Source organism: Aotus nancymaae, unplaced genomic scaffold, assembly GCF_030222135.1.
Source record: "Aotus nancymaae isolate 86718 unplaced genomic scaffold, 86718_ANA_hifiasm-v0.15.2.pri h1tg000008l, whole genome shotgun sequence".
Lineage (NCBI taxonomy): Eukaryota > Metazoa > Chordata > Mammalia > Primates > Aotidae > Aotus > Aotus nancymaae.
Window position 1 is genome coordinate 9,341,297 of NW_026988419.1, and position 270,142 is coordinate 9,611,438.

General features: G+C 39.3%; 2 protein-coding genes, 1 long non-coding RNA gene and 1 pseudogene across 4 annotated transcripts; 3 read left to right on the forward strand and 1 right to left on the reverse strand.

Moving 5' to 3' along the window:
- Nucleotides 1–32,468: 32,468 nt before the first annotated feature.
- LOC135273606 (uncharacterized) lies at nucleotides 32,469–34,615 on the forward strand. The gene is made up of 3 exons (XR_010341350.1): nucleotides 32,469–32,542; nucleotides 32,894–33,008; nucleotides 34,005–34,615. It is a non-coding gene; the product is annotated as an uncharacterized LOC135273606 (long non-coding RNA).
- A 25,346-nt stretch (nucleotides 34,616–59,961) lies between these two features.
- On the reverse strand, nucleotides 59,962–96,232 carry LOC135273575 (uncharacterized). Its single transcript, XM_064372757.1, has 5 exons — nucleotides 96,199–96,232; nucleotides 95,791–96,079; nucleotides 73,755–73,915; nucleotides 63,460–63,570; nucleotides 59,962–60,221 (listed from the first exon to the last, which is right to left on the reverse strand). The coding sequence occupies exons 1-5, from the start codon at nucleotides 96,230–96,232 to the stop codon at nucleotides 60,145–60,147; spliced, it is 672 nt and encodes a 223-aa protein (XP_064228827.1). The 3' UTR covers nucleotides 59,962–60,144.
- On the forward strand, nucleotides 95,885–204,820 carry CUL3 (cullin 3). Of its 2 annotated transcripts, XM_064372940.1 has the most exons (17): nucleotides 96,188–96,296; nucleotides 126,245–126,442; nucleotides 147,400–147,513; nucleotides 166,784–166,944; nucleotides 167,971–168,085; nucleotides 170,444–170,672; nucleotides 175,103–175,248; nucleotides 175,967–176,143; nucleotides 177,639–177,809; nucleotides 178,388–178,495; nucleotides 180,680–180,804; nucleotides 183,325–183,421; nucleotides 185,124–185,258; nucleotides 191,695–191,877; nucleotides 195,602–195,788; nucleotides 199,283–199,428; nucleotides 203,177–204,820. In XM_064372940.1, the coding sequence occupies exons 1-17, from the start codon at nucleotides 96,231–96,233 to the stop codon at nucleotides 203,306–203,308; spliced, it is 2,490 nt and encodes an 829-aa protein (XP_064229010.1). In that variant the 5' UTR covers nucleotides 96,188–96,230; the 3' UTR covers nucleotides 203,309–204,820. The 2 variants fall into 2 exon arrangements, with proteins under 2 accessions (XP_064229011.1, XP_064229010.1); XM_064372941.1 differs by lacking the exon at nucleotides 191,695–191,877 and having other exon boundaries at nucleotides 95,885–96,296.
- On the forward strand, nucleotides 180,815–183,420 carry LOC105712720 (ankyrin repeat domain-containing protein 49-like; annotated as a pseudogene).
- Nucleotides 204,821–270,142: the final 65,322 nt, after the last annotated feature.

Below are 270,142 nucleotides of genomic sequence, written 5' to 3' on the forward strand. Positions count from 1 at the left end.
TACTGGCAAATAAGTATATTTGGTCATTTTAAAAGGTTTGCATTCAGAGCTTTACAAAGAAGATTACAGGCCTTTAAGGCAAAGGGCATTACCATAACTACTCATTGATACGTACTTGGGCTGAGTTTTGCTTGGAATCCTATGACTCTCTATGCAAGATACTTTATTAACTGTGTATTCAAATATTCAATATACTTATTCTCAACAAACACTCCAGTTAGATTACCCTGTATGCCAACTCTTATCTTTATCAAATATGACAAGAATATTCAGAAATTCAAAGGTCACTTGCCTGCTCAACATTATATCTCAACATCTACACAACCCTCTGCAATGTCTCCTTTAGTAATCCTGATTTGAAATTCAATATAAAGAATGAAGGACACACAGGACAAAACATAATCTATTGTTATGATAAAGTGTTCTTATTACTAAAAATAAACACAACACCCATTCACTCTTTCTGATTAGTGATATGTGAGAGGCAATGCCTGGAACCAGGCAGCAATCATGTCACCTTGAGGAACTTTGTCTGAAAATGAAAGCAAAAACCACACTGAGGATGTCAAAGAGAAAATTGTTAAAGAACCTGGGACCTTGAATATGTCATTGAGCTGCTGAATTAACTAACCTGTAAAACCATCCTACCTCCTAGCATCATTCTGATGTTCTCTGGGAAATCTTCATCAGTTTCCTTCTGTTAACAACAAATCACCACAAACTTAATGGCATAAAGCCATATATATGTATCATCTTACATTTATAGAGGCCAGATGTCCTGAAATCAAGGTGTCATCAGGGCTGTGTTGCTTCTAGGGGCTCTAGGAGAGAATCTGTTTCCTTGCCCTTGCCAGCTTCTAAAGGTTGCCTGCAGTCCTTGGTTCATGGCCCCTACCTCTATCTTTAGGCCAGCAACATAACATCTTCAAATTTCCATCTTTCTTTCTTTCTCTCTCTCTTTCTCTGTCTTTCTCTCTCTCTCTCTCTCTCACACACACACACACACACACACACACACACACACACACACACACGCTTCCATCATTACATCTTCTCTGACTCTGACTCCTTTATCTCTCTCTTTCACTCATAAGGATCTTTGTGATGACATCAGGTCCACCCAGATCACCCAGGATAGTCTTCCCATCTCAAAAGCCTTAACTTGATCACATCTGCAAAATTCTCTTGCCGTCAAAGGTGACATAGACACAGGTTTCAGGAATTAGGGCATGGACATCTTTGGGTGAGGAAGGGGGATCAATATTCAGCCTTCCACAAACATTGAGGCAGGGTGGATTTCTTCAAACTGTATCATGACAGAGAGCAAATGTTGATGTCTCTTCCATGTGACTGAAAATTATTTCTAGTCTTCATTATGGCAGAGATACAGTCTTTGGCAATTGGGCTGCAAAGAAATGCATTTGCCAAATTCATGGCCACTTATCATAAACTCGAGGTCAAATTATTTACAATCCATACTGGCAAAAATGTTTATCATACTTTCTGTCATTTATAGCTATCCTCCAGGATCCACTGACTTTCTTTAGGGTCTATATTGATGAACTGAATGGAGATATAATGCGGACCACCAAATCCACAGCCATTGTATCCTTAAGGGAACAATCTCTCCATGCCCCCTATGATGTAATGTTATTTTTATGTATGATCTTGTCCAAGGATTGAGAGAAGTTTTGGAGGCTCCTACTTGAATAGGATAGATATCACTCAGATCAAGGAGTCAAATTAAGGGCACAGTTGAAGGAAAGAAAACAGGAATTTGTGGGTGACACTAGATTTCTGCCTGAAAGGAAGAAAATAAGATACAGAATCTTTGTGATAAAAGACTGTTTACAGTAAATACAGAAGTCTCACACGTAAAAAGAAATAATCTCAATAGAGCTATTTTTAATACTAGAAAAAACAGTTCATGTCTAAAAAAATAGAACATCAATAATTTCAGAAGAAAAAACTAAGCAAGTTTAAAGTTTATCATAACGAAGAAAACTGCAGCTACTTTACTTGAGGTAAGTTTAAAGCTTATCAGAGCAGAAAAAGCCATAGCTACTTTACCTAAATAAAACTGTGGAGAAAAAAAGAGGAAAACACGCAAGTATAAGAATACAGGAAAATGGAAAATTACCTGACTTTTTCTGTCCTTTTATTTGTCATACTTTTGTATTCACATGGCTCAACTCACATGTTTAAAAAGACTCACACGTGTGAGGGTGAATTTAGATGTAGGAGAACATTAGAGAAATGACCAAAAATCACTAGGAGTAAACCGGAAGGTCATTGCCCCTAGTCATGGTCAGATACTTTGTAAGATTTCACAATTCCTCCTTCTCATACCCATCACAGTATATTGTGTTGCTCATTTCCATGACTTCCTCCCAAAGCCATCAAGGATGAGGGGATCTCTGGTCATTCTTCTACTCCTAAAACATTATTCAGGGTATTTGCTCAATACATGTTAATTCAGGGTATTTGCTCAATACTTGTTAAATAAATGAGTGAACACATGTTAAACAAATGAGTGAATTTTCGGTTAATTATAGTGGTGGGGATGCAGAGAAGTTACTCGATTTGGAATAAGAAACCATTGTAAGAACTCTAAAGGAGGCCGAGTGAATGTAGACGTTGAAACTGGACAGACCAAGCTCTTCCCGTAACGTCAGATTTGAGGAAAGTGCCTTGATTTCTCTGAGGCTCGGTTTCCTCCTCTGTTAAATAAATATTGAAGAAAAAAGGGCTGTTTGAGATATAAAATTGGTATACAAAGAACAAAGGGCACTGGCCAGATCAGAGGTGATTTCCCATACATGTTAGTTTCCATTATTCTTTAGACAGTCTGGGTGTTTTTTAAGTTCAAGACTACTGTTAGAAATGAATGAAAGATTTACGGAACACACACACAAAGAAAAAAGCCAAATCACTTCTCTATGTAATATTTATAGAATAGCCATTTTTTTTTTAGATGGAGTCTCGCTCTGTCAGGCTGGAATGCAGTGATGCAATCTTGGCTCACTGCAACCTCTGCCTCCCAGGTTCAAGTGATCCTTCCTCAGCCTCCCGAGTAGCTGGGACTACAGACACGTGCCATCATGCCCAGCTAAGTTTTATATTTTTAGTGGAGACGGGGTTTTACCATGTTGGCTAGGCTAGTCTCAAACTCTTGACCTCAAGTGATCCGCTGGCCTCAGCCTCCCAAAGTGTGGGGATTACAGGCATGAGCCACTGCACTTGGCCTATATAATATGTATATATACAGGGTTTTAGGAGATGGGAGTGATAATTGTTCTTAAGGTCTTCTAAGGCCAGTGTGCCTGATCCCCTTGTAAATACTGCTAAAAATATCCTAAAAGGAAACTGGGCTTGGTCTCTATATGCTTGGATTTTCTGGCTTTGAGAAAATCTTAAAAGAGAAACAATCTCAAAAACGTGTTGTTCTCATTTTAAATATTTAAGCAATTTTTCCGGACAATGTTATTTTTTTTTCATCAAAATATCAGCTTTAGTCATAAAAACTCATAACTGGCAGATTCAATTTAAAAGACAAAATTTTACCCACAGGTACCTGCCTCTGGGAAAATGGCTACAGAGAGAAGCTATTCTATCAAAACTGGGTATTGGACTTGACCCCAGTGATAGATTCAGAGTCTTTAATTCAGTAGCCATCACCACGGGGTGGGGGACAACTTCCCTTCCCTCAGTCATCCACATCAAAAGGCCCTACCATTATGACGGGCCCAGAGAAACCCGTGCCAATAGCAGGAAAATTCCCCACACCTTTTAACCCCGTAATTACAGGTCTAGGAATTTATCCTGGGGTGGCAATCAGAGCTATGCAAAAAGCAAAAAAAAAAAAAAAAAAAAAGTACAAAGATACTTATTGTGGTGTTATTTTACAAGAGGAAAAAATATAGCCTTCCTGACCCAAATTTGGTGATTGTTTAGTAAATTTGGGGGAATGATCTTATCGTTTTTGGAGAATATTTTATGAATATGTGGAAATACATGGAAATGTTCACGTGACATATTAAACTTAAATGGTACAAAGTAAAGCATAAAATACTATTTTGTTATTTTAAAAAACACAACTAATGTCTGTGAGTATATATGCACAAAGGATGAACGATCAAAGCCCCAAAGTGCCCACCTCTGAAAGGTAGAATTATGAGTAAATTATATTCTTCTTCCCCCTTTTCTTAATCTCCCAAATTTTCCATAGTGAACTTTTATAATCAGGGAAATGTTACCGATTTCACAGAAAAACAACTCAGAGCATCTGACGTGCTGACAGGGTGAGCCAGTGACATCATCTTCATGTGCGAGTAGCTACAGAGGTCACACACTCCGGGGACTCTCAGTTTTCACTGAGTTGCTTCTCTCCAGACACTGGCATCATCCTTCCCTCAGTTAAAAAAAAAAAAAAGATATACATATATACACACACACACACACTTTATAATAAATATGTACTTTTTTTACTGAGAGGACGATGCCAGTGTGTATATATACATACACATACATATGTATATAGATGTATATCGACATAGATGTATATGTATATAGATGTATATATACATACACATATATATGGTCCTTCTCTCAGTAAATAAATATGTTTTTTATATATACATATATATATATACACACACACACACATATAATGTTATTGGCCAGGCACCATGGCTCACACCTGTAATCCTAACACTTTGGATCACTTGAGGCCAGGAGTTGGAGACCAGCCTAGGCAACATGGCAAAACCCCATCTCTACCAAATACAAAAAATTAGCCAGGCAGGTGGTGCATGCCTGTAGTCCCAGCTACTCGGGAGGCTGAGGTGGGAGGATGGCTTGAACCTGGGATGCAGAAACTCCAGTGAGCCGGGATCATACCACTGCACTCTAGCCTGGGCCAGCCTGGGTGACAGAATGAGACTCCATCTCAAAAACAAAAACAGAAAGAAACAAACAAACTATATATATAGTGTTATCATATACATAGAATATAAATTAAAATATTGGCAGTTAACAAACATCTGAATAACAGAGCTAGAGGAAATTACTTCAGATGTCTGCCTCACTCTGGACAGGTGAAGAAAGAACTCAGTTCCGTGTTCATCAAGTCAGTAAACAGAGCTTCCCACAAGTGTTCCTTTGGTGATGCTTTATATAACAACTTTTTAAAAATGCACAGTGTCACATGGAAACATCGAGATTCGACTATCGTCTAGTTAAGAGATTTCTCTACAGTATGACAGCATCACTCAGCTGGAATCTGGATTTGCAATAGTTCTGAGTTACCTGAGAAACAATTTTTTTAAATTTATCTCTATCCCTAAAATATATATGATGCTGATAATATAGAATTTGTTCTTACTATGTTTATTTTATTTATTTTTTTGAGAAGGGTCTCATTTTGTCACTGAGGCTAGAATGCAGTGGCGTGATCACAGCTCACTGCAGCCTTAACCTCCAGGGCTCAGCTGAGTCCCTGCCCTAGCTTCTTAAGGAGCTAGGACCACAGGTAATATTTGTATTTTTTGTAGAGAGCAAATTTCACCATGTTGCCCAGGCTGGTCTCAAACTCCTGGGCTCAAGCGATCCACCCACCTCGGCCCCCACAAAGTGCTGGGTTTGCAGGTGTGAGCCACTGCACTGGTCTATGTTAATTTCTAATGGCTTTCATGTATTGTTTTTATTGCCATCTCCTCTCCTCAGGTCAACTCATATTTATTAAATAGAAGACAGCGGAATGAACAGAATTCCAGGTCACGGCAATTCCTCTGCCTGGCTGGGCCTCAAATTTCTCATCTGTAAAAGAAGGATGTGGACTGCTACAACTGAGGGACTTCCCGTCACTGACATTCTATAAGTCTGTAACTGTTGCTACAGGCTTGTTATCTATTTTAGGCAGAAAAGACAGATATAAGAGTAAATATGAAGCTATATGTCTAGAATCTAAAAGAGATCAGATGGGCTCACATGAAACTTGGCTACAAACCCACAGCAATCCCCTTAATAGATCAATGAGAACTCTGTGCTTCCTCTTGTTTCTATGTTGGTTTAATGGGTTTACCACTGGGAACTTCTCAGGGATGTCAGTGGAAGTGAGGGATGATGTTCTATAGATGGTTGGTTCTTGTTATTCACGGTAGTTATGTTCTATAAAGCGTCTATGAACACTGATTAGTGAATACTGAACTGTCACCGTAGGGGAAACACAGGGTTAGGATCCTGTGAGCATCTGGTATCCATTTCATCAACTGATCCATAGAGAAGCTTGTTCTATGTGTGCTTCTGTTTAAAAACAGTTTATGTATTTCTCTGATGACCAGTGATGATGAGCATTTTTTCATATGTTTGTTGGCCTCATGTATGTCTTCTTTTGTAAAGTATCTGTTCATATCCTTCGCCCATTTTTGAATGGGCTTGTTTGTTTTTTTCTTGTAAGTCTTTTTTAGTTCATTGTAAATTCTGGATATCAGCCCTTTGTCAGACGGGTAGGCTGCAAAAATTTTTTCCCATTCTGTTGGTTGCCGATTCACTCTATTGACTGTTTCTTTTGCCGTGCAAAAGCTGTGGAGTTTGATTAGGTCCCATTTGTCTATTTTGGCTTTTGTTGCCGATGCTTTTGGGGTTTTGGTCATAAAGTCCTTAGGATTATAAATCGTTCTACTATAAGGACACATGCACACGAATGTTCATTGCAGCACAGTTTACAATAGCAAAGACCTGGAACCAGCCCAAATGCCCATCGATGATAGACTGGACAGGAAAAATGTGGCACATATACACCATGGAATATTATGCAGCCATTAAAAAGGAGGAGTTCACATCCTTCGTAGGGACATGGATGAACCTGGAAAACATCATTCTCAGCAAACTGACACAAGAACACAAAATCAAACACCACATGTTCTCACTCATAGGCGGGTGTTGAACAAGGAGAACACATGGACACAGGGAGGGGAGCACTATACACGGGGGTCTGTTGGGGGGGAGGGGGGATAATGGGGGGGTGGGGAGTTGGGGAGGGATAGCATGGGGAGAAATGCCAGATATAGGTGAAGGGGAGGGAGGCAGCAAATCATACTGCCACGTGTGCACCTGTGCAACAACCTTGCATGTTATTCACATGTACCCCAAAACCTAAAATGCAATTAAAAAAAAAAAAAAAAAAGTTTATGTAATATATATTGGGATTCATTAACATTAAACTCACTGACAACAACAGTATAATGCATGTCTGAAAGAAGCTAATCAAACACTTGTATTTTCTCCAGCATGTATGTCACAGCCCTCTTTCACTTAGAAACACTAGACAGCCCTGGCCGGGCATGGTGGCTCACACCTGTAATTCCACTTTGGGAGGCCAAGGCAGGCAGATCACGAGGTCAGGAGTTCGAGACCAGTCTGGTCAACATAGTGAAACAACATCTCTACTAAAAATACAAAAAATTAGCTGGGTGTGGTGGTATGCACCTGCAATCCCAGCTACTCAGGAGGCTGAGGCAGGAGAAATCATGTGAACCCAGGAGGTGGAGGTTGCAGTGAGCAGAGATCGTGCCATCGCACTCCAGCCCTGGCAAGAGTGCGAGACTCCACCTCAAAAAAAGGAAAAAAAAGAAAAAGACACTAGACAGTCCTTCATGCCTATGTTTAGGGCAATTTTAAAGGACAAAATCACCAAAAAAAAAAGGCAGAAAAATGCAAAAAAAAAAAATGTGGCACCAAGATTGTGAGAACAACACTTGTTTGCAACATGAGAGCTGAAACAAGATTGCCAACAGAGTAGATTTTGTTTTCATGACAAAAAAAAAAGCATACAAGGCAATTCATATATTAATTAGCTTGATTTAGCCGTTCTACAATGAATACATATATCAAAACATCATATTGTGCACCATAAATATATACATTTTTTATCTGTCAATTAAAAAATTTTTTTTGTTTGTTTGTTTTTGATACGGAGTCCTGTTCTGTCTCCCAGGCTGTAGGGCAATGGCACGATCTGACCTCAGGTGATCCACCCACCGCGGCCTCCCAAAGTGCTGGGATTACAGGTGTGAGCCACCGTGCCTGGCCAAATTTAAAAAGTTTTAGAAAGAAAACCTATGCTGGCTGGGAGCAATGGTTCACACCTGTAATCCCAGTGCTTTGGGAGGTCAAGGCAGGCAGATCACCTGAGGTCAGAAGTTCGAGACTAGCCTGGCCAACATGGCAAAAACTCGTTCTTACTAAAAGTACAAAAATTAGCCAGGCGTGGTGGCGCACCCCTTATAATCCCAGTTATTTGGGAGGCTGAGGCAGGAGAATCAATTGCTTCAACCCAGGAAGCGGAGGTTGCAGTGAGCTGAATCACGCCAATGCACTCCAGCCTAGGCAACAGAGCAAAATGCCATCTCAAAACAGAAGAAAAAAAGAAAACCTATGCATTGAAAACTAAATGTCATTGATGGAAACCTAAATAAGCAGACTCAAATTTTTCATCCCTCTGCATGCGTTCACAAATGACTATGAAAGTGCATCAAGTATTGATTTGGGAGTTTCAAATAAATTTTAGTGAGTAGGTGAATTCACAACTACAGAATCCACGAATAATGAGGATCAACTGCATTTGTCATCTCATCATCAATTGCAACATAAATGAGAAAGATAATGGGAGGCTGGGGACTAGAGTATTTATGAACTTTAAAATTTTTGAAAAGTAGATGCAGAGTGATAATCCAATATATGTCCCTTCAGTATCTCCAGGAGTTGACATTTGTCTTTTCTTCCTTCCTTCCTTCCTTCCTTCCTTCCTTCTTTCCTTCCTTCTTTCCTTCCTTCCTTTCTTTCTTTTTTTCTTTCTCTCTCTCTCTCTTTTTTTCTTTTTGAGATGAGCCTCCTAGGTTCAAGCGATTCTCCTGCCGCAGCCTCTGGAGTAGCTGGGATTACAGCTGCCCACCACCATAACCAGCTAATTTTTGTATTTTGAGTAGAGACGGGGTTTCACCACATTGGCCAGGCTGATCTCGAACTCCTGACCTCAGGTGATCCGCCCGCCTCGGCCTCAAAGTTCTGGGATTACAGGCATGAGCCACCACGCCCAGCTACAAACCTATAGCAATCCCCTTAGTAGATCAATGAGAACTCTGTGCTTCCTCTTGTTTCTATGTTGGTTTAATGGGTTTGCAATCAGAATTCCAGGTCATGGCAATCCTGGAATTATTAGATTATATACTCCTTTATTAATTATTAGATTATTAATATAATAATAGATTATTGATTATAATATATAATTATATTATAATCCTTCATTAATTTTCTATTAATAATCCTGAAATTATTGTTAATTCTGATAGAATCCCTGTAGTGCCTAACTCCGAAGTTCACTATATTCATTTTATATGATGCTGTGAAATAATTAGACAAAATCACAGCCACAAGGCATATTTTTTTTTCTCTCTCTCTCTTCTTCCTTTGGTCTCTTTCACATCTGTCCTTCAATTTTTTTTCCCCAAATAATTAATAACATAGTAATAGTGCTGTTCTGTTTCATAACATCAGGTTTTGATCTGACAGGTTAACGGAACAGAGCTGAATATGTATTTGAAATAGTACATGGAAATCCAAAGCACAGAGTCCCCGCCACTGTCTCAGCTAGCTCTTTGCCTTCCACCAAGCACCTGGTAATGAGCCTTGTGCAATATGCTGCCATAAAACACACCCTTTTCATCAATAACTATGACAAAAGGGAGCCTACTACAGAACGCTTTTAAGTCCTTCCAGAGAGATTTTGTACTTCTGGGTCAAAGCTTTGCAAAATTATTCTGCATAGTACAACCACTTGGAAGAACCTTGGCACTTTTTACTAAATATAAACCTATCTGTGACCGAGCAATTCTATGCCTAGTACATTTCCAAGAGAAGTAAGTGCACATGACAATAAAAAGCCTTGTGTAAGAATGTTCAAAGAGCATTATTAGTAATAGACAAAACTAGAAACAAATAGAGCAAATAAATAAATTGTGATATATCCATACAATGGGATACCACACAGCAATTAAAATGATGTTGACAGATGAATTTCCAAAACATTATGTTAAAAGAAAGAAGCCAGATACAAAAGAGCATATAGTATGTTTCTATTTATAAGAAGGTCAGGTAGAGGCGAGACTAACCTATGAAGATAGAAGTCAGAATAGTGGTTACCTCTGGTGGGTGATATTGTCTGAGAAAAGCCATCAGAGAACTTTCTAGGGTGGTTAAAATATATACTATGTAAGTCTGACTGTATTGCTATAAAGGAATACTTAAGACTAGGGAATGTGTAAAGAAAAGAGGTTTATTTTGGCTCATGGTTCTACAGGCTGTACAAGCATGGCACCAACATCTCCTTGGCTTCTGGTGAGAGCCTCAGGAAGCTTCCACTCATAGCAGAAAGCAAAGGGAGAGCCAGGGCATGGCATGGAGAGAGAAGAAGCAAAAGAGCAAGGAGGAAGTGCCAGGTTCCTTTAAACAACCCGCTCCCATGTAAACTCAGGATGAGAACTAACTCATTACTGTGAGGAGGGTACTGAGCCACTTATGAGACACCTGTCCCTATCACCCAAAAACTTTATTTAGCTGTTGTATTAGGTTTCTATTGCTGCCATAACAAATCACCACAAACTTAGTAGCTTAAAACAATGCAAATTTATTAACTTACTGTTCTGTAAGGCCAAAAATCCAACAAAGTTCTCCCTTGGCTAAAATCAAGGTTTTGGCAGGGTTGCATTCCTTTCTAAAGACTGTGGAGCTTTAGGAGGCTGAGGTGGGCAGATTGTTTGAATCCAATAGTTCAAGACCAGCCTGAGCAACATGGCAAAAACTCTGTCTCTACAAAAAAATACAAAAATTAGCTGGGCGTGGTGGGATGTACCTGTAGTCCCAGCTACTCAGGAGACTGAGGTGGGAGTATTGCTTGAAACTGGGAGGCAAAGGTTGCAGTGAGCTGAGATTGTGCCACTGCACTCCAACCTGGGCAACAAAGCAAGATTCTGTCTCAAAAAAAATAAAAATAAAGACTGGCCAAGTGCAGTGGCTCACGCCTGCAATCCTAGAACTTTGAGAGACCAAGGCAGGTGATCACCTGAAGTTGGGAGTTCAAGATCAGCCTGGCCAACATGGTGAAACCCTGTCTCTACTAAAAATACAAAAAATTAGCTGGGTATGGTGGCACACATCTGCAATCCCAGCTACTTGGGAGGCTGAAGCACAAGGATGGTTTGAACCTGGGAAGTTGCAGTGAGCCAAGATAGTGCCACTGCACTCCAGCCTGGGGGGACACAGTGAGATTCTATCTCAAAAAATAAAATAAAATAAAATACATAAAGACTGGAGAATTCACTGTCTTGCTTTTTCCTGCTTCTAGAAGTTATCCACATTCCTTAACTCATGGCCTCCTTCCTCTATCTTCAAAGCCAGTAATGGATAGAGTTCTCACATTACATAATTCTGACCTTCCTTTTGCCTCTCTCTCCTGCTTTTAAGAACTTTGTGATAACACTGAGTCCACACAAATAATCCAGAATAATCTCCCTAACTCAAGGAGATTTAAGCACATCTTCAAATTTCCTTTCTCATGTAAAGTAATATATTTATAGGTTTCAGAAACTCAGATGTGGAAATTTTGGGTAGTATATTATTCTGCCTAGTGCAATGCTTAAGATATATGCACTTTACTGTGTGTGAATTATACCTCAACAAAAAATAAAGTTTTTCAAAGAGAAAAGAAAAATACCAGGCAAAATCTTGATAAGAACCCTAAGAATGTCAAGCTTTATGAAGCCATTCATCAAAACAGAAGCCAAACAGAATCCAAACAACTAAAAGTTAATTCAGAGCTCACTCAGTAGCCTAACATTAAAAAAACAGTCCCTTTAGGAGTAAATCAATTTCCCCAACTTATGTTTTGATTGAGTTGAAGGACATATACAAAATCTATATAATGTATAATTCAGTATGTAAAAATGTTATGATGCCTAAGAACCAATTAATCTGTGATTGTCTCATGTCCCTTCTCATACCTCATCCCAGAGACTGTTAACAGTTACTTGATGATATGGATCATTTAATTTGTACCTCACTTTGACTTTTAACTGGATAAATGAGCCAAGACATAAATCATTATCTCAATCTTAAAGGTTTTTATTTTGAGATTTCAACTGAAAATTGCAATTGAATTGAAAAGTTTGTTAGATTTAAATGTTTTAAAATGCAAAAATATTAGATGTGGTAAAATAAATGAAAATAGATGCAAAAATGGTGTCAACCTTATTTTTTAAAGGTAGTTTAGCTATTGCTTTGTTCACAATAAAATATATTCACAACAGATACTATGTATGATAGATGAGTAGTATTTGCCTAATAAGAAAATAAATACTTGGCCGGGCGCGGTGGCTCACGCCTGTAATCCCAGCACTTTGGGAGGCCGAGGCGGGCGAATCACGAGGTCAAGAGATCGAGACCATCCTGGTCAACATGGTGAAACCCCATCTCCACTAAAAATACAAAAAATTAGCTGGGCATGGTGGCGCGTGCCTGTAATCCCAGCTACTCAGGAGGCTGAGGCAGGAGAATTGCCTGAACCCAGGAGGCGGAGGTTGCAGTGAGCCGAGATTGCGCCATTGCGCTCCAGCCTGGGTAACAAGAGCGAAACTCCTTCTCAAAAAAAAAAAAATAATAATAAAATAAAAGAAAATAAATACTCTACCATGTAGTCTCAGTTACATTTGCACTATTTTGCCAATATGTATTATCACATTCCCTTGAGGAGAAATAACTCTTTGGATTAAGCCCAGAAAATAATACAAAATGAAAAGCTCTAGCCCTATTCCAGAGTAATCCTGCTTACCTGCGTGTGCACCTGCTGTCCTGCTAGAGATCTGAGCCATTTTGTTTGAGGCATACCCCTGGGGCTGGATATTGTGCCAAATAACTTTCACTAGAGGCAGTATTGCTTTTTCAATGACTATAAACAATCCTCAACTAGAACAAAGGAGTTTTTCAGGTAAGGAGAGTATCCATGTATACTGTTTGCCAGGCAACTTCTTGCCACATCTGAGCATGAGAAATGCATTTTGGTCTTAGAAATTTGGGTAGGAAGGGACTTTTACCAGCACAAAATTTAGCCCAGGAAATAAAAATCCAAACATCAATATTGGTAGACAATTCTCAGATAGGAAAAGCCAATGTCTCAATTCGTTTGAGCTATTATAACAAAATGCCATAAACTGGGTACAAACAACAGAATTTATTTCTCTCCATTCTGGAGGCTGGAAAGTCCAAGATCAAGGCACATTGAATGTCTGGTGAGGGCCCACTTCTGGCTCATAGATGGCACTTTCTTGCTGTGGTCTCACATGGCAGAAGAGGCCAAGGTCTCTCTGGGGTCTCTTTGAGGGCACAATCAGGGCACAATTCTATTCATGAGGGCTTCATTCTCATCACGTAGTCACCTCCTAAAGGCCCCACTCTATAGTTTGAATGTTCCCTCCCAAACTCATGTTGAAATTTAACTACCATTTTAACAGTATTATGAGTAAGACCTTTAAGAGGTAATTAGGTCATGAAGGGTCTATTTTCATGAATGGATTAATGCCATTATTAGGGTTTGGCTTTGTTATCATGGGTTTGGCCCCTTTTGTCTCTCTCTCGCTATCTTGGCCCTTGTACCTTCTACCATGGGATGATGCAGCAAGAAGACCTTGTTGGAGACCAAGCCCTGGATCTTGGACTTCCCAGCCTTGAAAACTGTAAGAAATTAATTTCTGTTCATTATAAAATTATCCAGTTGCAGGTATTCTCTTGTAGCAGCAGAAATGGACTACCTCCTAATATCCCACCTCCTAATACCATCACTTTGGGGGTTAGGATTTCAATGTATGAATTTGGCGGGGGCCAGACATGGTGGCTCATGCCTGTAATCCCAGCACTTTAGGAGGCCAAGGCGGGTGGATTACCTGAGGTCAGGAGTCCGAGACCAGCCTGGCCAACATGAGAAAACTTACTCTCTACTAAAAATATAAAAATTAGCTGGGCATGGTGGTGGGCAGTCCCAGCTACTCAGTAGGCTGAGGCAGGAGAACTGCTTGAACCCAGGAGGTGGAGGTTACAGTGAGTCTAGATTGCGACATTGCACTCCAGCACTCCAGCCTGGACAACAAGAGCAAGAATCCATCTAAAAATAATAATAATAATAATAATAATTTGGAGGGGGATGCAAACTTTCTGATTACAGCAATCACTTTCCCAAAGTCATCCTGACACTAAGTAATATAGACAGGGTTTGAATTCAGGCAGTCTGACTCCCACAGAACTAGCCACTATTTGATGCTGCCTCCCAAACCACAAAAATCGTGGCCACGCATGTATCCATCTTAAAAGAATTCTTCCGGCCGGGCACCGTGGCTCAAGCCTGTAATCCCAGCACTTTGGGAGGCCGAGGCGGGTGGATCACGAGGTCAAGAGATCGAGACCATCCTGGTCAACATGGTGAAACCCCATCTCTACTAATACAAAAAATTAGCTGGGCATGGTGGCGCGTGCCTGTAATCCCAGCTACTCAGGAGGCTGAGGCAGGAGAATTGCCTGAACCCAGGAGGCGGAGGTTGCGGTGAGCCGAGATTGCGCCATTGTACTCCAGCCTGGGTAACGAGCGAAACTCTGTCTCAAAAAATAATAATAATAATTCTTTCTCAATTCTCCATACATCGGTCTAGACAAGGAGGAGAGAACACAGGGCTCTCTGGGCTTGATGATACCCTAAAATGCTACAGAAGATCTAACTGCAGACTGATTCTAGGTTGGAGGATCCCCAAGAATCGCATGTGTCCCCAGAATTTCCAGGCTGGTGAGGAAGGTCTAGAGACATCTCAAGTTCACTAGAATGATTCAGAAAATAAAAACAAAATTCTGGGAAATAGAAACAAAAGTAGCACACGAAGTTTCCCCAAGATGAACTCACTAGGAAAACAGCCTAGATTTTGAACACACTGAAAGAACCCACGTTTGGGGGACTAGACAGATTTTAAGAAGGGTTCAGTGAGAGAGGTTGGAGGTGTGTTATCCTCCACAGCTTCTCTCGCTTTCCAAACTGAGGGGCCTTATATCAAGAACGCTCAAAACTCTGACATAATAGAAACATAGCTTTTGAAAGCCCAAATGTATGTTACAGTCTTATTTTATTTATTTATTATTTGTTTGTTTGTTTATTTTTGAGACAGAGTCTCACTCTGTCACCCAGGCTGGAGTGCAATGGCATGATCTCAGCTCACTGCAAACTCCACCTTCCAGGTTCAAGCAATTCTCCTGCCTCAGCCTCCCGAGTAGCTGGGATTACAGGCACCAACCATCATGCCCGGCTAACTTTTGTATTTTTGTGGAAATGAGGATTTGTAGAGACCATGTTGGCCAGGCTGGTCTTGAACTCTTGACCTCAGGTGATCCATTTGCCTCGTCCGCCCAAGTACTGGGATTACAGGCGTGAGCCACCACACCCGGCCTACAGCCTTATTTTAACATGAATTTGCCTGTACTAGAGCCAGACATTCAGGGACATGTTACCTAACCTTTTCAGAAAGGCCATTTTCATTTATTCAGAAAATCTTTTTTCTTTCTTTATTTCTTTTTGAGGCAGGGTCTTGCTCTGCCATTTAAGTTGGAGCTCAGTGGGGTTATCACAGCCAACTACAGCCTCAAACTCCTAGGCTCAAGAGATCCAGCCACCTCAGCTTCCCATGCAGCTGGGACCACAAGTGTGCACCATCATACCTAGCTAATTTTTTAATTTTTTTTATAGCAATGGGGTCTCGCTTTGTTGCTCAAGCTGGTCTTGAACTCCTGGGCTCAAGTGATCCTCCCACCTCAGCCTTCCAAAATTCTAGGATTACACACATGAGCCACTGTGCCTGGCCCCAGGAAATGTTAATTTAGCACCCACTGTGGGTGAAGTACTGCAGCCACACAGGGATTATTGCAGTGAACTGAACAGACTGGTCCCTGACTGGATGAATTTTAGAGTATAGCTGGGGACACAGACAAAGAGATTTCCTAACCAACCAAGAGATTTTAAAAAGAAAAAAAAAAAAACGTAATACTGAGCACAGTGGCCCACACCTGTAATCCCAGCACTTTGGAAGGCCAAGGTGGGTGAATTGCTTGAGGCCAGAGTTCGAGACTAGCCTGGGCAACATGGAGAAACCCCCATCTCTACTAAAAATGCAAAAAAAAAAAAAAAAAAATTAGCCCCAGGTGCTGTAGCACATGCCTGTAATCCCAGCTACTCTGGAGGCTGAGACGGGAGAATCACTTGAGGCATGAGAATCGCTTGAACCAGGACAGTGGAGTTTGCAGTAAGTCGAGATAGCGCCACTGCACTCCATCCTGGGTGGCAGAGTGAGACTCTGTCTATAAACACACACACACACCCCCAAACATAAATACTATTGTAATAAGTCTTGAAGAAAAAAATCCATTAAGTGCTAAGTGGAGAAAAATTAGGTCCAGTTTTAGGAAATGAGACTGAAGGGTGAGATGGAGGTGGCTTTCAAAGAACCAAGAGCAGAGTCTGCAGGGAAAGGGAAGAATAATTTATATCAGAGGTGCAGGTAGTCATCTCATTCCCAAACCCACAGAAGCCATTTTCCTACTACCAGGCCTCCTTGGTCTTTCACGAAGGAGAATAAATAGCATGCAGAGTCACCCTTGAGTAAGATTCTAGCTCTCCTTTTCAAGATCTCAGACCACAACCTTCATCTACACATCTTGACCTCATAAGAAAGTTCAGTACAGGGTGAAGAACTGAACCTACCCAATACCAAGGATCTAGCCCCAACTCTGTCCCTTCTCAGGGCGTGCCCTGGTTAACAGTGCCTCTGTTCACTTAACAAGGCTGGGCCTCTAAACTGCAAGCGTTGGATTATAAAGCCCCTTTCATCACTTATGCAGCTAGTGATTAACTGACAGTTGCAAGCTTCTACAATCCCTTAATCTTTTTTATTGCATCACATAAGCCATACTATATTATATAGTTTCTCTTTCATATTATTGGCTTTTAAGAGCTTACCCCTGTGGTTTTTGAAAATGGGTAAAAGACAGAACCACTCCAAATGGTTCCTCACTTCCCAAACATCACAAGTAAACAAGTGATCTTTCCATATACATCTTATCTTGCAAATGCCCTTGCAATTTGCTCTTGGTGTGAGTTAACCTCTCATTTTCCCACATTATAGTTCCATGTGGCATTTTTTTCCAGTTCTATTCATGCATTCTCAAGATGTCTCCTTCAAAATTTCATTTTTACATCATTTTCATTACTTTGCAGGCTGACTGTACCACCTGTCACTGGCAAAATCCAGGGAAGTTTATTCCAAGTCTGGCCCTATAGTACACTGTACTAGAGGCACAGTACAGTGGGTGTGTACTATGTGTGTACTACGGGCACACAGTACATAGTGTGTACTATGAGCACAGCAGTTTCTCCTCAGCAGTTAGAGGCAATTTCCACTAGATTGTTCTGATTCCCTATGAATGACCCACCTGTTCCAATAGGACACACTTTTGTCTTGAAGAAAAAAAGGTGAATTTTATCTTTCCGTTTCTAGTAAGTCAGAAAGAGACAAAACTCTGCTACCGTGTTAGAAGTCAGGAGAGTGATTATCTGTGAACAGGAGGGAGGAGCAGTGACTAGGAGGGGCAAGGGGTGGGCTGCTGGGCTCTATAATGTTCTACTGGCTTGACCAGAGCAGTGCTCATGAACTTGTCCACTTTGATAAGTGGACGATCTTTGCACTTGTGATTTTTACACTTTGTTTTTTTTTTTTTTTTTGAGACGGAGTTTCGCTCTTGTTACCCAGGCTGGAGTGCAATGGCGCGATCTCGGCTCACCGCAACCTCCGCCTCCTGGGTTCAGGCAATTCTCCTGCCTCAGCCTCCTGAGTAGCTGGGATTACAGGCACGCGCCACCGTGCCCAGCTAATTTTTTCTGTTAGTAGAGACGGGGTTTCACCATGTTGACCAGGATGGTCTCGATCTCTTGACCTCGTGATCCACCCGCCTCGGCCTCCCAATACACTTTGTTTTTGTTGGTTTTTTTTCTTTTTTGAAACAGAGTCTCACTCCATCACCTAGGCTGGAGTGCAGTAGCACCATCTCAGCTCACTGCAACCTCCGCCTCCTGGGTTCAAGAGATTCTCGTGCCTCAGCCTCCCAAGCAGCTGGGATTACAGACACGCACCACCTTACCTGGCTAATTTTTGTACTTTTTAGTAGAGATGAGGTTTCACCATTTGGCCAGGATGGGCTCGAACTCCTGGGTTCAAGTGATCCACCCACCTTAGCTTCCCAAAGGGCTGGGATTACAGGCATGAGCCACCACACTCAGCCTTTTACACCTTCTTTTCTACATGTTGTCTTTTCGTTTAAAAGTTATCCGTTAAATAGTCAAAACTGTTCTCTACACTATATTTAGTAAAACAACCAACATAGGGAATTTAGTGGTTAAGAGTGTGGCCTCTGGAGTGAGACTTCCTGGAGTCTCAGTTTCTCCTTTTTATTGCTACATAGTTTTTCTCACCTGTAAAATGGTAATGATAGTAGTACCTACCTCAGAAAGTTGTTCTAAGGATTAAAAGAGTTTGTGCCTAGTAAGTGCTTAAACAATGCTAAGCTCATTGAGGGCAGCATTTAAATATTCTTTCTGATATAAAGAGGAATTGAACTTTAATTGTACTCCTAAAGTCTGGAATCATTACTAGACTTCAATCCTGCCTCTGCTACTCACTCGCTATGTTACCTGTGAGGAGTGTCTTGACCTCTTTCTTCCTCAGTTTAGTTATCTGTAAAACAGGAGGTCTACCTGAATTTCAGTTCAGGTAGAGGTTATAACACGCATAGGACTTAATAGGCCACAGACTGAAAAATGGGGGCTTTTGTTCCCCTCAAAGTATAGTGGGAAGCCTTTCACAGGATTTTTTTTAATCATTTGTTTTATATTTTAAAAGATTGTTTTTTGCTACTGTATAGAAAGGGATGGGAAAAAGTAAATCTGAAGGCAGGTGGACCAAGTAGTAAGGAGTCCAAGTAAGAGGTGAATGTGGATTTGAACACACAGTTGACAATACCTGCTGATAGCTAGATGGGCATCTATAAGGACTCTTAGGTTTCTGGCTTCAACAACTGGATGAATGATGATGACATTTACCTGGTTTGGGGATCATGGTGCCTTTAGGGATCAAGGGCCAGATAGGCTGGGTCTGTGTCCAGAATCAACTCCAGAACCCACACGCTTCCTCCCCCACTGATGACTCCAAGTTTGTTCTTTCCTTAGTCTTCATACAAGCTTTTCCCTCTGCTGGGAACTCTCCTCCTCCACTTTCAAGTAGCTAATTGATATGGTTTAGCTCTGTCCCAACTCAAATCTCATTTGAACTGTAGTTCCCATAGTCTCCACATGTCATGGGAGGGACCCGGTGGGAGGTAATCGAATCATGGAGGCCATTACCTCCATGCTGGTCTCATGATTGTGAGTTCTCATGAGATCTAATTATTTTATAAGGGTCTTACCCCCTCCCTCTGCCCCATTCACTCTGCACTTCTCCTTGCTGCCACCATGTGAAGGATAAGTTTTGTTCCCCTTCCGCCATGATTGTAAGTTCCCTGAGGCCTCCCTAGCCTGCTGAACTGTGAGTCAATTAAACCTCTTTCCTTTGTATATTACCCAGTCTCGGGGGATGTTCTTATTAGCAGTGTGAGAATGGACTCATACACTAATTTATTCCTATCTTTAGATCTCGGCTTAACTGCTACTTTGTCAGGCAAGCTGGCCCCAAGCAACCTATATGAAGTGAGCACCTCCCACTATTTTTCTTATTTATTTTGTAACTCTTTTCCTAATTCATAATCATTTGATCTGCTCACTTGTTTTCTCTGCCTTCACCAGTAGTACCTAAGCCTCATGAGGGCAAATACTGTGTCCATCCTGTTCTCCACTCCTTTCTTGTTTCCTGGGACCTAACTGCTCTCAACAAATACTAGATGGGTGAAGGAGGCATGATTTCCAAACAAGATGATTGTTATTATCTAACAGGAGGGAGGATTAACCTAGTATTTGGCCCACTCTTTTTAATATACTTTGACTTACTAATAGGAAAATTTCTATTATGCTGTGAATTTGTTCATTCTTATTTTTTGCCGATTTTATAATCTTTTCAAACATGCATTCATTCAAACTACTAAACAAAACAAAGTTCCATGTTCTCTTGAGACTTATATTCTTTTTTACTTTCTTTTTTTTTTTTCTTTTTTTTTTTTTTCAGAAATAGGGTCTTACTCTGTTGTCTATGCTGGAGTGCAGAGGTGTGATCATAGCTCACAGCAGCATCCAACTCCTGGGCTCAAGCAATACTCCCACTTCAGCCTCCCAAGTAGCTGGGACTACAGGTAAACAACACCACATCTGGCTAATTTTGGGGGGGATGGTAGAGCTGGGGTGTCACCATGTTGCCCAGGCTGGTCTCAAACTCCTGGCCTCAAGTGATCCTCCTGCTTCTGCCTCCCAAGACATTGAAATGACAGATGTGAGCCACTGAACTCAGCCCTGAAACTTCTGTTCTAATGAAGAGTCAGGCAGTGATATCAGACAAAATAAAGGAGTAAAGTATAGAGCCCATTAAAAAATGGTAAGTGGACTGGGCATGGTGGCGCATGCCTGTAATCCCAGCATTTTGGGAGGGCAAGGTAGGACAATCACTTAAGGCCAAGAGTTTGAGACCAGCCTAGGCAACGTGGTGAGACCATGTCTCTACTAAAAATTTAAAAATTAAATAAACATTTTTAAGTGATAAGTGCTGTGGAAAAAGAAGAAACAGAGTAGGTATAGTTCACTGCTACGTTGGTAGCCCCCAAGGATCCTTACCCAATGGTGTTCATGCCTTTCTGTAGTTTGTCCCTTCCATGTCACCTCAAGCCTTGGTGATACAACTTGCTTTATCCAGTGGAAATTATCAAGCATCATGCAAATTGAGTTTGATAAGTTCTTGGACATTGGGGCTTGACTGCTTGGAAAGCTTCTCCTTGGAAGCTATCTACCATGCTGCATACTTCCTCCTTGGAAGCTAACCACGTGCTGGTGTAGACTTGAATCATGAGATACCACATGGAAAGGGACCCTGGAGAAAGACAGCACATCTTGGATACTGCAGGCCCAGCTGAGATCCCAGATGAATGCAGTTACGATCAGACCACGAAGCTGGGCCAGGCCTTTTCCCTGTTCATTTTGGAATATTACTTAGTCTTTAAAAGGAATGAAGCATTGTTATATGCTACAACACAGATGAACCGTGAACACACTATGCTAAGTAAAATAAGCTACTCACAAAAGAACACATTCTGTATGATTCCAGCTATATGAGGTATCTATTGTAGTCAAAATCATAGACATAGAAAGGAGAATGTTGGTTACCAGGGGCTGGGAGGAGAAGGCAAAGGGGAGTTATTGCTTAACAAGGAGAGAGTTTTAATACTGTAAAATGAAAATGTTCTGGAGATCTGTTTAACAACAATGTAAATATACTTTACTTATGACTACTGAAATATACACTTAAAAATGATTAAGACAGTACATTTTACATTTTATTTTATGGGGTTTTTTTGTTTGTTTGTTTGTTTGTTTTTGAGACGGAGTCTCATTCTGTGGCCTCGGCTCACTGCATGGAAAAAGAAGAAACAGAGTAGTGATCTCAGCTCACTGCAGCCTCCACCTCCTGGGTTCAAGCAATTCTCCTGCCTCAGCCTCCTGAGTAGCTGGTACTACAGGCACATGCCACCACACCCAGCTAATTTTTGTATTTTTAGTAGAGATGGGGTTTCACCATGTTGGCAGGATGGCCTCTATCTCTTGACCTCATGATCTGCCCGCCTCCCAAAGTGCTGAGACTACAGGCGTGAGCTACCACTCCTGTCCTACGATATGTGTTTTTTACTACATTATTTATTTATTTATTTATTTTGAGATGGAGTCTCACTCTGAGTGCAGTGGCACGATCACAGCTCACTGCAACCTCCACCTCCTAGGTTCAAATGTTTCTCCTGCCTCAGCCTCCCTAGTAGCTGTGATTACAGGCGCCTGGCACCACGCTAAACTAATTTTTTTGTATCTTTAGTAGAAATGAGGTTTTTAGTCAGGCTGGTCTCGAACTCCTGACCTCAGGTGATCCATCTGCCTCGGCCCCGCAAAGTGCTGGGATTACAGGTGTAAGCTACTGCTCCCAGTCTACTACATTAAAAAAAAAAAGAAGAATTGTGTGGAAGTTACCTATTGTTACATAATAAACCATCCCAAAGCCATGTGGCTTAAAATAGCAATAATGTATTATTTCTCACAATGCTGAGATGGCTGGATGGTTCTCCTGAGGTTTTGCCTGGGCCCGTTCATGCTCTATACTCGGCTGAAAAGCTAGCTGGGCTAGAAGATCCTAGATGACCTCACACACATATCTGGTGGTTAACATGGCTGCTTGCTAGGCCATCACCTTACTTCTCTATGGCCTCTCCCTCTCCAAAATAGAACTGCTTTCCTACAGAATCGTCTCAGAACAGTGTTCCAAGAACGTAAGGATTCAAGGTCAAGGCCTTTAGAGGCTTAGGCACCAGAACTCACACAATGCCACTTCTCCCACATTTTATTGGTATAAAGTCTCAAGGCCCAACCAGAATCAAGGGAAGATGACATGGGCTCCAGCTCTTGATAAGAGAAACTACAACATCTTGAGGCAAGGTTTTATAATTTACCAAAGCCCTCTGCTTCGTTGCAATAAAAAATTATTTTCAAACACTATTAGTTTGCTGAAGAGAAATTAACTCTACACTACCTGGAACAATTCTCAACAATTCCAAGTTTGAGTAAAAGTAGCCCCAAAATTTTTGGACAATCAGTGAAAAATTATGAAATCCTGCTAGGTTTCGGGATGAAACTTACTGTGAACATCACAGGAACTTGCAATGATTTCTAGGAAAGTCAGTATAAACCTGAGAAAACTGCCTCATTTTAATAATGGAGATACTCATCCCTTGATTACCAAAAAATCCTTTGAAGAGTTTTCTGATAAAATTCACCATTACCATTAAAGCTATTTATAATTATATGTCTTTGCAAAATGATTTTTTCTAGGAATGTCATTGGCAGTTTGTGATGAATCATTCTTATTCTAATAAGTAACTCTTTATTACTTACAAAAAATACACAGAGACTCTAGATAATGATACCATGTTTATTTTTATGAGTAAGACTGAATCCTTTCCTTTAGAAAATGAATACTAACAGCTGCCTGCTGTGAAGTTCCTTTCAAAAGCATAATGCTATTTGGTTGGGCTTTGCCAGGTTATATTTATTTTGCCTTTGAAAAGGAAGAGCTCTCCATATGTTCATAAAGCTCATACACCTGGCTGTTTTTAAGCCATCCTCTTGAAATAATCCTGCAGAATGTCCCTGATTCCAAATCAGCACAAATATTGTATCATCTCTGATTATTGATTTCTTAAATATATAGTAGAAAGAGGAACATATTAAAAACAATTACCAATAATTTATTTGAATTCAAACCTCTTGAAAAACTGACTACCCCATTTTGTTAAACGAATTGAACTTTATCAATCATTGGATTAACTCGAAATGTATGAAGAAAGGAAGAGATTTGGGAAAAGATCTCTCATCTCGTACTTTAATAGGGAAGGGTGTCTGATCTGAATCAGTACTTCTCAAATTTTAGTACATTTAAGAATAACCTGGGAACCCTTTTAAAAATACAGATTCTGGGCCCTACCCCCAGAGATTCTAATTCAGTAGGTCTTGGATGGAGCCTGAAAATTTTATTTCTAATCATCTGTAAGGTGATGCTGAAGCTGCTCGTCCCTGGACCATATCTTGAATATGACTCTCTTAATCTGCATTAGATACGAAAAGAGTTTGCATAAGAGAGTACATCTTTCATCTTTTACCTTTGTTAAACGATAATATACAGGCACTACACAACATATACTTCAATCACAATAACCTGCGAGTCCCCTTTTATTTGCTCTATGACGTAGCTTAACTCGTTATTGCTGAAAATAGATTCTGTTGAAAGTTGGACTTTTTGTTTGTTCCAAGTACATCTTTCACACAGCTTTAGCAATGATCTTTGGTATTTGGTAAAGAATAATGCAACCTATCATATCATCATTGTGGTAGACCATTTAAAAGCCAGAAATTCCTCCCATCTCACATTGCATCCTTTGCAGTGTGACTTTGCTGATTCTCCCATCCAGACTTCAAGTTTATTTGTCAAACTTCCTGAATCTGAGCTGGGTTTGTAACTTGCTTTAATCAATAGAATGATCTGGAAGTGATGCGATGCAAGTCTCAGCCCCTCAGTCTCAAGAGACTTTACAGCTTCCACATTTGCCTTTTGGAAAATGGTCCTAGACTAGCCAAGTGAGAGAGCTGGTCTAGCCTAGTGGAGGATGCCAGACCATGAAGGAGAACCAAGACACCTCAGCCAGCACCAACTGCCCAGATGTGTGAGGGAGGCCATCCTAGAGTTCAAGCCCCAGGGACCTCCAGCTGAAGGCCATTGCATGAATACACCTAAGCAAACCCAGTGAAGAACCTGCCAAGTCAATCCTTAGAAACATGAGAAATAATAAGTCATGGTTTTTAAGCTGCTACATTTTGGGTGCTTTGTTCAGTAGCAATAATTAAGTTATACAGTCATGCTACATGTTTCAATTAATATTGATAAGGAAGGACCCCCTGAGTTCTACAACAGAACAGAACTAATAATGTGACAGTACCTCATAGTTAGCAGCGCCTGCAATAATACAGCAGAGCTCACATCATTGAGCAATGGTGCAACATTGGCCCATTTTTATTCTTCTCTACTAAGAGAAAGTGGACTAATTGCTAATTTTTAAAAAATTGTATACATATATATAATTTACATCACCATTAGATAGATAGATAGATAGATAGATAGATAGATAGATAGATGATAGATTATTCTCCATCTGAAGGAGTCATCAATGACACAATCAAGAAAATGAACAGTCTGCATTATCAGGTTCTCCTTACACTTGGAAAATATGAGCAAAGCTTGCATAGAAGTACAATACATGATTGGCCAGGTGTGGTGGCTCACACTTGTAATCCCAGCACTTTGGGAGGCCAAGGCAGGGGGATCACCTGAGGTTGGGAGTTCAACATCAGCCTGACCAACATGGAGAAACCCCGTCTCTACTAAAAATACAAAATTAGCGGCTGGGGAAGGAGGGGTTGTGGCATGTGCCTGTAATCCCAGCTACTCGGGAGGCCGAGGCAGGAGAATTGCTTGAACTCGGGAAGCGAAGGTTGCACTGAGCCGAGATCACACCATTGCATTCCAGCCTGAGCAACAAGAGCGAAACTCTTTCTCAAAAAAAAAAAAAAAGTACAATACATGATTATGTAAAAGAAGATGATTCAACAGAGAAGAGGATACTAGGAATTGCCCCACCACACCGGCAGTGTATTAGTTGTGGTAAAAACAAAGCAAAGCTTTCCAGAATAAAACCACTGATAACTCGGCATTTATCCTTTCAAGAGAAATGGGTAGGAATTACACTGAAGGAATATCTTCCTCCACAGTCCCTTAATCAGATGATCTGAATAAAAATAGCTTATACCATTCCCTTGCATTTCTAAAACAGTTTTAACTTTCATTTTCAGAAGATTTAATTTGATTCTGGAAGATAAGACAGGGTATATTGTATTATCCTCACTGTGGGGGGGAAAAAAAAAGCAAAATTAGAAGTCCAGACAAAAATTTGCCCAAAATCTAACTGATAAACTAATAGATATTCTCATTTAGTGCTAGAATTGCCTCAATTTCAATAGACCATAGTGAGGAGGTTGAGGGACTCTAATTCAGAAGCAAAACAAGTATTAAGGGTGTTCATTTAGACTTGTTTCTTTTTTAGAATTCAGTCTCTTGCCACATATCCCCAGTTTCATATTCAATAGGTCTGAGTTGAATCCTTGAATTTTTTTTTTTTTTTTCTGAGCTGAAGTCTCACTGTTGCCCAGGCTGGTGTGCAGTGGAGTGATCCCGGCTTACTGCAACCTCCATCTCCTGGATTCAAGTGATTCTCTTGCCTCAGTTTCCCTTGCAGCTGGGATCACAGGCATGTGCCACCACGCCTGGCTATTTTTTGTATTTTTAGCAAAGATGGGGTTTCACCATGTTGGCCAGGCTGGTCTCAAACTCCTGACCTCAGGTAACCCACCCATCTCGGCCTCCCAAAGTGCTGGAATCACAGGCATGAGCCACCACTCCCGGCCTGAATCTGCATTTTTAATAAGCATCCCAGGTGATTTTTATGCAAGAGGTCTTTGGATCAGTTTTTGGAAAATGATACAGGGGTTTAAAAACACAACATTTGGAGTGACCCGAGTCCAGCCCCATTTCCGCCCCTTGCTGGCTCCTTGACTTCAGACAAGTTTATCTTCAAAAGCCTAAGAATCTTCACCTATAAAATGAGGACCATAATTACTTCGCTCGGGCTGCCATAACAAAGTGCCACAAACTAAATTTATTATCTCACAATTCTAGAACTACAAGTCTGAGATCAAGAGGTTGCCAGGATTGGTTCTTGCTAGGGGCTGTGAGGGAGAATCTGTTCCATGCCTCTCTCTGAGCTTTTAGTGGTTTGTTAACAGTGGTTTGCTAAATCCACAAACACTCCATGGTTTGTAGATTTCTGCCTTCATCTTCACATGATGTTCTCCCTATTATTATTATTATTTTTTTATCCACTGCTCAGAAAGACAGAAACAAGGACTCTTTTTTTTTTTTTGAAGAAAAAAAAAGGAAGAAAGAAAGAGAGAAAGAAAAAAAAAGAATGAAGAGGAAGAAAAAGGAAGAGAAAGAGGGAGAGAGAATGGGAATATTGCTTTATTGCCCAGGTTAGAATGCAGTCTAAAAATGGGAATTAAAAATCTCTTTTATGCCAATAATTGTGCTTAACAATGGAGACAGGAAGGAATAAAGGAAGAAAATAACAAACAAGCAGCCAACCAATATTTCATTTAAACCTATGAAATGTTATGCAATTACTGAGGAGTGATTTACTTCCAATTATGTAGTCACTTTTGGAATAGATGTGATATGGTACTGATAAAAATGTATGTTTTGTGTATTTGAAGTGGAGAGTTCTATAAATGTTTATTAAGTTTACTTGTTCCGGGTCTGAGTTCAAGTCCTGGATATCCTTGTTAATTTTCTATCTTGTTGATCAGTCTAATGTTGACAATGTGATGTTACAGTCTCCCACTATTATTGTGTGGGAGGCTAAGTCTCTTTATAAGTCATTAAGAACTTGTCTTATGTATCTGGGTGCTCCTGTATTGGGTATATGTATATATAGGATCATTAGCTCTTCTTGTTGCATTGATCCTTTTACCATTATGTAATGTCCTTCTTTGCCTCTTTTGATCTTTGTTGCTTTAAAGTCTATTTTATCAGAGGTGAGAATTGCAACTCCTGCTTTTTATTAATTTATTGATGTTTGCTCTCCGTTTGGTTGGTAAATCTTCCTCTGTCCCTTTGTTTTGAGTCTTTGTGTATCGTTGCATGTGAGATGGGTCTGGATACAGCGTACCGATGGGTTTTGGCTTTTTATCCAGTTAATAATATATATGAGTTTAATACTGCCATTTGATGCTAGCTGGATATATTTTTGGAAAGGCTGATACCGGTTGCTCCTTTATATGTATAGTGCTTCTTTCAGAAGCTTCTGCAAAGCAGGCCTGGTGATGGTGAAATCTCTAAGTACTTGCTTGTTTGCAAAAGATTTTATTTTTCCTTTGCTTTTGAAGCTCAGTTTGGCTGGATATGAAATTCTGGGTTGAAAGTTCTTTTCTTTAAGGATGTTGAAAATTGGCCCCCACTCTTTTCTGGCTTGTAGGGTTTCTGCTGAGAGATCTGCTGTAAGTCTGATAGGCTTCCCTTTGTGGGTAACCTGACCTTTCTCTCTAGCTGCCCTTAGTATTTTCTCTCTCATTTCAACCCTAATGAATCTGATGATTATGTGCCTTAGGGTTGGTCTTCTTGAAGAATATCTTTGTGGTGTTCTCTGTATTACCTGGAGTTGAATATTGTCCTGTCTTACTAGTTTGGGAAAGTATTCCTGAATAATCTCCTGAAGAGTATTTTCCAACTTGGATTCATTCTCTTCGTCACATTCAGGTACACCTATCAAACATAGATTAGGTCTTTTCACATAGTCCCATATTTCTTGGAGACTTTGCTCATTCTTTTTTATCCTTTTTCCCTATTAGACTACCTGTGTTCAAATTCCCCCTTTTATAAGGACAAGAGTCATATTGGATTAGAGCCCTACCCTACTTTAGTACGACCTCATCCTAACTGATTGCTATTATATCTTAACAATAATATCTTAACTAGTTATATTCCATTTTCTCCCGAAACACTGGGAGTGTGAGTCTCCTTTCTACCTTTTCTATAGGTTACGACATATAGTTATACAAGAGCATTGGCCCTTTCAAAATGTTTCTTGTATACTAGAAAGATAAATGATCTTCTGTGTTTTCTTTATTTTGCAAAATATGAAACAAATAACAATTATGAAAATCTTACTAATGCACTCAGGGTCTGAAAGCTTCTGGGAAACAAGGCAATCACCGTGGTGCTTTCTTCTGCTTTATAAAATAACTTATATTTTAAAACCCTGCTTTTAGAAGAATCACTTGAACCCAGGAGGTGAAGGTTGCAGTGAGCCAAGATTGTGCCATTGCACTCCAGCCTGGGCAACAGAATTAGACTCGGTCTCAAAACAAACAAACAAACAAATAAACAAACAAAAAACTTGCTTTTAATTCTATTACTTAGGCTCCAGGGTACTTAGTCTTTTCTAATCTTTTGCCTTTTGTATAAGGGTTTTTCGATTGCTTCAAGGTTTTATTTGCTTATGTATAATTCAACTAATAAAATTGTTGAATCTCTTAGAAATTAAAGTAGCTTGCTGGGCACGGTGGCTCACGCCTATAATCCCAGCACTTTGGGAGGCTGAGGTGGGTGGATCACCTGAGGTCAGGAGTTTAAGATCAGCCTGGTCAACATGGTGAGACCCTGTCTCTACTAAAAATACAAAAATTAGCTGGGCGTGGTGGCACGTGCTTGTAATTTCAGCTACTTGGGGGGCTGAGGCAGGAGAATTGCTTGAACTGGGACCCGGGAGGTGGAGGTTACAGTGAGCCAAGATTGTGTCACTATAGTCTAGCCTGGGTGACAGAGTGAGACTCTGTCTAAAAAAAAAAAAAAAAGAAAAGACAGAAAGAAAAGAAAATACAAAACTTAGCCAGGCATGGTAGCTCATGCCTGTAATTCCAGCTACTGGGGAGACTGAGGCACAAGAATTGCTTGAACCTGGGAGGCGGAGGCTGCAGTGAGCCAAGACCATGCCATTACACTCCAGCCTAGGCAACAGAGTGAGACTCCAATTAAAAAAAAGAGAGAGAGAGAAATTAAATTAAGGTAGTTTAAAGGGTTTATTGTTTAACTTAATGATTAAATTCCCCACGTTGTCCCAAAATGTAGCACTCCTTACAAAGAAAAGGGACACCATTAAAAAGTAAGTAGAATTGTGTAAGAGCAATTTTCAGAGTAACTATCTAATCTCATTATCCCCCAGCAAATTAGCCACTTCACAGATTATTTGCTGAAAATGCAAACTCTTATCAAAGAGAGGAAGTGAAAGTTAAGGTACTTGCATTACCATTAACCCTCTAGTGACTCTTCAAGTCTGAAAGCTCTCAAAATATGTCATTTCTTGGCTGGCTGATCAACCAAATACGACAAAGACAGGTGTTATGGTTAATTGTATGTGTCAACTTGACTGGCTATGGGGTTCCCAGATTAAACATTATTTTTGAGTGTATCTGGGAGGGTATTTCCAGATGCGATTAGCATCTGAATCAGTGGACTCAGTGAAGTAGACAGCCCTCCCCAGTGTATATGGGCATCATCTGATCTATTGAGAGGCTAAATAAAACAAAAAGTGGTGGAAGGAGAAATCTGCCCCTCTCTGTTGATCTCGGACACCTCATTTCAGCTTCTTTGCCCTCAGAATAGGATTTATATCATTAGTTCTCCTGTTTTCAGTCCTTCTGACTGAGATATACCACTGGCTTTCCCGGGTCTCCAATTTACAGATGGCAGATTGTGAGACTTCTCAACCTCCATAATTGCATGAACCAATTTCTCATAATAAATTTCCATATGGGCCAGGCACAGTGGCTCACACCTGTAATCCCAACATTTTGGGAGGCCAAGGTGGGTGAGTCATTTGAGGTCAGGAGTTCATGATCAGCCTGGCCAACATGGTAAAACCCCATCTCTACTAAAAATACAAAAATTAGCCAGGCTTGGTGGTAGGTGTCTTTAATCCTAGCTACTTAGGAGGCTGAGGCAGGAGAACACTTGAACCCAGGAGGTAGAGGTTGCAATGAGCCCAGATCGCGCCACTGCACTCCAGCCTAGGTGACAGAGCAAGACTCCGTCTCAAAAACAAAATCCACATGTATATTACTAGTACTGTTTCTCTGAAGAACTTTGACTAATGCAGATAAGGAACTATGTAATGCATGCAAGTTTTCCATGAAGTTGTAGAAATTTCTAGTTAGAGCCATCAGCATATGATCAGAGTCTGACCTTTTGCAAAACTCAAAAGAAATATTCTCCAAACTCCTTCAAAATTACATTAGGCTCAATATATGGTAAGATTTAAAAAAAAAACTGGGTATGCTTTACACTTTAATAATTTCTATATATTCCTTTAGTTAAATCACCTGTGAAAGGTAACATAATATTACCTTGCCCTTACAAAATCCATTATAATGGTTATAATTCATTTGAGGGATTGAATTTGATCCTGTGAAGTAAGGTACAGCGCATTTTATTGTCCCCACTTTTAAAGGCATTCTAAAGCTCATTAGATTTTGCAATCTTGTTTTACTATTATTTTGGACTGGCCAACACCCAGCCACCTTCTAGAAGTCAGAGCCTTGTCTTCTTGCAAGGAACTACCCCTTTTCCAACTCTTAGGTCACATGATTAGATGAGTCGACCTCATACTCACAAACTTCCGGACTCTAAAGGGGAACATGTGATTCAAATTAGCCAATAAATGCATTCCATTCCCCTGGCCACAGTGACTGATTCAGGCTGGGTCACATGACCCATGATGTTTCAAAAATAATTGACTCTGGTTCTTTTATTATAACTGTTGGGAAAGATGAGCTTTTCCAGAAGGTGGTAACCTTGCATGATGCCTTCTTTGTCACCACAGGGAAGAACTTGCCCAAAAATGAAGCCAACATGAAGAGAAACAGAATCGTGAACTTAGAGGGGCATATTATTGGTGATGTTGGGCTCCTAGAAAAAGCCATGCCTGCAAGACTACTGCTTGACTTTCCTGATAAGTGGGTAATATACATTTCTGTTTTTTCCAGAAAGCAGTTATATATGTGAGATGTGGAAAGAAGCATTCACTGCACAAGGCTTCTTGCAGTGCAAGATGGAGCTCAGATGGGAAAAGGAAAGCTGTGGATACATAGAGGCAGGGAAATTCAAGGAGTCCAAGAATTCTAAAATTGAAACCAGGACTGCGTGCAGTGGCTCATACCTGTAATCCCAGCACTCTGAGAGGCCAAGGTGGTAGGATTACTTGAGCCCAGGAGTTCAAGACCAGCCTGGGCAACATAGAAAGACACAACTCTATAAAAACACTTTTAAATAATTTTTTTATTTAGCCAAAGTGGTGGCATGCTTCTGTATTCCCAATTACTCAGGAGGCTGAGGTAGGAGGATCACTTGAGCCCAGGAGATGGAGGCAGCAGAGAGCCATAATCATGAAGCCACTGCACTCCAACCTGGGTGACAGAGAAACACCCTGCCTCAAAAACAAAGAAATACCTTAAATTGAAGCAAACCTCCTAATGATTATGAAGATGAGAACATAATATGTCATATATAACAGTGTGGTGCCTTGATTTATAACTTTTAAATATTTGCACATATGGCATAAGGGACTCCATTTGGACTCCTGCCCCAGACCTCACAGTATTCAGAGCAGGCCTACAGAGGAAGCAACAATTAAGGGTCCAAAGAAAGGAAAAGAAGACTCTGTTCTGGAAAACAGCTCTGTCTGTTATGATTTGGGTGTGTCCCCATTCAAATCTCAACTTGAATTGTATCTCCCAAAATCCCACATGTTGTGGGAGGGCCCTGTGGGAGGTAATCGAATCTTGGGGGCCTGTCTTTCCCATGCTAGTCTCATGATAATGAATAAGTCTCACGAGATCTGATGAGTTTCTCAGGGGTTTCCGCTTTTGCTTCTTCCTCATTTTCTCTTGCCACCACCACGTAAGAAGTGCCTTTCACCTCCCACTATGATTCTGAGGCCTCCCCAGCCATGTGGAACTGTAAGTCCAATTAAACCTCTTTTTCTTCCCAGTCTCAGGTATGTCTTTATCAGCAGCATGAAAATGGTCTAATAAAGTAAATTGGTGCCAGGAGTGGAGTGTTGTTGAAAAGATAAGCAAAAAATGTGAAAATGACTTTGGAACTGGGTAACAAGCAGAGGTTGGAACAGTTTGGAGGGCTCAGAAGACAGGAAAATGTGGGAAAGTTTGGAACTTCCCAGAGATTCGTTGAATGACTTTGACAAAAATGCTGATAGTGATACAAACAATAAGGTCCAGGCTGAAGTGGTCTCAGATGGAGATGAGGAACTTGTTGGAACTGAAACAAAATTGACTTTTGTTATGTTTTAGCAAAGAGACTGGCAGCATTTTTCCCCTGTGCTAGAGATATGTGGAACTTTGAACTTCAGAGAGATGTTTTAAGTATCTGGCAGAAGAAATTTCTAAGCAGAAAAGCATTCAAAAGGTGAGTTGGGTACTATTAAAAGCATTCCATTTTAAAAGGGAAACAGAGCATAAAAGTTTGGAAAATTCACAGCCTGATGATGCAGTTAAAAGAAAAACCCATTTTTTGAGAAGTTCAAGCCAGCTGCAGAAATTTGCATAAGTAGCAAGGAGTCTAATGTTAATCCCCAAAACCATGGGAAAAATGTCTCCAGGGCATGTCAGAGATGTTCGTGGCAGCCCCTCCTGTCACAGGTCCAGAGGCCCAGGAGGAAAAAGTGGTTTCATGGGCCAGGCCCAGGGTCACCATGCTATGTTCAGCCTAGGGACTTGGTACCCTGTGTCCCAGCTGCTCCAGCCATGGCTGAAAGGGGCCAATGTACAGCTCAGGCTGTGGCTTCAGAGGGTGGAAGCCCCAAGCCTTGGCAGCTTCCATGTGGTGTTAAGCCTACAGGTGCACAGAAGTCAAGAATTGAAGTTTGGGAACTTCCACCTAGATTTCAGAAGATATATGGGAATTCCTGGATGCTCAGGCAAAAGTTTGCTGCAGGGGCAGGGCCATCAAGCAGAACCTCTGCTAGGGCAGTGCAGAAAGGATATGTGGGGTCAGAGCCCCCATACAGAGTCCCTGCTGGGGCACTGCCTAGTGGAGCTGTGAGAAGAGGGCCATCATCCTCCAGACCCCAGAATGATAGATCCACCAACAGCTTGCACTGTGTACCTGGAAAAGCCACAGGCACTCAATGCCAGCCCATGAAAAAAATTTTTTTTTTTTGGAGAGGCAGGGACTTGATTTCTTGCCCAGGCTGGTCTTCAACCCCTAGCTTCAAATAATCTCCTCACCTCAGTCTCTCAAAATGCTGAGATTACAGTTATAAGCCACCACATCCACCCATCATTTATTTTTATTGCAGAATAATATTTCATTATATGGCATTTATATAGCTGTAAGTTTTTGTAGCTACAATTTGTGCTGGGTAGATTTTGTGCCTGTTGTAAGAAAGGATATTTTTGGTAGGTAGGAGGGAGGATCCAGGAAGGAGGCTGTACCCTGCAAAGCCACAGGGACGGAGCTGCCCAAGACCATGGGAACCCACATTCTGCATCCGTGTGACCTGGATGTGAGACCTGGAGTCAAAGAAGATCATTTTGGAGCTTTAAAATTGGACTGCCCCACTGGATTTTGTACTTGTATGGACCCTGTAACCACTTTGTTTTAATCAATTTCTCCCATTTGAAATGGCTATATTTACCCAATGCCTGTACCTCCATTGTATCTAAGAAGTAACTAGCCTGCTTTTGATTTTACAGGCTCATAGGTGGAAGGAAATTGCCTTGTCTCAGATGAGACTTTGGACTGTGGACTTTTGAGTTAATGCTGAAATGAGTTAAGGCTCTGGGGGACTGTTGGGAAGACATGATTGGTTTTGAAATGTAAGGACATGAAATTTGGAGGGGCCAGGGGCAGAATGATATGGTTTGGCTGTGTCCCCACCCAAATCTCAACTTGAATTGTATCTCCCAGAATTATCACCTGTTGTGGGAGGAACCCAGGGGGAGGTAATTGAATCATGGGGCCTGGTCTTTCCCGTGCTATTATAGTAAATAAGTCTCATGAGATCCAAAGCATTTATCAGGGGTTTCTGCTTTTGTTTCTTCCTCGGCCTCCCAAAGTGCTGGGATTACAGGTGTGAGCCACTGTGCCCAGCTGGGTCTCTTCTTATAAGGGCCCTAATCCCATCATGGAGGTCCCAACCTCCTGACCTCATCTAAACCTATTATCTTCCAAAGGCCCGACCTTCAAATACCATTACATTGGGAGTTAGGGCTTCAACATATAAACTGGGGGAGGGGGTATACAATTCAGTCCATAGCAACAACTAAGGGCATAGAGCTTCTTTATGAGGAGAGGAAAATGTTTTAAAACTAATGGTGATAGTTGCACAACTCTATGAATATACAAAACCCATCGAATTTCACACTTTACATGGAGGAGGAGTTGTATGGTTATATGAATTGTATCTCTATTAAGATATTAAGGCCTTCAAGCTGAGAATGGTTTTTCACATTGTTCGTTTTTGTTGAGGTGAAATTCACATAACTTGAAACTCTCATAATGCATTTTAAAGCGAATAATGCCATGTTTAAATGGAACAATTCCATTTAGTACATTAACGATGTTGGGTAACCTTCACATCTGTCTAGTTGCAAAACATTCACACACACACACACACACACACACACACACTGGCCTTTGTTGTAATAAGAGATCCAAATTAGAAAAATGCTCAAATGCAATAAACTCTCATGCAGCCCCATGAATTGGCTGCTGCTTATGTCTGCATCCTGAGGAAATAAAAATAAGGAAAGCACTAAGCTCCTTGAGGGTGGCGAAATGTCTGCCTTGCCCACTACTGTAACTAGGGCACCAGGCATATGTCCCCCTGGATAAAGCTCTGTGGAATTAATTAATAAATGTGACTAACATAAAATTCATGCTTCAGAGAGCTTATTATACTCTTTACTTCTGGCAAAAGAAATTAGCCCTTCCTTTAGCCCAAGAGTCCACAAATGATGACCCTGTAGCCAAGTTCATCCTCCAGCATGTTTTTTAAGACTTTTGAGCTAAGAATGTTCTTTAAGGTATTTGTTTGTTTTCCTTGAGGTGAAATTCACATAACAGAAATTGAACCATTTTAAATTGAAATTCACATAACAGAAATTCACATCACAGAAACTGAACCGTTTTAAATTTAACAATGCCATGTTTAAGTGAAATCATTCCATTTAGTACATTTACAATGTTGTGCAACCTCACCTATCCAGTTCCAAAACATTTCATCACCCCAAAAATGACCCTCATGCCCATTAAACAGTCACTCCCTTCCTCCTCTCCTAGCTCCTGGCAACTGCCAATCTGCTGTCTCCATGGACTTACTATTCTGAGTATTTCATGTAAATTGAATTATACAATATGTGACCTGTTGTGTATGGTATTTTTCACTTAGCATAATGTTTTTGAAGTTCATCCAAGTTTTAAAGGGTTATAAAAAATAACAACAACAAAGAAGCTAAAAAAATTAAAAAATAAAAATAAAAAAAGACAAAAACAAACAAACAAAAAATATGTGACAAGAGACCTTTTGTGGCCAGCAAAGCCTAAAATATTTGCTATTTGGCCTTTCAATGAAAAAAAAAAATTGCCACATTAGCCTGAATTCCAGCCTGGCCCCAGGTTATCCAAACAGTTTAGTTGATGCCAACACGTGTATGTGCACACCCTCATGTGTCTCCAAACTGGGTTCATCTGCCCTCACTCACTGGACAGCCAAACACCAAAACACGGGTCTGTGCAGTGAGGAAGGTTTGTTATGACTATACTGACAAGGAGATAAGAGGAAATGCTCAAATCTGTCTCCCAGAGCTGAAGGCTGGATTGAGTTTTATAAGCATGGGGTAATGAGGTTTGATCTGATTGGATCTTGCAATGAGGTGATGCCAAGAGGCATGATCTGACTGGATCTGGCCATGGGGCGATGCCGGAGCCTGATCTGATTGGATCTTGGATCCTGACAGGTAGTGTCCACTTTTTTTTTTTTTTATTTCAAGACAGGGTCTCACTCTGTAGCCTGGGCTGGAGGGCAGTGGCACAATGACATCTCACTGCAGCCTTGACCTCCTGGGTTCAGGTGATCCTCCTGTCTTAGCCCCATGAGTAGCTGGGGCTGCAGGTATGTGCTACCATACCTGGCTTATTTTCATATTTTTTGTAGAGATCGGGTTTCACCATGTTGCCCAGGCTGATCTCAAACTCCTGGGGTCAAGCCATCTGCCTGCTTCGGCCTCCCAAAGTGCTGGGATTACAGACACGAGCCACTGCACCCAGCCCTCACCTCTCTCAAGGCATAACATTTAAAGATTGGCTGCATCATTGATTTTTCCAAAAACTTTTCTGACCTCAACATATGTTCCCACCACTGAAATAATGTTTAAGAGATTTTTTTACCTTCTTTAAACCTATATTACAGAGCCTGGAATTATTTTACTACCAAGTTATAAACCTCTGAAAACATGAGAGCTGATGAAACTACTAACAGATTTCTAGAGCTGCTCTGACCATGTCAATGACCATTTTCCTCTCTCTTGCCCAAGAACACATCCTTTCCACCTGAGTTAAAAGCTACCTTTCGGCCAGGTGCAGTGGCTCACCCCTGTAATCCCAGCACTCTGGGAGGCTGAGGCGGGTGGATCACAAGGTCAGGAGATCAAGACCATCCTGGCTAACATGGTAAAACCCCATCTCAACTAAAAATACAAAAAATTAGCCAGGAGTGGTGGTGCAGGCCTGTAGTCCCAGCTACTCAGGAGGCTGAGGCAGGAGAATCACTTGAACCCGGGAGGCAGAGGTTGCAGTGAGCCGAGATTCCGCCACTGCACTCCAGCCTGGATGGCAGCCTGGGCAACAGAGCAAGACTCCAACTCAAAAAAAAAAAAAAAAAAGCCACCATTCAAGCATCATATTCCACTGCAGAAAGAGCCAGATACAGCCATGGGAGTTGGAATAAGGAAAGAAAGAAATTCATATGACTTCTTTTTTTTCTCTCTCTTTTTTTGAGACGGAGTTTCACTCTTGTTGCCTAGGCTGGAGTGCAGTGGCATGATCTTGGCTCACTGCAACCTCCGCCTCCCAGGTTCAAGCAATTCTCCTACCTCAGCCTCCCGAGCAGCTGGGAGTATAGGCATGCACCACCACACTGGGCTAATTTTTTGTATTTTTAGTAGACACGGGGTTTCACCATGTAGGCCAGGCTGATCTCGAACTCCTGACCTCAGGTGATCCACCCACCTTGGCCTCGAAAAGTGCTGGGATTACAGGTGTGAGCCACTGTGCCCAACCTGAAATTCAAATGACTTCCTTCAAAACACTTTTCTCTAACTAAATCTGGTTTGAAGGAAGGGAGGCAAGTAGGCATTGATCTCTATGAGAAGTGGAGAGGGGAAAGACACTGAAGAGGTGAGAAGTAGACATCAAGTTAGAGCTCTTCAAGTTCAAGGCTGTTAGTTTGCTCTTGTGAGTGTCTTAATTTTTTTTAATTAAAAAAATTGTTTTAAATCACAGACATGAACTCGCTCTGTCATACAGGCTGGAGTGCAGTGGCACCATCGCAGTTCACTGCATCCTTCATCTCCTAGGCTCGAGTGATCCTCCTGACTCAGCTTCTGGAGTAGCTGGGACTACAAGTGTGAGCCACCATGCCCAGCTAACTTTTGTTTTGTTTTGCTTTGTTTTTTTAAAAGACAGGGTCTTACTATGTTGCCCAGGCTAGTCTCAAACTCCTGGCCTTAAGTAATCCTCACACCTTGGCCTCCCTAAGTGCTGGGATTACAGGTGTGAAACACTACACCTACCCATGAATGTCCTTTAAAACCAGATCTACAAGAAAATAATTTGCCCAGTGAAATTTTGGCAGAATGCAAACCTTGGGGGAAAATGCAGCTTGATGACCACTGGGTTCAATGCCAGCAGCAGGAAACTCACACTACATCAGACTTCGTGTCTGACTGTAGTCTGCCCCGTGAGACCAAGGACTTTGCAACATAAACTATCCTGGATTGATGCAAATGCTGCAATCCATTATGGTAGAGTATTACTTTAATCATAAGGATGTACCTAGCTGTTAATGATTTCAGAACCTATGGTTCTTCCAAAGGTGGACCTTATAAAATAAAGTAAAAGATAAAAAGTTTGGAGGAAGCACATTTACGACATTATGCATTTTTACCTTAAGCCATTGCTTGGTTGGCCAGTCAATTTCACACATGCTACTGAGATTAGTTAGTCTTGGAAAAAATATAATGTGCAGTATGATACATAATGGGTTGTGTGTGTGTGTGTGTGTGTGTGTGTGTGTGTGTGTTTGCTTCTTAGCCTCGATTTATCACGAAATGTGTCCCAGTGCTTTCATAAGTATTAAATGAATAAACTAAATCTATAACTACTATCCTTTCTTTTTTTTTTTAAAAGCAACTACATCAAACATAACCCATTATAGTGTCTATAATTTCAAATGCTTACCAAAATCTACATGAGTTTATCACGAAAAAGATAATATATACAAATTTCAGGTTAATAATCATTTCATCCAATATTCTTTAGGATTAACAGACAATTCCAGGTCATTGTTGAGTGGTACTTTCCTTCATTTACCTGGCCTATTAAGGAATGTAAAGGAGAAAAAGTGTTTGTCAACATGCTGTTAATCAAATCCTCTTCCCTAAAAGTACACACAGGTCTGAATCCTTGATGTAAAAAATAATTCTCTATGCATCTTGTTAAATTCAAGTCAGTAGTCTAACATCCCTTTGCTTAGCCAAAGAAGACTCTTCTTCTTCCTGGTTATGTATATCTATATTCTGAGTTTTAAGTGTCACATTTTTCAAGTCAATTTCACATCCTGTCTTTAAGTTATCAGACTTGTGCTTCACAGATGCTATAACTCTTGTTTACTGATTGTATGCCTTACTCCTAGAATTTGTGATCTTGTAAGACTTGCCAGCTAAGATCCAATCAGCTTTCAGCTCACTTTCTGTCAGGAACCAAAAACCATTCTGAAATATGCTATCTTGGCCAGGTGAGATGGCTCATGCCTGTATTCCCAGCACTGTGGGAGGCTGAGGCAGGTGGATCACTTGAGGTCAGGAGTTCAAGACCAGCCTGACCAACATGGTGAAACCCCATCTCTACTAAAAATACAAAATTAGCTGGATGTGGTGGTACACGCCTGTAATCCCAGCTACTTGGGAGGCCGAGGCAGGAGAATAGCCTGAACCCAGGAGGTGGAGGTTGCAGTGAGCTGAGATAGCACTATTGCACTCCAGCCTGGGCAACAAGAGTGAAATTCTGCCTCAAAAAAAAAAAGAAAAGAAAAAGAATATGCTATCTTAAAAGAAGAGTGATTCTTTTCTTCTCTTGAATGCAGTTTTCTAAACATGCTGATGGTAAACAGTAGAAAACTAAGTGACAGTGACTACAAAGTTCCATTACTTAATTATTACCAAGTATTAGCATAGATAAAAAGATTCAATAAGTAAAACATTTGTTTTCCAGCTTGTTTACAAGATGTAAATCACACTTCTCTGAAAATTAGTTTCCAGTACTGAAAAATTGTTAATATTGAAGTGAATGCATTAGATTTTCAGTGATCAAAGTGAACTAATACAAATATCTTCAGTGCATGCCATTTTCATAATGAAGTAAATTTTGAATAAAAATATTCCGCTTAAATTAAGATACCAGTTTTAACCCTGTTCAGGCATTCAGAAATATGTTTTCTTAATTACTGCTATAATTACAGTTTCAAAAATATTTCTCCTGTATTTTGTCCAAGTTCCCAGAACTTACCTTTTTGTTTTTGAGATGGAGTTTCACTCTTGTTGCCCAGGCTGGAGTGCAATGGCGCAATCTCAGCTCACTGCAACCTCCGCCTCCTGGATTCAAGCGATTCTCCTGCCTCAGCCTACCAAGTGGCTAGGACTACAGGCATGTGCAACCATGCCCGGCTAATTTTTTGTATTTTTAGTAGAGATGGGGTTTCACCGTATTAGCCAGGACAGTCTCAATCTCCTGACCTCGTGATCTGCTGGCCTCGGTCTCCCACAGTGCTGGGATTACAGGTGTTAGCATCACGCCCGGCCAGGCCTTGCCTCTCTTACCCTTAACTACATACATTTCTTTAATTGACTTCAGGACTTTCATAAACAGACGGTATAAGAAGGGTTCAAGCAAAATTTTGCAGAACTAGCATTTCAATACATTCTATCCAGTCTTGACGATTTAATCAAACTATGGTAAAGTTAAAGCAATCACTTTTGTAGCAGTGATAGGAGTAAAGAAATACAAATACCCCCAACTGCTGATTAATTATTGCTTAAGGTCGACAAATTAAGGATTTGCTCTCGTATTTAGTTAGCATGACAGGAAAGCCTGAGAAGGAAGGTAAGCTGGGTTGCCAAATTACCTGAATTATACTAATTAGTTCCACGTGACAAAGTCCCTTCCCCTCTGGAAAACTTTAAATTAATCTCTCAAATTTAAGAGTTTCTTTCAGCTCCAAAATCCTACTGAAGGGGAACCTCATTTGCCCAAATCCAGTCCATTTTGCAGGTATATTCTCTTTATTTTGACCTCTAGAGGGCGATCCTTCCTAATTTTAACAGAATCTGACTCTACCGGAATGAGCTGCGACTAACCAAATCCCAAACTAGAAAGTAACCTCTTAGGAAAACCACCAGAAGGGAAAACTATCACTACTGCTTCCAAGTTCCCTGTGACATACCAAGCACCTGGTCTTCATTTTTCACACTATGCCTTTTTCTTTTTCATTCCTTCATCCATAAAACCAAAGTGTCAAGAAAAATTAGGTAATCCCTTAAAGCCCCTTCCAAGTGTGTAAATCGTATCATCGTCTTCCTTGTTTGACTTTGTTTCTTGGTACCAAAATAGCAAATGCTGTTTGCTGAATATCACAATAGTAACTCAATAGGTACCCAGTATCTAGCTTACTCATCCTGAGTTTTGTTTTGCTGGATTTTGCTATTAAGAACAGAGGTAATATAGAAGTGTTTTACTGGCCGGGCTCGGTGGCTCACGTCCATAATCCCAGCACTTTGGGAGGTCGAGGTGGGTGGATCACGAGGACAAGAGATCGAGACCATCCTGGTCAACAAGGTGAAACCCCGTCTCTACTAAAAATACAAAAATTAGCTGGGCATGGTGGCGCGCTCCTGTAATCCCAGCTACTCAGGAGGCTGAGGCAGGAGAATTGCCTGAACCCAGGAGGCGGAGGTTGCGTGAGCCGAAATCGCGCTACTGCACTCCAGCCTGGGTAACAAGAGCGAAACTCCGTCTCAAAGAAAAAAAAAGTGTTTTACTACATGTAACAACAAAAAAAAGAGATTACTAGTGATGTCACAGGGCAGGTGAACCCCCAAACTGGGGCTTAGCCTGGGAAGGATTTTTGGTTTTGCTCAGGAAAGAATTCAAGAGTGAGCTGGTGATAGAGAAAAATGGCTTTATTGAGGCAACAGTGTTAATAATTCAGTGACTGCTTATGTTGAGAGTAGCAGCTCAGAAGCTTGGATTTGGTTAGTCACAGCTCATTCCTGTAGAATCAGATCCTGTTAAAATTAGGGTATTTCTAATTTTAATTTATTTATATTTTAATTATATTTCTGCAGATATATTTTTGCCCACTTTTAATTATATGCCAATTAAGGGGCAGATTATTCAGAAATCTCTAGAAAAGGAGTGGTAACTTCTGGGTCATTGCCACGGAAAGGGGTGGTAACTTCCACATGTCATGGCAATGGTAAACTGTCATGGCACTGGTGAGCATGTGTTATGGCAAGATGCTTTTGGTGATTATTCTGTGTTTAAGCTGGTCTTTAATCTGGTCTGGAGTCAAGTGCCACCTCTTTATGTGTGAGACATGTGCCACATAATAAATTATAAAGATAACTATCTACATAATTATGGACTCATACAATACATAATAAATAACTTACAAATAAAAATTTCCTTTGTAAAGTTTTTTTTGTTTGTTTGTTTTTGAGACAGGGTCTCACTCTGTCACCCAGGTCTTACACTGTCATCACAACTCATTGCAGCCTTCACTTCCTGGGCTCAAGTGATCCTCCCACATCAGCCTCCCAAGTAGCTGGGACCACAGACGCATGCCACCACACTCAGCTAATATTTGTATTTTGGGTAGAGACAGGGTTTTGTCATATTGCACAGGCTGGTCCCAAACTCCTTGAGCTCAAGAGATCCACCCGCCTTGACCTCCAAAAGTGCTGGGATTACAGGTGTGAACCATCACACCCAGCCTCCTTTATAAAATAAATTCACTAATGACCAGTGATGATGAGCATTTTTTCATATGCTTGTTGGCCTCATGTATGTCTTCTTTTGTAAAGTATCTGTTCATATTCTTCGCCCATTTTTGAATGGGCTTGTTTGTTTTTTTCTTGTAAATCTTTTTTAGCTCATTGTAAATTCTGGATATCAGCCCTTTGTCAGACGGGTAGGCTGCAAAAATTTTTTCCCATTCTGTTGGTTGCCGATTCACTCTATTGACTGTTTCTTTCACAGTGCAGAAGCTGTGGAGTTTGATTAGGTCTCATTTGTCTATTTTGGCTTTTGTTGCCAATGCTTTTGGTGTTTTGGTCATGAAGTCCTTGCCTACGCCTATGTCCTGAATGGTTTTGCCTAGGTTTTCTTCTAGGGTTTTTATGGTGTTAGGTCGTATGTTTAAGTCTTTAATCCATCTGGAGTTAATTTTAGAGTAAGGTGTCAGGAAGGGGTCGAGTTTCTGCTTTCTGCATATGGCTAGCCAGTTTTCCCAACACCACTTATTGAACAGGGAATCCTTTCCCCATTGCTTGTTTTTATCAGGTTTGTCAAAGATCAGATGGTTGTAGATATGTTGTGTCGCTTCCGATGCCTCTGTTCTGTTCCATTGGTCTATATCTCTGTTTTGGTACCAGTACCATGCTGTTTTGATTACTGTAGCCTTGTAGTATAGTTTGAAATCAGGTAGTGTGATACCTCCAGCTTTGTTCTTTATGCTTAGAATTGACTTGGCTATGCAGGCTCTTTTTTGGTTCCATATGAAGTTTAAGGTGGTTTTTTCCAGTTCTGTGAAGAAGGTCATTGGTAGCTTGATGGGGATAGTGTTGGTCATTAGAGAAATGCAAATCAATACTACATTGAGATACCATCTCACGCCAGTTAGAATGGCAATCATTAAAAAATCTGGAGACAATAGATGCTGGAGAGGATGTGGAGAAATAGGAACACTTTTACACTGTTGGTGGGAGTGTAAATTAGTTCAACCATTGTGGAAGACAGTGTGGCGATTCCTCAAGGACCTAGAAATAGAAATTCCATTTGACCCAGCAATCCCATTACTGGGTATATATCCAAAGGATTATAAATCATTCTACTATAAGGACACATGCACATGAATGTTCATTGCAGCACAGTTTACAATAGCAAAGACCTGGAACCAACCCAAATGCCCATCGATGATAGCATCGAAAAGGACAGGAAAAATGTGGCACATATACACCAGGAATATTATGCAGCCATCAAAAACGGTGAGTTCGCGTCCTTTGTAGGGACATGGATGAACCTGGAAACCATCATTCTCAGCAAACTGACACAAGAACACAAAATCAAACACCACAGGTTCTCACTCATAGACGGGTGTTGAACAATGGGAACACATGGACACAGGGAGGGGAGCACTATACACTGGGGTCTGTTGGGGGGGAGTGCGGGGGACAGCGGGGAGTGGGGAGTTGGGGAGAGAGAGCATGGGGAGAAATGCTACATATAGGTGAAGGGGAGGAAGGCAGCAAATCACACTGCCACGTATGCACCTATGCAACAATCTTGCATGTTTTTCACATGTACCCCAAAACCTAAAATGCAATAAAAAATAAAAATAAATAAAAAATAAATAAAATGTCAAAAAAGATAAAAATAATAAAAAAGTAAAATAAAATAAAATAAAATAAATTCACTTCATTATGAATTAAAGTTTCCAAAGTGCCAAACCATTTTCCAAGTGTCACCTTATTTCAGATTGGCAGAAACAGAATTTAATCTCACAGTTTCAAAATGTTTATCTGAAATTTGCTTGCTAATCCACCCCATCTTATAATTCCACCACGAAGCTCCCTGTAAAACAACAAGAACTAACATCTACTGGGCCCTTTCTTTGTGCCAGGCACTTTGTTAGACACTTGACATGAATTGTATCACTTAATCCTTACAACTCAAGGATGTGTAGCCACTTTACAAATGAGGAATCTGAGGACTGGGGACATTAAGTGACTTGCTCAACATCACTCAGCTAGTAGGTTTAACTAGAAATCAAGCCACTTTCATCTAGCACAAAAGTGACTCCTTTCTTATCCATGGCTATCTTGCCACTCTGCAAAGACTGTCCCCAAAGTGTTTCAAAATCTGTAAACTTTTAAGTCCAGTAAATTCTTACTTAATCTCATCAATAGGTTCTTGGAAACGACAACTTTAAGCGAAATGATGAACTGCAGGTCCTCAAATAACATCATTTTATTATAACATTAATGAGAACAAAATGGTTTTATTATACATCATTTTGCTTAAAGTTACAGTGTCCAAGAACCTATTGACGACGCCAAGTGAGGACTTACTTTAGTCCACTCTCCTCTACTATAGTTCTTCACTCTTATCGACTGAGCTTTCAAAGGCATCACTGGTACTCCTTCCTTCACTTGTACTCCTTTCTTTCAAAGACAGTAATTCAAAGGAATCTCAGGAAAAACAAGAAATCAATTTTCTCAATATTCCCCCTGACAAAACTGACTCATAGCTTAGAAAAATTCTAGATCCTGATTTCAGACTGTACAGTAAGTCACAGATTCTAGGGTTACATTGCATACATTCAAGTTTGACTCCTCCCTTACTAGCTGAATTACTTTAAACAAATTATTTACAATCTCTGGGACTCAGTTTCATCATTTGGAAATCGGTTAATTATATATATATTTCATAGATGAAGCTTAAAAAGCTATGTGAGAAGTGCTTATAATAACATCTGGTAAGTGCTCAGTGAATACCAACCTTTCCTATTTTTGTTTGAAATCAAAAGAGAGAAAGAGGTTTAATAATGGGAACTATGAGAAAGGATCACCAACTTGGAAAAAAAAACGTAAGATGTGTATTTCAATTAAGACTTTTTAAAGACCCCATGTAGTCTGGTCACAGTGGCTCATGCCTGTAATTCCAGCACTTTGGGAGGCCAAGGTGGACAGGTCACTTGAGGCCAGGAGTTTGAGACCAGCCTGGTCAACATGTGAAAACCCATCTCTACAAAACAAAAAACAAACAAACAAACAAAAACAGAAATTAGCTGGGCATGGTGGTACATGCCTATAATCCCAACTACTGAGGAGGCTGAGGCACAAGAATTGTTTGAACCTGGGAGGCAGAGGTTGCAATAAGCTGAGATCATGCCACTGCATTCCAGCCTGGGTGACAGAGCAAGACTCTGTTAAAAAAAAAAAAAAAAAAATCACTTGATCTCTTGTAAATATTCCAGTTTGGGTTTTGATTTCTTTTGGGTTTGTTTGGGTGATATTACTTTCCTGACTACATAATGAGATAGTTCATGTGAAAGCGAGAAAGCCTACCTTAATAGTTTGTGCATGGATTTTATTTAAAAAGCCAGGACCCACACTTCTGCCCCTTTGCAGTAAAATCAAAATGCCTTAGTGCAGTGGTTCATGTCTGTAATCCCAGCACTTTGGGGGTTGAGGTGGAAGGATCACTTGAGCCCAGGGATTTGAGACCAGCCTGAGCAACATAGGAGAACGGTGTGTCCACAGAAGAAAAAACATTTTAATTAGCTGGGGGTGGTGGCACATGTCTGTGGTCTCAGCTACTTGGGAGGCTGAGGTGGGAGGAAAGCTTGAGCCCAGGGTGCAGAGGCTGCAGTGAGTCATGATAGCACCACTGCACTCCAGCCTGGGTGACAGAGTATGACTATATATAAAAAAAAAATTGCAAAATCCTCAATCTTGCTTCTTTTCTATTAGATGTTTCATGAAATTGAGCATTTTATCTAAATATCCCAAACTTTTCAGCTATTTTAAGTTATCCTTTGTCCTTAACAGCTTAGACTATACTTCAGGGTAAAACTCCTCTTTTGGAAATAATGGCCCGCATCTTCAGTTGAGCGGTAACTCAACTGAGTAAACATTATACTTGACAGATAACTTATCCACAGCACAGTCTATTGCATGAAAGCCTCAGCCTCTGTTTACGCGTCTTTAAAGCATCGTTAGTAAAGCAAGATGTCAAAGGAGATTACCACATACTGGGAGTAGCAGATGGAGAAGAAACATTTGGTGGGTGTGCTCAGAAGGATCAAGGACACTAGGTTTGGTCTTCAAGTTTTTCCTATTTGTATGATTTTTGCTCTGCATATCAGCACATTCATCTTTTGGGGGGCTCCCATGTGCAGCTCTAAGCATCTCCTTTATAGTGAAAATAGTTTTCTTGTAGATTGCGTCCTATATATATAATTGGTTTGATTAATTCAGCTAAGAGTTCGTGAAGAGATAGCAATTTGCTGTCATCAATCACACATACACACACCTTTAACCCTTTAATTTACGTACACATGCATGGCAACCTTTAATTGACGCCCTTAGTTTCATTTCTAAAGTTACACGCAGATGAATTTTTTTCTTTCAAACTATTGCAGGCTTTTTGGCCTTGTCTCTGTTGACAGGTTGGGCCTGATCATTGTCGTTGGGGGTCGTCTATGCATTGTAGGATGTTCTGAAACATCCCTAGCCTCTACCACTAGATGCCAGTAGCAAATGCTAACCTCAGTTGTGACAACCAAAAATGTCTCCAAACATTGCTAATGTCCCCTGGCGGTGGTAAAATTGCCCGCGTTAAGTACCACTCATCAACTGCTATTGTCCTATAACTTTTAAGTAACATTTAATGTTTCTCATTTTGAATATCAGTAATACATATTTAGCCTTCATTTGCCCCCCTCCCCATGATTTTGTACCTTGCTTGTCTCTGCCAATGGATAGAAGACCATTATATATGAATTGTAAAGTCTTAATTTGAGATTGTTGAGTTATGAAAACGATAACCAAATAGCTGTATGATAATGCAAGGCATTAAAAGTGAAACTGAGCTGTTGCATTGTATATGCACCTGTTCCATAGTTCACTTTAGTGTGCTGAATTATATTACCTGACTCTAGCAAAGTCTTTCCACTTACACTCCCTCCAGAATACCTGCATCAGGTAAGGCCCACAGAGGCCTCAAGACAAAAGCAAGCCATTGCCTAATTATGGATGATGCCATCGCTATGCACAGCAGGTGCAATTCAGGTCCCAGGAAGCCATAGGAATTGAACAATACTGCCTCTGTGTAACCTGATTGCCAAAGAAGTAAAAACAACCTGTATTCAAAGTGCAGACATCTGTGGCATTGGGGCCAGCCCTAGATTAGGTTGTGAAGTATGCCCAGGTCACCTTCGGTCACAGGCTTTATCTTTTCAGCATCCTCATTGCTCCCAAGTCCAGTCTGTCTTCTGCACTAGAGCAGCTTCTGAGGATCCACCCACCTGAGCCTGCCACTCCAGTGGCTCCTGGGGCTTAAACCATCCTCCCACGTATACTGACCTTCCTGGATCCCATTTCTGGCTGGTCTCACAAACTAATCTGCAGTTGTCTAGATCAGCATTTCTAAACTGCAGGTCTGTGGGTCAAGACCACTCCCCTGAAACATACATTTCTTTAGCCAGCAAGGTGTTTCTAAACTCTTTGGTTAAACTGCTAACATTAATAAACCCAGAAATCTCATCTATTAATAAAAATTCCAGATTTCCAGCTTCTCTGAAAGAATCTGCAAGCGATACTGCTGGTATTGAAATAGCTGGCCCTAGCCTGTTTAGACAGATCTCATTCTGACTGTGGACCCTTCATCCCAGAGCTTACACCCTCATTTATTTGGGTGACCTGTCATCTGAGAATGTGATCCTCTCATTTAGATCCCAGAGATTAGATTTGTATGATAATGTTGTAATTATTTCTGGAAAACAAAATCAGCAAGGATAACAGAGGGTGTAATAAAATTTAACACAATAACTTTTAATGCTTTACTTTTTATGGATGTAATCTTTCAATAATAGACATTCCTCAAGCGCCTTTTTATCAACAGCTATTTTCTAAGTACTATAATCAAATACCAGTCACAGTTGAAAGCATTTTCCATGAACTATTTCATCCAATTCTCACAACACCCATAAGAAGCAGGTACCATTATTACCGTCTTATTGAGAAAACTGAGGCACAGAGAGGTTAAGAAACTTGTTCCCATGTCCCACAACCAAAAATTCCAATTGGAAAAACATCAAAAGGCCTGACTCCACACTCCAAGCCAAGCTTACCTGGGCTGTTTACTGCCTCTGAAATTAAGTCAATTCTCATAAAAAACTCTAAGAAGTAATAATTATTACTATTCTGTCTTGCAGATGAAGGAATTAGAGCTCAGAGAATTAAGACACTCTCCTGAAAGTACTTCTCAAAGCACTGCAGATGAGACGTTTCCTACAGTTGAACCAGCTTCCCACAGAGTCAGCCCAAAGCTGCAGGGCTGGGGTTTCAGTACCATCAGTCACCCATGGCTGCAGCATCTCTTCCCCAAATACCCTAAACCAAAGGAGACATGTGGAGGGGTCTGCTCTGCTCTCACCCCCAAGCCTTGTTCAGGATCAGCACAGGCAGGCATTTTCTCTCTCTCTCTTTTTTTTTTTTTGAGATGGAATCTTCCTCTGTTGCCCAGGTTGGAGTGCAGTGGTACGATCTTGGCTCACTGCAACCTCTGCCTCCAAGGTTCAAGTGATTCTCCTGCCTCAGTCTCCCAAGTAGCTGGCATCACAGGTATGCACCACCACATCCAGCTAATTTTTGTATTTTTAGTAGAGATGGGGTTTCGCCATGTTGGCCAGGCTGGTCTCAAACTCCTAACCTCGGGTGATCCGCCCACCTCGGCCTCCCAAAGCGCTGGAATTACTGGCATGAGCCACCAGGCCCAGTCTAGGATGGCATTTTCTATTCACCAAACCAGGAAGTCACACTGCCTGAAGGCAAGACCTATTGTCCAGGGCCCATGCCAAGCCAAATGAACTTGTCATGCCCTGGGAGGCTGCTCTTGTTCTACTGAGGTACAGAGGAAGCCGAAGTGGGAGCCAGGAGTAGAGGAGGAAAGTGAGACAGCTGGAGGATAATTGAAGCAAAACTTACAAAGTAATCCAACACATGTAACCATAAAGGAAAAACCCTAGAGGTTCCAAGAAGTGATCAACCTCTCTTCTCTAATTCCAACAAATCTATATAGCCCAGTCTTGCTTCTCACTGACGATAGCATATACAGGACTGAGTGCATCTTACGCAATACAAGAAATTGTTCCCTTTTAATACACACAATGGAGCAGTAAGAGAGCCCTGGATTTCCCAGTCCACAAATGCTCAGCCAAAAGCCTAAAGACAGCCTTTATTCTTTCTGTTCTTTCACTCCCATGTTTTCTTTCTTTTCTTCTTTTTTTGAGACAGAATCTTGCTCTCTCGCCAAGTTGGAGTGCAGTGGCACGATCTTGGCTCCCTGAATCTTCCGCCTCCCAGGTTCAAGTGATTCTCCTGCCTCAGCCTCCCAAGTAGCTGGGACTATAAGCACGTGCTACCATGCCCAGCTAATTATTTTTTATATTTTTAGTAGAGATGGGGTTTCACCATATTGGCCAGGATGGTCTTCATCTCTTGACTTCATGATCCTCCCGCCTCAGTCTCCCAAAGTGCTGGGATGAGAGGTGTGAGCCACCACCCTTGGCCCTTTCACTCCTATGTTTTATCCATCTAATAGATCCTATCAGCTCTTCTCCAAAACTTATCCCAAATCCATCCTCTTCTCTCCATCGCAACAAGAGTGAAACTCCATCTCAAAAAAACAGAGAGAGAGAGAGAGAGAGAGAGAGAGAGAGAGAGAGAGAATACCATGCTTAAGTCACTTTGGACAAGTCACTTTGGATGGCTAGGAAACAGCTTGTATAAAGATGATTACTTATCCTCTAATTAAAATCCTCAAATTCATGTACATCATAAGGATTTATGTCATATCTCTTAAAAATTGCTGTCTTCACAAATGACCTCAATTAAGTTTGCCCTAAAGCAGTGGCTTACAACAACATTTCTCATTTTTCACAGGTCATCACCCAGAGTTAACCAGTTAGGAAGGGTTAGTACAGCATGTTCAGCAACTGCTCAGTCCATAGTAGTAGCTCCAAATATCGGTTGAGTGGATGCATGACTATAAAAATGTTAAGAGTAGATATATAAGAATACAAGAAGACAAGACAGCCTGCATGGGACATGGGAAATGTGGAAAGAAAATTAACAAATAAAACAACTTGTAATGCTAGAGAATAAAGATTGAGGTGTGGGGGCTGGCCGCAGTGGCTCACGTTGGAATCCCAGCACTTTGGGAGGTCAAGGTGGGTAGATCATTTGAGGTCAGGAGTTTGAGACCAGCCTGGCCAACCTGGTGAAATCCCATCTCTACCAAAAATACAAAAATCAGCTGGGTGGTAGTGGCACATACCAAGATGGTGAAACCCCGTCTCTACTAAATATACAAAAAAATTAGCCCGGCACGGTGGCAGGCACCTGTAATCCCAACTACTCAGGAGGCTGAGGCAGGAGAATCGCTTGAAGCCGGGCAGCAGAGGTTGCAGTGAGCCAGTGGGCCGAATTCACATGACTGCACTCCAGCCTGGGCAATAGAGTGAGACTCCATTGAAAGAGAGAAAGAGAAGAAGAGAGACAGAGAGAGAGAGAGAGAGAGAGACAGAGAAAGAAAGAGAAGAAAGAGAGAGAGGGGAGGGAGGGAGAAAGAAAAGAAAGAAAGAGAGAGAAAGAGGACAGAAAGAAAGAGAAAGAAAGAAGAAAACACTAATGTTTATGCTTATTCTAGGAGGGTAAAAAAAGATACCTACTGGGCCAGGCGCGGTGGCTCACACCTGTAATCCCAGCACTTTGGGAGACCAAGGCAGGTGGATCTTGAGGTCAAGAGGTCAAGACCAGCGTGGCCAATATGGTAAAACCCGGTCTCTCCTAAAAATACAAAAAAAGTAGCCGGGCACGGTTGCAGCTGCCTTTAATCCCAGCTACTTCGGAGGCTGAGGCAGGAGAATCACTTGAACCTGGGCAGCAGAGGTTACAGTGAGCTGACTTCGCACCACTGCACTCCAGTCTGGGAGAGAGAGAGAAAAAGAAGAAGAAAGGGAGAGAGAGAAAATACTAACAAACTATGTTTCTTCTAGGAGGATTAAAAAAAAGGTATCTACTTAACTCTGTAGTTTTCCCTACTTAACCTAAATAAGCTCAGCCTCAATGTCTATGTACTTCCTTCTGTGGTTTAGTCTGGGGAGGCAAGGTCAACGCCTACAGAGGCTGGGCACGTAATGGAAACACATTAGTCAAATAAGAGATAGATACACAATGCACAGAAAAAGCATGTCTCAGCTAAAGTCATTCAAATCCAAATACCATAAAAAGAAAAACACACATTGTGCCTGCTCAACCAAACACTGTTCGTTGCCAATTTAGACTCCTGGTTTGGCCATCAGGGCCTAGACTGGCACAATCACTGTTCCCCTCTTGCAGGTGCACACTGGCTGAGGCGGAGGCCAGGTTTGTTTGTTTTCTTTAGAATCAGAATGAGGAGGCAGCCAAAATGAGGAAGTGCTGAAGTTTATTGCTATGAAAGACTAAGGGCTCCTCCCAAAGACACCCACTTGTTGAAGTGTTTACATGGTCAAGAGTTTGGCAGGGTTGAGATATCACCAATGGAAAGAAATAGGCTACAACCCTAAAAAACAGCAGCAAGATGTTGGGCACATTCAGGTCTGAAAGGCTGCTACAAAACATTCATGAATACCCTGTTCCCTCCTACTCACAGTAATCCAGTGCTGATAATTTGTAACATTTATATTGTCTTGAGTAAATTGTGAGGAAAGTAGAAAAAAAAATTGCAATCAGCAGGGAGTAGTTCCTAACTGGTGCCAGTTGCTTTCTGTTGAGCTTCTATTGAGCACTGTAGTGCTAAATCCCAATATAATCTTAAAATCTGGAAGAAATGCCTGTAAATCACCAGCCCATGAGTCCATCCTCCCATCTCCAAGCAAAATAATTCTAAATCCATTAATGCAGGCTGAAAATCTGGAAGCTTCTGTTGCGTGAAATTCAGAAGCTCATTTGATTCAGGATCCAAATTGTTCATTAAAAAAATGTAGCACTTGTGTGTATTTACTGCTAGATGTTATTTAAATGGTTGACATCTGGTCTATTATAAAATCCTATGTAATTTGAGTCCTGATTATGTTATTGGGTCTTCCTCTGTACCTTCTAGATAGGATGTTCTTTAAAATGCCTTCCTGGGTCGACGTGGCTCACGCCTGTAATTCCAGCACTTCGGGAGGCTGAGGCGGGCGGATCATGAGGTCAGGAGATCAAGACCATCCTGGCTAACATGGGGAAACCCTGTCTCTACTAAAAACTAGAAAAAAATTAGCTGGGCATGGTAGCATGTACCTACAGTCCCAGCTACTCAGAAGGCTGAGGCAGGAGAATCGCTTGAACCCAGGAGGCAGAGTTTGAAGTGAACTGAGATCGCGCCACTGCACTCCAGCCTGGTGACAGAGCAAGACTCCATCTCAAAAAAAAAAAAAAAAAAGACTTCCTTTTGAATTTCAAGAAACCAGGGATTATTTGAACTTTTTTCTTTTACTATAGGGCAAATATGGATTAGACTGGGCACTTTTCCAGGTACTCATTCATTCATTTATTTTTTCAATGACTGTTTATTGAACAGTTACAATGTACCAGCCACCATGATATATACTAGAAATAAAAGAATGCGTAAAACATGAAACCCACCTTCAGCAAAATCCTGCAGGTGGCATTACGGATTGCTAATCTAGAAAGCATCACTCCCTTAGGCCTTCCAGAGCTCTGGTTGGAGGGTAAATCCATGTCTCTTGTCAGTCATTGGGCAGGTGAAAATTCTTACCTAATCAGAAGTGTGCTGCAGGTTCTCCCCCATCCTCTGAGTTAAGGTCCCCTAAATCAGAACCCTCAGCTTCGGGAAGCTCTAATTGTCTGCTTCTGGGTGATGTCATTCACAGATTACACATCTGGAACTGCTGTATCCATTCACCACTGGTCTGAGGATGGAGCTGGGACTATGTGCAAGGTACTTTATACATCTTTTAGGTCCAGTTTAGTTCTTCTAGCTATGAGGGCTTCATAACTGTTAATTAATGGTAATGCAGATAGTGACTTGACAATCAGCAGTCAGTCAGAACTCAGAGTTCTTGAGATTCCATTAAAAAGTCCATCTAAACAAATCTTTTTTTTTTTTTGATATAGGGTCTTGCTTTGTCACTCAGGCTGGAGTGCAGTGGCGCAATCAGGACTCACCGCAGCCTCAGCCTCTTTGATATCAACTTTTTTTTAGATGGAATCTCGACCTGTCACCCAGACTGGAGTGCAGTGGCACGATCTCAGCTCACTGCAACCTCTTCCTCCCAGGTTCAAGCAATTCTCCTGCCTCAGCCTTCCAAGTAGCTGGGACTATAGGCACCCATCACTATGCCCAGCTAATTCTTGTATTTTTAGTAGAGATGGGGTTTCAATGTTGGCCCGGATAGTCTCAATCTCTTGACCTCATGATCCGCCGGTCTCTGCCTCCCAAAGTGCAGGGATTACAGGCGTGAGCCACTGTGCTGTGCTCTTTCTATCTCTAAATACCGCCCCCCCCCCTTTTTTTTCTAGCTCTAACTATAACCTGACTCTCCCCTGAGGACACTGTCTCCCTTACAGCCTCTCATCCAATGATCCTTTTTCTCCCATAGCCCTTGTATCACTTAGACGCGTAATCGGTATCTCAAAGCTAACATGTCCAAATGGAATCCTGATCTTCCCTCACAAAATGCCTCCACCGCAGACTTCTCTATGTTATAGATGTCAACTCCATCCTTTCCAGTTGCTCAGGTCAAAAGCCTTGGAGTCAGGCCCAGCATGGTGGCTCACGCCTGTAATTCTAGCACTTTGGGAGGCCAAGGCGGGTAGATCACTTGAGGTCAGGAGTTCAAGACCAGCCTGGCCAACATGGTGAAACCTCATCTCTACTAAAAATACAAATATTATCCAGGCATGGTGGCGGATGCCTATAATCCCAGCTACTCAGGAAGCTGAGGCAGGAGAATCACTTGAACCCAGGAGGCCGAGGTTGCGGTGAGCTGTGATTACGCCACTGCGCTCCAGCCTGGGTGACAGAGTGAAACTCTGTCTCAAAACAAAACAAAAACACTTTGAGTGATCCTTGGTTCCCTTTTCTGTCACGCTTCAAACTGAATCTACAAGGAAATTCTATTGGCTCTACTTTTTGGATATATCCAGATTCCAAGTTCTACTCACTCCCCCGGCTCCTCACCTCACACTAATCCATATGATTCCCTGCCTGGATTACCTTGATGGCATCTTTAATCTCCCTGCTTCCACCTGAGTCTAGTCTACCTTCCTGGAGTGTATTCTCATCCCGGGCAGCCTGAGTAATCCTTTGAATTCATAAATCAGATTATGTCATCACTCTGCTGGAAACCTTCCAAAGACTCCCTGTTTAAACAAGAGTAGTACAAACCAAAGTCCTTACAATGGCCTATCAGGCCCTACGTGATCTGGCCCCCGACCCCTCGGATCTCTTCTCTTACTCTCACTGGCCAGCGTGTTCTAGCCACCCTGTACTCCCTGATCATCCCTAGAGGAATTGCCAGGCACTATCTGCCTTAGGGCATTTTAGCTGATCATTTCCTCAGCTTGAAACAGACTTCTTCCAGGTACCTCCCACCCCAGCTCTCCCGATCCTCACACTCTGCTTTTTGTTTTCTCTTAGCTCTCATCCCTTTTAACATCAGTGTAACTTTCTTATGCATTACACATTTGTTCCCGTCATCGATGAGAATTTAATGTCAGAGGCTTGGATCTCTCCTTCCCTTGTTCACTAAGGTGTCCCAAAGTCTGTCTAGAGCCTAGTGACTAACTCCTAATCACCTCCCACAAACCTGTCTTACCACAGAGTCTCCCATCTCACTGGATGGCAACTCCGTGCCTCTAGTGGCCCAGGTCAAAAACAGTGGAGGTTTTCTTGGCCCTTTTCTCTGTTACACCCACATCCAATCAGTCAGGAAATGTTGTTGGCTCCACCTTTAAAATAATTGCTCAGTAATTTTATGTTGAAGGACTGATTGATCCTTGCAAAGTTGGCTAATAACATGGCCCAATCTCAATGTCGCTAATCCTTTTACATATCCCACACATTGGCCCCTCATTGATTACGTGCATATGCATGGATAGTCTTCTCAACGTTAATATTGAATCTACATTTGCCGGGCTTGACTTCTATTTTGTATATATAGACTTCATTAACTTCCTAAGTGCTGGGACTTTGTGCAAGGACTTTATACATCTTTTAGGTCCAGTTTAGTTCTTCTAGCTATGAGGGCTTCATAACTGTTAATTAATGGTAATGCAGATAGTGACTTGACAATTGGCAGTCAGTCAGAACTCAAAGTTCTTGAGATCCCATTAAAAAGTCCATCTAAATGAACAAATCTGTTTTTTATATATATATAGGGTCTTGCTTTGTCACTCAGGCTGGAGTGCAGTGGCACAATCAGGACTCACTGCAGCCTCAGCCTCCCAGGGCAAGTGTTCCTCCTACCTCTGCCTCCAGAGTAGCTAAGACTAGATTACAGGTGCATGCTACCACACCCAGCTAATTTTTGTATTTTTTTTTTACAGAGACAGATTTTCACCATGTTGTCCAGGCTGGTCCGAAACTCCTGGGATCAAACTATCTGCCCGGCCTTGGACTCCCAAAGTGCTGGGATTACAGGGTTGAGCCACACAGCCTGGCTAAAATCAACAAATCTTTGGCCAGACACAGTGGCTCAAACCTGTAATCCCAGCACTTTAGGAGGCCGAGGCGGGTGGATCACCTGAGGTCAGGAGTTCGAGACCTGCCTGGCCAACATGGTGAAACCCCATCTCTACTAAAAATACAAAAAATTAGCCAGGCATGGTGGTCCATGCCTGTAATCCCAGCTAATGGAGAGGCTGAGGCAGGAGAATCGCTTAAACCCGGGATGTGGATGGAGGTGGCAGTGAGCCGAGACAGTGCCACTGCACTCCAGTCTGGGCAATGGAGCAAGACTCCGTCTCAAAAGCAAACAAACAAAAATCAACAACAAAAAAAGCAAATCTTTACTGCATGACTACACCAGGAATTCTCCTAGATGCTGGAGATTAACAAAACGTGTTTTAAATCATATCATCTGAGTACATATATTTTAAACAAATAATCTCAATACAGTGTGATAAATAGTGTATGAGTGATGATACAAGGTGGGAGTAATTAACTCAGGGTAAGTCAGAGTTCATCAGGAACACAATGTAGAGAAAGATATTCCAAGCAAGAAAAATTGAACAAGACTGTTTTGTTTGTTTTTAGGCTTCTGTGCTTAATTATTAGTGTTCCTGCTTTTGGCCATAAGAATAAGAGGAGGGAAGGGTGCAGGGGGTTCAATTCATGAATCAGAATGCATACATTGGGTTAGTATTTGGATTAAACCATTTCTAAGGTCTCCTGCAAAATTTTTATATATGATGATTCAAATATCAAAAAAGGACTGTATTAATTTAGTCAAGTTTTGACTCAGAATGCTTTTGGCAAGGTTTGCATGAATAATACTATTTCATGTGCCTGATGCCAAAACTGAAATATTAATAGACTGTGTTAAGATTTAAATCTAGTCATAAACATGTCTCTAAGATGCATGATAATTAGGAGAAAAAATAATCTGAAGCCATTTCTTTCTGTGAACCATTAGAACTGCAAACAGCTACAATCTGTCTGCATTTTCCTTGAAAGTAAAAATCACAAAACTACAAAGAATGGAAGTGCCTATTCCTACTCAACAGCCTGGGTATAACTCTGTTTTAACTCTGTTTTAGGAAATTTTGACCACTTGTTATGCAACATTTTCTTCTGGAATCTGTAACTTACTCTAGACACTGCTTTTCCAATGAGCATGGGTAAATTTATTCACATCTTTACAAAACTAAAAATAAGCAGCAAATTTCACCTTTCCCAGAAAATCGTGTGCTTTCTTTTGACATTTTTAAGCTGTCTTTTAAAAAAAAGGACTGGATTAGAATGCTGACTCTAGCACAAACTAGGCAATTATCTCTGAGAGCCTGTTGCCCTAGCTGCAAAATGGAAATAGGATTTGTTTTATCTCACAAAGTGTTAGTGAGGCCCAACGAGACAAGCGACCTTAAAGGACATCGTAAATACTAAAACAGCGTAAGTTAACAAAAACTTGTACACTAATTTCATAGCAGCATTATTCACAATCGTCAAAAAATTGAGCGCTGTGGCTCATGCCTGTAATCCCAACATTTTAACTGTCCATTTCAGGAAGGTTGCTTGAGGCCAGGAGTTCGGGACCGACCCTGTCTCTACAAAAAAACAAACAATTATCTAGTTGTGGTGGTGTGGTCTGTAGTCCTAGCTACTTGGGAGGCAGAGGTGGGAGGATGGCTTGAATGATCATGCCACTGCACTCCAGCCTGGGTGACAGAGCAACACCTTATCTCTATTAAAAAAATAATAAAACGTAGAAATAACTCAAATGTCCATCAATTGATGAATGGATAAAGAAAATATGTCATAGCCATGCCATGGAATATTAATCAGTCATGAAAAGGCATAAAGTACTGATATCTGTTACAACATGGATGAACCTTGAACACATTTTGCTAAGTGAAAGAAGCCAGACACAAAAAGCCACATTTATACTATTCCACTTATATGAAATGTCCAGCATGTGATCCCAGCACTTTGGGAGGCTGAGGCAGGCAGATCACTTGAGGTCAGGAGTTTGAGTTCAACCTGGCCAACATGGCAAAACCCTGTCTCTACTAAAAATATAAAAAATTAGCCGGGTGTGGTGGCATGCACCTGTAATCCCAGCTACTTGGGAGGCTGAGGCAGGAGAATCACTTGAACCTGGGAGGCGGAGGTTGCAGTGAGCCAAGATCATGCCACTGCCACTGCACTCCAGCCTGGGTGACAGAACAGGACTCCATCTCCAAAAAAAAAAAAAAAAACAAAAACCTTCTTTCTAAAGCACTTAATGCTGCCCCACCAGACTTGTGGACAATAACTGAGGAAGTAATTGGTACTTAAAAGAAAGCAGAGAGGCTGGGCGCGGTGGCACACGCCTATAATCCCAGCACTTTGGGAGGTCGAGGCGGGTGGATCACGAGGTCAAGAGATCGAGACCATACTGGCCAACATGGTGAAACCCCGTTTCTACTAAAAATACAAAAATTAGCTGGGCATGGTGGTGCACACCTGTAGTCCCAGCTACTCGGGAGGCTAAGGCAGGAGAATTGCTTGAACCCAGGAGGCGGAGGTTGCGGTGAGCCAAGATCGCGCCATTGCACTCCAGGCTGGGTAATAAGAGTGAAACTCCGTCTCAAAAAAAAAAAAAGAAAGCAGGGGTCGGAGGCATGGATGGAGTTTATAAACATGACCACATATGATAAGAACTCCTTCCTCTGTCAGATGAACTCCATGAAGAAGTATAATTTGTTTTATGAATACAATGCCTTCAGGGACTAGATGTGGGGTCACATCACTTTTTACTCAAAGTTGCACTTACTATTTATTTTGAGCCAATTTTACCGGGGTAAAAACGTGTGTGTGTGTGTGTGTGTGAAAGTGTGTGTGTGTCTGTGTGTGTTGATGTGTGTGTGTCTGTGTTGTGGGTATGTGTGTGTGTGTGGGGTGTATGAGTGTGTCTGTGTGCTTGCATATAAGGGAAAAATGTGGACACAGAACACGATTAGGCCTCCGCTCTTGCCTCCATACCACTAAAGGTCACCGATTCTTACCATTTCACATGTTTTAGAAGAATTTTTCCTTAATTTCTAGACATTCTGAATAACTGGTTTAAAAAAAATCTGTCAGCAGAAGATAAAGGATCAAACTATGTTATATTAAAACTTTCACTAAATTACATAATGTGATCATCCCTAATGTACCACAATATTTATTTCCTAGTTACAAACTATTTTCAAACAATAGGGAACATAATTTTATTTAGTTTGGTCATTTTGTAAGTATTATACAAAGAAGAAATATAGATCAGATCAAAAAAGTCTTCTGGTAACATGAGAACGTGAGTTTCACAGAGAATTAATTTATCGTGCTGAGTGTTATACTTTTTCACCCACAGGAATAGCATGGAGCAGTAGATGAATTTAAAAAGAAATTTTAAATGATTTCTTGAAGAGTTTAAGTAAAAGTGAAAACTGGTTAAAAAGCAGCATATAAAAAATGCTCCCATTTCTGTTGTCTTCAGTGTGTAAGCATAGAAAGAAGGGGATGTGGATGACTGTCAATAGCAGCCGTCTCCAAAAGGGTGGATGGTGGGTGGTCTGGACTTCTTTATGTGCATCGTATTTTCTGACTTCCCTGTAATAAAGATGTAATAAAAGAGGGAGTCTTTTTATAAGAAAAAAGTTGATTGCAAATAAAAACACTGTCATTGTTTTAATTCACTTTATAAAAAGATGCAACCCTCCCCACTGGCCACAAGTAAGTTCCAGCTTCTCTAATTTTCAGAAGGCTGATAAAAATTCAGAGTAAAGGGCCAGGTGCAGTGGCTTACGCCTGTAATCCCAGTACTTTGGGAGGCCAAGGTGGGCGGATCACAAAGTCAGGAGTTTGAGTCCAGCCTGGCCAACATGGTGAAATCCTATCTCTACTAAAAATACAAAAAATTTGTGGGGCATGATGACGGGCGCCTGTAACCCCAGCTACTTGGGAGGCCAAGGCAGGAGAATCATTTGAACCTGGGAGGCAGAGGTTGCAGTGAGCTGAGATCGTTCCACTGCACTCCAGCCTGGGTGACAAGAGGGAGACTCCATCTCAAAATATATATAATTACTTCTAAAAAGTAGGGCTGGTACTGCAACAGTTTTATCCAGGAAAAAAAAAAAGAGTAGAGCTGGAAGATAGGGTTCTTCAAGATCAAATTTTGTGTTTTAGTTTACTCCTTTCAGTTTTGTTCAAGTTATATATCTATGCATTTTTAATACTAAGATTTTTAGAAAATGCCAAATACTCTGTAAAAATTTAGTCTAATTTTCCATAACTCTTACATATGATGAATTTTAAAATTAAATTTTATTTATAATGATGTCTTAGAAGGAATAGTTACTTAAACAGTAATTTCTATGTAAATGTATTACATATAACATATGTATTTTTATATACAGACATATGTAATATATAAAGAGTTGGTTACCAATTTTTTTTGAGATGGCGTTTTGCTCTTGTTGCCTAGGCTGGAGTACAATGGCGCGATCTCGGCTCACAAAAACCTCTGCCTCCTTGGATCAAGTAATTCTCCTGCCTCAGCCTCCCAAGTAGCTGGGATTCCAGGTATGCACCACCATGTCCTGGATAATTTTGTATTTTTAGTAGAGACAGAGTTTCTCATGTTGGTCAGGTTGGTCTCGAACTCCCGACCTCAGGTAATCTACCCACCTTGGCCTCCCAAAGTGCTGGGATTATAGACATGAGTCACCAAGGCTGGCCACCAATTCTTATGTACGTATCAATTAACCAGAACACTCCTTTTCCAAACATTTTGAATAAATATACATATTCAAAATGAGGAGGTTAATGTGGTTTTATTTGAAGGGCATATTTAATTATACAGTATTTTATTGATTTTTTTTTTGTATCGTTATTTGTTAGTGGTGTTATCTCATCTCTGCCTGCATTATGTTTTATGTCTACTCTCTGCAATTGCATTGCAAATCTTTAAGGGAAGGCACTTGCCTCACAAGCACTACAGCACCTAGCATACATCAGGCACTCAGGATTTGCTGAATGTGTGAACTGATTAATAACAAAACTGTTACCATGTATTTGAGAGTGTGTGTGTATATATATATATATATATATATATATATTCTTGATGCAGATCCACTGAGAGTAAGGAAAATTGGGGGACTCTAAAAATTCACAACTCTCAATTTTACACCATGTGATGTTTAATTTTATGTGGCAACTTGACTAGGCCACAAGGTGCCCAGATATTTGGTCAAACATTATTCTGAGTGTGTCAGTGGAGGAGTTTCTGGGTGACATTAACATTTAAGTAGGTAGACCGAATAAAGCAGATTGTCCTCTCTAATGTGAGTAGGCCTCATTCAATCAGTAGAAGGCCTAAATATTAAATAGAACAAAAAGGCTGATCCTCCCTTAGGTAAGAGAGAATTCCTCCTGCCTGTATTAGAACTGTCACGTTTTATTTTATTTTATTTTAAGACAGAGTCTCACTCTGTTGCCAGGCTGGAGTGCAATGGCTTGTTCTCAGCTCACTGCAACCTTTGACTCCCTGGTTCAAGCGATTCTTCTGCCTCCGCCTCCCAAGTAGCTGGGATTATAGGCACATGCTACCACGACCAGCTAACTTTTGTATTTTTAGTAGAAACAGGGTTTCACCATGTTGTCCAGGATGGTATTGGTCTCCTGACCTCATGATCCACCCACTTCAGCCTCCCAAAGTGCTGGGATTACAGGCATGAGCCACTGCTCCTGGCCACATTTTATTTTGTATATGTTTATTTTATTTTATTTACTTATTGAGAGGGAGTCTCGCTCTGTCACCCAGGCTGGAGTGTACTGGCCTGATTTCAGCTCATTGCAACCTCCACCACTACACCCATCCACAAATACTGGCAGGGCATGGTAGCATTTGCCTGTAGTCCCAGCTACTCTGGAGGCTGAGGCAGAAGGATTGCCTGAGCCCAGGAGCTCAAGGTTGCAGTGAGCTATGATGGGGCCACTGCACTCCAGCCTGGGCAACACAATGAGACCCCATCACTCCAGCCAGGGCAACACAATGAGACATCGTCTCAAAAAAAAAAAAAAAAAGAATTTATTTCATCCCTTATGAGAAAAACCAAAGCCATCTGAAACTATCTGGGAAACAGGTGATTTTTGAGGAGGAGATCATGAGGTGAACTTAAACTTTCAGAAAAAAGAACAATTTGATGATAAAGTCTAAAGGGAGCATATGCAGACAGTGTATACTTATGCAAATAAATGGAGAATGAAAATTTTTAAAAATCACAATACGTTTCTATTGTATATTGGGCTCATTTGACATGTGCAACATCTCCATGCAGTGATAGCAATGGTCTTATTTTACAGATGAGAAATGTGAGGCTTAGAGGATTCAGTAATTTTAGAATCCAAGACTCCATACCACGGGAACATAGCACCTTTCATCCACGTCTCTTACACGTTCTGCTTTTCTTGGCTATTCTTCTCATTGTGTTCACTACCTTCTATACAGTTCCAACACAACAGTCATTGTGTTTTTCTCAATAAAAGTGAATTATTACGTAAGCTATAGGGTAGACTTTTTCTCTCTGTTTCTGTGAGAGATATCCATTGCTTGCAGAGTGATTCTTCTGGCCCCCAGTGGCCCACAGTGAAGGTTCTATGGAACCAGAGAGGAAATAGAGAGCTGTGCCTCTGCCTCTTAGGGACACTGCTTCTCAGACCTTAGGCTAAACCCATGCTTGAAGAGTGAAGCCAAAGCTTGCAAACAAAACCAAAGACATGTAAGCAATTGTTGGTATGGAGGGTATGTTTTTAAATTTGCATCTGAAGGCCTTTAGGTGATACATACTTGACTGCCTCTGACATTTGAAATACTTCTGTGGCCCCTGAAGGCATCTGAACTTGCAGCTCCAGAAGCAGGTCTTTACCGCTAGGGTTCTGGGTTTGTTCCCAAGCTGCACTGAATGGAAAGAGTAGGCAGATGAGGGTAGAATCAAACACTGTACCCCTTATCTTGCTGTTCAGTTCTCTTAAACCTCACTGTGGCTGGGATTCTGTGTGTCACTTCCTGGGAGAAGGGAACAGCCTCGTGAGGACGCATCTCCAGCTTTCGGAGGGAACTCTGCCTGCATCTCTCGTTTCCCATCTCTTCTCTCCTTTTAACCCTTTCCCCTTTACTATCCCACTCCCTAATTTTTTCCCAGGACTTTCATCCCTCCTTAAAGAAATTATCAAGTAAATTCAATTCCATAATCCCAGGCATGGAATACCAATACCAATAACATGGATTTATAGTTAACAATAGTTAACATGGTTTATACTACATGCCAGGCACTATGTGCTTAATGTTTTAGTATTTTATATGATGCTCAAGGGAATTATTATTATTATTTTTCTTTTTTCTGAGATGGAATCTAGCTCTGTGGCCCAGGCTGGAGTTCAGTGGCGTGATCCTGGCTCACTGCAACCTCTGCCTCCCAAGTTCAAGCAATTCTCCTGCCTCAGCCTCTCAAGCAAGTAGCTGGGACTAAAGGTACATGCCACCATGCCTGGCTAATTTTTTGTATTTTTAGTAGAGATGGGGTTTCACCGTGTTAGCCAGGATGGTCCTGGTCTCCTAATTTCGTGATCTACCCGCCTTGGCCTCCCAAAGTGCTGGGATTACATGCATGAGCTACCGTGACCAGCCAGGAATTATTAATTCTATTTTATGTTTGAAGAAGCTGAAGCTCTGGATGAAGAATGACATTCTGGTGCCATAAGACTTTAAGATTCTGATCTAGACCTCCTGTCCTGGGCTTTCCGCCACAATATCAGCTCTTCTTCTTTCTCCCCCAGCCATCCAGAGCCATCTTCTGCTCTGAAGAAGAGAGAGCTGGATTCTGACTCAGGCTGTGAAGGTCTGACTCAGGGAGGGAAGGATTAGGAAGCAGGGAGGCAGAGGACAGAGGAGGTGAGAGTCTTTCTCACAGGCTGCAACCCCTCTACCTACCCGCCCCAACACCTCCTCTGCAAAACTGAACACATCCTGCAACACAAAGACTCATCTCCCTCTGAAACTTCATCTGGAGGTCTAGAATACAAACAGAAAGTCATATACTTCCCATTAACATAACTTTGACTTTATTTCTTACAAATGAATATCCTCATCTTATTAGGTCTATAAAGCATTGCCCTGATGTTTCCCCAAATAACATCACGAAGCATCCCATAACACAAGGCCCCAATCATCTTTCCCAAGAAGGGAGATGGGGAAAGAAAGAGAGAATGGAGAAAAGAATCTCCATGTTCCCTTTCATATATAAATGTATGATATACTTTGATTCAACTTTGATGTTTAATATTATCTTCAGAACTCCACATGAAAGAGGGAAAATAGCTCCCCAAAAATGAATCCTGATATAGAGTTCTAGAAATCCAGGAATACCCAGAGATATCAAATGTACGAGGGTGGGCTGGGCACAGTGGCTCATGCCTGTAATCCCAGCACTTTGGGAGGCTGAGGTGGGTGGATCACTTGAGGTCAGTAGTTTGAAACCAGCCTGGCCAACATGGTGAAACTCCATCTCTAATGAAAATACAAAAACTAGCCAGGTGTGGTGGCGTGCGCCTGTAGTCCCAGTTACTTGGGAGGCTTGAGGCAGGATAATCACTTTAACCCGGGAGGTGGAGGTTGCAGTGAACTGAGATTGCGCCACTGTACTATTGCCTGGGTGACAAAGTGAGACTTTGTCTCAAAACAAACAAACAAAAACAAAGACAAATGTAGGAAGAGGCTGGCTTCTGTTCATGAAGATAGGGCCTGTGTAAGCTTGCTAAGTGACCCAGCCTCCTGCTCCCTGGAGGTCATCCATGTGATGGTAACCACAGTGGCTTATCAAAGTTAATAAAATAATAAGATAAATAAAATAAGAAAAATAAGCAAGGCATACATGCATTCATACATTTATAATGTATTCAGGGCCAAAAATCTATTCAAAGCTAATTGCTAAGCAAATTAACAGACTAACTGCATTGTCTGGAAATTGTTGTTTAGTTATGGGTAACATAATGCAGTGTGTTAAATACAAACTATTGTTGACCCTAGAGGAACTTTTATTTAAGAAGAGGGAGAAATTATGCCTTAAAGCATTCATTTTTTTAAGTGGTCCGCCATCTGTTTGGGTGAAAGCCTATATAAAGGCCGGTAATTACCATTATCACTAATTATCTGTCACTAGAAATCTTTTTCAGTTTACCATTAGCATTAAATTTAAAGCAAGACGCAGGCTTATTAAATCCTAGAGTAGCTCTGTATTCTCTGCAGAGACATTCAGTTTACAAAACACTTTGATATTCTAATGTGGACTTAAAGACCCAACATACAGTATCCAAGTCAGCTGTATCTCTGGACACAGGCTTATTAAATCCAAGAGTAGATCTGCATTCTGTATAGAGACATGCAGTTTACAAAACACTCTGATATTCTAATGTGAACTTTAAGGCCTAATATACAGTATCCAGGTCTACTGTACCTCTGTACATGAAACTGCCTGTCCAGTCTTCGGAACCAGAGGGCTCTATAATCTGGAATCTGTTAGGTTCTAGGTAAACGGCCAATTACCAGACAGACTCTGGTAACTGTTAGAGGATTAACAGGTATGTCTAGAGGAGATTCTGCCCCTGGCATGGAGGTCAAAATCCTTTACAACTCTAAGATTCAGTGATTCTGGGTCATGAAAGAAAAAGATTATATGTGTTAAACAGATGGTGAGTAAAACACTCACGCACTTACCTTGTACCATTCACACAAATGCTTAGAACAGTAGTCGGCCTGTGGTATAAATCCTGCTGCCGCTGTTGTTGTTATCATTGTTATTTGTAGTTGTTGTGGAATGGCTTTTGGCTTCTTGGTTTGGTTTTTTAATTAGGTCATTTGTAGTGATCTACTAGCTTTGTTTTAAAAGTGTTAAGATACCAGATAGTCTTTTTTTTTCTAACTTACTAAGTAGACTCTTATTCTAGTTGTCTTATTTCTATGTTGTTTTATTTTTTGGCTTGATTTCTCTTTCAATGCATTGTAAAATCAAATTTACCTACTACTTGACTCTGGATCCTAGGGTTTACCCAGGAACCAAAGAATATTTTCTAAAAAAAAAATGGCAGCTTCCCTCCATGGTGTAACCTAAGACATTAGAAACACCCTTCAAAATCTAAATGCCTCAGTCTAGCATTTAAATGCCCTTGACAATCTGATGCCAGAATGTATTTCCAGCCTCATTACCTTACTGTCGCCTATGTAAATCTTGGGCTACAATAACATCCAGACGATGTAATGACCCTTGAACATCAGAGTCTAATTCATCTAGGAAATTCACTGAATATGCATAAAATATCTTCGTTTTGTGCTTGTGTTGGTGCCATTTCCTCTCGCAGTAGTTAATTCTTCCATATTTTACCCACCCATTAACGCTGTGGCAGATTATGTCTTAAGAAATGTATTTGCCCAAACTCCCTTCCCTGGAAACTGCCACCCTTCACCTCAGTCCACTAGAGCTGCTAAAGGAATGGGCAGAGGTGACCATGTGTTGATCATGTGTTCCCACTGCTACTTTCAGATGAATTAATCATGTTAGGTGCATGGCTGACCCAAACTTAACCAATCAGATTTTTCTCCTGGGAATCTGGAGATTAACAGAGCCATTTAACATAGAAAGCTTTGTGAAAGCTCATGTAGGGTCTGTTCATGAGTCAACACTATGCCAAACCAAAGTCATGGACAAGACAAAACTACGGATGATCAGAGACCAAAAGTAAGCAAAGAAAGTTTGCCAAACAAAGAGAGCATACTTGAAAAACGATGCATAGAAGAAGGATCATGCAGTCACATAAAGAAGCAGCAGCTATGATCCGCAGCAGCAGCTCTCCAATGTCCAGCTCCATTCCCAGCTGTGTCTCATTTACGTGAACATGCTATAGCCTAAAAATAAACCTCTCTTTCAATTGCAGTTAATTTGAGTGGATTTCCATCCCTTACAACCATTGAGTTTTGCCTTAAAAAAAAAATATCCCTGCTCCGATGACGACTTTTTCATTACATTTTTCTGAATCATCCCAGCTGAGATGATTCTTGCCTTGCTCTGCTATCTTGTCATGACTTGCCGGCTTCCCTATTCTCATTGCCTTCTATTCAACACCTCCCCACCTAGAGGCTTAACCTCCTATCCTAAGCCCTGGGATAGATGTTTCACTATCCGAGGAAATTGGAGAAGGCCTAGCTCAATCGCCTAGCAATACTCTGATCAAAGTTAAACCAGATAGATTAGTTCACTCCTATGACCAAACTCCCATCTCTACCCTTGCTTTGATAATTTGGTATGTGAGCTCCTCCTAAATTGATCCTACCTTCACTTGACCAGTTGTTTTCTGAAACCCCAGTTCTAAGGCGAGGGACTCTGCTGGGCCTCCCTAACCTTGTGAAACTGCTGGCGTTAAAGCAGTGGTTCTCAACCTGGAGCGATTTTGCCCCCAGGCGTATTTCCACAAAGTCTTTTATCACAACCTGAAGGGGAGGGTGCTACCAGTATCTAGTGGGTAGAGACCAGGGATGCTGGTAAACATCCTACAATGCATAGGGCAGCCTCCAACAACAGGGAATTATCCAGCCCCAAAAGTCAATAATCCAGAAGTTGAGAAGCCCCACTTTCAAGTACTGGGCAAATGACCTTGAGCAAGTTATTTAACAATTTTATGTTTCAGAATCTCCCTCCATAAAAATACAGATATATTTCCTATAAGGGTATCATAGGACTGAACACAGTGCCTTTGGAACTTTAAGTATTCTGTCATAATTATTTTTGCACAGTGAAAATAAATGTGTTAAATGCTTATGCTATTAATAATCCTTTCTGTATTCTAGCTATACCTTGAAGTTGGAAAAACTCTTGGCAAAGATGAATTCCATGTTTACTAATCCAACCTTTCAGAATTCTAAAGGCTTCGATCATATACTCCTCTTGATTTTTTCGCTTTTTTTTTTTTTTTTTTTTTTTGAGACGGAGTCTCGCTTTGTCTCCTAGGCTGGAGTGCAGTGACGAAATCTCAGCTCACTGCAACCTCTGCCTCCCGAGTTCAAGCGATTCTCCTGCGTCAGCCTACTGAGCAGCTGGGACTACAGGTGCGCACCACTACACCCAGTTAATTTTTGTATTTTTAGTAGAGACGGGGTTTCACCTTATTGGCCAGGCTGGTCTGGAACTCCTGACCTTGTGATCCACCTGTCTCAGCCTCCCAAAATGCTGGGATTTCAAGAGTGAGCCACCATGCCTGGCCCTCCTCTTGATTTTTTTAAAGTAACATTTTTTAAATAAATTATTTTTATTGGGGTAAAATATACATAATATTAAATGTACTATTTTAATGATTTTTAAGTATATCATTCGGTGGTATTAAGTATATTTATATTGTCGAGTAAACATCACTCTCATCCAGCTCCAAAACTCTCTTCATCTTACAAAACTGAAACCCTATAGCCATTAAAGAGTAATCCCCCATTTCCCCACCTCCTAACCCCTGGCAACCACTATTCTATTTTCTGTCACTGTGATCTTGACTACTCTAAGTGCCTCATATAAATGGAATTATACAGCATTAGTCTTTTTTTGATTGGCTTATTTCCCTTTTAAAATTTTTTTAAATTTTTATTTTTATTTTTTTGAGATAGAATTTCACTCTTGCCGCCCAAACTGGAGTGCAATGGCACGATCTCAGCTCACTGCAACCTCCACCTCCTGGGTTTAAGCGATTCTCCTGCCTCAGCTTCCCAAGTAGCTGGGATTACAGGCACCTGCCACCACACTCTGCTAATTTTTGTATTTTTTGCAGAGATGGGGTTTCACCATGTTGGCCAGGCTGGTCTCGAACTCCTGACCTCAAGTGATCTGCCCACCTTGGCCTCCCAAAGTGCTAGGAATACAGGCGTGAGCCATCACGCCCAGCCTGGCTTACTTCCTTTAGTATAATGTTCTCAAGGTTCATCTGTGTTGCAGCATGTGTCAGGAGTTCATTCCTTTTTCCAGCTAAATAATACTCCACAAATAAGCAAATGTGTACTACATTATGCTTATTCATTTATCCACAGTGGATATTTAGGGTGCATCTACATTTTAGCTATTGTGAATAATGCTTCTGTGACCACAAGTGTACAGATATCTCTTCAAGAGCCTGCTCTTAATTCCTTGGGGTATACGCCCAGAAGTGGAATTGCTGGATCATACATTTTTTACGAAACTGCCATACTATTTTTTTTTTTTTTTTGAGACAGACTCTCACTCTGTCACCAGGCTAGAGTGCAGTGGTGCCATCTTGCCTCACTGCAACCTCTGTCTACCGAGTTCCAGCAATTCTCCTGCCTCAGCCTCCCGAGTAGCTGGGACTACAGGCATGCACCACCGTGCCCAGCTATTTTTTTTATTTTTTAGTAGAGATGGGGTGGCCATGTTGGCCAGGCTGGTCTCAATATCCTGACCTTGTGATCTGCCTGCCTCGGCCTCCCAAAGTGCTGGGATTACAGGTGTTGAGCCGCCGCACCCAGCCCATACTATTTTTTAATGGTGGCTATACCATTTTACAATCCCACCAACAGTGCACAAGGGTTCTGATTTTTCTACATCCTTTCCAACAATTGTTATTTTCTGTTTCATTTGTTATTTTTTATGGTAGCTGTCCTAATGTGTGAGGTAGTCTCTCACTGTGGTTTTTATTTGCATTTTCCTGAAGATTAATGTTAAGCATGTTTTCATATGCTTATTGGCCATTTGTATGTCTTTTTTGGAGAACTGTCTATTCAAGTGTTTTGCCCATTTTTGAATTGGTTCTTTGGTTTTTGTTGTTGAGTTTTAGAAGTTCCTCATATATGCTAGATGTTAATCCTTTATCAGATACATATGATTTGCAAGCATTTCCTCCATTCCATGGGTTACCTTTTACTCTGTTTAATGTCTTTTGATGCACAAAATGTTTAAATTTTCATAAAGTTCAGTTTGTCTATTTTTTCTTTTGTTGCCTGTGCTTTTGGTGTTATATCCAAGAAATCATCATCAATTTGAATGTTGTGAAGATTTTGTCCAATGTTTCTTTCTTTCGTTTTTATTGAGACAGAGTTTTGCTCTTATTGCCCAGGCTGGAGTGCAATGGCATGATTTTGGCTCACAGAAACCTCCACCTCCCGGGTTCAAGTGATTCTCCCGCCTTGACCTCCTGAGTGGCTAAGATTACAAGCACGCACCACCATGCCCAGCTAATTTTTTGTACTTTTAGTAGAAACAGGGTTTCTCCATGTTGGTCAGGCTGGTCTCAAACTCCCAACCTCAGGTGATCAGCCCACATCAGCCTCCCAAAGTGCTGGGATTACAGGTGTGAGCCACTGTGTCCAGCCATGTCAAATGTTTTCTTGCAAGAGTTTTATAGTTCATTCATATTAATCCTTTCAATTTATTTTTAGAGCTTTATTTTTCCAGATAAAGTCTTCAGCCTAAACATGTCCTAGGTAAAATACACACAGATAAATTACCCATTGACAAAACCCAAAGATAATTCATGTGTGCACGCACACACACGTTTTAGGGTATCACTTGCCACTAGAAATAGAAAAAGCTTTTAACAGCAGTACAGAAATAATGCTTCTATGAACATGGGTGTACAAAGCTCTCTCTCTATATATATTCTCTCTATAAAATATATATGTGTATATGTACACACACACACACACACACACACACACACACACACACACAGAGTAGATAGAACAGGCTAAACTGCTAAGCAAACCAAAAAATAGATAGCAGTTCAAACAAAAAAAAGTTGATTTCTTGCTTAACATCCAAAATGAATATATCCAACTGACAGCAGGCTTTCTTCAACGTGACGCTTCAGAGACCCATGCTCCTTCCTTCTTGTGCTTTTTTTTTTTTTTTTTTTGACACAGGGTCTCACTATGTTGCCCAGGATGGACTGGAACTCCTGGGCTCAAGCAATCCTCCCACCTCAGCCTCCCTAGCAGCTAGGAAATTTTTATGCCATCTTTAACACATGGCTCCCAAGGCTGCCATGTCCATTTGTGCCAAGCTGGTGAGAGGGGACAGAGGAGCCACACTTGCTTGCTTCTTTTTTTTTTTTTTTTTTTGGGAAACGGAGTCTTGCACTGTTGCCCAGGCTGGAGTGCAATGGCATGATCTTGGCTCACTGCAACCTCCTCTTCTCAGGTTCAAGTGATTCTCCTGCCTCAGCCTCCTGAGTAGCTGAGATTACAGGCGCCCACCACCATGCCCAGCAATTTCTTTGTATTTTTGGTAGAGGTGGGGTTTCACTACGTTGCCTAGGCTGGTCTTGAACTCCTGACCTCGTGATCTGCCCTCTTTGACTTCCCAAAGTGCTGGGATTACAAGCGTGAGCCACCGCGTCTGGCCCATTACCTGCTTCTTAACCACCTTATTTTGGAAGTAGCACATATAGCTTCTATTCTTAAGTCTGGCAATAATTAGTCACCTGGTCATTCCTAGATGCAAGGCAGCTGGGAAATGCAGCCCCTGCTAGCGCAGCTGCCTTCCAGTGACTGTTCTATGTCTGCACTGTCCAACAGGGTAGCCATCATGAGGCTATCGGGCACTTGGAATTTGGCTCGTCCAAGTTGAGATGGACTGTTGTAAAACACACACCAGAATTTAATGACTTAGCATAAAAATAAGAATGTAAACGTCTCGCTGATAATTTTTATAATGATTACATATTGAAACAGCAATATTACATATATATAGGGTTAAATAAAATATATTTAAAAGATTGATTTCACCTGTTTTTAAAAATATTCTTAATGTAGCTACTAGAAAATTTTAAATTACACATGTGTCTTGCATTCTATTTCTATTGGATACTATTATAGAAATTAGCTTTCTCTGTTACACAGATTATCTATCTTATAGAATCAGGATATACATACATATGGGCCACACGCAGAACTACAAGGAGGAATTGGAAAGGTCTCTGAAATCAAAATGAGTCCACTCTCTTTTTCTTTCTTCCTCCCTCTGTCACTGAAGCTGCATAGTCACTGGTCTTTATCTGACTACCTACTGGTTTGTCCTTTTTTCCTTTCTCTGCCTGTACGTGTGTCTCTCTCTCTTCCTTTATCTCTTTCATCTCTGTTCCAATCCACTGCGTCCAGGAGGACGGGGTCATGTGGCTTGCTGCCCATTCACCAATGGGAACAGGTTCTCAGGAAAAGGGCACAGCTAGGTCAGACAAACTGACTGACATGTTTGCTTAGCATATAAAATGTGTAAACACTATGTGGGCTTGGCAGCTGTCAACATTCCCCAGTTTTTGCACTTAACAGACTATATTTGCTTTGAGGCCTTTTGTAAGTACTCTATGTTTAATAGGTGACACATCTAATCTGAGAGTATATTATTTAATTCATGTCATCACTAAAGAAAACATGTAACTAATCTTTCTTTCTGGGGCTTGTACCAGTGCCCAGAAATAGTCGGCATCACTGACAAGCCTCAAATTTCCAACAGTGTACCTTGAACTCAATGCATATTCATATCATAACAGATTTCACCCATTAGACCAGGCTCACCATATGCATCAATTATATGAGGGTATAAACTTAATAAATGGGTGACATACTCCCAAATATAACTTTCCTGTAGGTCTGGAACTTTGAAATTTTAGCGTCATTTTCCGTAGTTTAAGAAATGTATCCAAGTAGCCCCTGTTAAAACATATATATGTGACCTAGAGACATTATTAGATTGCCAGATGCTTTTATATCTTCAGCAAGTATTTTTGTGCTAGACATTATCCTAAATCCATTCTCATCATTAACAATTTATCAGAAATAGATTTTTTGAATATTAGCTTTCCCCATATAAAAAATGGGACCCATAAAAAATGGAATGACAAGTAGTAACTTTTGTTGAAAGATAGGATTTGGTTCACTTCAGAATATGCCATGAAAAATGAGCTTTAGTGGGATGCTGCAGAGAACTCCAAATAGCTCAGGTGTGGACTAGGACCCTGGACATTTGGGAGGGAAGGGAGGTAGGAGATGGTACAGAAAGGGAAGGCAGTGGTGGCCCCAAAAACGCTTTTTGCCTACTTTACCATTCTGATGAAACTTGAGCTTTGACAGTGATGCTCTTCTTTGCTGCTCCGTTTCATGGCCCTGCTTTGGGACTATGATCTTCAAAGTCAGCAGGAGTCTTCTAAGTTCCTGAGGGTCTTTTGGGCTGGTCTCAATAAAGGGATGACCTTCCATAAATAAGCTAATGAACAGCAAAGAGATATAATTCAATCAATTATCATTGCATTATTTTATAACCACATATATGCACTAAAAGACTATTTAAAACATTAAGACACTTCTTTTTTTTTTTTTTTTTGAGACGGAGTCTCGCTCTTGTTACCCAGGCTGGAGTGCAATGGCGTGATCTCGGCTCACCGCAACCTCCGCCTCCTGGGTTCAGGCAATTCTCCTGCCTCAGCCTCCTGAGTAGCTGGGATTACAGGCACGCGCCACCGTGCCCAGCTAATTTTTTTGTATTAATAGAGACGGGGTTTCACAATGTTGACCAGGATGGTCTCGATCTCTTGACCTCGTGATCCACCCGCCTCGGCCTCCCAAAGTGCTGGGATTACAGGCTTGAGCCACCGCGCCCGGCCTAAGACACTTCTTAACATCCATAAATCTGTAATTCAATTTGAACTTATTTTTAAAACTTGGGTTTAGCATTTAGCTGAATTTCATTAATTTTTCCTCCCTAATAGCCTGAGTATTCTGTTTAAGTTAACAACATTTGGTTCATATTATCTATAGGTATATATATATTTCTTTCATATATATTAATATATTTTATTAAGCTCATATTGAGCAGGAAAGAAAATGGCTAGGAAATTTCAAGAAATATAAATCGTGTCATAGTGTATATGGATTAAATTTATAGGAAACTTTATTCTACCTTTTACTCAGAAAAATTTTATAGGTCAGTAAGACATCAAAAGTTTTTTAAAAGTTGACTAATGGATTAAAAGAAAGCTTATAGGTTTTTACAATTCTTTGTGGTTCATAATAAAAATTAAAAACCATTTAATAGAGTTCAAATTTAAGACGTTTAAGGTGGAAAAAAACAGTAACTAGAAAAAAACATTTTATTAAAATTTTATTGCAAAAAAATTATGACATGCAAAAAATTAATGAATGCAGAAAATTATGACTAATTTTATTTTGGCTTAAACACTGATACAATATTTATAGAAAACTTACAATTTTCTTAGTGTTTATTATTATTATTTTTTGAGACAGAGTCTCGCTCTGTCACCCAGGCTGGAGTGCAGTGGCTCAGTCTCGGCTTACTGCAAGCTCCACCTCTCAGGTTCAAGCGATTCTCCTGCCTCAGCCTCAGGTGGAGCTGGGACTACAGGCACATGCCACCACACCCGGCAAATTTTTTTTTTTTTTTTTTTTTTTTTTTGGATTTTTAGTAGAGACAGGGTTTCACAGTATTAGCCAGGATGCCCTTGATCTCCTGACCTCGGCCTCCCAAAGTGCTGGGATTACAGGCATGAGCCACCGCACCCAGCCAATTTTCTTAGCCTTTAACAATATTCACTTATATATTGTGTTAAGATATCCTCAGACAAAAAAAGAATACCTATGTGAGCAACTGCAAAAATGAAAGGGTTTGGGGAAATTTCCTTAGCCAATTTCCTTAATGTAACGACTTGGATAATATGTAAAAGTGGCTAGGATCCTCAAATAAGAGGTCAAGAGTTAAGACAGAGTGCACCAAGAGGACTATTTGCTTACAAAACTAAAAGGGAGAATAAAAAAGGAATGTTACTAAGGTAGGAAACAGGCAAATCTATAGACCTCTGAGGAGTTGGTTTCTGTAAATACGGGCCTCTTTCCCAGTAAACTGTCATTTCCTACCTGTGCTGTTTAGCTTAATAGTAGAATTTTACCATAATCGAAAGTTAAGTAAGGCTTACTAAAATTCTTGAGTGTTTTGTTTTGGTGAATTCCATCGTTACTATGATGCCAATTTGTGGGATTCTGACATAAATGATACATAATGTTTGAAAATTCAGTTTAAAATACACTTCTCTTTTATATTCTCATTCCCATAACAGGAACAGAAAATTGAGTCTAATGCTGCTGCGTTACTGACACTTCAAAAAAGATCTAATTAGTTTCTCTGACAAAGCAGTAAATCTTTAAATTAAAGAGCTCAGGAGTGCTGAGCCCCATAAATTCTCTAAGGAAATTTAAATAGGAATAAGTTTTAAACACATCCTTCCTGGTGCTTCCCATGAGACAGCCAGTGCTGCCCCCTGACAAAAGTCAAATATCAATATACCTGGAATATAGACGATTCAATCACAGGCATGTAATAGTAATAAAATAAAATTCCATGATGTTAAGGAATTAGAAGTCAATCTCCAGAATGCTGGAGAATGAGACAGAAAAAATGTCAATAAATACAAAAGGTCTTCTATAACAATAAACAACAGTATTTTTTTTAAAACAATACTATACTGTTCAGCAGTACTGTTGTTTTTAAAACAACAGTATTATGAAAGACTATGGCTTGTTTTAAGTGTTTTACACAGACTGGATTTTTAATTGTTTCATCAACTCTGTGTGGTTGATGCTATTATTCCCATTGTACAGACGAGAGAACAGGGGCATAAACAGATTGAGTAACTTCATAAGACTATACTGCTGGAGGGTATCTATAACAAAAGCTGTGGTTGTGCCAGCTACATTCCCTTGGCCTTATTAATATAACGCACACCCGAATCTCACATCTACCTGCCAGGACCTGTGGAAGTCTATTTTGTGTTGTGCAAGGCAGACCCCAAAATCCAGAACTAGAATCAGTACCTACCTTCTTCCAGGATCCCTCAACCAAGGACTCATGTGATTTAGTGTATAATATCCAGCTCCCTCACCCAAGTAGGAAAATCTGAGATACATGTTCTGTATTGGCTACCAAGAGTTCCCAAATAAGATTAAACTCTAGCTATCCACAGTCATAACTCACTTGAAAATTCACCATTTATTGTCTGTCTTCCCTGTCCTTTCCTATTTCCTTGGTTTCCATCAGTGATTCCTAAGATCACCTTCCAAATAAACTATTTTCACTCATATCCATGTCTCAGGGTCTGTCTCTGGGAACCCAAACTAAAAAAGACCACTATTCAGGATTAGAACCCAAACAGCCTGGCTATGGAATCTGTAAGATTAATCACAATATACTGCCCATTCTCAAAAAGTTGATACATATTTTGTAAAAATTGTCTAAAGTCATGATAGAAGGAAAAAATCATTCCCCATTTTACATTCCAACTTCCTGTCAAGAATTGTGAAGGGCCTGAGATTTTATATTTTGCCAGCTAACAAATTAGCCTGTCACAGAGTATGATAATGATCATTAGAAGACACGAGACTCCTGGCACAGAGACAAGAGGCTTTATTCCCTACAGCAAGAGAAGTAGACAGAGTATCAGCCTTTTCACCAGTACCCCAAGGCCCACTTCCCACAGGGCAACAGGGACAAGCCCAGATAGAGAGCTCCACATAAAATTGATTGTGTTATAGTAGAGAAACCCAAAAGTTAGGGAACCCTCATCTTTTATATGGAATGGTAAGCATGCCTGCTGTTTGCTCCATAAAGAGACATTTTCTCTGTCTTTCAAGGTTGTTACGTAAAAACCCTTGGAAAAATAGTCTGTAATAAAGGAAATCAGTGCCTCACTTGCAAGATATGCAAAAGATCAATGGAAAATTATCTTCCAGCACTTCCATATTCTGAAATCAAGAAAGTTGTTTATAGTTTTATCACACACTAAAAACATATAATTATGCTAATAAAAAATGGCAAAAACAAAAGGTAATTTTTAAAAAAATGTTGATGACATTGTTCTTTTCTGTCTTTGCTTTTTTGTTTTCAAAGCATAAATACATTTTGACTTGATACCCATAATAATCCTGTCAGGTTAGTATTTTATAGCTGATGGAAAACTGACTCAGAAGATAAGGTGTTTTCACTGAAACTCATCTAGTGAGTGATGGGGCTGAAACTTAAACCCAAAACTTCTAAGTTCAAAGCTGCCAAACACTTGCCTAATGGTTCTAGAATCGATGGACAACTGCCTAGAACTTAAAACCTAAAAGGAGACTTAGTGGTTCTCTTCATTTCTTCAATGCTGCCACATATGCACAACAGGATTTCAAAAATAACACTGAAGACAAATCTGGGGGAAGAGGGATAGATTTAAGTGGAGGAAAGGACATAAGTGTTCTTTTTATTTTTTAATGTTCAACTCTCCTTTCTTCTGTTCATGTTTTCTTACGGTGGGTTGCACCATGTAAATCAGAAAAGCCACAGGTTTAGAATTGAGCTGTGAAACAATTTCCAGAATTACAGCATTTTCACTCAAATGGTTGGAATATATATGTATTATTTCAGAACTTCTTGCCTTTTTCCCATCAGGGAAATCTGCACAATTTGAGTTCATTCAAAAGAGCAAGCTAATGTTACACTTTTGGACATACTATTTAGAGCATTAGGGTGTCCCTGTTTACGACATATATGATATCTGAAAAAAAAGTATACAGATGAAATTCTACTATATCAAATTATAGTTGAAGTGCATTATGGAAATTTATTACTTAAAGGGATCCTATAGTGAATCCATTTTGTAAAAAACAGCTGTACAGGCCGGTTGCAGTGGCTCATGCCTGTAATCTCAGCACTTTGGGAGGCTGAGGCTGGTGGGTCATGAGGTCAGGAGTTCAAGAGCAGCCTGGCCAACATGGTGAAACCCCATCTCTACTAAAAATACAAAAATTAGCAGATCGTGGTGGTGTGCGCCTGTAATCCCAGCTACTTGGGAGGCAGAGGCCGGAGAATCATTTGAACCCGGGAGGTGGAGGTTACAGTGAGCCGAGATTGCGCCATCGCACCCCAGCCTGGGCGACAGTGGGAGACTACATCTCAAAACAAAAACAAAAACAAAAACAACAAAACAGCTGTACTTAGAGACACATGGTGACTAGTGGGAAAAGCCTTGACTGAAGAGTAGAAATTCTGGGATTCTAGTGCTGACGAACATCTGTGTCATTTGTAACGAGGGGTGGGGACATTGAATTAGATAATCTCTAAAGGTTTCCAGTTCAGTTTTCCCTTTCCTGGAGTGCAGTGGCTAACAGCATTGGCTGTAGACCCAGGGAGACACAGACATGGTTTCACTCAGAGTCGTGCTGCTCACTGGATGTGTACCCTCTGCATGTTATGTAACCTTCACGCTTGTTCCCTAACCTGTAAAACAAGGATAATTCCCCTTACTTCAAATGACACTTGTATTAAATAAGATAACATTTATTAAGCACTTTGTGAAGTTCTTGGCACATACTGGGCACTTGATAAACTGCAACCAAAGTCAGTATTAATTCTATGTTTTCTAATCAAGTTCACTTAATATGAGATTTTCTATAATACAAGCACTTTCTGGACTTTTTAAAATAATGTCTGACTACAAGTAATTTAATCCACACATTTATGTTTTTCCCAACATTTTATTGAAAAATTTTAAACCTAATGAAAAGCTGAAACAACTGTGCAGTGGTATTATCACATATTTTTCTACCCATCCCTTTATCCATCCAAAATCCTTATTATTTTGATGCACTACAAATCCAGTTGAAAACATCAGTATACATCACCCCCAAACATGCCAGCCTACATATTGTTAAACAGAGTATAGAATAAACAGAGTTGGTGGTGGGTTTTTTTCTTTTTGAGCTAAAATTTCACATATAATAAAATAATATATTTATCTTTATATTTTAAGGTGATTTAGATATTCAGAATTGAATGACTGATTATATTTGCTGTAACACAATGCATCAGAATGGCTTTAAAATCCTGGTGCTAAAGGAAAACCTTACCTTATAGGCTAGACGAAACATACCAAGTTTCTCTTTAGTTGGTTGATCTATTTGGGCACATGCGACCTGACCACAGTATACCCAAATCCAAGAAACAATAAACTGCAATAAAAGAAGTTCTACCGTGGTTACTAAAAAAAAAAAAAATCTATTAACGTAGTTGGAACATTTAGATAAATATACATTTTCTGGTAAACTGAGAAAATTTTTTTGCTTCAAAACTTCTTGAAACTTTAGCTCCATTCTCTTAACATAGAATAGTTACCAGAACTAAATATTTTCTCGAAGATGGTCATCATGAGTAAAGATCATAGTAACAGACAGAAATAGAGAAGCTGCAGATGGCATGGAAATTGACTGTGTGGTGCCCCATACCCACCCCAAACCAAGCACGAGAGTGTTTCCTTTACTGGCTAGTTTATTTGTTGGTTTGGTTTGTTTTGCATATTTTTTTTTGGTTTTACGTGTTTCCTTTGGTGGCATTTATTGCATCAGAGCAGAGACGACAAAGCCTGAGTCTTGGGTCCTGGTTCCTTAAGGTTTTTCTATACACTAGATTCACTCTAAATCTAGTTTAGAGTGAATTTTCTATACACTAAATTCACTCTAAACACACTGGGAGCTTTTTCAAAGTGAGGGGACAATTCAGCAGGGCAGTTAGGAACCTGGGTCAGGAATGCAGCCACACACACTTCTCCCTAGAACTCTGCCACCTAGTAGCTTTATGACCTCAGGCAAACCTCTTCACCTTGCTAAGGTAAAAGTATTATTACATATTCGGTCTATTACTGAAAACTGCAACATGGTAGTTTATCAAGGTCTTAAGCATAGATTTGCCATTTTTCAGTCATGCAGCAACATCCACTGAATGCCTCCTAAGTGCAGAACACTCAGGATGGCAACAAAAATATTTACTTTAAATTTCCAACTTTTAGGAGCTTCATCCCATTATCCTGTGTAACTGGAATAAAGTGTCTGAAATAGACTATTCAACAGAAAGATGACATAGTTGTGAAATATCTGACTCTAGAATTGGACAAACCTGAAATTAGATAAAAGGGTCTGAATTCCTCTCTCATGACTTACTTATGTGGTGACCTTAAGCAAGTTACTTAACCTCTCTCTGATATGACAAGTTACTTAATCTCTCGGAGATATGACTTTCTTACCTGTAAAATGAGGAAAACAACAAAACACAAGAGACATTTACTAAGTGCTTATTATTTGCAAGGTGCTGAGTGAAGCATACTTAACATTCCCTAGCTCATTTAATTCTCATGACCATCTCATGAGGTAGGTACTGTTATTATCCCCTTATTTATGTTTTTAAAAAGGAGCACCCTGGGGCATTTGGCTAGTTAGTGCAGAGCCCAGGGTTGACCCCAGTGCTCTTTGTCACAATGCTATTATAATGATACTCAGTCACACAGGACTGTGTGAGGATGAAACAAACAACGCAGTCATGACACAGGCACCCTGGTGGTGTTCAATCAGTGGTGTACGACCCCATGAAAATGCCAGAAATGATACCTTACTTCAGGAAGTTAGGCAGGTACGGTGGCTCATGCCTGTAAGCCCAGCATTTGGGGAGGCCAAGGCGGACAGATCACCTGAAGTAAGGAGTTCAAGACCAGCCTGGCCAGCATGGTGAAACCTTATCTCTACTAAAAATACAAAAATTAGCCAGGTGTGGTGGTGCACACCTGTGATCCCAGCTACTCGGGAGGCTGAGGCAGGAGAATTGGTTCAACCTAGGGGGCGGAGGTTGCAGTGAACCGAGATTGCACCACTGCACTCCAGCCTGGGCGACAGAGCAAGACTCTGTCTCAAGAAAAAGAAAAAAAAGGAAGTTAGTAAATGTTCCCCAAAAAAGAAGCAATAAATTACGAACAGATCTGACCTGAAATACTAACTTCTATTCCCAAAGGGAAGTTTCCTTGTTATTCCAGCTCTTCACATCTTAGGGAGACACATGCACTTTTGCTACTCTTGAGTAGCTGGGACTGCAAGTGCACGCCACCACATCTGGCTAACTTGAAAAACATTTTGTTTTGTTTTGTTTTGTTTTTTATAGGCTGGACACAGTGGCTCACACCTGTAATCCAAGGGAATTTGGGAAGTTGAGGCCAGAGGATCACCTGAGGCCTGGAGTTCGAGACCAGCCTGGCCAACATGGTGAAATCCTGTCTCTAATAAAAATACCCCGACTCTACTGAGGAGGCTGTGGAGACAGAATGGTTTAAACCTGGGAGGTGGAGGTTGCAGTGAGCCGAGATCACACCACTGCACTCCAGCCTGGGCAACAGAGAGAGACTGCATCTAAAAAAAAATAATAAAAATAATAATGCAGGCCAGGCACAGTGGTTCACGCCTGTTATCCTAACACTTTGGGAGGTTGAGTGGGCAGGTGGATTGCCTGAGCTCAGGAGTTTGAGACCAGCCTGGGAAACATGGTGAAACCCAACTTTACTAAAAATACAAAAAATTAGCCGGGCGTGGTGGTGCACACCTGCAGCCCCAGCCGTTCAGGAGACTGAGGCATGAGAACTGCTTGGATTCAGAAGGCGGAGGTTGCAGTGAGCCAAGATCGCACCTGCACCGCTGCACTCCAGCCTGAGAAGTGAGACTGTCTCCACACACACACACAAAAAAAAGCAGAAACTAGTAAACATGTATTTGTCATTTCCCAAATTTAGAGGTGAAAAAACAAAGATAAGATTAGAAATTAACAATAAAATAACTTCTAATATTCTCTGAGTTCAAAGTATGTGCAGGGTGCTGTGCTAAATACTTCATCTACATTATTTCATTTAATCCTCAAACTAGTCTTATGAGGTTGGTACTATTATTGGCCTAATTTTACTAATGAGAATAAATGGGGCTCACTTAATATACTGCAGAATTCAGATTAGAACCCAGATAGTCTGACTCCAGAACTGGCATTTTTAACCACTGTGATCTGTTGTTTTACAGTTTAAAATATGAGTTAACACGGCAATGCAGAGCCACTGCTAATCTACATGGTGGCTTTGCGCAAATCAGAAAAAAACAAAAGGCCCTGCCCACCACCAGAACAAATTCAGTTTCCACAGCTTCACAGCTGAGAGTGGAGTTGGCGTCTTTGATCAAGCAAACAGGTGCTCCTTCCTCTATGTGATAAAGGCCCTTGCAGGCCTTGGATACCTGTCTCCATTTGCCTCCTCAGCTAGACATCTCCCTAAAGTGTAGAGACTCTGTAACTCTATGAGGGACTTTACCATAATTTATATTAATACATGTTTTTTACTTTTATCACTCTAAGGGCTTGTTTGCAAGCTCTCTACACAAATATTCCTTGTTAGCCTCTCCAGATCTAGTCTCCACCTTTCTTCATCCTGGATAGTTGTACCCTGGTGACTTTTTTTATTTTTTTGAGATGGAGTTTCACTCTTGTTGCCCAGGCTGGAGTACAATGGTACAGTCTCGGCTCACTGCAACCTCCACTTCCCGGGTTCAAGCGATTCTCCTGCCTCAGCCTCCCGAGTAGCTGGGATTACAGGCATGCACCACCATGCCCGGCTAATTTTTTGTATTTTTAGTAGAAATGGTGTTTCATCATGTTAGACAGGCTGGTCTTGAACTCCTGACCTCAGGTGATCCACCTTCCTTGGCCTCCCAAAGTGCTGGGATTACAGATGTGAGTCACCACGCCCGGCCACCCTGGTGACTTTTATGGACTCCATCAATGGATCCCTTGAGTGCCGGCTTCCAGTTAGGTTCATACAATGGAAGGCACCAGCCAGAAGTCCCACAGAAGGAGGATACTGAGGTAGGTATTTTGTCTGTTGGCAGCCTTCTCACTGTGTCAGAAAGCATCAGTAGTTTTGGTTCCCTGTTAAGGCCTCAGTTTGTCAGGCAGCTCTCTCCCATAGTAACAGCAAGAACCTCTGGTGGCCACTTTGCCCTTCAAGCCTGGAAACAGTACAAGGCCCCCTGCTCTTGCTAGTCCTAAGATGCTTCATGATGCCTTGATTGCACTCTGACTCTACCCATACTCTGTGGAAGTCCTGTAGTTAAACTCTTGTCAATTTCTCTGTTGGAGTGAGCCATCTGTTTCCTGCCAGGACGCTGAGTGACACATAGGGGAAACAAACTTCGATGATTTTAAGCAAAAATGGAATCTGGGGAAGGCATGTTTGGAGTCACAGAAACTAGGGGAGGTAGGAGGACCAGGGTTGGAGAACAAGCAGGAACCAGAGGACAGCTGGAAAGTCGAGGAGCAGGAATTGCAAGTAAAGTCATTCTGTGGGAAGAGCCCAGGCCACCCTGTGTCCTTCGGCCACCTACTCAAGAGTCAGAGCTTCCAAGAGAGGGTCCAATTGCCTGTGTCTCCCTTACACCTCCACTCCCAGGCCGAACTGGGCAGAGGACAGGGAAGATCAGGCCCTGCAGACTAACCCTGGTAGGAAGTGAAGCCACTATCTACCCAGACCACACCCAGTGGGTGATTCCTTTAAAACAAGAGACCAGTGTGCTAATAGGAAATACCTCTTCCCCTCCCAAAGAAAGGACAAACATCACTATACGAATTAACAGAAGAATAGGAAATTGCCTTTACAACATGCATCTAAAGTAGATGTTTTTCTTAAAAAAACTCAGAGGTTCATGTAGAGATAGGCACTTCTCAATGAAAATTTCAGTAAGAGAGAATTTCCATACCATTTTAAATCAATTTCTCATACATGAAAATTCTGTAAAAGGTTTTTAACTGGGTTCGATGTAAATTTGTTGGTTTTATCCTAACAAGGCATCCACCTGTCACACTATTTCAGAACTGTCCATTAAAGGGATTTTTTTGCCCAATATCCAACCATGCAAAAATTAGAGGACTCAGAGACCAACAACTTAAAAGTCAACTTACTCTAGGAATTCGTGATATCAATTTTGGGCTAGAAATTTTTTTTTTTTTTTGAGACAGAGTTTCACTCTTGGGAGTCCAGACTGGAGTACAATGGCGCAATCTTGGCTCACTGCAACCTCTACCTCCCGGGTTCAAGCGATTCTCCTGCTTCAGCCTCCCAAGTAGCTGGGATTACAGGTACCTGCCACCATGCCTGGCTAATTTTTTTTGCATTTTGAGTAGAGATGGGGTTTCACCACACTGGCCAGGCTGGTCTTGAACTCCTGACCTCAGGTGATCTGCCCGCCTTGGCCTCCCAAAGTGCTGAGACTACAGGTGTGAGCCACCATGCCCAGCCTGACCCCAACAATTTTCATATCTTTTAGACTCTTAAAGTTTCTTCCCTTTATAAGGGCTCCTTCTCTCAGATTTTGATATATATCAGTTTTAGATATAAGAGTTAAGAATATAGTTTTATTAGGAACTGAAGACAAATAGCTTATTAAAGAAGTTTAAAGATAATGCCATTGCCAGGTGAGGTGGCTCACGCTTGTAATCCCAGGACTTTGGGAGGCTGAGGCAGGCAGATCACAAGGTCAGGAGTTTGAGACCAGCCTGGAAAGTATGGTGAAACCCCATCTGTATTAAAAATACAAAAAATTAGCTGGGCATGGTGGTGCACACCTGTAGTCTCAGCTACTCAGGAGGCTGAGGCTGGAGAATTGCTTGAACCCAGCAGACGGAGGTTGCAGTGAGCTGAGATCATGCCACTTCACTCCAGCCTGGGTGACAGAGGGAGACTCTGTCTCAAAAAAAAAAAAAAAAAGAGATAATTCCATTTTAGCCATTTTATTACACTTGTCCACTGTAGTATTTATAATTCATACAATTACTAAATCTAGCATAAAATTTAGACTATTACTTTTATAGCTCTTTGGCACAATGCTTTATCTCAACTCCAAAATTAACTTATTTCACAAAGACAGAGTTGATGAGTTATAAATCTGAATGTATACTTTACTTGTCATGAATGAAAGCAATACATACTCATAACTGTCCTCTGGAGGTTTCTTGATACATTTACTGTTACAATGGTGTCAATAAGAAGAAATTCTTTATCTTTGAAATAAGATTACATAGATGCCATGCCTATATTTTTAAATTGAGAATCTATATTATGTTAAATTAGGTTAGTTGGTTGTATAGATATTTTTATTTCCAGAATATTACTTTATTAGCTATATGTGGAATAATCAGAACACTATCCGAGCCAACCAGAATATTTCCAGAGCTACCAGGGAGATGATTTTCTTTTCATGACAGGGTGATGAAAAACTGAGATGGATTTTTATGATACAATCAGATATTTAAAATTTTTTAGTTTAAGATGTAACTTGTCTCATATAATTATATGTCTCATATGCTTCTTGTCTCAATATATAAGGAAAATTGTAAGGACACAGTAGAGAAGGTGCATGGAGAAGGCTTACAGTTTTCACATATTTAAGCATCTGTGGTTATGTTCTCAATGAGGTACTCATCAATAACATGCCATCTTGTAATGCACATACACATGCTACTACCCTAAATATGTACAACTCCACATCTAATGGCCTATAATACTTATTAGTTGCCTGGTAGAGACAAGAAAGTAGAAAATCTAGCCCTTCCATTCCAGGAGCTGATAATATCTATACATCTTTGCCTTTCAATTTGAAAAACATCTTCTAACTGAAGATCCAAGATGGCCGCTTAGGAGGAAGTCGGGATTGCAGCTCCGAGAGAAGGCGCAGAGGGTGAGTGGATGCCGCATTTCCAGATGGATTTTTACTGCCCACAGACCAGGAGATTCACAGGAGGAGAAGCCCCACGGGTCGCCAGCGCCGCTGGTTTGAGCGGCATGGCCGCTCAGCCTACGCCCTGGGGCGGGGGGCAGTGGCTTCTTATGCAGAGCGAGAGAGACAGAGTTCCCTCTGAGCCAGCAAGGGGAGCTGAAGCAGGGAGTCAAGCCAGGAGACCCCCGGGCAAGGATGTGCCACGAATCTCAGAGCCGCTGCTTCGGCTGACGCAGCGGCACACAGGGCAGCGGATTTTAACTGCCCACAGACCAGGAGATTCACAGGCGGAGAAGCTCCACGGGTTCCCAGCGCCGCTGGTTGGACCAGAGCAGCCGCTCAGCCTGCACCGGGGGCAGGGAGCAGCGGCTCCTTGAGCAAAGTGAACGAGACTGTGTCCCCTCTGGGCCAGCAAGGGGAGCTGAGGCAAGGAGGCAAGCCAAGAGATTCCCGGGCAAAGAGGACCCCACTGGAAACACGGCTGAACCCGGGACGGTCCAGCTCTGTGGGGGAGGGGTGTCCTCCATCGGGAAACACCCTGCAGTTCCCGGGGCAATTTGCTGTAACCAAGACAACCCGCCACTACAGAGACTCCGTCACTACAGGGGCGGGCCAGCATAGTGGAAGCAGCTCTAACTACACCCATATAAACAGGACTGCAGGGAAGCTCACACGAAAGCTGGGCAGAGCCCACAGCAGCTCAGCGAAGCCTCTGCAGGCTGAGTGTGACTAGACTGCCACCTTGTGGGCAGGGAAAACGGTAGCAACACAGCTGAAAAGCATAAAGCCCTAACCCCCGGGCCAGAACACCTGGGGGGAAGAAAAGGGGGTTTATGAGTTCAGCTGCTGCAGACTTAAAATTACCAAAATCAGAAAGACAGCAACTACAAAGTCAATAGGCAGATAAATCCACAAAGATGGGAAGAAACCAGCGCAAAAAGGATGAAAACACCCAAAACCAGAACACCTCTCCTCCTACAAGGCAGCATAACTCCTCACCAGCACAGGAACAAGACTGGACGGAGAATGAGTGTGATGAAATGACAGAATCAGCTTTCAGAAAATGGATAATAAGAAACTTCTGTGAGCTACAAGAACATGTTCTAACCCAATGCAAAGAAACTAAGAACCTTGAAAAAAGACTTGATGAAATGCTAACGAGAATGGACAACTTAGAGAGGAATATGAGTGAATTGATGGAGCTGAAAAACACAACACGAGAACTTCGCGAAGCATGCACAAGTTTCAACAGCCGAATTGACCAAGCAGAAGAAAGGATATCAGAAGTCGAAGATCAACTCAATGAAATAAAACGAGAAGGGAAGATTAGAGAAAACAAGGTAAAAAGGAATGAACAGAGTCAACAAGAAATATGGGACTACGTGAAAAGACCTCTACGTTTGATAGGTGTACCTGAATGTGACGAAGAGAATGCATCCAAGCTGGAAAATACTCTTCAGGATATTATCCAGGAAAACTTCCCCAACCTAGCAAGGCAGGCCAATATTCAAGTCCAGGAAATACAGAGAACACCACAAAGATATTCCTCTAGAAGAGCAACCCCAAGGCACATAATCATCAGATTCACCAGGGTTGAAATGAAGGAGAAAATACTAAGGGCAGCCAGAGAGAAAGGTTGGGTTACCCACAAAGGGAAGCCCATCAGACTCACAGCAGATCTCTCAGCAGAAACCCTACAGGCCAGAAGAGAGTGGGGGGCCGATATTCAACATCCTTAAAAAAAAGAACTTTCAACCCAGAATTTCATATCCAGCCAAACTAAGCTTCAAAAGTGAAGGAAAAAGAAAATCCTTTGTGAACAAGCAAGTACTCACAGATTTCATCACCATCAGACCAGCTTTACAAGAGCTCCTGAAGGAGACACCACACATAGAAAAAAACAACCAGCACCAGCCACTCCAAAAACACACGAAATGGTAAAGAGCAGCAACACAATGAAGAATCTGCATCAACCAATGGGCAAAACAGCCAGCTAGCATCAAAATGACAGAATTAAACTCACACATAACAATATTAACCCTAAATGTAAATGGACTAAATGCCCCAATCAAAAGACACAGACTGGCAAATTGGATAAAAAGCCAAAACCCATCAGTGTGCTGTATCCAGGAAACCCACCTCACATGCAAGGATACACAAAGGCTCAAAATAAAGAGATGGAGGAAGATTTACCAAGCAAATGGAGAGCAAAAAAAAGCAGGAGTTGCAATTCTCATCTCTGATAAAATAGACTTTAAAGCAACAAAGATCAAAAGAGACAAAGAAGGACACTACATAATGGTAAAAGGATCAATGCAACAAGAAGAGCTAACGATCCTAAATATATATGCACCTAATACAGGAGCACCCAGATACATAAGGCAAGTTCTTAAAGACTTGAAAAGAGACTTAGACTCCCACACATTAATAGTGGGAGACTTCAACACACCATTGTCAATATTAGACAGATCAACGAGACAGAAAATTAATAAGGATATCCAGGACTTGAACTCAGACCTGGAACAAGCAAACCTAATAGACATTTACAGAACTCTTCAGCCCAAATCCACAGAATATACATTCTTCTCAGCACCACATCACACCTACTCTAAAATTGACCACATAATTGGAAGTAAATCACTCCTCAGCAAATGCAAAAGAACAGAAACCATAACAAACAGTCTCTCAGACCACAGTGCAATCAAGTTAGAACTCAGAATTCAGAAGCCAACCCAGAACCGCACAGCCTCATGGAAATCGAACAACTTTCTCCTGAATGTTGACTGGATAAACACTGAAATTAAGGCAGAAATAAAGATGTTCTTCGAAACCAACGAGAACGAAGACACCACATACCAGAATCTCTGGGACACATTTAAAGCAGTCTCTAGAGGAAAATATATAGCAATAAGTGCCCACATGAGAAGAAAGGAGAGAACTAAAATTGACACCCTATCATCAAAATTGAAAGAGCTAGAGGAGCAAGATCAAAAAAACTCAAAACCTAGCAGAAGACAAGAAATAACTAAGATCAAAGCAGAATTGAAGGAGATAGAGACACGAAAAACCCTACAAAAAATCAATAAATCCAGGAGCTGGTTTTTTGAAAAGATCAACAAAATAGACAGACCACTAGCCAGACTAATAAAAAAGAAAAGAGAGAATAACCAAATAGATGCAATAAAAAATGATAAAGGGGATATCACCACAGATGCCACAGAAATTCAAACCATCATCAGAGATTATTACAAACAACTCTATGCACATAAATTAGAAAACCTGGAAGAAATGGATAAATTCCTGGACAGTAGCCTCCTCCCATGCCTGAACCAGGAAGAAGTCGAAACCCTGAATAGACCAATAACAAGGTCTGAAGTCGAGGCAGCAATTAAGAGCCTACCACCCAAAAAAAGCCCAGGCCCAGATGGTTTCACAGCCGAATTCTACCAGACATACAAAGAGGAACTGGTACCATTCCTACTGAAACTATTCCAAATAATCCAAAAAGAGGGAATCCTTCCCAACTCATTTTATGAGACCAACATCATCCTAATACCAAAACCCGGCAGAGACTCAACAAGAAAAGAAAACTACAGGCCAATATCCATGATGAACATAGATGCAAAAATCTTCAATAAAATACTGGCAAGCCAATTACAACAGCACATCAAAAAGCTTATCCACCATGATCAAGTAGGATTCATCCCGGGGATGCAAGGCTGGTTCAATATATGCAAGTCTATAAATGTAATTCACCACATAAACAGAACCAAAGACAAAAACCACATGATTATCTCAATCGATGGCAGAGAAGGCCTTCGACAAAATTCAACAGCCCTTTATGCTAAAAACTCTCAATAAACTAGGTATCGACGGAATGTATCTCAAAATAATAAAAGCTATTTATGACAAACCGACAGCCAATATCATACTGAATGGGCAAAAACTGGAAGCATTCCCTTTGAAATCTGGCACTAGACAAGGATGCCCTCTCTCACCACTCCTATTCAATATAGTACTGGAAGTTCTAGCCAGAGCAATCAGGCAAGAAAAAGAAATAAAGGGTATTCGACTAGGAAAGGAGGAAGTCAAATTGTCTCTATTTGCAGACAACATGATTGTATATCTAGAAGACCCTATCACCTCAGCCCAAAATCTCCTGAAACTGATAAGCAACTTCAGCAAAGTCTCAGGATACAAAATCAATGTGCAAAAATCACAAGCATTCCTATACACCAATAACAGACTTAAAGAGAGCCAAATCAAGAACGAACTGCCATTCACAATTGCTACAAAGAGAATAAAATACCTAGGAATACAACTAACAAAGAACGTAAAGGACCTCTTCAAGGAAAACTACAAATCACTGCTCAACAAAATAACAGAGGACACAAACAGATGGAGAAACATTCCACGTTCATGGTTAGGAAGAATTAATATCATGGAAAATGGCCATACTGCCCAAAGTAATTTACAGATTCAACGCTATCCCCATCAAGCTACCAATGACCTTCCTCACAGAACTGGAAAAAACCACCTTAAACTTCATATGGAACCAAAAGAGAGCCCACATAGCCAAGTCAATTCTAAGCAAAAAGAACAAAGCAGGAGGCATCACACTACCGGACATCAAACTCTACTACAAGGCTACAGTAATCAAAACAGAGATATAGACCAATGGAACAGAACAGAGGTGTCGGAGGCGACACAACATATCTAAAACCACCCGATCTTTGACAAACCTGAAAAAAACAAGCAATGGGGAAAGGATTCCCTGTTTAATAAGTGGTGTTGGGAAAACTGGCTAGCCATATGCAGAAAGCAGAAACTCGACCCCTTCCTGACACCTTACACTAAAATTGACTCCAGATGGATTAAAGACTTAAACATAAGACGTAACACCATAAAAACACTAGAAGGAAACCTAGGCAAAACCATTCAGGACATAGGCGTAGGCAAGGACTTCATGACCAAAACACCAAAAGCATTGGCAACAAAAGCCAAAATAGACAAATGGGACCTAATCAAACTCCACAGCTTCTGCACGGCAAAAGAAACAGTCAATAGAGTGAATCGGCAACCAACAGAATGGGAAAAAATTTTTGCAGCCTACCCGTCTGACAAAGGGCTGATATCCAGAATTTACAATGAGCTAAAAAAGATTTACAAGAAAAAAACAAACAAGCCCATTCAAAAATGGGCAAAGGATATGAACAGATACTTTACAAAAGAAGACATACACGAGGCCAACAAACATATGAAAAAATGCTCATCATCACTGGTCATTAGAGAAATGCAAATCAAAACTACATTGAGATACCATCTCACGCCAGTTAGAATGGCGATCATTAAAAAATCTGGAGAAAACAGATGCTGGAGAGGATGTGGAGAAATAGGAACACTTTTACACTGTTGGTGGGAGTGTAAATTAGTTCAACCACTGTGGAAAACAGTGTGGCGATTCCTCAAGGACCTAGAAATAGAAATTCCATTTGACCCAGCAATCCCATTACTGGGCATATATCCAAAGGATTATAAATCGTTCTACTATAAGGACACATGCACACGAATGTTCATTGCAGCACAGTTTACAATAGCAAAGACCTGGAACCAACCCAAATGCCCATCGATGATAGACTGGACAGGAAAAATGTGGCACATATACACCATGGAATATTATGCAGCCATTAAAAACGAGGAGTTCACATCCTTCGTAGGGACATGGATGAACCTGGAAACCATCATTCTCAGCAAACTGACACAAGAATACAAAATCAAACACCACATGTTCTCACTCACAGGCGGGTGTTGAACAAGGAGAACACATGGACATAGGGAGGGGAGCACTATACACGGGGGTCTGTTGGGGGGAGGGGGGATAGCGGGGGGGTGGGGAGTTGGGGAGGGATAGCATGGGGAGAAATGCCAGATATAGGTGAAGGGGAGGGAGGCAGCAAATCATACTGCCACGTATGCACCTATGCAACAAACTTGCATGTTTTTCACATGTACCCCAAAACCTAAAATGCAATTAAAAAAAAAAAAAAGAAAAAAAGAAAAACATCTTCTTTCTCTAACATAGTCTTGGTCTACTCAAAACCATTGAACAGGTCTTTCAGATTGAAATGGTGGGCTTTGAGATGTTTTAAAAACCAATATCCATAAAATAAAATCAGCAGATCTGAAATACTGATTAAAGGGACTTGGTATCCTGAATACCTAGAAACTGATGGTCAAGAAGAGGCTATTACTTCCTTTTACCAGCTCCTCACACCTTATATTCCTCTTTTACAGACTGGGATGTGGGAAAGGGGCTGGCCCACTCAACTGCCTGATCTCTCTGAATGCACGTGCTCCATACGAATAAATGGAAAGAATAAATGAAAATGAGGCCACTGTTTTCCTGTGTCAGGACACTGTCAGCATGAGTAGGAATACCAATCGCCAGGCGTGCAAGATCTAGTGAGTTCCTATTCTGGTGCTGCTTTCTCTGCTAGATTAGGTGGCAGTTTGCAGAAAAGCAACATCCTGAAAGTTTACTTGCTATCTGCAAGTCAGAGAATATGACTGGGCACAGAAAAATAGTCTACTGCTGCTTCAGAAAGTATTTTGTATATATTTTGAGGATGCTGCTTCCTTACGAAGGAAAATATCTGATTTCTGGACTGAAGTATATACAAAGTTGGGGCCAAATCCAATGTGGGTCTGTGGTTTGCAAACTGTGAGATGTGAAAAAGGATGTGATGGCAGGTCCCATCTGTCTCATTCACCCTAGTTTCTGACATATAGTAGCCATTCAACAATAATTCTTGAATAAATGAATAACTGAACAAATAAATGAGCAGACTTCTCAATGAAAAATTCATTTTGAATCTTTTTCTGATTGTTGGTGGTTAAAAGCCAAGGGAAGACACAGTTCGTAATGATTCTTTCAGCTGCAGCTAAATTTTGGTTAAGCAGCACCAACAAATGAAAATCTGGGTTCACAAAACAAATACGTTAGAGTTACCATATTTACTATATGCTTTACAATTAAGTAGAAATATGCCTTAATGTAGTGAGTTCCTAAATGCAGGCCTATGACGTCTCCTTAAGTTCACAGTGAAATGAGAAAAATCAGTGTGACGCATTGTTCATCCTGAGGCTGGTAAATTCAAGAAACTGTCATTTATTCAAAAATGGATCTTCCCCATTTCTGAGGTTACTTTTTAATAAATGATGGGGATAGTCTATGCTAGTTGTTCCTTTTTAATGCCCTTGCCAATATAAAGTCAAACCTATATTGACTCCCTAGCTTATCAGAAAATATTTTATTGGACTGAGGGATCCAAATGTCAGTGACTGGCTTAGTTTCAAAATATGATTCATTTTATAAAAGCATACAAGTGTTTTTTTTAAAGAAACCTACCTATTGAATAAAGGAAGTAGTATAACCTTGGCTTTAATGTCCATGTTAATAACAGCCAACAGGTGGCAAGTGGCTGCTCCATGCCCAACTCTCAGGGCTTTTAAAAATGTATTCACTTATTTAAATTTCATAGTAGCCCAAGGAGGAAGTATTGTTATTGTCTCCATTTTACAGATGAGGAACTCTAGGCATTGTCAACTCCATGCCCCAAAAGACACATAACACAGCTAGTAAAGGGGCAGAACTGGGATTCAAACAATGGCTCCAAGAACACATATATATTTTTTAATATATATTTTTAAATTTCTTTCTTTCTTTTTTTTTTTTTTTGCCAAGAAGGCAGAGGTTGCAGGGAGCTGAGATCACACCACTGTTAAATTTCTTTTTATGGTTCCTCAGTGATCCCTGTTCTGAACATACATTCTTACAGTACAAAGAAACTGGGCCATACCAGAGTACAACCGACAGGAAAACATTGTTTGTTATTATATTCTAATATTATGGAAATAAAGGTTCAATTAGCATACAGATTATAAACTCCTACCCAATACTGACATTATCTTATATTGAAGTCAGAGCCCCTCCCAATCTTAGTTTATCAACTCAATTCTTGATAACCTATTTTTAGCTTCAGTATTTACAGATATTATCTTAAGCAACATTCTTGTTTCTTAAGCTCCTGCTTTAATTAGCCAATACCAAAAAACTCCCACAAAAAAAAAAAAAAAAAAGAAAACATGGTATTTGCAATGGGGCGTTTCAACCGAGTAGGGGATTTAACCGCAACAACGCATAAGCTTACTCATCAGGGTTAATTTAGGGCAAATTCAACCTTACAGTCAACAAATAAGTGTATTTCACTTTATATTAAGTTTGCTATTTAAAAGTATTACAATTTCAGCTTCTAAATGTACATATCCACCCCCAAAAGAGCAGCTTCATTAAAATAGGAAGATGGCAAACTTTAGTAGGTACTCACATACTCCCTTGCAGAGTCAGAAACCCAAACATAACAGCACTTGGGCAAGTAGGTAAATGAGGAAGTACAATTCATAATAAATGGACAGCAAAACCATGAGTCAGATTAGACATTTTGACTATAAAATGACCAAACCCCCAAAACCAAAAGCCAAAACTTTTCAAATATACAGCAACTGTATCAGACAGTAAATTTGGCTTTAAAAACCTCCACTACTCTTGGTAATAGTAGAAATGACTCATCTGGTTGGTTAAAGTTAGGTTTCTATCATTCCATTTAACATCATTTACCAAATGCTGCATTTCATTAATGGAGCCGTCATTTTTTTCTGATAGTAATGAAAAACAAGTTTTAACATTAATAAGCCCTGGGTCCACCAGAAAATCTCAGTGAATCAAGAGGTCCCGAAGTTTTTGCAGTTTAAGGGAACTTTACAGATTAAATTTCCACCCTCCAGTCCTGAGAGCTGTTGTGTGCACACCCAGTCCGAATACCTTGTTGAGCATACAGGACAGTAATTTCCGACAATGCAGGTAACTCCTGCACAAACGCTTCATTCAAGTTGCTGGCTTCTGTTCAAGTACCCATCCCTAGTCCACATGCCCTAGAAAAACATAGGAACCAGTTCGGGACGTAGTTATCCATCTAGCACCCCACGCTCTTTCTCCAGACTAACCTCTTGTCCCAGCCCAGTGGGGCCCAGCCCACTACAATCCTGCTCCGGCTCTCCGAACTTCCCCCGGCCACTCCCCCCACGTGACCAGGACCCCCCCAACCCCACTTGGAGTTCCACCAATCAGCAACCACCTCCGCCCAGAACCCGGGACCTGGCGCTCCTCTTTCAAAAAGGCAGCTTAAACCTCCTGTCCTTAGCCACGCCCCCTTTTCGCTTCCCCGCCCCGCCGGCCCCTCCCACTGCCCCCAACTCCCCCGTTCCCCTCCTCCCCTCCGGCGGCGTCCTCCCGCTCCCGGGCTTCGCCCCGCCCCACAAGGAGTAGCGCGTTTGCCCTCTTCTCGCGAGATCTGAACGTCCCCGCCGCGGCCGCCCGCTTCCCCCTCCCGTCCCCCCACGTCCCTCCCTCCGCACCTCTCACTCTCCGGCTCTCCTTCCTCCCTCCTCCCCTCTCCACCCTCTGGGCCGGATCTCGTCTCGCTCAGGCGGAGGAGGAGAAGGAGGAGGAGGAGGACGACGTTCGGCCTGCGCAGTGAGATGTTTGTCCGTCGCCGCCGCCGCCGCCATCGCGGAGGAGCGCGATAAAGGGAGCGGAGCCGGGCCTGAGGGGGACCCTGCGGAGCCGCCGCGCCAGCGCAGGCCCTCGGCCGCGTCCGAGCCGCCGGAGCCCTAGCCGCCGCCGTCGTCCCCGCCGCCGCTGCGGCTGCTCAGGGGCCGGCCAGCTCCCTAGCCCTGCCCGGGGGCCGCGCCGCCGCCGCCCCCAGCTTCGCCCCTCGCTTGCCCGCCCGCCTTAAATGTGACACCGGCGCCGCGGAGCGCGACCTGAAGCCGCCGCCGGGGAGGGGACGAGCACCATGTCGAATCTGAGCAAAGGCACGGGCAGCCGGAAGGACACCAAGATGCGGATCCGGGCCTTTCCGGTGAGTCTCTTCCCGGCGTCCGGGACCCCGGGGCCGGGGGCTGGGCCGAGAGCCGCACGCGAGGCCCGGGCTGAACTCCCCCCAACAGGCCGCAGGCCCGGCCTCCCCTCCCCCACGCCCGCCGGCCGCGGGGCGCGAGCCTTCCCAGCAACCGGGCGGCGCGGGGCCCCGGCGCGGCCGCCCTCCCAGGCCGTTCCTCGCGCCGGGAGCCCGGGCCTGGCGCCGCGCCCCAGTTTGGGAGCTGCTTCTTCAGCCGCCCGGTGGGCGTCGGCTGCGGCCGGGGCCCCTCGGCCGCCCCACGCCTCCCCACGTTGCCGGGGTGTAGGCCCAGTCTCCGGCGCTGCTGACCGCGGCGGAGTCCTCCCTGTGTGGGGCATGTGTGGAACTTTTCACGTGGGGTTTCGCTGCACTTTCCAAAATAACCCAGCCTAGCTTTTATGGTGATGAAAGGGCTGCCCTCTCTGTCCCCCTCCTCAGGAAGGGCTATGCCATCAGCCTGCCCCCGACGCAGTGACAGTGGTTGCACGGAATGCTCAGTGATCATAAACTAGTAACATGGGGTGTATTTATAGCGTCTTTCATCCCGCAAGCCTCCTAAGCACTTTACAAACTCTTGTGCAGGATTGCCTCGCCACTCGGAGGAAGGCCGGGGGGAAGCCACAGAGAGCAAACCGGACAATTGGTTCTCCATTTCTCAGCCTTGGGAGCCCAAAGAATGAGCGTAGTCGCCTTGTGGAGTTGCTTTCTTTCGTCGGTTTCAGTGACAGCAAACGCGTTCCGCTCAGAAACTTACTTTTTTGGCATTACATTAAGTCGTGCCCTTTCAGTGTTTAGGACATAGGATATAACTTTGGGTGTCATATCTGATTCAGATACCTCGTGGCAAGCAATTAAAGTGTACTGTTAACAAACTGGACATACTTGCCCATGTTGCTAAAATAAAAGGCATACATCAAGACAGACAAACTAGCAATCGGACAGATTTTAAAAAGTAAAATTAGAGAAAGATCTTGGTCTTCCCTTCTTAGATTCACAAATACATCATATGATGTGCAGGCATAAGAGAGGGATTTATTGTCACTTTTTAAAGCATGCTTTTCCTGAAGTGCAGTTGTAGTGGGGAAAAGACTTATTATCTAAATATGATTGCCCCAGTTGAGTCAAGTAATTTAGTCCCAGAGAACCTGAGGACCTCTATGAATTCCTAAAATTGAAAAGGATACACCTGATGTAGAATTCTGAAATTGCAAGAACATTAATACTGAAGTCAGTGTGAGGAAACTTCTGCTTTGTGTAAATAGGTACGATGTATTTAGGAGAATTAAGTGTTTTTGATGATAAAGGCTTTTTGAATGTTTCAAACTTTTTTCTAAGTAAACGTGAGAAATTACATCAGGAACTCAGCAGTGTTGACAGAATGCTAACGAAGTTTACTAGTATGTTTTCCTTTATAATTGGGCAAAGAGCTGGCTTTATGAATTTGTGAGTAGTATTAATAATTTTCCTGCTAAATTCTGACCATTTTAAAGTAGAGTTTAGAAGTTAGAATTTTATGAAGTTGATAGTTTTGTACAACAGATTTTCTAGGAGTGTTTGCAGTCGTACACTCCTCATTCTTGAATTCTAAAATTCTAAAGATTTTTTTCTAAAATGTGGAGTAACTCACATTTGACATCAACTCACTCAGGTTAATGGCCTTCTGATTGACCAGTTGTACTTTTCATCTGTGTGTAATCAAACTCTTTGATCTCTTCAGGTTTCCCTGGTCTTACCTGTTTTGCCATCATTTCATTTGTTCAACAGATACTGAATATTATGTGCCAGGCACTGTTCTGAGGGTTTGTCAGTATAGCTAAAAAGACCAAGATCCCTGCCTTCTGGAGCTAGTATTGTTGAGGAGAAGAGGTGGGAGAGAATTTAATTATTCCTTTAGATGACCAGTATAATAAAATTGTGTGATAGGTTACCACATAGTACTGGAACTGAATTTTTTTGTTAGCTTCGTTTATGCTTATGAGCTAATTTGGGCCCATTCTGTCTATAACTTCTCCTTCAGGTTATATGTAAGTGACTAGTTTTGATATTCAGTAGTTAATAGCTGCTGTCTTCTAAAATTTTTCATTACTGTTTACTAAGTATTAATAACATGCATAAGTGGTTCCCATTGGAAATAACAGTTCTAGTTTGGCCGGGCGCGGTGGCTCACGTCTGTAATCCCAGCATTTGGGGAGGCCAAAGCAGGCAGATCATGAAGTCAGGAGATCGAGACCATCCTGGCCAACACGGTGAAATCCCGTCTTTACTAAAATACAAAAAATTAGCCAGGCACGGTAGTGGGTGCCTGTAGTCCTAGCTACTGGGGAGGCTGAGGCAGAAGAATTGCTTGAACCCAGGAGCCAGAGGTCGCACCATTGCACTCTAGGCAACAAGAGAAACTCTTGTCTCAAAAAAAAACTGTTACAGTTTATGAGACTTTGTACAGATAGCTATATATCTCAATGGTATGGTATTTCATAGATTTATCTTGTTAACCTTGTACTTGTAGACCTTCAAAATTCCTGTCTTTCAGATTGGCAGTTTTGTACATAACTGCAGACTGCATGAGTTGATAGTCAAAAGTAGTTAATGCATAGTATTACATAAAGACAAATATGGCCAGATGAGGTGGCTCACACCTGTGATCCCAGCAGTTTAGTGTTTTGGGGCTGAGGCAGGTGGATCATCTGAGGTCAGGTGTCTGAGACCAGCCTGTCCAACATGGTGAAACCTCGTCTCTACTAAAAATACAAAAAAAGTGGGACCTGGTGGTGGGTGCCTGTAGTCCCAGCTACTCTGGAGGCTGAGGCTGGAGAATAGCTTGAATTTGGGAGGCGGAGGTTGCAGTGAGCTGAGATCGCACCTTTGCACTCTAGCCTGGGCAACACTGAGATCAAGCCATAGCACTCCAGCTTGGGCAACAAAAGTGAAACTGTCTCAAAAAAAAAAAAAAGAAATACTGTTTATGGTTACACATATGTACATATTTTAAAATTATTGTATTTTACATCTGTTGTTTGGATATATAGTTACTGTAATTTAAGAGAAATTATAGTTTCACCAAAAGTCCAGGCATAGTGGCTCACACCTGTAATCCCAGCACTTGGGGAGGGTGAGGCGGGCAGATCACCTGAGGTTAGGAGTTGGAGACCAGCCTGCCCAAAATGCAAACCCCTGCCTCTGCTAAAAATACAAAGATTTGCCGGGGGTGGTGACATGCACCTGTAATCCCAGCTACTTGGGAGGCTAACGCACGGGAATCACTTGAACCCGGGAGGCAGAGGTTGCAGTGAGCTGAGGTGGTGCCACCAGCCTGGGTGACAGAGCAAGACTTGTCTCAGGAAAAAAAAATTGTATATGTTTAAGGTGGACAACATGAGGTTTTGATAATTGTATACATTGAAATGATTACTACCATGAAGTTAACATATAATCACCTCATAAATAACTTTTTTTATGTCTGTGTGATGAGAACAATTAAGGTCTACTGTCTTAGCAAATTTCAAATATACAATATAGAATTAATAACTATTCTTACCGTGCTGCACATTTGATCTCCACAATTTATTCATCTTACAGCTTGTACTCTTTGACCAAAATCTACCCCGCAACTCCCCCAACCCCTATTTCTCTCATTCCCCAGCCTGGACTACAGAGCAAGACTCTCCTGAGTCTCAGGTGCATTTCAGACTGCTTTACAAAATTGACTTGTACAAAAGTGTACAATTATGTTTTGAGATTGTTTTCATCGCAAAATAGAGTGGTAATTGAACTTATAGGATATTTTATGATGCATGATACTACTCCAGATAAATTTTCAACAGTAAAATCAGATTCTTTGTAGTGTTTTGAGTGCATTTCTTTCTTTTTTGAGACAGAGTCTTGCTCTGCTACCCAGGCTGGAGTGCAGTGGCGTAATCTCAGCTCACTGCAGCCTCCACCTCCAGGTTTCAAGCGATTCTTGTGCCTCAGCCTCCTGAGTAGCTGGGACTACAGGTTTGCGCCACCACATCTGATTAATTTTTGTATTTTACGTAGTGATGGCATTTTACTATGTTGGCCAGGCTGGTCTTGAACTCCTGACCACAGGTGATCTGCCCACCTCAGTCTCCAAAAGTGCTGGCTGGAATTACAGACATGAACCACCACACCCAGCCTTAGTGCATATTTTAAGTATACCCTCATCATTGTAGGAGTTCTAGTACACCACAGTTTAATGCACAATTTGCATTTTTAAGTGGACCTTTTCATAGAAATTCTTTTTAAGGTAGAAGACAATAAGGAAGTTTCTGTATTTGTAAGCTGTCGACAAAGGAAAAGTTTATTCCAGTTTATAAGCTTTCCTGCATTGCACAAAATATATAATTTCACATCTTTTTTGATAATGTTTAAACTTTTTTTTTGTATGCAAAGGAACAGCAAGGGCCACAAAACTTAAAGAAGGGAGGCAGTAGTTGTGAAACTCGTGGAAATAATGTGGGTTTGGACCAAATATTTCTGTCCCATGGAGTCTCTTCCTTACTCCTGGGCTTTGTTCCACTATGTAGGATTAGTTGCTGTCAGGTAAACCTTTTGTCTTTAACTTTGAAAAGTCATTTCTTATCATTTTTACTGTCTGGGTTTTGTCCACATGGGTTTGACGAGCTTGGTTGGAATTGGAGGGGTAAAGTTTGAATGAAAATGTTGTCCTCTCCTCTATCAAACAGTAATGAAGCCTTTCTTGGCTTAGCCTTCAGAGTTTGGGAAACCTGTTAGGAAGGCGACTGTCTCCAGAATGTAATCAGGCTCTTAAGACCTCTACCTGGGGGTCCTGGAAATTGTTTCAGTTAGTTTATAAAAGCATGCTAATGCATCATGAGAAAGAGTGTTATGATAAAATGCCCACTCCCTAATGCTAGATGGACTCCATCTGTGTAGCATGGGCAGCAAATGTTTGGAGGTGATTGTTAGCTGGAACATACAGAGCAACTTACATTAGTGAAAGAATTTTATGATCATTAGTAATATACTTAAGAACAGGAAGAGTCTAAGGACAGATGGGGACAGTTAATCGTGTTTTCTTTTCTTTGAGCTACAGAAATGTTTCTTAGATTTGATGGCTGGGCTCAGTGGCTCACGTCTGTAATCCCAACACTTTGGGAAGCCCAGGCAGGCAGATTACCTGAGGTCAGGAGTTTGAGACCAACCTGACCAACATGGAGAAACCTCGTCTCTACTAAAAATACAAATTAGCTAGCCGCGATGGCACATGGCCTGTAATCCCAGCTTCTCGGGAGGCTGAGGCAGGAGAATCGCTTGAATACTTGAGGCAGAGGTTGCCGTGAGCTGAGATTGCGCCATTGCACTCCAGCCTGGGCAGTAAGAGTGAAACTCTGTCTCAAAAAAAAAAAAGGAAAATGTTTGCCAGGTTTGAGGGAACAGCTTTCATCTTCATAGTAGGCTTCTCTTAGGGAAGGTAGTTGTTGCATAGAACTACTTGGACTGGTACCTGGAGGAAAGCTGGGTGGTAGTATTGCAGATCACAGAGCAGAGAATTAATTATAAATTTATTTTTCATGTTATGAAACAAGGTGAAGCAGATTCATTAAAGTGTTACACTTAGACTGATACTGTTACTGATAGTGTTTATAGTTTTGAGACAACCAGTTGTGTTATAGCTGTTAGTACCTTTCTGACTTTAGAAGTTGAAAAAAGTAAGAGTATACAGTTGTTATTAATGAAGTATTTATTTTGCCTTCTGTTTCTACATAGCAATTCAGAGGAACTTGGAAAATTATTAGTACCAATATTGAATTTGAAACTATATAAGTAATATGAAATACAGTGTAAAAAATTGGCTTTTTAAATAATACATAAATCACAGACTTGATTCAAACAAAGTAGAGAATGCTTCATTTGTTTGTACATCATTCATTCATTAAATGTAGTTTAGTAATGACAGCATTTGTCCAGTTCAGGAAGATTACATGATTAAGGCTAGAAAAAGTGATATGCCTTCTCTTTATATTATACGTTGGGAGACTTTAGAGGTAATTTTTTATTTTCATTCCAGAGTACATGGATGGTCTTAAGTAGTTTTGTTAGGTTTATGTAAAAGTTACTAGACAATTTGTAGTTTTAAACAATGCAACTTTTTTTTTAAAGTAGTTATTGTTAGCCCATTGTAAGGTCAGCAGACTGTAAAGGTGTTACCAGTAAGAACAAATGTTACTAGTAACATGAATTATATGAATTTAATTAATTAAACACGATTTAGTGAAAAACATAAATTACAATTAGTATTAGTCTATCAGTGTATTGTGAAAACTATTCAACCATAGTCTGTTAAAGCAATGAATTTATTTTAATAACTTTTCTAATTATAACAATGATGTATATTCCTGGTAGAAAACGTGATAAATATCTAAATGTATAAATAAAGAAGTAAAGAAATCACCTGTATGTAGTCCTACCACTTGGAAACAAACATTAACATTTTCATTTGTTTCCTTTTAATCTTTCAAACTCTTGAGTGAACACACAGTAAAATTAAAATAATTATTGTATATGCTGCTGTTAAAAAATTTCTTACTGTAATTTTTGAAAACATGGTTTTTAATGACTATAATACTTTACCTCAGTTTGCTTAACCATTTCCCTATTGCCAGATATTTTGGTTGATTCCAGGGAGTCCATATTTTTTCTATTAAAAAAATTGCAACTGTGACTACTTAGACACATAAATATTTGAGCCCATCTATGATTATGGAATTAATGGGCCGCACATAACTGAAATATGTTACCTAATTGACCTCCATAAAGGTAGTAATAATAGGTAACACTTTCTGAATGTTTATCATGTACTCTGCATGTCTAAACTTACTCAGTTCCAGCAACTATAGAATACTGCTATTATCTGTTCTACAGATTAGGCTTTGAGAGGTTAAGTAATTTGCTTATGGTATTCTTGCAAGTGGCAGAACTAGGATTCTGACCCAAGCAGTCTGGCTCTGAAGTGAGAACTCTTATTTCCCAAGGTTTTATCAGTTTAACTTCTTTGTAGCAGTGTCTTACCCAACGTAATTGTATCTTTAATTTCATAGGTGAAAAAATAGTACTTTAATGCTTTAATTTGCATTTCTTTGACTACTTAGGAGAATAAAACTATGGATAGTCTGTAGTGAATTTTCATTTACTTCTGCACTAAAGTATTCAACATATGAATATAGGGATATGACTAAAAAGTAGAGAGACTGCAAGCCTAAGAGTGTGGGCTTGAACATCAGCTCCACGTCTTTCTAGCTGCATCACCTTTAACAGGTTACTAACTTCTTGTAGCCTCAGTTTTCCCTTGTGTAAAATGAAACTACTAATAAGATCCACCTTACAGTGTTGTTGTGTGATTTTAAAAAAACAAGGCTTTAAAATAGAACTTAGCACATAGTTAACTATTGTCATACCAATATTTAGCCTTGATTAGGTCAATATTAAGATTAAATGTTGTTTTTGCAAGCAGTTACATTGAATGTTATACACTTATTTTAGTGATCCTGTCATTTTATTGTACAACTTCTAGAACTTAAGTTTTGAAAAGCCTGCAGAGCCAGTTTGTGAACCATGCTAAGAAAGCATTCTCAAAGGTTATAGGTTTAGTACCACTGGGACACTTAAAAGAATCCTGTTGTGTCTTGAGGGGTCGTTTCAAAAACAGAAGTTCCTGTAATGATTCACACATAATCCTTGGAGTAATTGTGTAACCTCTCGTAACTTTATTGAAGGAGTAAATGCTCACTTGGTTTGCACGTTCTGTAATATGTACGCTAAATGTTCATTTAAAAACATACCTAGTTTTTATTTTTTCCTTCCTTTCCTCCCTGTCTCCTTCTTCTCCCCTCTCCCTTTTTAGTTTCACTCCTGAACTAGGTTTTGGTCTCTGTCCAAAGCTTATGCCAGATACCCCTTTGAACCACGCAGCATTTAGCGTAGTGTGGATGGTTAGTGAATGACTGATTAAATGAGAAACTATTCCTCTAAGCCAAACCATAGTAATTGAAAAATTCAGTAAGCAAATGGTGCCCTGAAATGTTTGAAGTGTTTGTAGCTCTAAGTGAAGTCTTAAGATGTAGTAGTGGGTCATTAAAGATCTTGTGGCACTTTCTGTAGCAGGGTAGTCAGCCCAGTCTCCTGGAAGAGTAATGACTTGAAATTAGTAAAGGTAGTATGATGCATTGTCAGTGACCCTGAATTGAGAGTCAGAAGACAGTCTGTGGTCCAGTCTTTCTGTTTACTAGCTGTGCTCTACATTTCACTCCCTCCACCATGACTCCTTCGCATCTCATCCCTTCCCGTCACACTTAAATTGTACACTCTGATCCCCTGTTTCTCTTGCAGATTAATTTCCCTGTATCTTCAGCCTGTCTTCCCTTTTTTTTTTTTTTTTTTTTTTTTTTTTTTTTGAGATGGAGACTTTCTCTGTTGCCAGGCTGGAGTGCAATGGCATGATCTCCGCTCACTGCAACCTCCGCCTCCTAGGTTCAAGCGATTCTCCTGCCTCAGCCTCCCGAACAGCTGGGATTATAGGCGTGAGCCACCATGCCCGGCTAACTTTCGTATTTTTAGTAGAGACGGGGTTTCACCATGTTGTCCAGGATGGTCTCAATGTCTTGACCTCGTGATCCGCCCATCTCAGCCTCCCAAAGTGCTGGGATTACAGGCATGAGCCACTGCGCCTGGCTGAATTCTATGACTTCTTTCCACATGAAATGTGGCTTTGGCCTGAGGATGTAGGCTTATGTTTTTGAATTGAGGTTTTTATTTTTCTTAGAGTCCTTGAATTATTGGGCCCAGATGTGGTTTATTGCCACGTCCATCATCATCTTTTCTGGCTTGAGAATTATTCTCCTGCTCTCTCCCTATGACCATCTACTGACTTCCTACTCATGCTCCGTCAGTCATTGAAGAGTTTCATACCTTCCTCACAGATATTATGTCTTGGCCATATCTTAATTTTGTTCATTGCATGTGGAAGTCATTCATTTATTCAATTTAAAATACCTTTATTGTGTGTTGCTGCTGTGGGTCAGGTACTGAATCTACAGTGATGATCAGACAGACTTATATTGCAGGGATCTTCATGCTCTCTTAGAGCTTGTCATCCTGCTACTTTAGAAATCTTGAAACTCCAATATTGCATTCTATCCTAGCTCTTCTGTTTGTTAGATATAGGACTTTGAGCAAATCACTTAGTGTCTGCCTGTTCTCTCTTTTATAAAGAGGAAAAAATGATGATACTTACGTCATAAAATTGTTTTAAAGATGGAGTTAATACATGTAAAGTTCCTTAGAATAGTGCTTGGCACATAATAAGCATTATAAATAAATGCAAGCGGTTATTATTTAATTATTCTCTCTTGTTGCTTGGTTCCTTCTCACATTCATGTGCCCTTTGATCTCAAGAAGACCCTTTTATTTTCCCCCAAGCCATGGTGCTATCACTTCCAACTATGTTATCATTTGCCCCTTTCTTACTGTCTCCCCAGAGCAAGGCCAGAAATAGCAGCAGAAAGCATCTTGGATCATTCCACCTATTTGCCTCCACTGTACACATTTTTTTGCTACTCTTGGAGAAAATTGCAAGACAATGGTCTCTAATTTAGCTGGACTCTCAGGGCCTCTGAGCAGTTTTTGTGTTTGTGTGTCCCTGGTCAACTTCCTCTCTCCTACCTGAGCTGTTCCAAACTCTAATCGTTGTCCTTAAGCTCTCTATTGAGAATTCTCTTACCTCTCTTCTTCAAGAAACCTAACTACTTCACTGTGAAAAGGAATGTAATTAGGTGAAACTTCAAAGATTATTCGATGTTCAGAACCCTTTCAGTTATATTATTTAATCTGCATCTTTATTCATTCTCGGCTCCTTTCCCTCTGGTCTCAGAGAAGGAAGATGTTTTTTCCCCGTCTTCTGCCTTATAGTAACTACCATATTACCTCCTTTCACAGCCAAGATTCTTGAGAGAGGAGTCTGTATCTCCTTTTTTAGAGCATAATTTTCTTGAGGAGGCCTCAAGTCTTCTTCATGACTTTCATCAGTACAGCAGTATGCACCCAGCATATAGTACACAATGTTGAATAAAGGAACTAACAGACTCTTTAAGTTTGTTTCCTCCTCTTTAAGATGAGAACTACAGCAGTCCTTCACAAATTGTGAGGATTAAATGAAATATCAGAAAATGCTTTCTAATATCACTAAGACATTTAAAAGAATTTCCCAATCATAAAATCAAAATTTTCAACTGTAATTCTGTGTTTTGTATAGGGCAGTTACTTTCAAACATTTACAGGGAGCCTGGAAGGTGTCTAGGACCCAGGAGGCCTCGGAAGTGGAAAGTAGAAATCTTCCAAATCTCCCTCTGTGGTCCTTTAGAGCAGCTCCTGTGTTACCATTTGTATGAGAGGTTCTGTGAAAGATATCATTTTAAGACATTCTGTTAACTATTGCTTTAAAATCGCTAGTTATTAATCTTTTTTAAAGATGAGGAGGAGACCCCTACTTGCTCAACTTGATAACAGTTAATAGGAAATTGAGAACTGATCCTGTAGTTGCCTTAACCCCTAATCCAAATCTTTTGCTACTAGACAGCATTCTTTAAAAAAAAAAAAAATTCATTTTTAAAGTTGAAAATGTAACTAAGCAAAACTTCTTAAAAAACTTCTTTGACCTCCATTTAGCACTTGTAATCACTGAGAAAGGAATGGACCTCAATTTGCTCTTTAAACAAGAAATGTTACTGCTGAGCAGGTGCATAAAATGACTTCAAAGGGGAATTTTTACCTACTTTAAGAAAATGTGAGATTTCCTAGAGCTACTTGTCTATAAAAGCAAGCCATCGTTGCTAAGAGGAATTCTTTGACATATGTGTTTTTAAGTCATTCTTACCTAAAACAGCTCTTAACTGAGCAACACTTAGCCTCTTCTGTTTGCCCTGTTCTCTCCAAAGTAATGGTGAAAAATTCCTTTTTCTTTTTCATCTCCAGTTCCTATTTCCAATAGAGGTTGCCTTATAAGATTAGTAACAACTTGTTGGGTGTCTGCCTTGTGGTAGGCTGTTTTAGATACTTTGAACTAATTATCTGAAATACTCAAAACAATTTTAAGTATAATGTTGTTAGTCCTGTTTTAAATCTATCTGGGTCTCAGAGAGGCCTAGTAAAATATGTGTATTACCTATATGCATAGAGAAGGTCGGAGTTAGGATTCAAATTCCAGGTATGTCTGACTGAAAAGTTCATGTTCTTTTCATTATACAGAAAATTAATTCTAAGGTTACCTTTTAAATTATTAGCCAGGGGCAGATCCAGGGGCCCTGAAGCTTATACAATGCAATACTCTCTTTACAAAAAGAATCCAAGTTTTACTGGCTTTAAGTAAATGGACCATTTATCAAAGTTATAAAAAACTTTAAATCAATTGAAGTGTGCATTGTTCAGTAACATTTGAGTATATAACTTGTATAAGGGGATCTTAGTGTGTATTGACTTGAATAAAGCAGTCAAAAGCATAACCTGTAAGAAAGCCTTATTATTACTAGTTGACATATTTATGAGTTTACATTTTGCTCTTTTAAATTGTGAAGCTGACCACACACATTAAATTTTTTTTTTTTTTTTTTTTTTTTTTGGCTAATAGAAATTTATATACTTAGCAAAAAGTGATCCCTTGAAATTAATATGTTTACTTTGATTTTTAATTTTTTGTCTTTGGGAATATACTAAAGTGGTAGATTAAACAGTAAAATGTATTAGAAGTACAAAGATTAAATTTTTTAGTAATTACTACTTTTTGTGTATGCATATGAGACACGAAAGAAATATGCTTTTTTGATTAATGCTATCACTAGCCGAATAAGTAATTTATGTGCTCTTATTTGTGTTAATATTTTAATTTTTAAATGCTAAAAGTGACTCTTGTAATCTTTTTATGGTACTGTAACAAAATCCTGCAGACTGAGTAATTTATAAAGAACAGAAATTTACTTTCTCACGCTTGTGGCGGCTGGGAAGTTCAAGATCAAGGTGCTGCAGATTCTGCTGTCTGCTTCCAACACGATGCCTTAATGCAGGATCCTCTCAGAATCCTCTGGTGGGGAATAATCCTGTATCTGCACATGGCAGAGGCAGAAGGGCAAAAAAAGTGAACTCTCCTTGTCAACCTCTTTTATAAGGCCACCTAATCTTTTTTGCAAGGGTTCCACCCTTATAAGTTAATCACCTCCTGAAGACCCCACTTTTTTTTTTTTTATTTCCCTCACTCTTACCCAGGCTGGATTGCAGTGGCTTGATCTTGGTTCACTGTAGCCATGCCCTCCAGGGCTTAATGGATTCTTCCACCGCAGCCTCCTGGGTAGCTAAGGACAGGTGCAGGCCAGCGACAATTTTTTTGTAGAGACAGGGACAGGGTTTCGCTATGTTGCCCAGGCTGGTCTTGAACTGTCGGGCTCAAACAATCTGCCCACATTGGCTTCCCAAAGTGCTGGGATTACAGGCGTGAGCCACTGCACCTGGATTACCGCACTTTTTAATATTATTAAATTGATGATTAAATTTCAACATGAATTTTGAAGGAGACACAAACATTCAAACCATGGCAGAGACTTAGAGAGAATATGTTCTTTCTTAGCAGATGAGGAAACAGAGGACTAGAGAAGATGGTTTACCAAGGAATACACTCCTTACTTGAATTTATGGAAGATCCATGACCAGAAGCTTGATTTCTGGTTAAAAGCTCTTTTCTCTCTAGCAGACTGAAATAAACATGTAGTCATAGTAACTCAGTGTTAACACTGGCCTATTTAATTATAAAATGATTTTTCAGTATTGAGCACTCTGATGGTTTGAGTTGACATGGTACCCTGGAAGGACACTCAACTTGGATAAGCCCCTTAGCCTCAGTTTCTTCTGTTATAAAATGAAGAGGTTTTAACTTGAGATTACCTTAGGCTTATTCAAGCTTCAGAAATTTCATCAAAAGACAATTGTGTTTATACATAAACCTAGGAACTGACTGCTAGTGTCTTTTCCTGTGGCCTTTGTCTAAAATACGTTGTGTGATGTTGCAAAATTTACCTACCTTTTTAGTCTTGGATTTTTCTTTAAACTATGAGTGGTATATATTTCAGTGATGATGGTTAAATTCTAATATGAAGCAGTGGGAAAGTTAGCTGTGTTCTTGTGTACATTTTTGGTGAGTTGACAGTTGTAGAGAAGTTTTGAATAGACTTAGAGCAGATTTTTCTAACAATTTTGTATCGTAGACCTTTTGCTGTCATATCTTATTTGATTACAGTTAGAGTCATTCAAAGACAGAGCAAACTGGCAATTTGGTATTTCATACATTTTCTTTCCTTTTGGGTTATATGTAATTGATTTAGGTATAATCAATTTGTCATTGTCTTACAGTTTATAGGGTTTTTATATATTATAGATGAACGCTTAAAGAGTAATTTTATACATGTGACCCATGTAGTAGTGTTAACTAGTATAAATAGTAGTGTTTTGGATTTCATAGTATATTGGGAAAGAAAACATTTTATTTTAAAGTGTTGATCTTAGATATCACTAATTTTCTTAATACGGAAGGTCTGTAAGTACGATGTTTGAAATCTAGTTATGATGAATACTGTGTTTTCTGGATAAAATGTGTTTAAGGGAGTCCTGTAATGTCTCTTTTTTTTATGGTTAAAAATAGCACCAATAGTAGTACAGTGAAAAGCTTTTTACCTCAGTGAGAATCTTACATTATTGTATCCTATTTCTTGTGGTCATCATCACGTTTTGAAATGCTGTATATACTCTTTTTTTCATATATGCAAAAGTCATTCACAGAGATATAGCTGAAAGAGTTGTTAGTACTCTTAGCTCAATTGCTCTGTGACTTAAATGGACTTAAATAGGTTAATCTGGAAGCTTGACCTTGTGTCTTTAAAAAAAATTGTTCCAAAATTTCAAATTGAGTTTTAGATAGCCTACTCATGTTGAGGCCTGAAATGCAAATCATAATTGAGCCTTCTATTGATGATTTAACTTTCTCATTATGAATGTTACTGTTCTGTAATTTAATGATATTAGAGCCCAATTAAATGTAGACGAGGTTGTGATTTCATGGAATTGTCCCATGCTGCTGTGCTTTTCTAACTGATGATCTTATTTTTTTCTTTTTCCTTGACATCACCTCTTTTTTTGGCAGCACTCCTCCACTCCCATCTGTTCTACACTGTAACCAGAGAAACCAGTTAACCAAACATCAGTAGTCTTTATATTCAGTTTTAAGTCACTAATCAAAGCTCTATGACTCTTCTGCATAGGAAAGGAAGAAACAAACATATTTATTGGGCAGATGCTTTTGCAGACTTTCTTAATTACCCCGCAGTCCACCGTCTCACGTTTCTCTGGCCACGAGCAAATGAGGGAAGTGAGCTTTGAAAGGTTCATTTGTCCAAAGTCTGTTTGAATGTGTCACATTAGGCTGTTTTTCTCAAAGCTTGGATTTTTGGCTGTATTTTTGATGCTTGTCGTTGCTTAAGGAATAAATGATAGTTAAATGGTATTATTGCAGATGTCATAAGTAATTGTATACTGGTTGGTCATCAAATAAGACAGCTTATTGTTAACTGCAGGTAATTCAGATCATAGTTTTTGAGTATTATCTAAACATTGTGCCATACATTGTAAGGAGTACAATGACATAAAAGGAGAGAGACCTTATCTACTCTGAGGTGCTTATAGTTTGGGAGGAAGCTTCATTACATAATTAATAGCTTAGTTGTATCTGATTTAAAAAAAAATACTACCATTCCTCAGATACTTGCACCAAAGCAATTTTTTTCAGGCTGGAGCTTGAAATTAAGATCAGGCATTTTTCCTTGTTTATTTTTTTTGTCTAGCTGTGTCATTCTGAATTGCCTGGAATTTCAAATTCTCACCCTTTTCCCCACCCACCCTGTTCTAAATTTTTTCTTGTAGAAAATTATTCACAGAGGACTAAAGACTTGTTGTCCTTTGTATGTAGTAGATGTTAAGAATTCACTTCTTTTCATTTTAGTTTTAATTTGTCTTATGATGTAGTTCTAACTCTTAGTAATTACAGAACCTTCAAGATGTTTAAGTATATAATAGACTGACATCCTTTCAAATTCAGGCATTTTGAAGGTTACATTTTTATATCATCTGAAGTAACATAAATGAACAGATTTTGCTTTAAAGAAAACAGGCTTATAGACTTATTTTTGTTATTGATACTTAACTGATGAGGAAATTGTAATCCTGGATTGGAGGGAGGTAAGGAGGCAAAGATCACTTTTAAAAATTAAATTCTTGACTTGGTTTTTAAAAGTCTCACTAAGCTATAAGCATTTAAGAATCCTTAAGTATATCTTTCCTTTAAAGAGCTTTTGTTTCTTTTTTCTGCTAAATGAATTTACTTTGCTTGCTGACCACTTTGTAACTTGGCCTTCTTGGGGAAGGGTCCTGAATACATCTAATAATTAGATAGCAAATATTATATGTTTGTGTATATAGATGTGTGTGTGCAGTTTATTTTATTGTTTTGCTGAAGCATTGGTTGCCAAATCCCTTACTGAGTATATCTGCAGTTATTGCCACTTAATCAGTTTTATCAATGGGATTAAAGCCCTGCTCAAGCAATTTAGAATTGCTTTAATAGAATATTACTATTTTAATAGAATATTTTAATTACTTTAATAGAATATTACTATTTTAAAAAATATATTAATACATAAAGTTAGAGCCTTTAAATTTTATTGCTCCTGGAATGAAGTATAGCCTAAAGTGTTTATTGTTAACATATTGATGAGGTGAGAGTTGAACATTCAGTAATTTAAAAAGATTTTCAGTAGCAGTTAATGTTGCTTCTGTGTCAGGGTTGGGCGAGTGTAAAGATTAAAGTTCATTTGTAACATCGTTTTGCCAGTGCTGTTGACATGCATTCATGTGTATGTAGGCATCTGCACTACAAGCCCATTTCATTTGATACATAGTTTTTGGACTTACTTGATTTAGGGAAAGATTGTAGCTTATTGATCTGCTTCTGAAGGGCCTATTTCGTCCACCATTATCTTCCCAGTTAATATTTATTAGTAAAATTAATGATTAAGCAGCCTTTTGAGTGAGGCCTTTAGCTAGGTGAATGGGAAAAATCTGAAAATATTGCTTGAGATAAAATTTAAAAGTCTTATACTTGTACATTACTTCTATTTGAAAAAGATTTGATTATTTAAAATCAGATTAATTTCTGAGGGTAAACACATTCAACTGTTTTCCCATATCATATGCCTTAAAATTAAAGTGTTTGTGTTTTCAAAATTGCATTGGTATAACATGGATAAAATAGTATTCATTCAACAGACATTCGTTTACCACTTCTTTTTCTTTTTCCCTTTTTTTTTTTTTTTTGATGAAGTCTTGCTCCGTTGCCAGGCTGGAGTGCAGTGGCACAATTTTGGCTCCCTGCAACCTCCACCTCCTGGGTTCAAGTAATTCTCCTGCCTCAGCCTACTGAGTAGCTGGGACTACAGGCGCATGCCACCACGCCCAGCTAATTTTTTTGTATTTTTAGTAGAGACAGGGTTTCACCATGTTGGCCAGGATGGTCTTTGCCTCTTGACCTCGTGATCCGCCCGCCTCGGCCTCCCAAAGTACTGGGATTACAGGCGTGAGCCACTGTGCCCGGCCAAGAGATTGTGCATTTTTCTTCAATGCCACATGAAAAATGTACAATCTCTTAAGAAATTCATGGAAGAAGATGCATAAACAGACAATTATGAAGCTATATGGGAGTGTAGTGATAGTCTATAACTACTAGTGATAGTTTGTATCACTACATTCCCATATAAACAAAAATACACTACAGCTTATTTAGTGTATAGTTAAATATAGTTTACACTATAAACTAAAATATCATGGAAGAGCTGAGAAGGAGTTGTTAACTTTGCTTGAGGAGTTCAGAGAAGGATTCCTGGAGGTTGTGACACCTGAGGTGTGTTCAGAAGATATGTAAACAATCAGATAAATGAAAAGGCAGAGAGCAAAGGAGGACCAACAGGGGTAGGGGGTGAAAGACATGGGAACTGAAATAAGTGAGTAGGGGTTGTGACAGTTATGGAAATGGAGTGAGAAACAGCAAGTTGTATATTTAAGAATTCCACTTGGTTTAATATTGTTAGAGAATACATGTCAGACAGGTGTGGAGAATTGAGCATAAACTAGGTTTGTGTCTACTATGCTACCGTAGAACGGTTTTGAACAGGGTCACGGTGCACCTATGTTTATTTTGATTGTGATTTTGAGGGTGGTAGATTCCATGAGGTTGGAGTTCATAGTGTTTGGAAGGCTTTTGCAATGAACTGGGTGAAAGTTTTAAGACAGTAGTAAAGTTGACCCTTGAACAACATGGGTCTGAACCGCGTGGATCCACTTATTGCATGGCTTTTTTCCAGTAAATATATTTGAAAACTTCGTGGAGATTTGACAAGACTCACAGATGGAACTGCATAGCCTCAAAATAACAACAACAAAAAAAATAAGAAAAATGTTAGGAATGCATAAAATACATGTAGATACTAGTCTGTGTTGTCATTTACTACATAAAATATACACAAATCTATTATAAAAAGCTAAAATTTATTAAAACTTAGGCACTCACAGATTGTACATTGTGTCATTTGCAAGCAAGAGAAATGTAAACAAGTATAAAGATGCAGTATTAAATGGTAACTGCATAAAATTAACTGTAGTACATTTTATAGCTACCTCTTGCTGCTGTCAAGGTGAGCTAAAATGTTGCAAGTATGCACTTTAAATGCCTTGTGGCTAGGTGTAGTGGTTCACAACTGTAATTGGAGCACTTAGGGAGGCCAGGACGGAAGGATTGCTTGAGTCTAGGAGTTTTAAGACCACCCTGGGCAACAAAGCAAAACCTCCATCTCTACAAAAAATTTTTAAAAAATAAGCCATCCATGGTGGTGCATAGCAGTAGTCCCAGCTGGCTGCTCAGGAGGCTGAGGCAGAAGGATCCCTTGAACCCGAGAGTTTGAGGCTGCAGTGAGCTATGATTGCACCACTGCACTTCAGCGTTGGTGGCAGAGGAGACCCTGTCTAAAACAAAAACGAAAACAAACAGGAAAACGCCTTGTGACTAATCATCTTCGTTTCTCTCTGTATCACAGTAAAAGGTTTTGCGGTTCTCACATGTTTTTCATTATTTTTAGTACATTACTGTAAGCTTGGAAAAACACGATGAAACTCATTCAGAGTGCCCCCAGTGAACCTGGAAGTGCTCCCAAAAAGCAGAAGTGTTATGACATTGCAAGAAACTTTTGAATTGCTTGATGTGTACTAGATTAAGTTCTGCAGCTGTGGTTACCTGCCATTTTAAGGTAAATGAAGCCAGGACCGTTGTTAAAACAAAAGGACGTTTGTGAAGCTGTCACTGCACCTATGCCAGCTGGTGCAAAAACCTTTTGCTTTTTGCAAAATACTTTTTTATCTCATATTGAATATGCAGCTTGTATGTGGGTGCAGGATTGCTGTAAGAAAAGTACCTACTGATTCTAATATGATTTGAGAGGAACGAAGTCATTATATGACAACGTCAAAGGAAGGTGAAGGATCTAAAGCTGGAGAATGTAATGTCAGCAAAGGATGGTTTGATAATTTTAGAGAGAAGTTTGGCTTAAAAAATGTAGCTTCTGCCAATGAAGAGGCAGCAGGCAAGTTCCCAGACACCAGTAAGAAAATCATTGAAGAGAAAGGATATCTCCCTAAGCAGGTTTTTGATGTAGACAACAGTGCCCTATTCTGGAAAAAAAAAATTGCCACAAAGGACATTTACTAGCAAGGAAGAGAAGCACATACTTGGATGTATGAGGCAGAAAGGGATAAGCTAACTCTACTGTTTTGTGCAAGTGCAGTCGGGTTTATGATCAGGACTGACCTTATCTATAAATCTACTAACCCTTGAGCCTTGAAGAGAAAAGATAAACACTAGATGCCAGTCTTTGGGTTACACAAGAAGACTGGACAGTGAGAACTCTTTTTCTGGATTGGTTCCATCAGTGCTTTATCCTTGATACCAGGAAGTACCTTGTCAGTAAGGGACTGCCTTTTAAGTATTTTTTGTATTAGACAATGCCCCTAGCCACCCAGAACCTCATGAGTTCTTCAATACTGAAGGTGTTGAAGTGGTATCCTTGACCTTAAATACAGTGGTTTTAATTCAGCCTGTAGATGGAGAAAGTAGGGGGTTAATAAGGACCTTTAAGGCTTTTTTGAGATTGAGTCTCACACTGTTGCCCGGGCTGGAGTGCAATGGCCTGATTGCAGCTCACTACAACCTCCACTTCCCAGATTTAAGCGATTCTCCTGTCTCAGCCTCCTGAGTATCTGGGATTACAGGAACCTGCCACCACACCTAGCTAATTTTTTTTTTTTTTTTTTTTTGAAATGGAGTCTCACTCTATCTCCTAGGTTGGAGTGCAGTGGTGCGATCTCAGCTCATTGCAACCTCCACCTCTCAGGTTCAAGAAATTCTCCTGCCTCAGCCTCCTGAGTAACTGGGATTACAGGCGCGTGCCACCACAACCGGCTAATTTTTGTATTTTTAGTAGAGACGGGGTTTCACCATGTTGGTAAGGCTGTTCTCAAACTCCTGACCTCGTAATCTGCCCATCTTGGCCTCCCAAAGTGCTGGGATTATAGGTGTGAGACACTGCACCTGGCCATTTTTTGTACTTTTAATAGAGATGGAGTTTCACTATGTTGACCAGGCTGGTCTCAAACTCCTGACCTCAGGTGATCTGCCCACCTGGGCCTCCCAAAGTGCTGGGATTACAGGCATGAGCCACTGCACCCGGCCAAGTCTCATTAAACACAGTAATCTATGGAAAAGATGTATCATTGCTACGGAAGAGAACCTCAATAGAGAGAACGTGATGAAAGTCTGGAAAGATTACACCATTGAAGGTGCCATCATTGTTAAAAAGTCATGAAAGCTATCTAGCCCAAAATAATACATTCTTACTGGAGAAAACTGTGTCCGGATGCTGTATATGACTTCACAAGATTTATGACAGAGCCAGTCTGAATCATGAAAGATAGTGTGGCTGTGGTAAACTAGGGAGTGAAGGGTTTCAGGATATGGATCTTGAAGAAATTCAAGAGCTAATGGACATCACACCAGAGGAATCAGCAGAAGATGACTTGATGGAGATGAGTGCTTCTGAGCCAGTGCCAGACAATGAGCAAGATGTAGAAACAGTGCCAAAAAACCAAATTGACATTAGACAATCTGGCAGGAGGTTTCTGATATTCAAGAATGCTTTGACTTTTATGACATGGACCCTTCCATGATGTGGGCACTGAAACTTAAAAGCAAACAGTGGCAGAAGGATTGAGAACAGATAGAAACATTTTTAGAGGAAATGAAAAAGCAGAAAAGTCAGACAAATAACAGTGTATTTCTGTAAAGTTACAGAAGCATGGCCGCCTCTCCAGCCTCCCCTTCTACCTCTACTTCCACCATCTCTTGAGCGTGTGCCACCCCTAAGACAGCAGAACCAACTACTCTTCCTCCTACACCTCAGCTTACTGAATGTGAAGACAAGAAGGATGGGGACCTTTATGATGATCCACTTCCATTTATTGAATACCAGATAACATTTTCTCTTTCTTACAGTGTTCTTAAATTTCTCTCTGACAATGTTCTTAATATTTTTCTCTTTATTATAAGAATACAATGTGTAATACATGTAACATGCCAAACAGGTGTTAATAGACTTTATGTTATCGGTAAGGCTTTGGGTCAATAGTAGGCTATTACTAGTTGAAAGACTTAAAAATTATACACAGTATTTTGACTGCACAGGAGGTCAGTGTTCCTAACCTCCACATGGTTCAGTGGTCAGCTGTATTAGGGATGAAAGAATTGGAATATATTTGAGAAGTATCTTGGGCTTAATGTCAGTAGTACTTGATGATTGGATAAGGAGATGAGAGATAAGAAAAAATGCAAGGCTTATGTTTCTGGTTTGTGTAATTAGGTAATTTGTATTGCCACAACTAAATTAGAGATTATAGGAAGGTTTGGGCAGGTTTGGATGGTGAATTCACTGGGGATTTTTAACATGGTGAGTTTGATCTGTGTTTGGAGCATTTGATTGGAGATGTGTAGCAGGTAGTTGAAACAAGAGTTTTAGACTTTGGGGGGAAGATCTGGGCATGCAATATAGATTTGGGAGCCATTAATGTAAATGCCTGTACAGAAGTCCCCCTATCCACAGGGAATCTGTTTATTCCAAGACCCCCATTGGATAGCTGAAACCAGATAGCCCTGAGCCCTGTATCTACTCGTGTTTTTTTCTATGACGTTTAATTACAAATTAGAAACAATAAGAGATTAGCAACAACAATAATAAAGCATGACATTTATAACTATGTTGTAATAAAACTTAGGTGAATGTGGTCTGTCAAAATACCTTGTACTGTACTTAACCCTTGTGATAGTATGAGATGATACAGTGCCTGTGTGATGAGATGAAGTAAGGCGAATGATTGTGGCCATACTTATGCAGTTTTGAGTTGAGACAGCAAAACTAGTGCAAATTCTTTTTCCTTCTCCACAGTTTCATGAGTAGAAGAAGATGTGTTCTTTTTTTTTCTAAGACAGAGTCTTGCTCTGTTGCCCAGGCTGGAGTACAATGACACGACTAGCTCAGTGTAACCTCCACCTCCTGGGTTCAAGTGATTCTTGTGCCTTAGCCTCCCAAGTAGCTGTGATTTACAGATGTGCACCACCACACCCATCTAATTTTTGTATTTTTAGTAGAGATGGAGTTACACCATGTTGGCCAGGCTGGTCTTGGAACTTGTGGCCTCAAGTGAACTGTCCACCTCAGCCTCCCAAATTGTTGGGATTACAGGCATGAGCCACTGCCCCAGTGAGAAGATTTGCTCTTAACATAGATTATAGCAATCTCAGCATACCTTTTTTTTTCCTTATTAAGTAGAGAACTTTCACCTTTTCACTTAAAGGAAGCACTTTACTGCTTCTCTTTGGTATTTCTGAATCGTTAGCATCACTACTCTTGTGCTTCAGGGACAATATTAAGTAAGATAAACATTGCCTGGACATAAGCATTGTGGTTTCCATCTGATAAACCGGATGGCTGTTAAGTTACAAAGTTATTAATGGGTGTGGGATATGTAACGTAGTGTAGAAATGCTGGACAAAGATATAATTGAGGATTCACATCCTGAGTGGGATGGCACAAGATTTCATCATACTACTTAAAATGGCATGCAATTTAAAGTTATGGACTGTTTATTTCTGGAATTTTTCATTTAATATTTTCAGGTGGTGGTTGACTGTAAGTAACTTAAACTAAGGAAGGCAAAACTGTAGATAAGAGGAGGACTGTTGTAGTTTATCTTCTTTAAGATGTGGACAAACGGGACAGCTGATAAAAATTAGGGACCTTTTCTCTAGAAAACAAGTGCATACACAGTATACTTGGAAAGTTTTGATTATAGTTTTAGGAACCCCTGGAATCCCTTGCAGTCAGTCTGGAGTCTCTTAAGTTTTAGAGCCCTACATATGTGGATAATAGATGTAACCATGATAACAAATGAAAGTACATAGGGACCCAGTAGAGAGTGAACAGAGCCAAGGACAGAGTGCATTTATCATAGTGGTACTCTTAAGGAGCTTTTGTTTTAGCTCATAGCTGTTTATTTACTAAGCTTGCAAAAACTGTTATTTCTTTCTGACATTTATTTGATGACTGTTGATGAAAGTTCAAGAGATTCTGTCATTGGGCACTTTCCTTAGTTGATGTGTGAAGGATTATACTGTGCCCTGGGCTGAGTTAAATCTACTCACATTCTCATTTAATCTTCATGACAGCCCTTTGAGATAGATACTGTTATTGAACCCAGGACTTAATTTTCCCAGGGTCACATGGCTTGTGAGTAACAAAGCTGTAACACAAACCTAAGCCTGTCTGACAGCAAAACCTATGTTCTCTACCAATATACTATGTTTACCAAGATAATCAGTAACTCAAACTGTGATGTTACTCTACCATATTAGCACAATGGAATGTGATGTTAGTCCACTGATTCAAATTAGGTTTTGGGATATATAAGCTCAAATCTAATTACTCAGATTTGGAGTAAGTCATTTAATCTTTCTAGGTCTGTTTTTGTTGTCTTTTTCTTTTTTTTCCTTTTTTCTTTTTTTGAGACAGTCTTGCTCTGTTGCCCAGGCTGGAGTGAGCTAGAGCCATCTCGGCTTACTTCAGCCTCCGCCTCCCAGGTTCAAGCGATTCTCTTGCCTCTGCTTCCCCAGTAGCTGGGATTACGGTCACATACCACCACATGTGGCTAAGTTTTGTGTTTTTAGTAGTGATGGGGTTTCACTGTGTTGGCTAGACTGGTCTCAAACTCCCGACCTCAAGTGATCCACGCACCTTGGCCTCCCAAAGTCCTGGGATTACAGGCATGAGCCACTGTGCCTGGCTCTTCTCATTTGCTAGAAAAAATTTTAACCTTAGCTATCATGAGAAGGAAAATTTTTTCCCGTTGCCTCATCGCTGCTCTGTCAATAAGGCATGAATTTTTAAAAAAAAAACTAAAACACTACATACAACCTGTGTAGTAAAACAACTCTTGATTTGTATATGTGAAAATGGTTATGTTATAATAATGTGAGAATACTTGTACAATGTTTATGGTTTTAAAATTCTGTAGCTTTTAGTAGAAAAATTTAATAGTTCACTCTGGGTAGAGACCTTTTAATACTTTTTCTGGCTTTCAGGGGATCTTGGGTTATAGAGCCTGAAAAGATGATTTGATGTTGTGCTCATCTATTAGCAGTATAGGTATCTCTGAGGCTTATAGTTCACATTAACTTTGCTCTTTTTTGAAATTGTTCTGAGTATTTTGCTTTATCTATTTGTTACTCAGTGTCAAGGGATAGTGTCTTAGTTTGCTTTATTAGAACCTCAGCATATGTTATCAACAAACTAAAACCACATTGCTCATACATAGCTATGCTGTTTGAGGCCATCATTATTACATGGCCTTGCATCTTCTGTTTGTGAAAAGTTAGCCACATCTGTACGTTTTTTATGGATGACATCCTGTGAATCAGGGATATCTGCTTAAAAATAGGTAGCAGTTTAGGTGTAGGGGTAAATTCTTTTACAGTCATTTGATAAAACTCTCTGATACACCTAGGTCTTGCGTAGGATTTCGGTGAAAGGAAAGAAATTGTTCTATTAAAAAGAGTTGCTTCTTAAGCTCTCCAGAAAAGATCAGAATAACAAGACTCAGTTTGAGTCATTTGCTTAAGGATCCTCTTGATTGAGAGTTGAGTTGGTATTTTACTGCCAGGGTGACTAAAATAACTATTTTGCCTACTCCTTCCTCTTTTCACATTCATACGCATCAGACATGACTTGGAGAGGATTCCACTAAGTCAGTAATTTTTATCCAGTTCAGATCAGAAGTACGTGTGAAGCTGATCAATATTGCTTGGGTTGTTATAAATGCAGAACTTGGAGATTTTATGTGGCATTTAAAAGGGGGTCATTAGTCAGATACTAGCAGAAAATCAGTCAGCAAGTATAAATGCTTATTATGTTCCAGATACTCTTTTAGAGGCTGAGGAATTTAGCAGTGAAAAAAAATCCCTGCCTCCGTGAAGCTGACATTTAGTTGTGGAGAGGGTGACCAGGAGGAGAATGAAGAATATGGGTTGGAGTTGGATATCAGTAGTGAGGTGAGGCTGTTACTGTAAATAAGGTGGGCATTTAAAACTTCATTGTAAGATGACAGTTGAGTAGAGGTTTGAGCCATGCAGGAATCTGAGGAAGAACATTCTAGACAGAAAGAATAACAAATACAAAGACACTGAAATGAGCTTGTTTGATGTATGCCAGGGAGTGCGTGGAGCAGAGTGAGCAAGGGGGGGAAATGGATGAAGCTGAGAGATTATCAGATCCAACAAAGCTTATAGAACATTGTAAGGGCTTTGACTTTAACCCCAAGGGAAATGAGAAATCATTTGAGGGTTGTCAACAAATGAGTGATACGAATTGATTTATGTTTTCAGAAGCTCACTCTGGTTGCCTGATGATAGAAGGCCAAGAGTAGAAATGGAGACCAGTTGGAGATGATGATGGTTTGACCAGGATAGTAACAGTGGAAGTGGTGAGAAAGAGTTGAATTCTAGGGATACATTTTGAAGTTAGAGACAACAGGATTTTTTGTTGGATTAGTATTGGGGTGAGAAAGTAGTTAATGATGATCACTGTGCAACTGGAAGGATGGAGTAGACATTTGCTTAGTTGGAAAAGACTTCAGGGGAAACCAACTGAGGGAAAAGATTAGGAGTTCTGTTTTAGGCTTGGTAAATTCGAGATGCCTCCTACTCATTCAAGTAGAAACATTGAGTAGGTAGCTGGATATAGGACTCTGGCATGCGACAGAGGGGGGCCAAACAGAGAATGTATCAATTTTGAGATTGCTTTAAAACCATGAGAATAGATGACATCAACTCCACCTAGAAACTGAGTGTGGATAGGTAAGAAATCAAGAACTTGAGCTTTAGGATTGGAGGTTTAGGTGATAATTAAGAGCCAGTAAAACAGACGAACAAATAGGAGACAGAGAGAAGAAAAACAAGATTGTAGTGCTTAGAAGGTAAGTGAGGACTGTGTTTCTTTTTTTCTTCTTTTTTCAGATAGGATTTTGCTCTGTCACCAGGTTGGTGCGTAGTGGTGCAGTCAGTCTCAGCTCACTGTAGCCTCAACCTCCTGGGCTCAAGCCATCCTTCCGCCTCAGCCCCCACAAGGAGCTGGGACTACAGGTGCATGCCACCATGCCCAACTAATTTTTGTATTTTTTGTAGAGACAAGGTTTTGCCATATTGCTCAGCCTGGTGTTGAACCCCTGGGCTCAAGTGATCCTCCTTACTTCGGCCTCCCAAAATGCTGGGATTACAGGTGTGAGGCACCATGCCTGGCCATGTTTGTTCAAAGAGTAGGAGTGATCAGCTCTTTCAAATGCTGCTGGATAGGTCAAAGTAAGATGAGAACTGAGACTTCGACCATTAGATTTTAGCAATATAGAAGTCACTGGTAACCTTCTCTAGTAGTTTCAGTGTAATGGTAGAGATGAAAGTCCTATTGGAGTGGATTCAAGATATAATAGAAAGATGGAACTTGGAGACAATGTATATAGAATCTCCCCTTCAGCTTGCTTGTGATTTTGCCATAAATGGAAAGAGAGATTAGATGGTGCTGAAGAAATACATGGGGTTGTGTGGATTTGTTTTTAACCTAGGAAACTGACAATTATTTTTTCTTTTTGTTTTTTGAGACAGGATCTTGCTCTGTCACCCAGGCTGGAGTGTAGTGGCATGATCTTGGCTCCCTGCAACCTCTGCCTCCTGGGCTCAAGTGATTTTCCTACCTCAGCCTCCTGGGTAGCTGAAACTATAGGCATGCGCCACAATGCTCAGCTAATTCTTTTTTTTTTTTTTTTAAAGAAAGAAAAAAAAGAATGAAGAAGAGGAAGAAAAAGGAAAAGAGGGAGAGAGAAAAGGAGTATTGCTTTATTGCCCAGGCTAGAATGCAGTCTAAAAATGGGAATTGAAAACCTCTCTTATGCCAATAATTGTGCGTAACAATGGAGACAGGAAGAAATAAGGGAAGAAAATAACAAACAAGCAGCCAACCAATATTTCATTTAAACCTATGAAATGCTATGCAATTATTGAGGAATGATTTACTTCCAATTATGTAGTCACTTTTGGAATAGATGTGGTATGGTACTGATAAAAATGTATGTTTTGTGTATTTGAAGTGGAGAATTCTATAAATGTTTATTAAGTTTACTTGTTCCGGGTCTGAGTTCAAGTCCTAGATATCCTTGTTAATTTTCTATCTCGTTGATCAGTCTAATGTTGACAATGGTGTGTTGAAGTCTCCCACTATTGATGTGTGGGAGTCTAAGTCTCTTTGCAAGTCTTTAAGAACTTGCCTTATGTATCTGGGTGCTCCTGTATTCGGTGCATATATATTTAGGATCGTTAGCTCTTCTTGTTGCATTGATCCTTTTACCATTATGTAATGTCCTTCTTTGCCTCTTTTGATCTTTGTTGCTTTAAAGTCTATTTTATCAGAGATGAGAATTGCAACTCCTGCTTTTTATTAATTTATTTATGTTTGCCCTCCGTTTGGTTGGTAAATCTTCCTCTGTCCCTTTTTTATTGAGTCTTTGTGTATCCTTGCATGTGAGATGGGTCTGGATACAGCATACCGATGGGTTTTGGCTTTTTATCCAGTTAATAATATATATGAGTTTAATACTGCCATTTGATGCTAGCTGGATATATTTTTGGAAAGGCTGATACCGGTTGCTCCTTTATATGTATAATGCTTCTTTCAGAAGCTTCTGCAAAGCAGGCCTGGTGATGGTGAAATCTCTAAGTACTTGCTTGTTTGCAAAAGATTTTATTTTTCCTTCGCTTTTGAAGCTCAGTTTGGCTGGATATGAAATTCTGGGTTGAAGGTTCTTTCTTTAAGGATGTTGAATATTGGCCCCCACTCTTTTCTGGCTTGTAGGGTTTCTGCTGAGAGATCTGCTGTAAATCTGATAGGCTTCCCTTTGTGGGTAACCTGACCTTTCTCTCTGGCTGCTCTTAGTATTTTATCTCTCATTTCAACCCTAGTGAATCTGACGATTATGTGCCTTGGGGTTGGTCTTCTTGAGGAATATCTTTGTGGTGGTCTCTGTATTACCTGGAGTTGAATATTGTCCTGTCTTACTAGTTTGGGAAAGTATTCCTGAATAATCTCCTGAAGAGTATTTTCCAACTTGGATTCATTCTCTTCGTCACATTCAGGTACACCTATCAAACGTAGATTAGGTCTTTTCACATAGTCCCATATTTCTTGGAGACTTTGCTCATTCTTTTGTATCCTTTTTTTTCTAATCTTGACTTCTCGTTTTATTTCGTTAAGCTGGTCTTTGACCTCTGATATCCTTTCTTCTGCTTGATCAATTCGACTGTTAAAACTTGTGCATACTTCACGAAGTTCTCGTGTTGTGTTTTTCAGCTACATTAATTCACCTATATTCCTCTCCAAATTGTCTATTCTCATTAGCATTTCGTCAAACCTTTTTTCAAAGTTCTTAGTTTCTTTGCATTGGGTTAGAACAAGTTCTTTTAATTCACAGAAGTTTCTTATCATCCATCTTCTGAAGCCTACTTCTGTTAATGGAACGCACTCGTTCTCCATCAGGGCTTGTTCCGTTGCTGATGAGGAACTGTGATCCCCTGTAGAGGGAGAGGCATTCTGATTTTGGGTATTCTCAGCCTTTTTATGCTGGTTTCTTCCCATCATTGTAAATTTATCCACCTGTCGTCTTTGTGATTTCCGACTTTCAAATTAGGTTTCTGAGTGGATGTCCAACTTGTTGATTCCCAGCGCCGAAATCTGAGCAATCCATTGCGCCGGCCAAAACCGCAGTGTTAAGATTGATAGTGCTTTTCTGTCCAGGAATCAGCCAAAAGGGGACCCAGTCCTGCTCACTCTGCACCAAGAACTGCCGCGCTGAGGCACCAGCAAAACTGCCTCGCCGGTCACAAGAGTCACGCTGGTGACCCGTGGGGCTCCTCCGCTGGGAATCTCCTGGTCTGTGAGCCACAAAAATTCATCTGAAAGTGTGGCGTCCTCTCGTTCTCTGCACTTCCACTGGGAGCTACAATCCCGAGCTGCTAGTGGTCAGCCATCTTGGATCTCTCTCGCTCAGCTAATTCTTAAAAATTTTTTTTGTAGAGACAAGGTCTCACTATATTGCCCAAGCTGGTCTCAAACTCATGCTCAAGTGATCCTTCCGCTTCAGTCTCCCAGAGTGCTGGGATTACAGACGTGAACCACTCCTCATGGTGACACTGACAATTTTCAGTATGAATGGAAATTATCAAGCAGAGGAAAAATTTTGATGATGCTGAGATGAGTAAAGGGAGGCCTTCTCAATAGGTGGTTTGGCATAGAACTAGAGATTTTACTTGTCAAATTTCATTTTGTATAATATTACCTTGGGTTCTTGGTAAAATGTAGAAGATTCTGTTTCTGTAGGTCTGGAGTGGGGCGCTTAATTCTGCAATTCTAACAAGTTCCTAGATGTTGCTTATGTGTCTCGTCTTATGCTATACTTCAAGTACAGAAACTTGGCCCTTTGAATGATTGGAATTTGTATAGTGTCTCATCAGGTTGTTTTTATTTTCTCAGTAGAATAGGAAGCAGTTATGATCATAAAGTGAGGATGGAGGAGATAGTATAAAATCATCTAGAAGTCAGACTGAGTAGTAGAATTGTGGGGTCATATAAAGGCTGCACTTAATGTTGGTGATTAATTTAAACTCAGATGGACCAAAAATATGGGCGTGTGTTATTCTTCATTTTCTTTCAGCTGTATGGATATGAGTCAGGAGTACGTGGGCTCTTGGGATTTAACTTGGCAAGTGTTTTGGTGGGAGAGAGAGAAGGGGTAAGTGACTTATGAGTATATAAACCATTATTATTTTATTTAAAGTGAAGAGTTCTGCTCCAGGTAAGTTTGGAGGGAGGTCTTAAAAGATTAGAAATTGCGTCTAACAGATCTTGAAACTGTTTTTAAATGTATCCGTTTTTTTCCCTGTTAAAACAGGTTGTTAACATTCTTATGTGTCATAGATTTATAATCAGCTGTGTGATAAAATATTTGCTATATATGGACAAATATAGAAAGACTTTCAACCATTGGTTTTTTTTTTTTTTTTTTTTTTTGTCTCTTCTCTCTCTTGGATATTACAGATGACCATGGATGAAAAATATGTAAACAGCATTTGGGATCTTCTGAAAAATGCAATTCAAGAAATCCAGCGTAAGAATAACAGTGGTCTTAGTTTTGAGGAGCTGTATAGAAATGCATATACAATGGTTTTGCATAAACATGGAGAAAAGCTCTACACTGGACTAAGAGAAGTTGTTACCGAACATCTCATAAATAAGGTATCAAATTTTAAAGGACTGTTCGTAATACTATATTGAATGTAGAAAATTCTTTATACTATATTGCACTTTGACCAGAAGTATTTTTTTTAAAGGCTCCAGAAGCCTATAGAAATTACTGATTTGTGACTATATTATAAACACTCATGCAAAATTTATAATCAGCTAAATTGAAAATTTTGATAATTGAGAGATGAATTTTGTGATCTATAATAAATATATTCTATAAATCATAAGCAAACTCAGTAATTCACAAATGCTTATTAGTATGTTAATTACAAGGAAATTTTTTTCCTTAAAATGATTTCACCAGCCCATTTTTACTTTCTCTCCTTTTTCTGTATATTTGAAGACAATAATAACTATATCGTTTAAAAAATATTTCTAAGATGGTTCACTAATTAAAATTGACCATATACCATATTTTAACTGAGTTTTAAAGAAAGTATTCATGGGCTGTTCGCATTATTACAAATGGTTCACTGATTTCAGAAAGGCGTATTTTTTTAGATCAAATGTTTTTGTAGAGTAAACTCTTCATTGCATGTAAAATGTATTTTCATTTAGAAAATAACTGTTATTACAACTCTTTGCTTTAAGATTGTCAAATAAAACGTAAAATACCACAAACCGATTAAAAACTTCTTATAGTCTTTATGTGGTATTGGGGTATTTATTTTTTAAATTTTATTTTGAAAAAAAGTTTTACAAATAGCACAATGTGAACTCCTGGGTACCTTTCACCTAGATTCACCAGTTGTTAATATTTTGCTACATTTTTTTTTTGCCAGTTTTTCTATTGTTATTTGTTATTATTACTGTTAAATATCAACATTACTATTGCTGAACCATTAGAGAATGAGTTTTAGATTTCATCTACCCTAAAATACTTTTCAACATTTCTTTTAAAAATAAGAAAATTATCTTACTTAACCAAAGAACAATGATCAAAATCAGGCAGTTTAACAATATAATGCTGTTGCCTAATACATTCCTTATTCAGATTTCACCAATTGTCCTGTATAGTGGTGATTTCCTTTATAGCAATTTGTTTTCTGATCCAGGATCCGGTCCAGGATCACATGTTCAATTCCTCAGCCTTTCTTTGTCTTTCAGCACATTGACATATTTGAAGAGTATAGGTCAGTTGTTTTGTAGATTATCCCTCCATTTTTGGTGTGTCTGATTGTTTCCTCATGACTAGTTTCAGGTTATGCATTTTTGGCAGGAATAATACATAAGTGATGTTGTGTCCTCAGTGCATCACATCAGGAGGCACTTGATGTCAGTTTATCCCATTATTGGTGATGTTAACTTTGATCATTGGTGTCCGCCAGATTTCTCCACTGTGAAGGTACCTTTTTTCCCTTTGTAATTCATAAGTAATCTGTTCAGATATATTTTGACACTGTATGAATGTCCTGTTCCCTAGAAACTTTCATGTGATGGTTTTAGCATCCATTGATGATTCTTACATGAATCATTATTACTATGGTGGTTGCAAAACAGTAATTTTCTATTTCTACTCTTTCTTCTGTAATTTCTTTCTCTTAAAGGGAATTACATGAGCCAGGCAGTTAGTATCTCATAAAGCAACATGATTGTGTTCTACACACAATCAGCAGTTTTTTATTAAGTGCCTGTTATGCACAGCTTTCAGTGATAATATTGTGGATGTGAAGAGATATGGTACTGTCCTTTCCTGGGGTTTTGATTGTGATGTGAGAGATGGATGATACACATGTTTAGATAACTATGTGAGGCATTACATAAAGTGGCAAATGAGTTATATAGGCAATAAATGGCTTACAAATTCGAACAAAGGAGAGGTTGCCCTGGGCTGTAAGATTTTATGGGAAAGGATGAAATTGAATTGTGTTTTGGAAAATATTTGGGATGTATATGAGCAGTGTGGTGGAAGGTATTCCAGGATGGCAGATGTTGTGAGATTATATAGAGATGAGCTAGTTGGTTAAACTTAGGTGGTAAGTAGAGTTTGACTGAGGTATATAATAATTACAGGGATTAGTGGATTGTAGTGTTACAAAGATGGTTTGGGAACAGATTGTAGAAAAATTTGAATGCCAGGCTAAGGGATTTGGACTAAACTGTAGACAGTTATTGGAGGTTTTTAAGTGGGTGATAATGTGACAGAACATTTGAAGATGTGATTTTAAGTGGGTGATTATGTGTCAGAATATTATGAGGATGCTATAAATGTAAAATTGAGGGGAGGTTTACTAAAATCAGGAGAAGACTGGAAAGATCTGGGTAAAGTGATAGGCTAGAAATGAATGGATGTCAGAAATTCTGAAGTAAGTCTAGACAAAGCTTGGTTACTGGGAGAATTACAGTACCACCAATAGCAGATACTGTGAAGTAATAGTGGGAAACTGATTTGAAATGGGTAGAGAAGAGAGTAAGATTTGTTTAGATTATATTGAAAATGTTTATACTTGGAAGATACCTTAGAAATCATTTTGCATGTGAGGAAAATTGAGTGTGAGATCATAGTAAGATGCCCAAGTAGAGATATCATATGTTTGGAGGCACATAGATTTAGAGCTTGGGCAGGAACTCAAAATTAGATGTGGAGATTTGGCATTTGGTAACATACACTGAGGAGCAAGTGTTGGAGTTCAGAGAACGAAGAGCCCAGAGCCAAGGGATGAATGTTAGGAGCAAACTATAGTAGTAAGTAGGTGTGGGAAATGGAAAAGACCAATTTAAGAAATTTGGCATCAAAGGAAGGAAAAGTGGAAGAGTTGTGTTTAAAGCTACTGAAGGAGAGAAGATTGGAACCGCTGAGTTATTGGATATAGAGTATGGAATTAAGAACAATGGAAAAGAAGTAAACTTAGAGGAGGGGCATGTTCTCATTTGCCAGAGGTTCTATAGGGAATGATAATGAACATAATTAACTTTAATTTAGCATTTACTGTATGCTGGGCCCAGTTCTAGTGCTTTTACATGTTTTAACTTAGCTTACAGTCACAGCCCAATGTTGCAGATAATGCTATTATCTCTGTTTTACAAATGAAGAACCCAAGGCACAGAGAATTGGTCATTTGTCCAGATGCATGTAGCTATTAAGCGGGCTAGGTGGAACTGAATTCAGGCAATGTGACTTTAGTCTGAGCCCTTGACTTCTCTGTAGATCTGCTCCTAAGGTAGAATGAATTGATTAAGTTGCAGTATGCTAAAATTCAGTGTAAGGGGCTTCAAGTTAACTGACTCACTGTAAAGCTCTAGTCCTTTAAATTCTAGGAATCCTTTAAATTTACTTATGTGTACAATGATGGAGTTGGAAATAATATCCCTGAGATTCTTTATTTCTAAAATAATTATGAATCTATAAGTAAACCATCCATCTTCTGAAAATGACATGAAGAGACTTGGAGAAGCCTTTGTGAGGAATATACTAAGGAAGTGGCAGTGAAGAAAAAGATAGCTTAGTAGGAGTTGGCCTGAATGTGTGCTATGTCAGTGTTTTTAAAGCTTGGGCACAAATGCGGGAAAAAAGCATAGTAGTCACATGTTGTGGTTGAGAAGTGGTTCATCTAAAAAGTGAGGAGAAGAGAGAAGGCCAGAGTGTGAGATCAGTGTTTTGGTGACTGAGTTTTGGGCTCAAATACAGTCAATTGGATTTTGAAGATATGGTCCGGTAGATATTGAATTTATATGAGCAGTAACTCCATGAGAACTCTGAATTTCAGTATATTGTAAGTTGCTTACAGTGGTCCCATATTTAAGGTTAACTATTGTCTTCATCAGCTTAAGCTGCTATAACAAATACCATAAACTGCATGGTTTAAACAAATGTTTCTCACCATTCTGGCAACTGAGAATTCCAAGATCAAGGTGCCTGCAGATTTATTTTCTGATCAGAGTCCCGGACCTTCCTGGTCTGTATACAGCCACCTCCTTCCTATGTCTTCACAGGGCAGAAAGGGAGAGAGGTCATGTCTCTCGTGTATCTTACAGTAGTACTATCTTTTTAATGAAGGTACCGTTCTCAAGACTTAACTGCCTCCCAAAGGCCCCAGCTCTAAATACTATCACATTTGGGATTAGGGCTTCAAAATACGAATTTGGAGAACACAGACATTTAGTCCATAGCAACTATCATTTCAAAATATAGGCAGTTTTTATAATATATTCCCTAAAACATGTATTCAAGTTGATTGTGCTAAATTTAAAAATATACAGTATATGCTAAATTCTTACATTTATTTCTCTTATACAGTCATTAATGATCATTGCCAGCATCTGAAAATGTTCTTTTGTTTCTTTTCTTTCACAAACACTCATTTGACCAGTCACTTTTTAACTAGGAAATGTAGCAATTTTGGCATGTCTGTTCATTGATTATTTAAATTGAATTAGGTTTTGATGCCTCTGCTAGTTTCCATGCTTTTGTTTTCGTGTTTTCTATTTATCTTATTTTATTTTTACTCCTACTTGATGGAAACATTTTAATAACCATACAAACACAGTACTACTGTATTGAAGGGGACACTACGGAAAGAGAACTATTAACTGATAGGTAGGACCATCTGACATGTTTGTCTCCTAAGGTAGTAAGTCTTAGTTTGTTATACTAAAAGGGACTTAGGGATGTTACTGATACAATGTGCAAAAGCATAGTTTGCATGAAAATCAGTATTGCCTATCTCTGCATTACATCTTTTGACTAGAAGGTGAAACACTGTTTCAGGGATCTGTTCATTATCATTCCCTATAGAACCTCTTGCAAGTGAGAATTCCTATCTTCAGTTTCACAGAATATACCTTTTTTTGTTGTTCTGAAAGCATTACTGTTTGGTCTGCTCATCAATTTTCAGTTCACAGTGCTTTTGGCAGTTAGTTGAACTGCCTGACAAACCATATATTTATTTATTTTAAAGCAAATTGCTTTTAGTGCTATGGTATATATAGCCAAGACCCATCTTTTCATATTGAAGAATTCGAAGGAAATATAATTTTTACACAGATTGAGGGCTGGTTTGTTATATAATTTGTTGGTATGTTGATACCAAGGTGAGGATAGTGAACATAGTCAAACATTTTGGTAAAGTAGTGCAACACAAACTACCGACAGCAGATGACAGGAGACTTCAGAGAGGACATCTCTTTGGGATGAAAGTAGCTGATTGTCGGCATTCAAAATAAGTTCATAAAATTGAAGCAGGCATAGAAAATATAAGTACTGTTTCTCTGATAAAAGCACTTCCGGTAGGATACTATTTTTCTTGCCTCTGGAAGAATGTTTCCTTTGAGGAAACTGACACCCAAAGGAATTTAGTTCATTTCTCAAGACCACAAGGCAAAATTTAGGGTGTGATATGGCCTTAGTACTTCACCATAAGAAAAATCGTGTTTTAGTAAAATGAAAACATTTCAACTTACACAGGAATTTGTTTTTTAACTATTTTTCTAAATAAAAAAGCATAGTAGTGGGGGAAAAAAGTTCTGCTGCTTTTCAGATTTAAAGACGTTTAGAATATATATCATTTTGTCAGAGTGTCGAAGGTATACGTAAGACTTTTTCTCATCACAGAACTCAGCATTCGAAACCATTTGCCAGGCTCTGAGCTAGGTGAAAGGAATATATAAATAGAACACATCTGATTCTTGCACTTAAGAAACAGATAGTAAACAGGTAAACAAGCGTTTAGTTATAAAATATCAAGAAAACAGGATACAGTGATAGAGGAAAAAATGATGAAGACAACTACACAGATCAAGAAAGTGCTGTTTAAGGAAATGGTAGTGTTTAAGCTGGGATTAGAAGAATGAGAGAGAGCTCACAGAAAAGTGGATTGAAGAGTATTCTACGCAAAGCAAATGGCTGTACAATACTTTTTTCTGTAAAGGACCAGATAGTATTTTTGTTTTTCTGAGCCATACGTTCTCAGTCACAGCTCCTCAAGTCTGTTTTTGTAGCACAAAAGCAGCAACAGACCATATGTAAATGAATGAACATGGCAGTATTCCAATAAAACTTTACTTTAAAAAGGCAGCAGGCTGGGTGCAGTGGCTCACGCCTGTAATCCTAGCACTTTGGAAGGCTGAAGTGGGAGGAACACCTGGAGGCCAGCAGTTTTGAGACCAGCCTGAGCAACATAGTGAGATGTCATCTCTATAGCTGGGCTTGGTGGCACACACCTGTAGTTACAGTCACTCAGGAGGCTGAGGCAGGAGCATTGCTTGAGCCCAGGAGTTTGAGGCTGCAGTTAGCTACTATTGAACTACTGCACTGCAGCCTGGGCAACTGAGTGAGTTAAAAAAAAAAAAAAAAAAACAGCAGGAGGCTATTCTTTGCCACTTCCTAAAGACATTGAACAAAATCCTGTCATAAGTAGGGGTCTAAGAGTTGGTAATGGAGAAGAATGGGACAAGGTGGAGTTGCAGAGAGAAGCAGAAGCCAGATCATGCCAGGCCTTGAAGCCATGGCAGAATGCTTTTTAATGAATTGCATGGTATGTTAGGAGGCCATTTAAAGATTTTAAGCAAATAAGTTAGCGGGCTTAAGAGTTAAAATAAGGGGACCAGGAAGGGGAGTAGTCCAGTAATTCAGGTGAATAACAGTAATGATTTACACTACTATAGTGACAGTTATGATTGAGAAAAGTTTTAAAATATACGGTATATTTTGCATGTAGAAAGAATGTTACCTGTTAGCAGATTGATTGTAGGGAGTAAGAAACAGGGATAAATCTAAGATCAATTTTAGGTTTTTGGTTCTTGGATTACTGGCTAGGTGATTTCATTTTCTGATACAGATTTGGGGCAAACAAAGGAACTCCATTTTGGACAGGTTTTAAGATACCTATAAAATTTTATATGCAAATCAAATTAAGAAGTTTGAACTGGAAATGTGTATTTGGGAATTGTGAACATATAGATGGTACAGGTTGAACATCCCTAATCCAGAAATTCAGAATGCTCCAAAATCTACAACTTTTTGAGCGGCAACATGATGCCACAGTGGAAAATTACACAGCTTATCTCATGTGACAGAATCACAGTCAAAGCACAGCCAAAACTTTATTTCACACACAAAATTACTAAAATATCATAAAATTACCCTCAGGTGATGTGTGTAAGATGTATATGAAACAAGTTAATTTCATGTTTAGTATTGGATTTCATCCTCAAGATACCTCATTATGTAAATGCAAATAACTCAAATCTGAAAACTGAAACACTTTTGGTCCCCGTGCATTTAGGATGAGGGGTACCCAACTTGTATTTAAAGCCCTGGAAGTAAATGAAGTCACAAACAAGAGAAAAGAGGGCCCAGAATTGAACTCTGAGGAATTTAAACACTTAGCGAACGTTCAGATACATTGAGGATTGCAGTGGAGACTGAAAAGTTGCCAGAGTTAGTGATACTTAAGACTTACCTCTAACCTTATAAGATAATTTAATTTTGACATGTATTTAGCAGAGTTACAGTTTTTCACAGCCATTTTGCATGTGTGCATGAACATGCATATATTTGTATTTGTATGTATTTCAGATATTAAAACACGGTTTTAAATTAAATAGTAATCGTTTTGCTACTTGTGGGCAGGTTAAAGGGTGGAGCCATCTTTTTTGGTTCTCCTTTCATAAGGTTTCTATTTGGGCTTCAAACTTAACAATCTTGAAGCTCTTGTGGAGTAATGAAGGACTTGTTTTCTTCTAACTCCTGTTGAGCACTGTAATAGTAAGAAATAACCTAGATGCAGCTGCGATGGGGAAAAGTACTAGGTAGAAATAGAACTGAGCATTGGGAGTAATTCTCTCATTAATTCCAGATTAATTTAAGAATCTAATAAGATGATGTACCTACGGTATTCAGTACAGTTCTGGGCCCAAAATATTTATTTTGCAATTTGTATTGCAGTAGTCTTGAACAAATTGCTAAACCTTTCTGGAATTTAGAGTATTAATCTGGAATTTAGAGTATTAATAAAATGAGTTTGGGGTTCGTTGTTATAGCCCAAAGAACTTTTAAAATTATGATATGTGTCTTATTAAGTTTAGGTTATTAGGACTTAGTAAGATAATAGATTCTAAGGCTGTTTATTCCTCTGCTGTGATATGTTTGGGATAAAACCATTTCAATTTTTTTTTTAAGTTTGTTTTTTGAGACAAGGTCTTGCTCTGCTACCCAGGCTGGAGTGCAGTGACTCCATCTTGGCTCACCACAGTCTCCGCCTTATGGAGTCAAGTGAGTCTCCTGCCTCGGCCTTCTGAGTAGCTGGAAGTACAGGCATGCACCATCATGCTTGGCTAATTTTTGTATTTTTAGTAGAGATGGGGTTTTGCCATGTTGTCCAGGCTGGTTTTGAACTCCTAGCCTCTCCAAATGCCTTGGCCTCCAAAAGTGCTGGGATTACAGATGTGAGCCATGGCATTCAGCTTTTTTTTTTTTTGGAGACAAGACCCTACTCTCACCCAGGCTGGAGTACATTGGCATGATCTCGCTTCACTGCATCTTCCGCCTCCTAGGCTGGAGTGATTGTCTCACCTCACCTCAGTTTCCTACATAGCTGTATTACCGGCACTTCCACCATGCTTGGCTAAATTTTTTTGTGATTTTTGTAGAGACAGGGTTTCCACCATGTTGCCCAGGCTAGTCTCGAACTGCTGGGTTCCTACAGGCGTGAGCCATTTTGCCTGGCCTCAATTTTTAATTTTTCTTAAAGTCAGGGGAGAAACTTTAGTTTTAATGTAGCAAGAGCATTATTATCTCAATTTTGTAATGCTTAGCAGTTTTCTTAGATTTACCTTATGCTTAGTTTCTTAATCTTTAATGCTCCCTAGTACTAATTAAATAACATGGTAACCACATAAATGAACCTATAAAAATTCTTGGACCTTGAAAGTTTGTCTTAGAAAATGACTGAACAAAAACAAAGTTAACATTTAAAATTAACTTGTCATTTTAGTTATTACTGGAAAGAACATTTATTCTAGTCGTTTTCAAAGTCTTTCTATCCATATGTCCTATTCTTCTAATAATATCTTACTTCGATTGGATGGGAGGAAGCCAGAATAAGAGGAGCTTCGTCCTGCTCACTTTTTATTTACTCAGAAAACTGCCTGTTGAGCCAGGCATTGGTGTAAGCATTTGTACTATATCAAGCAAAGATTTCTGTCTTTATGGAAGTTATGTTTTAGACTTACTATATGCCTTATAGTCCTAATCTGTTCTAAGCACTTTGTTTTACCAGTAAGGAAATTGAAACCTTGAAAGGAACATAGTTTGAAGTTTCAAGTCACTTTCTTTTTGGAATTTCTTTGTAAACTGCAATGTCTTTTGGTAGAACAAATAATACCTCACCATTTTTGTACCTAGGATCTTATTTGCTGAAAACGATGTCTCTGTGTATACTACCTTTTCAGTATATTTTTATCCCTATTTCTAGGGGAGGAAGAAGAACCAGTTTTAAATATTATATTTGTTTGTAAGTAAGTTATTTATATGTGAGAGTACTGATTGCCTGTGGAAGTGAAGTTGGTAACTTTAAGGTAATCTGGATTCTTCTGTATGCCAATTACTTACAGAGACTTACTTTTATAATAAAGCTTTTGGAGTGCTTTTCCCTTTTTTCTAGGTAAATGTGAATTGATTTAATAGAAAACATTAAAATTAATATTTTTAGTGGCATTTATATACAAAATATAACGACTATAGTGAGTTAAGGATATCGATAGAAACACTTGGGAATAAGATTTTCCTTAGCAAAGACAGATTCATTTCAGAGGCCCACAGAGATTGAGTTTCTCCTATGTTTCAGCCACCCAAAAATAAATAAGACATGTTTCTTGCCAGCAAGAATCCCATAATTTTAGTGATGTAATCATATTTGAGGGGGAGTTATTTTGCCTGAGGAATTCACGGCAAGGTAGAAAGAGGAGGTCACTTTCGATTAGACTTAAAGCATTACACAAGATTCATCATGTGAACAAAGCCAAAATACTGTCCTAGTAGATAACAAGGAGAGAAAGTTGCATGAGAAAAAAGGCAGGTAGATATGAGCATAGGGAGATCAGTGTAGATGGAAGGTGAACATGTTCATAAAGATGAACAAAAGCATCTTTGAATGTTTTTGTAGGAAATGAGGATAGTAAAGTGGTTTGGGCTAGATTTTGAAAAACGTTGTAGGGAATTTGAGTTTTATTCTGTTGGGAGTAGGAGCCATTGATTTTTATTCCTCAGAAAGGCTGACTGCAGTGAGGATGTAGTCAGGTATTTAGGATGAGTGCCATTTTCAGTGCCTTGTTGCTGCTTGCTCATCTTAGTTCTCATGCTATTTTGTCTTCATGTTTAAGTTGTTGGAAGGAACTCAACCCGTTAAGTTGTTTGGGATGGTGGTGACAGGAGTCAAAAAAGACTGTGAGCTAGGTGTAAAAACTGCTGATAGGTATGATATGGGGATAGTGACCTAAATATGAATAGTGTAATCCCAAAAGAGGCAGAGACTATCAAGGATAGCCTGTGGGAAAGGGATTGTTAGAGAGTCAGGAAAATAGCAACCATGGGATATGAAGGACATTGGAAATTGAATGGCTTCTACTTTGAAAGGGATGGAAGAGAAATGATATTGGGGGAAAGTGAGGCTTAAAAGTGTTATTTAGCAAGTTTGCTCATGTTAAGTATCAGCTATTCTGCTTAAGTTGTTAAGTAGACTATAACTACTTTGAGGGCAGGTACCCCTCCATCTTGTTTCTGTTGTATTTTTTTAGTGATATTCTTCTACTCTTACTAAATAAGTGAATAAATGAGCTAGGACCTGATCATTGATCTTTGTGTCTCCTGCTCTTTGCATGTGATTAGCACTCAGTTGTTGAAATGAATCTTTGAGACTACTACCAGCAGTCAAAATGGAAACCACCATGGTTCATAGCCACAAATAGCTGATATCTATTTTTTTCTTCCTCTATGTGGGATAATACCTCTCCCTACTCAAGTTAATTACAAAGTCTAGCCACCATTTAAAAGCATGGTTGATTATCGGGCTATATGCCTCTTTTTTTTGAGATTGAAGTCTGTCACTTGGCTTAGAACCAGGTCATGTAATCTTGAGAAACTCTGGTTTTTTCCATCTTAAGAGAACAAAAATACTAGTTGCTATGTTGTTATGCTTTGTGTATGTTTTCCTGCTTAATTCTGTCAGTGTGCCTGTTACTAAGTTTAACTGTGATAGTAATGCTGTAATAATAGCTTTTAATGTATATCTTAACCATTAGGAATAGGATACTTTACAAATGATAATTCATAGTAGTGTTCTCCTGTGTCATTTTTCTTTCTGCATTCTTTTCCAACCAGTAAGTAAAAAGCTGACACTTATCATAGTAGTATTTTATACTGATTGGGAAATCCTAATTTTTCTAAAATATATTATTTTAAGAACAGTTGAAAAGCATATTTGAACTAAGAATGCTTTTTTTAAAAAAAGATGCCAAATTTTAAGTGATTTTTAAATTAATGTATGCTTCAGCGTGTAGCAAATTATGAAATTGTGAAAGTGTGTTGTTGTAACACCTATTCTGTGTTCCTTCTTTGAACTGGTAACTTTTCTGTAATGCTATTTATTGTATTCTACTTTGTATTGAGGTCATTTGAATGTTCATATTAGGCTCCCTCTTCTCCCCTCTCCCTCAGAGATTGTAAAGTGGCTGAAAGTGTCTTGTAATCTCTCATAGTGCCTAGCCCTCTGCTTTGCCTTCTGGAAGCAAACATAAATACTTGAATTGTCAGTCTGGGGAAATATTTTGAATGAGTGGTTGATATCTGACAATAGGACCTCATTTCTTTAAGAGCTTCATTTTGGACACTTAAAGAGTAAGAATGGGGAATGTTTCCCACTAACAATGAATTTGATTTTGAAATTGAGAGTAGAGTGCTTTTTGTGAAATGCTGTTACATTACTGTGTACATTAGAAAATTACTTAAGAATCTTCTGGCAGCAGTGGAGAAAATTTTTTTCCCCACAGTGGCTATCTTACTGCTATTTTAAGGATACTGTCATTATTTTTCTGATCAGTATTACCATCTTAATTCTTAAAGTTAATGAAAAATAATGAGAATAACACTGCCAGTCTTCCGTATCTAAAGAACAGTGAATTTTATATCATTCAGGTATCTCATTATTAGTGAATTCTTAGAAAGTTTAAAATATCTACAGAACTTAAAATTAATTATCTTGGCTTTAGTAGAAGCTTTGTTGAGATACAGAAATCTTAAGATTGCTGTGTGTATTATGAGAGCCACATCTGTTCACCAAATTTATATCAAATATACAAGTAATTCCTCAAAGTACAAGGTAAAAGAGTTCCTTCCAGTCATTCAGAAATTTCTGTTCTTTAGAGGAAAGGAAAGCAAGCATCCTTATTCCTGACCTGCTCCTATTTATTATATATGACTTCTGAAAAAATAGCAAAACATTGCAGTGTTTCTTTTTAACCTTTTAGATCAGGAATTCTCAGGGTAAGGGAAAGAGCAATGGAGTTTTTTATTTTTTCCCCCCAAACAATTGTGTCAGATGAGGGGAGATGTCCTTCATACCTTAGTAAGCCACTTTTATTGATAGGTTTGTGTCATATCACTGTGGTGTGATAAAGTAGAAACATTTTGAAATCTTTAAGAATTCTTGAATGGCATTCCTTGGAAGAATAAGATTTACATAACTGGCAAAATTTATAAAGTGACTGACCCCCAGACCACATGTGATTAATTCAGGACTGAAAAAAAGTATATGTTTTAAATGGGAATTTAAATGCTATTTTTGTTTTTATTTTTAATTTTTTTATAAGAATGTTTTTTATAACATCTGTAATTGTAGAAAACTAAAAGCAACTTATCCATTGTTAATGAAGTGATTAAAGAAATTATGGCATTAAGTGCTGTTTTTGCAGATCATAGTAAAGGTTGCACATTTTTATATTATGCTGTCTTTAACAGATGAAACAGGCAACATATTTTGGAATTTAGAACCAGAAAGATAGGGAACAGGCATCCAGTGGCTGTCAACTATTTTAAAATAGCAGCCCCAATTTAAAAATCATACAAAACTAGTATAAATCATATTTAATCAGGGGAAATTAAGTCTTTTCTGCAGTGATACTAAGTAAGGCATTTCAGTGGAACACGATGTCAAAGCCATTGATCTAATCACCATGGTCACGTTACAGGTAAAGAGATGCTACAGACTTTATAGAATAGGTGACTTGGTCAAAGTCCTTAGTAACTTAACTGGGCAGTTGTCTGCAAAGAGGTTGAGTGTCCCTAATCCAAAAATCCAAAATCTGAAACTTTGCTTTTGAGATGGTAGTGTCTTACTCTGTCACCCTAGCTGGAGTGCGGTGGCATGATCTCGGCTCACTGTAGCTTCTACCTCCTGGGCTTCAGTGATCCTCCCACCTCAACCTCCTGACTAGCAGGGACTACAGATGTGCACCACTGCACCTGGCTAATTATTTGTAATTTTGGTGGAAACAGGCTTTTGCCATGTTGTCCAGTCTGGTCTCGAATTCCTGAGCTCAAACCATCTGCTCACCTTGACCTCCCAGAGTGCTGGAATTACAGGCAGTGAGCCACCACACCTGGCCAAAATCCAAAACTTTTTTAGTGCTGACATGACGCTCTAAGGAAATGCTCATTGGAGATCTCAGATTTTGGATTAAGGATGCTCACCTGGTAAATATTGTATTCCAAAATCTGAAAAAATAAAAAATCTGAAACACTAGTGGCTCCAAGGATTTCAGTTAAGTGATACTCAACCTTAGCTGATTTTGATTATCTTAGCTTCTGGGTAAATGTTAAAATACCCTAGATTTATAGAATGACATAGTTGAGTTATTGTACCTTTGTGATACTTTTTAATATCCTGGTATAATTAGGATGTGCTCCATGTTATTATGCCCTATTTTATGTTTTTAATACATTATATATATATATTTTTTTGATGGACAGTAATACCAAGTATAAATTTCTGTACTTAGGAGATTTGTTTTTATTTGGACCTAATATTGTCCTGAATTTGGAGACTTGTTTACCAAGGAAGTCCTCAATTTTTAGTATTCCATATCATCATTAATTATATGGCTCTATTCTAGTTTCAGTGAACTTTAGAATTCAAGTCTTTTAATTTGTTTTAGCTGATGATTTCTTTGTTTTACCTAGACATTTAATTAGGATTGGCTGGCTGGGATTTTGCCCCAGGCATTGAAATTTAGAGTGTGAAAAAATTTTGATTAATGATTAAAAACAATTATGTTTGTTTTGGGGTATGGAAGTATTGTGCACATTATGTCCTTCAGCTCTCTAGCCCAAGAGCTGCTGGCCCAGTATCAGCTTCCTTGTCAATCCATGGAGATGCTTGGGAATGAAAACTGAAAGGCAGAGTTTCGGAGCCTGTAGCTCCTGGTCATGCTAATGCCTGCTGTCCTCTCCTGGCATCCTCATTTCCAACTCCTTTTGTTTCTCTTGGTATACCGGTAAATTGACTGACTTGAGGATGTATATATTGCAGCTTGGACATTAATTTATCATTAAGCAGGCTTCACTATACAGTTGAAAAATAGGCCAGACATGGTGACTCATGTATAATCCTAACACTTTGGGAGGACAGCGTGGAAGGACCACTTGAGGCCAGGAGTTCAAGTCTACCTTAGGCAAAACATAGTAAACCCCTTATCTATTAAAAAAAAAAAAAAAAAAAAAAAAAGCCAGAAGTGCTGGCACGTACTACTGAAGTCTTAGCTACTTGGGAGGCTGACGTGGGAGTGTCGCTTGTGCCTAGGAGCTTGAGGCTGCAGTGAGCTATGATTATGTCACTGTACTCCAGCCTGGATGAAAGAGTGACACCCTGTTTCTAAAAAAAAAAAAAAAAAAAAAAAGATTTTTTTTGGCAGTAATTCCACTTTAATCTTTGCTAAGGATTTAGTTTTTTAAAATACAAGAAAAGCTATATCCACTGAAACAAGAATAGTAGGCAAATTTGAATTGTTGCAGAGTCGTTCGTAGGGTTGATACACTCAAATTGTTTAACAATTCTTTCATTGTTTGGATTTAAATTGCTTTTATGAATAAAGCTTATGGCATCTTAGCTTATGTTTATGATAAAATAAAGCAAGGTTCAATTTTCAAATCATAATTACTGCAACTTTTTAAAAATTATATAAAAAAATTGGCCTTTATTTTCATGTATACTTTCAGCACACATAGAGATTTATGTAACTGCTGTCACACTTGTTATAGAACAGTTGCTTGACCCCAGTAAACTCCCTTTGTTATTCCTTTATAGGCCTCTTATCCCTAGTTCCTGACAACCACTGATCTGCTATTTAACACTATAGTTTTGGGTTGTTGTTTTTTTTTTCAAGAATGTCATATCATGGAATCGTAGTTCGTAATCTTTTGAGTCTGGTTTCTTTCAGCATAATTATTTTGAGATTGATCCAAACTATTGTATTAATAATTTGTTCCCTTTTATGACTGATAACATATTATGTCGATGTACCACAGTTTGCTTATTGATTTACCTATATACTTATTGAAAGACATTTTTGCATATGTATTTTTGTGATTGTGAGTTGAGCTGCTGTGAACACTTGCGTATGATTTTTGTGTGAATATAAGTTTTTATTTCTATAGTAAATACGTAGAAGTAGGGTTGCTGAGTCACATGATGTTATTTAACTTCCTAAGAACTGCCAAACTGTTTTCTGGTGAGGCTGTACCATTTTATGTATGGTAGTTCTAGTTGTTGCAAATCTTTGTCAGCACTTGCTACTGTCAGCATATTTTATTTTAGCTATTCTAATGGGTGTGTAGTGGTATCTCATGGTTTTAGTTTGCTTTTCCCTAATGACTTATGTTGTTGAACATCTATTCATATACAAAATTGCCTCCCATATATCCTTTTTGGTGAAGTGTCTGTTCAACTCTTTTGCCCATTTTTAAATTATTTGCTTTCATTGCTAAGTTCTAAGAGTTGTTTTTTTTTTTTTAATATGTTCTGGATACAAGTCATTCTCTTAGTCTGTAGCTAGTTTGTAGCTTTCTCTTTTTTATTGTTTCAGTGGTGTCTGTAGAACAAAAGTTTTTAATTTCAGTAGAGTCCAGTTTAGCATTTTTTTCTTTTATAAATTATGCTTTTGCTTAAAATTTGCTTAAAATTCTCAGATGACATTTTCTTTTTGTGTTTTATTGTAATATAACCTTTTTCTTTGGATTACTGTGGTGCTTTGGAAATGATATGATACTGTTAGGTCTTTTTCTCCTAAACCAAAGGTTAATATTGAATGTTAATCAGTGGCATTAAAAAAAGCAAGACCCTTCTCACTCATAAGTGGGAGGGAATTGAACATTGAGAACACATAGACGCTGAGAGGAGAACTTGTTGGGAGGAAACTTAGAGGATGGGTCAATAGGTGAAGCAAACTACCACGGCACACATATACCTGTGTAAGAAACCTGCACATTCTACATATGTATGCCGTGTTTTTTTGTTTTATTTTGTTTTTTAGAAGAAAAAAGGACTCAGAATTGCATAAATACTATTATTAAAACAACATAAAAACATATTCATGTTGAAGAAGTTCTGCAAGGAGAAGAAACAGAAATGGGTAGTGTGGAAGCCAGTGGTTCCGTAGTCCTGGATATTGTATCAGAATCACCTGGGTAGATATTTTAAAATTAGGGTTATCTTTTGATCTTGGGTGGCCCACAAATATTTCTTCTTTTTCCTTCTTCTTCCTTCTTTCTTCCCTTCCCCTTCCTTCCCCCCTTCCCTCCCCCTCCCCCTTCCACTTCCCTCTGCCCTTCCCTTCCCCTCCACCTTCCCCTCTTCCCTCCCTCCCTCCCTCCCTCCCTCCCTTCCTCCCTCCCTCCCTTCCTCCCTCCCTTCCTTCCTTCCTTCACATTTAAGTTACCGCCATGTCTCTTCATGACTTAATAGTTAATTTCTTCCTAGTGCTGAGTAACATTCCATCATCTAAATGTAGCACAATTTATTAATCCGTTCATCTACAGAAAAACATCTTGGTTTCTTCCAAATTTTGGCAATTATGAATAAAGTTGCTTTAAACACTTGTGTGTGGGTTTTTGTGTGGACATAGGTTTTCAGCTTATTTAAGAAAATACTCAGGAATGTGATTGCTGGATTACATGGTAAGATGTAACGTCTAGTTTTTTAAGAGACTGCCAAACCGCCTTTCAGAGTGACTGTACCATTTTGCATTTCCACTGGCAGCGCATGAGATATTCTTTTACTCTACGTCCTTGCTAGCACTTGGTGTTGTCAGTGTTTTCGCCATTGTCAAAGATATGGAATGGTATCAGATTGGTGTTTTAATTTGCTGTGTCCTAATGACCGAGGATCTTCTCAAATGCTTACTTGCCATCTTTATATCTTTGGTTAGGTGTCTGTTCAGATCTTTTGCTTTTTTAAAAATTTATTTTCTAGTTTTAAGAATTCTTTATATATTTTGGATAATATTTCATTAGATTTGTCTTTTGCAAATACTTTCTCCTAGTCTGTGGCTTGTTTTCTCATTTTCTTGACTAAAGTCTTAATTTATTTTTAGAGATAGGATCTCACTGTGTTGCCCAGGCTTGCCTCAAACTCCTGAGTTCAAATGATCCTACCACCTTAGCCTCGTGAGTAGCTGAGAATAGAGACGCACTACTGCATCACACTTAAGATCTGTTTGTAAAAGCTCTTTGGGTGATTCTGATTCTCTGCCTGATGAGTGGTCCACTGTTTTGAACTACTTTCTCTTTCTTCCTTTGCAAAGCTAGTGTCATGCACAGCCATCCGTTGTCCATTACTCATAATTCGTTTCAGCATTTTTGTCACAGTTGTTCCTATCCTACTCTCAATTTCTCTGGTGTTGCTACTTGTTCTTCCATGTCTCTCCCTACAAATTCCAACACTTCATCTTTGTAATCTTAGTACATATTTTCTTTAATAATCTGTTCATACTTAATCTTTAGGCCCTTTTGGTTCTGTTATCAGCTGTACAGCAGGGTTCCCTCCCATTTGCCTTGCTGGTTCAGAAAGTAGGTGATTGTGTTAGGCCATGAGATTAACAATGTTATTCATCCACCATGTTGCCCATGCTCTCTTTGTTTTTCAATTTTTTGATAAGATAATAATAATTTGTAAAATAAAGGTCCTTTTTTTTTTACTTAGTGTCTAGTTTATGTGCCAACTTAACCATCTTTTTAAAAGCCTATTTTAATCTTAATAAAGGTTGAATTTTCATCTCATTCCTACCATTTTATTGTGTATGTTTGAATAAATATCTTTTCACTTTCATGTATTAAAGTAGAAAAGTAATTTTCTACAGAAATGTTAGAGGAATAATTTTTTGTTCATAGAGTAATCTGAATAATTAAGACATTGCAGCAGTGTATCTAAGGCGTTCATTTTACTTCTTTCAGTCATGAGTTTGTATGTGTGTATGAATAATTGAAAAATAAACATAAAATTAGCTCTTAGTTGTAGCTATTTTCTGCCAGTAAAATGTACTGTTATTGTTTGGTCAGGATAATTTTTTCAGGTGTGATACAAGTAAGGCAATTATTTATGACATATGGTACTAGTAGATCAGATTTTATTTTGCTGAAAGGCAGGTATAAATATAAATTACAAATATTATGTAAATACTTGATATATTTTATTATAAAATATACAAATCAGTGATTTTAAAGAACATGCCTTATAACATTAACTTTTTATTTAATTAGTCAGTTTTTCATTCATTCAACAAATATGCAGGCACATTTATGTGTTCCAATTTTAATGTAGTTAACATTTAACTTAATTTTATAATGTAGAGATATGTAGAAGTTCACATAAGTCCTTAATAATTAATAGGCTGGATATTCCAATGTTTGAAATGCGTAATTTTTTTGTCATGATTTTAATGTAATTGCTACTCTTCAGTGAAGGAATATGAAGCTTGGTTTAAATTTTTGAAAATAACCATGTTTTCAACTTGCTGGGGTTTTTTTGTGGGGGGATTTGCATCTGACCAGTGCTAGATTTAATGAGTTGAAACAAATGATGATACACTATTCATTTTGTATAAAAGTTTTTCTATTAACTAACTTTTGATATAGTTAACGTTTTTGGAGTAATGGTTGATGTAACTTGAAGTCATGGAGATTAGTCGTTTAAACAAAAGATTAAATATATGATAAAATTCTAAATTATGTGGTATAGGCCTAGTGATTTTTATACTGTACTATTACTAGACTAGATGTATTGTCTCATCATTAAATCTAAAAACCTTATTTTCCCCAATGTGTAGAAAGAGATGCTGTTTTCTCAGTTTGAACTTATTCCACAGTATGTGGTATGTGTTTTCTTTGGCACTTTTAGCCACTTGTTCATATTAGATCTGATACAGAATGGTGTTTTATTTATGTCTGTTTATAATTGTTTTAGAAGTGTCTATATATTTCAACATATATTAAACAGTTCGTGTTTCTCAGAAAGTACCATGACTTCAGCTTTTTTCTAATCTGCAAAAGTTTAACCACTACTAGAAATTCTCTGTGGTAAAGGCTATTTGGAGATAAAACAGTTTTATTTAGGCTAGAGTTATTGAGAGTTGAGCTGGATTATGGAAGGTTGATTGTATTTGAATAACTGTGGAAGTTGGCAGTATAGTCTCAAAGTGTTATAGGAGCTTAGAGACAAACACATGGCGACTTTGTGATAAAGCCAGAACCAGAGTCTAGATTCTCTTTCCAAGTGAATTGGTCTTTCCTTTGGGCAGATAGCATAGCAGGAAGGAGTAGTGGTCAGTAACATTTTATCAGAGAGGATGGTGCTAAGCTTGTGGATTGTCAAAAGGAATTCTTGCAGTCTTGAGTAGTCTTTTTATCAGGATTGGATTAGAAAGACATTTCAGGCTCAAAGGAACTTTGTGTGCAAAAGCAGATAATCCTGAAAGTGCTTATGTTGAAAGTGAATATGGTACTGGAGGGCAGGGATTTGAAGTAAGTGGTATTATACATACCAAGCACTGTTCTAGGTGTGGGATATACACATGGAAAAGACAGAAATCCTGCCACCATGGAGATATTTACATTTTAGTTGAAGAAACAATTAAAAAAAAATACTGTAATATAGTAGGTAATGATGAATACTATGAAGAAAAAGGAATTGAATGGTTAAGAAGTAGAGCTAGGTGTTCTGTGAAATAATTGGTTGGGAAAGACCTCCGTGGAGATGAAATTTGAGTAAAATATAGTGAGTGGGAGTGAGCCAAGTAAATTGAGGCAGAAGGAATGGCACAGCACAGTTGCTGTATTTAGTAAAGAGGCCATTGTAGGTGAAGTGTAATGAGTGAGTAGTTTATTGTAGAGTTAAGTTTACTGAGTACTAAGGACTGTTTTAAGTGTGTTACTAGTGTTAATTCTTACAACAATTTTACAGGAGGAATGCTATTTCAAATATAAGGAAACTGAGGCACAGAGATTAAATAATTCATTCCAGGTCACCCAGTTTGTTAGGGAGCTGGGATTGGAGCCCAGGTAATTAACTCCAAAATCAATATTCCCAACCATAATTCAAAGTTGGGGAAGGGAAGGTATAGTAGGAAATTTAGCAGTAGCATGGAGCCAGTCTTACAGGCCCTTGTAAGTTATAAGAATATAGGATTTTACTCTGACAATGATGTTAAATCATTGGAGGGTTGAGAAATACCTAGGATGTTGACTTATGGTTCTGGAGATATAACTGTATCTCCAGTAACACATTTGATAGTCATCTGTGTATAGATTATAGCTTAAAATATTTCTACTGGCCTGTAATATTTCTTTGATTTAAAATTAAGGATTCCACTTCATCATTTTATTAAGCAGATATGTGCATGCCTGTATATATATATGAGTGTGTGGATGTGTGTGTGTGCAAACTAATGAACTCTTCTGTTACTAGGTGCGAGAAGATGTACTAAATTCATTGAATAACAACTTTCTTCAAACGCTAAATCAAGCTTGGAATGATCATCAAACAGCTATGGTGATGATTAGAGACATACTAATGTACATGGTAAGTAGAGCTTTTTAAATGTTTTTTTCCTTTAAGAAGTTAAGCATTTGAAGGCTGGGCTCAGTGGCTCATGCCTGTAATCCCAGCACTTGGGAGACCAAGGTGGGCAGATTACTTAAGGTCAGGAGATTGAGACCAGCCTGGCCAGCATAGCAAAACCCTGTCTCTACTGAAAATACAAAAATTAGCCTGGTGCGGTGGTAGGCAGGCGCCTGTAATTCCAGCTACTCAGGAGACTGAGGCAGGAGAATCACTTGAACCTGGGAGGTGGAGGTTGCGATGAGCTGAGATTATGCCACTACACTCCCACCTAAGCAACAGAGTGAGACTTTGTCTTAAAAAAAATAAAAAATAAAAAAGAAGTTAAGCATTTCAAAACACAATCACTTTCTGTCTAACTTAGTACATCTCAGCGGGGAAGGTGGTTTTTGTTTTTTAAATGAACAGTGATTTCTTTGTAAGGGCCTACCTAAGCCTATGTGAATAAAATCTTAATTGTTTACATAGTTAATGAAAGCTTAGAATGGGAAACTGAAAGGGAATGATTTAATTTTTTTCTTCATATTTAGCACTTATCCTTTAAAATGGAAAATACGGAAAAAACCATATTACTTAACATGTCTTCTTAAGTAAGAGTTGTTAAATGACAACATGAGAAACAAAAGCTGAATATTCTCTTACAGGTTTTTAAACCCTAAATTCTTCTTCAGTGACAGAGGATGTCATATTAATACAAGCATTTTTCTGAGAATCATACTCTTATAGCTGCCATCTATCTCTCTTAATAGTGAATCATTGCAGTGTGCTGTTTCAGCTAGTCTTGTTTAAGGATATTAGCCTCTTCACATGTATATTCCATTTTTCACCTGCTATTGCTGTATTTTGTTTTTATCAGTCAAGAAAAAAAATCCTGTTCAGCAAAGACCATTTGGAAACATTGACTTTGATCTAAGCTGTTTAATAACTTTCAGAGAGATTAAATTCTGAGTTAAAAAAAAAATTAGTATTGCAGAATGATGTGAGATTCATTAAGCTTAATTATTGTATCACTCCAAAATTAACAGGTTAATGACTTGTCTTGTTTCAGTGTTTATGTTTGTGTATTGGATATAATTATTTTTTCCCAAGGTTTTTTATGTTTTTATATATTTTATGTATTTTTCCCCAAGGTACCTTTTTGTATTTTTATTTCTAGTTTGTTTTTTTTTTTTTAGTTTTAATGTAGTGATGAGAGCTTGTCCTAGTTTCTTTTACTTGATAGAATAAAGCAGTGTTTGGAAAGAATTCCCAGTGAGAACAAACAGCTGTAAAGTTTTTTGTTCTGCTCTGTGAATTCAGTCAGGCCTTTACCCCTGGTTTTGTAAGGGCTTAGTGGCATGGGGGTCAGGGAGAGGCCACTTCACTCTTCAGGGATTTGATAAAATATATAACAAATTATTTACCTATTCTGAGCATCGTTTTTCTTGTCTGGTTATAAATTAACCTTGTGTTATTTTGAAGTTAGATGATATGTGACAGCATATAATATCTGGCATATACATTTGAAATAAGGTTGTTGCTGTTTTCTAGGTTCTAGATACAGTGAGTCTTTAAATTGCATCCTAACTATCTAACATTAAGATTAATAAAACCACTTGTAATTTTATGGTTTATTCTGTTGGCAGAAGAAGTATTTTAAAATTTTATACACATGCATACTCTGATGTTATTTTTTAAGTATGTTTTGTTCAGCCGTCCTCCTCTCTTTCTTTTTTCTTTCTTTCTTTTTTTTTTAATTTTTTCCAGTGAAATCTCAAACCTTCAATTTTGGCTCTACCCATGGTCAAGAAGTTAATTAGTTCATGCCTCAGGTTCCTCATCTATAAAATGAAAATAATACTGAGTAGAGTAGTCATGAGGCTTAAGTGGCACTATTCATGTAAAGCACTTGTAGGGCTTGCATAGTAACATGCTCATTAGAGATTAACTAGTATTATTTCTTGTCCCTTCATTTTTCGTCAAACCCATTTGGTAGTACCACAATGCTGCATGAACTGAAAATTCACACAGGGTAGATTGGTTCCACCGTTTGTCCCGTCACAGACCTGTGGTCAACCCTTCACACTTCAGCAGTTTCACTCTTTTTCTTTAGTCAACTTGCTCCAGCATTTATTTCTCTTCAGGCCTCCGCTCTTCCTTGGGTTCCCTCTCTGGTAGTAAATGATCTTGCCTTCTACTTCTCAGAGAAAAGAGAACGCGTTAGGTAGGAACTCTGCTCATTTTTTGCCACTAAATCTAGAACTTTAGCTGTATTTTCTCCCCTTTTATGTTTTTCTTTTTCCCTCTTCTTTTAGTGGAGGGTGGTGTCTCCTCTTTAGTTAGAGGCCACTTCTCAACCTGTGCTATGGGTCACATCCTCTTCTACCTTGTCATGAACCTTAAGTATTTTGGGGCTCTGCCTTTCATGTTGGATCTTAGCCAGCATTAAACACATTCACACCACTCACATCCTCAAAATATAATTATATTAAATTATCTGGTGAACCCCGGCACTGTCTCCCAGGATCTCTCATCTGTCATTCATAGGTAAATGTATCATAAGAAATGTTGACATTTGCCATCCGTTTTCTCATCTTTCATACATTTTGAATACAGTACACTTAAGCTTCTACCTCAACTGTTACGTTCAGTTTTGCCCTTACTAGTATCACCATGGTATCTGTGCATCTCAGAATACAAAGAGACTACTAATCCCCATTCACCTTATTTTTTTTAAGCAGTATTTGCCACAGTTAGTCTTTCCTTTCTTTTTGTAACATGTTTCCTTGATTTTTGTGACAACTCTTTTTGTATGCCTCATACCTACCTTCTTACTGTTTCTTCTCAGCCTCTTCTCCTCCACCATGGCCCACAACGACTACCAACCGCCCCCAAGAACCCCCCTTAAATAGAGGCATTCTTGGGATTTAGTCCTAGACGTTCTTTTCATGGTACAATCTTCATCGTATGTAGCTTCATGTGTCTTTGTGCAGGTGATTCCCAAATTATGTCTCTAGCTTCATTTTCTGAGATTCAGACTTACATATTTATTTGTTTAGTTAATGGCTCCTTTCATTGTCTGAAGTACTTCAAAGTTGGCATGTCCAAATGAGTCATAATCACTGTCATTCAGTTGTTCATACTAGAAACCTGAGAATTATTCTGATAAGTTCCTTCTTTCTCCCTACGTCATCTGTTGCTAGACTCTGCAGTTTCTGTTTTATTTTCTGTTACTCAACATCAGACCACCTTCGTTTCTCTCTTGAAATATTCAGTTTTGCTAGTCTTACAGTGTTCACTGGACCCTTCTCTGTTTTTCATATTGTTCCCAGAGTTACTGTTTTAAAACCAAATCTGATCATGTTACTGCCCTGCTGAAATCCTTACTTCTCATCTTGGAATTCTTTTACATGTGTTCTGTTGGAAATGTTTCTCGAATTTTTTTTTCCTTAATGTTACTTGCTCCTGCTTGTCCTTTATGTCGTCTTATTTCTGATAAGCTTTCCCTGACCTATGTACTCCCACTGGCTGCAGTTGCTCTCATTGTACCTATACTGTTCCTTTGGAACATTTATCACAGTCCTTATCCAACTGTTCAGTGTGTAGTTTGCCCACTAGACTATATGAGGGCAATGTCTGTGTCACCATTATGTCTTTAATACCTACTACAGCTCCTTGTACAAACTAGGCACTTACATATATCTTTAATGAATTGGTACAGATGTTATATAGTATGTTGTTTTTAATAGACTATGCTTTTTTAAAATGCTTATTAAAAATAAGCTATTTTAGGCCAGGAACAGTGACTAACACCTGTAATCCCAGCACTTTAAGAGGACTAGGTGGCTAGATCACTTTAGGCCAGGAGTTGAAGACCAGCCTGGCCAACATGGTGAAACTCTATCTCTACTAAAAATACAAAAAATCTGCCAGATGTGGTGGTGCATACCTATGATCCCAGATACTCCGGAGGCTGAGGCACGAGAATCGCTTGAACCTGGGAGGCAGAGGTTGTAGTAAGCCAAGATTGTGCCACTGTACTCCAGCCTGGGTGACAGAGTAACTCTGTCTCAGAAAAAAGAACAGCTATTTTAGATTCAAAAGGAAAGTGTTGATACCTTCATGTGCTACAAGAGAAATTTTTTAAGTTTTCATGCTCTTTGCTTATAATTTCCTTTTTATGTGTTGTGTTCTGGGCATAATTAAAATATATTTAAAAGTACATTTTTATTTTTATGTGTTTTTTTTTTTTTTTGAGGCAGGGTCTTGCTCTGTCGCCCAGGCTGGAGTCCAGTGGTGCGATCTCGGCTCACTGCAACATCCACCTCCTGGGTTGAAGTGATTCTCCTGCTTCAGCCTCCTGAGTAGCTGGGACCACAGGTGTGCACCACCACACCCAGCTAATTTTTGTACTTTTGGGTAGAAATAGAGTTTCACTATGTTGGCCAGACTGGTCTCGAACCCCTGGGCTCATGTGATTCGTCTGCCTCAGCCTCCCAAAGTGTTGAGATTATAGCCATGAGCCACTGCTCCGGGCCAAAAGTGCATTTTAAAATTAAGATAAAATTTAATATACATTGAAATGAACTAAACTGTACAGAATGATTTTTGACATGCATGGACCTGTCTAACTAACACCTCATTTAAGATAAAAATATGCTTTTAATTTTCCAAAAATTTTTTTCTATGACATATTCACTTCTTTTTTTTTTTTTTTTTTTTTTTGACTTCAGGTTATATTACTCACTATGAGGTTTCTTGTGGTTACTGGCTCTAACGATTGAGAATTTAGATCTTAGGCCCAGAGCAGGAAGAGAGAAGAAGCTTCACTGTCTGCGCCACCACCACTTACTCAACTAGCTGACTTTTACTCTAACAAGGAGGTGTCTAAAATGTTATACATGATACTATGGGACACACTGCCTCTTGAAAATAAAATCACAGGTTACATGGAGGTAACCATTGTTCAAAATTTGTCCCACATAAGTTTGTTGTTTGGCAGGTTCAGTGTTGGAAAAATTCAAGTCTGCATGTCTCTAGATGGAACATGTGGCCTCTGGTTTCTGCCACTCCACCCCTTCCTAATGTTTGAGACTTGCATTACCTGTTTGGCTCCTGAAGGACTTAAGAGTTTGTAATCCTTGCTTTACTTAACATTTGTTAATTTGATTCATTCTTTTATTAAAGAAATAACTACATGTTTAGCTTATAAGATAGTTTGAGATTGGTTAATATGTTTCACTTTCAGTTTTAATTATTCAAATGATTAATGATTGGGAAAAGATTTGTTGTTAGAGAAACTTTGTTGTATAGATCATGTTACAGCCTGAATTATTGATACAATCCCTAAGTATTTATTAATATTTGGTTCATTTTTTTTCTTTCAAGCTATAAAAATGAATATAATATTAAGGGAAAATTATAGATAGTATTCCATAGGCTACTCGAGCAATTACAATTAATGTCAGAGGGAACAAAACCATTTTCTATCTTGATCTTCTGTTAAGGCTCATAGAAGAATTGCTGCATAAAACTTTATAGAGAATTTCAAAGGTGTTTTTGTGTTTCTTGAATTTTTCTGTATTTCCAATCATTTTCACAAACAGCAAAAGTAGAGTAGTATTGCAAATTATTTTGAAAGGAAATTAGAGAGAATACATTCAAAGGAATGGGAAGAGAGTAACCCAAGAAAAGAGGATCACTACTTCCTTGAGCTATTTGGAAAGTCATCAAGGATGGGTAAAGAGATGAAGTGGAGAGGAGAGAAGCCGAACACTCTTTTGAAAGTGTTCTAGTTGCCTTAGTAAGGTAGACGATAGGACCATCAGTTTAGGGTGACAGAAGCATGTGAGTTGTTGAGTGCTTGAGGAGTGTGGTAGGCTGCCCCCCAGTCCCCCAATCCCAAAATATGTCCCTGACTAATCTTTGGAACCTAGGAATGTTACCTATATGACAAAAGGAACTTTGTAGATGTGATCCTGTTACAGGTTTTTAGATGAGATGATCCCACCCTGTTCCCCTGGACCTGATGTAATTATACGAGTTCTTACCAGAGAGATGCAAGAGTCAATCAGAGGAAAAGGTGATATGATTGTAGAAACAGAGACAGGAGTGATGCACTTTGAAAGTGCATTAGCCAAAGAAGACAGATGGCCACTAGAAAGGCAAGGAAATGGATGCTCCCTAAGAACCTCCAGGAGGTGCCAGCCCTGCCAACATCTTCATTGTAGCCCACTGAAACTGATTTCAGTTTTCTGAATTCTAGAACTATAAGAGAATAGATAAACCACAAATGTGGTAATTTTTACAGCAGCATTAAGAAACATAAGGAAAAAAAAATAGAATGCTCACTGTGCTTTGGTCAACTAGGTGTAAATAAATGGATTATCTGTAGTTGTGAGAGGATAATTTAGGTGAATTGGCACAAATTTTGTGTAGTGGAGCCAGTTAGCAGAGTTTGTACTTTTTCCAGGGTACTTAGCAGCCTCAGAAAAGAATGTTCAAAATAAGGAAAACCCACTGACAGAATTTTCCCTGTTGAGTGTTGGGGAGAATTCTAAGGTAGTAGCATTTTGAAATGGTTGCTGTGGCTCTGTGCTGTTAAAGGAAGCAAGTGAATCTCATGGTCCAGGAAATAGAAGTATTATGTATTTGGGATCAGTAGACTTGGAGATTAGTGAGAATGAGAAGCAGGATCATTCAAGTGAAACAAAGTAGGAGAGGTGGGAAAAGAAAGATGATCTTCAATGCCAGAGTTATTTGATGTCTTCCAATGATGAGGTTCAGTGTTTGCTCATATCAATATGTGGCTGAAGGGAATCTTGATAAAATGGAAGATTAAAATTTAGGCATCTGTAAGGAGTGTGTCAGATTGCTCATTAGTACGAATGTTGTAGTTACCAAAGGTAGTAGGTGGCAAGGAGCAGAGTTGAGATGAATACTATAAGCTATTTGCTAAAGCTACCATGAAGAATTTGTGCGCCTTTTTGGAGGCCAAAAGGTAGGATGAGAACATAGGGATGGTGGAGCCTGTAAGTCTGTGTTTTCTTCTGTAGATTTTGATGATTTTTACCTCTTTTAAAGTTTCTTCACAGTAGTCTAGGCTGCACATTTAGAGAAGTTTGAAAATAACTGTATTCTGGAAAAGCACAGATAGATTGATTAAGAATTTTCCTCTCTGCTTTTAGAATGATGTACTAGAAAAAAAGAGGATGCAGTGACTTTTGGGCTATTAAGCTTCACACCTTTTCAACATTTTGACTGACTTTGCTTTTGTAAGGAAGGGTCTTTTAAAGACAGGCTTTCCCCATTTGTACTCTAATTTTTATATCTATGACTGACAGTATCCAATTCCCCGGCATCTTTTTTATAGTTAGGTCAGAACTGAGTACTAGGCCTTTATGTCAGAGAAAACCAGGACATCATGAAATACTGTAAATAAAGATTAAGAATGTGCCTGGTAATAAGGGTTTTTTCCTTGCCTTATATTCCTGTTTCTTTTTTGTTTTATTTTATTTTTCCTGCTATTTAAAAACGTTATTTAATATTTTTCAGCCCCTATCTGAAACAGATTAATAAAACGATACACTTTTTTTTTTGAGACTGAGTTTTGCTCTGTCGCCCTGCTGGAGTGCAGTGGCACAATCTTGGCTCACAGCAACCTCTGCCTCCCAGGTAGAACCATAAACTTGATCACTGTGCCTTGTGAACTGTTTTCTGTGTGTTTGCAGTGATGATTTTATCAGTCCGTGACATTAAGTTCAGAAAGGCAAGTATTCCGTGTTTACACCGCCTAACATGAAGACCCTGTGGTCAGAAATAAAGCACATTACTTCTTTTCTTTTCTTTTTTTTTTTTTTGAGACAGAGTCTCCCTCTGTCACTCAGGCTGGAGTACAGTGGCACGATCTTGGCTCACTGCAGCCTCCACCTCCCGGATTCAAGCGATTCTCCTGCCTCAACCTCCCAAGTGGCTGGGATTACAGGCACCCACCACCATGCCCAGCTAATTGTTTGTATTTTTAGTAGAGACAGGATTTCACCACATTGGCCAGACTGGTCTCAAACTCTTGACCTCAGGTGATCCACCCACCTCGGCTTTCCAAAGTGCTAGAATTAACAGGCGTGAACCACAGTAGCCAGTCCAGAAATGCAGCACGTTATTTATTGATGGAGTAAAGGGAATGAACTTTTGTACATAAAATAGACTCTGCCAATCTATATAGGAAGTTTGGAGTAGTAAGAAAAATGTTTAATGTGAATTAAGAAACTAGTTCCTGCTTTGTCGTTAATTTGCTTAAGTTACTTAACCTCTCAAGACTCTTGTTTCCTTATCTGTAAAATTATTGGAGAAGAGCTCTGGTTCTTTTGGGAGTCATAGATCCTTTGGAGAATGGTCATATTTCATGAACTCTCTCCTAGAAGAGGCAGGCATATGTGCATCCATATACCACAGAACAATGCTTTGTGCAGTTTCAAGGGGTTTATGGGTGCCTGAAATTTACCAATGAAATCTGTATGGATATGTTGGTTAGATCATTTTAAATGTTAAGAGTCCTTTTAGCTCTAAAGTTTTATACCATCTTAAAACTGAAAGGGAACAGCTAGATGTGGTGTCTGAGGAATTATGGTAATGAAGGAAATAAACAGGAGATGTGGGAAGATTAAGTTGATAACAGTTTCTTTAGAAACTCTTAGAGTGGGTTAATGTAAGCCTTCCTTGGCTATGAGTCTACCCAATACTGCTACACAGAATAGCAAATAACACTTTTTCACCCTTGGTGCATGCCAGGCACTGTTTAAACTCTTTATGTATATTGATTTATTTAATCCTCACAATATCGTTTGTTTCTTTTTTAAGCAATACTTTGGGAAATAGATAAAAAAATTTTTAAAAAGTGTTTCTTTGAAAGAGTAAAAATATTTTTACAAATACGTAACAAATATTATTTATTACATACCTGTATCACTGTGTCACATGTTTTAAATACTTGACCATAAAATTTTTGTGAATGAAAAACTGAGGTTAGAAAGACTAACAACTGAGGTTAGAGAGATTAACCTGCCAAAATCATATACTTAATAAATAACTGGAGTAGAACATTGAGTTTAAGCCTTTGAATTTGCAGTGTTTGATTTTGATTCAAATTTGAAGTTAGAATTTGATTCTAAAGCTCATGGTCTTCACCACTGTGCTGTATCTTACACCTCAGTGCAAAAGAATTTTATTATTTGACTCTGTTTAATAGAATTTATGATAAACCCAGAGTTCTAAGGTGTATCACTTGTTCTATATATTGAAGCATTTAGTTTGTTTACATTTAAAGTAATTATTGATATATTTGAATTTAAATTTACTATCCTGTTTTGTCTCATCTGTTCTTTATCTTCTCAGCTTTTTTTTTGCTTTCTTTAATAAATGTATTTTATTACCCCCACCCCCTCCCCATTAGCTTATTATTTATGTTATTATTATTATTATTATTATTTTTTTTTTTTTGAGGCGGAGTTTCGCTCTTGTTACCTAGGCTGGAGTGCAGTGGCGCGATGTTGGCTCACCGCAACCTCCGCCTCCTGGGTTCAGGCAATTCTCCTGCCTCAGCCTCCTGAGTAGCTGGGATTACAGGCACGCACCACCATGCCCAGCTAATTTTTTTTTGTATTAGTAGAGACGGGGTTTCACCGTGTTGACCAGGATGGTCTCGATCTCTTTGACCTCATGATCTACCTGCCTCAGCCTCCCAAAGTGCTGGGATTACAGGCTTGAGCCACCGCGCCCGGCCTATGTTATTATTATCTTAGTAGTTACCTTAGAGATTATAATGTGCATTATGTTTTTGTTTTCTCACCACTTTCTGGATATTGTAAAGGTCTTAGAACATTTTGACTTCCTGGGGTTTTCCCCCTTGTTTTTCAGACTTTTGATCCTAGGTTGTTTTTGTTTTGTTTTGTTTTGTGAGGGAAAGGGGCAAGCCTGGTGTTTTAAAATTTGAATTCCAATATTGTGTATGAAAAATTGTGGAGGCCTTGGATGATATCTTCCTCCAAAGTAAATTTAATTTTGTTCCGGCAGACCGGTGAAGTACAGTCAGATCACCACGCTCTAGTTGAGACTAGCTTTTAAGCTTTGTTAGTGTTGGTCTGTTACCAGTTTGCCTTTATTTCCAGGATATACCTATTCACAGAGCATAGTTCTTCTGGGGTCTGAACTGAAAGAAAGCCTGAGGTGTTTGCCAGGTTACCTTCTGAATTAATGTTCCTAGAATTCTAACTTTTGTCTGTTCAGCACAGATCTTCAGTATCCCTTTGATACTTTGTTTGGATTCTTGGTGCCGTTACCCCTTGCCTAGGGTGCTGTATCAGTAAACATCTCAGTGGAAAACTGCTTGCAGAATTTGTGACTTTGTATTTCTCGCCTCTTCAGAACTTTGACCTCTTAAGTCCTAGCTGCTTTAAACCAACCCCACTTTTGACTTTCTGGTGGGGCTCTTATTTCCAGTCCTCCAAATTCAGCAAGTGACTGAAGGGAACCAGTGAAGGCTCGTGTGGGGCTGGCTTCTCTCAGTATATTTGCCTTTTCTCTGGAATCTTGACCCCACAAGTCTAGGTTGCCTTTGGTTTTCTTTGATGCTTTTAAACGGGGATTTTTAGTTTTGTTTTGTTTTGTTTTTTTTAAATTCTGAAACTACATATAAAATTTACCATCTTACCCTTAAGTGTGTGGTTCAGAGCTACTAAATGTAGGTTCACCTTGTTGTATAGCTGTCACCAACCATCCTCTCCAGAATTCATCTTGCAAAACTGAAACTCTGTACCCACTAAACAGTAACTTTCCATTTTCCCCTCCCCCAAGCCTCGGCCAACTACCATTCTGCTTTCTCTGTTTATGATTTGATCACTTGTTACCTCATGTAAGTGGAATCATAAGGTGTTTGTCCTTTTATGACTGGCATTTTTCACTTAGCATGTCCTTAAGGTTCATCTGATTATGGCATATGTGAGTTTATTTCCTTTCCAAGGCTGTGTAATACTGCATTGTGTGTGTAGACCACATTTTTTTTATCTGTTCACCTATCGATGGGCACTTGAGTTGTTTTCACCTTTTGGATGTTGTGAATAATGTTGCTATGAATACAGGTATACAAATACCTCTTCAAGACTGTGCTTTCATTTCTTTTGGGTATATACCCAGAAGTGGAATTAGTGGAGCCTGTGGTAATTGTGTTTTTAATTTTTGAGGAACAGCTATATTGCTTTCCACAGCAGCTGTACCATCTTAGATTCCCACCAGCAGTGCACAAGGGCTCCAATTTCTCCACATTCTTGTCAAAACTTGTTATTTTGATTTTGGGGGTTTTTGTTTGTTTGTTTCTTGTGTTTTTTGATAGTAACTCTTCTAATAGGTATGTGGTAGTATCTTTTTATTTTCATCCATCTTTTGTAGTAGTTCTTTCCAGGGGAGTTGGTCTTACAAAAGCTTTTCTTTCAGTACTAAAGGTGGAAAAGTATTTTGAGGTAGATGTTATTTTACAGATGAGGCAACTGAGACAGATACTAAGGTCGCACCTAGTAAATGGCAGAGACAAGACTGAAACAGAGGCTGTCTGGTTCTTGAATCAGTGCTCTTAAGCACTGAATTGTATTGCTTCTCTATTACAGGTCTTCTTTCCTAAAAAATAGTCTTATAAATTCATTGCTCCAAGACCTCAAAGTGTGATTAACTGTTTTTTTTCCCCCTCTGACCTCTAGATTATTACATTTGAAGTACAGAACAGTGTTTATTTTATGATTTGTCACAATTTACACAACTTTAGAGAAACATGGTGTTGATTTGTCTAATATCTTGGTAGACAATTCTTAAAATAAATGGAAATTATTTTTAAATAGAATTTTTTCACAACTATGTTTTTCTTATTAAAAATTTTCAGACCCCTGAGAAAGATTTTGAGATCATTTTACAGTGGTGGAAACTCTGAGCTTTTCAGTAGTGGCTAAGTCTACACCAGGTTTTTAGACACCATATCCTATGATTCTCTACCAAATTTATCAGTAATATTTTTATATCTAGAAAGGTTAATCTGTACAGTTTACTAATTCATATGTTACTGGTGCTATTTTAGAAATGTAGTCAGTTACTGGCACCCCAGAAAGTATTGAGCCAGTTCTTTAAACTTTCATCTAATTGTACTTAGAGTTTTTTCCCCCTCCTATGATCCTGCAGTAGAAACTTTTTGCTGCTTTTCTGCTCATTTAAAATTTCTCTATTTCTGTCTTCATTGTGTTAAACCTTTTTAATCTGTATTTATTTCATGACTTGAAAGTGAACTCTGTTTGAAAATGTTTTATTACTTGTTAATAGAGGATTACCCTAGTGATTAAATTTGGTAAGGCAGGTTCTAACATGTTCTGACAGACTTGCCATAGAGTTATTTGCCTCTTTTTTTTTTTTTTAATTTTAAATATGAGTCTAACTTTTCAGGTTTATCTCTAGCTTACTAGCTTTGTAAAGATTTTTTTAACCCTATTTACATTTGTCTTTTCCTATCCTCTTTTACAGTAATAGGCAAAAACAGTTTTAGGTGTTCTTAGTATGAGGATAAGAAACTGAAAGAACTATTTAAGAGTTTGATTAACCAGCTTGACAGTTAGCTTGAAAAACCAACTTTCACAGCAATTCACTATATTTTTAACTTTTTTTTTTCCTAAACAAATAGCTACTACTGGCCATATGTGGCACCAGGCGGAGAAGTATAGATGAATGAATACTAATAGATAACCATTCTTGGTCTACTGGTAGTAATATTAAAAGTACTGAACTACTGGACATTGCAAACATGTTATTAAAAGCTCCCTTAAACTTTATAATAGAACCAGAGGACTGTTGGATTTATAATTATACTAAGCTTTCAGAGTTGAACGTGACCCAAAAGTTAGTTTTAGAATTTGCCTCTCAAACACCTGTTTACTCATAGTTACAAATAAAACATTAGATAGGAATGATAATTTAACGATTTTTAAGTTGTTTCTTTCCTTGGGTGCACTATTGATTGTGCCCAGAACTCACTTATCCTAGTTTGCTTTTCTTTAACATAATGACTTAGAAATGCTTACTAAATTTTTCTTGCAGGTAAATTAAGTAATAAGCATTGTTGCTTTTTGGACTTCATTTTCAAATGTGTTTTTATTTTAACTTCTAAATTTTATTTTGGTTTGTTTGTAATGCCATTCCCTGTGTAATGAAGCTGTTTAGCGCACTTGAAGAGAGACCCCTTGACTTTGTGTCAGTTTAGCTTCAGTAGGAACTGTATTTTTGCATAGTGTGTCCTGACACCTTTGAGCATACTTTTGTGTGCTGAATTTGATTTCTTATATATCATTTAACTATTTAGATATGTTGGTGGGTTAAGAGGAAAAGGCACAACTTTGCCAACATGGTGGAAGTACTATGGTCTTGTAGGGCCAAGCATTTTGTTTGTGGGTGTCCTCATGTCCTCTGGGCATGCAAAGAGCCCTAGGTCTTGAGTAAGCATTTGCAGGAGTTTTACATGGTGGTCACCTGATTGAGCTTTCCTTTTCTTGTGGCTTAGAAAGACTCCATCTCTCTCCACTCCAACTCCTGGAGACCTGCCTGTCTTAGTTGATGTTTTAAAACAGGTGATGCTTTTGTATTTTTTATCCAGCCTTTGTAGTTCTTGGCAGGGAAGTTGGTCTTAAAAGCTATTTATTTTCAGGACTAGAAGTGGAAATGAGTGGAATGGCATTGTGAGATAGATGTTATGTTACAAATGAAGTTGGTTTATCAAGCTTACTATATGGATGAAGTCAGATGCAGAACCAGCTGTGAAAAGGTGGGCATGAGGTGGGTCTCCCACCATTGGCTCCTGTCTCTTACCACAGGTCCACCTAGCTTGTGAAAGTTCTTGCTCATCACAGGCCAGCTTGACCAAGGAATAGCAAGTCTTGAGAGAACTGTAAATAGAGATTTAAAATGTGATTTATCTCTGTGGTGATGAAACACATCCCTTTATGTAAATATAATGCTTGACTCACATTAGGCTTTCAAACATGTTTTTCAGAACATTTTATATTTAAAATGCCTGTTTTTGGCTTTAAAAAGGCAAATAGAAGCAGCCACCAACTTTCTATCTCTGCTAAGCTCGCTTTAGTAGATAAGTAACTAATGTCAGACTCATACTACATTTTAGGTAAAGCCTGGGATTAAAACATTTTAAAGTCAGTCTTTAATGTTTTTTCCTCTTTCGGAAGGTCTTTTAAAATCTTGTTCATACTTTGAGATTGCTAGTTAGAGGTTAACTGGAGCTGGGACTTTTAAAATACCTTAAAAAATAGACACGTAAAAATTAAAATCTCACAGGAATTTAAATGATATTAGAATCATATCATGTACAAATCACAAGTTTACTGTGAATATATGTATACATTTCTGTTTTAATGTATATACACATAAATACCCAAGGGTTACGCATCTATACCCTTTATTGTACTTGATGGTAATTAATTATACGTGTCAGATATTTAATATAAAAGATTGTTTAGTATTACTGTTAATAGTTTTATATGGCCACACTTAGGTTTCTTTCTTGTACTTCATTTATTAGCTCTCTGTTATCTATAATGAAATGTTAGAGTTAACAAATTTTTCTTTTTTTTAATTGTACTTTAGGTTCTGGGGTGCATGTGCAGATCATGCAGGATTGTTGCATAGGTATATACATGGCAAGGTGGTTTACTGCCTCCATCCCCCCATCACCTATATCTGGTATTTCTCTCCACGTTATCCCTCCCCACCCCGTGCTGTCCCTCCTCCAGCCCCCACCAACTGACCGCAATGTGTGATGGTCCCCTCCCTGTGTCCACGTGTTCTCATTGTTCAACACCTGCCTGTGAGTGAGAACATGCAGTGTCTGGTTTTCTATTCCTGTGTCAGTTTGCTGAGAATGATGGTTTCCAAATTCATCCATTTCCCTATAATGGACACGAACTCATCATTTCTTATGGCTGCATAGTATTCCATGGTGTATATGTGCCATATTTTCTTTATCCAGTCTATTGTTGATGGACATTTGGGTTGGAACAAATTTTTCTTAATATTATATGTCGTTTAATTATAATCATACACTTCCTGACAGTTTCAATTTGAAAGACAAAGACTTGGCTCTTCTACTACAGTGTCCCATGGCTTTAAACATTCTGTGTTCTGCCCACACCCTCCAGCTTCGGGTTGATTTTATCTCTTATCCGAAATGTTTGTGACCATAAGTGTTTTCAGATTTCTGATTTTCAGGGAATTTGGGAATATTTGCATATACACAATGAGAGATTGTGGGGATGGAACCCATGTTCTAAACATGAAAGTCATTTATGTTTTATATACACTGCGTATACATAGCCCAAAGGTGATTTTATACAATATTTTAAGTAATTTGTACATGAGATAAAGTTTTGACTGCAACCTGATGCATGAGGTCAGTTGTGGAATTTACTTGTGGCATCATGTTGACTCTCAGAGTTTCACAGTTTGTAGAATTTTAGATTTCAGATTTTTGGATTGGGGTAGTCAAACCTGTATTCTCATTACATGCCTTGGCTTCCTTTACTGAAGCATCGTTTTCCTCCATACACAGCATACTTGAAGAATTCATCAGTTGTGCCTGATGTCTTTCTGCCTTTTTGCCAGAGGGCTTAACATAGCAGACATTGTAGGCCATGTTTATAGATTCAACTCGTTTAGTAGTGATACATCACTGTGCTTAGAGTTGGGATGGGAAATCCAAGCTGTGGGAGACCCATAACAAATAGAAAGGGAAGAAGTAGTGAAGTGTATTTGTATTTGAATTTGATCCTGCGTGTATGTTACTGTTTGGTGAGAGGATTAAGATTTATAGGAAATATTAATGTTTTAGAGATTATCTTGTTCAGCCCTTTGTTTTACTGAGGGCCACAATGAATAAATGACTTTACTTAAGGGAACATAGCCAGTTAACAGTAAAGCCAGGATCATATAGGGAATTCCTAACTTCACATCAAATACTCTTACTATTGTTAGAAGTTTTATATTAAAAAATTTACCGTAACTGATAGATCTCCCTCCCTTGGAAAAGTTTGATAATTTCCATACACCCACAGTAATTGCTCACTTAGAATCCACCCAAGAAAAGTGAAAGCATATGTCCACAAAAATGTTGTACCGAGATGTTTGTAGCCACATTATTCATAATAGACAAAAAATGGAAACAACCCAGGGTAATCTGTCAACCGATGGGTAAGCAAAATGTGGTGTATCTATGCAATGGAGTGCTGTTTCAGCTAAAGAAGGAAATACTGTTATATGTTATGACATGAATAAACCTTAGAAACTTTATGCTTAGTGAAGGAAATCAGACACAAAAGATTACATATTACAGGATAATTATATGAAATGCCCAGAAAAGGGAATTTATAGAGACTGAAAGCAGGAGTGAAAAAAGGACTTGTCAGAATTACCAGTACTTTCTATTCTAGCTGCATATCCCGATAAAAGGTTCTATAACCACTGTTAGGCTACTTTTCTAGTATAATCTTCCATATTCTTCACTTACCAGTTGAACTTTGTGCTTATTGAAGTTCTGTTGTATTTTACAAACCTATTTATTCTAATTGTACTTCTTAATGTATAATTTAATATTGTATAAATCAATAAAATCTTATGAAAAATAGTTTTTTATTTGGCAGGCTAGATTGAATGCTTTGGAAAGACTTCATAAAAGCAAATGGCTACATACTGGTTTGAATTAAGTATAGGTAATTTAAAACATTGGAGTGAAAATAGTAAAAAAAAACTTGAAAGATTTTACATTCAGATTACTTCTCAAATGTGTCTAGTTCTTGCTTCAGCTTAATGAAACTGAACTAGGCATGCTAGACAATTTATTATGTATGAATGTTTATAAGTACACAATCTTTTTTTTTTTTTGAAATGGGGTCTTGCTCTGTCGCCCGGGCTGGAGTACAGTGCCATAGTCTCGGTTCACAGCAGCCTCTGCCTACTGGGTTGAACTGATTCTCCTGCCCCAGCCTCCCAAGTAGCTGGGACTACAGGTGCACACCACCATGCCTGGCTAATTTTTGTGTTTTTAGTAGAGACAGGGTTTCACCATGTTGGACAGGCTGGTCTCAAACTCCTGACCTCAAGTGATCCGACTGCCTTGGCCTCGCAAAATGCTGGCATTACAGGTGTGAGCCACCACTCCCGGCCTGTAAGTATACAAACTTAAACTTCAGTCACAAGACTCATTAAAAAAAGTCCCAATATCTGAGTGAACATTTATATTTTTAATTTAAAATATTTAAGATGCAAGTGTGTGTGTATGTTTAATAGTGTCCCTGTTTTACTACCTATCTTTAGCCATTCAGATAGTGGTTTTGATCACATTGGGTAAAAGATATTCTCCTGTCTCTGGTGCTTTTCTGTACAATAGAAATTTGTATATAAACATATGTAAAATTTATATATATAAAAATCACATTTGTAAAAGTTAATTTAAGCAATAATAGTGATTGTTTTTTATAATAAAAGGGATTATTGTTGCTTTTGAATTATTAAATTTATGCTAGTTTTTATTATGTACATACTGTTTTATGCTGAGTAGTAAATCACAATTAGTATTACAGTAAGAAAAGGTTGGGCCTGGAGGTCATATGAGATGAAAGAGGAGGTTTAGAAAGAGTGGGAGCCATCAAAAGAAAGAAGGGATGTGGTCAGAAGGAAACTTGGAACTTAAGATACCAAGAACTTTGAAGTCATCAATTAAAATTTTGAACTCATGAAAATTGATGTTAAGATTTGAAAAATGTGAGCTTGTGCTGAGATTGTATAGAATATAGAAATGTGAGCACTGAAGAAGATAATATAAAAAATAGCTTTCCTTGTTAGTAGGTGCGTACCATCATGAGGAGATTGAAAGAATTATGTCATATGAAGCAAGGACTGCACATAGAGAATTTAATTAAAATTGTTTGGGGCCGGGCATGGTGCCTTACATATGTAATCCCAGCACTTTGGGAGGCCAAGGTCGGCAGATCGCTTGAGGTCAGGACTTTGAGACCAGCCTGGCTAACTGGTGAAACCTCATCTCCACAAAAAATACAAAAATTAGCCAGGCATGATGGCACACGCGTGTATTGTCAGCTACTCAGAAGGCTGAGGCAGGAGAATTGCTTGAACCCAAGAGGTAGAGGTTGCAGTGAGCTGAGATGGCACCACTGCACTCCAGCCTGTACATCAGAGTAAATGAGACTCCATCTCAAAAAAAGAAAAAAAAGAGTTTGGAAAGTTGATTAATATTATTCTGGTTACATTGTTAATATGGTAGAGCTCTGTTCATGTTCACCTTATAATTAGCTATAACCTATAGATTCATGTTTAAGAATCTGGTGAAAGCTATGGGCTCTCTTTCCAAAGTACTTATGTGTGAACAAACATGTATCTCCATAATTTTAGAAGGTTCACAGACCCATCAAAGCCCAGAGAGATCCTTGTTGAGACGAGAAAGGAATTGTATTCTAATCCTTCTGAGCATTATAAAAAACAGTAGTTTTATTTCAGTGTATTTTGCTATCAATATGGATTTTTAGGTACTGCATGAGACAGTTTTTATCATGAAAAATTCTGGATTATCTGTGCTCTATAAACTGAGTTATCTATATTCATGTTGTTAAGAACTTGAAAGTAATCTGTTTGAAGTGACAGTAAGTAGAGGTGTTTTAATTATGTAATACTTAATGCTTCTCTATTATTTACATTAGAGCCTTTTAATATTTATCAGTAACCTAAGTTGTATAAATCTATACTTTATTCAACTCAGTTTTACTTCAAAGAATATGATCTTCAAGTATTTAAGAACGAACCATGTTTGAGTATGCTGTAGCTTTGGGGAGAAAGTGTGATCTGCCTACCTTACTGTTTACTTTTTCTACTCTGCTTTTTTGTTCCTGGGTATGATGCTTACTTACTTTTTTCCCTTTTGCTTAAGGTAAATGGACCACCAGTTATAGCCGTTGTCAATTGTAAAAACTTAACTTTATATAACTTGAAAGGTGCTAGAAAGTTTCACATTGCTTAAGATCGTTTGAAGTGTTTCTCATCTGAGAAATGATTGCTTTTGGAATTCTTTTTATTTGTTATTGTAGCTCACAATAATTATTATGTTCACAAGAATTGTACTCATGTTTATATGACTTTATTTTAACTGTAGGACCGTGTATATGTACAACAAAATAATGTGGAGAATGTCTACAATTTGGGATTAATTATTTTTCGAGATCAAGTTGTACGTTACGGGTGTATTAGGGATCATCTGCGGCAAACTCTGTTGGATATGATTGCAAGAGAGCGGAAAGGAGAAGTTGTAGACAGGTATAATTTTTCTTTTTACTCTTGTGGTTTTGAGAATCTTGTGAATGATTCACTATCTTAGTTTTATTAAAATAAATAAAAGTTTGAATATTCAGCACATTCGGAAAATCCTCAGAAACTTTTTATCAGACTTAACAGTTACCTAGACTTTAATTTGAAAGCACACATCTCTCATATATTTTTTAGAAGAGACTATCCTAAGCTTTTATTTGATATGCTTTTAACAAACAAATCAGTTAGTCATCACTTTTGGCTTTTCATTTATTTTTCATGCCAGCATTTGGTTCTTTTTTTCTGTATACCATTTTTATTTCTTTTCTTGGTATTTTTCTTTAAGGGCTTTTGTCTGTCCTTCATTCCAAACATTTTTGAAGAAAACTGTTGAATATACACTAAAATAACTAAGAAATGCTGTGCCCCTTTTAAGTCATATTTTGTCCCCCTTTATAACAGTGATTACAATGTCATTTTGGTGATGCTGCAGCTAGAGTGGCTTGAAATGTAAGATTTTTTTCTCTCCTCATCTGTTTTCAGAGCAGCTGTTAGATGAAAACATGTAAAGTTCTTTTTATTTCAGCTTTGGTGCTTGATCAGGATTGCCAGCAATCCATTTAGTGCAAAAAATTGTATTGCCCAGGGGTAGCTGTATATTGGACCCATGTCTGGCAGTACAGCTTCATCTGCCTGTCTCCCTCCCTCCCTCCCTCTCTCCCTCCCTCCCTCATTCCAGATAAATAGCCTCTCTGTGTTTTCAAACACACAGAAATATTTAGACATCTTCATTTTCTTTAAAAATTTTGTTATAACAGAATAAGAACACCTTGAGATAAATAGCTGTGCAGTCAGGCTTTGCTTTCCAACTTAAGATTAGGCTAATCCTTTTGTTTTATGTGAGTGGCCTATGGGAGATTGGTCACTTCAATAAAAGTTAAATGTCCTGAAGATATTTTTACCTACTTCTTTTGTAATTTTTAGGTGAATTTTTAATGTAATTTAATTATCAAGTGATAAAACTTTTTTCAACAGAGGCGCAATAAGAAATGCTTGCCAGATGTTAATGATTTTAGGTCTTGAAGGAAGATCAGTCTATGAAGAAGATTTTGAGGCTCCTTTTTTGGAAATGTCTGCAGAATTTTTTCAGGTAATCTGTCAAAATGTAAATAAATCTTTTAAGATATTCTTAATGTTTTTAATATAGTTTCTAATTTAATTATTTTGACCTTTTTTGACTGAGGCCCATTGAGGGAGGGGAGTATGCAAAAAATGCCCATCAGCACACCTACCTCACATTTTGACCATTTCTGTTTAAGCAACTCATTGATAACAAATTGAAGAGTTTGAACCTACACACATGTTTTTTAAAATTGTAGAGATGACCCTTGAACAGTGTGGGGCATAGGGATGCTGACCCCCTGTGTAGTCGAAAGTCCACATAAAACTTTTGACTCCCCAAAAACTTATAGCGTGCTGTTGACTGGAAACCTTAGGGATAAAATAAATAATCGATTAGCATATATTTTGTATGTTACATGTATTGCATATTGTATTATAATAAAGTAAGCTAGAGAAAAGAAAGTGTTATTAAGATCATTATATGGAAGATAAAATATAATTTACTGTTCACTAAGTGGAAGTGGATCATCCGGTCTTCATCCTTGTCTTCATATTGAGTAGGCTGAGGAGGAGGAGGAAGAGGAAGCAGGATGGCTTGGTCTTGCTGTCTCAGGGGTGGCAGGGGAGGAAGAAAATCTACTTCATGGACTTGTGCGGTTCAAACTTGTGTTGTTCAAGGGTCAACTGTATGTTATAAAATTGTAAATTTAGAAATATCCTTAACCTTTTACTATATCTAATATTATAAATTATTTAAGTACCATAAATTCATAGCAGCACATCACCAACGAAGTCTCATCTGTAAGCTTTTATCAAAGTACACATAAGGGTGTATATGTAAAATACATATAAGAATATGGATGATTCTGTAGTGCATATTTTCCTTAAAGGTGGTTGATGAAAAAATTACAGGCCAATGAGTACTATTGATAGAAATTTGCAACAGTGTTCCAAACCCAACTAACTTGCTGAAAGTAAAGCTAAACTAGTACTAACTTGTAATGAAATGATGATAATAACAATAACTGAGTACCAATAAACATAAGACTTTATTTATAAGGTAACTGTAACCAGGCATCTTTCCTGAAAACCATAACTATCTGAGCAATTAACAGTAGGAATTTTGTAGTGTTGCCAAAACAGATGTCTTAATAGAAAGCTAAAGTGTTTATTCCAGTAATATGCTTTTTAAAAAATAAATGAATACAAAATTTTAACTCTTAATAATTCAGTAGGTCATTTATGGTAGCTACTGCTTATATCAAAAATTGATCTTGGTGAATTTTGGTGTCACTTTCCCATAAAGAAAGAAAGAATGGACTTGCTGCCTTTTTTCCCCGCTCCTTCAAATCGTTTTATAGCCCATCAGGAAGACCTTTGTGGCCCGCATTGGTGAGCCTGGACCATGCTTTATGAATTACTAATTTATAATATAGAAAAGGGTCTTTATTTTCTAATATGTCAACTAGTTGCAGGTATTTTTGACAGTATTTCTAATCTTTGCATTCACTTGCATTTTTTCATTACGGTAGATACATACTAATAGAAAAATTGTTTATAAATCAAGATTCCAAACTATGCTACAGTGACACTTATATGTATGTGTGCATAAAGACATATATGTACTGTTTTTAATAGTGGAGAGATATCTCAGCAAGATTTTCGTTTGGTGTGTAAATGTCTAAGGAACTTGATTATTTCAAGGATTAAAACTCTGTTAAGAAAGTGAGAGATATTGCTAAATTTTATATGTAACTTACATTTGACTACATGTCTTCCAGTATATAATTCTTCAATATAACCATTAAAACTACTATAAAATCTGTTAAAATCAGTTGGGGTAACATTTGCAATTTAGTGGAACTTTTGTAAAGCTGTGTTAGCAGACAATATTAATAGTTATTTAAAGCTCTTATTTCTCAAACTTTAGTGTATGTGTCTGCTCCTTTGAGAGTGGGAGTGGGTGGCAGAAAGACTTTAGTAACTAGCAGTATGCTAGCAAAGCTTAGGATAAACATGATGAATCTTTCTGGTTATAATTTTACATTAAAACAAATCAAAAGGAACATCGGATCCACTCTGTTGGATGCTTCTATACTTTTGACCCTCATTGGTGTATATTTACTTTTTCTGCTGTTTTTGGAGTACATTGGCACAGTTTGAAAAACATTGCTTACAGATAATGTTTTAATTCAGTATTATGTACATACCAAAGGCTTTAAAGGATATAATTCAGACTATATCAATCTTTGTAATGAGAAAGTACACAAAATGCTAATAGTACTTATTTTACTTAGGCTGATTAGTTATAAACACTGTAGAAACCCAGCTAAGAGCAAAAACACATTTTTTTCTATGTTAAAAAAATTACATTTTTAAATTGCAGATGGAAAGCCAGAAATTTTTAGCAGAAAATAGTGCTTCAGTATATATAAAGAAAGTAGAAGCTAGAATTAATGAAGAAATAGAACGAGTGATGCACTGCCTTGACAAATCAACGGAAGAACCAATTGTAAAGGTGGTTGAGAGGGAACTCATTTCCAAGCACATGAAGACTATAGTAGAAATGGAGAATTCTGGGCTAGTACATATGTTGAAAAATGGAAAGACAGAAGGTAAGTGTTACCTATTGAAAATAATTAAATCCTTATTCTGCCGTATCAGTATTTTTTAAATTTTCCTACAATTAAAGCAGATTATAACAGTTTTCAAGAAGTTGTGGTGTGTGTTGTTAATTTGTCTCCATTGTTACTTTGATGGGATTTCCAAGCTTGATACTGTCTTACTAATGAAGATTTTAGACATTTCTAATGAATTGAGCATTTCTCGTCTTTCAGTTTAAGTCTCCTCATTTTGTATATCTCTTAATCCAGAAGATAAAAGGTGTAGTAATATTGGTGAGGCCAAGGAGCTCCTCATTCATTCCTGTACTTGTTGTATTCCAGACAAAGGGTTTGGGCTCTCTTGTGGTTTTGTGATTATCTTAAAAATCTTAAATTTCCATCTTAAGATTTCTGTAGACTTTCCTTTGGGATTTAGTTGTGATAGGGTGCTGAAAATGCAGAAATATTTGTGTCTTCCATATTGTTATGTTTAGATAAATTAAATTGGTTTGGGGAAGTTTCCATTCTGAAGTTACAGAATGGAAAAGGAGGGAGGAGGATTGCATTAAAGTAAAAAACACTTTTTAGGTAACTATAGCATTTTTTTAATCACAATTTTTATTTTCCAAGGGTTAAAAAAAATTGTGAAAAGTATCCTAGAAGAAGTTGTAAATTAAAGAATAATAACCATATCCTCCATTCTTAAGTTTCTGATGCTTTGTTTTAAAACTTTGCCTTTACCACTGATACGGTATTAGGAAATAAAAAAAAAAAATGGTTATCCTACTTCTTAGATGAAATCTCAGCTATATTTTATCTACTTCCTTTTAGTAAAAGAAATATATATATTGCCTTTTGGGGTTATGACCTATGGAGAGAATAAAGAAAGGTTTTTAAAGGAGAATTAGAAGGAGGATACAAGAGAAGGGAAAAAGAGAGCTGGTGGGAAGTTGAGCCATGTTTATCTCTAGTGGAATCCTTACCTTGTGTTTTAAAATTGTTACATTTTTGTATATATGATAAATTCCTGAAAAGTTATACGTAGAGAAATTTTTTTCAGCTAGAGAGGCTTCCTTTTTAAAAGACTCTTCTGTTAAACCTTTTTTGTAAAAGCAAACAACAAACAAACAAAAAACAGAAATCATCTAGTGTGTTTGCCATGTTTTCTAAAATTAAGGTCTAAGTCGAGGGTTGGCAAGATTTGTGTGTGTGTGTGTGTGTGTGTGTGTGTGTGTGTGTGTGTGTGTAAAAGGCTAGATAGTGAATAAAATGGCTTGTGGGCCATGCAGTTATCGTGAGAAAATAAGACAATAACAAATGAATAAGTCTAACTGTGTTTCTATAAGATTTTATTTTTGAGCCCTGAAACTTGAATTTCATATAATTTTTATATGTCACTCAATAGTATTCTTTTCAGTTTTTCGTTAGCCATTAAAAATGTGAAAAATATCCTTAGTTCATGAGCTTATGTAAATAGGTGGCAGGCTGTATTTGACCCACGGGTTCTGATTTAATTACCCTTCCCTGAATGGTCTCTGGTAGACTAGGACTTTATGCGAAGCATTTGCCCTGCTTAAACAAAATGAATATTAATAAATTATGTAATGTACTGTTTCGATACTGAATGAATGTTTTCTTACCTACCTTAGGGGCTTGTAGGGAGGGATGATTAAATGGGCTGGAGATTAGGGGCTAGGAAATGTTGATAAAGAGGTTGTTGAGCATGCCAGAATTACAGCATCTCTGTCACCTGTGTGGAGATGTATGTAAAAGGTGTCAGGTATGCCTATCATGGCAAGCACTTATGTGAATGAAGGAGTATCATAATAGTATTTACCAGAGTTCACCTTTATTTAGTACCTTATGTTTCCAACAACACAGTGTAGCTATCTATGATTCTAAATTAAATTTTAAATTTTTGTTTTTGTCTGGGCATGGTGGCACACACCCGGAATCCCAGTTCTTTTGGAAGGCTGAAGCGGGTGGATTGCTTGAGCTCAGGAGTTCAAGACCAACCTGGACAAATTAGTAAAACCCCATCTCTGTGAAAAACTACAAAAATTAGCTGGGCATGATGGCGCATGCCTATAGTCCCAGCCACTTGAGGGGTTGAGGTGAGAGGATCATTTGAGCCCAGCCAGGGAGGTCAAGGCTGCAGTAAGCCAAGAAAGATCATGCCAGTGCACTTCAGCCTGGGCGACAGAGGGAGATCCTGTCTTAGGGGGTGGGGGGCGGGGTGGAAAAAAATTGTTGTCTTTAATTTTTCTGAGCTTCCACTAGAAACTAGTGGCAAGATGTCTTAATTGTGGTACGCCCTACTCTTGGAAAAAAGTTCCTCTTGTTGAGTATGTATCAGAAGCAACTTCACCATTATGAAACCAAATTCTCATAAATCAGAAAAATGAAAAACAGTTTCCTCACTGTGAATGGAGGATAAATTGGATTGGTTATTAGATGCAGATAGCACTATGAAATTAAGTTCAAATGGTATCTTATTTTTATTAAGTGTATATAGAAATAATGATATTTAATTTTTGAATGCCAAATTATTCTCATTTACTCTTTTACATTCCCTTTACCCTGAAATACAATGAAATTTTAGTAATTTATATACAGCTACATATACAACATGTAATAATAGCTAAGGAAAACTTAACAACAACATAGGAATGAAATAGACAAGTTGGCTGGGTGCGGTGGCTCACGCCTGTAATCCCAGCTCTTTGGAAGGTCGAAGCAGGTGGATCACAAGGTCAAAAGATCGAGACTATCCTGGTCAACGTGGTGAAACCCCGTCTCTACTAAAAATACAAAAAATTAGCTGGGCATGGTGGCGCGCGCCTGTAATCCCAGCTACTCAGGAGGCTGAGGCAGGAAAATTGACTGAACCCAGGAGGCGGAGGTTGCGGTGAGCTGAGATCGCGCCATTGCACTCCAGCCTGGGTAACAAGAGTGAAACTCGATCTCAAAAAAAAGAAAAAAGAAACAGACAAGTTGGGGACCATTTTGTTAGAAGTATTTGATGTGCTACATACTGTAGTATGTGACCATAAATTGTTGTTGCATTTGTAATGCCTGTTTTCAGTATGGGAAATTTGGTTGTAATTTATGCTAAGTATGTGAGAAGCTGTAAAATTGCCATGTGTAGGTGACTACAGGCATGTATTATTAATGGAACTAATTAAAATTTGCTGTTGAAAGTCACTGAAACAGTTTATTAAACTTGTGTGTAAAACTTGCTTCTAAATATTTTTAAAATACATACAGCTTTAGTTTTAAGCTCTAGACTACTCTTAGAACTGTAGACCAAAGTAGGCAAATTAGGGCCTGTCCACCAAATCTGTTTTGTTGTTGTTGTTGTTTGGGTTTTTTTTTTTTTTTTTTGGTTAAAAAAAAATCGAAAGAATATTTCATGAAAATTTATATAAATTTATATATGATGTCAGAGTAGAGTAGTTGAGTCAGATATCTGTGGCCCACATTTTAAAATATTTATTATCTGATACTTTACAGAAAAAACGTTGGTCAGCATCTGATCTAGAAACTCTTTAACTTTATTTTTAAAAGTTACTGATTAAAACTTTTAAAATTATCATTGTAAAGTTCTGACATTGTGTTCTCCCAGTAAGTTGTTATTGCAAAGAAACACTAGACATATGGGAAAACAGTATTTTAAAATCTATATTTTAGTCTTGTGAAAAATGATATTAAAAAATGGATAGGATCCAGAGTTTTTATTCTAAATTTAAAATGTATAGTGAAATAGACCAAATTTTGAAGTACAGATACTGGCTTAGGATGCCACCTGGGAAACATTAGGGTTTGCTCTGAGGAAAATACTGAAAAATAGATGTTTATATTATACATTTCATGAAAACTTTACCTGAGGTTTAATGAAGTAAATCCTAGGATAGTTTATTTGATTTGTTGTCATGGTAATCAGTTAAACCTTTGGAAATACCCTTAAGACTTAAATTGGTTTTAAAGTTTCTTCCTCATTACGGGGATTACCAATTATACCTTAATTAGTTATCCTTTTTGTAGACATTTTGTAGTATCATTAGGTCTGCATTAGAGTTATGTAGTATAAATTACATACGAACTCAAAACGGCAGTTGCCATTTTTTTGTGTGTGACATCACTTGTTTATTATGGCTTTTGGCATCTCTTCCATGCAAATTAAAATTTGCTAGGACATTTAATTGATGCTTTCAGAGCATTTAATCTAAAAGTTGTGTTTTATAAATTACAACAGTAACTATTGACTAGCCTATTTTTTCCAGTTTTCATTTCAATATATGTGTATTTTTAATAGTTATGCGGTCAGCAAATGGTGGTAATGGAGAAATAAGCTTCTCTAAGTATTATAGCGTGAATGTAGATTCATGTTCTTTTCTTTAATCTTTAATGTAGCCAATTTGTGTTTTCTTTCTGATTTGTAGACCTTGCTTGCATGTACAAGTTATTTAGTCGTGTGCCAAATGGTTTGAAAACAATGTGTGACTGTATGAGTTCCTATTTGAGGGAGCAAGGTAAAGCTCTAGTTTCTGAAGAAGGAGAAGGAAAAAATCCAGTTGACTATATCCAGGTAAGTAAACTCAGACGGTTCTCTACGTTTATGATAAAGGCATTTTGACAAGTGCTGCAAAGGCCACTTTGACCATGCTGTGTATTCTGTACTTTCAACTTAATTTTCCCAGTAGTAAAATAATATGTGTAATTATCCTAAATACTTTACAATTTTGCAGGGTGTGCATATTTATATCAGGGAGCTAAAATTCAGCTGCTACTTTTCATTTAACTTCTTTGATGGAGAACTTGTTTAAATAGTCGCAATTGTGAGTCTCAATTTTTGGTATGCCTTAGTGTTTGCATACATTAGTATGTTGGAGAAAAAAACTGGTTTAAATACTTTTTGTTTGAAAATATTTTACTTTCAAGCAATACTATAAATAAATTATGTGCCATGTTTTTTTGTGTTTTAATCAGCTTTTTGGTACATTTTTTAAGCTAATTTTTTCCCTGGCTAACCCATTCCATCTAGACAGGAGAATGAGAAGCAGTGAGGAGGTTCTTTGGTTTGTTTGCATTGTATTAATACATATATGGAAGATAGAATACTTCTCTCATTGACTTTTTTAATAGAGGCTTACATATAGGCTTGAAAATAATACCAAAACTATGTGAGTTTAAAAACGAATATACATGTCTGTTACCAGCAAAGTTAGGTCTTAACATACATGGTCATAAGTGTATTATTTATGGAAAAATTATGTGTCCTAAATTTTATTGTTTTTATTTCTAAGGGCTTACTGGATCTGAAGAGTAGGTTTGATCGCTTCCTTCTAGAATCATTCAACAATGACCGGCTCTTTAAACAAACTATTGCGGGTGACTTTGAGTATTTTCTCAACCTCAACTCCAGGTCTCCTGAATACCTCTCATTATTTATTGATGATAAGCTGAAAAAGGGAGTCAAAGGGGTAAGTAGTAATGTATTTGAAAGTACATTTAATTTTATTTAAAGATATAAAATTATACGTAAAGTTAGGACATTTTGCAGATAAAAATTAAGCATGACCCATTGCTGTGCTTAAATGTGTGCCGTGGCCTAGTAAAAAATACTGTTTGAAGTACTTGACGTGCTCCAAAGTAGTTAGACATTTCACTTAATGTGTAATGGGCTTCAAAAACAAGTAACTGGATGGGCTTGGTAGCTCATGACTGTAATCCCAGCATTTGGAGAAGCCAAGACAGAAGGAGCTCTTGAGGCCAGGAGTTCGAAATTAGCCTTGTTAACAAAGTAAAACTCCATCTCTACAAAAGTAAAAGAAAAAAATTAGTGGTACAAGGTGATACATACCTGTTGTCCCAGAGGCTGAGGCAGAGGATCACTTAAGCTCAGGAGTTTAAGACTGCAGTAAGCTATGATCACGCCACTGCACTCCACCCTGGACGACAGAGCAAGACCTTGTCTCAAAAAAAACTGAACAACTACACAGCTGTAGTTGGTAAACAGTCACTTTTATGACAGAGATAGGCATGCCGAAGATCAAAAAGAACAAGAAAAACAACTTTCTAGTAGTACAGTGTTGTTTGCTCTCATCTGGTTATGAAGGTTATATGTCAGACAATAATTGGATGCCAAGAATGTTAAGGCATAGATAGAGTAGATTTCAGAAAACAGTTGGTGTAGCTCAATTTCAAGTCTTTATGATATATGATACCTCTGGAACCTGCGGAGCTCACGGCAGCATAGATCAACTGAAGCATGTTCTGCTCACATCTGAATTGGTCTCTTTTGACTTCATTTTGGAATTTGTGACATGAAAGGGAAAAGCAACAAGTTGTCACAGGTTTTACAGGCAGTAGGTGCAACAAGGAAACAAGATCACTAAGGATACACAGAATAGAAAAGTCTATTAATTATGCATTCATGTCATCTTCCATTTTTCTGAATATATTAATACAGCCTGCCACAGAATCCTTTTGCCCGTATTTAAAAGTAAAGCCAATGGTCTTTTTATTATTTGGATTGTGACAAATTATTGTCTTTTGTTTGCATAATTACGCTTTCAGTGAGCTTAAATGAAAAAATCTGTCTTTTGGCTGTGTAATGTTTTGCCTACACGTGCAAAGGCTTCATAACATAATCTTCGTGACTAAAATTTCATTTTCTGGATTCTCAGTCATCCCTTAATCCAGTCCTATATTACCTTATGCCTCCATTTCAGTAGTAGCCCTCTACGGAATAGAATTCCACTCCAACCTCTCATGCGTGATGCACTAAATGAGAATGTAAGAATGATGCTACTATGTGAAGTAAGAGGCACTTTCTCTAACTGTATCCCTTTTTCTGATGTATGTCAGCCAGATATCTATGTTTTCAAACAAAATGTTTTTAAGCTGTAAATGAACTGTAATGCTATTTCTATAGAATTAAAATTATATAATTGTTAAATCATCTTAATTTTGCAGCTAACAGAACAAGAAGTAGAAACAATATTGGATAAGGCAATGGTCCTTTTTAGGTTTATGCAAGAAAAAGATGTATTTGAACGTTATTATAAACAACACTTGGCAAGGAGACTTCTCACAAATAAAAGTGTTTCTGATGACTCTGAAAAAAACATGATATCTAAGTTAAAGGTAAGGTATGTTTTAGATGGAACAGAATGCACCTAACTGATGTTTATCATGGTTGTGTACTGACAACGCGTGATTGGAAATTATTTGGTTGATTTTTAAGTGTTTATTTCTAAAAATAAAGGTAGATTGTTTTGAGAAGAACTCAGGCTACACTAACATTTTTTTCAAGTTCAGGGACATTCAGAGTTTGCTGGAATTTCTTTTGTTACGTCAAGATACGTCATGGAGGCCTGAAAGGGAGGATTAGTAAAAGGGAAACAATAAAGAGGTTATTGCCATATAGTTCTTTTTCTCAAATTGTGGTCCATAGAATACTTGTACCTGAATCACCTGAGATGCTAGTTAAAAACACGGAGTTCTGGGCCCTACCTTTCATAGGGGTATATTGGAATCTATGAAAGAATCTGGGAATTTCCATTTTAAAATAAAATCCTAAAGTTTGGTAACCACAGGCATAGAGCAGCTGTTGGAAAAATTTACGGAAAGATTATCAGGGATAGCAATAACATGAAATAATTTATTTCCTCTATACATAGAAAAATCTACCATTTGTGTATATTTGTGTTTTTCTTCCACAGACTGAATGTGGATGTCAGTTCACATCAAAACTGGAAGGAATGTTTAGGGATATGAGCATCTCAAACACAACGATGGATGAATTCAGGCAACATCTACAGGCAACTGGTGTAAGATTCTGCATTAATTTCTACTTACATATTCGTGTAGTCTTCTGTAATGGGCATTTTCATCCATTTAGCAGATGACAGTCGTTTCTTTAAATGTCATTAGTGACAACATATGTTTTGTCTGTGAGTACTTAATTATTTTTCTTCACATTTCCTCTTTTTCTATGTTTATGTTGACTTTTTATTATTTTAATATTCAGTTTCTCCTCCCCACTTGAAAGGAATACACTGACAATAAAGAGAATTATTCTGCTGTTAATAAAGATAGTACAAATCTATTATAAATTGTGGAAAGAATACTGGGCTTACACAAGTTTATTGAGTTTTAGTACTCTTCTTTTCACTTTACCCCAGGATTGTGTCATCTTGGGATAGCCATATGACCTTTCTATACCTTACTACTGTCATTCTCCTCTGTAAGTTTAGCTTAAATGGGCCTTATATCCTCTAAGGGTGGGTAGCAGGTGAACTGAGACTATGAAAACTCAGAAATTAATGTGTTGCAAATGTGTTTGGTATAACTCCCCAAAGCTGGTGAGCTGGAGCTTCTATGGCTTTGGAGTCTGATGGTGGTTTTATGAGCATTTAATGATACTCACAATTTAGTTTCATTTTTTACTCTGATTTTCAACTTAACCTTACATTTAAAGAATTCTACAATTTTTAAATTTTCTAAATCACCACGTACCACTCTATAGTTAAGATGCATCACAACCATTTAACAGATTTGTGAGTCTTTCTTTTGATATCTAAAAATGAGATCATCACTTTCACAAACCAGATATATGAAAATATCTAATTCTGTAGAATAACCATTTATATGAAAACATTCTGACTCTAATGTAAATAGTTGCATAATTTGCCTTATATATCAGTGTTTACAGTGGAGAAGATCTGAGGGGAGGAAAGATGCAAGTTCGTAATAGAAATTTTGGGTGGACAGGAACTGAGTAGTGTAATTATCCTGGATTTTTTTTTAGATCGTTTAGGAATTTGTAGTTAAATCTAATATATTGGCATATTTTCTTGTATTTTTTTTTTGTTTGCTATAATAAACTTTTTATTTTATTTTTTCCACTAATCTTACACATTGAGAGCTATAGGGACGATTGGGGTAGATCCCATGCATATTGATATGGGATGGATGGACTGACCACATTGGGACCCTACCTTACCCCAGCCAACTTGCAAACGTATAAACAGTTCTCCACCTCCCCCAGTATATCACCTAAGAGTCTCTGCTATGATCCTCTCTTGTGTGTCATCTAATTTTTTTATTTTCAGTTTCTTTAAGTAATCATTTTGTGGATACTTGTGAAGCAATCTTGAGTGTAGAATGGTCCTTGATATTCATAAACTCTGATTCCTCCCCCTAAAAATTTATATTACTAAATCACTGAGGTAAGATAAAAATGGAATGATGGTTTGTTAGTTCTGAATATCAATAATAAAGATAATATTTAATCCATAAGAGTTTCTGTTGTGCTTTATTGCTGTTTACTTAAAAATTAATCTGTTTAAAAGAAGAAAGTAATTGTGACAGTGATACTAACATAGAAGTAGTCATTCATTGTACAGATATTTATAGAGCACCTACTATGTAGCGATCTATAGTGTCCTATGCAGAGGTTAGAATGTAAGTTACATGTTAAAACATAAAAGTTTTGTTTAGTTGAAATAGGTGCTGGAATATTAGAAGTAACATTGTGTATTAAGATGGTAAAGGTATTTTAAACTGAGATAAAGGATATTATGCTAGAATTTTCTCTAAAATGATATGATTGACCCCCTTGACCTTTCATTTAAAAAGGCCCAAACTTTTCAATTCTCAGTGATAACAGTAAGAATTGATTTATGTGCCGAAAATTATCCTTTGTTCAGTGTTTTTAAATTAACATGACAAGCAATAATTATGACTGTTTGCCAGAGTAGCTAAAATTTGGGAAACACTGAATGGGTCTAACCTTTAAGAAAATCTACTGGTGAACTGTTCTAGAACTTCTAGAACATCTACCTAGTGAACTGTTAACTCAAACCAGATCTGAAAAAACAGCTGGGCAGGTTTTTAAATTAGTTATTAGACATGGAGCTAACTGCTTTCGTAAATCTAACACAGTGTCTAAACAGAACAGATAACAAATCCTAGTTAATTTTGAGGAGAGTATCTCTTTCTGTTTTACATAGGTATCTTTAGGTGGTGTTGATCTTACAGTCCGGGTGCTCACGACAGGATATTGGCCCACTCAGTCAGCCACACCAAAGTGCAACATCCCACCAGCACCAAGACATGCTTTTGAGATATTCAGAAGGTAAATCTAAATCAGACTTTGCATTACTAAGTACAAATAGTTGTTCAAAATTAAAATGAATTTGAACATTAGTATCCGTAATTGAAGATGAATGTATTCCATTTTTTACCTCATGTTCATAAGTAGCATCTATCCTAGCATGCAGCAATTTCCCCCTCTGTAGGATCTTAATGAATAAAGTAAAGCAGGCGTAATTTATCTCTAGAAAGATTGTTTTATATGCTGGCATTTTAAATGCCTCTTATTTAGAGCCGTAGTAAAAATGGAAAAAGAGAAAGTAAATGATGATGGAAAACCAGACCCAGAGAATTTCTTAGACTTTTCTGAACACTTCAGCCAACTTGAATTGTTGGAAATACCTGGACACCTTATTCCCACTGGTACTCAGAGTCTCTGAGTTGGCAGTTTTGATGAGGATGAGGAGCAAGAAGAAAACCAAGAGTGATATTAATTGCAAGAAAAAAATAGAAAACGATTCAAGCAAATCTCTTTTTTGGGCTGCTGAAAATAATTGGCTTACTCAGTGTGGAGACTACTTTTTGAAAAGCCACTCCTGTGAACACTAGGGATGAAGATGAGTATATCCCCCTCTTCATCGAGCAGCCTAAGGTGGACACTTAGACATTGTCTGTGAGCTGACTGTGCAAGGCGCAGATGTTTTTGCAGTAACCATGGATAGCTGGACACCTCTACATGGTGTTTGTAAGTGGAATAATACCAGAGTGGCTTCTTTATTTCCTCCTTATGATGCAGATCAGTTATGAATGCTCAGACAAAAGGCCTCTTGACTCCCTTGCATCTTATCTTGCTGCTGGATCAGAGACAGCAGAGATACTCTAGAACTTCTACTGTGAACTGTTACCTCAAACCAGATCTGAAAAAAAGAAGAAACTGCAGGAGGACAAGTGTCTGTCACAACCTCTTTGAAATTGTGGAAGGCACTGTAGAGATTCTTCACCTTAGTCTTAATGATTCTAGTAATTAAGCTTCCAAGTACCAGTCCTCCTTTGTGTGACATGTAAAATATTCCCATAATAAAAAGTTGACATCAAACATCTTACTGCAAAAAATTCATTGGTGCTCATTAAGATGTTCTTCCAAGTGAAATGCCTGACCTTAAGGTCAAAATGTACTTGAAAGTCTGAATATATCTTGAATGATTTCTGTGGAGTTTGTGATTTTTATCAGAAATAATTTTGACTTGCCTATACTTAAAAACTTGACACGGGTTGTACAGAAACTAACGATATTTTTGATGCTTATGCAGGAGATAGGTATTTAAAAATAGCCCATATCCTGGATCTTTGTTGAGTATTCAGCAAAGATATTGACATGTATCTTTGTAAGGTGAGGTAACTAAGAGTTTAACTTAAAAAGCCTCAAACATTCTGGTGCTTTTCCAGCTGTCTACTCTACATTACCATAGCCAGTTGCTTTCATTTTGAATCAGAAGCACTAGCATATTATTAACTTGTATCTTCATATATTAAAAAAAAAAAATGGATTTGTCTTTTAGAACATAGACCATTTGCCAGGAAAGCAGCTAGGTGTTTAATCCATGAATCTTGTATACTGTCTCCACCACCACAATTCATATAATCCCATGGACAGTCCTACTTCACCCTGGTCAGCTGCATGAGCCTTATTCTAATAGTGAATCAATATAATCATTTATACACGCACACAGATACACTTTGTTGCAAGAGTTAACGATGTATTTGCTATCCAACTAGTTTTACTTGCCTAATCCAACTGATTTAGATACTGCTCAGTCTCTCGAGTTCACAGAAATGTTGGGTTTTTTTCTTCCCTAAGGTCCTCATTTTTTACAAACGGTAGAAAGGCAAAATGACAAGGGAAAAGGAATTCTAGGAGTAAAGGGATGATTGTTATACTGGGTCAAGAACCACAGAGTAGCTCGGTCTTTGAAAAAAGGCGATATGGATAATGACAAAAAATATAAATACAAATATTTAAAAGTACAAGTTTTGAACAACAAAGGGAGAGTTTATCCTTTATAATTTTAGTATGTAAGAAAAAGTTGCATAAACTCTTACCAGAGGAATATTTTATAAATGCCCTTCATTCAGCATTAGTGCATTGAATATTTTTTGTACTGTGGTATAGAAATATATTTTGTACTGTTGATGTTTACTACAGGCTTAGGACAAATTGATTATTGGGTTATTATGGAGAAAGGTGGTCTTAATAGCAGGGGCTGAGCAGCAGTAGGCTGGGGCAGAGTGCACAGTAGAAATTATTTAGTGTGCTGCCTTTGTCATTCTGTATCTAGCTGAGTTGCTTAGGGCTCTCTCAAGGTTTCTCTTTTCTGTAGGAAGTTGAAACTGAACTTGATTCCTAAGGTTTCCTTTAACTTGTAAAGTCTATATATACGTGTGTGTGTGTGTGTGTGTGTGTGTGTGTGTACACACATATGTTTAAGGGATATTATTCTGTAATTTGTAATTTCAAATGTGTAAGTTTGTTTGATTTTCTAAAACCTGGTTTGATTTGCTGAAGGTTCTACTTAGCCAAACACAGTGGTCGACAGCTCACACTCCAGCATCATATGGGTTCTGCAGATCTCAATGCCACATTTTATGGACCAGTTAAAAAGGTAAGTATTGATAATTTGAACATATTAAGTAACAGTCTATAGAGCTGATTTGTGATTTATGTTGACCTGGGTAAATTATTTCTCCTGTTTCTCTACCTGTCTCACATGTTAGGCAGGTTAAAAATCCTGGCTTGATTTATTACTTCTGTTCTCTCAGTTGCTAACTGCAACTTGGAAAATATTAAGACTACACCAGTATAGTCTTCTCTAAGGACTAAATATTTGGATAATTACATGTTTTATTTATAAAATTAGGTTTGAGAAAATACTGCATAAAATAGTAAAATGTAAGTTGATTTCAGAGCGTACAAAGCCATGAGCCTCTTTTCAAAATTCTGTCACCTACAATCTTTATGTCTAATGAATCAAGATTGGGAAAATAAACACTCGAGATTTGTTGGATATAAAATGTTATTAAAGTCATTTAAAAAATTAGTAATGGACAAGTGATTTGCCTTCATTTTTTAAAAGCAATTACTTTTTTATATGTAAATTGTGAGGTTTAGAGTAGTAATTTATTTTCATTACTTGGTATGAATCAGGATTATTTGCCTTCAAAAAATATTAAGTCTTCTGGAAAAACTGTATAGAAATACACCTAAATTGTTATCTAGGCAGCAAATAAGTTTTAGACTTTAATTAGAATTTTACTAGTTTGATATGGTGAATCACTGTTAACATCAGTTTAAGTATTGCTGAAAATGCCTGTAAGTATTCTAATTTTTGTATTTAATTGAAATGAGAAATAGCTCTTTGTACTAAATTTAGTTGAATGATATTCAACACATATATTTAAGTGTAAGTGGGAAGGACAAGGAAACTAAAGAACTCATCTTTTAATTACTGCTAGTTTTTGTTTTAAAAGAGGTTTTTTTTCCCTAAACCGTCATGTTCTTTTGAAGTTTATTAAGCAGATCAGATTTTTAAAACATAATGCGTATGTTAATTTTTGAAGAGTTAGAAAGTTCCACTTTGCATCCCCTAAATCGTAAAGCAGGAACAGGCTTTGAGAACAGTTCCCCCCTCTCCTCCTGCCCCCATGCTGTGCTATGCTATTTTTTGATCTCTTGCTATGATCAGGCCACACAAAAAGAAACCAAATCCTCTTAACTTTTGGTGGTAGTGTAACAGTAGTGGTGTTTTGTAAGTCCATTATTATTATCATCCCATAGTGTACTGTTAAAATAATCTTAGCATTGAATATAGGGAATTGATTCATTACTTAGATTTCCTTTATAGGAATAAGTTATATAGTTTTGTTGAGGGGGAGGATGGAGATTATGGAACCTATTTCTGAAACATACTCTTAAAGTTACCAGGAAATAGGTCAGTTATGGTGGCTCATGCCTGTAATTTTAGCACTTTGGGAGTCTGAGGCGGGTGAATCACTGGAGCCAATTAGTTTGAGATCAGCATGGGCAACATGGCAAAACCCCATCTCTACAAAAAATACGAAAATTCGCCGGGTGTGATGGTGCACACCCATGGTCCTCGTTAACTTGGGAAGCTGAGGCAGGAGGATCTCTTGAGCCCAGGAGGTTGAGGCTGCATTGAGCATTGTTTGTGCCACTGCACTCTAGCCTGGATAACAGAGTGAGACCCTGTCACTTACATACATACATAAATACTTGCATGCATATGTACATAAATGTTACCAGGAAATGATTGTGTCTTTGTTTATATTTTTTGAAAAATGAAACAGGAAGATGGATCTGAAGTTGGTGTTGGAGGTGCACAAGTAACTGGCTCTAACACACGGAAGCACATATTGCAAGTCTCCACTTTCCAGATGACCATATTAATGCTCTTTAATAATAGAGAAAAATACACGTTTGAGGTATGGGTTTTGGTTATATACATTTTAACTGTGTTGTTTCTAACTCTCACTTGTTACTTGAGTCTGTGTTGTTTGAGTAACCTTTAGAGAGTCTCTTTGGATACCTTTAGAGAAAACTGCATAAAATGAGTCATGGAACTGTGTGAACATCTTACATTTATTGAGTTATGTTTCATTATTTTTAAATTATAGAAGTATTTTAAAATAAAACATGCCTTATATAAGTGCATAATTTGATGAGTTTTAGGTGACTGGACCTGTGTAACTATCATCACAAGCAGGAATATTGCCCAAAAATATAGAGTATTACCTCCAAAATTTCTTTGTACCCCTTGCCAGTCCATTTCCTCCTACCACCTCAACCCTCAGGCAACCAGGGACCTGTTTTATATCACTGTAAATTAGTTTTGTCTTTTTTGGATTTTCATCTAAATGGAATCATATATATTGTCTCTAACCTATCATCTTTTATCAGTTCACCTGTTAATGGATATTTGGGTTGATACCACATTTGGGCTGTTGTGCATATAACTGCCAAACTGTGTCCCAAAGCAGCTATACCATTTTTCACATTTGCCGGCAGTGCAAGATGGTCCAGTTGCTCCACATCCTCCACAGTCTTTAGCATTTGAGCCACTTTAGTTGGTGTATAATTGTGTCTCAGTCTGGATTTAATTTCCTTCCTTCCTTCCTTCCTTCCTCCCTCCCTCCCTCCCTCCCTCCCCCCCTCCCTCCCTCCCTCCCTCCCTCCCCCCCTTCCCCCTTCCCCCCTTCCCCCTTTCCCCCCTTCCCTTCCTTCCTTCCCTCTCTTTCTCTCTCTCTCTCTTTTTTTTTCTCTCTCTCTCTTTCTTTCTTTTGATGACTGCTGATGTTGAGCATTTTTTATGTGTTAATATGACACTGACACATCTTGTTTGTTGAAGTGTTTGTATCTTTTTTGGGTTGTTTTCTTACTACATTGTAAATTTTGTTTGTTTAATAAATTCTCAATACATAAACATAAATGAATGTATGTTTCATAAATTCTCGATACAAGTCTTTTGTCAGATATATGTACTGGGAGTATTTTTTTCAGACTGTTGCTTGACTTTTCATTTTCTTAATGGTGTCTTTTGAAGAGGAGAGTTTTAAAATACTCAAAAAGTCCAGTTAATCACTCTGCTTTTTGTAGTTCGTGCTTTAAGTCCTAAGAAATTATTGCCTACCCTGAAATTGTAAAGATTTACTTCTGGTTTTTCAGCTTAGCTTTTACATTTATGTCTGTGATAAATTTTAAGTTTATTTTTTTGATAAAAGGTAAGAATTAATATACATTTCCTCTCACATAGTGTTTCTTCCAGCATCATTTGTTGAAGGCACTATTTTTTTCCCACTGAATTACCTTGTCATCATTATTTAAAAATCAATTGATCATATATGGATGGGTCTATTTTTATGCTGTCTGATCTGTTTCATTGATTTCTATGTCTGTATGCCAATTTTATGCTTTCTCGATAGTGCAGTCATTTTTCTCTTTGCACCCATCTTTTTTCCTTAGAGTAACTAATTATTATAATATGCTTGCTTTTTATTTCCCTTTTCCTTTCTCCCAATTAAAATATGGTTTGCTTATATTAAATCCAATTAGTCTTTTCCTATACATTTAAAGGATGTTTGGGGATTAAAATGAAGTTCATGTGATTCATATTAAGTTTAAATTTAAGGTAATGAATGAACATTTTGAAAGACTCTAAAATTATTTCCATATTGGTACTTAATTGAAAACCAGTTTTCAGTTACAGATGAACACAAGAAGAAAAATAATGTGTTTGAAATTAAGAGCAAGAATAAATTCTAGGCCTATTTAATATTCATTTTCATACTCCCATTTATGTGGGAGTATGGAAATTAGTATAAGAGAGGATCATTTTTATGTGATATAGTTAAAGGGAATGTTTGAAATCTAGATAGTTTAGTAGCTCAGTGGCTAAATTGAGAGGTTTTTCTTGTGTATTTCCATGTGGGTCTTACCTAGGGAGTAACCTTGATTGTTTTTTTTTTTTTGAGACAGAGTTTCGCTCGTTACCCAGGCTGGAGTGCAATGGCGGGATCTCGGCTCACCGCAACCTCCGCCTCCTGGGTTCAGGCAATTCTCCTGCCTCAGCCTCCTGAGTAGCTGGGATTACAGGCACGCGCCACCATGCCTAGCTAATTTTTTATATTTTTAGTAGAGATGGAGTTTTCCCCATGTTGACCAAGATGGTCTCAATCTCTTGACCTCGTGATCCACCCGCCTTGGCCTCCCAAAGTGCTGGGATTACAGGCGTGCTTCTTTTTTAAAAAAAATAGAGACAGGGTCTCATTATGTTGTCCAGACTAGTCTTGAACTCCTGGGCGCAAGCGATCCTCCTGCCTTGGCCTCCCAAAGTGCTGGGATTACAGGCGTGAGCCACCGCGCCTGGCCCGATTTTCTTTTTTTACTTTTTATTTTATTATAACCTTGAGTACCTAACTCAAACATAGACTTTTCAAACAGAGGTGGAGTTAAATTATCTCTCACAGCTGTTGTTGTGTAGTCATTTTTTAATCTGCAGTTCTTAATGGATAATATATTTTAAACAAAATTAGCTACTTGGTAAATGCTAGCGTTGGTTTTCAGAGTCCTGGCTTATAAAGAAGTGGTAAAAACAATGGGACAATCAGAAACACAAATTCATTTTTTAAAGCTGTTATTAGAATTGCTGGAAATTTTAGTGGTTCAAGCCTTTTCCTTTCCCAACTGCTTGGGTTCATTGATGCTAATGAGCAGTTATTAGATGGAAGGTTAAAATTAAGTAGAAAATACCTCTAATTTTTCCAATTTTACCTAAGTCACAAAGCAGAAACTGATTGTAGTGTATGTAGAATACCATCCATGCCTGTGGCTCTAAAGCCTTCTGGCTGCTGGCACCTCAAATCTGGGGCATTGTGAGAACGCACAAGAAATAAATGTATCTTTACTCACACGATGTGTTTCTCTACAGTGTGCTGCTCATGTTTTATTAGCCAGCCTTTTTACAGAAATCACCTCCACAAATTAGTGGAGATAGTTAAAAGTATTTAATTATAATAATTTAAAGGAAGGTGAACTCTTATTTTTTAATACTCTATATGAGTTCAGTAAGATGGTGTATTATTTAATGCCACATGACAAATCTCAAAAGTTAGTGATTTAAAACAACCACCAGCAATTTATTGTCTCATGGTTTCTGTGGGTTAGGGTTTCAGAAGATAGTTAGGTAGTTCTGGCTTGGGGTTCATGAGGTTGCAATTAGATGTTGGCTGAAGTTTTGGTCATCTAATGGTTTGACTGTCACTGGAGAATACATGTCCAAGGTGGTAGCTGTTTGTTCTGGATGTTGTTACGTGACCTTAGTTTCTCTCCACATGGGCCTTTTAATTTGGCTCTTTGTTCTCAAATCTTGGTGACTAGTTTTCCCAAGAGGAGGCAATCTAGGAGACCCAGAAAGAACCTGCAGTGCCTTTTTTATCTGTCCCTGGAAGACACATAGTGTCACTTCTCATTTTCTTGGTTGCCCAAGTCAGCCCTGATAGGGTGAGAGGGCCACACAAGATTAATGTATACCAGGGTTATTACAAGCTGTCATAGAAGCTGGCTACAACAGGTGGCATTAATTTGTAGTGTCATATTTAACCTGTAGTAGTCAAGCTGCTGCTGTTTTTTCTTTACATAGGTTTTTTGAATGAATAAAGGGAAGTTTATTGTGATTTAGAACAGCTAAAAATAAGAAATATATACAGTGGTAGTTTGTACCTTGGATCTTAGTAATTAGCAGTGGGTTTTTTAAGAGGTATGGATAAGAACTAATACATATTTTTCTTAATGTTCTTTATTTTTTATAATTTTGTGAAAATGAGTCTCAAATATAAACTATGGACAGTAGCATTATTAATGTCAGGCAGAATTTAAATAGAAAACAATAATATTTGATATTCATCAAGAATTTATAGCAGTCATTAGTGACATAACTTTACAATATAGAAAGGAAAATGAAAGTACAAGGGGAAGTAGACCACTCTAGAATCATGGAAATCCCTGACAAATGTATTGGCTAACCAGACAATTGAAAAGGGGGATATAGAAAATTTGAATAACACAATAGCAAGTTAAAATTGAAGACTGTATAGCAAACTTCAAACTCAGAAAACAAAATAGACATGTGCTTTCAGGAAATATCTGAGGCTAGCATAACTTTTTTGCTAAAACTGAGGAAGGAAAAGAGAGAAAGAAAGCTAAAATTCAACATTTTGCCTTGCTCGTCAGATTCTAATACACTGAAAGCATCCATCTTAAATATTAGCAAGTCATATTCAGTAGTGTATTGAAAAAATAATGCACTGTTTCCAAACAGGATTTATCCCTAGAATACAAAGAAGGGTCAGCATAAGGAAATTTTTTGAAAAGATCATCATTAAGATATTCTAATAATTGTAAAAATAAGCAGTTGCTGTATTGCCAGTCATCATTTTAAGGCGAAAACCATTTAATCTCTACAAATGAACAAAAGGTATTTTATAAAAGTTTTAGTCCTCATTCCTTATAAAAGTGAGGGACTTCATTGCCACTTTAGAGTGAAATGCCCATAGTGTCATAGCTTGTATCTGATAACAAACTTAAGCATAATAGTAGTTAGTAGGAAAACACTAGACACAAGCAAGTCCTATTAGAGTTAGGAAAAAGATGAAAATGCATGTCACTACTACTACTGTTATGCCTTGCTCTGCAGGTCCTAACTAATATACCAAGAAAAGAAAAAGGAATGAAATTTGTAGTATCAGGGAGAGACTGAAAAAAAATTTTCAAGATCTGTAGACAAAATGATTGTCAAGTTGGCAATACATGATGATCGGTGAGAAAACATTTCTTTAGAAGAGTTTTGTTGGAGAAAAAACACCCTTTCTGTAAACCAGCATGAATCAGTAAATGACATGAAGGAAAGGATGTTTTATTAAGAATCATAACCTTCCCAGGAATCATCCTAACAGGAAATGTAGACAGGCCACTTAAACCAAAAAGACAGTAAAAGCTAAAGAATACAAAAGGGTAATGTACCCAAGAATTACGTGTTATAAGTGTGCGGTTTTTAAAAGTCACCTGTACATTCAAGGAAATCTGAATAGAAACTTCCAAAACTTTTTTTTTAAATAAAACTCCACGGGTTGGGTGCAGTGGCTCACGCCTGTAATCCCAGCACTTTGGGAGGCCGAGGCGGGTGGATCACAAGGTCAAGAGATCGAGACCATCCTGGTCAACATGGTGAAACCCCGTCTCTACTAAAAATACAAAAAATTAGCTGGACATGGTGGCGCGTGCCTGTAATCCCAGCTACTCAGGAGGCTGAGGCAGGAGAATTGCCTGAACCCAGGAGGCGGAGGTTGCGGTGAGCCGAGATCGCGCCATTGCACTCCAGCCTGGGTAACGAGAGCGAAACTCCGTCTCAAAAAAAATAAAATAAAATAAAACTCCACCAGCTGATTCCATAATTCATCTGGACAAGCAAATGCACAAGAATAGGCAAAACTACTTTTGGAAAGGAAAGGGTCTTGGATAGGAAAGCTCAGTGAGAGGGGAAGGAATTTGTCCTAATAACAAAACATACCATAACACGTTTTTAAAAATTTTTAATTTTTATGGGTACATAGTATGTGTACATATTTATGGGATACGTCAGACATTTTGATACAAGCATATAGTGTGTAATAATCACATCAGGGTAAATGGGGTATCCGTCATCTTAGCATTGTTTCTTTGTGTTATGAAAATTCCATTTGGAATTTGATCTTTTCACAAAATTCCATATTTCTTAGAGGCTTTGTTTGTTCCTTTTCATTCATTTTTCTCTAATCTTGTCTTCACGCTTTATTTCATTAAGTTGATCTTCAATCTCTGATATCCTTTCTTCTGCTTGATCAGTTTGGCTGTTGATACTGGTATATGCTTCATATAGTTCTGGTGCTGTGCTTTAAGCTCCATCAGGTCATTTATGTTCTTTTCTAAACTGGTTATTCTAGTTAGCAGTTCCTGTAACCTTTTATCAAGGTTCTTAGCTTTCTTGCATTGAGTCAGAACATGCTCCTTTAGCTCAGAGGAGTGTGTTATTACCCACCTTTTGAAGCTGCCTCTGTCAATTCGTCAGACTCATTTTCTGTCCAGTTTTGTGCCCTCGCTGGCAAGGAGTTGCGATCCTTTGGAGGAGAAGGGTCATTCTGGTTTTTTGAATTTTCAGCCTTTTTTGTGCTGGTTTTTTTCTCATCTTTGTGAACTTATCCCGCTTCGATCTTTGATGTTGGGGAGCTTCAGATGGAATTTCTATGTGGACATCCTTTTGGTTGGTCTTGATGGTATTCCTTTCTGTTTATTAGTTTTCCTTCTAACAGGCAGACCCCTCTTCTGCAGGTCTTCTGCAGTTTGCTGATGGTACACTCCAGACCCTGTTTGCCTGAGTATCACCAGCGGAGGCTGCAGACCAGCAAAGGTTGCTGCCTGCTCCTTCTTCTGGAAGCTTTGTCCCAGAGGGGCACCCGCCAGATGCCAGCTGGAGCTCTCCTGTATGAGGTGTCTGTCGACTCCTGCTTGGAGGTATCTCCCCATCAGGACCCACTTGAGGAGGCAGTCTGTCCCTTAGCAGTACTGGAGCACTATGCTGGGAGATCCACTGCTCTTCATAGCCACAGGCAGGAGCATTTAAGTCTGCTGAAGCTGCACCCACAGCTGCCCCTTCCTTCAGGTGCTCTGTCCCAGGGAGATGGGAGTTTTATTTATAAGCCCCTGACTCAGGATGCTGCCTTTCTTTCAGAGATGCCCTGCCCAGAGAGGAGGAATCTAGAGAGGCAGTCTGGCTACAGTGGCTTTGCTGTACTTCGGTGGTTTGCACCCATTTTGAACTTCCTGGTGGCTTTGTTTACACTGTGAGGGGGAAACTACCTACTCAAGTCTCAGTAATGGCAGACACCCCCCCCACCCAACTAAGCTCAGGTGTCACAGGTCAACTTCAGACTGCTGTGCTGGCACTGAGAATTTCAAGCCCCAGTAGATAGCTAGCTGGGTTCCATTGGGGTGGGACCCATTGAGCAAGACCATTTGACTCCCTGGCTTCCGCCCCTTTCCAGAGGAGTGAATGGTTCTGTCTCGCTGGGGCAGGTGCCACTGGGATATGAAAAAAAACTGCAGCTAAACTTGGTGTCTGCCCAGACAGCCACCCAGTTTTGTGCTAGTACACCACCTTCCTGGTGTACTCACACGAAGGAATCTCCTGGTCTGCGGATTGCAGAAACCATAGGAAAAGTGCAGTATCTGGGCCACATAGCACAGTCCCTCAGGGCTTCCCTTGGCTAGAGGAGGGAGTTCCCTGGCCCCTTGTGCTTCCCTGGTGAGGCAGCTCCCCACCTTGCTTCTGCTCGCCCCTTGTGGGCTGCACCCACTGTCTAGAGGCAGCTCCCCAGCTTGCTTCTGCTCTCCCCTGTGGGCGCACCGACTGTCTAACCAGTTCCGTTGAGATGTACCATGTACCTCAACTGGAAATGCAGAAATCACCCGCCTTCTGCGTTGGTCTCGCCGGGAGCTGCACTGGAGCTGTTCCTATTCGACCATCTTGCCAGATCTCAAATTTGTCATTTCTAAAAACTCAATTTAATTGGTTTTTTTATTTGTGGAAGTGGGAGGAGGGTATTATTAAGACCTCAATTCCATGCATTACATCAAATACAGAATTCCACATAAATGTGAAAATCTAAATATAAGTACAAATCTATATAAGTAATAGAAGAAAATGTAGAATATTTTGGTAACCTTAATGTGAGAAATGTCTTTTTAAAAATGTATTACAAAAATAACAAAGAAAAAGATTAACAGATTTAACCACATAAGAAGTGATAACATCTTTATGATGAGATACTTTAAGTTAAACATAGAGACTAGGAGAAATTATTTACAACAGTTGAAAACCATGATCTTTAAAGAGCATCAGTAAATCAATACAAAGACAAACAATTGAGTATAAAAACATGCAAGGAGCATAGATAGAGAAAGCACAGAAAATTACAAATATCCTGTAAATATAAAAATATTTTTTCTGGTAGTGGTCATGAGAAGTACAAATTGAAATAATGAGATTTCATTTTTAGCCCAACATGTGAGCAAAAGAAAAAGAAAATCTGGTGTTGAAGAGGGCGTGGGGGAGTGGATATTCATATACTATTGTTGTGGGGGGTTAAATTATTAAGCAGCTTGAAAGGCAGTTGGTTAGTATTTATCAAATATTTAAAAACATATTTTTTTTGACACAGGGTCTCATTCTTTCCCAGCCTGGAGTGCAGTGGTATGATCATGTCTCACTGCAACCTTGACCTCCCAGGTTCAAGCCATCCTCCCACCTTAGCCTCATGAGTAGCTGGGAATACAGGCTAATTTTTAAATGTTTTGTAGAGAGCAGGTCTTGCTATGTTGACCAGACTGATTTTGAATTCTTGGGCTCAAGTGATTTTCCCTCCTCACCCTTCCAAACTGCTGGGGTTACAGGTGTGAGCAACCATGCCTGGCACAAATATAAAATATTTATAACTTTGAGGAAGCAAGTGCATTTCTAAAAATATGCTTTGGGAAAATAGGCTTTTGTGCTCAAAGTCAGAAATGCATGTACCAACAGAACATTGGATCCAGTCTCAGTCTTCACTTGTGTCATGATAGAACAGTACCATGAAATCCCTTGTAGCTTTAATCTCTTTTTACTAACAGGGAAAAATCCGAAGAAATTATTAGAAAAACTCATGTTATGATCTCATTTGTTTAACACTAATACTGGTGTATATAGGTGGATGTGTTCACGTACATTCGTGTATATATATAGAGGAATAGGAAGAGGCAGATCAAGGATGAATAGTAATAGTAAAGATAGGCCGCCTTATCTTGTTCCTAACTCTAATAGAAAGGTGTCTAGTGTACTAACTACTGTTATGCTAACTCTCTCATTATATATACAACCTTACGACTTCAGGGGCATTTCATTCTATTCTTAAGCGGCTAAGAATTCCCCACCATAAAGTTTGAGGACTGACTTTTATAAAATACTTTTTGTAATAGTTACCTCTGGGAATGATCTGTGATATTAAAATATCACCTAAGAAGGTATTTCTGGTTCATTGAATATGATTAAGCAATAACTAAAGTATGTAAATAAATCACTTTTAGCATGTATGTAATAACATCTCCATTCTAATAGTACCTATTTAATTTTCTGGGATTAACATTTATAGTATTAGAAATGTCTAAAGTAACTAGATATAACCAGAGATTATTATTTGAAGAAAATGAGTATGTTTAACCACTGAAAATCACATTTCCCTGAATCCTTGCTTACCTGACAGTTTTTTAGAAGAGAACTGTTGCTCAAAGACTTGCCTAGAGAGAATGACTCTCCAGATCAGTTACTCATATAACCTGAATATTACCATCTTTCTGTCCACTCTTCGTAAGCTGCTTTTCAGAAAGACTGCTGTATACAGTGCATCAAAGCATTAAATCCTAGTTTGAAGACTTTTATTCAATCACTTATCACTATAGACATGTAGAGACTAAATCATATAACTGTAGATTTTTCTTGCTGTCCCACTGACATAACAGAATAGTGAATTTAAAAATACACAGCATTCTTTCCTGAGCTGCTTTTTCTCCCCTAGTATTATATTTTATTCATACCATAATATGCAGTAAAGATTATCACCTGAACCTCAAAACAGCTTGTTTTTTGTGTTAATGTTAATTTCCAGGTTTTGGGGTTTTTTTTTTGTTGTTTTCTTCATTTGGTCATAGAAGCAAGTACATATGGTCAGTTTGGATGGGTAAATTTTAATTGTATGGTGGAAGGCCTGAGCTCAGGCTTACCTTCCTTTTTTCTGTGAAATAAATTACTAAGCAAAGAGTAGTATGGATAAACTTGGATGGAAGTCTGTAAAATATTTCTAAAATCAGCAACTATATGTTGGTTAACACTTTATTTTTACCTAAATGTTAAAGCAGGTTCCTGATAACTCTGTGGGGTGACATTTTTAGACCAGCCATTGTATCTCCTGAAACAAAAATGTGTGTGTCTTTTTAATATTTTTTTAGCTCGAATCACCCTTTCCTCTAGTTTGTTCAAATAATGAGATTTTAGTGATGTGTTATAATATTCAGAGAATTCTTTTTTGTACATTATTTATTTAATGGAATTACTTCTTTTTAGCTGCTTGGTCAGTTTACTTGCTAATTAACTAATTAACTTTAATCTTTCAAAAAGTCTAATTATGTCAATCTGATGAAATTTCAGGAAATTCAGCAAGAGACAGATATCCCTGAAAGAGAACTTGTTAGAGCCCTACAGTCCCTCGCCTGTGGTAAACCTACACAGCGGGTTCTTACAAAAGAACCCAAATCAAAGGAAATAGAAAATGGTCATATATTTACAGTTAATGACCAATTCACATCCAAACTACACAGAGTCAAGATTCAAACAGGTATCTGGAATTATATTTTTCCTCTGAAAAAATTATATCTTTTTCTCTTTAGAAAAAAAAATCTCATCTGTTGGATTTCTGTCTTTAAAAAATATTCCTTTTCTGGTGCTGCGTGATACTTAGACTTAGGAAAGAAAGCAGCTTTTATTGATAAGTATTTGTATCAAATGCATTTGAATCCAAGTACAATAAGCATTTTAAAAACCAGTTCATAGTGTTTTTCAACAATAGAATACAATTTATGAACATATTAGTACTTAAAATTGTTTCTAACTGGTTAGTCAATGGAAGTCTATTTTTAAAGGCGATTTAGAGGTTTTTCGGAATTGGGAGACCTAGAAAACAGTTTGATCTTTGGATGTTGCTATTTATATTTTGATAAATAGTTTTTGTTTCAAAATCTTAAAAACTGTATCATCCTTAATTTAAAAACATAAAAAATTATGCTGATGTTAATGATTTTTTAATAAAGCCTTTTAAGTTGATAATGAAAATTCTATTCATTAAATATTTAACATAATGTAAAATGCTTGTTTTCTGTGTTGGGGGAAAAAAGGCACTCCTCCCTTGCTGATGTTTAAAACTAATTTTTCGCCATTTGGCTTCAAAACCAGTTTTAGATAGCTTCCTAGTACTAATATATCCATTACAGCCAAATATGTGTACAATAAAACAATATCCTAAGATAAATAATCTTTTAAATGACTATGATTTGCTGATTTTAAAAATGTTATTTATGATATACATTATGATATTTTTTAAATATATAATTCATTACCAGAATACTTGGATTCTAGAGCTTTGTGTGTACACTTACAATTTTTTTTTTCATTTTGATCTTTTTGTTTTGTATGTATGCTTTGTAGAGCAGAATAGTGTCTTTGGCAAGGCTTTGCCTCCTTTGTCCTATGGTTGTAAACTCATTGTAATCTGCATTAACCAAGATTGGTCCATGTCTTGACGTAAATTAAATATAGAGACTGAAACAAAACTGTGCTAGTGAGTGTTCTGGAATAAAATTTCTTTTTCTTCCAATTGCAAGACATAACTACTTTATACATTTGGGCAGATACAGGTTTTGGATTTTAGGGCTCATTTGTATCCTAGAATTGGAGGAAAATATGTGGAAATATTTATCTGGATTACCTTACCCTTACCCTGCTATACCCTAAATAAGTGACAGTCTTTGTTATCCCAGATTCTGTCATGCCGAGCAATAATAATATCAGATGTTAGTGTTAAAAAAAAAAAAAAAAAAGTCTTCATAGATTTTTAGATTTTTGTGTTAAGTGTGCACACTTACATGTGTGTATCTGGAATATGTGTATGTAGTGTTTTAGGTATGATCAAAATAGAAATATATATGATGGAGAATTTGACTAGAGGAGCTTAAAAGTTGTTTTCAGCAATAAAATTCTATAAAACGGTGTTTTTTTTCTTGGGAATGGTTTTTAAATGACCTTGGCTCTTAATCGTAGTTTAAGTTAAAATTTTCTCTTTGGTGGTAAGTATTGTGACCACATTGATTTTATTAAATTGTCAAAGGCTCAGTAATATAACCATTCAAAGACTGACCTTACCTATTTATGCTGCTTTTACTGTAGCCAGCAATAAAAGTTCAAGCAAAGAAGTTAAAGGAATTACTAAAATAACACAGCCTTTGAAAAGAATTAAATTATAATCTGGAGGGTGTTTCCACAGTTGACAGTCTTTACCATCACCACCTGCCTGTCTCAAATTCCATCTCCCAGCATGCATATACGTCATACATAGGCACATGCACAGCAACATCTTCTGCTGCACTCTTCCTTAAGTAAGGAATATTTTATTAGGCTCCAGAGTGAGCCCCTCCTCTCACATAAAAAATAAACTCATTTTGTATCATCAGCACAATTGGCACATCTGTCTTTTTCGGCAGGTATTCAAGAAAACACTTAGATGACCAAATCCAGATGAGCCAAAGGGATTGTTTAAACAGTTACTTCTTTTTTTTCTGCAACTTTATATTTTTTATTTTCAAATCCACAAAAAAAGTGAAAAACACTATACTGAACATCAGTATAGCTGTGACCTGTGTTTACCAGTCATTAGTATTTTGTCTTCCTCTCTGCCACCCTCCCCATGTATGTGTGTGTGTTTGCTACAGCATTTGAAGTTACTTTACAAACATCTCAACAGTTTCCCCCTAAAAAACTTTAGCACACATCTCATATATCACATCCAAGAAAATTAATTCGATACCATCTATTTACCACCCATATTGTCTCTGTTGCCTCAGAAATTTCTTTCATATCTTGCTGTTTGGACCCATGATTCCATCAAGATTCCCACATTACATTTAATTTTTATGTCTTTTTAAATTCCATTCAATTTAAACCAGTACCCCTATCTTTTTTTTTATGACATCAACTTCTGAGTAAAAAAATAATAATTATTTGACTATTTTAATCAATTTTTTTTTTTTTACTAAGATACTAATTATCTTACACTTGGGAAATGACACTGAAAGCAGTATTTTTAGCCAAAGGATTCTAATTAGAAACAGCTGAATGGATTTGCACACCAGAATGATCTTCTAAATTGTACAATCTGCTGTCTCGTGGCTATCTATGCCCATGCCTCAGTCAGCAATGCCCCATGTGCTGCTTTGCAGTTTCACAATTTCTACCTCCAGAAACTTCACATCTATCTCCTTTTGATGAACAAATAAAAAATCAGTTTTCTTTTCCTGCTGTTTCATTTAGAAAAGAGTTGAAGGAGACGAGAACTTCTATATTTAATCCCTTAGCAGTTGCTTTGAAGACTATAGGGAAGAATAGAGTAAGACTCCTAAACATTGGAATCCGATATGAAGTTGTGATGTAAAAAGTATAATAAAATAAAAGAATTTATTAGATTACAGAACTCTGGGAAGATTTTTGGCAAGGAGATTTTAGGAACTGACATTCTAGTGGTACTTTTAGATTATTTATTTCACTGACTGAATCTTGGCAATGCATACTCTTATTTCCCCATAAAGCCTTAGATATTACGTTTTGAGTTAATAATCTTTCCCCATAAAGCCTTAGAGCTACATTTTTAGTAAGAAAACGGATATTCACCTGTGATGCTTCTAGTGAGTTTTAACTGGGAGCCATGGTAATAAAATATCAGTTGACCTCTGACAGTCATAAGCAATGAAAATTATTTACTGGTAGTTTTGCTACTGAAGATTTCCAGCTACTATTTTTCTTCCAGGTAAGAAATTACATTCTGCATAAGAACAAAATATTATCTCAGTAAAGTTAAATTCCTCATTTTTGAAAAAGGATAATTTAGTATTCAAGTAAGCATTAAATGAGACACTTTTTGAAAGTGTACTTGAATTGATAAGCGTGTGTATTCAGAGGCAGAAATTGGTTTTTCTCTGTGGATTGCACTGAATTATATTAAACTTGCTTATAAACCAATTTTTGAAAATACATTTATGGTAAAGGCGTTTATTTCTATTTTAGTTGCTGCCAAACAAGGTGAATCCGACCCAGAGAGGAAAGAAACAAGGCAGAAAGTAGATGACGACAGAAAACATGAGATAGAAGCTGCTATAGTGCGGATAATGAAATCTAGAAAGAAGATGCAGCACAATGTTCTAGTAGCGGAGGTGAGGACTCTTCACAACTGGGCTAATACAGAAAAAACAGTAACATTATTAACAAAATGATTCTATTCAACTAATTTTAAAAACAATTTCACTATTAGGAAATCGTAGTGATGTAACACTTAATGAAATGTGTGGCACTCAGTAATTAAACATAGTGATACATCCAAATTATGTGCACACTTTAGGAACTAATGTGTTTATAATGAAAATGACAAAATATTGTCACATGAGGTATTAAGAAAAAATTTTCACTGCTATTTTAATACCTTTGTGTAAATAAACTGTCTTTATTTCTAAAAACTAATAACAATTACCATTCATTGAATACTTTCATTTTACAAATTGGGAAACTAAGGAGGGGAAGATCCCTTAAGAGGCCATTAAAGCAGGTGAGAGAGGTCAGGCGCGGTGGCTCACGCCTATAATCCCAGCACTGTGGGAGGCCGAGGATACCAGTCTGGCCAACATAGTGAAACCTCGTCTCTACTAAAGTAAATACAAAAAAAGCCGAGCATGGTGGCAGGTGCCTGTAATCTCAGCTACTTGGGAGGCTGAGGCAAGACAGTTGCTTGAACCTGGGGGGCAGAGGTTGCAGTGAGCCGAGATTGTGCCACTGCATTCCAGCCTGGTGACAGACCTAGACTCCATCTCAAAAAAAAAAAAAAAATTGGCGGGAGAGGATTAGGACCTGGGTAAAGTATTGGTAAAAGATAGAAAGCTGAATCAAGATAATTGGAAAGTAGAATTGACAGGCTTTATTGATTGATAATGGGAAGTGAAAGGGAGAAGTTAAAGACATTTTCTAGATTTCTGGCTTGAATGAGTAGCTAGAGATTGGTTTCTTTAACCAAAAAGCAAAGGGTAATGTAATGTGCTGCTGTGGTCCAGATGTCACTTAATACTGTTTTGTACTAGTTGACTTTATTGTATATTGGCACTTCCAGGGGCAGGTAGTAGTCAATAGACACATGAGGGCTAGAAGTTACATTGGGAATTAGCTGTATGAGAATGCAGTTAAAACCGCAAGAAAGAACCATAGGCTAGACTCCTCCCTCATCATTTTAGGAACAGTGAGTGTAACCGCTAACAAACTCTTCAGAGCACTGGTTTTCACAGTGTGGTTCTTGGAGCAGCTACATCAGCATCACCTGGGAACTCCTGAGAAACACAGATTCTTAGGTTCCACCAGAGCCTGAGAATTTAATCAGAAACTCTGGGGATAGGGCCCAACAGTCTGTTTTTTTTTTAACACAAACTAGTTGATTCTGGTGTTTTTTCAAATTTGAGAACACTGCTTTGGAAGGAAAAGGAAACAAAATACAGTGCCCTATGACAAGGGAAGAGAATTACAAAGAGTGAGTTACAGTAATATCAAAAACATAGAAAAGCCAAGTTGAATAAACACTTATTTGGCAATTATGTGACAGGTTAGCTTTCCCAGACATTTTCATTGGACTGGTAAAAGTGGCTGTCCAGGGGTGGTGCCTTGAGAAGGAAATGGAGGTGGAAACCATCAAGAGTGGCTTATTCTTTGAGGTATTGGCTCAAGAGAAAGGGCAGAGAGAGCAGTGTTAGGATTCAGTGTTGAGTTGAAGGGTTTGGGCTTTTTTCCCCAAAATATGGGAAGATACTGAGCATGCTAATATCCTAAGAATAAGGAGGGGATCCTTAAAAATAAATGGAAAAAAAATGAGATGAAAGGATAATACTACATTATAGAAAAGGAAAAGTGAGGATTGTACAGAGAGTATGGTGATGGTAGATGTACTGACAGATATTACTGAACATGCCTCTTCCTGGGAACCCAGGGCAGGGTGTGGGGATGTGTGCTAAGCTAGGTTTTGTGTGAGTGTAGATAATGTACATGTGTAGGGTGGGAATTTGAAGAACTTCGAATTAAAATGACTTCTTTTCTCTGTGTAAAACCTGATAAGAGGTTATGGTGCAGGACTGAGTTGAGGAGTTTAAGGGGATTGTCATAAATTTGAAATAATACCTGTCAAAGAATGGTACTCAAAACTTCTGAACTTTTTAACACTATAAATTTGTGTTATTAGTCTACACCAGAGATTGGCAGATATTTTTGTAAATGGCCAGTTGTAGCATGAAAGCAGCTCTAGGTAATACATAAATGCATGTGACTTGCGATGGCTCACGCGTATAATCCCAGCACTTTGGGAGGCCAAGGAGGGTGGATCACCTGAGATCAGGAGTTCGAGGCCGGCCTGGCCAACGTGGAGAAATCCTGTCTTTACTAAAAATACAAAAAATTAGCTGGGTGTGGTTGTGGGTGTCTGTAATCCAAACTACTCGAGAGGCTGAGGCAGGAGAATCACTTGAAACCCGGGAGGCAGAGGTTGCAGTGAGCCGAGATCCCACCATTGCACTCCAGCCTGGGCAACAGAGCGAGACTCCGTCTCAAAAAAATAAATAAATAAAATAAATGCATGTGACTGTGTTTCAGTAAAATTTTACGGAAACAGGTAGTGGGCTGTATTTGACCAGTGACTGCAGTTTGCTGACTCCTGGTGTACACAAATTGTGTAAGAACTACAGCTTTACTCAGCAAAGAGCTCTGTGGCAGGTTAATAATGATATACATATAGAATATAGGTTTAATCAAATAGTGCTTATGGGATAGGACCAAAAGAATGGGAGTAGAAGGTCCTTTTGAGAGCATAGCTGAAGTGATCTTGAATGCAGTTTAGGCCCAGTAAGCGGGGAGAGAGAGCAAGTCAGTGGGAGCTGTTAATAGGCTGGAAGAAAAGGGCAAAGGGTGGGAGATCTCAGGTGGTGAGTTGAGAGCCAGTTTCTTGATACTGGAGTGGTAATCCCGGAAGGGTGATAAATTGTAGTTGCAGAGTGAAGTGCTAAATTTTCAGATTTCAAAGAATTACCAATCTATTGTGGCTTTGGGAAATGAACTGATCAACAAAAGTAAAAGCAAAGCTGGCTCATAGATGGATGGATTAATGGAAAGAACATGGACTTTGAGGTCAAAACGGTTTAGAGTCATTTCTGCTGGCACTCTTATTTACTACTTGTTCATGTCAGTTTTCTTCTCTGGCTTATTTTCCTTATTTGTAAAATGAGACAACTTATTTTGCAGGTTTAAGAACATTAAATAAATTCGTACATGCAGAATGACTGATGAATAGTGCATAGTCAGACTATGACTGCTGCTTTACTATTACTATTTTATTATTATATATAGCACGGTACTTGGAATCCTGATAGTAGTTGAAGAAAACAACAACAGAAGCACTTACTGGATTGAGCATTATTCTAAGGCATTATGTCTGTTAACACATTTAGTGTACACAACAATGGGCCAGGGTCCCAGAGCTAGTAGTGGTAGAGCTGAGTTTATCCAGGTACTCTGAGTCCGAGTTTGTGTTCTTAAATACATAGGCTACCCAAGTTCTGTGAGTTGCGAGTGTAACCCAGAAGTCAGTAGATAACAGCATCAAAACAGTTATAAGTAGTATATACTCCCACTAACATAATTCCAACTAATTCAACTCTTCAACTGCTGTTCACTTTAGCATTCACATTCTGATTTGAGGAAGTGTGTTGTAACCATACGTTACATTTTCAAACAGAACCTTTTTAGAGTTTCTGTGCTTTTAGCTTTGGTAGTCCAGTTGGTAAAGTTCAGTCTCTGAGTGTTAAAATGGCATACCAGTTCTGCTCAAAGATGGGAATTTTTATGTGTTTATATAAAAATGCTATCTACTCTCTTTTTTAGGTAACTCAGCAGTTGAAGGCTCGATTCTTACCAAGTCCAGTTGTTATTAAGAAACGTATTGAAGGACTTATTGAGAGAGAATATTTGGCACGAACACCTGAGGATCGCAAAGTATACACATATGTAGCATAAAATGCGTTCAGAAATTTGATTTATTCTTGGACTGTACTCTTCGCATGGACTGGGAAGTTCTTTTAAATCATTAAATATTAAGACGACCATCTCCTCTATTAAATTACAGTACATGTTCTAGACCATTCAGATCAAGCCTTTACTCCCTTTGAGAGTTTTCAACATCAATTGATTGAGCTTCAGGCTTTACAACGTTTATCCCTGTAGAGATCATCTTTACAGTTCCTCGGGAAAATGTGAATGTGCCGCGTTTTGTTTTCTTTACTGTATGAAAACAGGAAAAAAAATAAAACAAAAATTTAGACAATACAGCTCATTAAAATAAAATCGTTGGATTTCATTTCCCCAGGTCTTCAGTGTTGATGTAAACGTGTTTCTGTAGTGTTGCTTAGCACTTTGCGCATTGTGTAAGTTGGGTAACAAAAATGGCAAAAAAGTTGCAGAATTCCCAGTGATCTTGCTCTGAAGACATTTCTTTAGCTAGTCTTACTTAATTTAAAGGTTTGATAAATATACAAAGACCCAAGCATACAATCTGAGCATGCTGTAATCTACCACTTGCACTTACTAATCTTCTAGCCTTATGACCAGGAACCTTTGTTTTGGGCTCAAGTACACATCCTGATTTTATTTTTCCCTATTGTAATTTGAGATTTCCCAAATTAAGTCTCATAATGATTAGATTTTGTTCTGAGTTATTTCTAGAGAAAGAAAATATTTTAGTATGTATAAATTGTACAATAATTTTTTTGCTTGTTGTACTCACTGCTAATAGTGGATTGTATAGGGTGGTGTGGTGGTGTTTTTATTTCATTTATTGTAGACAAAAATAAATGAATTTAGTATACACATACCCACTAATTCAAATATGTCAGAGCACAAAGTTGGCAGCTGGTTATATTCAATTCAGCCCCTCTGAAAAGCACATACAGTCTGTACTTTGTTAATGAATATCTTAGGTCCTCCCTGCCCCCAAATATATATTTTGGTGAAGCTGTGGTGCACTATTAATTTTCTGTTTCAAAATGCAATCTAAGGATGCAATAAATATGATGACCTTGATAGTTTTAATGAAATACTCAATTCCTGCAGCTGTGTTTCAGAAAGTGATTAAGCAATATTTCTCAAACCTGATGATTCTTGGATATTTAGCTATTGTCCTCCAAAGAGTCATCATTTCATGTTTTCAAAGATGTGCTTTGTGCTGAAGATAATTGTCAGATATCCTGTGCTTCCAGAGTATTTTTATCTTCAATTTTATTTAATTTTGTTTCATTTTGTTTTCGTAAGACAATGTTTCAGATATGTAATGGGGCAAACCACTATAGATTTCTGTTGGATAGAAAAATGAAATGTTACTAATAAGTTTAAATTGACCCTTCATTGACTTATCAGTACTGTTGATATACTTAATAGAATGTATGTCTCAGAAGATGGTTTCTGTTTAAATTTATGGTCAAGTTACAACAACTGAATTCTAATATGGATTAAAAACTCCACGTAAATATTTTCCCCCATGCGTCTTGGGTTATAATTTTCCTTTTAGACTTGCAAAAATGCTTTTATTGCAGTTTTGTGTACTGTAGAATTACAAGCCTTGTGCTTTTAATCTCTACATTTTCCACTTCCACATGATGCAATTAAGATGCCAATGAAAAATATTGTGAACATTATTCTCAGGACACTTTTACCATACTTGAGCAGTAGGAAGTCAGGTGTAACATGGAAAGCTAAACGTTTCACCTTCTGATTTTGACACATTTGGAAATTTTCTATAATGGTAAGATGTTTATAGGAAATAATGGTATTTTGGGTTTGAGAATTTTTTTATTGCTTTCATTTCCCAATTAAATGATACTTAGCACCTGAGAAAACAGGACAACTCAGATTGTCAAGTTAGTAAATATGAACGATATAAAAACATTCGAAATCTCCTAAGTGAGACATTAAAACAAACTTTTTAGTGCTAGTTTAAGCCATTAAAAGTAAAGTTGATGTTATTGTGTCAAGTGTAGCTGTACAAATCAGATCTAGAGTTTAGAGACATACTTGTTAATTTTGGAGCACAGGTTTGATGTAATTACACTTCTAAATATATTAGAACACATTTCTGAATTGCAGTTGAGTCGAATGGTTGGGGAATGCTGGTGGTGTGGTGGTGCACTGAAAAGTAGGTCACACAAAACATTTACGTGTTTGACCTCTTAAGTATTATTTTAGGTCATTAAGCTTATAACAAAATACATTTAACATTGCTTTCTTTTTAGCAAGAGGTCATGGATGCTGTTTTTTTCTCAGTTTTTAATGCTTTAATTTGAAAGAAAAATGCATCCTAACCATTCCATCCTATTGGTACGGAGAAATTTTGGTGATTTATTAGAAGAGTTTTAAGGAGGGTGGATTCGTAGTTTTTCAACTGCAAAAATGGTATATCTTTGTTCAGTAATTGTTAAAGCTGCCTTCATTATCAAATCCAGGACAGTGTTTATTTTGAATTGTTACGTTATTTAATGACTGAAAATTCATTGCAATTAGGGAACACACACCCTCGCAAAATAAAAAGTGGCTGTGATTGCAAGGATTCTTTATGTCTGAATTTAAAAAGGGAATTGGGGAGGGGATGCATGCCTTTCTGAAGGATCTGTTAGAGTCACCTGTGTAACATTGTAATTATAGACATGTACGACTCTCAAACCCCCAAGATGCTGATCATATGCCTTCTCGCTAAGAATCCTCATAGTGAAACATTGTTGATGTTTTGTTCACCTGCCTGTGTTGGGTAGCCGGAAAGGCTTAGAACCAACGATTCGAAGATTATGCCTACATCTCTAGAAGACTAGCACACTGGCATCATCTTGGGCTTCTAAATATTTGATTCCTCAATTTGGGAAACGGTTTTAATGTTTACTGTTTAAAATACTCATTTTCAATACTGACTAGTATTAAAGGATTTTTATCTTTGTCTACTGTAACTTCAGACTTTTATAGAATAACTTTATAAAGTATGTGGTGTATTGTCTCAATCTTGAAAGGAAAGCTGCTACATATCAATTGTAGGTTGTGTATTTTACTTTGTTGCTTAGTGTTTTGCGTTCTATAAATATGAATGTTAAAACATTTCAGGTCAGCAAAATTAGTAGAAATCATTTCTAGTCCCCAAAGCAGAAATAATTAGAATTGTTAATAACATGTAACTGCTTACCATGTGCCAGATACTGTTCTGAATATTTTATGTATATTCCTTTAGTTGTCACATTGGCTTTATGTGAGAGAACTATTATTATACCAGTGTTGTCCAAGGTTACTAGTAGGAAATGGCAGAGCCAGGAGTTGGACCTAGTTAATCCTATCTATATTCCATAGTACAAATTGACATAATTTTCCATATTAAATTTTCATTTATTTTGTACCTCATTCACATGAATAGTAATGTGGCAAACTGAAGTTAATACATAAAGCATTGCAATATGGCATTTTGCATATTTTTGTTAGCTTTACTGATACCAAGTTTTGGTAGGAAGGAAAACAGGAAAGGTGATGGCTGCTACTCTGCAATGTGTCCATTGAAAAGAAAATAGGCGCTTTGTCTCCCACAATCGTAGAGAAAGTTTTACGTAAGTGGGTGCCACAGATAGGTGTGTAACTTAAATTCAGATCTACGGTTTTAAAAAATGTTTTCCTTTGAGTGCCTTTCCTATGTCAAATTGCCAGAAGGAAGAGGAAACTAAGAATGGCAGATAATTTAACAGGTAATGATACAGAGATTGGCCATTACGCCAGCTCTCAGGAGAAAAACAACTAGGGTGTCTTGAAACCGTGTGCATTTAATCTTAGAAAGGGCAAATTTGTAAGCATGTCCTATAAGTAATTTGATCCTCAGTTTTAGGGTCTAAGTTGACCTCAAGTGAGCCATGCAAAAATAGCTTTAAAATTATACATGAGGAGCCCAAAGTAAACGTGTATTTTTTAGTAACAATGAAATTGTCAAATTTCAAGATTTTAATAACAGGACAGTTCAACTAATAAACTTTATTGCATACAATATTTATTGCAATGTGGGAAAATTAAAATTCTCAATCTCAGAATTCTTTCTGCAGTTGTGATTCTTGAATAAATGCCTCAGCACGATGTCTGGTCTGCAGTGGGTGTAGGCACTCAGTCAATCTCAGATGAATGTGCTCAATGATCACGAAGTATCTTGAAAGAAAATCTTTAAAAAATTGAACTTCACAAATTAAAATTTGTACTGCACTGTTGGGGCTATGACATAGTGTACGGATGATATTTTTGATTATTATAAATAGAAATTATTTTCTTTGACTTTAGGTAAAAAGTGGAAAATACAGACGAGCCCTTAGGTGGTTGCAGATTTGGGATGTGTGTGTGTGTGTGTGTGTGTGTGTGTGTGTGTGAACAGCGTCTCTGTTGCCCAAGATGGGGTGTGTGTGTGTTGCCCAGGATCTCTGTTGGAAAATAGACCAGCCCTTAGGTGGTTGCACATTTGGGGTGTGTATGTGTTTGTATGTATACAGCATCTCCCTCTGTTGCCCAAGTTGGAGGGGGGGTGTTGCCCAGGATCTCTGTTGCCCAAAATGGGGTGTGTGTGTGTGGACAGCATCTCAATCTTGCCCAAGCTGGAGTACACTGAGATTATTGTGGCTCACTATAGCCTCAACCTCCTGGGCTCAAGTGATCTCCCACCTCAGCCTCTGGAGTAGCTTGCCAAGGTCTTTCTGTATTGCCTAGGCTGCTCTCAAACGACTAGGCTCAAGCAATCCTGCCTCGGCCTGCCAAAGTGCTAGGATTATAGGCATGAGCCACTGTGCACCCAGCCAGCATAGTGTTAAATGTTGACTTTTAAGTCCTCTTGCATAGCATCACTGTGATAAGAACTTTACCAGTATTAGATCATTTGGTCCTATGGAGATCCTATGAAAAACCTCTTAGTGACAATTTTTTAATGAAATCCCACTAATAGTTAATAGGGTGCAGGAATTTGGACCCGAGTCTCTTAATTCCAAAACCTGTGCTTTTAAAAGTGTGTGTCCCAATTACTGGTTGGGTGGGCAGACTGCACAGAACCTTGTAAATTTAATTTGTCACGTATAAATAAATTTTCTTGGCACGTATTTTGGTGAAAGTTTGCATTGTTTTATTAGAAAATGCTTTTGGAAAGTTTGATCTTGTAAAACTTTATAGATCCTTCACAAGAAAAAAATTGGCCATATCAGCTATGCATATTGGTATATGGTATAGAAGTATTTTCTTTCTAGTAAGTTTATACAACTGATGTCAGATATCAATACCTGCAGAATTAACCTTTTTATTTTTTATATAATGCTATCTTCTGTATTAAAAAAAAAAACACTAGAATGATTTTTCTAGTGGAATGGAATTGTAGACTGAAAGAGACTGAGGAAACTTACCTAAATAGTTTGAAATCAAGTGAAGAAAAGGACAGAATGTGTGTTTGTTCCAGTACGACTCTAGCAATAGGCAATCAGTGTGACTATAAAATAGACTGTCACAAACATATTGCAACTTCTACATCTGATGAGGGAGAAGGTGCTGAGGAGAGTACCCTTCAGAGCAAGAAATTCTGTATACATACTGTGTTCATGGCATTTTAAAGATTCCTCTCTTGGCCGGGCGTGGCAGCTCACGTCTGTAATCCAAGCACTTTGGAGGCCAAGGCAGGCAGATCACCTGAGTTCGAGAGTTCAAGACCAGCCTGACCAACATGGTGAAATCTCGTCTTTAAAAAATAAAAAAATAAAGATTCCTCTCTTAAGCTTGCCTACAGACTCTTACGCAATACTCCTAAGAGTCCTTGCTGCTTTTTTTAAACCAACATTCGTATTATCCAAGTTCATAATAAGGCATCCATATTCTCCAGACTTGCCTTGAGCTGATTAAAAATGAATGCAAGCCACCGGACTCAGCGGCTCATGCCTGTAATCCCAGCACTTCGGGAGGCTAAAATGGGCAGATCACCTGAGGTTGGGAGTTCAAGACCAGTCTGACCAACATGGAGGAACCCCATCTCTACTAAAAGTACAAAATTAGCCAAGTGTGGTGGCGCATGCCTGTAATCCCAGCTACTCGGAGGGCTGAGGCAGGAGAATTGCTTGAACCCAGGAGGCAGAGGCTGTGGGCCGAGATATCACCATTGCACTCCAGCCTGGGCAACAAGAGTGAAACTCCGTCTCAAAAAATAATAATAATGCAAGCCATTTTCAAAGAAATGAAAGTTTGTAATCATTAAGTCTATACAAGAGTGCTGTCGATTTTAAAAAGCAATTCCAAAAGAGCTGTGTCAAGTGCTTTGGTGTTTTTCAACCTAGCTGCACACCAGATTTTCCTAGAGAAGCTGTACAAAGAAGAAAAAAGTTTTATGTTCCTTGTGGAGATTATGATTTAAAAGCATGGGGTGATTCTTGCGGGCAGCTAAGTTTGAGAACCATTGCTTTAGATTGTACATGTTACAATAAAACACAAACTTCCAATTTCACTGATTAGATGAGAACGTTGATGTATTTGCAAGTTGTGGGGTTTTCTTTAACATAATTTATCTGCATTTACAATGCCTCATGTGGTTAAGACAACATGTTGATCAAATGAGGTTTGATTACAAAGTGGACCAGTTAATTTCAAGCTAGTCGTGGTCACAAATCATATTATTAATTACAGTTAACTGTCAGTGGGTCCTAATGGGTGCAAGGAGGAAGAAGGAGAAGTGGTAATAGTGTCTTCGTAGCCAAAGGGCTGTGGTCTTACAATTTTAATTAGGTATTCCCACTGGGAGAAGCTGAATTTAGAAACCAAGTGTTTAAAGCTCAGTGACCTCTATCCCATTTCGAACAGTTTAGATAGCAACACTAAGAGTGATTCTAGTTACGAAAAAAGCGAGCGCCTACTGAACAGATTTGGATTCCTCCCCACCCCCCATAGCAACCATTGGTTGTGAAGCAATTTAGTAAGATCTGGGTGACAAAAATTGAGATGTTTGTGCCACCAACTTTGTAAGATCATAAACAAAAGTATAAACCATAATTTTGGTTGTTTTTTGTTGCAACCTAGATGGTGCAGTGTTTCTACTGAGATTTAGCATCTGATGATTGTCCATTTAATCTGACAGGAGGTGACTCCCTTAAGAGCATGGTACTCCCAACTCCCTAATATGCAAATGTAACTTTTGGATTTTTTGCCCTTTTTTTTTTTTTTTTGTGACAGAGTCTTGCTTTGTTGCCAAGGCTGGAAGGCAGTGTGTGATCTTGGCTTACTGCAACCTCCACCTCCTGGGTTCAAGCAATTCTCCTGCCTCAGCCTCCCAAATAGCTAGGATTACAGGCGTGCAGCCACTACACCCAGCTAATTTTTGTACTTTCAATAGAGACAGGATTTCACCATGTTGGCCAGGCTGGTCTCGAACTCCTGACCTCAGGTGATCCACCCGCCTCTGCCTCCTAGAGTGCTGGGATTACAGGTGTGAGCCACCACGCCCAGCCCCAAACATAACTTTCGGATTATTTCTTGAACTTTTGTAGAATGATCCATATTCTCTTGAGCCACAAATTAAGAAAAATACGTGTTTGTAAAAGTTTTCTTTCTCATAAAAATGAGATTCATGAAACTAATTTCCTCATCAAATTTGTGCACAGATTAAGGTCTTAAATGTGTAAGAAAACCTAAGAACTGGCAAAAATCAATTTCCAATTCTCAAGGTTGGTTAAGCAGGGAGGACCCCCTTCTAGCCTGTATCTTGGCCCCTAAAAATGCACCTTCCCTTTGGAGACTCACTAATTATTGTTCGTCTCATGACCCTGGCCACAGTAATTGCTGATTCAGCCTGCATGTGGATACACAGCCTATTAATGTTTATTTCTCCATATAAATTTTCTTCTCCGTAGGACTCAACAATACATCCAATGGCAGTACCGAGTGACACATGGCTTTGTCTACTGTGGGAGATTTTCCCTTCTACAACCTTCCTTAGAAGATTGACGCTTAAATTCCCAAAGGAGCAGCTGGTGGCATGCTGTCACTGTAACAGCTCTTAGCAGGGTATCTGTCACTTAGTGAGTCCTCAATAAATGCTAACTTCATTCTGACCCATTCATGACAGCAGCATTCATTTATGAGACAATGGGGAGGGTCCCCCTATTTCTGTGGAGTTAATGGTCTTGCATATGAACCCAAGCTGTCCCATTAGTTTTATTACATCATTCCGTAATCAACTGAGCTTATTGTGTAGGAACTTCGATTTATAAACGAAGCCAGATCATAGTGTTCTCCCCTCTTTTGAGCTAGTGTAACTTCCTGAAATATACAAATTAACTTCTAAGAACTTCCTGTAGTTCTTAAATATCCCATTTTCTCACTTCTTGCAATCAATATGACCTAAAAAGAACTAAAACAGCTGTAAAAAAATCACACTATTGAAATCTATTTTTGTGTAAATGTTTTTGCACACGTATCCATGTATGCATATGTATGCATATGAATGTGCACATTTGTATATGCGTGATGACTGACATTAAATCTTGAAAGTAGATGGCTTAAAGACAGATTGATAATTTTTTCTTTTTTTTAGATTGATAATTTCTGTTATAAATGACTAGATACACACTTCACCAGATGCCAAACCACATAGTAATAAAATGAGCCTAAACCCTGGTTTTATTTCATTGCCTTTTACCTTTGTTAAGAAACAGTGTATTATTAAATATCAATAAAATTCTATATTAAGCAAGAAAATTATATAAACAAACAAGGCCATAGAAATGGCACCTTTTAGGAAATTTGTTTACTAAGAAATAAAATGTAAGTTAATTTCCCATTGTTAAGTGCATCCTTATCAGGTGACATGCTGTGAATACCTCTTTTCCTCAGTTGAAAAATATACTAGAAATATGTAAAATAGATAAAGAAGTCTACATATATACAAAAATGTTGTTTAGTACAGCCAAAGACTTACATGATTCAAGTAATGGCTGTGAGTTCCCTCCTTTCCACTGTGCTAGACTCTCACAGCCTCCTTGCTTCTCTCGTACTAGAGATTGGGAAGTAAAATGACTAATGTGGCAAAATGGCTACACAGGAGTCAATGAGGATGAAACAAGGAAGGGCTTGGTGCTGTGAGAGTTCGTTTAGATGTGGCAAGGCAATTTGGGATTAGATTTTGAAGAGCAGAGAAAAATCTAACCTCCAGATTAATGATATGTAACTATATAATTTAAAATTGCCAGCCAGGCAAGGTGGCTCATACCTTTAATCCCAGCACTCTGGGAGGCCAAGGTGGGTGGATCACTTGAGGTCGGTAGTTCAAGACCAGCCTGGCCAACATGGTGAAATCTATCTCTACTAAAAATAGAAAAATTAGCCAGGTGTGTTGGCAGGTGCCTGTAATCTCAGTTACTTGGGAGGTTGAGGCAGAAGAATCACTTGAATCTGGGAGGCAGAGAATGCCGTGAATCGAAATCATGCCATTGAACTCCAGCCTGGGCGACCAAGTGAGTCTCCAAGTTTATGGTATTTTTGTTAGAGCAGCCTGAGCAGACTAAGACACATTCTCACCATAGAGAATGGAACTTGGGACTTGACCACAGTCTAAAGGGTACAACTACCAGATGTAGTCTTCTGGTTGCCAGTCCAGGACACTTGACTCCTTAATTGCATTGAATTCATCCACTAAGCAGCATTTTCTCTTGAAAATTCTTATCTACAGTCACGAACATTTGTATTTTTCTTGATTTTAATGAAAGTCCAACCATTGTAAGTTAACGTGGTCAGGTATGAGTTGTTTCCTGATGTGATACGGTTTGGATTTGTGTCCCCACCCAAATCTAATGGCAAATTGTATTCCCCAGTGTTGGAGGAGGGGCCTGGTGGGAGGTGATTGAATCACGGGGGTGGATTTCCCCCTAGCTGTTCTCCTGATAGTGAGTTCTCACGAGATCTAGTTGTTTAAAGTGTGTAGCAACTCCCCTTTCTCTCTCTTCCTCCTGCTCCTGCCATGTAAGGTGTGCCTGCTTCCCCTTCATCTTCTGCCATGATTGTAAGTTTCCTGAGGCCTCCCCAGCTGTGCTTCCTATACAGGTTGTGAAACTGTGAGCCAGTTAAACATTTTTTCTTTATAAATTACCCAGTTTCAGGTAGTTCTTTATAGTAATGCGAGAATGGACTAATACACCAAGACACCTATATATCTACTAGTCCTCCCCAAGTAAACTTTCAATGTCCTGGAGTCCCTGGAATAATTGGACATATTTTCATACATCCCCACCCCCCAAAACTTTGTCATTGTTATTTTTTATTATTATATTTTAAGTTCTGGAGTACATATGCAGATCATGCAGGATTGTTACATAGGTGTACACATGCCATGGTGGTTTGCTGCATCCATCACCCCTTCATCTTTAGGTATTTCTCCTAATGTTATCCCTCCCCAATTCCCCACCCCCTACTGTCCCTCCCCTAGCTCCCTCACTCCCCTGATAGGCCCTGGTGTGTGATGTTCTCCTCCCTGTGTCCATGTTTTCTCATTGTTCAACACCCACTTATGAGTGAGAGCATGTGGTATTTGGTTTTCTGTTCTTGTGTCAGTTTGCTGAGAATGATGGTTTCCAGATTCATCCATGTCCCGGCAAAGGACATGAACTCATCCTTTTTTATGGCTGCATAGTATTCCATGGTGTATATGTGCCACATTTTCTTTATTCAGTCTATCATAGATGGGCATTTGGATTGGTTCCAAGTGTTTGCTATTGTAAACAGTGCCAATGAACATACCTGTGCATGTGTCTTTATAGTAGAACAATTTATAATCCTTTGGGTATATACCCAGTTATGGGATTGCTGGGTCAAATGATATTTCTATTTCTAGATCCTTGAGGAATTGCCACACTGTCTTCCACAATGGTTGAACTAATTTACACTCCCACCAGCAGTGTAAAAGCATTCCTATTTCTCCACATCCTCTCCAGCATCTATTGTCTCCAGATTTTTTAATGATCGCCATTCTAACTGGCGTGACATGGTATCTCAATGTAGTTTTGATTTGCATTTCTCTAATGACCAGTGATGATGAGCTTTTTGTCATATGTTTGTTGGCTGCATAAATGGCTTCTTTTGAAAAATGTCTGTTCATATCCTTTGCCCAAGTTTTCATGGGGTTGTTTTTTTCTTGTAAATTTGTTTAAGTTCTTTGTAGATTCTGGATATTAGCCCTTTGTCAGATGGGTACATAGCAAAAAATTTTTCCCATTCTGTTGGTTGCTGGTTCACTCTAATGATAGTTTCTTTTGCTGTAAAGAAGCTCTGGAGTTTAATTAGATCCCATTTGTCTATTTTGGCTTTTGTTGCCATTGCTTTTGGTGTTTTAGTCATGAAGTCCTAGCTTATGCCTATGTCCTGAATGGTATTGCCTAGGTTTTCTTCTAGGGTTTTTATGGTGTTAGGTCTTATGTTTAGGTCTTTAATCCATCTGGAGTTAATTTTTGTATAAGGTGTAAGGAAGGGGCCCAGTTTCAGCTTTCTGCATATGGCTAGCCAGTTTTCTCAACACCATATATTATATAGGGAATCCTTTCCCCATTGCTTGTTTTTTGTTAGGTTTATCAAATATCAGATGGTTGTAGATGTGTGGCATTACTTCCGAGGCCTCTGTTCTGTTCCATTGGTCTATATCTCTGTTTTCTTACTAGTATCATGCTGTTTTGATTACTGTAGCCTTGTAGTATAGTTTGAAGTTCAGTAGCATTATGCCTCCAGCTTTGTTGTTGTTGTTGTTGTTGTTGTTGTTTTTGCTTAGGATTTTTTTGGCTATGTGGGCTCTGTTTATATTTTCTTAACTTTGAATCTGTCTCAGAATGAAAGCTACTATGAAATGGGTTGTTTTTGCCTGAGTATATAAATTTCCTGTTGTTGCTATAACAAATTATCACAGACATAGTGGGTTAAATTTTTTCTTTTATAATTTGGAAAGTTAGAAGTCCAACATCAGTCTCACTAGTCTAAAGTCAAGATATTATTTGGGTTGATTTCTCTTGGAGGCACAACAGGAGAATCCATTTCTTTGCTTCCAAAAGCTTCTAGGGGCTGCCTACATTCCTTGGCTTATGGGATCTTTTTCCATCTTCTAAGTAGCAGTGTAGCATCTTCAAATCTGTCTCCTCTTGCACCTTTTTTTTTTTTTTTTGCGACAAAGTCTCACTCTGTTGCCCAGGCTGGAGTGCAGTGGTGCAATCTTGGCTTACCACAACCTCTGTATCCTGGGTTCAAGCGATTCTCCTGCCTCAGCCTCCTGAGTAGCTGGGACTACAAGCACATGCCACCATGCCCAGCTAATTTTTGTATTTTTAGTAGAGACACTGTTTCACTATGTTACTCAGGCTGGTCTCGAACTCCTGACCTTATGATCTGCCCACCTCAGCCTCCCAAAGTGCTGGGATTAGAGGCATGAGCCACCGCACCCAGCCTCCTCTTGCACTTTTTCTGCTGTCACATCACTTTCTCTTTGACTCTCTCTCCTCCTAAGAACCCTGTGATTACATCAGGCCCACAGCTAACTCAGGATAATCATGCCTCTTGAGATTTTTAATGTCATCACATCTGCTAAGTCCCTTTTGTCATATAAAATAACATACTCACAGATTCTGGGGATTAGGATATAGACATCTTGGGGGGCCACTATTTAGCCTACCACACCAAGAAAATAAATTATTTGATTTTTTTTTGCAATGTAAAATTTATAATTAGTTTAATGAACTACATGTCAAGGTTTATTTTCTTTATAGATAGAAGCCTGAAAAGTTTAGTAACTTCCACACAGTAATGTGATCAGAGTTGATTAAAGTAAGATCAAGACATATCAATGTGAGATCAGCATGTAAATTCTATTTTTTTCTCATATTGACATTTCTTCTGTTACTCTACAACATGAAATATTATTTCTGAATTTTTTTAAAGGCCATTCTTTTATTTGGTTGTACAATTCATTTGAAATAGGCCATGTAAAGGTGTTTTTGCCAGTAAAAACTTATGTAAAATGAAGTCCAACAGTATAATTTTGTATCTTAATTATTTTCATGCTGATGACAATGTATTTGATAATTTATCATCCTTGGGGTTGAAATATTAAAAGTAACTTGAGGAATTGATGTAGAATTAGTTGGTTGATTTAGCTGGTAGCTATCAGTAATCCACAACATGCAAGGCACCCAACCATCTTAGTCTGTTTTGTGTTACTGTAAAAGAATACCTGATGCTGGGTGATTGATAAAGAAAAAAGGTTTATTTAGCTCATGGTTCTGCAGGCTGGGAAGTTCAAGATTTGGCAGCTGCCTCTAGTGACTTCTGGTAAGGGCCACATGCTGTGTAAAAACATGGCAGAGAAATGGAAGGGGAACCAGGCAATGCAAAAAGGGAAAAATATGAGGGGCAACCTTGCTTTATAACAAGACTTTCTCAGGAGCCAGTCTATTCCCACAAGAACTAATCCATCCCATGAGAATTAACTCAGTCTCAAGAGAAAGACATTAATTCACCTTAATGACCCAATGACAGGCACCACTTCCCAACACTGCCATATTAGGGACGAAGCCTCAACATGAGTTTTGGTGGGAACAAACCATATTCAAACCGTAGCATTAACCAGTCACTTTAGAGAAGGTATCATTGAATGGGAGATGCAAGGCAAATGACATGAATTTATAGCAATATGGGACGTTCAAGCACTACTTAGGAAAGAGCTAATAAATCCAGAAAGACTTTGTATTGTTCCTTGCTCCTTCAATATTTCATTATAACATACCTACAATTGGGAAAAATTGAAAAGTAAGGAGTGAATGGGAAGATTTTTTTTTTAATTGATAGACTTTGTTTTTTAGAGCAATTTTAGATTTACAGGAAATTTAGCAGTAAGTATAGTGCCCAAGTTCCCATACACCCCTTCTCTCTCCTGCTGTGGGTTTTGACAAGTACGTAATATCATGTATCCACCATTACAGTATCATACAGAGTAGTTTTGCTGCACTAAAAATGCCCCATGCTCATCTTTTCATTCCTTTCCTCCTCCTCTCAAACATCCACTAATTTTTTTTGGTCTCCATAGTTTTGCCTTTTTCAAGACATCATATAGTAGGAATCATACAGCATGTAGCCTTTCAGACTGGCTTTGTTCACTTAGCAATACACATTTAAAGTTCCTCCATGTCTTTTTATGGCTTGATAGCACATTTCTTTTTTTATCATGAAATAGTGTTCCATTGTATGGATGTACCAGAGTTTCTTTACCCATTCACTTATTAAAAGACATCTTGGTTGCTTCCAGATTTTTTGTAATTATGGTTAAAGCTGCTATAAATGTCAGTGTGCAGGTTTTGTGTGGGTGTAAGTTTTCAACTCACTTGGGTAAATACCAAGGAGCAGGATTCCTGGATGATAGCTTTATAAGCTATCTTTAGCTTTATAAGGAACTGCCAAACTGTCTTCCAAACTGGCTGTACAATTTTGCATTCCCCATCAGCAATGAATGAGAGTTCTTGTTGCTTCATATACTTACTGGCATTTGTTATCATCAGTTTTGGGATTTTATTCATTATAATAGGCATGTCAAAATATCTCATTGTTATTTTAATTTTCAGTTCCTTAACGGACATACGGTGTTGAGCATCTTTTCATATGCTTTTTTTGCCATCAGTAGATCTTCTTGATGAGTGATCTGTTCAGATATTTTGCCCACTTTAAAATTGGGTTGTTTTCTTACTCTTGAGTTTTAAGAGTTCTTTGTACCTTTTGGATATAAGTCCTTTATCGGATATATGTTTTGCAAATATTTCCTCCCAATTCATGGTTTGTTTTTCATTCTATTAACAGTGTGTTTTACAGAGAAGTCTGACATTTTAGTAAAATCCAGCTTTCATTTGTTTCTCTTATAGATCACGCTTTTGATGTTGAATCTTAAAAACTCAATGTCAAACTCAAGATCACATAAATTTTCTTCTAAGTAATTTTCTGAACGTTTTATAGTTTTGCATTTTATATTTAGATATACTGTTAATCCTTGAACAACATGGGTTTGAATTGTGAGGCTCCACTTATATGTAGATTTTTTTCAACCAAATGTGGATGGAAAATCTAAAATACAGTATTTGTGGGATGTGAAACCCATGTATATGGAGGGCTGACTTTTTGTATACACAGGTTCCACAGGACCAAAGGCAGATGAGTATGCATGGATTTGGGTATACATGGGGTGGGGATGGGAACCAATCTCCAGTGTGTACTGAGGGACAATTGTATAATCCATTTGAGTTAATTTTTGTGAAAGGTGTAAAGTCTGTGTCTAGGTGTTTTTTGTTTGTTTGTTTGTTTTGCATGTGGATATCCAGTTTCAGTATCATTTGTTGCAGGAATTCTCTTTTTCCATTAAATTACTCTTGTTCCTTTGTCAAAAACCAGTTGAGTACAATTGTGTGGGTGTATTTCTGTGTTCTCTATTTTGTTACATTGATCTATTTGTGCATTTATTGGCTCATACCATGCTGTCTTGATTATTATAGCTCTGTAATAAATACTGAAGTCAGGTAGTGTCAGGCTTCTAACTAGAATGTATAGTTTTTGATATGGCTCTTACATGTTTCCATGAAATATGACTGTTTAGAAGTTATTTTTGGGAAAAAATTTATTTTTTTTTCTATATAGTGAACACTGCCATGTTACATTTCATTACACCTCCAAATTCTAGGGAATTTTCTTTCTAGAGTCATTTACCTGCAGAACAATATGACTAGTATCAATCATTTCTGAATAGGAAAGGATTATTACCCAGTAAGGAAAAAAAGGTAGTCCTTTTTGTAAACTCTGTTTGCATAAAATGGATTATCACATGAAATGTAATATGCCTAAGCCACTATCACCCCACAATTCTTATTATCAGGCAAATGTGACCATAGTGCAGACTAGGAACATGCCATCTTGATCTCGATCCTTCTCCAAGTTCTTCACCCACGTGTCTCATTGATGTGGAAACAAATACTCTCTCACCACTGAAAACTAAAGATGGGTACCATCAACAACCCTGGTGCCACAGACGTCAACTGAGATGATACAAATGAGACTGACATATTTGCCATCAGTTATCTTGCAGGGGAAAGCTCACTTACCAAGTAATTTCCTCAGGCCAATGTAAGAAGATAGTAATTTCCATGAGCTTCCTGAGATCAGGGCAGATCACCTTAAATTACAGGAGATAAAATTGCTCCAACATACTCATCGGCCTAGGGTAAAACCTAAGCTGGGACCTCCTGCAGTCAGACCACCATGGAGACTGATAGCCTGTGCCCCAACAAGACAATACAGTTAGGCTCTTCCATCACAGGTGAGGGTGGGGCCAGCAGCAACAACGGGTCCTGAATTAGCATCAGCCACTGGAAGACAGAATGCCAAACTGAAGAGTTGATAAATGGCCCAAGTAAGACAGAATCAGTGCAGAAAGCAAAAGATAATTTAACAATATTTAAATGTGTGTCTTCAAGGATAATGCAACAATAAATCTCTATGATCAGGAAAAATCAACCAACCAAAAATCAAAATAAAAAATAAGAAAAACTTCTTGGAAATTTTTACAAAACATAACTGTAAAAAAATTCCTTAATGCATTAGAAGCACTGAATAGGATGAACATTCCCAACAACGAAAATATTTTGAAGGGTAAAGAACTCTTCCAGAGTGCAGAGCTAAAAAACCAAGAAAGAGAATTTAGAAAAGAAAAGGTGAGACATAAAGAATAGACCAAAGAGGCCCTGTATTCATGAAATAGGAGTGTCAGAAAACAAGCAAATGGAAGATAAGCTAGAAATAAACACAAAGACCAGCCTGAACAACCCTGTCTCTTCAAAAAATTTAAAAATTATCTGGGCATGGTGACACACATCTGTGGTCCCAGCTACCAGGGAGGCTGAGGTGGGAGGATTGCTTGAGGCCAGGAGTTTGAGGCTGCAGTGAGCCATCATAGCACCACTGAACTCCAGCTGGGTGACCAAGTAAGCCCCTGTCTCAAATAAACCAAACAATAAAAACAACAACAAACCCTCCAAAACAAACACAAAGAAAATTTCCCGGCCAGGCACCATGGCTCACGTCTGTGATCCCAGTGCTTTGGGAGGCCAAGGAAGGGGGATGGCTTGAGCCTAGGAGTTTAAGACTAGCCTGGGCAACACAGCCAGAACTCATCTCTAAAACAATGAAATAAAAATATTAACCAGGCGTGGTGGTGTGCACCTGCAGTCCTAGATACTGGGAGGCTGAGATGGGAAGATATTTGAACCCAGGAGTTCAAGACTGCAGTGATCTAAGATCATGTCACTGTGTTCCAATGTGGGTGACAGAGGATGAGAGCATGATCCTGTCTCAAAAAAAAAAAAAAAAAAAACTCCCCAAGTTTAAGAATGGCATTAACTCTAACTCAAAATGCTTCACAAATGTTCAGCAAGAATATTTAAAAAGTAGAAACAAATTGAAAAACATACATTTGATTTCTCAGGATGAAATGTGTTTTCCAAACGAACACAATAAACCGTTTGCCTACAAGGGAAAGAGAAGCTGACTGACATAAGAATTCTTGTCTACAATACCAAATTCCACATGCAGTGTGGAGCAAAGTTGGCAATTTCTGAGGAAAACACATCTGCTGACAGTTCTATACCAGACAAAGGGGCATCTCTGAGGGCAAAAAGAAAGCTGCTCATGAACCAGCCACAAAACATTCTAAACAGCTATTTTGGAATTCTCCAGCCAAAGGTAAATTTGTATCCAAATTCAAATTTGCAAAACTGAGCCAGTAAAAGACATAACATATAGCTAAAAATGATAAGCAAAAAGACTCACTCTCCAACCTAGACCTACTGTATCAGAAACTTCCATTTAACCAGATTCCCAGGCGAGAAGCTCTGCACTTAAAGCAATTCTGAATTCCCTTCCAACCGCCATCTGCTGAGTGGTAGGACAAATTGTAAATTTTAGTCCAATTTAGTTTTTTTTTTTGAGACAGAGTCTTGCTCTGTTGCCAGGCTGGAGTGCAGTGACACAATCTCGGCTCACTGCTGCCTCCACCTCCCGGGTTCAAGCGATTCTCCTGCCTCAGCCTCTGGAGTAGCTGGGACTACAGGCATGTGCCACCACACCCAGCTATTTTTAGCGGACAGGGTTTCACCATGTTGCCCAAGATGGTTTAGATCTCTTGACTAGTCCAATTTAGTTTTACGCCAATTTGGCTTAAAACAACAACTGATGCACTCTCTAAGCTTAACTTGGTTTATGGGGGCATGACTGTGCAGGCTCTGGTTTCATTGCGCCTCCCCTGATCTTTTCTAGCATGATATCTGGAGCATGGGGTGGAGCCAAGAGGTCTCATGTTGTTTTGGGGGTGAAAAAAGCCTTCTGATCTCCAGTTGGTCCTTGAGTGTTGGTATGGTTTGACTGTGTCCCCACCCAAATGGGGACTCGGAGGGAGATAATTGAATCATAGGGGTGGTTTCCCCACACTGTTCTTGCAGTAGTGAATAAGTCTCACGAGATCTGACGGTTTTATCAGGGGTTTCTACTTTCGCTTCTTCCTCTCTCTCTTTGCCTGCTACCATCCATGTAAGACATGACTTGCTCCTCCTTGCCTTCTGCCATGATTATGAGGCCCCTTCCCAGTCATGTGGAACCATGAGTCCATTAAATGTCTTCCTTTGGTAAATTGCCCAGTCTCAGGTATGTCTTTATCAGCAGCATGAAAATGGACTAATACAGGTATGCACTGACTGGAATCTGCCAAGAGGTAGATGGTGCCATCCAACTCCCAGGATCCCCTACCTACATCTGGTCTCTGGAAGGGGGGAACTCATGGTTTATTCATTCTAGGCTCCAAGGGGGGTTCACTTGCCCCTCTCTACTGCTTCATAGGCCTCCTCTCAATTTTCAGTGAAGCTGTAGTCCCTCACCCACATCCTCCATCCCCACTTTAGCTCATGCGTCCCCCACCACACACTTTGCCCTTCCTGCTGCTTGTTAATTCAGTGTCCCCATCTCTGAGGATTTGAACAAGGGTGGGGGCCACACATGAAGGTCCCCACTCCTGGTTGCATAACTACACTGCCTGTCATCTTCTGCTGGGGCTCCCTTGTTTGAAACTGGGCTGTCCTGGCCTTCAGGCTCCTTCCACGTCCCAGCTGGGAATAGAGGCCTCATAGTCATTTTAACACGGGTTTTCCTCACCAAGCCAAGGCTCCAAGAAGAGGACTTTGGGACACCCATGTGACTTCCTCCCCCTGTGCCTCAGTCTCCTTTTGCCTCTTTGTCTTGCCCTTCCAACTACCTTCTCAGCACCAGAAGGAACAAAAGCCCCATTTACTTCCTCTGTTGATTATCCTCCACCTGTCTGACTGTAGCTTCCTGGTTAAACCCCAATGGTAGACAAGATGATTTTCTATGAGCTCTGGGAAAAAATCCATGTTTCTGATCTATGCCTAGCATTTGATCTATGAAGTGGTAGCAAAGGAGTGTGGGCATTTCTTTGTTTTCTACTGACTTTCAAGTTTATTCGCCTATTGTCTTACTGCAAAATGCCATTTAAATGTCAGAAACCGAACACTCTTTGTTCTTCCTTACATTTTTTTCTCTATGGAAGAATCTTAATAATTCTCATTTTAAAACATCTCTTGATGGTGAATGAACACCTTGGATTCAAGTATGTGACAAATAAGAGAAAAGCATATAAATGTTTTAAAAAACATCTGCACTATGCTACTTAAACTTTATGATTAAGTCTAAATTATGTTCATAGGGGAATTATGAAGTTTTAAAGGCTGTAGAAAAGAATTTAAAAAATAAGAGTGGTATAATATAAAAAAGTTAAAAAAATTAGTAAAACTCGTAAGACCGACTTTCTCTCAATGGGCAGTAAAGATGACAAAATTATCCCATTTGGAAACTTAAGACTATTCTTCTTTTATTTTTTTGAGACAGAGTCTTACTCTGTTGCCCAGGCTGTAGTGCAGTAGCACAATCTCGGCTTACCACAACCTCCACCTTCCCAGGTTCAAGCGATTCTCCTGTCTCAGCCTCCCGATAGCTGGGACTACAGGCATGTGCCACCATGCCCGGCTAATTTTTGTATTTTTAGTAGAGATGGGGTTTCACTATGTTGGCCAGGCTGGTCTCAATCTTCTAACCTCGTGATTCACCCACCTCAGACTCCCAAAGTGCTGATTCACCTGCCTCGGACTTCCAAAGTGCTGGGATTACAGGCATGAGCCACCACACACCTCAGACTCCCAAAGTGCTGATTCACCCGCCTCGGACTTCCAAACTGCTGGGATTACAGGCGTGAGCCACCACACCCAGCCAAGACTACTCTTCTACAACACTCCTATCAGGCTGAGTGTGGTGGCTCATCATGCCTGTAATTCCAGCACTCTGGGAGGCCAAAGCAGGAGGGTCACTTGAGGCTGCCGTGAGCTACAATCGCATCACTGCACTCTAACCTAGGTGACAGAGTGAGAGCCTGTCTCTAAAAAATATAAATAAAATAACAATGATAATCACAATAAAATAAAATTAAAATTAAAACACTCCTGTCAGAAAGGAAATAAAAATTGAAATTATGATCTCTTTAGAACTAAATGACAAAGAGAATATTAGACTTTAGTAACTACAGAGTTTGGCCACAGCCATACACTGAAGAAAATTCAGAGTAAAATGCTTTTATTATTTTTTAAAATTATTATTATTTTTGAGACAGAGTCTCACTCTGTCACCCATGCTGGAGTGCAATGATGCCATCTTGGGTCACTGCAACCTCTGCCTCCTGGGTTCAAGTGATTCTCCTGCCTCAGCCTCCCAGGTAGCTGGAACTACAGGCGTGCACCACCACACCTGGCTAATTTTTGTATTTTTTATAGAGACAGGGTTTCACTATGTTGGCCAGGTTAATTTCAAACTCCTGATCTCGGATAATCTGCCCCCCTCAGCCTCCCAAAGTGCTGGGATTACAGGCATGAGCCACAGCACCCGGCCAATGCTTTCGTTATTAGATAAGAAAAAGACTAAGCATGTAATAACCACAAAATAGGTCAGAAGAAAAGGAAATGCTATATTAAAATTAAAACTAGAAACAAATGGGTGAGCAAGCCAAAACAGAAGCAATGGATAAAACCAAGCATTTTGCCGCAGGTGGGAGAGAGTAAGTCAATGACAAAAACTGGTTCTCAAGTTTATCTGAAAGTAAGTGGAGACTGTTGGCTGAAGAGGTCAGATTAGACACCTGCATTTAATCTGCACTCCCTACTGCCAGTCTACAAAAATGAGAGTAAAGGAGTTTTTAGTTGTTTGTTTGCTTTTTGCATAATCCTCAAGGACAAAGAGGGTAAGAGAAAGCAGTAAGGAAGTTAGGATCTGCAGAGAAGTTCCTAAGAAAGCCGACTCATCGATGGGCAGGGGAGAAAATCAAGCAGCAATCGATGGACTCCACAGAGCCTTCCAAACTCTCAGGATTGGACATATCAAGAAGCCATGCAAGTGGATGAAAAGGTGAAGCTAAAGACCAGAGAGGATTATTTGCTAGTCTGTTTAAGAAGTTAGACCTTCAGTATCTTTTCTAGCTCTCCACAAAGCCTTTAACTGGCTTCCACCTTCAAATCTGGACTGAAGTTTCACATTGGTTTTCCTGGAGAGAGTAAAACAGAGGGCACCAGAACAAGTTGAGGGTGATGATATCTTGCTGAAAATAGGATAATTAAATGAAACTTGATGTATTTAACCCGAGACTTGAAGCCCACTTCCCCAGCAGAGCTCTCAGCATGCTGGCAGCCAGGCAGATGGAATCCTCTAGGCAGATGGACTAGGTTTCCCCCAAGACAAGAGACACAAAGATGTTTACAGCAGAGGTGCCCTAAAGAAATGGCCCAGCCAGAGCTTTGCGAAGTGAAGACAGTGGTCGACAAACTTCACACTCATGTTCAGAGCTTCCAATCTGCTTTGATGACTATTCTAACAGCTAAAGACAAAAGCATGTAATATGAGACCAAGACAAACAGGGAAACGTTACTTAGAAGCACAGAGAGACTCTTCAGGGAGAAGGAAAATGCAAAAGAACTATCTTCAGAGGGCTAACAGAAGATATAGTATCAATGAAACAAGAACAGGATGCTCTAAAAATGAAAGATACTTAGAGAGTTAAGAGCTCTTAGAAATTGAAAATATCATCATAGAAATGAAAAACTCAATAGAAGAATTGGGAAATCAAGTTGAGGTAATTGACTGGAAAGTCGGGAGGAGATGGGAGAGAAAAGATTGAGAACTGGCTCAGGATGTTCAATATCTAAACAAAGGAATTCCAGAAAGAGAGAACAAGAAAAAAAAAAAAAAAAAGGAAAGGCAAAGAAACGTTTTTTTTTAAAAATGTCCTAGGGTTAAATAAATTTTTCTCATGGAATGGGCCTCCCAAGTGCTCAAAGTAAAAACAATCCAAAGTCTATCATTATGACACAAAATTTCATAACACTAGGGACAGAGAAAAGAGCTTATGGGTTTTCAGACAGACAGAAAGGTTTATACAAATTTCAAATATCAGAATGAATGATATTGCTCGACAGTAACATTGGAAGGTAGAACACGACAAAGAAGTGCTTTCCAAATTCACAGGAGAAAGACAATTTCCCAAGAAACATGAAAAAAGCTGCTCAATATCAATAATAAAAGGGGAAAATTAAAGCAACAATAACTACAAACATGAAAAAAAGAAAAAACATTAATACAGCTCAGTGGTGGCAAAGATACAGGAAAACAGACACAACATTAGTTGTTTGAAACAACTAAAATATAACAGGGTCCACACTACCTGTAGGAGATACCTTAGATGATTTTGGTGTCCAGTTGTCTTGTTCTGGGTTTGATATTGGACTTGAGAGTTAGAAAATCCAGGAGCTGTTTCAATTCATTCAGTATTAACTCAACAAACTTGATTTATTAAGTTAATGCTTATTATGTTCTGGAAGTTATGCATAGGCTTGTAATGATAATTAAGACTCAATCTCCGTCTCAATGACATCTTGGGATTCCTGCAAGTTTGGGCTTCACTTACGCAATCTGTGAAATGAAGGCATTGGGCGTAGATGACTTAGATGGTTTCTCCAGTGTCTTACAGCCTTACATATTATATTTTTCAATGGCTATAAGGCATGTTTTGCAAACTCTGACACCAAACAACGTTTTGCATTCCTATAGCACAAATAAACCATGTTTATAGTAGCCTGATTCATCGTCCATTGGGCCTTAGGTGGTGCAGTGTCGTCTGAATGACTCGCGACCTCTCACTTCTTCCACTTGTCCAGGTAGAAGATCAGCTTTGCTCACACTCCTGGATTAGGAGCTGTTTTAAGAAAAGGAAAGTTTGCATAAAAGTTCTGACATCAATTGTTTGAGGAAAAGAGGTAGTTTCCCTAAAAATTCCACTAAAGCCCATATGATGTATAGTTTCTTCAAAATAATGATGTGGGCCTGGTGCGGTGGCTCACACCTCTTATCCCAGCACTTTGGAAGGCCAAGGTAGGCAGATCGCTTGAGGTCAGGAGTTCAAGACCAGGTTGGCCAACATGATGAAACCCCGTGTCTACTTAAAATATAAACATTAGCTGGGTGTGGTGGTGGACTCCTGAGGTTGCGGTGAGCGGAGATGGTGCCACTGCACTCTAGTCTGGGCAGCAGAGTGAGACTGTCTCAGAAAAAAAAAAAAAAAATTATATCCAGTTAAAATCCTAGTATCGGGTCAATTACTGTATTTCATTCCCTATTCTAACTCTTGTGGAGATATTATGCCAAGGAAAGTGAATAATGTAGTAAACTTTAAAAATAAGTTCAGACATATTCCTTATTGGCATATTTTAAAAAGGGGATTCTAACATGCAGTCTCAAATATTTCTGAGAATTAAGTAAACATGTTAACTGAAGGAAAAAAATCTCTTAGGTATTCTCATAAATGACCAAACTGTACTCTAAATGAAAACCTATTTAAGAGAAATAAAACTGATTTTTAGAATAAACTAAAACTTCAAACATTATGTTAAAAAACAAAAAAAAGTAAGACTGAAGATTTTGAAATTAACATGTTCTATTTCACAATTTTATTTATAGAATCATCTCATCATAAATATAGAAGCAGGAAAAGGGTTGATGTATTTGGGGAAAAAATATTTCTCATGGTAGTGTTTCTCAAAGTGTCATTCATGAGCTATTTTTCTCAAAATTATCTGTGATGCTTGCTAAAAAAACCCTGATGTCTGGACTTCTTCCCACAATACTGAATCAGAATCTCTGAAGGGTGGGCCTGGGAGTATTTAAATTTAACAATATTCACAAAGCATTCTATTGCACACTAAAATTTGAAAACACTGCCTTAGACAGCCATTAAAATTTGTATGTAAATGTCATGGATGGCAAATATCTGTACAGGTTGAAGTTCTTATGTATATGTCATTTTAAAAAATGGTGGTATTTCTGAGTTATTGTCCTGTATAAGAATTTATGTTTTTTTTCTTTTTTTTATTTTTCTGAGATGGAGTCTCTCTCTGTCGCCCAGGCTGGAGTGCAGTGGCGTAATCTTGGCTCACTGCAACCTCTGCCTCCCGGGTTCAAGTGATTCTCCTGCCTCAGCCTCCCAAGTAGCTGCGATTACAGGCACATGCCACCATGCCTGGCTAATTTTTGTATTTTTAGTAAAGAGGAGATTTCATCATGTTGGCCAGGCTGATCTCAAACTCCTGACCTCAAGTGATCCACCCTCCTCAGCCTCCTAAAGTGTTGGGATTACAGGTGTGAGCCACTGAGCCCAGCCAAGAATTTATGTATTAATATTTTATTTTTAATTTTATAATTGCTCTTAGACAATTATTTCAAGTCATTAAACATATGCAAATATGTATATATATGTATATGTATGTGTATACATATGTACACACACATGAACACACATACATATTCCTCAAGTTTCTTATGCTACCATAAAGTTTTGTCAGGCACTGGAGTGGCTGTGAGAGGAACCAGATAAGAGAAAACAATGGTGTAGCAAAGGAAGAGGGCATGAAGGAGAGATGAGAACCAAGAACTCCATCTGCGATGACTTTGAAAACGGAATGGGAGATTTGCCTGGGCATGCCACACTTCACTTCTTCACATTCATGTGAGACATGGGGAAGCCCAAAGGCTGGGCACAGGATGCCCTTCCCATGAGAGGAGCAGGCAGATTTTCTTGAGTGGTACAGTTAAGACCCAAAAATACACTGGTTAAAAGAAATAAAATGCCGGAATGGACTGGCAGGTGGAAAATTTCAGGCTTAACCTGGTAAGTAATAAGAAGCCAGTGTAGCTTCCAAGTGAGATATCAGAAGTCCTGGAAAACAATTAGATAAGTGAGTTTAAATTAACCAGGGGGAAAATGATTAAATGCCTTTTAATAATCGCAGTTACAATTAATTAAAATATCCAAAGTAGAAATATAATTTGGATTTTGCCCAACCTAAACAAAATAAAAGATTTGATTCTAGGAAACTGCTGGTCGTGCTACTTTCAGATGGTTCATTCTTATTCTAACCGTGCTCCCCGGTTAAAAATACAGCGTATCAGGATTTGAATTTGATTTGAAGTTCTTAAAGTTGACTACATAAAATCTAGAGAAAAAGTATTTAATTCATATAACATTTAATGTTTTATAGAAGAAAATTGTGCTCTAAACAGTCCCAAATAATATGTACCACAAAAGTTCTTACTTAAAACATGGACAATAATACATGAATTCGCTCGAAGAATAATATTGTCTCCCATTGGGTTTTGTCAACAAATGTCTAATCCTATTTTATAAAAAAAGCTCACTGTAGCATTGATTAGTTTTTGCTGTATTTTTGGAAATTAAGAGTGGATCGTGGAAAGAACATTAGTTATTAATTTACAAACCAAGCTTGGGGTGAGACCTTTCTTTGTGTAACTTTTTTTTTTTTTTGAGACTGAGTTTCACTCTATCGCCCAGGCTGGAGTGCAGTGGTGCAATATCGGTTCACTGCAACCTCCGCCTCCCGGGTTCAAGTGATTCTCCTGCCTCAGCCTCCCGAGTAGCTGGGATTACAGGCATATGCCACTAAACCCTGCTAATTTTTGTATTTTTAGTAGAGATGGGGGTTTTTCATGTCGGCCAGGCTGTTCTCAAACTCCTAACCTCAAGTAATCTACCCACCTCGGCCTCCCAAAGTGCTGGGATTACAGGCTTGAGCCACCACACCTGGCCTCTGTGTGTAACTTAAACTCGGTAGTTTGGGCCAAATTGATTGGTCCATTCAGGCTCTCCAATCAAGTTTTGCCTATGTGTATGTGTTTTGCCAACTTTTTTTTTTTACAGTTAGTTTTATGTGGTACACATGGCGCCATGTGTATGGTCGTATACAGGGCATATTTGGCACCACACTGGCACCATGATCTAGGACTACCTGACACATTTATATAACCTGCCTGGCCTCTTATGGCATTTGAATCCGGCTCCTGGAATAAGACCTACTTCACCTCCAAAAATTATCATCAACAGGCACTCACTGAATCCACCAGGGGTCAGCACACCAAGCATTATCACCCCAATATTGATAGAAATCGAACAAAGAAAAAAATTTTTTAGAAAGCTCAGAAAAGCCAAATACCTTCTGAAATTTGCATTTGACCATAATTTTGTTTTTCATTCAGGTCAGTCAAGTTGCCATGTTCACGTTCGTTTTCTGCTGCTCTGTCCTTCCCTCTGAGAACCAGGAACTCCGCAGTCATTAACCCTGATTCCAACTGAAGATGACTCCACGGGTTAACCTTTCAAATCATTTCCTTGCACAAAACCCATGGCAAATACAGAGAGCCTATAAAAAGGGAAAACTGTTATGATAGAGTCTGGATGAAGAACAAACTAAATGATTTCATGGATCAGAAATTGATCGGAAATGCAATGCTATACAACAGCCAAAGCCACATAAAAACCCTCACTGAAATAAATATTGAAGAAATTACTTCAGTAGGAAGAAAAAGAAACCTAGAGGAAAGGTATGGAATGCAAAATAAGGGGGGAGAGCACAGAAATTGATAAAGTATAAATAAATGGTTATAAATTATTGACTGTAAAAATAGTCTCAATTTTTATTTGTTTTGCTTTAAGAATTGCAAAACTAAAACTCTCTAGATAAATAATAAATTGAAGAGGAAATGTGAATGGGAAGTTAATATGTGCTAAGGACTTTTTTTGCTGTTGTTCAGGACAAAAAAATAAAATTACTAAGCATTTTGGATTATTTAGAAAAATATATGATGAATATGTATGTTGAATAACTAAAGGTAAATAGTCAAAAAATGAAAACACTATAAATAACTTGCAAACCAAAGGGGGGAATATAGCAAGCTTCACTAATTCAATAAAGTATAAAAAAAAAAAAAGGAAAGAAGGCCGGGGTGGTTCACGCCTGTAATCCCAGCACTTTGGGAGGCCGAGGATCACGAGGTCAGGAGATCGAGACCATCCTGGCCAACATGGTGAAACCCTGTCTCTACTAAAATACAAAAAATTCGCCAGGTGTGGTGGCATACACCTGTAGTCCAATCTACCCTGAAGGCTGAGGCAGGAGAATCCCTTGAACCTGGGAGATGGAGACTGCAGTGAGCCAAGATCACACCACTGCACTCCAGCCTGGGTGACAGAGTGAGACTCCATTCTAAAGAAGAAAAAAAATGGCCGGGTGCTGTGGCTCATGCCTGTAATCCCAGCATTTTGGGAGGCTGAGGCAGGTGGATCACTTGAGGTAGGAGTTCGAGACCAGCCTGGCCAACATGGTGAAACCCTGTCTCTACTAAAATACAAAAATTAGCCGGCTGTGGTGGTACACACCTGTAATCCCTACTCAGGAGGCTGAAGTGGGAGAATCTGGGATGCAGAGGTTGCAGTGAGCCGAGATCATTCCATTGCACTGCAGCCTGGGCAACTGAGAGAGATTCCATCTCAAAAAAAAAAAGGAACAGGAGCAAAAAGTAACAAAGTATTTTTTAAAAAAAAGAATCAACAAAATCAAAAGCCAGTTTTTTGTCTATAATAAGAAAATAGAAAATAAAAGAGTAAAGGCATTTGCACACACAAATAATCTTAGGAATAAGAGGCTATATCTTTTGATTTAGTAAGCATTTTTTAAAATTACACATGAACGTTAAAAATTTTGATAAAATATTTTCTTAAAAAATATATAAACTGCAGAAACTAATCCAAAATGACAAAGAAATTCTGAATAACCCATAGCCATGACAGAAATTAAAGTTGTCGTCGAAAGGTTCTCCTAGCATTCTCCCTATCCCTTGAAAAAAGATTGTGTCTTCTAGACATGTCGAGAAACCAGGTCAGATGATTTTTACAGGGAATGTTTTACCAAGCTTTCAAGGATCGTTTGTCCTATCTTAAACCATTTCAGAGAAAAGGAGAGAGGGGGAGTTACCCAGCTAATTATATGAGACTTACATCACCTTGATACCAAGACAGGACAAGGAAAGCAGAAGAGAAAAGTCATAGGCAAATGCAAACAGAATTCAACTTTATATATATCCAAAGGGCCAAAGCGGAACCTTTAAGGGATATTTGACCTGACCTGAGAAGTCACACCGGATGTCTTCTCTTGGTCATGCACACCAGCCCTGACCCAATGCAGAGGTTGCCCACACCAGCAGAACTAGGGGGCACATAGAGACTGGCACCCTTATAAAAATTAAAAATCAGGCTGGGTGCGGTGGCTCATGTCTGTAATCCCAGCACTTTGGGAGGCTGAAGCAGGTGGATCACTTGAGCTTAGGAATTTGAGAACAGCCTGGCCAACATGGTAAAACCCCATCTTGACTAAAAATACAAACATTAGCTGAGCATGGTGGTGTGTGCCTGTAATCCCAGCTTCTTGGGAGGCTGAGGCATGAGAATTACTTGCATCAGGGAGGCAGAGGCTGCAGTGAGTTGAGATCGTGCCACTGCACTCCAGCCTGGGTGACAGAGTGAGACTGTCTCAAAAAAAATTAATAATAATTAAAAATCTACATAGGTTTTTAACTTCTCTAAGAAGTGCTACTGTGAACTGATTTTTTAAGCTAAATTTTGTGATAATTATAGATTCATATTAAAAGTAACAATGAATGTATATAAATGTATATGTATAATGAACAACAGGGCAGGTGCAGTGGCTCATGCCTGTAATCCAAGCACTTTGAGAGGCTGAAGTGGGTGGATCACCTGAGGTCAGGAGTTCAAGACCAGCTGACCAACATGGAGAAACCCTGTCTCTACTAAAAAAATTACAGAATTTGTCAGGCATGGTGGTACACGCCTGTAATTCCAGCTACTTGGGAGGCTAAGGCAGGAGAATTGCTTGAACCCCAGAGGCAGAGGTTGTGGTGAGTTGCGATCGTGCCATTGCATTCCAGCCTGGGCAACAAGAGCAAAACTCCATCTCAAAAAATAAAAAATAAATAAAGCAAACTATAAGATATAATCATGGGTTGGGTGCCATGGCTTAGGCCTGTAACCCCATCGCTTTGAGAGGCTGAGGCAGGAGGATCACTTAAGAACAAGAACTCCAAGAGCAGCCAGGAGAGATCCTGTTTACCCTTCATCCAGTTCCTCCAGTGGTAACACCATGCAGGACTATAGTGGATTGTCACAACCAGATATTAACCTTGGTACAGCCAAGAGGCAGAACCGCTCTATCACTGCAAGTGACCCTTGTGTTAGCCTGTTTAATTTTTTTAAGTCCCATATTATTTGTGTAATCAGCATGTGTTTGACCATGGAACCCTTTTATTCACCTAACACTTACTGATTCCTACAGAGTACACTTGGGAAAATGCTGTCTTCAGTCTTTTAGTTGATGGGAGTGTAACGGGGTGTCCCAGGTTCTTGGCCTCCCCTGCCCCACGAATCGGGGAAAAGTCCCTGGAGGTGCAGTGGGCTTACCGCTCATATAAATATCACGGACCCAAAGAGTTTTGCAGAGAGTGATTTATTAGGCAGAGCAAGAGCGAGAGAGCGAGAGAGAGAGAGAGAGAAAGAGAAACAGCTCTCATAGGTAGAGGGGGAAACACAGCTCTCACGTTGCCGTGGGAGGGGATCCGGAGAAGGATTCCGCACACGTAAGGGGCAGCGGAGTTTTAAATTTTAAGTTATTCCCGCCCCATTCATGTTCTTGTCCAATGAGAGGAGTTCTTTCAAACGTCCTCTGGAGTGATTGATCTTTGCCTCTGATATTGGATTGGCTGCTTGGCTCGCAATACATCCCCTCCTTCCAGGGCTTTTGGCGGGCTTTCTGAACAAAGGAAGCTCACCTGGAATTTTACCCAGCCTACACGGGGGAAAGTTAGACAAAGAACTCTAGGTTCCCGGATGAGGGGGTGGATGGAGGCATGGCCCCGGGAAGTTCTTGCCTTTGAAACCACGCCCCTTGTGGACCTGGGAAGAGAAGTTAACATAGTTCCTCAAGAGTATTAAGCAACCCAGTGTTCATGGCACCTTAGGATCAGGCAACCCTTTGTAGAAACATCTTTTGAACTTTTCGAGTGTTCCATCTGTAAGGGAACATCTGATTTGTTTCTCGAAGCGCAGCAGAGGAAGCCTGATCACAACTGGTCTGGCTTCCTCTGTTCAGGTGTGGGTGGCTCATCTCCTTTGCAGGCAAGGTTGGACAATACCCTCCAGCTTCCAGGTCTAGGCACAGGTCTCAAGGGAGCGCTGGGCGAAGTCTTACTGGGGGCTTCTGGAACTGGGTGGGAGGGAGTCAGACATTCTTAGTTCCTTTCAACTGCTAAGATTCCATGATTCTGGCTTCAGTTCGTGCCTTTGGGTTCTCACTTCCCACATCTTGCATCTTTCAACATATAACAGCACTTTGAAAGCCAAGCTGGGTGGTCCTGTCTTTACCACATGATGTCACTCTTAGAAAATTAGTAACTCCCACTGAGCGTGGCTGTGGCTTTCATATGCTGAAGATATCTAAGACTTGGCCTATAAAACAAGCAACTTATAAAGTTAACTGTCTCCAATTTGGTGCACATTTAACTTAATATCATCTCATAGGCATGACAGCTACCAGGCTCTGGCTGAAACCCCACCCCTCCTGGGAGAAGACTTTTGGGAGGAGGGGGAGAACAACCCGAAGATTAGATGGCATCTCTGCATCAGACCTTCAGGAAGGCAAATGGAAGGAAGGACTAAAAACGGGAACTTCCAAGATTGACTTTTTAAAGCAGGTTTTATTACTTTTTCTTAAATACTTTCCAGAAGTAATTTCCCTTTTGGAAAACCCTGGCCGGCCTCAACTGCTGAGGGAAAACTGACATCTGTTCTCCCATCTCCTGGGCGGGTGGGAAAAGTGGCAGGAGCCTGGCATGGTGGAATCTATCTGCTGAACAGATCCCAGAAGGAGGAGGAGGGGGTAGGAAACAGAAGAGACCGGCCTGATGGGAACACGTGTGCATCGGGCGGGTTCCTCCCTGGCTGCTGGAGTGCGAGCCTTGTGCATTTATGTGAGCGTGCAAGCAGCAAAGCCCTTGCAAGTTACCGATGCTCAGGGAGGAAGGGAAGAATGAAAACATTTAAAAAATGAAACTTGGAGCTCTTCAAGGTGCATTTGTGTTTAGTTTTTAGAGCAGGGAGAGATGCTGTGAACTGCAAAACAGTTCAGGGGAGTGGGTTTGCGGAGAGGTGGGTAATGCGCGCCGGGTAGGCCGGCCGCTTCTCTGAGGGTCTCTTCGTGTCATTTGCTAGTTACTGAACCCACCTGGGTGCAGTCCTCCGAGCAGGTGGAAGGAGTGAGAAAGACAAGCCTCAAAGGCGGGAACCCGCGCGAGAGCCGACAGCTTTGGACGTCGTGGTGCTGGCTATGAGGAGCCACAGTGTTTAGAGGAGGGGAGAGGCAGCCACAGCGGGGTCGCTTAACGAGATGGTGGAGGGGCTGCTTCCTGAGGTTAGTGAGAGCGAAATCACTAGGAAAAGGAGAAAGGCCCCCCAACTTCAAACACTAAGCTCCGCCTAGAGGGGGGCCCAGTTTCGTCCTTGGAGCTCCCCTCCTCCAGGAAGCTTTCCAGGGTGCCCCCCCTTCCCTGCGGACCCCATCAGAACCGGATGGACCAGGTCCCCAGGCAGCCTCGCGCGGCACGTCCGCGGTCTTGGCCCTCGGAGCCAGCCCGAAGGCCCGGGGAACGAGGTGCCCGCAGGCGGGCGGGGATCCTGACAGTGTCAGGGGGTGATCGCGGCGGGGCGCGGGAACTGGGGCGCGGCAGGGGTGGCGCGAGTTTGAGTCCTTGGGGTGGATGGGGCGGGGCAGGAGCAGCTCGTGGAGCGCAGAGCGGTGGCCGAGAGGCGAATCCAGACAGTCCTATGTCCCGGGGATTCCCTCCCGGCGTTACACGTGGCACCAGCTGGCGGGGAGGTGGAGGGGCGCGACGGGGCTGGGGCCGGGCCCGGAACTAGTCGGGAAGCACTGGGACTCGGCCGCGCCGCCGGTCGGGGCTCCGGGCGATGGGACGCGCGGGTCCCCTCCTGCAGGCGCCCGGAGAGGCGGGGCTGGACACGGGCTCTGGGGCTTGCTAAGCTTCGGCGCACTTCCTTTCCCTTGCTGGCTCTGGACCCAAGGTCTCTGGCTTTGTTTCTTCGCCTGGTGTTAGTCTGGTTCCTGAATTCTGGGTTAGGCTCACATTTTGGGTTCCCCCCAAATCCATGTCCCCTGAGCTGAAAGCCCCTTGTCCCATCTTTCACAGCACGCGGCAGTCACTTTGCACCCCACACAAACAAAAAGTCGTAGAAACTATTTTTTTCCTTTTGCTTTTTCTTCTTCTTCCTCTTCCTCCACTTCTTCCTCTTCCTTCTCCTCCTCCTCCTCCCTTCCTTCCTTCCTTTTCTTCCTTCCTTCCTTTCTCTCTTTCTCTGTCTCTCTGTCTCTCTCTTTCTCTCTCTCTCTCTTTCTTTCTCTTTCTTTGAGACGAGTCTCTCCCTGTTGCCCAGATGCGATTTCGGCTCCCTGCAACCTCCGCCTCCCGGGCTTCAGTGATTCTCCTGCCTCAGCCTCCCAGGTATCTGGGATTACAGACACATGCGCCACTACACCTGGCTAATTTTTTGTACTTTTATTTATTTATTTATTTATTTTAGTAGAGATGGGTTTCATCCAGCCCCGGCCTCCCAAAGTGCTGGGATTATAGGCACAAGCCACCGCACCTGGCGGAAACTTACTCCCCACTGCCCCAGTCCTTGCCCCTCCCCCATGTCCATCATGAAAAGATCAAGTGAAAGGGTGAGACAGCGGATTCTCTAAGTGGGTTCTCAAACTGGAACAGTCTGTATCAAGGTCTCCTGAGGCCGCTAACTCATCTCCTTTGGACGGGGTTTGTGGAAATCCACTCTTCCTCATTCTTTTTTTCCCCTTGTGGTTATGACTTTGTGCTGTCCTGGATCCTGAAATGCTTGCTCCTTCTTTCCTCTTTGCACTAAGGGTGCCAGCACTATTGTTAGAGGAAAAGTCAAAGAAGTGAGGATGTGTAGCTGGGGTGAAGCCACGCAAATCTGAATGACGGGCCCGCAAGCTGGCAGGGGCAGGAAGCACCGACTACCTGAGCTAGAATAGCACCTGGAAGCTCCCGTGTTCTGCGTTATCAAGGATGAAGTTTCTCTCTTCCCCTTTCTCACTTGGGTGGATCAGGGTTTGCTTCACAAAGGCCACATTGTCACAGATTGCTTATGTAATGCTCATCCAATGAAAAGGAACATCAAAGGGTGACTTTGCCATTTACTTGCCAAATTAACATCTTAGAGAAAAATGGTTAGAGCCAGAAAGAACCTACCCGCAACAACTCAGTATCTGGGGATTAGGAAGTAAACTGTAGGCGTGAGAAATAGCTGCCCCTTTGAATCCTGACACTGATCAACTGGGGTTCCAGTTCAAGTGATTAGGTTAAGTAGCCGGAAAACGTCATCTAGAGCAGGTCCCCAACCATCCAGAAGAGTTATTGCTTCATAGCTTTAAGCTGGAGAGCGTTGGGCAAAAAAAAAACTAAAAAATAAATAAAGAAAAAGACAAATAGGGAGAAATACTTTAAAGCATCGAGTTCAGCTGAGAAGTGAAGGAAGGCAATTATGAGGAAACTCAATTCAAAAAATGTAATTTTAATGGATTAGATGGTTGCTTGCAAGCCGAAGATGGGAAATGTGGCTTTAATGATGAACCGTATGAAGCATTTTGTAGACTGAGGAGATTTCATTCCATTTCTCTCTTCTTTGGATTATGACTTTGTAGGAGAACATGGAAGTTGGGATCAAAATAAATCAATTCAAATCTGAATTTGGGCCTTTTTTTTTAATTATTATTGCGATGGAGTCTCGCTGTGTTGCCAAGCTGGAGAGCAGTGGTGCAATCTCGGCTCACTGCAACCTCCGCCTCCCGGGTTCAAGCATTCTCTGCCTCAGCCTCCTAAGTAGCTGGGATTACAGGTGCCCACCACCATGCCCAGCTAATTTTTTTTTTTTTTTTTTGTATTTTTAGTAGAGACGAGATTTCACCATCTTGGCCAGGCTGGTCTTGAACTCCTGACCTAGTGATCCACCTGCCTTGGCCTCCCAAAGTGCTGGGATTATAGGCCTGAGCCACTCTGAATTTGGGCCTTTCTAAGATACATGACTCAGGGGGTTGTAGGGGAATAGGACATAGGGAGGGAAAGTTACTGAATTCTCAGAGACTCTGCTTCTTCATCTGCTAAATAGGACTTTTTGTGAGAATTAAATGATATTAAGTAGCTATGTATACTTGGTAGCTGGTATTAACAAATATAATTGTCATTACTAAAATTGGTATTTATAATAATAAACTATTTTCATAGAAATCATGCCACAGCTTTAATAGGCACTCAATAGATATTTTTAAAAAGTAAACAAATGACCCCAATTCATTAGTAATACTGTCTATGTCTTATATTAGTCACATACTTCCTGTTTTATCTGAAAAGCAGTGCAGTTGTCCCTGAGTATTCATGGGAGATTGGTTCCAGGTTATATAAACCCGGGATACTCAAGTCCCTTATATAAAATGGTGTAGTATTTGCATATAACCTATGTGTAACCTCTTTAAATTATCACTCTAGATTACTTATAATACCTAATACAATGTAATGCTGTGTAAATAGTTATTTTGTTTAGGGATAATAAAGAAAAAACTCTATACTGAACATGTACAGTCTGTACTGAACAGACTTTTTTTTTTCTTTGTTTTTGAGACAGGGTCTTGGTCTGTCGCCCAGGCTGGAGTGCAGTGGCACGATCTCTGCTCACTGCAACATCCGCCTCCCAGGTTCAAGACATTCTCCTGCTTCAGCTTCCCGAGTGGTTGGGACTACAGGCGCCAACCACCATACCCAGCTAATTTTTGTATTTTTTAGTAGAGACGGGGTTTCACCATGTTAGCCAGGATGGTCTCGATCTCCTGACCTCCTGATCCACTTGCCTCGGCCTCTCAAAGTGCTGGGATTACAGGTGGGAGCCACTGCGCCCAGCCTATAGAGAATTTTTTCAAGCATCCATTCTTTTCTTCAGACTATTTTTGATCCAAAGTTTGTTGAATCTATGGATGCAGAATCCATAGATAAGGAGGGCTGACTGTATTACACAAACTAATCTAAATATTGGCATTTTTCTTAGTTATAATTGGCTCTATTTAAGAATAATAGAAAAGTTTACATACTGTGGCACAAAGGAGCTGGTAACAGCTCTGTAATCAAACTTACCATCAATTAAAACACAAGAATGAGAAAGGAGACCATAGTTAGGACTACACAGAGGGACACTTTGTCTTTCAAAATCCGTTTGAGCTCAGCCAATTCCCAATTTTTCTTGTCATTCTCAAGGCTAGCCTTCCCAGGGTGCAAAGCAGCTCTGAACGTCAGAAAAAGTGGAAGCTATTCTTCTTGCCTTTGGAATTTTTACATTCCAGGGGTGATAGAGAAAAGGGAGAATAATTAAATAGTAAGTTAATAATGCTCTCATTCTGCTTTCAGGGCAGTACTATGGGATTTCCATGGCAAAGATTGAGTTTACATTATACAGAAATCCTTTAGGCATTTTATAACTAAACCTCTTAAGCAAAGGCCTGCGAAGACTTGCCTTGTCTCACTGAATGTTATTTATAAGTATTCCAATTCTATGTGATGAGTTCTGTTTGGAGTAAATAAAGGATTTGGTAGGTGGGAGGGTGTGGTGGTAGTGGGGCACAGCTGGGTGGGATGTATGGGGGAAAGCTTGACATAGGGGCTGTGAAAGTGGAGAGGGGAGTTCTGTGGTCAATATAGACTTCTATATTGACATGACCATCCTTGTGATGGTGTAAAGTTGAGAGATGGAAGAACCTGCACTGGGAATAGGAATTAGCTCACAAATCCAGAGGCCGGAGCACTTAGCCATGCTGGACAGGGCAGGAGGGAAAAGGAATGGTGCCTGTGAATAAGCCTTAAGGCCCTGGACAGGAATTTTTGTGTGAAGCAAGGGGCAAATGGGAAAAAAATGACAAGGTTCAAAAGAAAAGCAGTATGTCTTCTGTGGTCGCGCTAGAATTTCCAGTGTAACAGGTAAGTTGGGACAGCCACCTCCTTAGAAATGCCTAAGTTTATTTCTTTGGAACTCATCTGCAGGAAGAACATACTGATTTTACTTAGACCTCCTATTTATTTGGAGTGGCTGGCTTTAGGTTAAGGAGATAGCAGTGCTAAAACACTCCTTCTTTCCCCAACTGCCTCTTGTGTTATTTAGATCTTTTAAATTGTAAGAAGAGGGAGGAGGAACAGGAGGAAGGGGAAAAGGAGGAGGGGGAGGAGAAGAAAAGGCAACTGCATTAGTCAGGGTTCTCTATAAAACCAGAAGCAACAGTATATATAAATAATAAATAGAAGGATATTTATTATAAGGAAATGACTCATGTGATTATGGAGACTGAGAAGTCCCATGACCTTCCATCTATGAGCTGGAAACCCAGGAAAGCTAATAGTATAAATTCCAGTTCACATCTGAAGGCCTGAGAACCAGGAGCACCAATGGTATAAATCTCAATCGAAGGGCAGGAGAAGACTAATGTCTCAGCTCAAGCAGTCAGGCAGAGAGAAAGAATGAGAGAGAGAGAGAGAGACAGAGGATTCAACCTTTGTCCACCTTTTTGTTGTATTCAGGCTTCCAATTGGTTAGGTGCTATCAACTCACATTGCGGAGGACCATCTTCTTTATTCAGTCCATAGATTCAAACGCTAATCTCTTCTGGAAACATCCTCACAGACACACCCAGAATTAATGTTTCACTGGATATCTGGGCATCCCATGGCCCAGTCAAGTTGACACATAAATTAACCATAGGGTAACTGCAAAAAGTGGAGTTTCATCATTATAAAGATATTAGGGCAATTACGGCCCTAGTTATTTCCCACAGAGACCCAGCAGTCCTCACACACACTGCAAAAGAATCGTGGTTGTAGGTGCAGAATGCAGGAACCAGGAACCAGGTTACTGCAGGCATCCTTTATTATCCTCTGCTTTCGTGATTCAGAGTTTTTGTCGCCACTGATGCTGCTAACCAAGTCCTTTGCCACTCATCTTCCTTCTGGAATCTCTTTGATATCAACCACCTGTCTCTGTGTGGTCCATTAACATCACCCTATAAAGAATACCCAACTGGTCCAATTTAGTCACCATGATGCCAGGAAAGGCGCCCTGCCCTTCATAGGTAGCAGGAGAGGGAGGTCACTCCAGAAGTCTGTGCTTTAAGAACTGTCTTGCCTCAGCAGGAACCTGTAGGAGAGACCTCCATAGAAGGGGCTGATGCTTCCCCAGGAAATATACTGTTTTCTATTCTGAAAGTGAGCTCAGATCAGGAGTGTGAAGGACCAAGAAACATGCTAAAGTTCCGCTGCGTCAGCACCTAGTGAATATGTGGATAGGAAGAGGGACTTCAGTGGATATGAGGAACATGAACACTCTCCTTCTTACTCTATTTTCTGTTGCTTATAACAGAATCCCTGAAACTGGGTAGTTTATAAAGGGAAGGGATTTATTTCTTGCAGTTATGAAGACTGGGAAATCTAAGGTTGAAGAGTTGCATCTGGTGAGAGCTTTCTTGCTGGTGGGGATTCCCTTCAGAGTCCCGAGTTGGCGCAGGGCATCACATGGCAATGGGGCTGAGTTCATTATCATGCTAGCTCTGGTCTTTCTTCCTCTTCTTATAAGGCTACCAGTACCACTCCCATGATAACCTGTTAATCCATTAACTCATGAATGGATCAATCCATTTGAAGGCAGAGCCTTCATGATACAGTCTCTGTTTTTTAAAGCCCCACTTCTCAATACTGCCACATTGAGGATTAAGTTTCAAAGTGAGTTTTGGAGGAGAGATTTAAACCATAGCACTCCCTTTACAACATTACTGGCAGGTCACTCAGCCTCTCTTTGAAAATGACAATAATAAATAATAACTCACTTTTATGGAGTGTTCCTTACCTGGCAGGTACAGGCACAGTGCTAAGCCTATATCTGCCTATGTGAGTCTGCTCACAGAATCACATATTCACTGCTTCTTATCAGTGTGATGAAGTTAAGCACTCTTGATATAACTGGCCTCATTTTATAGATGAATCATCTATTCCTGTGTAACAAACCACCCCACAACTTAGTGGATTTCAAAGAACTGCTCTTGTATTTGTTCAGATCCTGTGAATCGGGGCTTCAGGTAGGGCTCAGCATGTCATTAATGATGGTAGGTCCTCAGCTGAGCTGGCTGGGGTGGCTGAGTCTCTACCATGATGTTGGCAGGAGTGGCTCACTTGGGGCTGGAGGATGCAAGATGGCCCCACTCACAGGTCTGGCTGTGGGCTGAGGGGTTTGGGCTCTCCTCTGAGTGGTCTCTCTTTCTCTCCCTGGTCTCTCGTCCTTCAGTAGTTTAGCCTAATCTTCATGACATGGTGGCTCTCTTCTAAGGGGGCAGATGTGGAAGCTGTAGGGGCTCTTAAGAAAGAGGCCTGCAAGTCACATGGTGCTGCTCAGAAGCATCCTATTGGGTCAAGCAAGTCACAGGGACAGCCCAGATCCAAGGGGAGTGGAGACAGACACCCCCTCTGGATGGGAGGAACGGTTGGTGGCCATCTCTGCAGACCACCCACACCAAGGATGTGTACTCACTGAAAATGGCAGGTCCACTTCTTTGTCCAAGTCTGACCCACAAGTCCTTGCTTGAAATTGCCTCAAATTTCCAGTAATAGCCCAGTTAGTATTGGACATTTGTATTTGTTATATATTTTTTCTGTTAAGTTGAAATGTGATTCCCGTTCCAGGGTGGTGACCTGAATTTAGGTAGGCTCTTTAAACCTTCCTATAGTTATGAAATGAACTATTTTCCTTGTCAAGGATTAGCTCATGATGGTTGTGACAGAAGACCCCAGTGCTAAAGGAGATAAAAATACACACACACACACACACACACACACACACACACAGCCTTTTCTGCTAGTCGTTTTGCCTTGGGGGTGGGGGGGCCACAGAACAAGAAAACGTCTCAAAGAAAGCCCTTAGAATAACTCGTCTTTAGAGCCTTATCTCACATAAATTATGATGCTCATAGCTCGGAACAATTATTTTCCTCTTATCTCCTATTCTTTTGAATATGCCTCTTTTCAACTATTTTCTTTCTTTCTTTTTTTTTTTTGTGGCCTGGATTCAGCTGATGAACTATCGGAGAAAGACATCGGGTTACGTTCCGTGTTTCTCATTTCTGCAGAGCATGGTACACTGAGAACCACTCTGGGAAAGCTGGAGCCATCACGGTGCTCAGCAATGGGCTCCCAGAGCTTAGATCTTTCTGCTAAACTGAATATTTAGCTCTTAGCATTTCAGCTCCTGTTGGAAAAATTTTTAAAAATGTACTCATTTAATTTCTTGCCTTTGTAATAATACTATATAAATGTACTTGAATTTTGATTCACAAGCAAATGTCTCTCAGCCCAGTCTAAGCTTTATGAACACCCTTTTCCGAGGGAGTTAGTGGGACTGTTACCAGTGGAGGGTGTCCAGGACAAAATGCACAAACAAAAGCAGGGAAAGAATGAAGCAACAAATGCAGATTTACTGAAAATGAAAGTGCATTCCACAGGGTGGGAGTGGGCCTGAGCATGGGAACATGAGCCTGGCTACATGATTTTCTGGGGTTTAAATATCCTGTAGAGGTTTTCATTGGCTACTTGGTGTACACCCTATGTAAATAAAGAGAGTGAAGTAGAGGTGCAAAGTCATTTACTCGGTGTACGCCCTATGTAAATGGAGAGGATATTTCCTGTCATAGCGGAAGTGTTTCCATTTGATTTAGTTCTAGGAAGTCAGTGGAATCAGCCTTATGTTCCCTACCTCCCCTGTTCTTCCGCCTCGGGACCCAGTGCCTGGGCCGAAGATGAAATGCTCAGGAAGTGGCTTTGCTGACAAAGCTGAATAGTTTGGTATAACTTTCCTTGTTCTGATAAAAATTAAAGGCAGCCACTCTTTTCTGAAAATGCTATCTACTTGGAGATTTTACTATAAATATAAATTCTACCAAATGAAAGGAAACTATTTTATCATTATCATCTTGGATAATTTTACTCTTGTTGCATCTGACTCTTAAAGAGGAAATAAGTGATTAATATGGAATTGGTCTTTATCAGTGTGGAATCCCAGTTCTTCCTGAAAGGAAGGATCTGAGCAATAGGGGACGTGAACTTTTATTGGGCGATTATAGTAAATCGGCATATCTGTCTAAAACATTCTTTTATTTCTTCCATTTCAGTTGAAACTTGTATCTCTCACACATTTCCCCATTAGACATTTGATACCCTCTGAAAGATAAGATTTGTATACATAAGTATGTTTTAGGGCTGGGCACTGTATTTGGCTGGATAAAGTTAACTTTGAACAAGAGTTATTTGGTGATTTTTATTTTAAAAAGGAAACCTTCCCAATATAGTGACATCATTTGTCTAATCAAGTATGGTTTACAGAATAAAAATTTCCCATGCATGTTCCAACCTACATGTAGAATCAGGAAATGTGATAACTAAAAAGATTCTGCAGTTGTAAAAGCTAGAATCTTTTCTGTCGTTTAAAAAAACCCAATTAATATGGGTATTGTACATCAAATCAGTCTCCACAGCTGTCACAGCTGCTCCCCTTATGTTTGCCCTTCAGAGTTTCTTTATTTGTTTCTTCATTTATTTATTCACCCAGCTTTGAAAAACCTAGGATGTGTCAGGCACTGGGAATCTAAAGATAAATAGAGCTGTAGCCCTTCCCCCTTGGGAGAAAGATGTTCAAGGGTAGTTAATGCAATGTGCTAAGGGCTGTAACATGGATATGAATGTGGTGAGGCCTACAGGCATCAGAGGTGGTTTTTGGAGGAAGCAATGCTTATGCCAGATTTCTAAGGAGCAGGAACTCACCAGGTGCCAAGTGGGGATGAGGTTTAGGCACAGACATTTAAGAGGCAATTTAGATGTGAAAAGGCAGAAGAATGCAGCTTGTTGGGGAAGCTGTAAGTAATTGGGTGCAGCTGGAGGTCTGTTCTCTTTGGGAGGTATGCCAGCCAGCTGTGGAAGGCCTGTCAGGGATAGGGCTCTGGAACCCCTTGATGTCAAGCCTGGGAGATGGGCTCTATTCTGCAGGGCAGACAGCGGGAACCCTGAAGGGTTGTAAGGCTCTGTAAGCAAAAGTGGTGGTGGTTGTGGTAGGTGGAGAAGAGGAAGGTCAAGGTGGGAGAGGGGTAAAGAAACACAGAGGTAAGTAACGCTATGGGCAGAGGCTATCCATGGCTTCACCTTAATAAATAGGGATGATAGGTCAGGCGCAGTGGCTCACTCCTGTAATCCCAGGACTTTGGGAGGCTGAGGCCAGCGGATCATTTGAGCTTGAGACCAGCCTGGCCAGCATGATGAAACCCTGTCTCTACTAAAAATACAGAAAAATTAGCTGGGGGTGGCGGTGCACAGCTGTAAACTCAGCTACTTGGGAGGCCGAAGCAGGAGTATTGCTTGAATCTGGGAGGCGGAGGTTGCAGTGAGCCAAGATTGCACCACTGCATTCCAGCCTGGGCAATAGAGGGAGACTCCATCTCGCTTGAATCTGGGAGGCGGAGGTTGCAGTGAGCCAAGATTGCACCACTGCATTCCAGCCTGGGCAATAGAGGGAGACTCCATCTCAAAAAAAAAAGGGGATGATAAGAATATGACCTGTCTTATAAAACTGTTGGGATGTTTCAATGATTTAATACACGTAAGGCATGATAAAACAGCATCTAGCCCATCGTAAATGGTAGCTGTTGTGGACAGACATCTGCAATGTGATAGAACATGAACTCAGAAAGCTTGCTCTGATGGCCCAGCAGAGAAAGGTTTAGGGGAAAAGGGCCAATGAGAAGGTGTCTGAAGTTGACCAGATGAGAGAACTTTGAACCAGAACATTGATTCAAAAGATATTTAAAAGACAAATTCTTTAGGATTTGGCAACTGACAGGATGTGAAGAGTGAGAGTGATGAGTCATGGGTGACACCCCAAGTTGCTGGCTTGGCAGTCTGGGGGAGTGAGGTGTTAATAACAAGGAAAGGAAAAGAGAAGGAAGGAAGGGTTTGGAGAGGGGTGGGGAGGAATGAGCTCAGTTTTTGACATGTTGTATTTGAGGTGTCTGTGGAACACTGAAGTGGAGATGCTTGCCTGGATCTATGGATCAGGCGTAGGAATTTGGATTTGAGACTCATCACGACATGGGTAGTAGGAGAAGCCATGGGTGTGATTGAGCTGGTACAACACAGATGAGGCACAGAGGCGTGAGCAGCATCTCCATGGAGGTCTGGATCGGGAGAGAGCTGGACCCTTCCTTCTGGGGTGATGATGGTGTTAGAATGAGTCCAAAGTTGTTCCACTTGTGCTGGAAGGATCCATCAGGAAGCCAGCCCATCCGAGGGGGAATGGCTGCTAGAGACAAGAGAGGAAGAAAGAAAAAATCTCCAAGTGACTGGAAATGGTGACTCAGGATTATAAGGGAGGAAAATATTTTTTCATGAAAATACCTTTTCATCCTAATTTCACAGCCTAAGGCTCCTAGAACAAATGACTGATGAGTGAAAAGCATACAAATTTATTTAATATAAGTTTTACATGACTTCAAAAGGAAGTAAAGACCCGAAGAAACATTTAAACCAGTGTTTGTTTGTTTGTTTGAGACAGGATCTCACTGTGTTGCTCAGACTGGAGTACAGTTGCGCAGTCACGACACAATCATGGCTCTCCGCAGCCTCGATCTCCCCTGGCTCAGGGCTCAGGTGATCCACCTCAGCCTCCCAAGTAGCTGGGACTACAAGCACGCATCACCATACCTGGCTAATTTTTCTAGTTTTTGTAGAGACAGGGAGTTGCCATGTTGCTCAGGCTAGTCTCAAAATCCTGGGCTCAAGTGATCTTGACCTTGACCTCAAGTGATCTGCCTTGACCTCCCAAAGTGCCAAAGTGTTTTTTATAGTAGGTTTGATAAGGAGTGGATAGTCATGGAGAAATAAGAGGAGGCAAAGGATATGATCTAATGGTGGTAATTAACTGGGGGAAACTTAGTAAGGTCCGTCTGTCCAGATGCTTCTCTGTTCCCCTTCATCTTCAGAGATAAGGATGTTCCTTTCCTCTGGTATAGGAAGGGCACCCCTCACATGAGGGTTGTATAACTTGCTTCAGGGGAGAAGGGCAGGGGAAGATTAGAAGACCTTCCTTCTTCTGCTATTTTCTCAAATTCCTTCATTTAAAATATTCTGGGGTAGCGTGTCCTGAACCTCATCATTTGACGATGTAGCGGAGTCCCTGTAGAAATGTTCCCAGGTAGGAGAGGACAGTGGTGCAGTGGGAACTAACTGGTTGTTGGTGTTGGGCAGATGGTGATGAAGAGCAGTGGGTGATGGGGACGGTGGGAATTAGATGCTGGCTGAAGGGCAGCTGCTCCCACAAATAACTGCTGTTTATTGAGCATTACTATGTGCCCCTCATGGTGGGCCTCTCAGATGAATGTGTTAGTCCTCATAGCAACCTTCAGAGTGGGTACTATTAGCATCTGTGTTGTACCAGTTGGAAAGCAATCTGGCTGGGTGTGTGAGCCTAGTTGGGAAGATTGCTTGAGGCCAGGAGTTCGAGACCATCCTGGGCAATGTACTGAGACCTCATCTCTATTAAAAATAAAAATAGCCAGTGTAGTGATGCATTCTTGTAGTCCCAGTTACTCCAGAGGCTGAGGCAGGAGGATCCCAGGAGGTCAAGGCAGCAGTGAGCTATTGATGCAGGATTTTTCTTGGCCTTTTTGTGGAATCCCAGTAGGGGTGCCCTGTCTACTTGGCCTGCCATGCTCCGCCCCTTGCAGAAGGGAGCACACGAACAAGTGAGTACAAGCCCCTGCTGGCCACTCTGCTGAAACAGGAACAAGCTCTGTGCAGGGCCCACGGCCAGACCAGGTGTGGCTTTTCAAAGGGAATGCGGTGGCACCCAGGCAAGGGTACCCACGACCCTGAAGCCCAGTGGGGGTGTTAGTGTGCTAATTAGTTATTTTAGTTCCGCCATCCACAGCCCAGCGGATGGTAGTGTGTTAGCAGCTCAGTTGGCCCCTGGCCCTGTTGCATGGAGTGGCCGCCCTCTGCCAGTGAGGGAAAAAGACCAGTGTAACAGCCTTTCTTGGCACCTGCACTCAGTGGGTCCTGAGCTCTTATCCAGTGTCCAAGAAGAATGAGGTCATGCTTCACAACTGAAGGATGGTGAGGGTGAAGAATTTTATTGAGTGATGAAAACAGCTCTTAGCAGAGAGGGGTGCTGGACAGGGGATGGGATGGGAAGGGCAGGTCATCTTCCCCCAAAGTTAGGAGGTCTTCTCCTCAAAGTCAGGCCATCTCCCCTCTACCAACTGAGTATGGAGTCTTTATAGCTATACATAGGATGGGGGTGGGGTAGGCCATAGGTAGTATTGGAAAAGGTAATATTTAATTGGCTAAAAGGCATTATTCAGAAAAATCAATTGAGAGAGAGTAAACAGGAATAGAAGTTCTCACTCTGGTCCATGGGTTTCAGGCTGTTTTTGCCTTGAAGGTGAGGTTTCACCAGGGATCTGTCCCTGTACGCTTAGCATTTCTCTGCCTCCTGCCTCTATCACTATAGATAGATCACCACTGGATTCCAGCCTGGGCAACAAAGTGAGACTCTTTTGAGAGAGAGAGAGAGAGAGAGAGAGAAAGAGAAAGAGAGAGAAAATCTTAAAAGGATGACTTGCCCAAGATCCCATGTTAGTGAATGCCAGTTTCAGGCTGTGAAGAATCCACGTGTCCACCTCCTGAGGCTGTGTATGATCTCTTGAGGGCCAAGGTTTTATCAGGAAACAGATGGCACTTTCAAATTGGGTGGTTTGAGGTGAGTTAAGTGACTAGTTTTAATGGTGTGAGCAGGATATAGGGAAACCACAAGGAATAATGCAAGGAATCAGGGCGAGGAACCAGGAGGTGCTATGGCAGCACTTAGTTCTGGAGGGGAACGGGGAGAGGCAGCCATGGGATCCTGGAAGGGTGCAAAAGGAGCTGGGACCTGTGGAGGTGGTCAGCCTGAGATGACCCTGCGGGAGGGAGAGAGCCTAAGAAATAGCTTTCTGCCCTTGTAGTCCTGCAGTGTCCAGACCTCCTCACTGGCCAAACTCAAGCAGAAGCCAAAAGGCAAGAGGCCAGTCTCAGGGCACAGACCAGGGAGGAGAAGGGTACAGAGTGATGGGGAAGAACAGGTGGAAGCCTCCAGCACAGTCAGGCCAAGGGAGCGGGGGCTGAGAGAAGTGGGCAAACAAGGCCAGGCTGGGCCCAGGGTCAGGCAAACTTGGCTGCATCTCCAGCTGTGAACTGGAATGAGACACTAGAAGCCTCACAGGAGATCCAGCCCAGGGCATCACCGTGGCACTGCAAAGCCCTTTAGGCATCTTTGCCCAATTCCAGGGCCCAGAGGACTGACAGTAACTAACGCCACACGTAGCACATCAAAGCCTTCCTCTCACAGACCTGCATGGTATTTCCTTACACTTGTTAAGGAAATTCTGTCCATTTTTTCCAGGGCATTCTCAGCAGTCAAATGCATGTCGACAATGTGAAGCTGGGTTCTGACCTGGAGATCACTAAGAAGGGCTCTGGGCTCTGTCTGCTTTCTCCAGGGTAAAAGAGAAGTGTGTATGTGCCTCTGTGAGTGTGTGTGTGTGTGTGTGTGTGTGTGTGTAGGGGTATGTGTATGTGCCTGTGTGTGTGCGTGTGAGTGTGTGTGGGTATGTGTATGTGCCTGTGTGTGTATGGGGGGGGTATGTGTATGTGCCTGTGTGTGTTGTGTATATGTGTGAGTGTGAGGGTGTGGCTATGTATAGGCATTGTGTATAAAGAGAATGAGTGAATGAATACAGGACTGAACGTGCTGGAAGTGAGATAGGATAAAACCGCCATCAGAGCCAGACTGCACTCCTAAGCAAAGTGGCCACACAGCATGCTTCTTAGCACCTAATACCTCCCCAGATCCTTACATTATGACCTGGTCCTAGATAGCTGGCGGAGAGCAGGACCATTTGAAGAACTTGCTATAGAATTAGAGCATGCAGATAGGTGGCTGGTTCCTAAATTCACCATAGATCCTGAAGATAGTGACCAGTGGTGATCTTTGTGTAGCCTTTTATATGGTGCCTTTGGGCAGTTTTGGTATGTTTCCTGCCTCCCAGGAACACCCCAAAAAAATTTGTTTTCAAATTCTGGTTTGGGTAGCTCTGAAATCCCTTTCATTGATTTATAAAAATTAATATGAGGAAAAAGCATTTATTCAGGTTTTACAATGAACAGGAAGCTAAATTAGATGGAAGTGGAAAAGTATCATGCAGACATTCTCTGGGGGGATAGGATCTGTGGTGAATAGTTTTCATTTGCTGACCACTAGCTGTGGCTTTGCTGTCCCTGCACAGATCATAGATGGCACCTAAGTCCCCAAATTGGTTCTAGGATGGTCAATCTGGTTCTCACTTCCTTAAGTTTTGTCTGGCCATCAGGAGGCTCAACACAAATGACTGTTAATTCTTCCACCTGGAACATGTTTCCTCCTTTTCCTGCTTTCGGTTTCTCCTTTTATTCCATATCATCATTACCTGGTTGGAAGGCGGCAGAGGATAAATTATTATAAACGAGTAGAATGGAGAATGTAAGATGTAAATAACACATTGGTTTTTTTTTCCTCCCAGAATCAGACTTAGTTGCTCTGATATTACCTGTCAAATAGACATAAAACTAAAACACCAGAGAGTAGTTATTGTAAGTGATGGTCCTGGCTGTATCTGCCTAATTGTATTAGTTTGTCCAGGCTACCATAACAAAATGTGGCAGAGTGGGTGGCTTAAACAACAGAAATGTATTTTCTCACATTCTGGGGGCTGGAAGTCCAAGGTCAAGGTGCCAGCATAGTGGGGCTCAGGTGAGGCTCTCTTCTTGGCTTGCAGAGGGCCGCCTTCTTGCTGTATCCTCAAATGATGGACAGAGTGACAGAGAGCTCTCTGTTATTTCTTTGTATAAGGACACAAATCCTACTACATCAGGGGCTCACCCTTATGCCCTCTGTATTGGTCTGCTATCACACTGCTATAAAGAACTACCTGAGACTAGGTAAATTATGAAGGAAAGACGTTTAGTTGACTCACAGTTCTGCAGGAAGCATGGTTGGGAGACCTCAGGAAACTTACAGTCATGGCGGAAGGCAAAGGGGAAGCAAGCATGTCTTACCATGGCAGAGCAGGAGAGAGAGAAAGAGAAGGGGCAAGTGCCACACACTTTTTTAAACGATGATGTCTTGTGAGAACTCACTATCACGAGAACAGCAAGGGGGAAATCCGCCCTTGCGATCAAATCACCTCCCACCAGGACCCTCCGCCAACATACAGGGATTACAATTTGAGGTGAGATTTGGGTGGGGACACAAAGCAAACCATATCCACCTCGTTTAACCGTAATTACTTTCTTAGAGGCTCCATCTCCAAATACAACCACATTGAGGATCAGGGCTTCACCACATGAAGGCTGAATGGGAGGGGTGACGCAGTCACAGGATTAACCAAACTGATTTGAACACTAGATCCCACAAAACATGGGATATGCTTTGACTCTGGTCTTTAGCACCATCACAAATGTATGTCTCTGTTTTGCATTCAGATTTTATTCCTGACTTCCTTCATTAGATTGATTTTGTTTATTTCCTGAGTACCCCACTAGAATGAGGAGAAAACAAGGATTTTTGTTTTTGTGTTCCTAGAACCATGCCTGGCACATAATAGGACCCAATAAATAGTCACTGAATGAATAAATAAAATTAGGAAATAGATTTTTAAGTTAGAAAAAAGGAGCAAATGCAATTACAGGTAGTTTGAAAAGGGACAAAAATTCTTAATTCTCTGAAGAGTGAAGTTTTTCTAGGCCATCCATCCAACAAAAAGTTTTCAGGTTCATAGCAGGGAGCCACTCACACCACCCTCATGCCTTCTCACTGTGTATTCAGTTTCAAGCTAAAGCACCCATCACAAAGCCCATGCTATCAGATGGAAGAGTCAAAAGGCACTCTATGAAACAGAAAATATATTTTTCTTGTTTTTAATATATTAGATAATTTCTCACAATGGTGATATTTGAAACCAAGTATTAGTCTGTTTCCACGCTGCTGATGAAGACATACCCTAGACTGTGCAATTTACAAAAGAAAGAGGTTTAATGGACTTAGAGTTCCATGTAGCTGGGATGCCTCAAAATCATGGTAGAAGGCAAGGAGGAGCCAGTCACGTTTTACATGAATGGCAGCAGGCAAAGTGAGAGAGAGAACTTGTGTAGGGAAACTCCTGTTTTTAAAACCATCAGTTCTTGTGAGATTTATTCACTATCATAAGAACAGCATGAAAAAGACCTGCCCCCACGATTCGATTACCTCCCATGAGGTCCCTGCCACAACACATGGGAATTCAAAATGAGATTTGGGTGGAGACAAAGCCAACCATATCACCAAACATACTAGCAATTGTTTCCACAGCAACTACAATATTCGATTAATCAACAAACTGTTTTGCCATCATCATTTAGGAATTATAGTATAGCCACGACAGCCTGTGTTTAACAGTTTCCAAAAACTCTCAAAAGCATTTAATAAACAACTGTTATTTTGGCATATGATAATTCTAAGAAATTTGTACTTTCTTCCCCCAAACATCAAAATTTCCATTTGTACAGCAATATGAAAAAATAAAATGAGGAATATTACTCTTAAAATTATGACTTTTTTCATAAAATACATATTTTTATGAAGAAAATGTTATTTTATTTTATTTTGTTTATTTTTGAGATGGAGTCTTGCTCTCTTGCCCAGGCTGGAGTGCAGTTGTGTGATCTTGGCTCACTGCAACATCCGCCTCCCATGTTCAAGTGATTCTCCTGCCTCAGCCTCCTGAGTAGCTAGAACTACAGGTGTGTGCCACCAGGCCCAGGTAATTTTTTTTGTATTTTTAGTAAAGATGGAGTTTGACCATGTTGGCCAGGCTGGTCTTGAACTCCTGACCTCAGGTGATCTGCCTGTCTAGGCCTCCCAAAGTGCTGGGATTACAGGCATGAGTCACTGCTGCCAGCCAAAAATGTGATTTTAATAATTGTGTTCTTTTTTCCTTTTATTTTTAGTTGGCACATAATAATTGTACATATTTAAGTGATAGAGTGATATTTCAATACATATATAGAGTGTGTAATGATCAAATAAAGATAATTAGCGTATGCATCACCTCAAACATTTATCATTTGTGTTGTGAGCATTCAAAATCTTGTCTTTTAGCTTTTTGAAAATATATAGTAAATTATTGTTAATCATATTCACCACACAGTGCTACAGAACATTAGGACATATTTTTCCCATCAGGCTGTAACGTTGCATCCCCTAACGAACCTCTCTCTATCCTCCCCTTTCTCCATCCTTCTTAGCCTCTAATAACCACAATTCTATTCTTCACTTCTGTAAGTTTAATTTTTTTCAGTTCCCACATGAGTTAGAACATGTGGTATTTATCTTTATCTTTCTGTGCCTGACTTATTTCACTTAACATAATATCCTCCAGGTTTATCAATATTGCTGAAAATGACAGGATTTTATTCTTTTTTAATCACTGACCATTATTCTGTTGTGTATATATATCACATTTTCTTTATCCTTTCATCTGTTGATGGATGTTTACATTGATTCCATGTCTTGACAATTGTGAATACAGCTGCAATAAACATGGGTGTGGATTTATCTTTTTTTTTTTTGAGACGGAGTTTCACTCTTATTACCCAGGCTGGAGTGCAATGGCGCGATCTCAGCTTACCGCAACCTCTGCCTCCCGGGTTCAGGCAATTCTCCTGCCTCAGCCTCCTGAGTAGCTGGGATTACAGGCATGCACCACTGTGCCCAGCTAATTTTTTGTATTTTTAGTAGAGATGGGGTTTCACCATGTTGACCAGGATGGTCTTGATCTCTTGACCTCGTGATCCGCCCGCCTCGGCCTCCCAAAGTGCTGGGATTACAGGCGTGAGCCACCGCGCTCGGCCCAGATTTATCTTTTATATACTGATTTCCTTTCCTTTGGATAAATACCCAGTAGTGGGATTGCTGGATAGTTTAGTAGTTCTATTTTTAGTTTTTTTGGATAAATCTTCATATGGTTTTCCATAATGGCTGTACTAATTTACATTCCCACCAACAGTGTATAAGAGTTCTTTTCTCCATATTCTCACCAGGATTTGTTTTTTTTTTTTTTTTTTTTTTTTTGTCTTTTTAATGATAGCCAGTCTAACTGGGGTAAGATGATATCTCATTGTGGTTTTGATTTGCAGTTGCCTGATGATTAGTGATGTTGAGCATTGCTTTATATACCTGTTGGCCATTGGTATTCCTTCTTCTGAGAAATGTCTATTCAGACCCTTTGCCCATTTAAAAATAGAATTATTTGTGTTTTTTGCTATTGTTATATGTAAATTTTCAGTGCCACAAAAGAAGTAGCACTCAGATATAAATTTCCTCAGGAAGGCAATTTACATCTACAGAAGGGTGTGGCTCACAGATGGAACAATGGTGAGTGCACACCTGGACAAGGGAGGGGAAGGGGTTCTTATTCCCGATGGAGGTAGTCCCTACTGATGTGTCATTCCCCTATTAGCTAGGGTTAGAATGCACAGTCTGGGCTAATTCTGATTGGCTATTTTAAAGAGAGCAGGGGTATGACCTGGAGTGGCGGGCTGGGTAGTTTGGCAGGAAGGATGGTTACAGGACAGGTACCAGGGGTAACTCGGGTCAAAGCAGGTGACCAGAGCAGGTGACCGGGATGAGTCAGGACAGAGCAGGGGACCGGGAGAACAGATGAGAACTACTGATTAGAACTGGGGAAAAGGTTGTTTACTGAAACTGCAAGAAAGTTAAACTTTAAAATGGAGAATTAAAGAATAAGAGACCTGAACATACTGACACACTGATTCTTTGAAGAGAAACTTGGGGTTCACTACATCTAGCACTACTGAGTTGAGTTCCTTGTATATTCTGAATGTTGGTTTCTTGTCAGATGAATAGTTTGCATAACTTTTCTCCCATCCAGTGGGTTGTCTCTTTACTCTGTTGATTCTTTTCTTTTTTGATATAGTCATCTTTGTTTATTTTTTGTTTTTGTTGCCTGTGCTTTTGAAGTCTGAACCATAAAAGCTTTGGCTAAGCCAATGTCCTGAAGTGTTTTCTTCTAGTAGTTTTACAGTTCTGGATTTTACACTTAAGTCTTTAATCCATGTTGAGTCCATTTTTAAATATGGTGGGAGATAGGGGTCTGATTTCATTCTTCTGCATATGGATATCCTGTTTCCTAGCACCTTTTATTGAAGAGGCTGCCCTTTCCCCAATGTATGTTCTTGGTGCTTTTGTTGAAAATCTTTTGGCTGTAAATATGCGGACTTATTCCTGAGTAATCTATTCTGTTCCATTGGTCTTTGTATCTGTTTTTATACCAATACCATGCTGCATTGCTTACTACAGCTTTGTGTTATTAATATATTTTGAAGTCAGATAGTGGGATGTCTTCAGCTTTGTTCCTTTTGCTTAGTATTATTTTGACTCTTCATGGTCTTTTCTAGTTTCATAGAAATCCTAGGATTTTTTTTTTTCGTTTTTTTCTTTTTTGAGACAGAGTCTCGCCCTGTCACCCAGGCTGGAGTGCAATGGCGCAATCTCGGCTCACTGCAACCTTTGCCTCCTGAGTTCAAGTGATTCTCCTGCCTCAGCCTCCCAAGTAGCTGGAATTACAGGCACATGGCACTATGCATGGCTAATTTTTTTTGTATCCTTAGTAGAGATAAGGTTTCACAATGTTGGCCAGGCTGGTCTTGAACTTCTGACCTCGTAATCTGCCTGCCTCAGCCTCCCAAAGTGCTGGACCTACATGCGTGAGTCACCACACCCAGTCAGGATTGTTTTTTCTATTTCTGTGAGGAATGTCATTGGAATTTTGATAGGAATTGTATTGAATGTTTAGATTGCCTTAGTTATGGTCATTTTGATAATATTAATTCTTCTGATCTATGTGCATAGAATCTTTTCATTTTTTGTGTGTCCTCTTCAATAAGATATTAAGACTTTAGAAAATATTGTTAGAGGTGGCTGGTGTCAGTATTGAGAAGAAAATATGAAATGTTTTTCTAAATTAACATCTTTTGTTTTTTTTTGAGATAGAGTCTTGCTCTGTCACTCAAGCTGGAGTGCAGTGGTGTGATTATGGCTCACTGCAGCCTCAACCTGCTGGGCTCGAATGATCCTCCTACCTCAGTCTCCCAAGTAGCTGGGACCACAAGTATGTGCCACCATGCCTAGCTTTTTTTTTTTTTTTTGTCAGGGAGGATGGAGTCTTGCTCTGTTACCCAGGCTGGAGTGCAGTGGCATGATCTTGGCTCACTACACCCTTTGCCTCCCAGGTTCAAGTGGTTCTCATGCCTCAGTCTCTGTATAGCTGGCATTACAGGCATGCACCACCACACCTGACTAATTTTTGTATTTTTAGTAAAGATGGGTTTTCACCATGTTGGCAAGGCTGGTCTCAAACTCCTGACCTCAAGTCATCTGTCCATCTCAGCCTCCCAAAGTGCTGGGATTATAGTTTTGAGCCACTGTGTCCAGCCCCAGCTAATTTTAAAAATTATTTTTTGCAGAGATGGAGTTTCACTGTATTGCCTAGGCTGGTCTCAAACTCCTAGGCTCAAGGGATCCTCCCACTTTGGCCTCCCGAAGTGCTGGGATAACAGGCGTTAGCTACTGTGCCTGGCCTGACATATTTTTTTGCACAGTCAAATCAATATCAGAAGAGAAGAAAATGTTTAATCTGACTCCATTCACTTCATTATTTTAATACAGGTAGAAGTTGAGAGTAACTCTGTTGAACCAATTAACCAGTGGTCTTCTTTGTCTCCCTAGTGCAACTGGTCATAATTAGCAAATATTTACTGAACAGAAGTGAATTCCTTGAGCATTCCTCGTGTACACAGAACCATGCCAGGCGTTGTCAAAAATAGAGCAGGATTATGAGGCAGGATCTCTGCAGCTTGAGGTTTATAGTCTCTCTAAAGAGATTATCAAAGCAATGACCAGCAAATGATAGACCAAAAGAGCACGTGCTATTTACGGTAGTGAGTTTCTCAGCGCTCTGCTCCGGGTCATCTCTTTTATACTCACCCCATTGGTGACCTCATACAAGGCCTTTTATTGGCTTTGAATGTTGTCTTTATGCTATTGACTCTCAAATGTGTATCTTCCACCCAATGTCCTTTCACCTGATCTCAAATTTATATGTCCAATATTTATATGTCCTCTACCAAACCTTCTCCTTGATTAAGTAGCATCCTCCCAGTAAACATCACCACTCCCTTGGCTGTTTAAGCTGCTCAAGCCAAAAAACTGTGAGCAGTTTTATTTCTTCCCTTCTCTCATCTCTCACATCAAGTTTACCCTAAACCTTATGGGCTCCACCTCTTCTACCTCCCAAATAATTCCACTTATTTTCGTAATCTCTGCTGCCTCAACAGTATATTGAATTGCTACTGGCCCTCACTGCGTTAAAGTAGCAGCCTCTTAACTGGTCTTCTGACACAAACCATTCTCCTCTTAGCAGTTGATGTCAAAAACGTAAATTGGATTATATCACTCATTTAAATCATTTGCTAGAATCCATACAAGGGATAAAATTGTGTAAAACTATATACATGTGTACAAATGAATGAATGCATATAAACATTGGTAAAAGTTGAATGAGACCTGTATCTAGTTAATAGTATTGCACCAAGGCCAATCTCCTGCTTTTGATATTGTAAAATACATATATATATGTGTACACACCCACACACACACACACACACACACACACATATATGATGACACCACTGGGGGAAGCTGGATGAAGGGTACACAGAAATCTGTATACTAATTTTGCAACTTCCTGTGAATCTATATTCGTTTTTTTAAACACTTGCAGTCATTCATTGGCTTCCAATGCAGCAAATCCAACCCCTTACCACAGCCTGCAGAAGCCATTGCCTGCTGTGACTCCTGCCAACTTCCTTTGTAACCCCACCCACCCCATATCATTCTCCTACCAGTTACCCTCCCTCAGCTACACTGAATTCCTAGCAGTTCCCAAAACACAGCAAATGCCTTTCTGTCCCAGGATATTTGCACATGCTGCCCCAGCTGCCTAGAATGCCATGCCTGTGGCTGGTTCTTCCTCATCTTTTAGAGAAGACTTTACTGACATCTCATTCATACTGAAGCCCTACTTGACTCTTTTCCTTAACAGAGCTGTTGTGAGTTGTAATGAATTCATTGATACTTACATTACAGTAAGAGTGAGAGAAAATGCAGAGATTATATCTGCTTCATTTGTTAATGTATCCTTGTTCACTAGTATAATGTGAACAAGTATCCTTGTTCACTGGTTCACTTGGCCTGTAATCAGTGTTCATTACATAGTTATTAATAAAAGAAAGAAAGAAAAATAAATATGCTTTAGGGTCTCAGAAAACAGGGATATCAGTTTTGAAAGGAGCTTTTGAAAAGTTGCATGCAAGCGCTTGTTAAAATTCAAATTAACGTAGGGTATTGTGTTTGGTAAGATGTTGCTGGTGTGTGTGTGTGTATGTGTGTGTGTGTGTGTGTGTGTGTGTGTGTATGCGCATGTACAGTTAAGATTCTGCCTTTGAAATGTTAATGTATGTCATGGATAAGTACAGTTCTATTTTATGTTTTATTTGCTTTGAAATTTTGCAATCTATTATGAAACCAATGCAGAACTACCGCAAAATCTAAACATTTTGTTTTCACCAATAAACTTTGAATTCATTTGGACTCATTTTATCTGACATTTTTACACAGGATAAAGGAGGGAGGTACTGCACTTAGGCTACTTCATTATTCTATTTTTAAATTTTTTAATAGAAATGGGGTCTCACTTCTTGCCCAGGCTGGATTCGAACTCATAGGCGAAGTGATCCTCCTGCTTCAGCCGCCTGAATAGCTGGGACTACAGGTGCACACTACCATGTCCAGCTTAGGCAACTTTATTTTTCAAAAAAATTTATAGTTTATTTTTATAAAAGTTCTAAATGTACATTTCAGATAATTAGGAAAATACAAAAAGATAAATATGAAAAACATCATAGTTATTCCATTATTCAGAGATTCATGTTTGTTTTTCTTACTGTTCTTCCCATAAATATGTATATAAATATATATATTTTTTGAGTTGGCGTTTCACTCTTGTTGCCTAGGCTGGAGTGCAATGGCACAATCTTGGCTCACAACCTCCACTTCCTGGGTTCAAGCAATTCTCTTGCCTCAGCCCCCCGAGTAGCTGGGACTACAAGTTTGCGCCTCCAAGCCCGGCTAATTTTGCATTTTTAGTAGAGATGGAGTTTCTCCATGTTGGTCAAGCTGGTCTTGAACTCCCAACCTCAGGTGATCTGTCCGCCTTGGCTTCCCAAAGTGCTAGGATTACAGGCGTAAGCCACCGTGCCAGGCACCTATAAATATTTTCTTTACCAAAATTAGAAATATACTATGTATGAAATATTATATCTTTACCTTTAAAATTTAACCTTAACATAAGCGGTTTTATATCAGTGGGTAGTATTAGAAAGCAGCTTTTAAAATCATAATTTTGGCCGGGTGCGATGGCTCACACCTATAATCCTAGCACTTTGGGAGGCCAAGGTGGACATATCACTTGAGGTCAGGAGTTCGAGACCAGCAAATCTTGTCTCTACTAAAAATAAAAAATTAGCTGAGGGTGGTGGCAGGGGCCTGTAATCCCAGCTACTCAGGAGGCTGAGGCAGGATAATCCCTTGAACCCAGGAGGTGGAGGTTACAATGAGCAGAGATTGTGCCACTGCACTCCAGCCTGGATGACAGAGTGAGAATCTCTTCCCCGCACCCTCTCTACACACAAAAAAAGATAATGCCATAGTTTATTTCACTATTCTCCTAGTGTATGGATACATTCTAATTTGTTATTATCCCATTTGAAGTGTAGGCATTTTTTTTTTCTACTTTTACAAATTCACAATGTGACAGTATTATCCTAAGCTTCCTGCATATTTATTTCCTTATTTTTTCTGGAGAGAAATGTTAGTATTTGGTTCTGGTCTCCCATGCTTTAAGTTGGAGAGAAAAGTGGAGGTGGTGGGTTAATTTAAATTTCCAGAGCATTCTTTTGCATCAGCGCAAAGTTGCAATTTTTGAATAGATACCTGTATTTTGGCTGGTCCCATGGTGCCGGAGGAATTTAGGGTATGATTAAAAGAGATGAAAGGAAACAGTGTCAAAAGGCCTAGAAAATCTAGTGTGTTGAGCCTGAAAACAGGATTTCAAGCTTAGTGAATTCCACATTCACGGCTACACATCCTGTCAGATTTAGGCCACTGGGTAAGCATCTATTCAAGATATAATTGACATTGAAGATATATATTTTTCAACCTGAAAGCAAATGAACAACTGAAATTACAATAGGCTGACAGCTTTTCTGGAAAAGCAGTCATTTTTATTCTTAATGAGGTAGGTGATAACTACTGAGTCAAATAAGTATTTTTGGCTCTTCCATCTGTGTTTTAAAGTATTTAATTTCAAAATTATGTTGACTGAACACAGGGAGGAATTTTTCACAGGTTTGATTGTGGTGAAATACAGTGCATTAATAACAAGTAAATAATGTCAGGGCCAGGCATGGTGGCTCATGCCTGTAATCCCAGCACTTTGGGAAACCGAGGTGGGAAGAGCACTTGAGCCAGGAGTTCCAGACCAGCTTGGGTAACACCCCTTCTCTACACAAGATTTTAAAAAAATTAGCCTGGTGTGTTGGTGCACTTGTGGTCCCAGTTCTTGGGAGGCGGAGGTGGGAGGATCACTTGTGCCCGAGAGGTCAAGGCTGCAGTGAGCCATGATTGCACCACTGTACTCCAGCCTGGGTGACAGAGTGAGACCCTATCTCAAAAAAACAAGCAAGCAAGCAAACACCAATGTTGTCTGTGTGTGTGTGTGTGTGTGTGTGTGTGTGTGTGTGTTTATAGACAGAAAGCTTCAGTGTAGATTGTATATTCTGCAGATCATGGAATCTAATATATCCCTGTAGGTTGGAAGTTTCTTAGTCCTCTTAAGGGCCTATGTGGCGGCTGGGGACAAGTCGTAGTAACTCCTGCACAACAAAGCCTGGCATAAATATTCCTATCTTCAAAGCTGCAGTTCCAGTAGAGTTAAATGCCTTTAACACTGTATTTCCTGTTGTTCAGGAGCCTGCACTGATCACAGAGATAGGAATCTCACAGTGCTTGTGTCATGCTTTCCTTTGAAGGCATGCTTGGGTGTTAACTAATTACTAGGCAGATGGACTATTGTTTCTAAAATTTTTTTAAAAGCATGTTTGTTGATATTATGATTAGGCTATTTATAGAAATCTTTTAAAGAAGTTTTCTGAGTATCTCTCTGTAAAATCAGGGATAAAATTAATATAGATGGTAGAGTGGAGAGCAGTGGTGTTAGCTCTTTTGACAAGAATGTGGTGCTAATGAGGGTATCATTCCCTGAAGCCCAGAAAAACAATTCCATCCATGCCAAGTGGCTAATTCTCCCAAGCTTCATCAGCTTTCTCCAAACTTGAGGCTATTTGTCATGAGAGGAGCGTGGTCAAGGGGAGAAAATGATGCAGCCCAAACCTACCTTCCCCTATGGCTCTTCTCCTGGTGGTGAGTTGTCATCACGACCATTTTTGAATACGATGACTTTCTTTTTAGTTAACAGAGAGTTGAAAATACGCCTCATAAATTAACCCTGGCTTTACTTTGCAAATGCCAGGTAGTTGCTGTCAAAGCTCTTTAGGTGAACACAGAGAGGACACAGTCTGTGCTCACAGAGGGAGGACGTGCAAGGTGTTGAGTGCCTGCAGGAAGCCCTGGCGGTGCCAGTTGCAAAGACGCTTCCTGTCCACTAATCAGTGGCTTGCTTTGGGCATGGCTCTCACCACGTCGCAGGCAGTCAGAAAATATGCACTGATGAGATTAGGAACAATGATGCCTGCCCTTTCAAAACCACATCTGACCATCTCTCCACCTTCCGGCCCACCCAGAGGAGAAACCATAGCTGGCATAACCTCTAAGTGGAGAAAAGGAAGCTAAGAAAGGATTTGCCGATCATGTCTTTAACACTTTGAAAAGTATAGTGTCAGCCGGGCGCGGTGGCTCAAGCCTGTAATCCCAGCACTTTGGGAGGCCGAGGCGGGTGGATCACGAGGTCAAGAGATCGAGACCATCCTGGTCAACATGGTGAAACCCCGTCTCTACTAAAAATACAAAAAATTAGCTGGGCATGGTGGCGCGTGCCTGTAATCCCAGCTACTCAGGAGGCTGAGGCAGGAGAATTGCCTGAACCCAGGAGGCGGAGGTTGCGGTGAGCCGAGATCGCGCTAGTGTCTAATTTATTCGGAGGACCTAACTGCAGCTTTTTCTCCTCCATCCTTTCTCTCATCATAGTTACTATGACTGCTTTATTGCTTGAAACCATCACACAGCTAAAACCAAGTGTCATTGGAGACATTTTAAAAATTAAAAACAATGCTATGAAAAATACATTCATGAAATTAGTAATCTCCACTTTCAAATGATCCTAATACACAAATGTAAAGTGTTTCATTTCTTTTAAGAAATACAGCTTCCATGATACTAGAAAGTTTTACCATTTACTATAAGAGTAAATGGACATGGTAAACCAATTCAAGGGATATCCAGTAAAGGCCGTTCTTTTCCTTAATGAAATCTCAAGCTCTGTCTGCTTTGGATGGCTAATGAGCACAGTAGAATCTAATTAGCTAATTTATTTAAGCTACTATTTTTCTTAAAGTTATCATAGATATCTTGGTATTTCTGCCATAAGTACTGACTACGCATCACTGAAAAGTAACAACATTTTCCTACCCAACTACAATACCTCTATCACATCTAACAAAATCAATAGTAATTCCTCAGTAGCATTTAACACTCATCTTTTTTTCAAGTTTCTCCAATGGTCCCTAAATGTCATTTACGGTTGGCTTATTTGCACCAGATCCAGTTAATCGTGTTTTGTTATCACATCTTGTAAGTCTGTTTTAACCTAGATGAGGCCCTTCCCTCTCTCTCCACATTGACCTAACAAGGAAAGCTGCCTAGCTATTCTGTAACGTTTAGCCTCATTTTGTGAATTGTTAAGCATGAAGGCAACAATGGGCAAACTAGTCTGGCTATCTCAATAAAACTTGGTATCTTTATTACATAATTGATCATTTTAACCTAGGGTTTATGTAAACCCAAGCCCAAGACCAGAGAAAACGTAAAACAAAATAAAAACCCTGGCTGGGTGCAGTGACTCACACCTGTGATTCCAGCACTTTGGAAAGCCGAGGTGGGCAGATCACCTAAGGTCAGGAGTTTGAGACCAGCCCAACTGACATGGCGGAAACCTCTCTCTACTAAAATTACAAAAATTAGCCAGGTGTGGTGGCTCCTGCCTGTAGTCTCAGCTACTTGGGAGGCTGAGGCAGGAGAGTTTCTTGAACCTTGGAGGTAGAGTTTGCAGTGAGCCGAGATCACACCACTGCACACCAGCCTCAGTGACAGAGGGGGACAGTGTCTCAAAATAAAATAAATAAATACCCTGACTTTGACTTGAGCACAGTCCCTGTAGTAGTTCTATGGCAGACTCCCTTTGATTAGTTTCCTAAATCAGAGTCAATGGCTGCTTTCCACTGATTTGGTAGCCAGTTCCTTTGAATTCCCACTGTGATTTCCACCTGTTCTTTATTCTCAGTTCACTTTTCAGACAGCCAGAAATCTTTACACCCTGCTTGCTTTTAGGTATGCCATTGCCTCCCAGCTCTATGAGTGATTGCCCTGGTAAGAAGAGTGTATTAAGTGGAAAGATGTTTCCTGAATTTACCTTTCCGTGGGTTTTATCTGGTCTGCTTCTCTATCCTATTCTCACACGGAAAAGAAAGCCCCTGTGATAGAATGGCAAATTAGTACTAGTATTCTCTCCAGTAACTTTAAATTTTACAGGGTGCATGCACCGGGGATGTGGGGAAATGGTTCTTCATTTATAATGAAAGAAAACTGCTGTTTAAAAAATGTGGCCAGGCGTGGTGGCTCCTGCCTGTAATGCTGCAATTTGGGAGGCTGAGGTGGGAGGACAGCCTGAGTTCAGGAGTTTGAGACCAGTCTGGGCAACATAGCAAGATCCTGTTTCTACAAAAAGTAAAAATTAAAAAAAAAAAAAAGCTGAGTATGGTAGTAGCTGCCTGTGAGGTGGGAGCGTCACTTGAATCCAGGAAATCAAAGCTGCAATGAGTTATGATTGCATCACTGCACTCGACCTGGGAAACAGAGCAGGACCCTGCCTTTCTCTCTATGTACGTGACTCCTACATGAAATATTTAGAAAATGATACCCACCGGTTAACTAGTGTGGGTTAAGTTTTTTATTTTTTACATCTCTGGACTAAAGTGCTTCCATTAGACTGCTTTCTAGTTAGTTAAAACCATATTAAACATAGTTTAATTTAATTTTAGTTTGTTTTTCTTAGTCTTATACTCTTAATCTAAAAGGTCAGGAAATTAGACTAGACTTCTTTTTTTGTTTGTTGTGTTATTTTTTATTTTTGCAGGAGGTGGAGAGATTTGGTCTTTTGTGAGACAGGGTCTCACTCTCTTGCCCAGGCTGGAGTGCAGTGGTGCTCTCAGTTCACTGCAGCCTTCACCTCCCAGGTTCAAGTGATCTTCCCACCTCAGCCTCCTGAGTAGCTGGGATTACAGTTGTGCACCCCCATGCCTGGCTGATTTTTGTGATTTTTAGAGACAGGCTTTCACCATGTTGCCCAGGATGGTCTCCAACTCTTGAGCTTAAGTGATCTGCCTGCCTTGGCCTCCCAAAATGCTAGTGCCACTGTGCCTGGCTCTGGACTAGATTGCTAAGGTCCCATATAGCTGTTGAACTTGATGACTTAATATATTAATAGCAACTACAGTTTTTTCATTTCGTCTCTTCCCTCCTCCCATTAATAACCTCTTCGGACAGGCTCTTGCCTCTCTGTGTGTAGGGAGCCTCTGTATGGTTAAAGAGCCATGAGTCAAGGAGTCTTTGTTCTTGGCCGGGCACCATGGCTCACACCTGTAATCCCAGCACTTTGGGAGGCTGAGGTGGGTGAATCACCTGAGGCCAGGAGTTCAAGACCAGCCTGGCCAACATAGTGAAACGCCATCTCTACTCAAAATGCAAAAATTAGCTGGGTGGTATTGTATACCTGTAATCCAAGCTACTGGGAAGGCTGAGGCAGGACAATTGCTTGAACCCAGGAGGCAGAGGTTGTAGTGAGCTGAGCTCAGACCACTGCACTCCAGCCAGGGTGACAGAGGGAGACTCTATCCCTCCTACCCCCCAAAAAATTCCCTGTTCTTCATCTTCAAGTAAGACTTTGCTGAACAGATAATTTCTATCCTATAGGTTTTAGATTTCCCTTATATAGAAACTACTCAGCTTTCTACTTAAGAACAGCGAACCCAAACGCATTTATGTTAAAATGCATGTTCTCATAATGTTGCTTAGAACTGGTTGAATTAAAAATGTGGAGCAAGCGCGTAAGGTAGTACCGAATGAAATCACCGAAATTCAGTGCACGCATTGCCTATGCTAAAGAGAGGAAGGCACGATCAGGCACAGACCCTGTGCCAGGGACATGCAAGCTCATTATCTCACTGATCGCCATGAGCTGGCTGGCCTGTTTTGGGAAAAAGCAAAGCCACTTGGCCTTGCACGTAACACAGCGAGGATTCCAACTCAGGTCCTCCTCCCCCGCAGATTGGTTCTCTTCCCACTGTTCAAACTCAGCTTTTAATTTCGTGTTTTTGAGCAATATTATTGTTTATATTTAGACTATGTGTAATTCAAGAGCTGCCCCCATTTTTCTCATGTATTATCCCACAGCATAGATACCACAGATAACTTTAGAAAGCTTTTCAAAATGATTCATGTTTGGAGGAAAATTCAGCCACAAGATATTTGTACCAGGCAGTCATAGAAACCACAGTCTCAGTTTGTGTCTTATAAAAATTCTTTCATGAAGCTGAATCGACCCAAAATCCTGCTTCAGGTTTTAAAAATGGATTGGTTATTAATGGATATGGTTATTTCCTCCTCTTCTATTTTTGCTGTCTGGTTGGCACAGCCGTGGCCTTTCAAGCAGCTGGGATATAAATATAAAGTGGGAAAGGAGGCCCATTAGGAGTAGAAGAAGGACAGCTGACGGAGCACAGCAAAGCCTCAGGCTCAGCAGGGCCAACCGGCCAGACCAGGCACGCTGGTTTCGGTCAGATTGACTAGTCAGCTCTATGTGGAACAGGCTTTAATGATTTACAGGTTGGCATCAGAAGCCTTGTTTCTTTCCATGAGACTGTCCATCTCTATTTGTAATCCACGTGGTAATTAAAGCCAGACTTTTTGACGGAGCTTCATCTTTTGCAAAATGTGAGGTGTGGTATTAGCCCCTTTCTAGTTTATTTTCAAAGGTGCACCTTAAACATTTAAAAATAGTTTACGGTTCAAAGTCAGTTGGCGTCATCCTTACCAATGTATAGATGTGTCACTTCATAAATGCAAGTCCTTAAGTTGGAAAGGTGCTTGTCTGAAAGCAAAGTGAACATTTATAACAACATTTACAATTTCTCTTGCAAACCCTTGGAAGGATTTTTGTTTTCGTTATTTTGTTTTGGTTGTTTCGGGAGGGATCATTTCTTAAACTTCTCACGAGGGAGGACTGCTGTTGCTGATTAATGATGGTTGACTTACGACTCAAATTGTGGACGAAGTGCTAACGTTTTTCTATCAGGGGACTAGAGCGCGTGTAATGCATCAAGTAGAAAATTCGCCATATATATTCAGCTCCTGCCTTACTGTTACACACATTTGTGAAGTACCCGCTTGGTTCCAGGCCTTGTGCCAGCAGTTGGTTGTATAAATGTGATCTTAGCCCTCCAGGAGCACACAGCTATTTTCTCCAGTTCAGTGAATCCTAATTTTTTGGTAAAATTAAAAAAGAGGATATACTTTTTAATATATAATTATTCTTTTTTCTGCTGCGATAATTACAGATTCTTTTGGCATTACATATCTAGATGTCATATGATGAGAACTTCTATTCTCTCATTTTTTCCACTTGTTTCTCAGTTTTCTCATCTGTAAAATGGGCATAATGATAGTACTTACCTCATAAGGTTGTGGTGAGGATTAAATTAGTTAATATGTATCAGTGTTTAAAATAATACCTGGCACAAAGTTAAGTGTTCAATAAGTATTAGCAACTGTTCTTATGGTCTGTCCAGTAATTATCTGGATTTGCTGCTTCTTTGGGTTACTGGGAGCATTCTGAATCACGTGGCATTTTCCCCGAGGCTCCTCCATCAAAAGCCTTCTTGTCAACACCCTGGCCAAACTTGTTCTTGCAGAAATTCCTGTCTTCGCACATAAACCAGCCCTTCATTCCACCATGCTCCCACCTGCCACAGGGCCTTTGCATTGGCTGATTCTAGCGACTTCTCCTAGTTAACTCCTGCTGCCCTTCAAAGATCACAGCACAAGCTTCTTCTGCTAAGATGGTCTCTGACCTCCATGAATAGGTCAAATCCTATGTACCACTTGTCTAGTATTTAGTACGGGTGCCGTGTTACATTTCATCATCGAAGTATTTGATTAATGTGTGACTTTCTCACCAGAATATAAGCACCATGAGAACCGGTGCTGTATCAATTTCTGTTAATCATGACATCTGTTGCATCTAGCCCAGTTCCTGAATTACATAGTAGGTGTTAATAAACATTAGAATTAGGATTCAAAGGCCATAGTTCATGTGTTATTCAAATTCGTTCATGTATGATTTATTATTTAATCACACATCTAATTCATGGTGTGTATTAGATGTGTAATTTATCTGTGATAAGTTTATCTGTAATAATAATGCAGAAATATAGGAAGGAAGAAATGAAGCTGCTCTTAGACCCTTTAATTTTATCTCCCAGAGTTATTCACTATTGTTATACTATGACTACAGCTTTGGCTTGTATTCTTCCAGGCTTCTTTTTACATGTTTACCGATCATACACACATATACATATGCACATATATAGTTCTTATAGGAAAATAGAATCATATGCTATATGTGCTTTTGTTTTATTTAACACTGTAATGGAGCCATCTTTTTAGATCTATACATAACAGAGAGGTCTAAAAGGTTATACAGTGAGTACTCCTGTACTTATCACCCAGCTTAATCAAGAAGTATTATCAGTGCAGTTTTCTTACTGTCCTACACACGCCTGAGGCAACCATCAACTTGACTGTGGTGTTTCTCATCCCCAGGATTTTTCTTTATTCTTTGATTACTGAGGTTTATATCTATAACCATTGGAGAGTTTTTGCATATTTTCAAATTTTATATCAATGGTATAATTCTGTATGCACTTTCTGCAACTCGCTTATTTTACTCAACATTATGTTTTGCAAGTTTAATTCAGACTAAAATGGGTATCATTTATTTTCCTTAACAGAAATATGTTCCTGTAAGAATATAATTGATGATCTATTCTTCTATTGGTGTGCATTTATTTTTTAATTTTAATTTTTTGTTGAGACAGGATCTCACTCTGTGGCCCAGGGTTGAGTGCAGTGGTATGATCGCCTGGGCTCAGGTGATTCTCCCACCTCAGCCTCCTGGGTAGTTGGGACTACAGGCACGTACCACCACACCTGGCTAATTTTTTGTACTTTTTTTGTAGAGACAGGGTTTTTCCATGTTGTCCAGGCTGGTCTCAAACTCCTGGGCTCAAGTGAGTCACTTTTCCTGATCTCTTAAAGTGTTGGGATTACAGATGGGAGCCTACTATGCCATTAGAGTCCTCTCTCATCACCTCTGCCCCCTTTTTTTTTTTTTTTTTCCTATTTCAATCAATGCAGCTACAAACAGTCTTGAATCTGTCTTCTTTTGTGCATAGTCGGAGAATTTCTCCAGAGATTATACCTGGGAGGCCAAGTGCTGAGGCACAGGGTATGTAAATCTTCAACCTTATTAGCTGTTGCCAAATCTAATTCTGTTGAAGCTGAGAACACATCACTCCAAAATATGACTTAGGAGACCAGAATATGCCACCCCAAAATATACTTCTTTGGCATATTTTGAGCTGGTTATTCTGAGAAACTGCAGACACAGGAGTAGCTCTGAAAAGCTGTCCTATAGAAGAAATTTACATCTATTAAGGAAGTCTATCTAGGTAAAAGTCTCTGTATCAGGAAGAGGGCTGCTTTTAGACAACTTTTATTACCTGGGAGATGTTTAATGAATTAATTAATTTAAAAAATGATGCATGATAATTGTATGTACGTATGTATGGGGGCCACATGGTATTTGTACATGTATAAAATGTGTAATGATCAAATACGGGTCATTGGGATAGCTATCACCTCAAACATTGATCATTTCATTATATTGAGAACATTCCAAATATTTTCTTCTAGCCATTTTGAAATATACAATAAGTTACTGTTAACCATAATACATAGCAAGGCAACCTTTATTCACCAGACACTTCCTCCTCTCACCCTCCACAGCTTGTCTCTTCACCACCACCCAGATGTGCCAAGCTTCTGTTCCTTTCTGTAGCTCACAATGCTATAGAAACTTTAATTATCTGAAAGTTTCATACCATTCTTTGAGGGACTTCCATATACATGTACATAATTAAATATGGTTTTTCTTCTGTTAATCTGTCTCATGTAAATTTAATTTCTAGCCTAGCCAAAGAACCTATAAGGATGGAGGGGAGTCATATTTTATTTTCCTACATCTCCAAAGTTTGTCCTTTCTTTCTTTTCCTTCCTTCCTTCTTTCCTTCCTTCCTTTCTTTTCTTTCTTTCTTTCTCTTCCTTTCTTTCTTGCTCTCTCTCTTTCTTCCTTTCTTGAGATGGGGTCTCATTCTGTTGCCCCGATTGAAGTGCAGTGGTGCAATCACGGCTCCCTGCAGCTTCAATCTCCTGGGCTCAAGTGATCCTCC

Excerpts from the sequence above, each read along its gene's own strand:
- CUL3 (XM_064372940.1), top strand. The coding sequence starts at position 96,231 with ATGTCGAATCTGAGCAAAGGCACGGGCAGCCGGAAGGACACCAAGATG. Across the intron at positions 147,514-166,783 it reads GAGACATACTAATGTACATG|GACCGTGTATATGTACAACA; the intron begins GTAAGTAGAGCT and ends TTTTAACTGTAG. Across the intron at positions 195,789-199,282 it reads CAGAGTCAAGATTCAAACAG|TTGCTGCCAAACAAGGTGAA; the intron begins GTATCTGGAATT and ends TTTCTATTTTAG.
- LOC135273575 (XM_064372757.1), bottom strand. The coding sequence starts at position 96,232 with ATGGTGCTCGTCCCCTCCCCGGCGGCGGCTTCAG. Across the intron at positions 96,080-96,198 it reads CTCCCCGGCGGCGGCTTCAG|CCGCAGCGGCGGCGGGGACG; the intron begins GTCGCGCTCCGC and ends GCCCCTGAGCAG. Across the intron at positions 73,916-95,790 it reads GGAGAGCCGGAGAGTGAGAG|CTTATTTATGGAAGGTCATC; the intron begins GTGCGGAGGGAG and ends GCTGTTCATTAG.